Source organism: Sebastes umbrosus, chromosome 12 (genome assembly GCF_015220745.1).
Source record: "Sebastes umbrosus isolate fSebUmb1 chromosome 12, fSebUmb1.pri, whole genome shotgun sequence".
Lineage (NCBI taxonomy): Eukaryota > Metazoa > Chordata > Actinopteri > Perciformes > Sebastidae > Sebastes > Sebastes umbrosus.
Window position 1 is genome coordinate 9,455,946 of NC_051280.1, and position 288,358 is coordinate 9,744,303.

The following is a 288,358-nucleotide window of genomic DNA, read 5'->3' on the forward strand; positions in this document are numbered from 1 at the left end:
TGTGGTTGGAAAAAAAAGAAACTGCAGCAGTATTTAGAATCATTCTTCCCTTTTAGAGGTTTCTGAGAATATCAGCATTTCAGTTTATAGGAGAACAATTTAGATAGCCTGATGTACAAGCAGCAGTGTATGAAATGGTTGAGATAATAACATCCCTTTATTGATTTCTTTTTGACAACATAATTTTTTTTCTTTCTAAATCAAAAGGACATTATATGTCCTTAAAGGCTTGTTTTCATCTACACTTTTATTACTATCTTATAAACCTAAAAGAAAATACAACATCACATCAGTATGTATGTTAAAGCCAGATAAAGAGTCTACAGCCATTCCAACACATTCTCACCCCCAACTCGTCAAGTACCGCCGCTTGATCAGAGTCCCCATCGGAGACCGACGCACGGGATACCCCTCTTATGTTACTTTTGGACGTGTCAGAGATGGCATGTCAATATATGGTTGTTACATGCATACTGTCCTTTCAAAATAAACTTCCATTTTCACAGGAAGTTAGGTTTGGGCAACATAACCACTTAGTTAGGGTTAGGAAACGGTCGTGGTTGACGTTAAATTCACTGACAATCGGGACTGACGATACTAAAGAGCCACGTGACTGACGACTGACGTGACAAAATAAGTCCACGTTACTTTAAGTTTCATACGGGCCACGAACAGCGGTCTCCTGGTTCAAAGTCTTGTGTTTGTTTGACCCATCCACCACCCCTCCCACACGCCCTTAGCGGACTCTCACGCTATTAATACGTCACTTGCTCCGACCATTGAATAACGCCGGTGGGTTTACATTGGAGTAAGTGGAAGCCCGGTGCATCGCATACAGTCGCTAAAGGGTGCCTCCGTGCGCCAATGCTGAGGGGCGCCTACCAAGCGGCGGTGCATGACACTGATATCAAGCAGGTATATGTTTACCATCTTAGTTTAGCGTGTCAGCATGATAAAATTTGCTAAATTTGCTGATATTAGCTTATTGCAGGTATATTGTATCGGTGTATACGGCAGCTGAAAGGATCAAGAAATGCCAAACTAGATTTGAGGTAAACGGCGTCACCTTTGCATAGTTCTTGGTCACAGTTATATCAGGATCAGGTATCGGTATCAGGATTGTTAGTATGTTATGTGTTTACGTAATAAAAATTAAACGGCTGAGATATCATTATCGGAACTTCCAAATATCGATACCAGTATTGGCCTCAAAAATATTGATGCATTAAAGCCCAGCTAATACTACGTATATGTTTTCTATGTTTAGTTAGATAATAATCAAAAAAAGAAGAAAAAAATGCGGGACACATAATAGTATAAACTTAACTAAAAGGAAGCTCAGTGCCTGAATGGTCGTAGCAAAATAGCAAACTGGAACCGGCGCAACAGAGTTTTTGGCAGGAAACAAAAGTTCCTTCACAATAGCACATTTGTGGGTGACTTCAAAGAGAGAGCCCAGTCTGAGGCTAACCCCGACTCTCCACTATAAATACCCTGTGACTGTCGAGGTGCCATCCCAGGAGCTGTAGCTTTATAAGGCAAAGACAGCCCCACGCTGTTCTCAAGTGATCAGGCAATGCCGGCAGATAACGAAACTCACAACAAGCTTATCTCTCCACTCAACTAGATTGAGTCATACGCGTTATCTCTGCCAGCACCCGAAGGCTTTGGTGATCGTAAGCAGCGCTGCGCTCACGTGTCGGGTTCAACTCACTTCAACTCACTGAATGACTGACTGCACACCTGAGGGCAACAAATCTGTGCTGATGGTTTCATTTGCATTTTATACTACATGTTGAAGATGCTCTTGATGTTGAAGTGAAAATAACAAGTGAGCAGGTAAGAAGTTCAGGGTCTTGCTCGGGGACATTTGTTGATGGACACTTGCTGCTGATGTGATCCAAACTGTGATGACCTTTCACCATGAAAGTCACAATAAAACATTTGTTTTGTATCATAATTCAGTCTAATTAGATTTTTAATTACGTGTGACTATTCACATGCATTCAAGTTCATAAAGTCTCTCTAGGGCAGCAACTATTGATTTTCTTAATAATATACTTTTTTCAAAATATTTGTTTAGTTCAATCAACAGTCCAAAACCCAAAGATATTCAATCTACAATCAATCCTTTGTTGGAAAAGTGGCTGCAACAATTAATCAATTATCAAAATAGATTATTTTTCTGTCAAGCTCTGTTTCTCTCTGTGCAATTCATCTGAATAATTTAGTTCCAGCCATTCAGATGCAAACATGCTGCCTTGGGGAAAGAAATCAGGATTTTAGGATGTCATTTTTGGGCTAGTGTCACTTTAAAGTGTAATAGGTGGTTTTACATGAGTGGAATGATGGAGTATTAGTTTTAGAGTTGAAACAATCAATTCTTTGATGGAGATAAAATTAATTTAAATTCATTTTTAATTTTGATAATTGATTCATAGTTTCAGTCATCTTTCAAGCACAAATGTGAAAGTTTCTCTGGTTCCAGCTTCTTAAATGTGACCATTTGATGCTTTTCTTTATCATATATGAAAATAAACTGAATACTTTAGGATTTTGGACTGTGGGTCGTATAAAAGAACACATTTGAAGAATAGATGCTAACTTGGGCTTGGGTTTTGGGAAGTTGTGATAACTTTTACTGGCATTTTATAAACAAAACGATTAATCTATAAATTGAAGAAGTGAAAATATGATTCAGATTGAAATGAAAATAGGTTTAAGTTGTGAGAAAAGTGAATATTTTTACATTTATTGTTAAAAAAAGAGATGTTCCGATACCATTTTTCCTGAACTGATACCTGAACTTGCAGTATCGGCCGATACCGAGTACCACTCCGATACCAGCGTGATTAAAAAACGATATAGTTATTATTATTATTTAACAGATGTTTACTACTGACCATGTATACATGTGATATGATAACTGTCTTTGTTGTATGGCCTGGCTCAGGGTAAACCCTTTGTAAAATATGAACAAATACACACAGAGAATGAAAGTTTTACTTGTTGGACTTTCCACTGGGATATATTGCCAAATGGCTGTCATTTTCCTCACTCTGACTACCGTGACTGTTTCACTCTCCACTGTTGTTGTTTGCTGTCTTCATGTGACAAACTACCTGCAATCAGTTCTTCTTCGCTACTCTAAAACAGTAGTTGCCAGTGGCAGCCATGATACATCCAGGGCGACGGCACAGTGAACGCTACTGTTTTAGAGCGGCGAAGAAGAAGAATTGATTTCCAGTTAAACAAGTTGATTTTTTTCCTGGGTTAATAAATTATGGTATCAGATCGGTGCATAGGCTGGCGTACTCGCCGGTACCGATACTGAATTTTGGGCAGTATCGGACGCGTTTCCAATACTGTGATTGGTATCTGAACAACTCTAGTTTAAAAAGGCAGTTCATATCATATGAACAAATAGCTACAGAGATCAAAACAGTATTTATTTATTTCCACTGCGACCCACCGTCCTGATCAGACAGTGTGTGCAGTGTGGGAAGATTGTGGGTGTAATGTAATAACTCAATATTTGGCTCAGACCTTTTTATTCCAAAGAAATGCCTTTACTCCAACCTTTGCATGTCTTATCACTAAATCGTGATAATGCCAGAGATTTGCAGACTATTTCTGTTAACCTTTAACCCTATTTCTGACTCACCGACACGGGCCCTTCCATTAGTCAAACACAGCATAATGAGTCATCGCAGTAAAGAGCGTCAGGTTAAATAATGTCTTCTCCTCCAGCGCTATTGATCATGAACTGATCTGACAGTAGTATTGATTTAAAATCCTAAGATGAATAGGCAGAGGTAGGCTTTATCACAGGCAACACTACATCAAAACAAGAGTAGGAAATCTCCCCTGTAGAGAGATATCTGCTGCAGAATGAGCTACAAATGTGAACATAAATGAATGAATGAATGACCTAGAGGCCTATTTAATCTTGTTATGTCATCCTGACAATAGACAGTAGGGTATTAAATAGCAATAAAAAAGGGAACTACTAAGGATAATACGTTCCCTGGGTCATTGGGGTCACAAGATGTTCTCTACAGTAGGTCACCAGAACTAATCATAAACTCCTAAACATCGTCTTCAGACGTTATACCTGATGAAAGAGACAGTTTTTGTACATTACGCTGCATTCCAGCCGGAGTCAGAGTTTGGAAATTCCCCGCTGCTTGCCCATAATTACAACCTTCCTGTATTCAAGTGGCCCGGCTTGGAAAAACCAAGCAAGAATCATGGTCACCCACAAAATTGAAATACACTTTCCCCATATTACAGCTGGTATCACGTAATTTACAGTATATATTGTATGACAGTGTTTGCTCGCTGTAATCTGTGAGCCCAACTTTCCATTTTGAATTTACAGCCGTTTCTTTTTCTCTCCGTGCTCGTCTCACTGGCTCGGTTGGAAAACGTGATGACGACACATACTTCCATGCACCAATCAGGATTCAGCTACATTTAAATCAGAATCTGACGACAGTTGATGGGTTGTTTTGTTACTGTTAATCAAATTTGATCAAACTTCAAAATCCTGAAGATTAACTGAGATTTCAGGGTTAAACTTTTAAGAAATAATACCGTGAGATGTTTATTTTTTTTTCACTTTGGTGTTGCTTTTTTAGTCAGGAATATCTAAAGCAACTATCAATCGATATTGTTATTACAATGATGTATCAAACGACAATGACTAATGTGTAAGGGTTCACTTGTAGTGATGAATCTACAGACAATTCACCCAAATTCAAGCTTCTTAAATGTGAATATTGTTGTTATTCGTTGTTGTGGACAAAACTAGACATTTGAGGACATCATCTTGGGCTTTGGGAAACACTGATCGACATTTTTCACCATTTTCTGACATTTCCTAAACAGCAAACAGACACAGTTAGCGACTAGCTGGTGAACATAGTGGAGCATTTAGCAGCTAAAGAGCCAGATAATTCCCTCAGGAGCTGGCAGAAACCAAAAGCAAAGCACTAAGACAGCTAATATAGGACTTCAATTTGCCAGGTGAACACAAACAGACTCTAAATTAAACGATGCTGTAACTGCTGGATGAGTAAATATTACTGTAAAAGCAACTGTTTGCTAACAAGTTTAAAAAGGTCATCACATGTCAATGTTCACAACTTCCCAAGAGGCCAAACAAATCTGTTATTTATTGCGGGTTTAAGATTTGTTTTCAGAAGCTTTTAGGAGTTGTCCACTTGTCAAGTTGCATTATTGGACAAATCATACATTTCTGACATCGTTATATCTCTAGAACGCAGCATATGAGTTTCGGTTTCTGGCAGTTTTTACTATATCGAAGTACAATTTCAAGGAGCAACCAAACACTCTTCTTTATAATTAGTCTTTAATCCTTAGCTTCCACATCTAAATACAGACAATTTCAAATGATATAAGCTCCGTATAAATAACACTACTTCCCCTGCTTATATGCGTGACATACATACAGCTAGCACATTTTGCAAACTAAGGTCTCTAAAGTCAGTCACGGTGACAGCAAAAGTATCAGCTCAGCAAATGCTTCCACTCATGAACTTTTCACAGAGAAACGTGTGGCACTGTACACGCTACCAGCAGCCAATGAACATGACAAGTCCCACGGACTTTACCCGGCCTTATCTCCCTGCTCCCGTACATTCACCTTCATCATTCAACCTTATAAACCTGTTACAACTACTGAACTGTAAGAGCCGCCATGTGGTCTTATAAAAAGAAATAGTCCATCTTAAAAATATATAATAAGACTTTAGTAGAGCCATATGGACCTTGGGACTTCACAGAATTATAAAACAAATAACCACGCAGTAAAGTTTAAGCACCTCTTTTAGTCCGTATGAAAGAGAGTATTAAAACAAAGAGCTCTTCCTTCATTCATTCATGCTCATTTCTATTTCGGGGGGAATTTAAGCGGAAACACATGCTGTGATGACTTCCCATTTCCGAACTGTCTGCCTGTGCCCAGCAAACTTTTGATCAAGTGTGTGTATGAGTGTGTGTGAGTGATTGTTCAGCAAAAAAATAAGGAAATTAGTTATGAAACCACTTAAGAAAAATGCTGATTATAGACCTAACACACACGTCACCCAGACAGAAACACAATCAGCATGTTGGGAAAGTCCGCAGAGCAAATGTCACAGAGAAATTTGAATAGTTGAGGGTTTTTTTTAGAGTCATTTTAACACCAAAAAAGACAAGGAAGTAGTGTTTTGGTGAAGTATTTTCACTTTCAAACAGCTGCTACACCAACCCTTTAGTAGTTTAAAACAGTGATTCTCAAAGTGGGCACTCTGTCAGGGGGTTCATGAAATAATTAGCTATAAATTAATATAAAAAATTGAGCTGTATCATTAAAAAGTGCATATCTACAGATGGGGACCATTTGCACCAATAAAACAAGAATATTGTGCCCATTACTCCCACCCACGTTAGCTTTGGGCCAATAGAAACTGATAAGATTATGACATACAGCAATAAGTTAATTACATATAACTTACTGAAAGTCAGCTTTAGACTGGTGAGTTTAAAGATCTGGATTTATTAGTACTATGCCAGTCTTGCTACTGTTCATTTTATGAAGCTCTTAAGATCAATTACATGAAATGCCGGCTATACATGCTGTCAAATTGAGTCCAAATGCAATTAGAACAGTTACCCTCTGTTTAAAGGCATACAAGTTGTATTAACGTGATTCAAATTGAAGTGTGTTTCAGTTTTAGAATAAAATGAGTTTCAATGGCATCTCAGAGCATAATGGTAGTAATGCATTACAATCAGTGGTACGACTAAGAGGGGGTCCTTGGAAAAATGTTCCCCCCTGTAAGGGGATCCCTGACCCCAAAAAGTTTGAGAACCCCTGATTTAAAAAAATTAAGTAATGCAACATATGTGTTCCCTCTAGTGACCCTTAACCCTTAAAATGACACTTTGACCTTCTGTTTGACCCTGTAGCCCTAATTAGAGCAGCCAAACACTCAAGTCTCTTTTAATATACCCAGTCAGACATGTGTGTTTATCTATTATATGTGTGTTTATCTATTATATGTGTGTCATACTGAATAAACTTACTCACCATTTCACATTCCAGCAGGAGAGCAGCAGCAGCAGCAGGTCACAGTGTGTTTGTTGGTGTTTGAAACAGAAAGACAAATGGAAAATGAAACAAAAACTTTCCTGACTGGATATAAACGTGGAAATGTAACTTGAAACAATGTTAATAACCTGCTAATTGTCTGCTAATGCTGCCCAAATCATGCAAAACTCAGTTAACTCAGTGAACACTGTTGATACTTGTGAAGTTGAGAAGTAAAGCAGCTCAAACAAGTGAAATAAACACTTTACCTGAGTCTTATGACAGGAAACAAACTCCCCAAACTCCAGCTGACAGCAGTGTGTGTTACTGGAGAGCAGGAATCCCGACGTAGGGCTCGTCCGGGTGGAAAGGACTAGACACCTGTAAGAGCCTGCTCTGGTAAAACCTTCCCAGAGACGGGACCGAGCTAACCCCGCCCCTCCCGCCTCCAAAAACCGGCCCCCGTAGTACTGCTAACCAGGCACGCCCACGGTGAGAGACGTCAGCAGCCTGGTTCTAGCAGGTCCCCGCAGGTCCTAGCGCCGCCTGCTGGAGGCTGCAGGAACAGGTGTGTTTGATAATCATCTCTGGGTCACATGACCACTAGATGGCCTCGTTAGGCTGAGCTGCTGTTTTGATGCTTCATATACACTCAGTTGCCATTTTATCAGGTACACCTAGCTCAAAATAAAGTTTCTTACTACCATTATGCTCTTAGATGCCATTGGAACTAATTTTATTCTAAAACTTTTCAACCTAAATACTTCAGACCAGTTTCAAAGTGATAAACAGAAACACATTTCAATTTGAATCGTGTTAATACCACTTATATGGCTTTAAACAGAGGGTAACTGTTCTAATTGCATTTGGACTCAACTTGACAGCACGTATAGCCGGCATTTCATGTAATTGATCTTAAAGGCTTCATAAAATGAAAAGTAGCAAGACTGGCATAGTACTAATAAATCCAGATCTTTAAACTCACCGGTCTAAAGCTGACTTTCAGTAAGTTCTTCAACTTCAGCTGCGTTCAGATGCTTAATGATAAAGTCTGGAAACCAAAAACACCTGAAAGATGACTGAACTTGTAGGTAATGTTGATTAAATATACTGTGTTTATTTTTGTATTTAATACTAAGTAGTGAAATAAATGTGAAATTCAGTGATAGAAGAAGTATTTAGATACTTTAATTAAGTAAGAGTAGCAATATAAATGTACGCCATTACCAGTTAAAGCCCTTATCATGCTACTTAAAGTAAAAGTATTATAAGCAAAATAAACTTAAAGGGATAGTTTGGGTGTTTTGAAGTGGGGTTGTTCAATTCAATTTATCTTTATATAGCGTCAAATCATAACAGAAGTTATGTCGAGACGCTTTATGTATGAGGTACTTATACAAAGTAGGTGTATTATTTACAATAGATGACTGTCGGTGTGTCCCCAGTTTGGAGAAACAGACAGGAGTACCGACGTCGGAGCAAAGCAATACAGCGCTGTGAACGGGGACGGCAGTAAAACGTATTTCAGACACCTAAAAGAAAGGCTAGCCTAAAAAAACATCAATATCCGTTTAAGTGTACGCTATATTTAGAATATTTTCCGACAGCGAACTGAATTCAAAGTGAAACGTATCTAAACTGTTTTTTGTCATCTGAGCCTGCTGGTTTTGGAGAGAGCACAGATAGGTTTCACTTTCAGTTCAGTTCCCTGTCTGACGGCAAGATAAAGCGGTGAAAATATTTTAAATATAGCGTACACTTAAACAGATATTGATTTTTTTAGGTGAGCCTTTTTTTTAGGTGTCTAAAATACGTTTTCTGCCATCCTCGTCCACAGCAGTACATTGCTTTACTCTGGTGTCGGTACTCCTGTCTGTTTCTCCAAACTGGGGGCATGCCGACCATCATCTACTGTAAATAATACACCTACAATGGATAAGTACCTCATAAAACCCCAGTTCAAAACACCCGAACTATCCCTTTAAAGTAGCAAAAGTAAAAGTACTCCTTATGCAGCAGAATGCTCCTGTCAGTGTTATATGTTTACAGTAGCCTATATTATTGGATTATGTTTACTGATGTATTAAGCAACATTTTAATTGCATAGCTGTTGAAGGTGGAGCTAATTTGAATTAGTATATACTTGATTTTTATACTATTGGGTAGTTTACATCTGTAACAAAGATGATCATATACACTCAGTTGCCATTTTATCAGGTACACCTAGCTCAAAATAAGGCAGTGTAATACAACACCCCTGTGATGAATCCTACCTTCATGAAGGTTATAGTGTTCAGTTTTTGTTGAAACTGTTTTAGTGAGGTGTTGTTTCAACTTTATGGTCATTTTGGAGGCGGCTTCAAGGGATTTATTGATCTAATACAACATTGGACTGTTGTTGTTGTTGTTGTGAGAAAAAAATGGAAAAAGGGACAAGAGCTTAAAATGAAGGATAAAGAATAAAAAAGGAGGAAAAATATAAGTAAATATGCCACCCAAGAGCATTGTAGCTATGGGTATTTTCTTCTTTCTTCCTCTGGTTAATATTGTCTCCCCCTTTCGCTCTCTCCCCTCTATGTCTTTTACACATCCACCCACACAAATACACACCAACCTATCGTACATTTACACATACTGTATGCTATGTGTATATGTATCATGTATCTTCATGTTGGTCACTGTATTGCACTACTGTATAAACACGTCAATAAATAAATAAATAATACAAATACATTTAAAGCCCCTACTAAGTGTATTTTGTATGTACCTTACAGTAACCTGCAAATTAACTAGTGACTATACCTGTCAAATAAATGTAGTGGAGTAAAAAGTACAATATCTCCTCTGAAATGTATTAGGTAGAAGTATAAATTAAAATAGTATAACATTTAAGTAATCCAGAAAAGTAGCTACACTACTTGAATACATGTACTCAGTTAATTTCCATCACTGAAAGCTATGAGCAACATATTTGCATAACAATGAGCACAAATGCAGGAGAAGCACATACAAACAGGTGACAAATTAAAGGTTCTCTATAAGGAATTCAGAGCATTTCTATTGTCTCCACATGGTGACGGCTAAGCCAGCAGCTAACGGTGCTAACAGCGCTAACAGTGAAAACAATGGCAACAGTGCTGACAGAGCTAACAGTGTTTACCTGAGGGGAACCGGAGGGTGGGTGCTATGTTTCCACAACAACACCGGGGGTCGGGACGGCGTTATCAGCGGTGTTAGCTAGCCAGTGGGGCACAACAGAGAGACTCACATGCACCAAAGTGTGCGTCATCAGTGGTTATAAGCCTCATAGACGTGGGTCAGTAGGGGCTTGCTACACCCACTAGTAGGTTTTATCATCAATTCACATGGGCAATCAGCGAAAGAAGGAATAAAAGAAGAAAACAGCAATCTGTAGCGAATGTAGTAAACATGATAAGACATAAAGCGGAAGTAAGGCGCTGTAGTATAGACAGCGTGAAAATCCATATGGGGTAGAGGTCGAGGGCAATGGATGGGACACAAAACATTTTGAAACATAGTTATTTTAAGCCAAAACACTGTTTTTCGCTAAACATAACGAAGTGGTTTTGTTGCCTTAACCTAAACAAGCTGTTTTGTTTCTGTTCAAAACGTAAAGTTTCATGCAGTTTTACAACACATTAGAACATGTTGCTTTTAAGTTTCGCTTTCACTTTTACAACATAGTAGGTGTAGTAGGCCCTTACTGACCCACAGATATGATGTTTATAGCGACCAATAACGCACATTTAATGGCCTGACAATGTAGTAGGTGTAGTAGGCCCCTAATGACCCACATCTACGATGCTTATAGCAACCAATAACGCACATTTAATAGCCTGATAACAGTCTAATTGGGTGACAAAGCACAGAGAAGCTCGGATTACAACACACACAGAGGGAAAGCGACTTCATTCTCTGCTCAGGTAGACATTACTCCTCTATATTTTTGCATAGCAAGTAGTTGTTTGCTGCTATATTAACACTCTTAATCCTGTATATAGAACCTTAAGGGGACCGCTGAACAAAAAGTGCAGAAACATAATGCATGCAGATGTTTCCATACAAAGGGTATAACAATTATGTGAACATATGCTATTGCCTTTGCAGCCGCCAGATCTCCACCCAACTGAACAAGTATGGGAGATTTTTGGAGTTGTTCTAGTGGCTCATATGGTCCAAACACCTTATTAAGACACTCACAATATAGTAGATTTCCTTTAATTTATCACCCATCTGAATCAGCAGATAAGTCTGCTAATGACCCCTTTTCAACAGTGAAGCCAAGGCTGTTGTAAATGTCACTTATAGGTTACTGGTCTCAGTTCAGTTAGCACAGACAATGTAACATCAATACCACTGCAGTCTTTCCCAGTAATGAGAAGAAGTGCTGCTGAAGTGCAAGAAAACAAAATCTATACCATCTGCAGGATAACCACACACTTAAGCACTCATAGTCCCACAGCTTTATCTCTAAAAGCTATTTGGAGCAAACAAACTATTTTGCTGCATTTAATCTCATATCACACAAGGACACCTGTGAGAGCCGACAGGAGGAGGTGTTACAGTCAAGTTTATTCAACCATGAATGTTTCATATAAACAAGTGTGCACAGGGAAGACCTCGTCCTCAAGGTCCCGATCCTAAACCAAACGTCTACCTGAGATTTCAGTTCACCTATTTCACGTGGGATTCACATAACGACGCAGAGAAACAATTCTAGACTATTCAGTTTTCTGTGGCATATTTTAATGCTACAGTACAACATGTCAGACGGTAGTTCTCAGTGACGGTTTTGGCAATTCTACAAGCTACAATGTTTGCCCTACTCTTATACAAAAGAAAAGTTAAAACTCATCAGATCTGATTTTCTCTTTTTTTTTTGTTACAAATCCTTACTAAATCTTCTTACAAGTCTTTAGTATTGCTCTTGCTACATTGAAAAAATAGAAAAATTACATCTGAATGTTGAGCTGTGGATGTGGTATTTATAAAGAGCCTTGCCCTTCAGTGTTCATGGCTATGTTTCAATAGTCCTTAGCTGCTTACTCTCCACGTTTCCTCTCCTCTGTAATGGCGTCTGCAATCAGAGAAGAAGGTACGAAGCAAAGAACAAGACATCGAAGAGTTTCTCGTCAACAAAAAGTCTAGGATTCTGCAGAGGTGCTGGGTGTCACCAGATCGTCCTCTCCCTGAGCTTCTTCCTCCGCTGCTGCGTCTGCGTCTGTTGCTACTTCCTGCTCGGTGGCCATATCTAAAGAAGTGTCCGTGTCGGGGGCTTCGAAGGACTCGCCTCCCAAGTCAGCCAGTTTGATGTAGCCCTTACTGTTGGAGCGCTCCAGACGAGGGCAGCTGAAGCGTCTGGCTCTGTCGCCTTGACGACCCACAGACACAGACAAGCTGCAGCGGCGTGCAGACCTGGGCTGATCCGTGAGGGAGTTGAGCGAAAGCCGTGACCCCATCGCCCTGGCAACAGGTGATGGAGGAAACAGCTGGGTCCACTCTGGTTGAGCCTGCGGCGCCCCCTGTTGGTCAGCTATGGTTAAGTCCTCGTGGCTCTGATTGGGCGGCGGGGAATCTGTCGTCGAGGCGTCCATCCCGTTGGCGTCCGTCTCGTCAGTCTGGCCGCTGCTGGCTTGCCCTTCCTCGCTGATTGCTTCGGCGGCAGCCTCAATAACCACCCCTTCCTCCGAGCGCCCCTCTGCCTCCGCCCTCTCAGACTCCTCCACCTCACAGTTGTTCAGTTTGATCACAGGGAGCGTGAAAGCGTTCACGGAGGAGGTTACGATGGAGGTGGTCTCCCACTGGCGGGGCTGAGGCGCCTGCTCGCCGCTATTGCTGTAGTCTTTGTAGATGCTGTAAACGGTATCCGTGAAGGTCTGGACATCTCTGGACCAGCTCCGAGGCCTGCTGGCCAACGACGGGCGTCTGAACACATCATCGCCGCCCAACTCGCCCTGGAGTCCAGTGGAGGGCCAGGAGTCGCGAGTAAGCATCCCACTTGCAGGGAATGCGCCCGACGGGCCCTCGGCGCTCCTCGCCTGAGTGTAGTTCACCATACCGTTCAGAGGCGAGTACTCCTTTGACCTTATGCTGTGTAGATCTATAACAGTGGAGTAGATGTCCCTCAGGTTGATGATTTTGGTTTTCTTGTCTCGGTTTTCGTGGAGGACTGCGTTGGCGCAGATGAAGAGGAAAATGCCGATCCCCATCACCAGCGGTCCGAAGACTTTCAGATTGTCTGAGTACAGGTAATTGTTCAGGAAGTCACACAGGAAGCCACATTGAGGGGCGCTGCTGTTAGAATGGCTCTGGTTGAGTAAACGTGTCTGTCCGGAGGGCAGCTTATTACGGGTGAAGTTAGAGGAAACAGGCAGACTTTTGGAGTAGCTCATCCTGTTGTTGTGGTATCCTCCAGTCCTGCGGCGCTCCTGGTACTGCTGCTGGTTCTGGCTGGGCCAGTAGCCCAGCACCGCCATGGAAATCCCCACCATGAGAACTATAACTCCCACTCCAGCCACAAAACCGGCCGGGGAGCACAAGTTGAGCTTCCCCTTCACCACCACCACGTCGTTCTTCTTCTTTTTCTTGGATTTCCGCTTCCGTTTGTTTTCTGCCCGGTTCTTAGAGCGCAAGGAATCATTGCGCCTGTTCATGCGCAGCAGGCCACCCGTGGCTATCATGGCGGCGATTGGACAGCAGGCTTGTCACTCAACCTGGCAGGACACAACATAGAAAAAGAGAGAGAGCATTAGGTTAATGATTTACATGATAAGAAGAAGGTTTAAACATGTAGAGCCACAGAGTGAATATGTTCGTTTCACTGAGAGATTACACATGTAATCCAGATTTATTATACATACAACGCTGGATTAACGACCAGGCAAAGCTGGCAACTAACCCTCAGGGACCATGAAGGCCTCAGGTTCACTCTGTGACAATTAATTATACATTTGTTTGGTGATGTGCACCACTAAAACATAATATAAACTGAAATATTTAAAGAGGACTTATCATGCTAATTTTCAGGTTCATACTTGTGTTTTGGGTTTCTACTAGAACATGTTTACAAGCTTTAATGTTCAAAAAACGCTTTATTTTTCTCATACCGGCTGGGCTGCAGCACCTCTTTTCACCATCTGTCTGAAACACTCTGTTTGAGCTCCGCAGAACAGTTGGTCAGTTGGCACACTCTGTTGTGATTGGTCAACCAAACCAAACACTTCAGACTCCGCTCCAGCTCCACTCTAATTAGCTTTGTTTGAGGGCGTGCCAAACTAGACACTAGACAGGTATTATGCAACTGTGTTACTTGGTGACATCACCACGATACGGAAGAAAAGACGTGACTTCAAGCGAGGCGTTTCAGGCAGTTCAGGAGCCGTGTTTCTGTGGGGGAGAGTAACTCCCTTTGGAGCGGACTTTGAGCTTTGTAACTTTGCAGACCTTTTACATGCACAAAAAACCATATAACACGCTAAGGAAAGGGGAAAAGCATAAAAGCATAATAGGTCCTCTTTAAGGGCTTTAAGGTGTAAAGACCTAGTTCTGATACCTTTACAGACCCTGAAAATGTATTTTCTCAGTCACTTTCTTACACTGGGGTCCAACATGAATGCACATTATTCCCATTAACATTTTATGTATTTCTTAAGTCCATGTGCTCTTCTTACTGGTTTGAAAGGGGCGGGAACAGTGTCACAAACACCAATCAGGATTTAGCAATGTTTGAATCAAAATCTGCTGACAGTTAGTGGGTTGTTTGTCCGTCAAATCTGATGAGACAACACCCACACAGTCCTGATGAAGCAGCACTAAACTCTTAAAACCTAAAATGTTTTTGAAGTTGTTTTCGTCATGAATATTTAATGTTATAGAGAAATACTTAAGATTTGAGGCCAAGTTTTTCAGGGGCTTTAATATTCCAGCGTGGGAATACTGGTTGGTTTCTGGGGCAAAATGGGTTGGAAGAAAAGGAGAGGAGGGGGTTCAGGATCCATAAACGGGTTATGTATCTGAGATTCTATCCTACAGGTATACACTGCTTCTTTGCACCAAAGGCGGATGCAATATTAGTCATCAGATGGTCAGCAAACCGACTGATAACATCCATCTGCTGCTGTGGATCTATAAATACAATGATGTAAGCGAAACAGAGACGAATACCCAAGTTGACAGCGGAGAACAAGGAGTGCTATTTATCTATATTCAGCTGTGCCGGTGCGATATCAGCCCATGAAAACGTAATGTGTCCAGACAGGAGGCCAGCAGGCATGTTCTCTCCACCTCACTCTCTTTTCTCTCACACCACCAACCCTCTCTCACCAACCTCCTGCACCCGAATCCACTTCACCAACCGAGCAGCTGTGCTTCAACATGACACATACACAGCACATCACAAAAGGCTAATATATGAGACATTTGTTTACACACCACCGGACGCTGCCTGGGAGATGTTTGCGTTTGTTTTCTGGTTATGCGGCAACAATAGTATAGAAGGGTCCAAAGGGCAATGAAGGCACGAGCACTTATCATGATTATCTGCTGATGAGCTCCAACCACATGTGGCGGATGATAATGGGAGGATGGGGCTGATTAATTAGAACCAGCATTCCCTTCTTGATTGTGTGCTGCTAGGTATTTAATTTGACCAATCACGCTTAATTGTGTTTGACTTATAGGGCTCAGGTTCATGAATAACTTATTCCATAAATAATTCCCTTCAGAGCAGCGATTAAAAAAAGGCGTTTGCTCTCTCAACCTCAACAGTCCTCCACTTCTTCCCCTTTATGATCCAAGTTATTATACAGGCACTGAAAGTAGAACATGGAGCTCTGCACCTGAGCTTCTTCAGCAAAGCAGCACACCGGTGCTCAGCTGCCGTTCACAACGACTTTGTCAGTATATCGCATCCAATAAGCACTCAAATGCCTTCCGGGCCAGAGAGAGCAAGTCAACCTGCACTAACGGTGGTAAAGCGGAGACGGACCTCTCTCTATGTTTGGAGGGAGAAGGGGGCAGTAGCGGTATAACGTGGACCAGAAGTGCGTGTGGACATGTCGGACTGTATCTATAATGGCATCTGCAAGATTTCACACACCGGAGGAAAACAACCAATCAGAGCCGAGCTGGAGCCTGCTGTCTCTGAGCAGCTGTCAATCACTCACAAACTCTGATCAAACGGTCAACGCTGATCAAATATGAATCCATATTCTGTTACTGTAATGCCTATTTCTTGCATAAAATGTTCTCAGAATCATCTTGTAGTGTACTGTTTAGCTGTAAAATGAGTAAGTTTGCAGCCATGTTGAGATCAGTTGAGGAAATACCAAGCACCTCCCACCAGACAGAGCAAACTTTCTCATTTTACAGCTAAACAGGACACTATAAGATGTTTCTGAAATCATTTTATCTGAGAAATAGGTATTACAGTGACAAAATATTGATCCATATTTGATCAGCGCTGCCTAGTTTAATCAGCTGCTGTCCACAACGACTTTCTCAGTATATACCGCATCCAATAAGCACTCATATGCCTTCCAGGCCCGAGAGCAAGTCAACCTGCACTAACGGTGGTAAAGCGGAGGCGGACCTCTCTCTATGTTTGGAGGGAGAAAGGGGCAGTAGAGGTATAACGTGGACCAGAAGTGGGTGTGGACATGTAGGACTGTGTCTCTGTCTGTGGTGCTGAACAGGAAGCTGCTGAACTACTCGGTTATGTCTCCCTTTAAATAATAAAAAAAGAAGACTCCCTTTAAATAATAATAAAAAAAGAAGCAGAAGCAGCAGCTCGTCTGGCAGGATGGATGGATGGATGGATGGATGGAGGCCGGTGCGTCCATGCTGCGGGGGCGCAATATTTTCGCGCAAATCTGCATGAGTAATCGACTGTTGACATTACTGGCGCATCTGTTTCCCTTCTGTTGGGAAAAAAAAGGTGTCTGTGGAAGGTTGGAGTTGGAGGTGAAAATGTCCAGAGCCACAGCGACGCGTCTGGCTCCAGAAACACACAAAGACAAACACTGTCTTTTTTGGTGCTCGGAAGGTGCAGACTAGATGACAAACACGAACACCTCAACCACGGCCTGACGAAGCCCATGCTTTCATAACTAGAACCAAGAGCTGTGTGTGCTAATGATCATACCTTTATTTAAACGCATGAGGCCAGACATTTGTCTTTTTAAATGCAAACATCAGAGGCGTAAAAAAAAAAGTTGAACTGGATAACTAAATAGATCCACCTTTATATCCTATCATTTTGTCACTCCAACACCTTTTTTACTTTATGTCTCGCGCATATTGGGACAGATGGTTTATCAAATATGTGAGACAGACCGAAATATCAACATAAAACTGCAACAAAATCATTAAACATCACGGATTAAAGTAAAGGGACTGGAGTGCGCATTGCTCCAATAAGTCCATCGCCTCCCTGACATCTTCAACTCTTAGTCCGTCGATTTATTCGAGATAAAAATAAATAAACACTCCCCAACTAAACCTCTCTGTTACACATTTAAAAGACTTCATAAACCCCTGCTGCTCTACCTCGATACAGACATATTAATGTCAGATCAAACCCAAACAGAAGCCCGGATATATTCAGCTGGAGGTATAAAAAGACGCAGGAGGTGGTGATAAATAAATTAAAAATAAAATCATAAAAACATGGATCCCTCTTACCAGATATCGTGGCTCGACAGTCGAGCATGTTCGAAGGCGCACTCCTCGTTCAGCTGTGCATCATGTCGATGGTGCGCCACTTTTGGTGCCGAGTGAGTCTGGAAGAGTGGTTTCCAGTTGAACGCGGACTCACAATGGACCGACCGGGCAGCAGGGGCGGGCACACTGCGTTTCTATTGGTGCCCATTATTAGGCAGCGTGAAGAAGAAGGAGGGCTGCTGAGGACATTTAGCATACTGGGTGTTGTATCTCCTAACGCTTCCACATCTTTTTTTCCCCCTAGATGTTCTTACATGTTTGGGCACAAGAACATGCTGAATTAAAGCAGTAGTAGGTAGAATTGGAGCAAATATGATTTTCTTATAAAACGGTCACTATATCCTGACAGTAGTGCATGAGACAGGTAATCTGAAAAAAAAAAATCATGTGCTTCTGTTGTCCTCAGGTGCTTCTATAATGGCATCTGCAAGATTTCACAGACCGGAAGAAAAACAACCAATCAGAGCTGAGCTGGAGCCTTGCCGTCTCTGAGCAGCTGTCAATCACTCGCAAACTCCGATCAAACGGTCAGCGCTGATCAAATATGAATCAATATTCTGTTACTGTAATGCCTATTTCTCGCATAAAATGTTTTCAGAAACATCTTGTAGTGTACTGTTTAGCTGTAAAATGAGAAAGTTTGCGACCCAACAGCCATGTTGAGATCAGTTCAAGGCCTATGGAAAGGAGGCTGGGTCATGCGTCATCAACGCGTCATATCTTTGGGGGTAGAACACATGCGCAATAAAATCTGGCCTGCACTCGCCAAAATTGAGCCAATTGCAACGCACGACCGCAACTTGTTGTGACTGTGTTATACCCCATTCCTAGAGACCCATGTCCGCCCGTGACCCAGCCTTCTTTCCATAAACCTTGGATCAGTTGAGGAAATACCAAGCACCGCCCACCAGCCGGAGCAAACTTTCTCAGCTAAACAGTACACTAAACAGTACACTACTAGATGTTTCTGAAAACATTTGAGGAGAGAAATAGGCATTACAGTAACAGATTATTGATTCATATTTGATCATCGCTGCCTAGTTTGACCGTTTGATCGGAGTTTGCGAGTGATTGACAGCTGCCTCCGTGTTGAATGAACAGCCAATAGGAACGCTCTCTCTCTGAAATGACCTGTGATTGGTCAAAGTCTCCCGCCACAAGCTAAATATTTGAACGCCTGAAAACAGAGCCATGAGGCGGTGCAGAAGTCATCTATCAGAACACTTGAATTACAATATGCTGTAAGGTTATTATGCAATTTTTTTTACCAATTATGCCAAAATCATTCTGCCTACTGCAGGTTTAAGCTCGATTGAGAGATGCCAGTTGCATTTTTGCCACAGTCTATAATTGCTGCACAATGATCTGGGAATTTGTATGACAAAGTGCGTGCACAGAGTACTTATTTGCATATCTCTGTAAAATCGGTGGAAATACAATGCATGAATAAATCACTGTGTTATGGGTTTAAACTGCACAGACAGTGTAGAGGAAGTCAGAGAAAGGCAAACTTAAACACACCAAATTCATCATCATGTGCCTGCCTCTCCCTATCTTTCTCCCTTGGGTTACATTGCTATAATTGCTTGTATGCTGCATGCCCCATGTTTAACAAAACGAAATATGACAGAGTCCAGATGTGTTCCAGTGATGTGAGACTGGGAGACAGATGCAGCAGCTATACACTGGGCAGGAGGTGGGGGAGAGCATGAATTACAAAGCTAATGCTCCAGAGAGCTGACTGCGAATTTATGACCCAGAAATGTGTTTTGTGTTTTGTTTGTGGCATAAATTAGAGGAAAGGAACAGAGGAAACTCAAGTGTGCATTGACACAGTTGGAGTCAAAGTATGCACGGACATGGGGAATAATCCGCGGGTTTTAAAGAGCTGTCTTTAATCCGTGGTGTTAACCGGTGCTGCTGCGTAGGTCTGGAGGCCTGGAGCAGCTTTCAGTATAGCTCTAAGCTTGTGCAATATAGGAAAGATACTGACACACAACAGATGTTTCTGAGCTTCTGACAGGGGCTTAAAACGTCTTTAAACTCTGTTACTGCGAACAAATATTCCAAAATATGTTGTTCTAAGATATCCAAGAGAGAAAGGCTGAGTGAGATTGGTAATTTTAACAGTCTGTAGAAATAAATCCATGATATACTTGACTGAATACAGGCCGAGTGGTTGCGCAGGTGGAAGCCTCACCAGCCTGTCCAAGTGTCCTTATACTCTTATCTAACTCATTTTAAGTAGCTGTGGATAAGCAGCTCGGTGCCAAAAATGCAACATTTACTGAGTATTTTTATATACTTTCTAAATATAAATTTGGAAATAAACTCTCTCAATTTCAGCTGCAGAATCCAACCACAACAGTCACCACACTCACTCACATCATCTGCACACCAATCCCCCATCTCATATCCAAGAGATTTTCTTTCCCTCAACAACTCTTGATTCCAATCAGCACGCTCCCACATTTACAACCAGTTTAGCCTGACATGTTTTCCACTTCCTCTGTATTTCAAACAAAGATTGATTTCACTTTGCTACCCTCAAAACCAGGTCTTTGATTCACTGTGAACTCACTTAAATTGATCTTTGTTGACTAATGTACTCCATGTCAAAGACTCGCTGGTGTTACACCAAAATCTGTGACCGCAGAGAGACAGCAAAACATGAGGTCACTATTTCTGACGGCTGCTGTCAGAAAATGTGACCCCACTGAACCTGTGTAAGAAATGAGGCAAATACGTGACAGAAAACACACAAAACTACATTGTTGAAAAACACAAATGTATTTTACTATTTCTAATTTAAAGACATATTCACAGAACTCTAAAAGAAAAGCAAAAGATAAGTACAGTTTAGGGTCACATTTTCTGACGACAGCCGTCAGAAATGGTGACCTTGTGTGTTGCTGACTATCTGCGGTCACAGATTTCAGTGTAACACCTGTTTTGCTTAATTAATAGAATATATTAAAGAGGAGGAAAATAAATTAAATTAATTAGTCTTTACACAATGTAGAGCAATAGAGCAATAAGCAGGTTGTTGGTGAAGATGCTGCTATTGTTCAAATATAATGTTATTGCCATCTCATTGTTATGAGAAGTAGTTCCCGTGACCTATACAGGTGAAAGAGCATCCGATTGCAGACTCCTGCAGAAGCTGCAAAGGATTAACATTAATTTCTGCAGCGTTTCCAACTTCCTCTAATGACTTTACCCTCACATACTTAATCATTTTCTTATCAAGACTTCCCCCCAGGTAATTAAGCTCACCTAGAGCATAGTGATGAAGTGGATATTCTCAGTCATAGAAAGAGAAAGAATATGAAAAAGAGAAACGCCAGAGAAGGAGAGGAGACAGGAGAGATTCTGAGCTTTTCCTTATGTCACACTCTCCCTCATCTTTGGGCGGGGCATTCCTTTCCACACGGCAGCAGTAATTCAATAATTCAATTTAATCCTCAGTGATCATCTGTCATGGTTATTTAAGACACCGCTGTCCCGTCCTGAATGAAATATGTCTCCTATATATACAGATCGGCTCCTATACCATTTTCTGATGCGTATCAAAAAAAAAGATCATCCCTCAAACATCCAGGCTCCCAGGTGACGGTGCACTACAGTAGGGCTCACATATACTGTAGTGTCAAAAATAGCTCCAGTGGATCTCCTCCTGAAATCTAACCGGCTTTGTTACAGTTCTGTATCTGCACAGAAGAAGGCATTCACTTTGCCCTCTAGCTCCCTTTACTAGTCAGACCCTCTTTCTGTGTGCAATATGATGGTTAACAGCTCAAATATATATATCTGAAGCAGCATCAGGACCTACAGGGGGTTCAGTTCATTTCATTTCTTAAGCTTGGGCTGTACTGGCTAATTGGGGATGTAGAAACTTGGGATATGGGCTCAGTGAGAGATCAACTCCCTCCGGGAAACGTTGTCATCATTACTGTCTTATTTGCTGCAAGAGTCAGAAGGCTTCACAGTTGGGGAGATAAAAGCGTTCCTCCCTTCTGAGGCCTTAGACATAAAGAAACAGTAGCTGAAAGCTTTTACGGATTTGAGGGAGATGATGGGCCATCAATTAAACTGGAAACAACTACTCTGGTATGAGTTATTGAGGAGTGAAACATCTGCCTCCTGTTTAATTAGATGCACAATCAGAATGAGGCTGGCATTATTCTATATTTTCCTTACTGCCAACAAATCCTATGAAAAGATTAAAACCCAACAATGCATTGGTTTGTCTACGACTTCTGTAACACGTAAGGGACCAATGGGCTTAGGGCCAAGAAATCCATAAATCTTTAACAATATGTCACTAATAAATAGTTTCATTTTTAAAGTAGGCTGAGTAATTTCTTTAAACAGCTGGGCATTGTAAGTTTCAAGAAAATGATACTCAAACAGGAATAAATTGTAAATTTGTAAGGGATTATTTTCAGCTGTGGATTAATACACATTTGGTGCTCCAGTGATGATTTACAGCTGCAGAATGGTGTGTGGGAATGACTAAAAAAAACTGCAGTGCCCATGTTCATTGTAAAGAGGCAATGTGTCACTCAGTGCAACATTGTGACTCATTGGTGTGTTTTTAATAGTTTTTGAGAAGGATCGGCATGCAGTCTCGGAGAAAAAACACTCAGCGTATCCTCATACGAACCGTTTGATATCCTCAAACGGTTCGTATGATATCGTACAAAAAGTTATTCCTCATTTTTCGGGCGTTTTCCTACAATGTCCAGCAACATTTGATGAATGTCCAGTAATGTGTCAATTTCCGCTTGTTACATGCATACAGTCTTTAAAAAAAATAAACTTACATCTTCGCAGACAATAACTTAGTTAGGTTTAGGAAAAGATTGTGGTTTGGGTTAAAATAACTACAGAAGTGGCGTTACTGAAGTACAGAAGTTACATTACATGACAAATAAATCAATGTTGACTTCTGGTTTCACACGGGGTACAAACATCAGTCGAAATTCTGGTGTTTTTTGACCCACTCATCCACCCCGACTTCCTCCCCACGCGGCGTTTGTCGCTCTTTATCCTTCCTTCACGATTCACGTGGATTACATACAAGTTAATTTTGTGGGAAATACTGTATACGAATTACAGTGCATTACTTTTCGTAAGTATAGCTAAGTATATGTATTGTATGAGAACAAGCTGACCCACTTCGCTACATGACATGTGTAGGATCTGGTGGTATCTAGCGGTGAGGTGAGGAGATTGCAGCCAACTGAAGCCTCTCCCATGTGCCAAACGTTGTGGAGAGCTACGGTGGCTGACGCGAAAACGTGAATGGCCCTCTCTAGAGCCAGATGGAGCAGAGCCAGTGCGTAGAGTGTGTGTACGTGGCAAGTGAGTGGTGACGCAAGAGAGAGAGAGAGTGGCGGCAATGGGAGCGAGTAACGAGTCTGGCCCAAGCAGGAAAAGTTAACAGAGTTTGGTTTGTTTGTTCTGGTCTACTGTAGAAACATGGCGGTGCAACATGGCGGACTCTGTGGAATGGACCCGCTCCATATGTAGATATACATATAACGGCTCATTCTAAGGTAACAAAAACACAATGATTCTTATTATCAGGTGATTATACACTAAAGAAGACATTAATATTATATTCCATTTTTGCCAATAGATCCCCCTAATTGTTACACACTGTTGCTTTAAATATACAACCCATTTGCTATACCTGATATAGTTTATAACCTGAATTATCCGCCATGAATTCCCCAAAGGATCACACTATCCAACTCCGACATCCTCATGTATAAATCACAACAGCCGCTATCAGTGCACAAAATAGGGGCAAAAAGAAATAACAATAAAGAAAGTATTCTTCTTCCCCAAACCAAACTGCAATTAATAATAATTAAACACACACACATCAAACTGTTGACCTTCAGTTTTGACTGAAGCTACCCCATGTTCATTATCTTGCACAATGGCAACTCAAACATTGGAAGGGAGGAGCTCCTCATAAATCACACCAGAGTTTCCCAACGTAACCATCAGCTGCACCATTGTCTACTCAGGTGCTGTAGGGAGAAGACCTTCTTTTGATGAATTACCATTAGGATCCATCTGCAGCTTGTGGTTGTGGCTAATGAGATGCGTGACAGCGTACCGACTGATACAGGTCATGGAGACATATGGGCATTTCAGGTACATCCGTTTCTATGTTCGGCAGCCATGCATCTCTGACTGGAAATGGAACGAGATCCAGTTGTAGCAGGCGCGGGGACCAGTAGCTGGGTTTCCAAGGAGAAAAGATCATGCGAGCCTGTACGAGTGGGAGGGTGGGAGTGGAGAGCAGCAGGTGAACACTTGCTCCCAGCAGGTAGCCGGTTCCCACCGGTGACCTTGTTTCATTTCCATGGTATAAATGTCTGATGAATAGGCAACCAAGGACCTGAACAGGAATAGATGCCAGCGTTAGCTCACATATCATCAGCTGGCAACACTAGTGGGAATTCATGGGTAAAATATGGAGAACGTAATGGAAACTTGCCCTACATAGAGAGAACTCGGACACCTCCTTTAAGGCTGAACTGAGTTGTGCCAAAGTTTGCCAAAAGAAAATGTAAAAACTTTCCTTTTTCCACCACTTTCTCTGCTTATGAAGAGGATAATAAACAGCAATGAGCAGAGTGGGCATTATCTCAAGAAAAGACAGTAATTACAATCCTCAACATCAAAAGCTCTGTTCCTCCTAAACTGCAGGATCATGAATCCTTTAGGCTGAGCAGCTACAACAAAGAAGCTGTTTTTTCCACTGTTTGGCTTCACGGCCACATTTTGCAGTGCAGCGAGGCAGTTGCGCAATCAGAGCTAATTCTCTCTGGTTTGTAAGATGCAAGCTTCATGGGCTCTCCGTAAGAAAAGCTTCTTTGATCTCCCATCCTAGATAATATAGGTCATCTCTTCAGGGAGAAACAACAAAAAGACCAAATGAGGCGGAAAATACCATTCAACCCACCTCGGTGGAGCAAGAAGCAAATAGTCCCTCCAATGCAGCGTTACGGACCACAACAAATAGCCTAACAGACCTCTTTTCAGGGTCTTGATCTTTGGCATTTGCAACACAACGGTCCATCAGCTTGTGTACTGACGAGAGAAAAAGCTATTTTTTTTAAACGTGAAATATTGCATCTGTCATTTCCTATTCTGCTGCCTGTATGTGGAGCCTGTTCAGACTGGGTATCCATGGCAACCGTTTTATAATGCCTCGCGAAACACCTTAGAAGAGGTTCCTTTTTATCCGGGCTGGAGGGCTGGGACAGAGGCGGCGGAGAATCAAATGAGAGGGCAGAAGTGACAGCTGAAGGGTCTGTACATAGAATTTTTTTTTTGCCAGCTGACGTCTTTGTGAGTCGCCCCCTCAAAACACATGACTTGCAAAATGGATATGGGAAATAAAGAAATGGAGCTCACCCTGAGAGACCAGAGGAAATATGATGACATAAGATATTGTCTGTTTTTATAGCAGGGCCAAAATGTCCAAGAAAAACCTCTTTTGCAGATTTAGAGATTCAACTTAGAAAGATACCATCGTTGCATGTGATTCAGTGAGACATTGCTGGCACTGACATTCACCGTACAGGGGCATGGTCTCCGGGTCCTGTAGGACGAGTCCAGTCATGTGGAATTCAGCAGGCGTGAGCATGACTGGGAGGGGGGCACACAGCCAGCTGGGTCTTCTGCAGGGGTGAGCCGGAGCCCATGCCAGGAGCTGACAGGACCAATCAGGGAAGAGCTCAGACCTCATCCATGCATGCTAATCAGCCCGTCAGAGGAGCCCGGGTCGAGGGCGTCTGCAGGGGTTCATCGCCATGGATACAGCAGCAGTCACACGATATTACCTGAGCAGGTAAACCAAGCGGAAGAAATGTGGCGTCCTGGCATTGGCTGCATGACCTTCAGTTACGTCACCGCTTCTCAGAACAGTCACAGACTGCAGGGTGAGAAAGCAGAAATATTGACATTTTTGGGTATTTTCATGGACTTAGTAGCTTAGTAGCTAAAGCATCCCTTGATTAATGAAGGAATACAAAACTGAATATTTTTCCATTGTTCTCTGCAAAATAATAACATTGGGTCAGGAAAAAGGAGAAAACAAGAACACAGAGTTTTTAAAAATATGTAGGCTATGGCAAAAAGAAGTCGTTCATCATTTCAGCACAATCCTATAAGTAGATTTTTTGGCTAATGTGGCTAGTTTGTCTTTTTCACAGCTCCACTCTTTTTTTCTATTTTCAGTTGTGTGACACACATGGTGTTACCTCAACTTTGTTTTGGAGACTATAGGTGGTTTAATGGGAGACCAACAAGAAAACTCTCCAGAGTGTGTTTTATCTCTTTTGGATAAGCTCTTTAATCATATTAAAAGGCTCCTCTGAGTCACCAGAGTGAGTGACACAAACCCATCAGTAAATGATAGATAGATGGGAATGCTGGGACTTTATTGTATTATTTTGACTTTGCAGAGTCAAATATGCTGTAAATTTGATGCGATTCTCTCCAAAACTGATTATTCATCCAACAATGCAGTTCTTTTTTAATGCATATATTTAGCACATTAATCACTTATCTCCGTCACAACATTTCCCAGTTGTGTAGTCTGAAAAACTGCATTACCAATCGAAAGGGTTTCATCTCGGTGGGCGACCTAACACAACCACTTTTGACTGCTTTTATCCGGAGTATCTTTGAGGTCATTCATCTTTTTATATGCTAATATTTTAATCAGCATTTCCCAGTGAATTAAAGCTTGGCAGGGCTCAGACTCATTTGTGTTATCGGGCAAATTAACCTTTACTGCTGGAAGGACAGTTGAAAATCCTAACGGCCCGATTGTATTCAGAAGATAGTCATTTCTCCTCAGTAAACTGAATAATATGAATTGAGTAACGACGTGTCAGTGGTGTATTCTGATGAGAAAATTCAGTTTCTTTCCACATATTGGATTATTGACCTACATTCACACCTTTCTGAACCACAAATGTGGAATATAATGAAACAAATTAACCATAAACGTATGATTGTGACCTCACAGCATACTGGCAGCATTATGGAGCTCAAATAAATATTGATTGCAAGTTATTCTCATATCTCTTCAAGTTCAGGGAGAGGTCAGAGATCATATTGATACACAATCTGTTATGTGATTGATCTTTTGCATTAAAAGGTGTCATCAAAAAATAAAATAATGGTTAGGAAGAGACACAAAGCAGAGTAAAGTTTGATCAAAGAGAAAAACTTAAATAGGGCATTGTGCTTCGCAAGGGGGGCGAAGAACATCAAAGGGAAGGAATAAATTCAGTCTGCTTTTACACAATGTTAAACCCACATTAATTGATTTTTAGGCAAAGTGGGGCGGCACAACAAGCTGTAAACACAACTTTGACATATTACCACCTTATAAAGTTGATATGGCAAACGTTGTAGCAAACAGTTTCCTATTTTAACATCCGGCAGATACAGAGTATTAGTATTAGCATCTATTTGGTGTTGCGTTTCTGGCCAACTGATGAACCTAAGTCCGATAGTCACTCTCCGTATAGCTCTGTTATTGGTCTGCAGGGAAATAACTGGCTCTTTAGCTGCTAAATCCTCCACCATGTGCACCAGCTGGTCGCTCACTGTGTCTATCTGCTGTTTGGTGCTCGGCCGGTAGCGTGCAGTGGGTTTTTATCAAGCGGCAACCTCCGGGTCTGAGAAGTGAAGCCAATGTGGAAGTGCCTTAAACTTGCATTCTTTCTAATAAACAGCAGGGGGCGACTCCTCTGGTTGCAAAAAGAAGTCTGAATGTATAGAAGTCTATGAGAAAATGATCCTACTTCTCACTTGATTTATCACCTCAGTAAACATTGTAAACATGAGTTTATGGTCTCAATGGCTAGTTTCAAGTCTTCTTCAATACAGCATGATGTTCATTTAGAAAATTTTGGTCCCATTTAGAATCAAATAGACCATAAAGCAGGGGATGCTTTAGGGCGTGGCTACCTTGGGATTGACAGGTCGCTACCACGGCGTTGTCCGGTCTGGGAGTTGTCTGCGTTTTCGTCTTAGAACTTTAACCCTTTAAAAGTGTGTTTTCACTTCATAAAAGTTAATTCTAACAGTTTGGTCGCCTAAAAATGTCTTATTCAGCATTTGGTTGTACTTAGCTCCACCCTTTCGGGTCACTTCTGGTTGCATAAAATCAAGATGGCGACGGCCAAAATGCCAAACTCATGGCTTCAAAACAGCAGTCCACAAACCAATGGGTGATGACACAGTGACTACGTCCACTTCTTATATACAGTCTATGGTTTTTATCAGAGCTCTTGCTGATAACAGCTGCCAGCTCTGGAAATCATGCTGATGAGAGCGGTGAGAGTGAACCAAAACAGTTTTGGGCCGTAAAATCAAAACCATGAGCTGAAATATGCTTAAACTGAGGTGAACTGCAGCGTCGGGGGAAAAGTTCTCTGTGGGTTTATCACTACGAGCTACCCCTTTCACATACACTTTGTTATTTGATACATCTTAGATATGAAATATTGATGCAGCTTTAATATAGTACCACATCGAATGCAATGTGGTAAAATGTTCCAGCAGCTACAGTAGGATGAAAACCAATAGCATCCTCTGAGGAGGGCATTGCAGTACTCCAACCGACAAGTGGTAAATTCAGATTTCTCTGCAGTTACCTGTGACGAGAAGCCTTTTACTTTAGATTTTTAGCCATGCTTGCAGCGTGGCTCTAGGGATGGCAATGTCAGTCTGTCGGTCAGTCCACCACTTTGGTTAGGACTGTAATATAACTATACGGATGGACTGTTTTTGTTAATTTGATGACGTGGCTGTGATATATAAGGCCCAAGTAAACAATACAAACAAGACCTTTGTGGTAAACCTTGTTATCTCCTGGAAACCAAGCCAAAAAACACATTTTGTCACAGTAGGCTACGGGTTATTATAGTAAACATTCCCGACTGCCAAAAAGCCTCGTAACATTATGAGTGCGGGCAGCAGAACATGTTGTGTAAAACCACTCAGACACGCTGTACACTCTACCGTTATCACCTTCTGGAGAGAGCGAGTGGGAGACAGAATAAAAGGAGAGAGTTGGTGGAAGTGAGGGAAATACAACAACAAAGCAGGTTGTACACTGGCCTAAGACCAAACGGTCCAGTGAGAGTGCCTACTCATCACTTTCCTGTGAAACACACTTAGAGCAGTGGAGTGTGGCAGGACAATGACTGATGGGCTCTTTTGTTTTAACTACATTATCGACACAGACAGTTGCTTATGTGCTCTGACTTTGCTGTATGTTAATAAGGCCCTTGATGTGCATCATCAACTCATAACCATATAAATGGATTTTTTGTATATAAAAATCAATAAAAAGGAAGATCGTAGCTGTCCGACCAGCAACTTTGCTGTTTTGGTTCACTCTCATAGCGATGCTTTTGGCTGCAGCAGGCAACTGTTTTCAGAGAAAGATGGTTTGTTACACAGAACTATCTGAGAAGCCGTCATTGGAAACTGTTTGTAAAAGGGCAGGCACTTTCAAAAATACTTGGCAGTTGATTGGATAAACAATCCGTCAATCAAACTCTTACCGAAGCCAGTCGAGAGAAGAATGAAAACATGTTTTCCATCGAAAAAAGCCGCCAGTGCCGTTCTTTGCTGTTCTTTATACTCCCCAGCTCTGATATAACTGAGGCTATTGCAGCATCTACGCTAACCTCTGTAGGAGCCGCCACTGTTGTTTTGACCAAACAGTCGCCTCTCTGTGTCGTCACATCACACACACCTGAAACACGCCCGTAGCTGCCAGTAGCTGACGCTGATTGGTCCGGTCACTGGCTTGCCAGACTCTCTTTATACATCCATGGGACACAACGCATCACTTGAAGCCTGACAACAAAGAGTATAGAAACAAAGACACAAAACGTTGGTATTCTTTTGACAGCGGCCGCTGTCGCCATTTTGGACTGATAACGCTTATTATGTTTATAATATCTTATTGTTCAACACAGGCCATTTTGGTAGAATATGTCAATAGAATAAAAATAATTTTGTTTCACTTTTGTGCGGCACTTTTTAGGTGGACGTTTTACTGGCGTCCAGTAGTCTCTTTCAGTCCAAAATGGCGGAAGCGTCACTTTGCTGCTGGGCGGTGATGTCGCAATGGAATGAACAATTGACTTTCATTTCTTGGCAATATACGTTCTTTTCTGACAAGATGGATTTACATGTGATATGTGATCCAGCGATTCTCGCTTGATTTCTCGCGATATCCCGAGAATTCAGCAGCCATGCACGGTAACTAATTACCTACCTGCTCAGCACCAAGAACAGAAAGAAAGACACAGTTAGTGACTAGCTAATGAACATAGTGGAGCATTTAGTGGCTAAAGAGCCCGATATGTCCCTCAGAAATTGAAAACAGAGTTAATTTAGCACTTACACATCCCAGGTAGACATGAACACAACTATTAGCCTAATGCTGATGTTGCTCTGTATCTGCTGGATGTGTAATTACGCAACTTTTTGTTCACCATATCAATGTAGAAGGTGGTGATGAATCAATGTTCAGTTATTGCAGATTTAAGGAGGAGTATACTGTACTCTGGTTAGCGTTTACAGAAAAAAACATCAATTAGTCTTTGCTGAGGTTTGTGCTGGTTATTAGTTGTGTACTATTTAATGCTGTTTTATATTAGTTTGTAATGTTTTTGTTGTGTATCTCATCCTAACTTTCTTAACTAACTTCTTAATCTTTTAGTTTGTGCAGATTCTTACACATTCGCACATTAATTAACATGTAAAATGTACCAGATTTTGCTATACAGGCTAATTTTCAGAGCACGTAAGCACAATTAAAAGCACATAAGCACGGACACATAAGCAGACAGTTAGTAAAACAATGATATAACCACTACTCCAGATGACTGACATGTTTGATTGTCCAGTAACCACTGTTTTATAGATTTGGAGAAAGAGATGAGAGATATCATTGTTCCTGCAGCATTGTCACTATAGCATCTGACTATCTTCTAATCCAACACAGCTTGAATTGTTCAAGGCATGGTAACTGACTACAGTGTTTCACAGGGATCTTTGTTCAGGCCAACTCGATAGCATCACTCACATCCTGCGCTGAGTTTTCAGCAGCAAATTTATGCAGCGATTTCATCCCTTTTTACAACTAATCTCAGCGATGCTCTATTGAAATGAGCTGTGACTGAAAATTAAGTCGTCGTCATGTTCGCGGGTCCATTAATGAAGGAGCTCACTCAGTCAGCAACCAAGTGTTTAAAAGCTCGTTCAAATAATGCCCAGTTGTTACAGAGGGAGCTTCCGTGTGCCAAGAAAAGCCTCTAAGCATCATTATATTACAGCCAGCAGCCTGCACCTTTGACACATACTGTTAACAGCTATATGACCCTGACTTCAGCATCTTGATTTGCAATACATCAAACGAGCAAACATTTTGCACTCATTTGTCATTGTTGCAAGTGTAGCTTCATCTACTTGTTCTTAGCTGGAGGAGATCAGTTCTGCTGCTGCAGTTTATCCACTACTGATAGATTTATCTAAAGGGCTTAAACAGCTCCTTTCAGAAGGAGGAGTTCCCAAGGGCTATTCGAATGTAATACCAGATGTTGCCTCCTTACATCTGGAAAGAAATGTTTCAAGACAGAGTGGCCAAGGACCTCCCTGCACAGCCTGACATAATGAGAATAGATTGCTGACACATACGTTTGATGGTACAATGTGCAGGATTTAGCCCTGCAGGTCCTAATGATGGACGGATGTGCATGAGAACTGAGATCAGATGGAAGGCAGAGCAGCCTTCTCCACCATGGAAAGAATCACTCCCGGGTCTAAAGACACGCATGGGCTGAAACAAGGATCTCGGGCCAATTTCTTCTCTCGAGGGCCTGGAAGATGCTGAGGTTTTGCTTTCTATCTCAGATCTTGACTGTGGGTAAACACACTGCAACACTGGCAGTGAATTTGTCCATCTAAGCTGGAAACTGTTTGAAATTTGAAAAGAAAACGTTTTGGCTTATTTGTCATCAAAGCCTCTGCTCCACTGAAGAGAGAAAAAATAGTGGGCGATGAAAACATCAGATCTGTGTGGAGCGATGAGGACCGACTGTAACAAACCTCAAACTAATTCCATATACAATAACAAACATTCTTCTGCAGTGGTTTAATGGCGCTTGCAGCTGTTTGTCTCAATGCGGTCAACTCGTAATGTAGGCATAACTGTAGCAGATAGAAACGCGCATTCATTTGCATTTTCTTTAGCTGATTTTCTGGAAATATGGGTAAAATTTGCACCACATTTGCATATCGGAATCTAACAAGACAGGTCCTACTATAAAAAGAGACGGACGCTCGTCAAGTCGTTGGCTGGCACGTAAGGAATCATTTTTTAAAGGACCAGTGAGTAATATTTAGGGGGATCTATTGGTAGAAATGGAATATAAAATAATAAGTATGTTTTCTTTAGTGTATAATCACCTGAAAATAAGAGTCGTGTTTTCGTTACCTTAGAATGAGACGTTTATATCTACATATGGAGCTGGTCCTTTTCACGGAGCCGGCCGCCATGTTTCTACAGTAGCCCAGAGTGAACTTTTCTTGCTTGGCCCGGAGTCGATAATGTTATTGACTCTGGAGTTAAACCCAGTCACTCCACTCAGCCGCCGGGAAACAAGACAAAGGAAACCTCTGTTGGTCTTATTTCTGCACAAACTGCAACTTCCACTGCACATTCACTTGACATTCGCAAAGCTAAACTAAGGGACCCGTTCATATGCCACGTTTTTGCGCGTTCAAATCCATTGTTGTCAATGTAGACGCGCAGCAAGGGGCGCTCAAACGTGGGAGTGACGGCGTCGCGATGCACAACCGTTCACAAGTGCTTATTTTTGGCTGCGCTTCGAGATAAAATTAGTTCAACTTTTGGAACGCTGCAGCCAGTAATGTGACGAAGAACAACTCATCACAGCCGGCAGATATATTTTCTTTCTTCAATAAATATCTGTCTACTGTAAATATATGGAGGAGAAGTTAATCATTTCAGTGCAGGACTACCCAGAGCTTCATGATCTGTCACACAGATTATTTACTGGCTTCACCCTTTCTGTCCGAGGACGTCACAACATCCGGTTGAAAGGTCCGCCAAACTAAAAGCTACTGTGAGGGATTTACAGTGCTGGAAATCCATTTGTCTTTGTTTAGTTTAGTCAGTGAAGCTTTTACTGCTAAATTACCGCAAACTTCATCATCACAGCACGCAGGTTTTGGTTGCTTAGTAACGGCAGGCGCGACAGGAGCGCAACCTCAGAAGCACCTTGGGAAATAGGATGAAAGCAGCACAGCTGGCGTTTTCCATGCATTTTTAAACGCGGTATGTGTACGGCCCTAACGGTCTTCTGCTCATACAGTCTATGCACTGGCTCTGCTATTCTCCAAATGACCTACGCTACTCTTACAACAACTGGCTCTAGATAGGGCCATTCGCGTTTATGAGTTGCCACCGTTGTTCTCCTACACGCTTGGCACACGGGAGAGGTTGCAATCTGAAACCTCACTACTAGAGGCCGCCAAATGTTACACACTGTTGCTTTAAAGAATCGCCCATCTTCTTAACATGCAGAGGAACAAATCTCAAACGGAGGAATGCCTTGATACTGAGCATTGGTCTTCCCCTCTATGTTAAGTCTGCAGAACCAGATAGAAGCCTGACTTTTGCCATGAGACCTCAACACACTCCAGAGTGTGTTGAATCTTAGGATGATAAACATTGGCTCTTTTACCAGACCTCTAACAAGTGGCTACCATTGGAAGACAGAGGAAGAATCTCACCAACAAAGGGAGGGAGATGTCCTGTAAAAATACAAAGATGACACTCCTGTGGTCCTGAGACAACTCCACGCTGCCCAGTTCTAGTGAGCTCTATGTGGTTTTCTTCCTCCTCTGAGAGGCAAGCAGCAACAGCAGTAATGTCGGCCTGGGAAAGGATCAGAGGAGCCAAACATGAGTCACCATGCTCAACCTCTCTGTCCTCGCAGCGAGGTTACCAAATGGTGGGAGCGATGGATGTGGTCCATCATCTCACTGCAGGCAAAGCCAGGCACATGATGCATAGGCAGTGAGGATCCACAGCAGAGAACAGTCTCTGTAAAGTAAACTTTCAGAGCAATGAGATAAGGACTTGCAAAAAAAAGAGTTATGTAATGAACCTTGAACGTTTTGTCCGTCACTAATTAAAACACAAAGCCTTGAAGTGTTTTCTCTTCTACCATGAGAGAAGCTGTGGGGAAAATAGACTACTTTCATTTCGTGACTCGTCTTTCATTATATTTTCACCTTTAAATTTGCTACAAAAAAAAAATGCCAAAAAAAACAACATATTTTTCAAACTTACTTTTAGATTTGGTTTTATTTCTCAAGGTTTTTGAGATTTGTGCTGAAAGCAGTGAAACATTACATATAAAAAATTAAACAGCTACACTTCTTTCCAAAACAGTGCCCCAGTTGCTCTGGATAATCCACAGAACACACTGTCAGCATGTCGAAAGGGAGATTTCTTTCTCCGGTGGACAGTAATTCCAATGTAAACTGCTCACAGTTGTCTTTTTTTGGGCTGAACTGACCCTTTAAACACCATTTATTTTCTATTTATTGTCCACTCTAAAGTGGAACTGGCCTGGCTCTCACATTTCCGTGTTGCTTTTACACATCATCACTGCAAATGCACTACGACCGCTCACAACCACTCATTCTAACACAAAGTGAGTCAGCTGGAGAGTCCACTCCAGGTTACCTTGTCAGGCATGTCTCTCCAACACGCACCATCTCTATGTATCACCTAATTAGCACCCGATGAGCACGCCGCACATCTAAGCCCATCGCCGCTCTAGATCTCAATATAGATACACTATCTTGACATCTACCTTCTCCCCCTTCGGCTCCCTTTGTCTGCTCGCCATGTTGCGAGTGCCGAACGCAGGCGGGCTCGGCTCAATATAACGCGTTGGAAGATAAAGGGACTGACTCCCTGCCATGCCAAATCTATCCAGAACGCTATTACGGTGCCATGGCAACAGATGAAGACATGCGGGCCTCTCTGGATGGGGGGCACCGCTGGTTCACTCGTCTTCTCTGCTAGACTGACTGGCAGGAAAGCTCCACGGGGCTGCTATGGCAACAGACTGATCGTATGCAGAGAGGGGCTGTTGGCTGCCACGGCAACGTGGGGGCCAAGTCGTCAGTTTCCCCCTGAGTTGCAGGAAATTAAATTGACTTTGATGAGGACTTGACCTCGGGCACATTGACAGTATTGTTTTGCATCTCGAGGTTTTTTGACATGATGGGGATTGATATACCGGCGTATACGTGTGTGTGTGCATACAGGTTTTGCTGGTTGGACCTACAGTACATAAAAAAACAGGGTGAAAGTGATGCAATATACCAGCCACACGCCAAACTAGGCTATCCACTTGTGGGTTGACACTAAGCTTGCGACTTCTAAAATATGTAGTCTCAAACTACTGAAATATGTATGCCACATCTGTGCCCAGGAACACTGTTTCTCCAGCCTTTCCACATGCAGCCTCTAACCACGAGGACTACTAGAGCACCAGCAAACTCAGGGGGCTGACAATGCAATCACATCAAACTGTCAGGGGGGATAGAAACACTGTCAGGAGAGCAGAGACATCTTACTCACCCCTCACCCCTCCATCTGCATGAAAATGGAGGAAATATGAGATATGGATTTGCCTCAGATGTGAGAGCTCGACAGGGCCGCTTTTTGTATGTTGAGCTGGTCCATTGATTGATCGCCCGCTCCCCCTTGACAAAACGCTCGATGGCAGGGTTGGAACTGAGAGCAAAATACACTGAAATGTTGGAAGTCAGCCCAAAACAGCTGCCGCATCATTCTCCAAAAAGAATAACGAGGATGTAGGAATGATTAGAAGCTTTTTAAACGTGTCAAAACTTTAGATTTTTTTGAGATTTGGCCAAAAGTCAGATTGTGTGAGTGGTGATTTAAAGGTGATAAATCTGATCATGAATCCTCAAGTCAATTAAAACATGCAGAATGGAAAGGCAAATGTGGGCCAAGTGAAGATGATGTCCACTTCAACTGTCACAGACAGATTTGCAGTCCAGTCTGTGCAATTGTTTGTGTTATAAAATCAAGAGGAGGGGTGGTGGTGGTGGTGATGGTGATGGTGGTAAAGAGATGAAGGCAGGCGGAGAGAAAGAGAGAGAAAAAACGAGAATAATCCAGTCCCTGGAGATGGAAACAGGCTGTTGTGCTCCAGTTGCTTCAGCTACCCTTTGACCTGTGTGTGGATCTGCAGTTGTCTTGCGCTGCATGTGTGCATGTGTGTGTGCGCACACACACACACGTGTGATAATCTGCTGGGATGAACATGTATGTGAGAGTGCTGGAAGGTTGTTTTGAGGAGGCTGGAGGCTGCAATTCAGCGAGCATCTTGATTACAAGAAAATACGCCACTTAATCTTGCAGCAGCAATTGTGGAGTCATTAATTATTCATTGGTTTATTCATTACATTGTTACATCAGCGCAGAGGAGACCGAGTGTGAGAAAATATTATGTTCACGAATTCAATATGCATATTTAAGATGGAAGAAAGGGAAAAATATAATCCTATATCTGTCTATGATACACATTTAGAAGTGCTGAACGATGGGCATTACAAGAATGAATACAACGCAGATATATCTGCTCTTATCGTCATCAGGCCATTTTATACAGTATCTCTTTTCTGAACTCTAATTTTATTTCCAGGATTCCTGAAATATTGATTTTAGGGAATAACATGTTAACTACTTGAGCTGAATATGAGCTTACAAGTGGGGATTTAAGGCAAACTGAGTGTATAACAGAGTGCTAAAGAGTGCTCTCCACTGGCTGCTGTCGCCTTTAGCTGTTATTGTGTGGCTGAGAGCTTTGCCTGCTCTACACTGCCATCTCCTGGACATGCGATGCTAAAAAGCCTTGCCATCTGCAGCAACAGCGACCTTGCTCTTCTCAATTGCACCTCATAAAAAATTCATCCCCAAATGTAATGCCTACCATTTTGGAAAATGTGAAACTTGATTCTTTCAATATGATGTCTGGGATTAAAGTTAAGCGGGTGTCGGTTAGTGTTTTCTTCATATTTCTATACTTTATGGTTGTTTTGGGTCTCTGGGGTTGACCTGAGTCTCTTTGTGGTCATTTTGCATTCCTTTGAGATCATTAAGAGTCTCTATGAGGTTCCTCGGTATCTCACTGTGGTCACTTGAGCCTATTTGTGGTCTCCTTGCATTGCTTTGTGGTTGTTTTCATTTCATTGTGGTTGTATTGCCTTGCTTTGTACTCATTTTGAGTCTCTTTGTGGTTGTTGGCATCTATCTGTAGTCATTTTAGTCTCTTTGTGGTTGTTTTGAGTCTCTGTAGTTATTTTGCATCTCATTGTAGTTGCTCTGAGTCTCTTTGTGGTTGTTTTGCATCTCTTTGTAGGTGTTTTGAGTCTCTTTGTGATCTTCTTGTGTTACTTTGTAGTTGTTTGCCTGTCTTTGAAGTCGTTTTGAGGTTGTTTTGCATCTCTTTGTAGTTGTTTTGAGTCTTTGCGGTTGTTTTACATCTCTTTGTAGTGGTTTTGAGTCTGTTTGTGGTTGTTTTACATCTCTTTGTAGTTGTTTTGAATCTCTCTGTGGTTGTTTGCCTGTCTTTGTAATCGTTTTGAGTCTCTTTGTGGTTGTTTTGCCTTTCTTTGTAGTCGTTTTGAGTCTCTTTGTGGTTGTTTTGCATCTCACTGTAGGTGTTTTGAGTCTCTTCGTGGTCTTCTTGTGTTACTTTGTAGTTCTTTGCCTGTCTTTGTAGTTGTTTTGAGCCTCTTTGTGGTTGTTTTGCATCACATTATAGTTTTGAGTCTCTTTGTAATTGTTTTGCATCTCTTTGTACTTGTTTTGTGTCCTTTTGTAGTCATATTTGCGTCTCTTTCAGGTGGTTTAGCCGACTCTCCTCTGCACAGATATTATACTAAATACTAGAGCACACTAATATGCCAGAGCCCCCTGACCCCGCTGGCCCGCCCTGTAATCCCTCTATGCATCCAGCAAATAATTTATACAGTTATTGAAATATGTCATTAGGAAAATAAATTAGATTTACATTATCTGTGTTTATACCTTAAGCCCAGATGAATAACAGAAGGATACTGAGACAAATCTAATGAATGAACTTTGTCATTTTCTTGACTTTAAGTGGTACAAATCTCTGTTGCAGATTGCATCAGAAATCATTTGCTGTGCAGCTCGATGAGCGTGTGTTTTTGTGTCCAGATGTTGTCTCTGAGCTTCTGGACTTTAGCTCAGGGAACATCTGGTGTGGACCAGCAGCTCAACTCACATCAAGCCTCAGCAGCAGCAGCAGCTCCCAGTCTCCTCCATCTCCCTCCCTTCCTCACTCCGACTCAGCGGCTCCCTGGGTCTCCTCGTGTGAACAGAGAAATAATTCACCAGCAGTCCTGCAATGAAATATGAAGCCATCCCTGGTGCCACAGCGCCTGCAGCTCTGACCAACTGGAACACTCTGTAAAAGGAAAAGATGAGACCTTCAGCTTCCATGAAGATGTGCCAAAGATTTCTTCTTTCTATCCAACAGAGATTCTTCAAGGCGCTGCTGCAGCCTGTAGAGACAAACCAGTGCATTAAGAGCCAAAACATCACATTATTTAAGAATTGGGATGTTGTTAGCTGAGTCTCTCTTTGAACCTACAGTGTGTATTGCAGGGAGTTATTAACATAGTGAATTGCTAATCAGTCGTCCAAGTCCAAGGCTTTATTTCTGGGACTAATAACAGTGGAATTGCAAAGAGATGCATGATGTTTGCATAATATATGCTCAATTAAAACACTTTATTTCATTATTTCTCAACAGTGGCATAACACCAAACTGAAAAGCATCTTTTTGCTGACCTCTTGTGGTTGAACGCTTCAAGTCTGTTGCAGCATGTGGTCAGAAGTGTGCTCTGGTGCATGTGTAGCTGCCACACTTTTCTCTTTCTCTACGGAGTGTCAAGTTAGCTCCCACTGCTGTATTCACTTAACAATCAATGCAAATTACTTCTGATTTAAAAAGCCCCAAAGTAAATGTACTGATTAATAACAGCTAGAAACAAACTATTTTATGTAAGCTATGTAACTGCTTGGTGGCTGACATAATATGGAGAAGGACATGCAGCCAAACCTACCAGTTGTCTGCCAAGACACTTCAATGCTGAGCATTTTTTTTTTTTTTTTACATAAGCATTGTAAAAACCTGTGTTGATTGGTTAGTGTATAAATAAAAACAGTGGGAGCTAATGTACTCACTCTTTGCAAAGAGGGAGATATAAATGAGAGAGATATTTGAGCTGTCAAAGTTAGCGCAATTATAACGCGTTAACGTAAATTCATTTTAACGCCACTAATTTCTTTAACGCATTATAGCAACTTGTGATTTTTAGGTTGTAGCGGGCTTAGTTTTAAAGCTAGAGTGAATACTTGCATCATATGAAACTAGAAAACCTGAGGAATCTAATGGTAGCAATTGTCGAGAATGAGGCTAAATAACGCTCCAAATGTGCTAAATTTTGGCGAGGAAAAACTGCCATGGCCATTTTCAAAGGGGTCCCTTGACCTCTGACCTCAAGATATGTGAAGGAAAATGGTTTCTCTGGGTACCCACGAGTCTCCCCTTTACAGACATGCCCACTTTATGCTGCAGTTCTGGGCAAGTCATAGTCAAGTCAGCACACTGACACACTGACAACTATTGTTGCCTGTTGGGCTGCAGTTTGCCATGTTATGATTTGAGTATAATATTTATGCTAAAAGCAGTAGCTTCGAGGGTTTCAGTACAATATTTTTCATTGTTTTGTGTTGTTAATTAATTTCCAATAATAAATATATATATATACACATTTGCATAAAGCAAGCATATTTGCCCACTCCCATGTCAATAAGTAATTTGAACAAATATAAAATGTGCGATTAATTTGTGATTAATTAAATATCTTAATCGTTAGATAGCCCGAAAAGATATTATTAAAGATTTACTTTTATATTTTGATGTCAGAAAATACTGGAACTTTTAATGCTGATAAATCATATCTGCTGGCCAGAAGTCAATACTTATATCTTTGTCCCTATAGATGCATTCACATATAATTAAGACTTCCCAACCTCTCCTACTGTGCAGGGAAAGACTATTAAAATATATGTACTTAATATTACAAGCAACTCACTTATTCAGTTGTGAAACCTTTTGCTATTTCTGGACACAGAACCACTACAAAAATGGTTTGGACACGGCCACGTGTATCAGTGCAACTGAATGAATAATGTCAAATATTGCAGTACATGAGTTATTCTAGGAGAAGGTTCAGGAAAGGTACTCAGGAACACCACCAGGAGGAGACAAACCCAAATGAATCAGAAAGCACAGATCTGTATAGGGACTCTAGAGACGCAAGATTTAACTGATATTAGCTTTGTCACAAATAAATTTAATTCTAATAAAAAAAGTATTTATACGGTATATATGTTTTCTGTAATACTGTTTTTACAGTTGGTATATAAAAGTTGGATGTACCTGACCATTTTCTTTTACCGGAAATGATCAAAGACTTGCATCAATCGATGTTCATGAACAGACCAAAGTGTTTCCAAAGATGTAATACTATTTTTCTTTTGTTTCCTTACATGTTCCTTACGCTGTCTAACCATTAATCAACAATTGATTTATTCCTCAATAGCATTTATGCAATATAATGTAGGAGAATAGTGTTTATCCACTTAAAAATCAAGTTGATTTAGTACGCAAACATATATTTGAGGACTTAATTTTGTCAGTTTTCCAGTATGAACTTACACTACGAGGTGTTACTGACATACTGACAAATTCTCCTGAAACCACACAAAACATTGTCCATCATGTATTTACTTCAAACCAAACAGTCGGCCTCCGTCTACATTTAACAGTAAACTTGAGAAGTGAATATTGCTACTCCACCTACTGTGTATGATTCAACTTTTTATTACCATGCTGCGAGTCCTTGACAAGCTCTTTAGAGTCAAGTCTTTGTTTAAACTCTGAAAACAAGCTCAGGTCTATTCTGGCAGGTCAGTCAGTATAAAGACTAAAAGCTTAGTGTCACCTTGGTTTATCCGGCACATTTTGAAAATAAGTCATTTGTAAGAATCGCTGGTGTTGGTTTTGATTCCAACTTCTCAAAGTCACTGCACAGATATGTAAAATCTGTTTTTGTAAAGAACTTTTTGAAAAGAATAGTGTAGATGGACCAAATGAAAAGAACTAAATGTTTCTTCAAGGTTATAAAATAATGCTTGTCGCTCTTATGAAAAAAAAAAAAAAAAATCAGGGAACAACTGTACAATATAATGCATTTCAATACACAACCACTTACTACAGCCTCAACACATTACCACAGAGTTAAAACGACACCTCGCTAACATATTAATAATGTTATATAATAACCCTCATAGAGGTAGTACTCATTGCAGGGCTGCTGTATTATATATATATATATATATATATATATATATATATATATATATATATATATATATTATTATTATGTGTTCATCATAAGTAATCTAATCTAAAGTCATTTGGCAAAAACAATCCCAAAAAAACCCCAACTCAATGAATTAACATCAGTTTGATAAAACTTTTTTAAAAGAACACTACAGTACTTTTGTCACAATAATTTATGTATGGAATAAAAATGAAGGTTAACTGAGTTAAAGTAGGATTCTTCAATTACACCCATGTATTTATAGTGTAGCTTTAAAGGACCAGTGTGTAGGATTTAAGCTGAAGTTATACTTACTGCTTCTGCGAGTACGCAAGGGTCCGCGTGATGTAAATTTCGTCATCAGAGGGTTTACGTGTAGGGTCTGTGCAAGCGTCCACGTACCGCCAATTTCTTGTGGCCAAGCATAGTGTAGTGATCTACTGCACAAGTGTGGAGTCGAGCATGTCCTCCAAGCAGACAGTATAAACAGAACTACTACGCATCTGTGGTGTCCACAGCAGTGAGCAACCTCCGGGCCTGAGAAGTGAAGCCAAAGTTGAAGTGCCTTAAACTAGTGGTCGCCTACAAATGTCTTATTCAGCGTTTGGTTGTACTTAGCTCCACCCTCTTGTGTCACTTCTGGTTGCAAACAAAACAAAATGGCGAAGGCCAAAATGCCGAACTCGAGACTTCAAAACGTCAGTCGACAAACCAATGGGTGACATCACGGCGACTACGTCCACTTCTTATATACAGTCTGGTTTTCATCCAGGAGGCCAGGGTTTGCATCCTGTGTGAAACCAACCACATGTGTGTGTGGTTGTCTTTGTGTTCACAAACGTTAAGTTTCACTTTTGAAACAGTTATTTTAAGCCATAACATGATGTTTTTCCCTAAAACAAAGTGTCCGGTTTTAGCTCCACCCTCTTGTGTCACTTCTGGTTGTATAACTGAGGCTTTAGTGGCGTCTCGCATTGCAACCAACTGATTATCTCTTCGCTCACCCATCCCTTTCCAAGCGTGTCAGAGGACTACGGTGGCCTTCAGGTAACGTGAAAAGCTCGTTTGGTTTGTCCGATCTGGGCTAATGTAGAAACACGGCGGAGTCTGTGAAGAGGACCCGCTCTCTATGTAGATATGATAGGCTCATTCTAAGCTAACAAAAGCATGACTTGGTTACAGGTGATTATACACTAATGAAAACATAGTTATGAATATTATATTCCATTTCTGCTAATAGGTCCCCCGAAATCCTACACACTGGCCCTTTAAAGGATCCCAAATATTCTTCATGTTAGATTCATACAGTTCATGATCTCAGATGTTGACAAAGCTATAAACTAGCTATAAATATAAATACATTTTGGCCTCATAATTTGTTACTCTCACTAAAGGACGGGTTACCTGTTTGAAGTGTTGTTGTTGTCCAATCAGGGTCCCGTGTTGTTGCCATTGTTCAGCCTGAAAGAACTTAGATTTCAAAATCATTCAACAAACATGCTTCCAATCAAACTATATCCATTTGCGGAATTGCAGGAGTATGATAGGACAGTATGACTGAAGACAAAATCATGAATACTGTGGCACCTTTAAAAGCTGTAAACATGGAGGTGATCGTGTTATTCCTCATCTCTCCAGCAGGTGTCGCCCTAATGTCATCTCTTCCAGCTCCACTCAGAAAAGAGGCAGAAATACATAATCCAATGTTTATATTGTAGATACATTTATATAATATCTTTTTTCTTTACAATGGAACTGATCCGTCACGCAAGATGACCAAAAAAAAAAAAAAAAAAGAGCACACAATACAGTCAATAAAACCAAACCTATAGAACATATGATTGTCACTTACTGCGAGTCACAAAAAAAGTACATACCGTGAATAAATAATCTACAGAACTATGTACAATATGCACAACAAGAATTCAAATGGAAGTGCAAATAAAGCTTTGGATCCCTGTACAGGAAATAAGGTAAGCAGATGTAGACTGAGCCAGCTGTCCCCAACACACAGTATGAAGCAATAATCATCTAGAAGTCATAAATTTACAGGACATTTAGTAACATTTAGGCTTTGAGCTCCTGCATTTAATGACTTTTAATAAGCAAAAAACTGAAATCAGAGAGAATAAAATGAACACATTAACATTATGTACAGTGTATCGCATTCCACAGAAAACTGGAGAGTATTTTAATGCTCATCGTCCAAATGAGGATCAAGGCAACGACCACGGGACTACAGGCGGCTGATAGATAGAGGCAGAGAGAAAGAGGGATCCAGAGAGGAGGCGACTCACTGCAGAGGAGAAGAAAAATAAACCCTCATTGTGCTCCTGCTGGCTTCCTTAGCCGGTACTGACAGAAACAGGCTGCGATATTTAACACTGTACAACTCTGGTACCTTTCCCCATCTAGAAGAAGAAGAGAGCTGGTCAAAGGAGCTGCATGTATGTTTTATGTTGTGTGCGTACCTCGCTCCTGTGGGGCCGGTAACACACACACACACACACACACACACACACTTAGCACAATGCACACATGTGAGCTGCAGTCTTCTGTAATGTCCCAAACTTTAAGTCTCTGGTGGGTTTGGTAGCTCCGAGTTACCCAGAGTTCAAGTACTCCAGTGCCACTTCATAGCAAAACTTGTACTGGTCCTAGGAGACAAGAGGAAACAAACAAAAACATTAGAGAGAAGCACATAACTGGATCAACCTGCTAGGGGGCCCCGGGGACAAAAAATGCGAGGCTGGGCCCCTATTAGGGTCTGAGGTTATTTGATCGTTCAACAAGCAGTGCTGACGGAGTACACCAACAGCTTTAACCTCCCCTTCCTCTTCCATCCACCCCCTCTCTATGCTACATTTCTACAGTATGCTGGAATACCTTAGGGCTGCAACTAATGATTATTTTCATTGTTGATTAATCTGTAGTTTATTTTCTCGCTCAGTTGTTTGGTCTATAAAACGTCAGAAAATGGTGAAAAATGTCAATCAGTGTTTCCCAAAGCCCAAGATGACATCCTCAAATGTCTTGTTTTATCCACAACTCAAAGATATTCAGTTTACTGTCATAGAGGAGTAAAGAAACCAGAAAATATTCACATTTAAGAAGCTGGAATCAGAGAATTATGACTTTCTTTTCTTAAAAAATTACTCGGACCGATTAATCGATTATCAAAATAGTTGCCGATTAATGTAACAGTTGACAACTAATCAATTAATCAATTAATCGTTGCAGCAGTGGAATACTTATTAAACACTTATTCATTTAAGAATATGCACAAATATTCAAAACAATGACCCCTCTTCAGGTCAGAGCCCTTATCAGGTAGGAAGCCCTTTTCATCTCAGTTGTTATTGTCCTTAATAAAACTGTGCAAAAATATTCACATATTATCAAAGCTACCACAGATCAAATTGTATATTTTATATGTGTAAAGCTGATAATATGAGTAAAGCGGTGGTTTCTGAGGCCCCTTGGGATCTGGGGCCCCAAAAAGGGTCAGTTGATAATTTAGATTAGTATAATTGGATTTTTTTCAAAATGTGCAGATAACTTTTTAATGATGTTTTCACTGTAAGGGCAACGACATTTCTTTCTCTATCAATAAATTAAAACAATCTGAAGGGAATCAAAGCCACACAAGTATAAAATATAACATATAATTTTAATAAGACCTGTCAAATAGTATTTGTAAATATTTCTATGAATTGATCAGAATCAGAAATCACCTTTATTGGCCAAGTATGTGTGGACATAAAAGGAATTTTGGGACAGCTTGGGACAAGGATAACAAAGCTGGACAAATAGAGGTAAAGGAAATATTATACAAATATATGTAAAAAGCACCAAATATATAATTACAATTATAACTGACAAAAGATTGATATGCTGTGATCAACAAATGGTTTACATGTACAGTAGCTCGATGCAGGTAAATGTTAGTCGGGTAACTTACTGACCACAAGAAAGTAGAATTTATTGACTTTTAAAGGAGAAATCCACCAATTTTACTCCTGAAGGTTAATTTAATCACCACAGGGAGTACTACTCAACCTGCAAACAGTTGGCACTTGGTCTTGGAAATTATACATTTATGACAGAAAGCGTTAGAAACTGAGGGCACGGAGTTTGAAAGAGGTGAGCATTTATTTTTTAATATGTCTCTTGTGAGTCCCTCAACTTTATGGAAGTAAAATAAATTGCTAGAGGACCCCCTTTGAATACCATCTGGCACTTTGTGAGGTCATAATAAAATCTAACAAGTCTGACAAAAGTGCTCCTCACCAGTAGGTCCACCATGTTGGGTTTATTGTTCCTTAGTGTTTTGACTGCGTGGAAAACGTCCACAGAGCGCTGGTGTTGAAGCATCTCACACACAATGCTGATGGCACAGAATGTCCCACTTCGGCCGCCTCCGTTCCTAAAGTCGTCAAAAAGGAAATATAAATATCATTTAACACACGTTTAAGTTTAATATAGAAAGGTTAAGGTTGACAATAAAGCTGCTCTAGGGGTGAGGAGTTTCATGGTGCAGTAAAGCTCTCCAGTCAGTAGGTGGAGATGTTTCATTTTTAATGGCAGCGCCGACTGAGCTTCCCTCTGCACTGAGTGTAGTGATAACTCACAGACAGTGGACCACAGTGCGTCCCTCGCCTCCGTCGTACTCCTCCTGCCACTTGTCCACCTGTCGGATTAGCTTGAGGAAGGAGCGTTTGGACATGGGCGTGTCTCTGTACATGGGCCAGCCCAGGAACTGGAACTGCTGCACCATCCGGTAGCCGTCCTGAGGCTGGAAGGGGAAGGACACACCGGTTATCCCAGGTTAACCCACACACACAGTAGGGAGGAAGGGGGTTAATCGCTGCTGTGCAAAGATGCAATCAGACTGTAAAGATGCAGCTAAGCCGAGCCTCGATGGCGACAAGTAGGACAAGAGGATGGATAAGGGGGCGAGGAGTCAGTGGAGAGATGAATGCGCAGATAGACGGGCTGATAGATGAGCACAGTCACAGCTGGAGACGGACAGTTAACACTCTGGATCACACTCAGACATATCAATCAATAACACTTGTCAGTGATCATGTGTGATTCGATTGCGTTCCACTTAGCACGGCGGTGGTGCCTCTGCCGGCCAGACGCCATTATAACACATTCATATGAGAGGTGGCTGTTGACTGTAGGGGTAAGGAGCTTACGCAGATGACTGCAGGTGACGCTGGCGCGGGTCAGACCTCGCTCTGTGCACTGATGTCTGGTAGCTCAAAATTAAAAGGTCAGTTCACCCAAACAACAACACAAAACATAATCAGACTTACCGGTAGTGGTATCTAGCTATGCAGATTATTTTAGGTTTTAGGTTTAAGTTGTGAGATATGTGTCTCTGAGAGTTTTTCCTCCACGTCAATAAAGAGTGAATTTGGTTTGTGGGGGTTCACATAATTGAAATATGAAATTTAAAAGCTTGTTTAACAACTTGTCTCTCCATAATCAGTGTGATTGTTGCTCTGGATGGTCGACACGCTGTCAGTAGCTTTTATAGGTACAATTTCTTCATTTGAAATGACTTCCAATAAAAACTGGTCTGTGAATTATCTAGTTCCCAATCTGGGGGCCATCTGTGCCCCCCCCCCCCCCACCACCACCACCAAGGGAAACAAGATAAATCTGAACGGTCACAGGATGATTAAAGGATAAGAAAGAATTTATTTCTTTCACACAAATTTAGGTTGTTTTTTTCAGACTTTTCTTTTGTGGTTTTCTTGTAAAATACTGGAGACAAATCATTCAAATATAACTATCTGAGAAGGATAAACATACCCTTTGATTGAGCTGCTCACCAATCATGTTCACACTGAGGTCTTAACCTGTAATTAAGGGTCACCATTGCTTTATTTTAAGAGGGCACAAGATGAAGAAAGATAATGGACCATTAGAGCAGGGATTCTCAAAGTTGAGTCCAAATGCAATTTGCATAAAATGACCCTTTGTTTAAAAGTATATAAGTGGTATTAACGTGATTAAAACTGAAATGTGTTTCTGTTTATCACTATGAAACAGGTCTGAAGTATTTAGGCTGAAAATGGTAAGCATACAGTATGCCTGATCGGTGTCACGATTCTGAGGGGGTCCTGGTAGAAAATGTTCTCTCCTATAATGCCTAGTTTACACTACACAACTTTAGCCCAGATTTTCTGTTCCTCGACAGTTTTTGGAGCTCCCCGATGAAAGCCCCACATCAGACCCAAATCTGCGTTGGCTCGTCGCTCGCACATCAGCGCTCAAGCGTCTTGTGTCAACTGCTCAAAGACTCAAGCCGAGAGGCTCGCTGACGCCTCGCAGATATATCCCAGATATCTAGCATGCTAAATATCTATACCTGTCGGGGAGTCGTTGTTGCACCTAGAGGAATAAATATTAAAAAAGACGTGTGGAAACCAGTGGAAACAGCCTATTTTATAAACACACGTTCCAACAACAACATCAGCAATGTGGTATCACGTCATTTACCGTGTATTTCTCGCGTGTGTTTTCGTGACAAAATATAGTTTGGAGACCTCATCGGGGATTCCTCCCGGTGAAAGATCTTGTAGTGTGTGACCTCCTGTCGCCGGTCAGTCATGTACTGTGAAAACCACAACGACTTCAAGACTCCCGATTACAAGACAGTGAGTTGTGTAGTGTGAACAGAACTGCGATCTGACGACTTTTAAAGTTGTGAAGTGTGAACTTGGCTTAAGGAGTCCCTGGCCCCCAAAAGTTTGAGAACCCCTGCACTAGAGCACTGGTTCCTGACCTCTTTGATTTATGTCCCTTTAAAACAAAGCAATTCTGACCCCTTGTCACAGGTTCAATATGTCTATGAGTTGTGAGCCGTATAAAAAAAGCAATTTTTCTACTTTAATTGTTTCCTTTCAATACTTTTTGGGGCCTGGAAACTACCAACAGAACAAGAAACGGACAATTATTCGAGAAAAGTCAGGAAAATAGAGTAATGAGGAGGTTGTTTTCTGAAATGACAGGTTGCGTAGTGTGCGTTGTATTGTGGTGGAAAAGGAAATCTCAGACTATATCTTAAAAAACCTGGACTGATGAAATCAAAACTATTCACATGGCTAGATGTCACTGAGTGTAAGTGAATGTGTTTTTTGGGTGGACTGACCCTTTAAGGTAGATCCATGTTCTACCCAAAAGGTGTTGATTGAAGGAACAGTCAGAGAGTTCAACTTCCACCTTTTTAACTACGTGTGACAATTTCTCCAGCTGTCTAAAAGACACTGTGACTCAAGGCGATCACACCTCGGTCCAATCACTGGTGGTGCAGCGGCATAGTTAAAGAACAGAATGACTCTGCCTTGACACAGCTTGAATGGACAGGCCGGCATATGAGTGGGACGTGTGAGGCGTGCAGTCACAGAATAAATTGGCTGTTGTGAAGATCACCACAGAGAAGACAAACAAGTTGTAAAAGTTACAGAAGAAATGGGCAAAAGAGCAGAAAAACTGTTGCTTTCCCCTAAACAAATCATTTTTTCAGTGTTTACCCGTGCTGCATTGTAGATCCGAAATATCCTGCTGATGATGTCCTCCTCCAGGTCGGCAGAGACGAACTCCACCTGGATGGGTCCATGGCGGTGGACTCCGTTTTCTGGCCAGTACTGTGGGCACAACTAAACAAAATAGGCACGTACACACACAGACATTCAAATGCAGGTACACCAGCACACACAAACACAGACACACAGACAAAACAAAGAGAAACAAAGAAAACGGAAGATGATTCATTAGTTTCAGAATCCAAACTAAACTAACCGAAGCCAGTGACATTGATGTCAAAGATGTTTATGTGGGATCACAATGTTTGAGGACAGGAATGAATAAGAAAGGAAGAGAGGAGGAAGGTGAGTTCATTCAATGTGAAGTGTTTTCTTTTGGCAATATGATGAATTGCTTCTTCACAGGAGAACATTCAGACAAAAGCTGGAATATATTTTTGATAGAGCAAACACTAAACACAGATGTGCTCCAAGTATGAGAGCTTTCTCCTAATCAACTGACCCTTTGTTCAAAAAATCAAACACAGATTCCTGAAAAACCTTGACTAATTGTTCTCATTTTAAGAAAAAAACAACACTCTCTTTCTTAAAAGCTGATTTTTGTTTAAAATTTATTTTTCAGGCGGAGAGAAAAGCCACGAATCTGCTCTATGAAGAATAAATGTAATCAAAAGATACGTTTATTAAAAGATGGTTGATAGAAAATTAATTGACTCTTTAGATAATAGATTAACTAACCTGTTACTGTAACATAACTATTTCAACTGCTCATCCATCTATTTTAATCACTGATTCATTGCTTTTAGCTAAAGCCCCATTTATCCAACAGCTATCTATTTGAACTATTATAGGGATAGTTTTTATAGAAGTATTGTTCGTTTTGAAGTGGGGTTGTATGAGGCACTTATCCATATTAGGTGTATTACCTAGATGATGGTTGGCGTACCGACGCCGGAGCAAAGCAATACAGTGCTATGGACGGGGACGGCAGAAAAGCATATTTTAGCCACCTAAAAGAAAGGCTCACCTAAAAAAAATCGATATCCGTTTAAGTGTACACTATATTTAGAATATTTTCACTGCTTTAGCTTGCTGTCAGACAGCCCTTTCCTTCTCCTTTGCAACAGGGAACTGAACTGAAAGTGAAACGTATCTATGCTCTCTCCAAAGCCAAAAACAGTATAGATACGTTTCACTTTCAGTTCCGATCGCCATCAGAAAATATTCTAAATGTAGCGTACACGTAAACTGATATTGATTTTTTTAGGTGGGCCTTTCTTTTAGGCGGCTGAAGCAGTACGTTGCTTTGCTCCCGTGCTTGTACTCCCGTCTGTTTCTCCAAACTGGGGACACACCGACCGTTATCTACCGTATGTAATACACCTACTATGGATAAAACTCATACAACCCCACTTCAAAACACCCGAATTATCCCTTTAATACATTATGGTTATCTGTTTAGACTTCTTTGTTTGCAAACTATTTTTCACACTCAGTCGTTAACCCATGGTATTACAGCTGACACAATATGTGGATAAGCATTTTTTTTAATTAAGTCATAATTTCTGTTTTTCTTCGCCATAATTTGTAGAGGCAATCTTTCCATGTAGCCCCTGGAAATTGCAGAAGTATTCTCTGGGCTACATATACCACTGGTTGAAAATTATAAGTAATTTATCAAATCAAAATGCCAGCCAGTGGATCTGGTTTCAGCTTTTGAAGTTTGAGGATTAAAGAAGAGCTTTTATGCTCATTTTAAGATTCATACTTGTATTTCGGGTTTCTACTAGAACATGTTTACATGCTTTAATGTTAAAAAAAAGCTTTATTTTTCTCATACTGGCTGTGCTGCAGCACCTCTTTTCACCCTCTGTCTGAAATGCTCTGTTTGAGCTCCTGAGCCCTCCACTCCCTGAAAAAAAAGTCCAGTCTGCTCTTACTGGTCAAGTGGCCCACTGTTGATTGGTCAACCGAACCAAACTCTTTAGATTCTGCTCCAGCTCCACTCTAACTAGCTTTGTTTGAGGGCGTGCCAAACTAGCCGCCAGGCAGGTTTTATGCAAATGTGTTACTCGGTGACATCACCACATTACAGAAGAAAAGGCGGGACTTCAAGCAAGGCGTTTCAGGCAGTTAAGGAGCAGTGTTTCTGTGGGGGAGAGTAACAACCTTTGGCGTGGACTTTGGGCTTTGTAACTTTGCAGACAAAAAATTATATAACATACAAGTAAAGTCGAAAAGCACAAAAGCATAAACGTCCCCTTTAAGATGTCACCGTGGGCTTTGAGAGACTGTTGTGATGTGTATTTTTTGTATTTATCTTTTAACAGTTTAAAGAACACAATTGGTAAATCAGTTGAAAAAGCAACCAATAGATTTATGTAGAATAAAAACGATTGCATAGTCGTCTCCCTAACTGAAAGTATTAAGAGACAGTGTTGAAAAGTGCAGCGGAAGAAATCAACCCTTGGGACGGCGTCATAAGAGCTGAAAAATCTCCCCCATTTCCGCTCCTCAGGAGAGAAATCCCAGTTAAGAACATGCACCTGCAGAGCACACCGCCGGCCTCACGGCACTAAATCAGACTAGTGGAAGCGTACAGATGGACAGACATGCCTACATGCAGAGTCATGAACAAACAAGGGAAAAAGAGACTACCTGAGAAGAATGCAAATAACGGGCCTGAGCATATAAATGGACACACATACTGTATATGCTCACTTTTCTTTCTCTAACACAAACACATTTACAGTCTGTGTGGCAGCGAGAGCACCACTTCCTAGCTTCCTTTGAGAGCCTGTCAAAATTTGACAAATTCAACAGATGCAAAAACAAAGATGCTGATGGAGAAGATAGTAAACCTCCACATCCCTCGTCTCCATCTACGCCTACCCCCCCCCCCCCCCCCCCCCCCCCCACCAACACCCCCTTTCCTCCCTTCCCACCTGTGCTGTTTCCTTGGCTGGCTGGCTACAGTGAGAATATTGAATGAAAGGCCTTTTCTATCCAGCCAGTCAGTCAGTCACCTAGGGGAAGGGGATTTGGATGGGGAGAGCAAGCCTGGCTTCAGGCTTTGATCCGCGGGTGTTATGACAGAGCCTCGGGCTGAGAAATCTGGATAGTCTCTTCCACAGGCCTGTCTCTCCATCTACCCGCGCTTTCATGGCAAGTCCTCTTCCACTCCACCTCATTTCAAACATATATTGTATATATGTGTGTTTGCCAGCACAGATACAGTTTTTTTCCCCCCTAGGTTCATACTGAAAGAAAACAAACAAAAAAAGCAATCTCTCTGAATCCAGTTCCCACGCTGTCCTTTTGTGTGACTTTATTAGATACAGAAAGGAACTGCTTCATCTGTTTGTCAGTGTGCTTCTTCCAATATCCCTCGAGGATTATTTTGTATATTGTATGTGGGTGTTTATGCTCGCGTATCAGGTCGGGTTTACCTGGGCTGGGTCGACGTCGTTGAGCATCACTATGGATGTGCAGTGGTAATCCAGCACCAATCTCCAGAAGTCCTTCACCGTGTTTGGCAGCGGGTGCTGGGTCACTATGAATGCAGACGGCTGCTTGTAACTCTGGAGGAGACGGAGGAAAAAGAAGCAAAAGATTTGAAACACTGTCGCTAAATACACTTCATGCATATTATATAGCACGTAAACTGACAATTTCCCCAAGAATAAACCATTTTAAAATGACCTCCATCCTTTGGCCTGCTTCACACTGAGTGCTGTTTTCTAATGGAGATTCCATGTCTGGGGAGATTATATTAGGACGCTGCACTTTTAATGTGGTTTCTGGCTCGCCCAGTGGTGACGGAGGGGATCCTGTACCTGAAAAGGTCGCCTGCTCAATCCAGGCAAGAGCCAAAAAGTCCATCACTGGACATGAGCCTTGTCAAGGTGTTCTCTGTTAGGTCCACCCTGAATACATTTAACACTTTGGAATTGCTACACATTGCATTTAGGGTTTATTTTGTGTGGTCCTGTGGTGCATTTAGTTATTGCGACAGATAGCACAGCTGTTAAGGTAAGTCAAAGTCTATTCTCAAGTATATTCTTGAGGGCTAGTTCAAATTAAAGCTAGGGTTGGTAATCTTCTTCAAAAACCTTTTTTGATATATACTGTATGTTGAAATTCTCATTATGTCCAAAAAGCAATCAGTAAATCAAATGCTCTGACAATTTTTTTTTTTAAAAATCAGTGGCTGTCACAGGACTGTAATAAGTCCTTCGGCGTTTGGGAATGACGCTGTAGCCGAGATTATTCGCTCCAAACCAGTTGATGGAAACACGCCTAATGGGCATTTCTTTTTCTGCAACATTTCAAAATTTTGTTGACATTTGAATGGAAACACGGCTAGTGTTGCCGACTTGTAACAACAGTCAACCGTCTGACTTTCTCTCTAGATTTAGGGACTTTCAGAGCTAGTACTGCTGGCTGCTTTCATTGGAGACGAGTTGGCAACACTGGGCTGTGTTTTTTGGTTGGATCATTTTTTAAATCTAGAGTACTCTTGCTAGTTTCTCAAGATTACCAACCTTTCAAAAAATTCTTTCAATGCCGTGTTAATAGCTGACAAAACAATCCCGCCTCAAGGTTTTTTCCTTAGCCGTTTGATCACATCACATGTTCTTTGTCTGCAGATGGAGTTTGCTGTTTGTCGTGACATTGACATTGTTTGAGTCGAGATTGTTTCTCAATTCCGCCGTTTCCAAAGTCAAAAATGAATGTTGATCTTTAAAAGCCAACCGAGACAAGAAGTCCTTCAAATTCTATTGTCATTCTATGACAACTCCATCTGCTGATGAAGATCTCGTGATGTGACTACAACCTCCAGAACAGCTACTGCATGAACCGGGCGTTAAGTGGGTCTATTTCTGTTGGGTTGCCGAGGTCAAGATTTGAAACTTTAAACCTTAATTATTTATTTTTTTACATTTTACCAGGTAGAAACCTGAGACTTGAATATTTTTGCTTTCAAGCTTCAAGTCCTTGGTTTTGTGACATGAGTCTGACTCCACTTATACTCTCCATCTCTCCATATATATTTGTTTTTTAACTTATTCTCTTACTTTCAGCACATTAAATTCCAGTGAATATAGTCCTTTTGTCTGTTAATGTCTTCTCTTTGTGGGTGGGTGGGAAGGAAGCGCTATGCCTATTTCATATAAATTTGTTGTTTTTTGCCTTGTGATGCGTGTCCCTTTCACTCGTCATCCTGTGGTATGGCGGTGTGCACGTGAAAACTAAAAGTCCTTGAATCCTTGAAGTAAAGATCAATTCACAAGATAATAGTTCTGTCTCAAGATATTTCAGGCATGATGGATTTCCAAAACAGGAATTTATTTTCTATTTATTTGTTAAGAGAAGCCCATTGTATAAGAGGCTGAAACACCAATGTCAGCTATCAAAGTACCCTTAATATACCATGATGTTTTCCATTAACTGTCAAAGGCAAAATACCTCCTTTGACATCACTGATTAGACTAGAAAAGCAACATGTGGGGAAGTATCAGCTCACACAGAGAGAGGCATCTGCAATTACCTGCCTTGTGACTCAAGTGTCAATTTATCACATTAAAATCACAGGAATTCAATTAGCAAGAACTTCAATAACGCTGGAATGTTCCTTTAAAGGGATAGTTCGGGTGTTTTGAGGTACTTATCCATAGTAGGTGTATTATTCACAGTAGAAGATACAGATGTTTTACGCACGGAAGCAAAGAAATGTACTGCTGTGGACAGGGACGGCAGGAAAACATATTTTAGACACCTAAAAGAAAGGCTCACCTAAAAAGATCAATGTAACCGGAGAGAATTCAGAGACCAGGTCCAAAGCACACTGGAGCACACGGATTTAAGGCAATCAACTTTATTAGAAGACTAATGTTTCGACACCAACTGTGACTTTTGATTCTTATACTATACTTAAATCCATGTGCTCCAGTGTGCTTTGGACCTAATCTCTGAAGTCTCTCCTATTACAAGATTGCCCTATTCTGTGAGCACCGGACGGGCCTACTATTCCATGTGAAACGGTTTAAGTGCGTCTAACCTCCTTTCTTCACTAAAAAAAAATCTATATTAGTTTAAGTGTATGCTATACTTAGAATATTTTCACTGCTTTACCTTGTCGTCCAACAGACCTTTCTGGGAACTGAAGACGTTATCTATGCTCTCCCCAAAGCAACCAGACTCCATTGAAAAAAACTGTAATTTTACCTTGCAAGAACACGGGGTTTGCTGCTCTACTGCTGCTTCGATCGGTTAGTTTGTTTCTGCTACTGTGTGACTTTGGTGAATCTGAACTAACCAAAGTCATACAATAACACAAACCAACTAACGGATTGAGGCAGTGATAGACCAACAACTCCCGTGTTCTGCGAAGTAAAATTACTGTTTATTTCAATAGAATCTGGTAGCTTTGGCGAGAGCATAGATAACGATAAACTGATATTTAATTTTTAGGTGGGCCTTTCTTTTAGGTGACTAAATATGTTTTGCTGCTGCCCTTGTTCATAGCAGTCCATTACTTTGCTCCCGTGTTGGTACTCCTGTCTGTTTCTCCAAACTGGGGGCATGCCAACTGTCATCTACTGTAGGTAATACACTGACAATGGATAAGTACCTCATACAACCTCACTTCAAAACACCCAAACTATCCCTTTAAGTGACTCTGTAAAGTCAATATCCCTAAAATAGGAAATGTTCTCGTGAAATGATCTTGTCTGCATTTGACTCTTACATCCATGAGCGCAGCGTTGATGTAATTGGAGCTCTCCCCGTCGATGGTGATCAGGAAGGGGAGGCAGCGGTCCGGAGGGAGGACGTCCATGCAGCGGTTCTTCTCGTGGTTCCTGGGCAGCAGGGCGATGCTGCAGTCCTCCACCCGCAACGTGGGAGTCACCATATTCAGAGTCTGTCAGGGTGGAAGCAGAATTACGCGCTGTCATACCGACGCTCGAAGGTAGGCACTTGGCTCCTGAGTGTGCTAATTATCTCCCAATATGGTAATTAACAATGCAATTCTTTAATCAGGTACATTAGCGATAGCTCTTACTCCCCTGATGCGACCGTGATGAAACTTAGGGGGGCGATGCATCTCATATAACACTGATTGGTCCAAGGAGGGGTGCTGCTATTACAGATTAACGCAAGGTGATATATTTGCCACTGATTGGCCCAGAGGGGGACTGCGCCATTCATCAAGAGACAACATGTTTACTGTTGTTTTGAACTTATCCTGCACTTGAGGTAATGCTTTATTAGGGATTTGCAAACAGAGCCTTATTGTGTTTAAATCTCACCCTGAACTCCTCTTTGATGGGGCTGGAGTTGGTCTGCGGGTCCAGGCGGTTCATGTCGTAGTACACGGAGCGGAGCTGACTGGCGGGAATGGTGGTGTCGCCACAGAGACATGCCTCCAAGATGGCATCATGGATGAAGACATACTGCTCCTGCAAAAAACAGCATCCTCATTGCGGATCTATCAGACTCGTAAGACTCACGATGACGAACAAAATGTGATTTTATTTTCACCAGCAGCAGAAATTCATGAGCCAGTGTTCCTCTGCGTTTTTGCTAGAAGAATTCATCGACCTTTCCACGACCTTCCCATGATTATTCTTTACCCCTAAGGCGGTTTCTGTGACTAATATTTGTCATTGTCTGTGTTCAAAGGTTACATTACATATTTTTGCATATTTTAGGTGCGCAGCTGATTTAACTCTGTTATAAAACTCATGACATTTTAAAAACCTTAAAATATTTAGAGGCTTGGAAGAGAGTATTTTCTTAAATTCAATGACTTTTCAGGTTTTTCCATGACCCCTGTCAAACCCAGGTGACGTTAGCCAGGTTGTAACATCATCGACATTATTGTCAAATCAAGGCTGACGTCTTAACAACAAAAACAACCCCTGCTGTCCTCAACTTCATGCAGAGCAAAACTGGAAATCGCGACACATTTCCTCCTCCTCACATCAGTCAGTCAAGCAGTCGACATGGTGACACAGCTTGAGGCTTGATGCAAATCTATTCTGAAGTGACATTTTCAGCTGACACTCCCTTGTCACTTCGGACCAAAATCCGCGCACATGCACAGGGGTCACTGATTTACAGATTTACAGGGAAACGTGTGTTGCCATTTGTTAAGTCTAGCGCAGAAGGTGAACTGCTGACCTGAGAGTTTGACTAGCTCGGGCTGGGTCGGCGGGTCGGCGGCTACGTGGCGCTCAAACCAGCATCCACAGATAGATAGATCTTATCCGAGCTCATAAACTATAAACAACAACAAGGCTTTTCATTTCCGCCGACAGATTAAACCACGTTGGAGAGTTAGTGTCTGGCCGCGGGCTGAGGAGCCGTGCCAACGAGCCTGAACACCTGCGAGGGAAAACACACACATACACACACTTTGAAGGTCACTGAATTTGAGGCGAGTGACTCAGGGTGAACAACATTGGGTCTCCAGTTACTCAAATCCCAATTCGGACGTCAACGATGAAACATTTGCCCATTAAGTCCAATGACGCCTGTGATTTAAAGGGAATTACGGGGAAATGATGCATCCAACGAGACTATGGACACCTCCAGATGGCCGGTGTTCAGGAAAGCGCAAAGTCCTTCGGTAGCCCATACTGGCATAGAGACGGAGGATGAGCCAGGGATGTTTTCAGCCATCAATATGAGCTAAATGCTCTCAGTTACAAGCCTCTAAACCCTTTTATTATAGCATGTATTGCCAGGCACTTGTGCTCAGCATCCTGGGAAATAGTCATGGTGTGCACTTCAATAAATGTCTTTTGTGAGAAATGATCATAAAAATGTAAAAGTTGTAGCCATAAGTACATCTGCTGTAAATATAAACACTTTGATATTTCAAGCAGGTCAAAACAAGCACTGAAGAGCACTACAGTCGTCACATAGAGGTCAATTATAATTTGGATAGCTTAGTTACAGAATGAAATATATGCCTACTGTTTGAAAAATGTGACACTTGAATTGGCACTTGAAAAATTAAAACTAATTATGCTGCATTTTAAAAGATAATGGGCATCATTAGTCACTGGCAAAATGCCTCAAAATCTTTACAGCCTGGATCACTTATCCTGCAGAAATATTGACTAATAAATGTCAGGTAATGATTAATTTTTCCTGAAAATAATAGATGTTTTTTCATAGAAGAGCTCCTTTCTTTGCCATTAATTCTGAGCATTTGTTCTGGAGCACCAGAGAAGTGGGGCTTATGCTAAGAATTACACGCAGATACTAGTTAATCCACATTAGATGGCAACAGCCTGTCGATCTGCATCCTCACTCTTCCTTTTTATTCATGAGTCTCTGTGGGCAGGCCCGGTTCTGCTGAGGCCACTGTGGGACCAGATTTACCGTACCTCAGTCTGGACCATGTTGACCCGCCGCGAGCGCAGCTCCCTCACGCAGTTGTAAATGTCCACCACACCCTCTCTCTCCGCCATGTCCAGCATGATGTCGATGACGATGAAGCAGCCTGTCCGTCCCGCCCCGGCACTGATGGGAAACACACAGATTGGAAACCTCAGGGATGCAATAGAAACACTGATTTTATCCAGAGGAGTAGGACACCTAGAGTTTGACATTGGAAGTACCTATACCATAATTAAAATATATGATATATGAGTTGTTTTTTTTTGCTTTTAATTGCCATATATTAAAGGGTTGGTTCACAAAAATCTATTTATAACTTATCTCTAGTGGTATCTGACTGCGAAGATAGTTAAAGTGAAAGTTTGTAACATTTTGAAGAGGAAATCTATTCGATTTTTTCTCTAACAAATGAAAAGTTGAACTCATGAGCAATTCAATACACTCAGGGTTTTATAGCTACAGCCTGGCTTGGTCTGGCATGACCACTGGCGTATAGTGGCTAATGTTAGCTTATGTGAAAAATTTTAGCTCAAAATTGCGATATAACGAACATCACTAAGTCAGTTCACAATTCTTGTGCTACTCTTACATTATGTTTTTATCATGTTTTAGCATCTATCATTACCCTTTAATTTTCACTTGTGGATGCTATTCAGCAAATGTCACATAGTCTCGCTTTAAAGGTGCAGTCAGTGTGTAGGATTTGGCGGCATCTAGCGGTGAGGTTGCGGATTGCAACCAACTGAAATTTCTCCCGTGTGCCAAGCGTGTAGGTAAACTACGGTAGCCGACGCAAAAATGTGAAAACGCTAATGGCCCTATGTAGAGCCAGTGTTTTGTTTGTCCATTCTGGGCTTCTGTAAAAACATGGTGGTCGACTCTGTGAAGAGGACCCGCTCTGTATGTAGATATAAATGGCTCATTCTAAGTTAACGAAAACACAACAATTCTTATATTGCTTGATTATACACTAAAGAAAATATAAGTATTAATTTCTATATTCCATTTCTGGAAATAGATCCCCCTAAATGTTACACTCCGTTCCTTTAACATATTTGTCTATTGAATTTCTGCCTCTGCTTAAATTCAATGAAGGTGAATGTGTAAACAGCATTGACAAATTATATTAAAAAAATTAAAGAATCATGTCTTTCCAAAAACATTGTCCCTGTAGTTAGGATAAACCACAGATTTTGAACTATTTATTTCGATACCACTAGCAGTAATTGAGTAAATATGTTTGTTTTGTAATTTTGTTTGTAATTTAGGTGAACTGACCCTTTAAGAGCAAAGGGACTTTGGAAGACAAAGTTATTTTACTTACTAACAATAAGACTGACAAAAATGTCCCTCATGTCAGAGGAAATAGTGTTGTTCTTTATATTCTTTAGGTTGATCTTTTTACAGTCTGGTTTGTGTCCACAATATTGGCTATGATCTACAGTTGTGCACAGGTCTACTCTGCACAACTCTACAATCTACAGACCGAATAAAACCAGGGAGAATACTATCAACTACCTGGTAGGACAGATAAGAGGTCTAGTGTACAATGACTGGTTAGGCAGAGTAGGAACAAAAGTATGAAAAACAGAGTAGTCAGTTCCAGTGCACACCAACCTGCAGTGAATCACCATGGGCCCAGCATTGGTCAGAGTCTTGGACTTGACTCTCCTAATAAAGCCCAGCAAGCCTGTTGCGTGATAGGGCACCCCGTGGTCCGGCCACCCCGTGAAGTGAAACTGTCGGATCTCCCGGATCTCATGGGCCCCTCTCTGAGGAACAGAGTCATCATGTTAAACACACAGCAGAAGACGTCGGGGATGTGGTGAGAAGACAGTGAGGACACAGTGTGCAGACGATGTGAGAGGTCTTCTAAAGCAAACAACGAGTTGGATTGAATACAAACACACACTTCATGGGCAGAGTCAAGGAGGGGGTTGAGCAAAGTTTCCATTATCTCCCAGCAAACAGGATGTTCAAGGCTGCTGTAGCCTTATTTCTTTATCTACTTTAGTACTTCTCAGGCATGCCTTCCCTCCAGGGACACAGTATTATATGTCACATCTACAGTGTAGACCACTTCACAGTTCTACTGTAAAGGGAAACATTCCACGTGTTCCAGTTTATTTACTGTCAGTGCAAAGAACCTATAAAAAAAGGAAGGGTAATTACGTGACTGAACTCACAGAGCAGTTTTGTTTTCAATGACTAATAACTGTTAATGATACTATAATATTCAAGAGAACTAACGCTCTCTCGATAATGTTTCCTATTATTGTCAGGAGGTTTGAAATGCCTAATAAATCTGGATGTTTATATTGGTACTTGCGAAATTAGAATGGCGTCACGATGACTTAATGAATCATCCTCCTTTTATAAATTCCTTGGTTGCAGCGGTTGCATCAGAAATTCCATACTAACATGCTATTTAGTACACTTAAACAGTATGTGAGATTTTTTAGTATGTTTGAAACCTTAGTATGAAAAAAATAGTAAGCAAATTGCATACTATTTCTGATGAAATATTACAGTATCCAAACGCTGGACACTACGGTAGCATAAATATCCAACAATGCGGTAGTGACGACAACGTTCATAACAGGCGTTGACGGACAGCTCTGTAACGTTAGTAACGCTTCAATTTAAGTGTAAGTCTAAGATTCCACTTTGTTAGGCGTAATATATTCTCTAAATTTGTTTAGATTTTATGATTCTCACACATCATTTGGTCACATGAGGTTGTCACGGGTTACCATGACGACACGTCTCCAACCGGCAAGGAGGCTCTAAGGAAGTGACAATGTAAATTACCGCTCAGTGCGTCCGAAAAGATACATACTGCTGTTTATTTACATAAATGAATGTTGAACAATAGTACACTTAGGCTTCGTCTGAAATCGCATACTTTATCTACATACTCAATAGTTGTATAATTTGTTATCGTTCAACATGCTTTTGTGTGAATAAACAGTATTATGTGTCTTTTCGGACGAACTGAGCAGTAATTTATGTTGTCACCTCCTGAGAGCCTCCTTGACGATTTGGAGACGTGTAACCATGGTAACTCGTGCCAACCTCATGTGACCAAAACAACGATTTGTAAGAATCAAAGTCTGAATTAATTCAAAATATATGTTACACCTAGAAAAGTGAAATCTTATACTTAAAGTAAAATTAAAGCGTTATTGATGTTACAGAGCGGTCCGTCAACGTCTGCTATGAACGTTGTCATCACTACCACATTGCATTGTGGGATATTTATGCTGCCGCAGTGTCCAGCGTTGCATACTGTAATATTTCACCAGAAATAGTATGCAATTCGCGTACTATTGGTTTCATACCGATGTTTCAGACATACTAAAATACCTCACATACTGTTTTAGCGTACTAAATAGCATGTTAGTATCGAATTTCGGACGCAATCTTATTGTAGTGCATTGTATGTGATTTCGGATCACATCAGCTGACAGGAAGTAAACATGGATCCAAGCTGTTGCCTAACCATGCAATAATCTGGACACTGCGAGTGTAACATTTTTAATAAGTTTTAGTAAGTTGTGATTGTAACTTAAATTACTAACTGTTTGTTCTTCAACATGAATTAATCAACATTTAAAGTTAAACAGCGGGAACCTAATGGTTAGAGAGTGTCTCAATGGGTCCCACTGGGGAAAACTGATTTAAATAAAGTGAACAGAACATGCTGTCCTTCCTTAGCAACAGTGTTGAGGGTAATGTGCTACTGTGAACTGCATTAGATTACTGTGTTTATGTGGTCTGTTTCTTTACTTTTTTAAAGTTACTATGTGTGGAATTGTAATTGATTATATCATCTTTCATATTATTCTGGGGGCATGCATCTTTGTTTGAATAATCCTTGTGAAAATTGGTACGATCCATGTGTTGCTTTCAGCCCATTCACCTCGGTGTGATCTGTGGCATGGAGGTTGGGAGCTGCATGCAATACTGCCTACCAAACAATCCAAATACCAATACTATTAAAAAAACTAAAAAAATTGTTAAAAAAAAGCAAAAATTCTGCAGGTTATTGTGCAGGATCATGTTGGCTGTTGCTAGTTGATAATAATTGGAATGAGAGGAATTTGAGTAATTTTAAAACAACATTTGACAACACGTTTAGCAGCACAAGTCATATTAAGTTGTTTTATAAAGGATGCATTTGAAACAGGACATCACGTTGCAGTTGTAAAGAAACTTTTAAAAGTTGATTGTGAATTAAGCACATAACCCTCAAGTCAGACTGCAATAGTCAAAGGTTGAGGTCTAGTACCGAGAACAAGTATGCATGTGTTTCAGACCTCTTAGTGCACAATGGAGGGTAAAAAGTGTACCTTCTCTACAGCAAAGGTCCTGATGACGTACTCTGACAGCAGCTCAGTCTCTATCAGCGTCACCTTGATGTCTCTGTAGATCTCAGTGTCGTCGGGCCAGTACTTACAGCACTTCACCTTAAGAGTGACAAAAGCAAGTGATTTATAACCACATGCACATAAAACTGCAATGCATTTCCATTTCCATTCACACAATGCTTAATTTCACCCACACACCGTCACAGCTTATTTGAATGTCTGCAAGTTTGCACGGCATCCCTTTTTTTCCCCCAGTAAAGATAATTGTCCCCTGGCATATGCCACCTGATATTTCAGTGAGGCATTTCTTTAAAGTCAAAATGAGATTTTCTTCACATTAGTTTCAAATGCTGGTCAAGGATCTGCTGCAAATGGGAATCTTATGTATCGATGGAGAGCTCATTCTCACATTATTGCTTTTTCATTCTCACATCGATAATGTGAAAATGAGTCTAAAGGTAGACCGTGCAGCATCTGGAACAGAGCAGAATGAGACACTGAGGGGTGTGTAAGATTTGTCCACCTTAAGTTTTTGACTACCGGTGCGGAGAAATAGCACAAAACATTAAGAAAATAGTGTACGACAATTGGATGAGGGAGATATAATGACAATCCAATAATGATATGAAATAATAAACCCTCAGCTGTTTAAAACAGATTTCCCAACAGAAACCTAAAACACCCCACTGGAAATATTACTTGTATTAGGTATCATAAGATACCCTCCTTCTCCCCCCGTTCAATTAAACTGAAGATACTGGGGGAGTGAGGCTGGTGATAGAGATTGAGATCATGGAGGTATATCAGAGAATGATAATTTTTGATGAGGGATAAATGCGACATCAGCCACAACCAGATTCAATTTTCATTTCTGGAGTCTACGCGCTGATTAGGAATGAAATGAGATTTTGGTTTGTGGAGTGACACAGACAGAGGGGGACTTTCAGGTCCCTCTCTCTGACACCCCTGATGACTAATCCCCGATGACAATCACAAATCCACCGTCCGCTTCCAGCCAGATTGAATTAGGCAAAAGCCATTACCTTATTAGATCACTCTGAATCAGGCGCCTGGTTTGGGGGGGGAATTAGCCTTTGGGCTAAATTATGCCAGCGTACACACAGATGTTCTTTTTTCGTGGGCACACTTATGAGCATGACTGTGTGTGTGTGTGTGTGCATGCCACTTGAACTCACTCGCTCTATATGGATAATGCGTATGGAAAAGAAGCACACGTAGCATCCCCTCATCACACACATCAGCACACCACCTTCCAAACCAAATCTCTCATACATCAAAGTACGCTGAGCGCCGCCCCTGTGTGCGAAACCAGCGGGACACAGAGGCTGTGTGTGTGCCAGGATTTCCCAGAGTTCATCAGCAACTGTGCCGAGCAGATGGCCCACTGTGATATGGCGGAGTGATTTTTATGGGGCCCTCTGAGGAGCCACCGTCACTGTGACCAACTGTGCCTGCCGCCCGCCATTGGACAAGGATCATATAACAGACGGTTTGGGGGCCGGGGCCCGCCGAGGACGGCACCGCAGCTAAGCAGGTGTGGAGAAGGTGTGGGGCGGGGCGGGCTGGGCTCAGCTACTGTAGAGGAACGGCCTAATGAGGTACCTAGAGATGGGCCCATGAATCATTATCAGCTCTGCTACATTTAAGCCCCACCAAAAATGCACATCAGCGAAATCAAGGTGTGCCTGTGTTTAAGGGGCTTTCGGTGTGAATGTGTTTAAAATTCTGGGAGAAAATCCCCTGGCAGTCAAAGAATTACACTGTACGTTAAGACCTTCATTTTCTCTTGATTATAACCTAACCGGGAGGAACTACAGTGCAAGTTAAGTGGAACAAATTAGGACTGAAGTAGAGTTTTTTTTTTTTTCGAGATAGACCACATGCTATAGTGAAAAAAAAAGAAAAGTCAAGGCTCTAGCATTAGTTTGAACATTATGAACCGTCCTCACCACTCAATAACAATCGCCTTTTGTCCAATGAGGACAACATTAAGAGATGTTTCTGGTAGGAGCTGGCGGCAACAGCGGAGTATAATCTCCTGTTATAGAGCCACTCAGATGAAACAGTACTCAGTTGCCTGGATGCCTCTGTGGTAATGAAGGCCATCAATCAGTTTCTTCTCACTTCTCACTGATCAGATAGATGGAAAAAGAGCTGGCGGCACGCGAGACCCATGCCTCACTAAGCCAGCATGTGCGCGCACACACACAGACACACACAGACACACACAGACACACACAGACACACACATAGAAACATCTGGGCACTGATGTCCGAACACACAAAGGCACTAAAAAAAGATAGCTCAGTTTGCCTTGAGATACAATCAGGCTGTCAGTCGACTGGGGGCAAGGTAATCTTATTTGAGATCTGCGGTTAGAGCGAACATCTAATTAATACCCACCCTGCCCACTTCCACCAGGTTTGTCACCATGACGATAGCTGCTGTATTCTCCTGCCAGACCATCCTCCAGAAGTCGAAGACCGTCTCCTGCATGGGGCCTTAGAGAGAGGGAGAGAGAGGGAATGAGTATTTTTTGAAGTCAGTAAATGACATGTACAGTCACTTTATTACATTCTCTATTGATCTCATTTTATAGTGTTTATTACAACAGAAGCTATTTCCCTTATTACAGACAAAATCCAGCTATTCTGTCCTCTTGACCTTCAAAGAATCTGTGTTTTTAGTTGTATACTCTGTCATGCATTGTACCTGGATTCTTTTTAACTGCAGGCTGTTTTTCTGATCTATCAATACATACAGACGTAGGCAAAGTTGTTGGTAACGTTCCGTTAAAGAGAGAAAAACCCACAATGGTCACTGAAATAACTTGAAACTGACAAAAGTAATAATAAATAAAAATTTACTGAAAATTAACTAATGAAAATCAGCTGTTGCTTTTGAATTGTGGTTCAACAGAATCATTTTAAAAAACAAACTGATGAAACTGGCCTAGACAAAAATGATGGTAGCCCTAGAAAAGATTGAAAATAATTTGACCATAGGGACATATTAAACTAAGGTGTGTCCTGTAATTAGCATCACAGGTGTCTTCAAACTTGTAATCAGTCAGTCTGCCTATTTAAAGGGTGAAAAGTAGTCACTGTGCTGTTTGGTGTCATGGTGTGTACCACACTGAACATGGACCACAGAAAGCTAAGGAGAGAGTTGTCTCAGGAGATCAGAAAGAACATTATAGACCTTCATGTTAAAGGTAAAGGCTATAAGACCATCTCCAAGCAGCTTGACGTTCCTGTGACTACAGCTGCACATATTATTCAGAAGTTTAAGGTCCATGGGACTGTAGCCAACCTCCCTGGACGTGGCCGCAAGAGGAAAATTGATGACATATTGAAGAGACGGATAATACGAATGGTAACCAAAGAGCCCAGAACAACTTCCAAAGAGATTAGAGGTGAACTCCAAGGTCAAGGTACATCAGTGTCAGATCGCACCATCCGTCACTGTTTGAGCCAAAGTGGACTTAATGGAAGACGACCGAGGAGGACACCAAATCATAAAAAAGTGAGACTGGAATTTTCCAAAATGCATATTGACAAGCCACAAAGCTTCTGGGAGAATGTCCTTTGGACAGATGAGACAAAACTGGAGCTTTTTGGCAAGTCACATCAGCTCTATGTTCACAGACGAAGAGATGAAGCATCCAAAGAAAAGAACACTGTACCTAATGTGAAACATGGAGGAGGCTCGGTTATGTTATGGGGCTGCTTTGTTGCATCTGGCACAGGGTGTCTTGAATCTGTGCAGGGTGCAATGAAATCTCAAGACTATCAAGGCATTCTGGAGCGAAATGTGCTGCCCAGTGTCAGAAAGCTTGGTCTCAGTTGCAGGTCATGGGTCCTCAAACAGGATAATGACCCAAAACACAGCTAAAAACACCCAAGAATGGCTAAGAACAAAACATTGGACTATTCTGAAGTGGCCTTCTATGAGCCCGGATCTAAATCCTATTGAACATCTGTGGAAGGAGCTGAAACATGCTGTCTGGAGAAGGCACCCTTCAAACCTGAGACAGCTGGAGCAGTTTGCTCACGAGGAGTGGGCCAACATACCTGTCGACAGGTGCAGAAGTCTCATTGAGAGTTACAGAAATCACTTGATTGCAGTGATTGCCTCAAAAGGTTGTGCAACAAAATATTAAGTTAATGTTACCATCATTTTTGTATAGGCCAGTTTCATTAGTTTGTTTTTTTAAATGATTCTGCTGAACCATAATTCAAAAACAATATCTGATTTTCATTAGTTAATTTTCAGTGAATTTTTATTTATTATTACTTTTGTCAGTTTCAAGTTATTTCAGTGACCATTGTGGGTTTTTCTCTCTTTAACAGAACATTACCAACAACTTTGCCTACGTCTGTACATTATATGGCCAAAAGTAACCCCAAGCTGTGTCTCAATCAGTGTACTTCTGTACTTACACTGCACTATGAGAACCCAGATGGTGTACACATAACGGTCAAAAAGTTGAGTGTGGAACGCTGGACACTTGTCACTCTTAACGGCCGTGTCTAGAAGGTAACACGCAAATTGCAAAATTCTCACGAGATTGTTAAGGTGAGGCATTGACCTCGAATAGTTAAGGTTAGGCATTGGCCACGAATGGTTAAGGTCAGGCATTGACATCAAATGGTTAAGGTTAGGCATTGGCCTTAAATAGTAGGATAAGGTTAGGGCAATAGTAATAAGTTTAGGATAGGGCGTCGGGCAGCGGTCACCATCTTGGCTTCTTAGCGGAAGGGGATGTTCCAGCAGCAGTTGCTTTGGTGAACAAACACCGCACCATACAAATGTAAGTTAAGTATAACTTAGGTATAATTTAACTAACTATAATGTTGTCAGATAGAAGCCATCAGTATTGTTTATCGGATCAATTTAGCAGTCTGTAATGATTTGGTACAGCAAACAATATCGTTTGCATAGATAGCTGGCTAACAATGGCGATCGTCATTTCTGGTGAGTGTACAATAGCCGTGTTTGATTTGAGACAACACTACCCTTTCAAAATTTGTGCACTACGCAAGTAAGTACATAGTGTACAAAACGTACTACATGGAAGTGTACTAACGGAAGTATCTGAATTGAGACACTGCAAAAGTATGCTGTCACCCGAACATTACAACCATATGTGATTGATGAACATCAAATTCCACTGAGAAGACTTTCTACAAGACTTCGAAACCTGGCTGCAGGGATTTGCTCCCATTCAGCCACAGAAGCATTAATGAGGTCGGCCACTGATGTTGGGTGATTAGGCCTTGCTCACAGTTGGTGTTCCAGTTCATCCCTACAGTGCTGTATGGCGTTGAGGGTAAGGGCTCTGTGCAGACCAGTCAGGTTTCTCCACACATATCTGATACCCATTTCCACCAAAATTAACATGTATATGCAAGTTTTGTAAACATGGGCAAACCTGCTAAAAATAGGCGATAGAGTCCTTTCCAATGGCCAATAGACAAGTGTGCCTTTCTGGGGTTTTTTTTCCTGGTGTGTCATGTTCGACGTCAAGAATGTGCCAGAAAACAGGGTTAGTAAACAGTGAAACTGTTGCGGTAGTTGCTTCTTTTTTTTTGTTACTTATTCAGTCTCTCTTTCAAACTCTCAAACCAGAGTTGGTGATTGTTGAAACAGTGGAATAAACGAACAAAGAAGGTTTTGATGAGTTTTATTTTGTTTCTGGCGAGTTTGAATGAAGTGTGTTTCACAATGACCAACAAGGTAAAATTATAGTTTCTGTCAATAGAGTCTGGTAGCTTTGAGGAACGCATTTAACTGCTGTTTCTTTTCAACATCTAACTCAGTGAATTAAATGATTATTTCAACCAAATCAGAGTTGGTGGTTGTTGAAACGGTGGAAAGCCTAACAAAGACGTTTTTGATGAGTTTTATTTTGTTTGTGTTGAGCCTGAATGAAGTGTGTTCCGATGATCAACGAGATAAAACGACTGTTGTCTGACTGGGGTCTGGTGGTTTTGAGGAGAACATACATGTGACTACTGCAGAGTCATCTGGTCCCTGGAATGAATGCAGATTGTAACCTTTCCCACTAAAGATAAAAGCCAGGTGTTAGTATGTGTTAGTGGGTTTTTTGTCCAATGGGAAAGGGGCTTAAGAAAACCATTTCTTTATGGACCCAGTTTTGTGTATGGGCCTTCCATAAAGTGTTGTCACATAGTTGGAAGCAAACTATTGTTTAAAATATCACTGTATGCTGGAGTATTAAGATCTTAATAAATTGGAACTAAAGGTTGTTGCCCAAATCATGAAAAACAGCCCCAGACCAGATCTTCTTCATAGTACTAGCAGTCTGTGAAAGTTCTACAGAGTGCCAGACAGAACAGTGAGTGGTAAAATGTAAACTTTATAAACAGAATTTTCCATCATTATTCTTCTTAATCTACATTCATCACTACTTTTTAAACATATTAAGTGTATGCATTATTTACTTCACTCTGTTTATGTATACGCTGCGGCGCCATGTTTTTTGATCATACCCTGCCAAGAACGCTTCCGTCTCTGTCTTCAGAGGCAGACAGAGAAGCAGATCAACTTCCACACAATATACACACAGGGGATTTGGAGGTATTACAGTGCTACAACAACAATGCAGTTTATAGAGCATTTTCCCTCCATTTTCACTCCTCGGATAGAGCATTGAAAAACATGTCAAACCAGATTTATTTATAGTGCTTCCAACAACAGATTCATAGCAAAGTGCTTACTCTACAGCAGATGGCTTAAATACAGATGAAAACAAGAGTGTACAAATACATCACACATTTAAAGATGAGGCTAAAGTGTGTGTGTGTGCATGTGTGTGTGTGTGTGGCAAAGCTCAAAGTAATTACCACTACACCTCATCTGTTCAACACCAACCTTTCCACTGAACCAGACCCTAACGTGTCTGGTGAACATCAAAATAAATGAGCAGCGAACCATTGAATGCTTCCAATATTTAAAACTTCACTGAGCAATAATTGTGGATTGATAGGATTTTAATTATTATTCTGGTTAATTAAAATTATTAATATTAGTTTTAATCAAGCACCAAGTGGAAAAAAAATTACTTCTGACAAATTAATTAGTGAATGCAAATCTCTGCAGTTGTGCATTCTCCTGCGTTGGCCCAAATTACCTGGAGACATGGCAAATTATGCAGACACACACAGAGACACGGGCTAAGACATGGCACAGACACAAACTAGTACAGATTTTCTTCCTTGTCATTTATGTGGTAGGTAAATTAAATTATCTTTAGGCCCTTGAAAACCTGTTAAAAAACAGGTCACGTAAAACAATTGGGTTACTTTTATTGGTTTTTGGCTGACAACATTTGGCCAGTCTCCAAGTTTTAATGTGAAATTCAACACTGACATTATAATTTAAAAGATTTTGTCAGTGACATTCACAAAAGATTTATATTACGGTACATTTGTAGTACATTTTCTTCAAGTATTTCTTGGGGCATTTCAGCTACGATAGTGGACAAAATCGTGCCTGGATTGTCGCAATTACAGCATTCGGTACGCATCTTAAGTAAGTAAGCCACAAGGACGCCCTCATGGTAAATAAAACTTAAAGAAATACTTCATCCACAAAATGATCATTTGTATATCAATTACTCACCACGTGTTACCTTGAATTCTTGAAGAAAACTTTTGTTTTTCTAAAACCTGACTTTTTAAAACACTTCCGCAAACAGTCTCACGCTTGTGCAGGCGCGCTACTCGTCTATAGTAAAGGTTTAGCAAAGATGCATGTGTTTGGGAAGTAGTGAGCATACGACTGGATAAATGAGACTTGGATTATACTGCACGAGTTGGGTGACAGTTTGCAAACAGATGTTTTGATATAGTTTTGCTGTTGTTAAATGTGTTTACTTCAATTCATCAAGACTTTTCTCCGTTTTTTACTTTCCGTTCACCGTGGAGGCATGCGGAAAAAAACAATGTTTTCTTCAAGAATTCAAGGTAATACATGGTGAGTAATTGATATACAAATGGTAATTCTGTGAGTGAAGTATTCCTTAATGTAGAATTTTACTGAATTGTAAATGGGCCGCTTTACTACTTGAGCAGGACAAAGCCCGTCACAATGTAATATAACTGCAACATCCCCAGCTGGAGACCTATGTTGCTTGTCATCCCCACCCCCCCCCTCTCTCTCTCTCCTTTTATTTCCTGTCTGCATCTCTATCAAATCAAACTATCAAATAAAAAAATTAAAAAATGACCCTATAAATAAATAAATAAATTAAATGAAGTATTGTATTGCATATAAACTGCATGTAATTGTTTGATAACTTATAGGAGAAGATATTAGATACCAGTTGCAGCAGCTCGAGCATCCTTTTCTATTATTGTAGTGTTTGTGTTCCTTATTGGCTCACGTCTTCTGCAACAGCCTAATTTCCCTCAGGGCATCAACAAAGAGCCATCACCATTTTAATGACTTGATTGATCAAGCCATGTTTGATTTGCTTTCTGTGGCGCCTAAACGGTTCTTGACTGTCTATCAACCAACTGTAGTCAAGCACAGCCTTCAGTGACATATAGTTTAAATCACTTTGATTTTTCACAAACGGTGCAATGAAATTCAGGAGACTTTTTGCTGGAAAAAAGATAAATTATTCAAAATTAAACAGCATTGTCACAATCATGTCTCTGCTGCCAGGCTGTTCGCGTGTCTCTCTTTGGAAAACAAGAACATTTTGCAGAGTATTATAGTTGTATTTCTTTTGGAAAATTGAGAATTGATCTTCTGCTGACTTATTTCCATCCCAATTGGATATCTAGAAATTTGGAACAAAGCTCCTCGATATCTTCCATTTGTATTCCCACATTTCCTCTGTTACGCAGGAGGTGGTTCGTCTCGATTGTAACTGTAGGACCTCAATCTCCAATTCCAGTCACTTCCAGTCTCTCCAATAACTACCCAACCTGATTGAACCACCCACTCTGCTGCCTCCTACACTCATCCTCGAGGGAGGATACACACTGCTGAGAAGTTTGGGAGAGGGAGACTGAGAAGCAGGACAGCTGGTGTGTAGGATTTCAGTAACACAATAACACTTGGCATTATATGGTAAATCATCCAATGGGAAGCTCCTGCCAAGCTTCAGCCTGCCAATTTATGTTTCCACATACATGAGGAGATGGAGAATAGGTGAGGAGGAGACACTGGGCAGTGCTGAACTTGATGACAGTCTTAAGGAAGTGAGTATGGCTCTTGAGGAATGGGTGTATGAGAACAAACAGATCTCAAACACAAACAATTTGAGAGCTTTCACTTGGAAGTGGTGGAGAGATTCAAGAGTTTTGGTGACAGTCAGAGGGAAGTTGGATGCTTAAAAGGCTAATTTTTTTGTGTTTCTACCAATTTTCCCTGAGAAACTGCTTGATTTTAATTCAGTTTGGAAGCTAAAATGTGTCGTGTCTCGTGCTGCGAGTGATCAGTTACTGCAGTTAACAAGTTGTAAATGAGGTTATTTTGGGAGATTTCTATCTCACAAATTGCCACAGGTAATAGAAAGTGAAGATAACCATGGCGATAAAGCATGCTGGAAAACAACATTGGTCTTTGGTTCAAACCACAAAAAATAGAATAGGAGTTAAATTAACTAACTAGCTAACTTACTAACCAACCACCACCCCAAGATGGTGCCTATTTATTCCAATGAGAACGCCTGGTATGCGGGCCACTGATTATGCACAATATTGTTTTTCTCCCGCTGGCCCCGCCCGCGATTTCCTGCTTGGCCCATAGACTTTACATTGTGACGATGTAACAGATCTTAAAATTGTGTTTCCCTTCTCGGCTCGAGGAAAGTTTTACATATATAAAACCTCAGTAGATCAAAATTCATAATAGAAAGAGTCATAATCTACCTTGTTTACAGTTTGAGTTGCCCCGTGAACAGTTTTACAGACGTCTCTTTTACAGTGGTGGTCTATGGGGAAAATGTTTTTTTTTGTGTTGCAGGGGGATTTTTTGTTGCAATACTGCAACATAGTGCCACTGGAAAAAAATTGGAAGCAAAGCTGAGCGGCGGCGCCGTATCCAGTTCTTATTATACATCAAGTCAAGTCAATTTTATTTGTATAGCCCAATATTACAAATCATAAATAGGCCTCAGGGGGCTTTCCAATCTGAAACAACACCCTCTGTAGTTTACGGTACGACCCTCTCATCGATGATGAGTAGAACGGACATTGAACTGTTTGCCGTGGTCATTTGACTAACAAACGTTAGGGGCTGTAAAGTGTGTCACACATTGTTGCTCCGCTGCTAAGCTGGCAGCCGACGTAGTCACAGAGCCGAATCGAGGTCTGTTAAGGCCAATTCATACTTTCTTTCTTACTTACTTATAAAAGGGACAGCCGGTGTGGTGGGAATACACACACACGCTAGGCGCTGTTGTGTTAAACATCACGTCGGCAGAGTGAGTCCTCAATTTGGTCGGTTTATACGGAAGTTAGCCAGCTACAACGATTTCAATGATAACGGTACACATAAAAATGGCGGCCGCTATGACCATCCTGCTATGTTGATTTGAATACGAATGTCCATTATACTTCTATTCAATTTCTATAGTTCAAACACTTGAAGCGACCTATGTTTTCCTGACGAGCACCCTCTTGTGGTCATGCTGTGAATAAAGTCTGTCAGGAGCATAGCCTGTATATAAGAAGTGGACGTAGTCACCCTGATGTCTTCTATTGGTACGTGGACTGCCGTTTTGAAGCCTTCAGTTCGGCATTTTGGCCGTCACCATCCTGGTTCTTTGCAACCAAAAGTGACTCAAGAGGGTCGAGCTAAGCAAAACCGAATGCTGAATAAGACATTTTTAGTCAACCAAAATAGTTAAAATTAACTTTCATAAATAAATCAAGTGAGAAGTAGGGTAATTTTCTCATAGACTTCTATACAATCAGACTTTATTTTTGCAACCAGAGGAGTCGCCTCCTGCTGGCCATTAGAAAGAATGCAGGTTTCAGGCACTGCTGTATTGGCTTCACTTTTCATAACCGGACGTTGCCCACAGTAAGGGCGGTATGGCTGGGTGAACAAAGGGTGTGACTTTGACATGGGAGAGCCTCACTCAAAGAGTCTCACTGAGGGAATGTTTACAGTCTTAAAGGTTTTATCCACAGGTTAGGACAGGAATTAGTTTGAGAGCTCTGAGTTCTTGAGAGCCTACTTGGAGAAGTTTGGAGGAGGCACTTCACAGAGGAAGAACACCAGTAGAAGCCTCACTTCCAGCTGTCAGAGAGCTAATGCTGCTGCAGCCGTCGCCGTGTTCGGGGACTAGGCCTGTTCCTCCTCAGAAGCGAGGAGTGTGACAGCTGTAGAAATCCCCCAGCCAGGTACGCCGCAAAACTCCCGATCAACGTGCGCGCATACACACTCGCAGACAAACACCCGGGTGCTGCTTTCCCCTCTTGCCCATTAATATTACATGCAGCAGACTTTGGCATAATGTACACTCACTTATCATTGATTTGCTCTCTCTCTCTTTCTATCTCCCACCCCTGCACCCTCCCGTTGGGCTTTGAGATGTTAACCTGTAAATAATAAAACTTTAGCGCTCCTGGTGACATTTGGTGCTTGTGAAGGAGGGGAGGGAAGAGCAGAGAAGGCCAGAGGGGGAAAGCTTGATGAAATTGAACCCTTTTCCCACGTCATGAATATTTTCCACATCACCAGGAGGATGCGGGGACTTATCAGAGCTGTTTGCACCCCGGCTTCAGCATAATTCACGGTTTCCACCGGGAGGAAGCTCGTGTCTGATCGGTATTTAAACGATCCGCGGGACATGAAAATGGACAGAGGCAAGGCGGCGAACTGGGAGGGCTGAGCCACGTGCGCAAGCTCAATCTGCTAAGTAGGAGAGCTGCAGTCGGTGTTGGTGAATTACTGAGTGTCAGTTGTTGTACTGCTGTAGCAAAAAAAAAAAAGCCCTGGATGAGAGAATGACCTACATAATGAGGCTTTTATGGAGTGACAGCTGTTCTACCTGCCGTTGTCACCTTGACAGAGCAAAGGGACTCATCAATAAACCCCAAACTAATGAGTGTCATTGTAGTTTATAGCATAAGAGAGCAGGGACAACGTTATCCCACTCGTCTGCCATATTAAGCACATCCTCGACCGCCCCCACAACCAATTTATGCCAACGATTTTTTTAGCTTATCCGGCACTATTGCCGGTATCATCATTTTCTGAGCTACCGCTGGTCCCAGTGGACTAGAGTGGAAGTGTCACTCACTAAAAAACTTTACTGGGGGGGAGAGAAGAGACTACTTCCTCATTTTCAGCAACTGTGCCAATGCCCAGGTGCTCTTTTCAGGTGCTACAGTATGCAGTTTGTCTGACTGAGAGAGACACGTCTGTGTCTGGCTTCCCTATCATCTCAGGCTGCTCTTTGCCTCAGTGTCAGCAGACTGAGCCTTCCTTCCTGTCAGTCTGCCGGAGCTGATGATGAATTATAAAAGGGCCTGCTCTCCCAGAGAATACAGATGTTTCCACGCGCGCGCGCACACACACACACACACACACACACACACACACACACACACACACACACACACACACACACACACACACACACACACTCACTCACACACCTCCCCTCTTTCGTACTGTATGGCTCTACAGAGGGCTTGCGATACTGTTGTTAGAAAATGAGGACGTATTATGCAAGCTCAATGAGAAAACAGGGGCTAATTAATTTGAATGGAAACACGTTTGGAGCTTTTCATCTTAGAGAGGGCTTCTTTGACTGCTGATCTCCATATGCATATTTTTAAAATGAAATACGGACTGCTCTTAATGCCTGTAGGACAATTATAGAAGTCATAATAACCCAGTTGAAATCCTTTCAGAGGTGAATGCGCCCGTCAAAGTGGCTTGTTTTTGTGAGCCGAAGCCCCGCAGGAGAGAGTCGGCACTTGACAGACGGCTTAGTTCTGAGCGTTTGACTCGGTGGTCAGTATATAGCAGGTGCTGTGCATACAGGCAGACAGGCAAACCGAGCGGCCGCCGCCTGATTGGTATGCCATCTCTTTTCTGAAGTAAGAGCAAACAGAGGGTTGTTTTAATTGAGACACTGAGGAAGAGAGGCAATGCACTAATAAACAGGTAATTATGCAACTCCCAGCTCCGCCAAAGCAGATTGTGAATCCATTAAGGCCTCTTCGCAAAAACGCCTCTTCCTTTTTTTTCTCCCTCCACTGGATTTTTTTTTTCTCTCTAAAGTGGTGCGCAAAATCCCCACGCACGGAGCATCGTCGTGTGGGAGTGAGGCTCTTGACGCAAAATTCATAACAATTAACCATCAATCAGACTTAACCTCTGGGGTCACGGTAAGTGCTCCTCGCCCTGCGAATCTGCCGGCCAGATTAACACAGTGACAAAATGTGCCTGTACATGTCAGCTAATCCATTTATTTATTCAGCTTTCTCCCAGACTGCCTGATTAATCGCTCCCACACCACCGATGGAGGGAAAGAGGGAAGAGACGGAGAGAGAAAAGCACGGGCTGTTCTGTTTGCTCAGAGGTCCGTAAGTGTGTGTCGGGGTGTGTTTGCGTGTGTGTGTGTGCACTGAGCAGTACCAGATTCCCCGAACACACACTTGACTGAGCATCAAAGAGGAGTTTGCAAGAGCGTATGTAAACAACGATGGGGATGTTCGGAGAGATATTCGCGAACACCTGCACACATCCACCTCCGCCTCCCTCCCAAACAAACAAGACAGACTTAAATTCTCACCGCCCACTCATTCCAACCCAGAGTGCTTCACAATCTTTTAAAAAAGGTTTATTCTTACCTTGAGTGGCGATGTAGTGATTTGGCCTGTGATAGCCCTGAAAACAGAACAAAGTGGGAAAAAGAGTTACTTCACTTTCTTCCTACTTCGTGAAAGACCAGCTTTCATGCTACTTTCAGAAAACACACACTGTCTTTGATATTTAGTCTGTTTTTCTGTCAATGCAGGTTGATCTTTGCATGCAAACTCATCCCACATCACAAACAGTACACTTTACATACACCACTGACCAGAACTGATTTAAACTGTATGGAATCCAAATGAACAGTTTTTGTTGTTTCAGATGTCTCATTTCTGCAGCAAAAATTAACTTCACTGATGCACCACCTTAAGAGCAATCTGACCTTTTATCAGGCCATTAAATGGCCGTTATCGGACGCTATAAGCACCATAGATGTGGGTCATTAGGGGCCTATTATGCCTACTATATTGTAAATGTGAAAGCGAAACTTAGCAACGTGTTCTGACACGTCGTAAAACTGCATGAAACATTACATTTTGAACACAGACAAAAAGGCTTCTTTAGGTTTAGGTTTAGGGAAAAACATCATGTTTTGGCTTAAAATAACTGTTTCAAAAGAGAAACTTAACACTTGTGAACACAAAGACAACCACACACACATGTGGTTGGTTACACACGGGATGCGAACCCTGGCCTCCTGGATGAAAACCAGACTGTATATAAGAAGTGGACGTAGTCACCGTGATGTAACCCATTGGTTTGTGGACTGACGTTTTGAAGTCTCGAGTTCGGCCTTTTGGCCGTCATCATCTTGTTTTTTTGCAACCAGAAGTGACACAAGAGGGTGGAGCTAAGTACAACCGAAAGCTGAATAAGAGATTTTTAGGGGACCAAAAATGTTATAATTAACTTTCATGAACTGAAAACACACTGTCAAAGGGTTACGTACAACTCCCAGACCGGATGACAACGTGGTAGCGGCCTGTCAATCACAAGGTAGCCACGCCCTAAAGCATCCCCTGCTTTATGGTCTATTTGACTCTAAATGGGACCATAACTTACTAAATGAACATCATGCTGTATTGAAGAAGACTTGAAACTAGCGATTGAGACCATAAACTCATGTTTACAATGTATACTGAGGTAATAAATCAAGTGAGAAGTAGGCTCATTTTCTCATAGACTTCTATACAATCAGACTTCTTTTGCAACCAGAGGAGTCGCCCCCTGCTGGCTATTAGAAAGAATGCAAGTTTAAGGCACTTTCACATTGGCTTCACTTCTCAGACCCGGACGTAGCCCACTGGTGAAAACCCTGTGTTTTGTTCCCATCACCCCCAACCTCCACCCCATATGGAGTTTCACGCCTTTTATACTACGCAACCCCATCTTCTATTAAACCATCTTTCGGGGATCTCCCATGTGAATAGATGATAAAACCTAATATTGGATGTAGCAGGTTCCTACTGACCCGCATCTATGGTGCTTATAGCGACCGTTAACACCTATTTAATGGCCTGACAGTCTAATCGGCTGTTAAGGGGAACTGTTCGAGAAATTTGTGTGCTGCTCTCATAAAAATACTCTGCGCAGTGAGGTAGAAAGCTGTTTGCTACTGTACTGTACACCCATTCACTTCTTTGTTTCAACATCTGACTGAATGAGAAAAATGCACGACTAAAAGCCAGCACTGGATGCTGCTAGATACAAGATGCATAAACACTCTCCATCATCTCACACTCTATATGCAGCACACCTCTGGAGTAAGCAGCCAAAGTGTTGATAATCCCCAAGATACAACTAACAGCACTGATCTTCACAATAGGGCCCTAGTCTCACGGATTACTCTAATCCCTTCAAGTTTTATTTGTCCAATTCCTTGTCTCCTCTCCGGAGATATGAGGCAGGAAACAAAACATTAGGACTTAAAGGCTCTTCCCCGGCCCTGCCTCCTCTTGATTGTCTTCTCCCCCCTCCACCCACCCCTGCTGCTCTGCTTATCTCACTCATATTCAATTTAACTTGGACTGTGATTAACGCTCCTCCAATGAAGGGAGAAAGACACAAAGGATATTTTCCTCACTCTCTCTCTCATCCACAGGGCTCTTTCAGCTCATTCAACTGTCCTCCATTTTTAATGACTTCTTTATCTCTGGACTGAGGAGGAGATTTGTTTGTGCTTTCATGTAAGTTCTGTCAAGTAAAGTGGAGGCCCAGTACGCCGTCGGATTAGAGGGGGAGCGGCATGAAGAAAGCAGGGCCCTGACAGTGACTGTCAGGTGAGTAGAGCTTACTATAATTGGACGCGCGGCGTTTTAGACGCATGTTACATTAGGTACATAAGAATGTTTCTTCATGATCAACACAAAGAGATACATGCAGAAATGTCCATGTTGAAATTATTAATTGAACAGGCTTTGTTTCCAGGGATGTGTAAATTACTAAAAGAGAATTAAATATGTGTTATGCTCATTGTGTTTTGCTGCATTTCTTATTACAATGATCATTTACATTAATTCTTTTCAGTAACAGCGGGATGTAGTATGTCTAAAATATGCAGCATGAGATGTTTTTGCCTGTGGGCATGAAATTGTATTTTCAGTCTGAATATCATTAGATAGCCCACTTTTGCAAATCTGGGGTACCGACCCTATCACCTACAAAACAAAATACATCTATATACTACTTGTTTGCTTTGTCAAATACAATTTGGTGTAAACAGAGTAAATGCTGCCGCTATTACAGTACAGTATGTTCACTGGCAGAGCGTAACATCCTTAAGCTACACAGAAGTCACAGGGAAGAGCAAGGCTGCATAACTAAAAGGGCAAAGTGAGAAACTGCCCTGAGGCCCCCAGACCCTGAGGGGCCCCGGAAGCTGAAATTTATTGTGTGTCAGTGTTTTTGTGCTAATTTATTGCAATTTGTGTGATTATGCACAACTAATGCACCATATAAACTAAAACTATAAGGGCCTTAAGGTGAGTTCAGCATTATTAGCTCTCTTGCAGAGCAGTGGCTCCCAACCTGCCAGGCAGGAACCCCCCCGAAGGGCTCACAAGATGATTGAAGGTAGAAGAACTAAAACAAAATCATATTTTTTTCTACTTTTGTCTCACTTTACTTTAGTTCTTTCTTGTCTACTTCTGGATATATTTATCTCTTCAGGCCTCAAATTAAACAATCTGAGTAGCAAAAATAACCTCCTCTCAACTCATGTCAACACTTAACTACAATCTATGCAACGTGTCCTCATACAACAGTTCGCATGATGTCATACCAAAAGTTATTTTCTTAGTTTTCGTGTGTTTTCCTACAAATGTCCAGGAACACAACGGTCAGAGTGTTTAGACAACAAAACTACTTGGTTAGGTTTAGGAAAAAAATCGTGGTTTGGGTTAAAATCACTACAGAGGTGGCGTTACTTAAGTACAGAAGTTAAGTAACAAATAATTCAAATCGACTTCTGGTTTCACACGAGTCAGGAACAGTGGTCTAGTGGGTGTCCGGTGTTTTTGGACCCACCCGTCCACCCCAACCTCCTCCCTATGCAGACTTTATCGCTCTTTATACTACGTCACCTGTCCTGGCTAACGATTATGTGGATTACATACTGATTGATTAAGAATAGTTAAACTATCAGCAACATTTTCTCTCCATCTCCGAAACGCTTCACCGATATTGTCACGGTGTAGGCAGTTGTTGCCAATGATGGAATAGCAACGTTTCCAACAGAATTTTGAATCAGGATTTCACAGAAAGGGACGTTCATGTGCATCTGCATTTATAGAACAGCCAATAGGAACTCTCTCTCTTTTAAATAACCTGTCATTGGCCAAAGTCTCCTGTGATGGGCTAGATTCTCTAAAGCATGAAAACAGAGCCAAGAGGAGGTGCAGAGGTCTAGTTTTCTCTCAGAACATTTTAATTACAATATGCTGAAAGGTTATTATGGACTTTGTGCCCAATGATGCCAAAAATGTGTTGTTGTAGAAGGCTCTGTGTCAAAATTTACACCGTATATATTTCTCAATAAAAACAGCGGTTCAAATCAGTCAGGTTGCCTAAACATTATAATTTAATACCTACATTAATCATGCTCAGGAGCTCTAGTGGTCAGGAGCAGCTATTGCAGTGAAAAACTAATCAAATGTGTTGACAGTGAACATTTTACGGATACATTCAGAATGAACAATTTGCTGTTATGTTCAATGTTAATGAAACTGTAAACACGTTTCCCTCCTACAGCATGATGATAAAAATGGGATCTTGCTAAAACAAATGAGTTGTATATGAATGTAATCGTGAGGAGACAGGGCTAAGGGCAACCTGAGTGGCTTCATTTCTGTGCACTTGGTCAACTCCATAGCAAATCACTGCATTATTTTAGTACACAGTGCACAACCCCAGCAAACCTGTGTTTGCCCCACGTGCACACAAACGCAACTCCGCAGACGACACATTACGTTTCCTTGCCTCCTAAATGTTTATGAAAATACTCAATCAGCTGCGGAGAGAAGAAACATACCCCACTGGCTCTGCTTACTCGTACATGGCTCGAAATAATCGTCAGTATAATAGAGTACAATAACAAACACTGTGGGAAATGTTCTACACATCAGAGTTTATTGGGCAGGACAAGCTTCTATATGGGTTAAAAAGCTTTCTGAAGAGCAAAAACATCATTACCCATCTGCCTGCATTTCTACTAAGTACTTTTTCAATGAAGCTGGCAGAGCAGTGGAAATCCTTTTCAATCAGAGCCCTCTTTAATATGCGTGTATTCTTATCTTATAATGGGGCCCTCTCTATTGTGAGAGTCTTCTTTTCGCAGCATAATAGGCCATAAACTGAATAGTGGGAAAGGTAAATAATTTAAGCCCCCTGCATTTGCCGTGGCACACCTTGCATTATGAATTTATGTTTGAAGGCGTAACAAGAGATTACAAATTACCACATTAGAGGGGCGGGGGAAGAGAAGATGGGAGACGGAGTGAGAGTTCTCTCCTGAGCAGAAAACCACTTAGAGAGTCAGGTACATCACCAGCCCATTACACATGGAGCGGAAGCATCTGCTCAAAGAGGCCGACGAGCTGCTGTGATTGGTCACATCCTGCTATTAACACTGCTATCAGCAGCAAATCAGGTCAGATCGGGAGGTTCTATATTGTGTGATCTAAGTGGGTTAGATCTGTTTTCAACGGTAGGCATGTCTCACGCTACTTTTTAATGACTTTTACTTACTGTAAAAGGTGTGCTAAGTCACTCGAGTGCATGTAAGTGCTGTGCTGCAAGTACTCTCCTGTGGTAAGACGTATAACAAAACCTCTGTAGATAACTGCCGCGTCTACTTTGATTCACTAGTCTGTATGCGAGGGATTTTTCAGTGTCTTACAAAAGAGGAGAATGTGGATGTGAAGCAGAGTGAGGCTGAGAAAAAGCTCTGCAATTTCTCATGACAGTCCTCACCAGAAAATGACAACATTGGTTGCTTGTTCATGACAATGACAAGATTGCTCAAATAATGACTTTCCCCTTGCGGAAGCAAAGGCAGCGGCTCTGTGACTTTGTTGTTATGCTACAAAAGATCTTCGGAAGGAGATCGATGTGGATAGTTAGTGTACAAACTATCAATGTTGGTTTCTGTTAAAGGTCGAAAAGTGAGATCCGTGTCTTTTTTTATTTATTATGAAGCAGATCTAGGCGCTATATTAATACGTTGAAAGTATCAAAACGCTCAATCCACCGAGAAATGCACACTGCCCGTATTCAGAATCTGTGTCTTCAAACGAGCCGTCGTGACTTCTGTGAGGTTTTGATGTCACAGCTATACAGTCACCGGTAGAAGTGACGCTAAGGTCTGTGTAGTTGACACACCCAGTGAATCCCTGGCTGATACGGAAGACCGGAAATACTGAACAATCAGAGCAGACTGGGCTTTTTCGGGAGGGGGTCTTAAAGAGACAGGTGCTAAAACGTTGCGTTTCAGACAAACCTAATACCCTGAAAATGAGCACGATATGTCTCCTTTAACCATGAAGGCTGTTCTCATACACTGTTCGTAGCTATACCTACGAAAAGTAATGCACTGAAATTGGTATATACTATATCCAACAAAATCAATGCATTTTTAACCACGTAATCGGGAACCAGGAAGTACAAAGAGTAACAAACGCAGCATCGGGGTGGATAGGTGGGTAAAAAAAACACTGTACTTTCACCCAGGAGACCACTGTTTGTGTCCCGTGTAAAACCAGAAGTCAACGTGGATTTATTTGTGACGTAATATCCGTACTTAAGTAACGCCACTTGCGTAGTTATTTTTTACCCAATCTACGATCTTTTCCTAAACCTAACTTCTTCACGTTTCCTGTGAAGATGGAAGTTTATTTTGAAAAGACTATGCATATAACGAGCGGAAATTGACACGTGTGGCTGGACATTTCGTAGGAGAAGGCACGAAAAAATTAGGAATAACGTTTCGGAAAATATCATATGAAACGTTGTATGAGGATACTTTGACATAACCACGATCCACTAAACTTAACCAAATAGTTGCCTCAACGTAACCAAACCTTGACTAAGGTCAGAAAATGTTCAAATTAATAATTTTTTGTGACAGCAATATTGTCTATTATGGAAAGCAAAAGACAAATGACCTCATTTAGGTAGTGAGGAATTGTTGAATCTTTCACTTGATGAATATAAGTTGATTGATTTCTGTATATCTGCTTCTATTTGTGATGTTAAAGCTGTCATACTGTGCTCTCTTTCTGTATCTTGTATTCTTTTTTTCCAGTTTTATCCATCGTTATAACTTTGCTAATTAATCATCCACAGAATTTCTCCTTTTTCTTCTCAGTTTTGGTTTTCACAACGTGTTCATGCTGTTGTTCAAAGCAAAGTCCAAAACTATAACCTCAGTATCCCCTGTGTGCTGGTTTGCCTTTTTTCTCTCCCAGCGCTGTCAGCCTCTGATCTTCATTCCTCTTAATATATCCAGTGAATAGAGTGATACAACAGCCCTCTAAAGTTGAATATAAAGGCACTGTGTGTGTGTGACTGTTTCTGTCTGTCTGAATGTATGTGTGTGCGCCTATGATGGGCAGGCAGCAGGGGCTGCTTTGTCCCTGAGGCCCCCCGCAACGGCGGCACCAGCGCCCTCTCTCTCCCCGAGAGGAAGCGCAGTGACCTTTGCGTTGGTGGCACTGGGCTGGTGTGTGTACTTACATCAACGTAATTTGCATTAATGTAATCGGAGCTCTGTTCCCCCTCCAGGGCCTGCAGCCTGACACGGGAGTGATCATCTGGAAGAGAGGCAGAGAGGAAGAAACCGGCGTTGAATTAATCATATTAACGAGGAGGGCATCAGGAGAAGAAAAGCGGGAGAGGGACAGACAGTCAAAACAGAGGAACAGAAAGACTGGCATCATGCTGTGGCACACACAAACATAGAGTTGCGGAAATGCAACATGGCTGATGAATGGCCGCTGTCATGTGACTGAGCCTGTATGACAAACACAATGATGCTGCTGTCAGTTTCAAACCTTGATGATATAAAATTGGGAGAAAAAAGTTATAATCAAAATCATTTGACCTTAGGTTGGATGAAACGTGCTCGATGGGAAACGTTCAATTAACGGTTAATAAGGTCAGCAGTGAGAATGGGGTGAGAGCAGAATGTGGACACTGTATAATTGGCTGAACTACAATACAATTATTTTGAATAAAGACATACATTATGGTCATTTATGGTCATATGCATTTGTGAAATGTCAACCATGCAGCCTTGACTCTGGAATTTGTTGTAATTGTATTTTACGTACATTGTTTGCATTCTTAAGTTAAGTAATGTAAATTAAAAGGAACAGTTTGTAACATTTCGGGGGATCTCTTAAGGAGAAATGGAATATAATAATCATAACTATGTTTTCATTAGTGTATAATCACCTGAAACTAAGAATTGTGGTATTTTTGTTAGCTTAGAATGATCCCTTCATATCTACATAGGGAGCGGGTCCTCTTCAACCCGTGGTACCGCCAACCGCTGTCTGACTCCCGTTGCTCCTAAAGTAGTGTTATTATGGTAAGGATGGCATCTGAGCGAGGCGAACGGTGTTACCACGGTTAGCACTCAGCGGCTCACGTTACAGCAGTCTTGGAAAGGGAGAAGTGAGTGGAGGGGTACTCAGTTGGTTGCAATCTGCAACCACAACACTAGATCCCACCAAATCCTACACACTGTACCTTTAAAGTAATTTTCTTCAAGGCTTTTCCGTGACAGCAGCAGCATTAATCCACTCAAGTTTAGATAGGCAATATGAATTAATTGTGAACTCAAATTCAACATTTTTTTTTTTTTTTTATTTAACATGGCAGAGGCTACATGTTATATGCCATTATGCTGCACGGCTTATTTCTCATAACTGCAAAGACACCGCCGGAAGATGAATATAAAAGTAGATTGGAAAGGTCAAAGCTGCTCTCGTTGGCTGATAATAAAACTCTGTTTGAGCAGCTTATAGTTATCCAGAGTCACAAGCCTGGCCAATAAATCAGCCAGAAGAATGGGAACGGCACACAAAAATTCATGAGCGCTCAGGAGGTGCTTTGTACACACATGCAATAATATTCCCATATCGGTTCTTCATGCGGTTCTCATCCTTCTTGGCAGAGTCCCATGGCGCAGACTGTCCTTCAAAAAAGCTCTGAAAAGACAGAAAACAGAGAACAGAGAGGGGGGAGATGAAATATGGTGTCATGTGTGAGCACTCTAAATGATAACCAGGCTAAAGAATACAGTCTTCCTCTTTCAGCTCTACAAAAAAAAAGGAAGGGAACATTGGCGATAGAAAAGGAAGACACGGGGAGAGATATATTCACATCATTATTAGACATGAAACACAGAGAGGGTGGTGGATCCTGGGGAGCTGTGTCAAACAGCGAGTGCCATTAGGGCAGAAGCGGCGGGTGTCACGCTCAAACCTCTCCCCCTGCGCCGCTCTGCCGGGCGGAGCCACCGCAGCGGCTGTCTGTCTGCCTCGTCTGAAGGACTCAATCAACTCGTCGCGGGGAAAAATAAAGCCAGCTCATCGTCTGCAGATCAAAACTGCTCCGCTCAGATTACCCTCATGAAATATTTATCATCCCTCGCTGGGGAGATTTCCATTCTGATGGCACACCAGGCACAATTAAGCCAAATTATGAAAATACATCTCCACTGCCAGTCCACCGCTGTTCAGCAGGGGCGGGCGGGGTTGGCTCCGAGCAGACTAGCCCGGACAAAAACATGTTATTGTTCTGGCTTTTTGACAGTCAGCTAATGCACATTTAAAAAGTCGGCTAATACATTACAATGCAGACCATCTGCAAGTAAAGATTCGGGAGCATTTATCGGAGGTTAAACAGATTGTTTTGGAGAGCTCCGTTTTAGTGCGGTTAGCCAGGCTGAGAGAGCAGGAGGCATTGTCTTCAATCATCTGTGTTCTAGGACTTGATAGTTTCATTCATCTCAGTGCTGTACGGCAGGCAGCAGGCCGTTTGTCTAGCAAATAAAGGCCCACGCAAGGACACATCCCTGTACTAAGTCCTGAGGATTAGTGATTCCACTGAGAAACAGCTTTAATATGCTAAAAATATGTCCCATCCTTCCAGTGAAGATGGAGGCATGTCTCAGAGATGGATTATATAAGCCGCTGCTCCTGTGGCAGTATGTCTTGGGTAAGTGCACGGGCCAATGTCGTTCTCTCTGAAGGATACGAGTCTAATATCAAGCATCTGAAGACAAATCATCTTCACGCCGAGAGGCGTTACCTGGCAACTTTATAATAGTTCTCTCTTAAACTGAGTGACCCTGCCTGTCTCAGACGCTTTGCTCTCATTCCTCAGGCTGTTTAGAGCCGGAATTCAGAAAAATAAATTATGGTGATAAAGTAGTTAGTGTCCCATGAGGTAAAGATTAAATGAAGGCTTTCAATTTAAAGGCTAAATGCCCACACTGGGAATAATTGGCTGCCTAAAATTCATCAGACAGTGATTGAAAAACAACGGCTGGCTCCACCTGTAAAAACTATTTTGTAGTAAAGGTCGGTGTTGTACTTTATTTTAGTGCATCTGCAGGTAGTTTTTCACCATCCTCAAATTATTCCCACTGGCCCAGATCCAACTTGGTATGTTTTTAATTACAGGCTGCCTGCTGTACTCCAGTCCCAGCACTGCTATGATGTTTTCTTTTTTTGTCCGTAACCACTTAAAGTGAAAAGCACAATACTTTCTCTGCATACAATCACTATGGAAAAACCTGCATACAATAAAGCGACAACAGAGCACTTGACATACAATACACAACATGGCAAAGTATAAAAATAAAATAAATAAAAAGGATGGCAACACAAAGAAGCAGAGTTGTTCAGTGAGTTCTGAATTAATCATTTACTGTGTGAGAAAAGGAGACTCATTCAGACCGACTATAGTGTTCATTTGTGGTTGGAGCCTATAACATTTCTCACAGTAGGCTAGATGCAACACATTCTCCTTCACATAGAACAAGCTGGAAACAGGTGGAATACAATGACAACATAACATTCATAAAGCGGATGAAACTTGCTTTCTGCTTAAGGTTCGCTAACTCAAACATGTGCGTCGACGTGCAGAAGAATTTGGACATGCAATTACTTTGTTATAGTTTCTATCCAACATGGCTTTATAAAGCTTTTGCAAAGAATACAACATGAAGTGTCCCTTTTTTATGGTGTTTTCCAATTATCATCTGTTTGGTCCAAATTGAAAATTTACTTTGGGATTTGGTGGGTTTGGATATGTGATAATGAAACATACCAATGAATTTGTAGACCCACACATAAATTTGTAATTAGAAATCAGAAAATTGCTGGTGTGGTCCATTGTTATCTTCCAAAATATTCACATTTTATATTTTATTATTTTTCCTGGCATTATTCTAGCTCTTTCTTTTCATTGTACTGGTCTGGTATGCTTTTGAAAAGCTTTATAAAGAAACATCAGTCAAGTTGTGGAGCATTTATGGATCTCACAGTCTCTGATTATGAAAAAAAAAAAACATTTCACAGTGACAGTGTAAAAACTTGACATGACAAAAGTAAAAAAAGAAAAATGTCACTATTTCACACATTTCATCATTTGTGGACTGTCAAATGCTTTGGTAACTTTTGCATAGCTTCTGTTGGTAAATGCCCTTTTCAGACTAGATCATACTGTATATGTGAGATGATGTAATCCCACAGGGCCTTAACAAGCACCATCGATCTGTCAGGTTTGTGATATCATCTACACGATTAAAAAGAAACTCACAAATAACCAAAAGTATTGGCTTACCTCGTTTATCTGATCCAAAGTTAAGGTACAGAAAAACAAGAAGCATGGGTCAGAGAGAGATATAGTACAGTGTAAGTCAACAGGTTTAGAGGTGCACTTGGCTCCAATCTCATCATCAATAATAAGAAATGGTTAAAAAGGGCATTAACCTTAAGACAGATTGATATAGAGAAGACAGCAGCGGAACACAACATACAAATGAATCGCTCTAGCCGAGTGAGAATGAGCTCCGTTACACTCTATGCATCCCTCAGGCCTTTTTTTTGCAACAGGCGGTGGAGAGCTAAGTGACAACAGGGCAAGGGGACGGGGTCCAATTGTTCGTTGTGGCGTTGCTTCCTTTTGATTGACTGTTATGCATCCGCGCAACGCTGGACGCGTGAACCCAAAACACCTTCATCCATAATGGATGAGGCCCGGAGGGCAGCCCAAAGCGCTCCAGCCCCTCAATGATCTGATTCTGCAGGTAGCAATGGGAGGCTGCATTATTTAATTCCGCAGTCATGAGGGGAAAGTGGGGAGTTAATTACTGATAAATCTGGCCCACACATACTGTAGTTAGAACTTAGCAGGGAGGGAGATGAAGAGAGGGAGAGGAAAGCAAGGAAAGAAGAAGGTGTAGATAAGTAAAATTACAGAAAAAGAGATGAAGCAAGAGAGAGGACATAAGAGGTAAAGGGAATATGTGAAGAAAAAGATGTGATGCACGTTACAAAAGAGAAGGTGAGGATGGGGGAAGGTGATAAAGAAAATGTGAGAATAAAAAAAGTGGAAATACTATCATAGAAAAGGGGCCAGTGTGATGTCAGATAGAAAGACTGAAGTGATATAGATGAGATATTTCAAAAGAAGGATTTAAAAAGTATAGCTTGAAGCCAGTCTGTTACAACATGGCATCAGGGTGAGATGAGGCTGTGCTGGTGTGCTGGTGTGCTGCTGAGGGACGGCGAGGAGGCTGGAGTGCCGCCAAGTCCTGCCAGCCTCCCGCTCTAATGAGAGGAAATGAGAGTGATGCTCTTCTGGGGCAAAATCTTTTGTTTTGGTGTCAGCGAGAGGCATGGTGTCAGATTACCGATGCTGTTGTGTGACAACAGTCTCAAGAGAGCAGCAGGCGGACCGGATTCAGATAAAGGAGGGGACATGGCTAACACACTGCTAGCTGCTCCTTACACTTTTTTTGTGTGTGTTTTTTGGTGGATTTTGCATTTCACGTTGGTCTACAGCTGAGTCTCTGAGGGGAACTGGGACAGCAGCATTTGACACACACACACGCACGTACGCAGTGCACAAGCGCTGCAAACAACAAGGAACAGATGAACAACAAAACGAATCACACCGTAAACACACTGAGACGGGCTGCATTAACAATTTATCATAAAAGTGCATCTGGGGAGAAACAAAACAGTTCTGCTGTGCTGTGCAAAATAGTGAGAGAGACAGACAGAAAGAAAGAGAGAGACAGACACAGAGACACGGGACTGTACGCCACGACGCAGATGAAGCCTCGTATTAGACTGATAAACATTTCCGCTCAAGAATCTCTGTGCAGATGTTACAAGTCTATCACCAAGCTTTATTTGCAACCTTTAAAGCGGGGGGTGGGGGACAGCTTAGGGGTTGCGTCCTACCTCGTACTCCTCCTTGAAGCCGTAGCCCTCGGCGCACTTCATCTGGGTGATGTGCTGGAGGAGGTCTGCCACGCGGATCGCCGGGTGCAGCTGACCCGTCTGGTACGGCACATCGACCGGCTCCCGCTTCCTCAGCGAGTGAGTGTGCGACTGCACCAGGCTGCTGGTGTCACTGCCCATGTTCTGGCTCTCATCTGTGGGACACAAACACAGGGACAGGCCAGAGCAGGTCAGAACTGATAGTAAGGAGCTAGTGATTTATCAGTATATTGTTATTAGATATATGCGGGTGACATAATGCCTGAAGCAGTAAATTGCAGCAGTATTTTATGAGTTAATTCACATATTAAAGTTTGGTTGCCTAGGTGTTGTCCCTCTTCTACCCGTTCATATCTCAGTTACAACTGTTCCCCATTAACAGATGGCACATTATCTCATTTACTGTTAAGCATTATGTCACCACCCTCCAGATTGACAAACAACTCTCAACTAGTAATCTGTTTGTTATGGATGGTCACAACAACACAACATCATTGAGTAATAGGATGAGTCATGTGGTGGGAAGGTTCAGGTCCATCTGTCTCAGTGTGTGGCTGGAAAAATGTGTAACGTTACAGGCCTACTGTACTGTACGACAGCCTATAGCCATTAAAATACGAGGCCCTTTAAGTATAGCACTTTAATATGGCTACTGTCAGAGTAAAAGGAGTCAGCGGACCTCAACTGCAAGAATCAGTATAGAGCGGTCGTTAAAAATCCACATGAAGATGCTGTAAAACAACAAGTTTACTTTTTTTTTTTCATTCTACTGGCGGTACAGTATGCTGGTTTGGGCTGCAGCTCATATTGAGAGTCAGAGTCCATTCCAGCTCTTTCATACTGTAATCCAGTCAGTGGCAGACATGAGGCACAGATGCTGTGGGGAGCCAGCGGACGATGGAGGGTGTCCAGAAACATGGAGGAGGAGGAGGAGAGGAGGAGGAGGAGGATGTGAGGGGGTGCGGTGGGCCACAGTGAGCATGTTGCAGCAGGCACCGTCAGAAGCATCACACAGACACAGCAGCGTGGATTCAACCCCTGCCACCCGTTCGTCGCCCGAAAAATGAAAAAAAAAGAAATAAAAAAAACTCAAACCTAAAAAAAAATAAAGAAATCAAATAAACAGGAGGGAAGCGGAGATGGGAGGAGAATGCATGGGGTGATGCTGCCATGGGGCACCGCACGTACTTTGACCATGCTAGGCTAATGGTGGCTTGGTGGGCACGGTACGGAGGGTGGTGAGATGCTAACATGTCCACTGATCATGCAATAAATGTCGTAATGTCCATGTCAGAAGCGGCCTCTCACTTTAGGCTTGCTTTCTGAGTAAACACCACCTCCTTCCCCCAAACCCAGGGCCCACTTGGGACAACTTACCATTAATGGGCACTTTTTAGATAGCAGATACATAAGAGGTTACGTATGTAAAGAGAAAGAGAAGGAGAAGAGAGAGGAGAGAGGGGATAAGCAACAATACAGCATGAGAACCTGTCACAGTAGAGTGTTTTAGAGCTACGCTATAGGGCAAGATCACATGCCTTCTCAGTCCAAACTGCCTAGGTAGAAAGCCTAGTCAAGGGGGGATGTTGAGTGGATGGATGGGGCAATTTCAACAGTGCAAGACAAAAGTAAAAAGAACAAAACAAGGAAGTCATGGATTTCAAGGGAGAAAATAATGGTGAAATACTGGTCCATCTTTGGAACAAGCTGTAATTGCTTCAAATCTGTGACTTACAATACTTTTTTGAGTATTCTGACATTTTGGATTTCTGTCTCTAATTGCTATGATTATATTTGCATGCGCTAGTGGTGACACCTGTATTTATACCAATTTTAGTTTATTTTTAGTATGCGAGTGTGAGATGAAATCAAAAACATTACCAATCCGCTATGATCTAATCAGTTTTGATCATTAACCTCGACTGATGAGACAATGCTGTGACTGAATGTGTCACAACTGAAAGCATGTAACCTTCTCTGGCTGCGGTAATTTCATGTTAATTGTTTCATGCTTCATTAAACGTGGAACTAACATAAGCAGCTGTCACACCAGCGATGATGAAAGACGCCGCTTTAAGTTGCACTTATGTGGAGGAGAAAAAAAACGGGAAAAAAAACGCCCTTACTGTAAAGTTTTGTACTTGCAGTAAATGCAGTTACGGTGCTTGTGGTGAAGCGGGAGTAGAGTTGCTTATTGCGTCGTTCTGCTTGGCCTTGAGTATTAAATTATTACAGTTCTAGTGCCCCACTTAGTAGCTACATTATGTGCTCGGCTGGTATAAAATGCTCGTTTTAAGATGCTGCACTTTGGGCTGCTGTGCATGTTCAACAAAAGCCTGTAATAATTAACAGAAGAACAAAATGCTTTTTTTATAATTCTATTTTATCGTTGAACAGGATGAATAAACACTGGCAAAAAACAAAAACAAAAACAAGTAGGTCACTAGCAGTTAGCCAAAGGCAGGGGGAGCGACATTAAAAAGAATAATAGAAAAGGTTGTTGTTTTGGAGGGAGGGAGGGGAGTTAAATGCGTAGTGAGGAGAGAGGGGAGGGAGGGGAGGGCAGCACAGCTAAAGCAAGACTTTACATGTTCAGACCCAACGCATCCCGAAATTTTTGGTCAGGAGAGAGCGTTTTTCTGTCTCCCTCTCACACGGTTTAATTTCTGTTTGTGTCTCAGTGCAGCTGCTATGGCTTCAGCACACTGTGGCCTTGGCACCGGGGCCAACTTCCCCCCCCTCCCTGTTGCCCCCCCTTAGACACTCCCCCACATCCAGTCCACATGTCTGTCCATGCATATGAGAGGTCAAACACGTATGTGACATCACACGCACGACACGCAATGCGGATGGGATGGAGTGAAGCCAGCCTCAGCCCAGGAGAGACCCCTCGTTTGACGGGGAGGGAGAGGGAGAGGGAGAGGGGGAGGGAAGGAGGAGGAAGTGGAGAAGGAGGGGAGGAGAAGCAGCAGGCAGGTATGAAGGTGAGGAAGCCATCTTTAGTAAAAGAGCCAACCAAACCAAAAATGGGAAAACAAAACAAAATCTGTGCTTTTTTTTTGTCCTCACAGTTAAGTCTTCAAACAGCCATCTTATGAATGTAATGCACTGTAAATTGTCTTCAACGTAGAGGTAAGAATAAATAATCAACAGCAATGGGAAAAGAAAATGTGTCTCACCTAAGATAGCAGTTGGCACAAAGGGATCTGCTCATACACCCCATAACAAGTGCAGAAGTTGGAGGAGGAAAGAGAGTTGCAGTAAATAAAAGAAGATAAATCCACAGAAAACAACAATAACAAAAATATTAATGGACAGTTTGTTGGTTTCTTGCCAAGCAGCATAACAAGAAACTTATCTTTATTACTTATATTTCCCAGAAAAGCTAATTATACACCAAGTTTAGTTGATTATAAATCTAGCTGCCCTCTACTCCATCTAATCAATGAGCTGTGATCTGATTACATAAGACATACAATTATGCATATTACTTGGAGAAATTGAAGTCATGATTGAAAAGCTAAATTCCATCTTGGCAAACACTTTGTGTTATTATAACCCGAGATGTAGCTGGGTGTAAAGCCATCGAAAGTCAATTTATCTACCTTCTCATTTGTGAAATCGTTTTCTAATTCTTAAAGCACTTAAATTCATTCATACCACCCATTACTTTATTAGTATGTCATTTACATAAAAAGATGTCTTACCAAGAACATAAAACTAATTAATACTTGCTTGGAAATGTCTTATTAATTTATCCTGACACTTCTGCAGGTTTCATGATGACTGGATTTCACACCTTCTGGTTTCACTCGACATCACTGCTTCTATAGTAAACACTGCTCTGTTGACATACAGGATGAGCGTGAGGAAAATACAGTGTGTGTTTACCTGGGTAGTAGGCGTTGGTGGGGATGGAAGTACTGAGAGTGTTGGCTTTAGGCAGTGTGAAGGAAGCAGGTGATGATCCAGCTAGAGATGGAGAAAAGAGCATAACACAAGGCAATCAATAGTCTAGCATTGCTTTATTATCAAATGCCTTTTTAACCCTTTTAGATCATATCCCCGGTCATAGTGTACACCTATACAACTATATTTGCAAAAACATTATTACTTGATATATTTATACCAAAATCCAATCATCATTTGTGTGATTACATAAACTAATACCAGCCAATAATATCACGACATCCATCCATCATCAATCAATCTGCAACTGTTAGCGACAAGGGAGTTATGTGTGGAGCATAGAAATAGAATAGGAGTAGAACGGACATTCCCATTCAAATCAATATAGCAGGATGGTCAGAGTGGTCACCATTTTTATGTGCACCGTTGCCATCACAACTTTGTAGCGGGCTGATTTTCGTATGAACCAACAAGACTTGTGGCAAGTCGCGGACCCACTGATGGGAGGTTTTGCAGTAACAACTAAAACGAGCAGTGGAGTAGTAACGTTGAAGCATACGTACATACGAGAGTAGTAGAGAGTAGTGCTGTCAAACGATTAAAATATTTAATTGGGATTAATCGCATGATTGTCTATAGTTAATCGTGATTAATCTCAATTAATCGCACATTTCTTATCTGTTCAAAATCTACCTTAAAGAAAGATTTGTCAAGTATTTAATACTATTATCAACATGGGAGTGGGCAAATATGCTTGTTTTATGCAAAATGTATGTAGATATTTATTATTGGGAATCAACTAACAACCCAAAACAATGATAAATATTGTCCAGAAACCCTCACAGGTACTGCATTAATCATACAAAAATATACTCAAATCATAACATGGCAAACTGCAGCCCAACAGGCAACAACAGCTGTCAGTGTGTCAGTGTGCTGACTTGACTATGACTTGCCCCAAACTGCATGTGATTATCATAAAGTGGGCATGTCTGTAAAGGGGAGACTCGTGGGTACCCATAGAACCCATTAGCCCGCTACAACCTAAAAATCGCATGTTGTGTTAATGCCTTAAAGAAATTAGTGACGTTAAAACTAATTTGCGTTAACGTGTTATTATCGCCTTAAATTTGGCAGCCCTTGTTTAAAGATTTGTGGCAGACAGTGGTTCAGATTGCACAAAAAGTAGTGTTATGATGTTGGATGTTACAGTGAATGTGATAAATACAGATCCCACTGTTCAGATTGCATAAAAAAGTAACCCCTTTTTTTCTCAGATTGTATGCAAACGGCGGTGTGTTCTCTATGCTGTGACAGTTTTCCTAAAACTAGAAATGCTCAATTACAGTTGAAGTATATCAAAACGTAATACTTGAGCAAATGTTACTTTCCATTACTACTATTGATGTACCAGAGTAGAGCAATACTCATATGGGCAACAGAGTAAATGTGTGTCATCTCCTCTCTTAACAGAATAAGGACTCCTCATGCAACATCAACAGAGCCAACTGCCATGCTAATGGGGTTTGGGTTATGAGTGCAGTATGTTCAGGACTATAATCTGGCAGCCAAATGACACGACTGACAGCCATGTAAGGTCATGGAGAGCGTGAGAGGGCTTAGGTACAGTATTGAAGGCATTACACTGACGGGCAGAGTCAAAAGTAATGCATTTAAATCATTTGCGCTGGCAGACAGAGGGCCAGATTTGAACCTCCACACTAACAGACAGTTAATCAAGGTCAGAGCATCTTTGGGGCTCATCCCCTGCAGGGGTGCAGAGACAGAAGCTGCTGTGGAGTTTTAATCTGATGGTTTTGACTGGGATTATACCAGGTCAAGCCCTGGGTGCAGACTTAGCCGAGCTGTCCATCAACAAAGTATTAAGTCTAACCTGGGACGGAGAAAATGAATAGGTTATCGCACCAGAGAGGATCTAGTGTGTGTGTGTGTTGTGTGTTTCCTCCATGAAATGGAAACAGAAGGGCGATGAGTTCAAGACATCGCAACAGATTTCTCAGAGGGTTCATGTGTACTGGTAAGCTTTGAGGTCAAGTTTTGAAGTGATTTCAAGCAGCCTTGATTATTGATCACAATACAAGACTCCCTACAGGCTATTAACAAGTCTTACTGTTAACACAGCTATACAACTATAGCATAGTGCTGGTATCAGCAACATCCTAACAGTAAATTATTAATATTGTTGACTTTAGTTTACTTTTAGTTAATTTAACAAAAATTAATTAGAGAAAAAGACATTTAAAAAGGGAATATGTAAAAAGGGTACAACAAACCCTTCAGGGCATGTGAAGAAAAAAGCGAAACAAGATCAAAATCTTTCTCAAAATCAGTCTTTTTCCCGTCAAATGAAAGTTAATTCTGTTAAACTGTTATGAAGAAGCCGGTTCCCCATTGGCTACCACTCGCACATTGTAACAACGGGTAGTTTTTCAAAAGCTACAAAATCACTGTCAAATCATTTGCACTGGCTGAATAAAGTCTCGGTTAGAACTAGGCAAAAACAGAAAAACAAAGAGACATTGTTCATTAAAAATCCATTTTCAACACTAATTTGTGAAACGGGATGTGGTATATGACAAAAAAAAGGGAAAAAAACACCTTTATCATGGTAATAAGAAAACGTCATATAGCCTCACACTGAGATTTGACACTCATTGTTCTGCAAATGTAGAGATTTTTTTGTAGCAGGAGTCAAAACAAATATGATTGCAGTACTAACTTAAAAGCAATGACTGATATTTCACACCGCAATGGGGATTTAATACCAGTTGTTCCTGAATATGTTCCTAAATCCACTTGGAAGAGGACCAAGCCTCCCATTTTAGGTTGTCCCAGTGTGATTATTTCCTGTGCAGCCAAGTCTGATTTCTTTCTCACCTGACCAAACCAAATAAATTGCTTCCACCGTGCTCGGCGTGTGTGACAGTAAAAGGCAGGTAGTCTGATGCACGGCCGTCTTACCTCGCCCGTTGAGAGTGAGGGCACACTCGCTGCGGCCGTTGAGTGTGAGGGCACACTCGCTGCGGCCGTTGAGCGTGAGCGCGCACTCGCTGCGGCCGTTGAGTGTGAGCGCGCACTCGCTGCGGGTGTTCAGCGTGTGGTTGTGTGTGTCCATGAAGGACAGCGCCTCGTCACAGTTGGTGCCCTGCTCCGTGTAGCTCTTGTCCATGGAGTTGACCATCACTGTCATTTCCTGGCGGGTGCTGTTCAGTGTCTCCTTGCGCTTCTTGGCCAATTTCCTTTTTACACAAGGAAGAAATAAAACTAATCAGACAAAAGCAACAATGACTGCGCTTCCATTGATCTGACATGATGCTGGTAGCGATGACTCATTGATGTAATGACATGGTTGAGCTAATGTGCCCCGGGTTGTGGTCACATTAGGCTTTATTAGGCTCCAGATGCTTTTTTCAAGCACTGCAATATAAATCCTTGAGAATGTGGAAAGGTGTGACACCCTAACCCAAATACATCAGGGGCTGTGATGATTTAAAATTAGCTTTAGTATTTGGGGGCGAAAGAATTAGAGTTGTGAATGGTGAACTGAAACAGTCAACCTGCTTTTATTGACCTACTTTGAGTTGATGTGCTGGTGCCTACAAGCGATCTGTTCCATATCAAACACCATTGTGTACGGAGTTGAACGCACAGAGAAACACACACACACACGCACAAATCCACATGTACTGTATGCTCACACATATTCTGGTTCTCCTTACGTAAGAGCAGCTGCCGAGCTCACATCGCACCTATCCTGGTTTCACTTTACTGACACATTCCAGATTTTACATATCACCTAAAGCTGTCCTCAACTATTAAAGGGTAACTTCGGTATTTTTCAACCTGGGCCCTATGTTCCCATGTTTTTGTGTCTAACTGACTAACAGAGAAAACAATTTCTGAAACTGGTCCAGTATTGAGGGAGAGCGCTGTAGACGGCAGCTACTCACAGGCTGCAATATGGTGCTATTGGGGCAAGCTGGCATCGTCTTTTACGTCCACTAAAAGTGCTTGTTTTTGTCATGACAGGCTCTGATTGTTATTTTAAGTGTCTGACATAATGGAAAGAGTCTCGCTCAAGGAGAAGTCAAGGCGAGGTGACGTGTTGCCGGAAGACGACAGTGGAATAGTGGACAAATACTGAATGAATAGAGAAATGCAGAAAGCGTAGCTTAGTGTTATCTAAAAGATTTTCAATGTCATGGCTGAATATTTAGATGAATTCCACAATATGGATGAGGTCTTTGAATTTGATGGTCGCCTGTATTTGATTTAGCCAGAGTATACGGATATTAAAATTTCACAACTAGACTTCTCCTTGAGCGGCACTTGGAGACAATAACAAACAGACCGGATCAAGGGAAAGGTAAGAAAAACATTTTATTTCTCTGTAGGGTCCTTTCCATAATGTTGTCAGTAGGGCTGACGCGAATGCTTCAACCGTTGCCATGGTAATCAACCTCCAAATCAGTATTCAAATGCTTTGTTTATATATTTTTATATATATGTATGTTATAATAATGTATAAATCCTAAAATAGCCCATGAAATAAGGAATAATCCCACAATTCCTTTTCAGATGAATACTGCTGTTTGTTATGTGTAGAGGTGCGTGTGTGTACAGTATTGCGCTGTTTTAGTCAGTGTACGGAATCATTCATTCATGTTTCATGTTTTCTAGTATCTAATATTCAGTCTAATCTCATTGGTATAAATAAGGTGGACTAAATGTATAATGCAATACAATTTAACAGCACCGCAAACTGCAGCCTGAATACCAAATCCAAAATGACCATTAAGTTGAATCAACATCTTTCAACAAAATCTGAACATTATCAGCTGAAGATTTATTGCAGGAAGTATCAGACTGCATTAGTTGTAGGCAGGTGAAATAAACTGGCAACTGAGTGTCAATACTAATAAATAACTTTACTAACATTCAGTGGAGGGAAATCTCAAATTACCTCCACTGAAGTTAAAAATAAATAACAGAGTAAAAGAGAATGGAGCTGCTGCAGTGTTTATTGATGTACAGTATCTGTGCATGCTGCAAATATGGGTACTGATTTTAATATTATTTTCATTATTCAGTGGGCTTTATTTTCCATCTTCTGTTATGAATTCTATTAAATATATTTTTATCTTATTTTATCAAGTGTGTGTTTATTTTCCATCTTATTTTACAGTAACTATGGCATTCTATCCCTGTTATGTTATTTTCCTTTACTGTAAAGCACTTTGTGCTGCATTTCTTGTATGAAAGGTGCTATTCAAAGAAGTGTATTATTATTTAATTAGTGGTATTAACTTAGTAGATTGTCTCTCAAACAGCAGAACCAAACATTATATATTTTATTTTTAATTGTATTATTGTTTTTATTAATGTTATGCTGTCCTTTTCCTTTGAAATCTACAGTAAGTGTGACATTTCAATGACGATGATGATTATATCACCTCAAAAGAAGTTGGACTGTGAAAATCGTTGAGGAAAACATGAGCTGCAAAACTTAGTTTGTCCAACTTCTGTATTCTCACTGAATAAATATGCAACGAATGAGAAACCTCAAAGACCTCAAAAGTTTGAGTTTTCCTCTATTATACCAACCTCTGACCCTGCTGCACTGTCCTATAGTAAGACTCTGAATCCCTGAAGGGAAAGCTGACCCTGACCTCTGACCTCCCAGAGATAGGAGCCACTTGCATTAGAAAATGTCCCCATGGTGATAAATAAAACATGACATTATCACTCTGAGGAGTTAACCATACTATGTTTCCACGGAAGTTTCACAACAGACAAATGGCAAACAGCTTGAGCGGGAACATACTGTAAGCTATATCCATATCTGATGTCTGCCGCTGCTCCATAGCTGGAGGGGAGCGAGCGGTGTAAGAATTAACTATGGCAGCCCTCACACTGATCCGCGCACTTTGTTACTCTCTGTGTGACCCCTCTGCCTATTTGAATTGCAGTCTCTCTCACGGACAACTGCGGTCTAATGATGCACTCCTGCTGCTTTGTTTTCGCAAATCTCCTCTGTTTATTCAATTTTGACGCTGTCTGGTGCCATATGGCAACAGGCCCCCGCTGCCTTCAAACAGTCATTTGCTCTGAAGGCCGCGACGTGAGGCTAATAGTGGATCCGTTCTTCAGAAAGCAAAGTGACAAAGTAGTGACATTTTCATCTGCCGGACTCACTTTTTGTGTTTAATCTGCAATTAGAGTCGGGAACAAAATGGCAAGCTTGTCTCTTTTTTTTTTTTTTTTTTTTAACGTTATAGCTTCATATTGCAATAGGGAGGAGTGGAGAAGGGAGGGGGAGCCGTATGCACCCCAGGCAATATTAAGACTGATTCGGCACTGTGTGCACTCATGGAGAAGACTATTAAGAACCACTATAATCCCGGTTTTCATACTGTATCACTGTTCTTATTTCTGCGTCTGTTAAGACTTGAATTTCCGTTTTCCTGGCCTGCGTAACAGCTGAAGAACGGGCGTTGGAGATAAACGAGGCTGCACAGACACCAGTGCCAAAATGAGGAAAGCACCAGCAATACTGGGATGTTTGCAAGGCACCGTGGGTGTTAGATGAAGATTAATTGGCATGCTATTCTCTCCTCATTTGTAAGAGGGGGAAATTTAATGATAGATGACTATATTACAGGGTCTGATGTGCTGACAGAGATAGTACGAGGAAGTGTACAGTGGAGTGTTTGTGCATCTTGATGAATGTGACCATTTATCATATCCCCTGATAGTTAGCGTAAAGCTGCGCGCGGAGAAGATCCCAACAAAAAATTTATAGGACTGATTGCTTGCAGGCACGCCCGACAATAAAAATCGCAAATTTCTTTGAACAGCAGTGAATGTGCATATGAAGGAGGAGAGACAGACAGATGGCAGAGGTGTTTGTAGAAGTAAAGACTGAGCAAACACTCCAGGTAACTATATTAGGCAACTCTCATTAGAGGGATTGTCTGCAGTTCTGTACATGACAGGCGTGGTATATCTAGGATCTAAGTGAGCAGAGCTCCTAACTCCATGAGTTCAGCTACAACAAAAAGGAAGCTGCGTGAATTGTATGTCTGTGCGTGTTTGCCAGATTCTCTGTTCTGTGGGAGGTGATGCTGCTGCAACTTCTAAAACAAGAGCTTCAAAACCTCAAGCTCAGCATGGTGGGCCTCATTTCGGCGCTGGAGCAGCCTAAACCTTGTGACATTGGGACAAAGAAGGCTTCATTAGACGATCCGCACACATCCGCAGTGCATGGGTGTGTATGTGTGTGCGTGTTAGATGACTGACACGCAGCTGGGAGGGGCAACAGAAGCGTCTTTGATTCACCCAGTGGGGGCATTTCAGTAGTTGTTTGCACTGTGTCTCATTTCAAACTTCTCTCCATCTTTAACTCATTCTTCCATGAGGTCATCCATCATACTGTACATCCATTCCTGCATCTACTCATTTACTTTAGTGCAAGTTTACAAAAACTATTTCTGAATGCAGACTCTATTCAGTGATGCACAATACTGTTTATCTGCTAACTTGATTGCATCATTGATTCTGTAAAACTGTTTTTTTTAAACAAACATAGAAAATATATAAATAACAAAAATACAATGAGGATTGGCCTTCATAATTCTTCATTTTAAAATTATTTTTTTTGGCTCCTCATCAATCCAAAGAAAGGAATGAATTAGACAAAAAAAAAAACAGCACTGAAGGAGTGCAACCAAAAAAATTAAACATTAAATTTACTGCATTTCATACATGTAGACGTTTCAAATAGCTAGTTTGAAACATATTATTTGGGATTTTAAAGGTTCTCTATTTGATATTCATAGCATTAATATAGCATCAAACAACAATTTGCTTTGTAAAAATATATGCCTAGTGGAGTAATGTCTACCTGAGCAGAGAATGAAGTCCCTCTCCCTCTGTGTAATCCAAGCTTCTCCGTGCTTTGTTTATGTAGCCGGTGCATGTGCATGTTAGCCCATGTGAGCGTGCCCCACTGACTAGCTCATGGCCGCCGCTCTGCACTGCTGTCATACGGCGGTTACAGCTGATAATGCTGTCCTGACCGTAGACTGTATATAAGAAGTGGACATGGTCTCTGTGACATCACCCATTGGTCGCCATCTTATTTTTTGGCCGTCGCCATCTTGGTATTTTGCAACCATTAACTGAAAACACACTGTGAAAGGGTTAAAGTTCTAAGATGAAAACACTAACAACACCCAGACTGGACAACACTGTGGTAGCGACCTGTCAATCACAAGGTAGCCACGCCCTAAAGCATACCCTGCTTTATGGCCTTTTTGACTCTAAATGGGACCATAATTTAGAGTCACCTATTACTAAATGAACATCATGCTGTATTGAAGAAGACTTGAAACTAGCGATTGAGACCATAAACTCATATTTACAATGTTTACTGAGGTAATAAATCAGGGTGAGAAGTAGGCTCATTTTCTCATAGACTTCTATACAATCAGACTTCTTTTTGCAACCAGAGGAGTCGCCCCCTGCTGGCTATTAGAAAGAATGCAGGTTTAATGCACTTCAGCCTTGGCTTCACTTTTCAAATCCCGGAGTTGCCTACTAGTCCCGATCGACGGCGTCATCGCGGAAGCACCCACCCTCCGGTTCTGTTAAGACTGTTAGCTCCGTCAGCAGTGTTGCCGTTATTTTCACTGTTACTATTCACTGTTACTATTCACTGTTTCACTGCACTGTTAGCACCGTTAGCTGCGAGCACTGTTCGCTGTTAGTCGTCGCCATGTTGAGAACCGAGTGGAGGCAATTCCTCAATCATAGATATGCTCTGAATTTCGAATTTGGCACCTTTAAAGTGATTACATTCTCAAAAATGTTATTTTGTTAAAGACAAAGCCTTGACTTGTAATGTTGTAAATAACATTTAGTGTTACCTTTATGATAGCCAACATTTTGCTACAATTTGTTTGTTAAATCTAGTGTCTGTTAAAGTACTACATTTTGGGTGTTTTGCCTCTAAAATTCTTATTTTGACAAGGACTCAGATGAATCTGTTTTGGTCCCTGGTCACCTTGTTCCTACATTATGGCTAGCTTAATAAAAGTATACTCATTTTATTTACCGATCAGTGAATATACTTAATTATAGTTTGAATCAAGTAATAAAATGCACTGTATTTTAAAATTAAAAGTATGAACTATTATGATTAAACCATATACTTGTACAATATACATAATTTTCTCATCATTTCTCTGCTTGTTTTTTCTAAAGCTTTTTAACTGCATCTCATTGTCACAAGAATAAACCATTATGCTCTATACCAAAAGTTGCAGTTATGATTTTTCCACTATTGCAATGGCACTGCCTGTATTATTCCGATACGTGTTATATGTAGTTAAGTAAGTAGCTGATGAGAGCAACTGTGTACAGTACAGAGTGCCAAGCTGTGACAGACAGATGCTTTGTAAATGACACATCATGTTAAAATTTATGCACTGAAACTTCATCATTCCGTGCATGACATCCCTTCGCCCTGCTCGAGCTGCTCTTCCTCTTTCCCCTTCCTCATCAACATTCAAAGCTCGTAGGTGCAAAAATCTGCAAGGCTTGTACCAATTAATGTGATTCTTGCTGCATGTTCGGCTTGTAAGGTTTAATGAAGGTGTTTGCCCTGAGCACATTGTGTTATACATGGTGCGTTTAGTAGGCCTCCCATGAATGATGATTTATATGTCTGTGTGTGTTTTTCAGTAAAAAGGAAGCAATTTAAGCCTTTTTTTCTCTTCTTGATATATCACAGCAAGAGTTTTGTAAATTACAGCACTGAAAGTAGCATGCAGGTTTGTTTACCATCAGGGCCACTCAATAAAACTTATGCACTCATCATACCATCAGGGATTTATGATATAAGTGACCACCTGCCAGATGGAAATGGAACCGGTCTCTCCTGAATGAAATTGTTTTTTATGAGCTGATATAATAAAACAGCAGGCAGAAACATCAAGCATAACACCAATATTTATAGACTGCATTCATGAGTAGATATTTTGTGCAAACATGTCTTCAAATTTTTATAATTCTATTTCAATGTAATCAAACTCCCTCTGCTGTGTTATCCATATCAGGGTAGAAAAAACAGTCAAACAGTATTTAGGCCATAACGGGACATTAAAATCAGGACTTACAATATATGGGTAACTTTTAGATACATTAGGGCCTTTCACTTAAAAGGTGTTAATTTGAAAATCAGAGCATTAATATAGCAGCAAACAATTATTTGCTATTTAAAGATATAGAGGAGTAATGTCTACCTGAGCAGAGAATGAAGTCGCTTTCCCTCTGTGTGTGTGTTGTAATCTGAGCTCATCTGTGCTTTGTTTACGTAGCCAGTCCGGCCACTCGTTCATTAGAGTCCTCCACAGGCCTCATTTTCAAGACCCGCACCTGCACTGGCACCGCAACATGCAATACCGTAACCGCCCGCCACCCGCACAAACGACACATTAGTTCCGCAACCAGACCTGACCCGACCCGTCAACACGATATCTACAGCCTGACTTGAAACCAAAAATCCTCTCACCGCTCTCATAGCGTCGTTTTCATCCACAGCAGGCAGCTGCTTTCAACAGCAGACAGACACATTTCTCTCAAGAGTTGGTTGAGACCAAAAACAGAGCTAAAAGAGAGTGAATATTGGACTTACATTCGCCAGGTGTCCAGAAATATGATTACTGGATGTTTGCTAACAAGTTTGCCATATCAACTTAAAAGGTGACGATATGCCAATGATATATTCACAGCTTGTTTGTACTGCCCCCAAGTGGCCAAAAAGTCAGTTATTGAAGGTTTAAGGCTTTTTTGCTGAAAACAGTTGCCTGCTGTGACTGGAAATTATGCTAGAAGAGCGGTGAGAGTGAACTAAAACAGTGAAGTTGTAGATGGAAAACCACAGGGTAACATTTGCTTGATATTACAGGAAACAGATAAGTGTCTACACCACAATATATGTTCATACAGTGCCTACTGTAAAATAAAACTACTATTTTCTAAGTCTTGCAGTGTAATCCAAATATTCAGTTTTTTTGTCCCTTTCCAGTTAAATCTGAAACTTTTATAGGTTTTACACTGAGGGATTAGTTTAATATTATCCTACATGATGAGGATAATATATTGGTTAATTATATAGAGGACGTCTTTACAGTCAGATCACATACCTGAGGTTTGAGAAGCACTACACAAGCCTGACTAATCAGTCACAAGTGATACAGTAAGTGTGCTTGTATTTAACATTCCTGCTACTTGATGGATGAATCTAACTCTCACAGGAATAAAGACCCAATCGCAACCCTTGCCCTGTGCCATTGATCTCTCTCCTGTCCCCAGAAGCAGCAGCAGCAGCAGCAGCAGGCACAGCGGCCGGTACGGCCACCTGATTAAAGGATAGTCATATATTTGATCACACATGTAACTGCATCCCTAATGAGCGCTCTTGACTGATGTTGTGTTGCGCGCTAACCCCCGCAGCCACCTCTGGCAATGTACCCAAAGTGCATATTTTGGCAACTGCAGGATGTTCTCATGCCTTTAAAAGACTTTGATGAATGCATGAGAGCATTAATGGGGTTCATCAATCATAGAGGTGTTGTAATCTCATGGCTGGCAACAAGGCGGTAATCAAAACTGCAGACGAACACTTCAGAGAGCGCTCTTCAGAAAGCAGTCTATAATTGATTTGTTAATATAAACTTTGGGTTTATGCAACGTATTAGTTATATTTGTTTAAAGGCTGAACTTAGACACCCTCAGAGTACAAAACATTAGGGGTAAAATAACTAAACACCTGCCATACCGAGTGACTCTTTGGTGAGATGTCACCTTTGCAGCTCCTGTCTTAACACCTTAAGGCACAAAATCATCTTTCCAATTAGCTAACATGCTTCTGCATTCCTCTCACTTGCTTTGCTTCCTTGTGTCTACCAATGAATGACACAAGAGGCAGATATAAAGACAAGATGGGAGGATGGGGGGTTGTATTACTGAATGATACATCCTTGCTCACTGCAGCATAATTTTAAATGTCAATTGCTCATGATGCACAACTGTATCACCTGTTAATGGCGATGCATGACCAGTGTTGAACACCTTCATTCAGCTGAAAAGTTATTACTACAAACTAAACGTTAATTTACTGCGACAAAATGTGACAGAGGTGAAAATAATGGGTGAAATATCATTCACCTTACTCCTGAAACAATTTGCTTGCAGTGTGCCGTATAATCTATGGTTCTCAAAATGTTTTCAATAATTTCCCCCCTGTGATATAATTATTTTAGGAATTCTATTTTTTAAATTAACATTATTAAAAACGCTCACGTACCCCCTGCAGTACTCCAAAGTACCCTCATTTGAGAAACACTGCCATAGATCCATACAACTACAATAAACATCAACATTAGAGGACGAGGTGAATTCAAATCAATCAATATAATGTATTACACCTTCTAGACATTCATAAATAAATTGTCTGAATAGGCATCTTGAATGTAAAAATGTTGCCGTTTAGATTTTCCATCATAGAAGTTGTGCAGAGGACAATATCACTTGTTACAGAGATCCAGAAATGTGAGGTGCTCTGGTTATTTATTTATTTATTTATTCCCACATTCTCTAAGTGTGTTTTATTATCTATTAGTATTTGCTGCTGTCATGGCACATTTCCCAGTGGGGATCATTACTCCTTATCTAACTGTATATTATGTTGTTATCTTGTCAGCTTTAGAGAGGAGTCACAACATTCACAGCCTACTCTTTCCTTTCTTTTTAAATCTTAACAATAAACCCTCCAATTCATATTGACACACAAGATTGTAGAAAGATGTAGACGTGGTGCTGTTGACGTCACGCATACATTCAATTTTAAAGGGACGCGATTCGGCTTAACTCTTCAAATACATCCTGTTACGCGTTTGGTGCCAGAATATCCAATTTGGCTAACTAACCTATGCCTAAAACCTGTCAATCAAAACAAACATGCCTCTAAATAAATATTATTTAAGGCGTTATATTTCCTTCAAATGGAAGAATAATTTTGAAAATCATCATCAAAACACACGTCTGAAAATTTGCTATTAAATACCTAACTTCTTGTGAAAAATAATGTATTAACTTGTAATTTTAGACATCATCTCATCTATATGCAAATGGACAATAATCCAAGAAAACACTATTTGCATCCAACAATAGACCCTGATACGGGAGCTTGATATTTTTACATAATTTGGAGCCAGAGTCTGCACAGTAGTGATCAGGGGGCTGGAGCCGCGGTATCTAAGTCCTGCCTACACACCAGCCCGAGCCAATCACGAGCCGAGCACGGTCGCTTTGACCTATACTGCAGCCAGCCACCAGGGGGCGATCATGATGTTTTGGCTTCACTTTTGGGGAGCTGCCATGCCGTCCATCTTTATATGCTAAATAATGCTTTATGCTTTGTTTGTTGTTATGCTATAGTTTATATGCAATTTTATATTATATTTATATGTTTATGAATCTAACACTTAAAAATACGAGGGCTGTCAAAGTTAACGCGATAATAAATACATTTCTTTTAACACCATTAATTTCTTTAACGCAACTTGTGATTTTTAGGTTGTAGCGGGCTCAGTTTTAAAGCTAGAGTGAAGATACTGGCATCATATGAAACTAGAAAACCTAAAGAATCCATTGGTACCAACCATGTCATAGCTTGTCAAGAAGGAGGCTAAATAACGTTCCAGATTTACGCAAAATTTTGGCCAGGGAAAACTGTTGTGGCCATTTTCAAAGGGGTCCCTTGACCTCTGACCTAGAGATATGTGAATGAAAATGGATTCCATGGGTACCCACGAGTCTCCCCTTTACAGACATGCCCGCTTTATGATAATCACATGCAGACACACTGACAGCTGTTGTTGCCTATTGGGCTTAAGTTTGCCATGTTATGATTTGAGCATATTTTTTTTGCTAAATGCAGTACCTGTGAGGGTTTCTGGACAATATTTGTCATTGTTTTGTGTTTTTTGTGTTTTTTTTTATTTCCAATAATAAATATATTCATTAATTTGCATAAAGCGAATACATTTGCCCACTCCCATGTTCATAAGAGTATTACATACTTGACAAATTCCCTTTAAGGTACATTTTGAACAGATACATTTTTTTTAGAATAATTTGCAATTAACCGCGATTAACTATGGACAATCATGTGATTAATCACAATTAAATATTTTAATCAATTGACAGCCCTAAAAAGTACAAAACTGATATTTTGATTGTTTCACTGACAACCTGCTTAGCTTGGTCAATGTGTGTGCTCAGCTTTGATGACACCACTCCTCCAAGTCATTGGGGTTTTCCATCCAAGACAGCTGTGATCTAACATGAGTGACACGCAGAGTATTCAGAGTAGTATTATCTCCAGGTGCATTCTGAGATGTTCTTTGATGTGAGGCAGCCTCCATTCTCTCCTCTGATCACAGCCATCTCAAGACAGATTAGTCGGCATCCATCACAAAGAGCGTACAGAGGGAGCCTATATGAGCTACAGCAGTGAAGGCAGAGCGGCAGAATAAGCTTCTTTACCATTCAGAGGTGTGATTTGGAATCATGTCTTCTATTAAGAGCGAATACGGCGGCTCTACGGCTCTTGTTTTATGATGTTGGAGACATCTAAATAGAAAGGAGGTTATTCTGTGATCACATCAGCTCATTCAGTAGTGATGCATACGCCTTGTCAGCTAAAGACACAACTCCACCATCACCATAGAATCAATGGGATGGATGTGCAATAACCCAGAAAACATGCTCGGAACAAAAGGGAGGAAAGAAGCGTGAGATGGTTTGATGACAGAATGAGCGGATGGAGTAGGGGTAGAGAAAGACTAGAAATTATCACATGCATATGGAGCCAAATTGGTAAGATGTTAGATGTTAGCTCATGCTTAAATTTTCAGAGTAAAACCTATTAATATGGTCAATCCAGCATAGGAGTTATTGGGTGCATTTTGGCATTTGCAGTGTGTATACACAAGTGTACAACATGTGAAATATTTGGACTAGCTCATTGAGGTTCTGGGCACAGCTAAAGCATAGATTCACTGTGATAGGCACTTCAAAAAAACTAACTTTGACAAGTCAACAGAGATGAAATCACTGGAGTCGAATGAAAAATTCACACTCACTAAAAATGCAGGAGCTCCTGCATTGATTTCTTTTTCTTTCACATGATGAGTTTGGCAGCCGTACAATCATTAAGGCAGTTTAGTTCATCATTTGATAAACAAACTCCTTAAAAGTCTAGCAGAAATTATTTTGTGCAATAACATTTCAGAGGCAGGTTTATGTCGTGGGGGTTGTAGATGCGTCTGCGTGCTTTCATCAGAAGTCGTGCCAATGTGACATACAGTATGATGTGCTCGTCATGTGGAGATGCATCGGAGTGGCGTCCTCCGTTTTCCTCCAGCAGAGATTACAGTTGGGCCTCTGTAATAGCTCTGAGCGGGAGGAGGATGACATGGCTCTTTGCATGCATGGGAAACAGCGTGTGGGTGAGAAGCATGGCACTAACATTACACAAAGTGGTTACTTACAGGTAGTAAGTGTAGGAGTGATAGGTTCTTCTGCCGAGTGGGGTGGTGGTAGGAAATAAGCAGTGGAGGAGGGGAGGGGATGGAATGAAAAGGAAAGAAAAAGTAAAAATATATTAATGTTTGAAAAAAGAGTAGAAATGAACAAAATCAGATATGGTGGCATACGTGGAGGTAAACTAGTGATCATGAGGGCAAAGGTGATCGCTTGGAGTCATGTCATGCTTTGCAAGGGGAGGGGGGGGCAGTACAGTACAACTGAAACTCTCTAATTATATTGATATTGAGCTGGTCTACAGCATATGATGTAAATCAGAGGCAACCATGCTGTCACTAAAACCCCCCTTTTAAGAACACATCATTTTATACACCTATAAAAATTACCATATCTGACCTTCGAGGTTGAAACTTAATGAGCGCGTTGAGTGTCTAAACACAACTCAGATTCCCCGTTGGTAACAGTAAATTACACAAAATTCAACCAATGAAGTCATCTCCATCTCTGGTTTGATTAAGGCTAATTGAAAACAATTCCATTACTGAGTGCTGATTTTCACACCCACCCACTGATCACTGTGCTACGCAGACAGACAGGGCCTGCTGTAATAAATGAGGAATCTTATATTACTGTCAAAAATAAACATAGACCATATTGATTATATTAGAACACAACTATGCCTCCTCACTCAGCTTCGTCTACTCCATTTACTGTATTGACCTTTAATTCAACACAAACTATCTAACATTAAATGGATAGTTCAGGTGTTTTGAAGTTGGCTTGTATGAGGTACTTATACATAGTCGGTGTATTACCTATAGTAGATGACGGTCGGCACGCTCCCAGTTTGGAGAAACAGACAAGAGTTACTGCACGGAAGCAAAGCAATGTACTGCGGTTGATGGGGGAATCAGCAAAACGTATTTTAGCCGCCCTAAAAAAAATCAATATCAGTTTAAGTGTACGCTATATTTACAATATTTTTGCCAGTTTACCTTGCCATGACACAGCTATACAGTCTACGTTTCTGACAGAGAACTGAAGTTGTTATCTATGCTCTCGCCAAAGCAACCAGACTCCATTGAAAAACACAGTAATTTTACCTCACAGAACACAGGATATCCTGGTCTACCGCCGCCTTGATCACTTTGCTTGTTTTATTGTGTGACTCTGGTTAGTTTGGATTCACCAAAGTCACACAATAGCACAAACAAACTAACTGAACGTGGCAGCAGTAGACCAGTAACCTCCGTATTGTGAGTGGTAAAATTACACTTTTTTTTCAATGGAGTTTGGTGGCTTTGGCAAGAGCACAGATGGATACAATGGCTTCAGTTTTCCGTCAGGCAGGGCTGTCTGATGGCAAGGTAAACCGGCGAAAATATAAAAAATATAGCGTACGCTTAAACTGATATTGATTTTTTTTTAGGTGGATAAAATACGTATTGCTGCTGTCCCTGTCCACAGCTGTACACTGCTTTACTCCTGTGGTACTCCTTTCTGTTTCTCCAAACTGGGGGCGTGCCGACTATCATCTACTGTAGGTAATACACTGACTTTGGATAAGTACCTCATACAACGCCACTTCAAAACACCCGAACTACCCCTTTAAAGGAGCACGTACAGTAAAGTACAGCGACTACATAATAAGTGTTACTGGGAAATGTCGTTTTTTTTCCACAATCGACATATTAAAGGAAACCAACTTGTGTCCACCAAATAAATCTCTGCAGAAACGGACATTGTGTTATTTCAAGGTTTGCTGTGGACAAAAGGGGGTAGATATTTGCTGAGCTTTAGCTCCCCTGATAGCTGGGATATGTACAGAGGACCTCTCTCCAGTATGGGGTCCAGGGCTAATGTAAACTTAGCCTTCAGCTATGTGGCCATCCTCTTTCCTTTAGAGCCTTTCATCATATTTTCTTTCTTATCTCCTCCCCGCCTCTCTCCGTACCACGGGCCTCGGAAAACATTTTTTCCTATTCCCATTCCAATGTCATTGAAGCGCTGCGCATTTGTTTGAGGGTGCCGTGGAAACGGATTAATTTTTCATGGCACACTGTATCTCATGGCTGTAAACAGCCTTAATGGGGCGTATCAACATAATCAAATTAATTATTTACTGCGACGCTGACAATACCACCGTTTGAGGGAGAAATATACAAAATGATGAAACAGAAACTACTTATTTGTGAGCACTCGGCAAGTAAGTTCAACCTCATCCACAAATGTGAAGTAGTATTTCAACGAGTAAGAAAAAAGAAGCTTACCTTTTCTTCATGAGGAGTACCACTCCTAAGAAGATGATGACGAACAGGAGGATGCCAGCGATGACCCCGGCGATCTTCACCGTGTGGTCCGTTTGTTTCTCTGGCTCCACCGCGTCGGGTTTGTGAGTGGCTGCTCCTGAAAAAATATCACAATAAATACAACAAGATCAAACAAAGAAAGTGCAATTAATCTGGCAGACTGTGAAACAAATCTAATGGCCATTTTGCTATTGTTCTACACGAACCAAACAACAGAGTGCACATCCATACTTTCAGTATTGCCTCTCATTGATTTGACTGTGTGGAGGACTGAGGTTGATTAATCAATACACTGATATTCTGTGGCATTCTGTGGCCCATAAATATCAATACACATTTATTGGCCTCAGAGTAATGTTTATTCTGAAAGTAAGTGACTCCCTAAAAACTCCACCTTTAGCTCCGTCCTTAGTGGACATCAGCGCTCTGTGGATCAAGCTGCACTGGGAGAGATAAAGCGTGCATCATCTTTACCCTTGGTTAATCATGTTTGGGGCAAATGGTTGCTGGGCTGTAAAAAATGTAGGATGCAGGGCGGAAGAGATAATACCCAAGAAGATAAAAAAGCCTGAAATAACCAAAACATTAAATATCAGCTCGGGGAGGAGATAGCCAACGACGAGAGACACAAAGAGAGAGGGAGGGGGGAGGAAAAAGCGTCTTGTTTTAACAGCATATGCTCTCTGGGAAGTGATAAGAAGCACTCGGAGGAAAGCAACGCTCCTGGAATGACAACTGTCCACCTGAACAACACCATTATTCCTTGTCACCAGGGGTAAATTTAGAATGATAAATTGTTATGTCAGACCAATCTGCTAGAGCGGGCTTCCTACTCTCCTCTGCGTTGCCATTTTCTCTCGCTATCAAAAAGGTAAATATCTATCCCGGGCTGGTTGTGACATATTGTTCTAGCTCTGCTATGTTGTTATCGACAGCCAGGCCTTTATTTAGATATACGTTTTTAAGGCGAAGCTGTGGAGGATTTCAAGACTGGTGACATATTAACAATTATGTCTGGACGGATGGAGCAGACTTTGTCCCACTATACTGTTACAGGCTAATCTTACAGAAAGGCTGTCAGTGACAAATCCCCATTTGAGTCGTGAGTGCTGTACGTTTGCTGCTACAAGTCAATATTCGTCCATCCTAGTCTGAGAGAATTTGAGATCCACACACAAAAAGCAGAAACTGAGCTGAATTTTAATAGACGCTACACTCTTGAAAACTCTCCAGATCTTTACGGTGAGCACTTCAGCATCCTTTTGTGTGTTTACAGTTGTCGCAACTGCAGCAAACCAACACCTACAAACACTTAATCTCCCAAAAAATAATGAGAAATATTCATGAAAGGGGATTAACTCCTGTCAAAAATCTCCAACACTGACACATCAAATGACAACCGCACCTCAAACAGGGCTTTCATGTCCAGTAATGCTGAGAAGATGAAGGTAAAAGACAATTTTCTTTGATTTAATCACACTGATTCTATGCAAATAGCAGGACAATAAACAAAACCACACACATGCAATATGCAACTTGTTTGTTTTTCCTGTTGGGGGAAACAATTGTCAGTATGGCCGCCACATTAAACTTGTTGTGGACAGAATAACTGAGATGGTCGGAGAATGTGCAGGAAGCTACGGGTCTGACCTGTTAGTTGGTTGTCACCGGCCGCTGGGGCGATGCGGATGTAGGGGGTTGTGAGCTGAGTCACGAGTATGGCGGCTGAGTTGAGTCAGTTGATCCAGGATTGCATGCAATATAGAGAGAGACAGAGAGAGAGACAGAGAGAGAGACAGAGAGAGAGAAAGAGAGAGAGAAAGAGAGAGACAGGCCACACTGAAGCTGAAAACAGCCACACCAACAGTTCCCCAACATCATGCAACATTGAGGCAGAGAAAGACACCCATTACAGTATTAGAAACACAATTTCTTTTGCCAAGTTAGCAACAGCAATCATTTCACACAAGTTCATATCTTTGTGGGCCATTAAAATGTGTCCCTTCAGGTGAGAAATTGCTTATATGATCCTTCTACTTCTAGTACGTGCTACTTTACGTCAGCCTATTGAGCCATCTAGATGGAGATATCAGGAACTCCATATGAAATCCATAGTGGGGCTGCAAAATATACAAGATTGTCGGGGCATGTGACAGGACCACCCGTGGCCCAGAACGGAGTGTGACTAGAGCTCCCTCCGGCCTTATCAATTCTGCTCCCGGATCAATGGTGCTTAGACTTCATCACCTTTAATGTGTGGAGCAGGACGTACAGGCAGCATAGCTAAGTACCTACAGGCCTCAGTGGGCATACAGGCTGCCTCCCAGCCATGGAAAAACACATGTTCTTGGTCAATGTGTTGATGTGAGGACCATATCACATTTTTTGGCTTTTTAAGACATTGGCTTTTTTTGTACTACTACAGTATATTAGAAAGACTGTAGGTAAAAAATAAATTACTGATGCTAAGGGAGGAGGGTGATAGTGTGAGAAAAACTCAGAATTTCCGAGATTATAGTTGTAAATTGATTTTTTTCTCGTAAATTTGCCACTTCAATCTCAAAGAATATCCACGTTTTTTCTCATAAATTCACAACTTTAATCAGAGAATTTGAGTTTATTTCTCGTAAATTTCTGAGTTTATAATATTGAATTACATTTTTTCTTAGATATGTGGATTTATAATATTCAACTTTTCTTTCTTTTTTTAATCATAAATTTACCACTTTAATCTCAGACAATATCCAAGTTTTTTACTCATAAATTACGACTTTAATCTTAGAAAGTTTTTTCTTGGAATATTACCCACCTCCCCAGGCTCCGTAATTCTTCTTTTTTTATTACCTACAACGGCCCTAATACGCCGCCATAGGTAACACATTAAAGCTAACAAACTAAAGAGAGCGAGACATTTCATGTTAACTTTGTTAGTCCTCAGAAATCATATGCAAGTAGGAGCTGCATATATTACATATATACATTCACACAATCTGATCTCTTCCTACCTTTGGTGGCTACTCGAACACAGTCGATTTTGGTCTCCTGTACAAACAGATAAATTAAAGGGGAAGAGGAAGAAAAAGAAGAGAATCAGAGTTTAATATGACACACATGCACGGATATGAGACAGCGGCAACAACACCTATCTAAGAACCCATGGTTACAACAAAACAGCTCGGCCAGTTCCACGCTGTCCCCTATCATCTGTTGAGCTCAATGACTGTGACACAAAACGCAGTAAGGCGAGAGGGCCTACAGCACAGATTAGTGGTGCTGAGCTGCTGATTTGTCAGCCAACAGCGATCTGTCGGCAGCCCGCGGCTCAAGGTGGTCAGCCACTGTGGAGAAACCAGAGCCCTGTGACAAGCGACACCAACCCAGCATGCAGCGCTCCAAAATGACACGTCAGGGAGCCCTTTCTGAATATGTAATGGAGTTTGAGCTCTGACAACAGCCTTCAACTACATAAAAAAAACACACTGCTCTCGCTGCTGGCAGAGAAGTTTGTTGTCAACAATGGTCTGGTGAACAGGAAAAAGGACACAGACAGGAACGGGGAGGCAATGAGTAATACAACACAAAAGACATGAGAGCTGTGTCCCTGTGTTTGACCCAGCCAAGCTGTCCAATGAGCAATGAGCACACATGGGAGAGACAGCATTTAGAGGCCGCGAGAGGCATAATGAAGAGAAAAAAAGCATCAGTGTTCATGTGATCCTGGGTGCATGTGTATTCACATTACTGCTGCTTTTAAGCTGTCAGATGGTCCCTTTGTTTAAGGCAACATAACAAGAAGTTATATTAGATTTTGTATTTGAATAGAGGGCTAAAAAAGATTCTATGTATGGATGGCACTCACCTTCTCTAAGTGCTAATTTAGTTTCAGAGGCCCAAACAAATCACTCCAACATCATTAGACATTAATTAAAGCTTGCAGTACTATCCGTTGACAGTGACGGCTTAATGAAAGAGAGCGTATTTGCAAATCAAAACACTGAATATAAAAATAATGTCAGAAATGTCCATCACGGAGACAGAGCGTCATGCTGTGTCAACAAGGGACTCTTTCATTTTGTTTGTACGAGGAAGTGCACTATCAGCCAATTCATGCCACTCGCCGATTCGACCTGGAAAGTTTCAGAACGCCAATGCTTTACTCTCAAGAGCAAGCTCGCTAATTGGATTCAGCCCTGCCGCACATGTTATTTCTATTGCCTCCTTAAAGACGTGCTGGTGTTTCTCAAGGAGGCTGCTTATGGTGATTCTAATTCAGGACCACAATCGGTGGGGCTCTTGAAGTCGCCATTGAGCTGTCTGCCGCGGCTCCTGTGGAGGGAGGGAGGGCCCCAGCCAAGTGCCACTTGATGACAGAGGCTGCGACCTGTACGATCGGTAACCCCGTTGTTGTTTCCTGCCTCCCACGCTTAACCGCCGCTGGGACGGCTGCCTCTCTTAAATGCCGTTGATCAAAGGCTTGTCTGGCATTTGGCATAAAGCTCTATAGGAAGAGGCAGCAGAACAGGGCCACGGTAATGGAGGGAGAGCGCATGTCACCGCATAGAGGCTCTGCATTCCACGCCTGACCCTGCTGTAGCCTATTAAGAGTGTAGACAGTGCTGTTTGGTACACCCCACCAGAGTACTGACACATCTATCAGAGGCCAAATGCAATTGTGCTGCTGCGTGCATGTGTCCGCCTGTGTGAGCAGTTACTGTGTAGTCAGGGACTTCAGTACTCAGCCACTTCAGTCCCTTTCAGTCAGCCAGTCAATCAATCTGTCAGTCAGCCTTTCTGCCTCGTTAAACCAACCATAATATTTAGTATTGTTTCATGTACACTTTAAAGTAGATATGCATATGATTTAAAAAGGCAGAAAGTCCTCTATTATAAAAAAAACTAGAAACATCAAAAACGTTTCCTCTTACAACTGACATTCAGTTTGAAGTTGCATGTATATTTTCTGATATCAGTGCTTGAGGTTCATTAAATTAAGCACATCAATGAGAAGCTCCCTCGACCCTGCTAATCTATTTGTCTCGTTGCTGAGGTACTGTATATACTTATTAGCACAGCACTGTAAGACGTGCTGTCAAACAATAAACTGTCAACCTGGCACGCAACACACAACATGTAATCTGGAGGGAAGTGTTATTTCTTGCCTCTCTTTGCCATCTTTGTTATTATTCTTTGGTTATTATAACCAGTGGTGGAAGGAGGTTTACACCCACAAACATCCCAAACACAGAAAAATAAGAAAATCCAGGCAGAGGACAGAGTCTTTGCAGATAAATGATGATTAAGAGGGATTATTTTTGTATGAGTCTATTAATTGTTTTTTAGGAAAATCCTACTCATTCTGCCTTTAAGTACAGTATTTGAGTAAAGGTATTTGGTTGCTTTCCACCACTGGTTGTACATTTTTTTCAAAAAAGTCTAATTTGGAAACACCACGTAGCTTTAGTGTAACTAACTGAATGAAATACAAACTTGAGAAACACCCACCCCGTTGGCTGTGCTGACAGCCTGGTAATAGATGCTGTAGCTTTTCTGAGGCAGCAGAGGGGCGTTCCAGTAGCCATTGTAGGTCTTGTTGTCCCCCACGGTGAAGGGCTGTGGCGAGTGGATGCCGCCGGCTGGGAACTGAGCCGTGAAGTAGTACTGGGAGTTTAGGAGCGTGGCGTTCTGGAAGTGAATGGGAACTGGGTAGCAGCGCAGGATTTCTGCTGTGCCTCGTGCTCTGCGTGGACGTTCCTCCTCCACCACCACCTGGTACGCACTGCAAACACAGGACACAAACAGAATTAACAGACGGGCCAAACAGGCGCTTGAACAACACTGTTGGCTTTGCAGGCATTTTTTTTTTATTTTGCCTGTTAGCATTACGAAGTGTAAAAACGGCCTCTTTATGAATGGCACAGAAATGCATGTAGCAAAGCTCCAAATCTCAGAGTACACCGAGTCTCTAGAAATTAATCTTTATTTAGACGTGAGATAAAAGAGATTTTTGGGCAGATAATGTATTTCTCATCCAGCCATTTCAGATTGGCTTATTAAAGTTTTAAATCTAAGCACTACATTATAGTACATGCTCATCTCTGGACACACACGAGTTTCTTTTTCAACACAAAATCTTTTGTGCATAAAGTCAATATGGAGGCTGAGATGTGCTTTTTCAGATCTCTTATAGACTGTAAAAGTTCAACATATTGAGACCTTTCTGTGATTTCTTTTAATGTCTACAAGTTAGAAAACAAGCTGCAAGCTTAAAGCCAGAATTGATTAGCTTAAGCAGTGCTATGCATGGGGTCAAGCAGTTATAGGAAGAGTAAGTGCATGAAAGTTTTACCAATAATATCACAAGACTTTGTTGACAAAAATAGTAAATGAAGTGTACTTACATTAATTTACATTACATTAACAACTTATTTTTCTTAAATGATCAAATAAGAACTCCATAACAGATTCACTTTGTGTATCTAAGTGAACGGGATAGACTCAAAATACAGTGCAAGATAAATGAGCAGTGACACAGGACAGGGCCTGACTTTATTTGCATTTTCATTATTCAACAACTGAAAAGGTTAACGGCTCTTTCCATTTCCTCTCCACCCGAGCCTTGTGTTTAGCTAGATCAAAACTGCAGCCCTCTGTGCCTCTGACAGAGATGACATTGTCTCTGCGCCGGCCACTTAGCTTGAGGGGGAGACTGACTGTCTTATAGACTTTCATGTTAGTATGCATCTCGCATCCACCTGTTAAATCTATTGAGTCACTGAGTGACAAAGAGTCTGTTTACAGCCGCCACGGAGAATAACCAGCCATGATTGGGGACTAGTGTTCCATTTCCAAAAGAGTCATGCAAACAACAAGTTATTATGACAGAAGACGGAGCAAAGTTACACTGCTCACTGAATGAATGCATGAAAAAATGAATGAATGAATACTATGACATGCTCTGGCTCTCACATTTCTTTTTCACAATTGGATGATACGTTTACAAATGAAAAATTAATGAATAAATCATTTACACTCCTTTGAACTGAATTTTTTTGACCATTAGTAGCAAGTGGGTAGAGTGGGTCTCCGATTTTGTTTGTATCATGCATGAACGAGGACATACATGCACGTGATCACGCGAGCGACGCAATATTATCCCACTGATTGACAGCTGGTGGCAGAAAGGCAGCAAGGCTTTGCAAATGTCTGCAAATGAGGAAGGAAATGCATTGAACGTGTTTGTTCTGTATCATGTGATCTGTATCTAGGAAACATTATCTGGATGATGACATCTGATCCGTGCATTTACACCTGGTATCAATTAGAGATATGCGCGATGAGTTGATTAGTCGATTAAACTTTGCCACCCTCGCTAGGGGGCACCAGAAATACTAGTCGGTTAAACTTATTATTATTTTATTAATGTACACGTTTAAATTACAAATTAACATATGCTGTCTCAGCTGTTGCTGTGGAGAGATGCCGCTCCTCCTGCAGCAGCGGCGGCTCTCCGCTCTGGTCTGAACTCATTAGCCGCTCCTGACTCACTTCCACCCAGTCACATTCCCCCGGCCCCGCCTGCCACCACCTTATCTTTGAGAAATAATGGTTTGGTTCAGCAGTCAGTCTGGTTCTCTCCTGATGAACTGGATTGGCCAGCAGCACACTGAAACTAGCTTAGTAGCTAGTTAACCGGCTTGCAAGTTAGCCCCAGACTAAAGCTAGCGACCTGTGTTTTTCTTATTTTTAGACAAGTCGACTAGTCTAATTTTAAACTTCCTTAAACGTTCAGGGAAATTAGTCATTAGGAACATCCTCCATCAGATCTCATCATGCAAATTAGTTGCATTAGATGGGGCTGACCAACTTGTCAAAGGTCAAGGGAAAAAAATGCCATACATTTTGAAATCACTTTATATGGAGCATCTGCTGGTTAAGCCGGCACGAAGAGGCGGAGTTAAGTGACCTTTCAACGTGCTAGGCGTCTCTAATCTTAAGAATGCTTCTGTCACGCTATACGGATTGCATTTACACCTGTTGAGATCTGATCACAATGCAAGCCAGACTTCCTCCAGATGTGGTCCGGCCGATCCAATCGCATTCAATGCATTCTGCACGCAGTTACACCTGGCATTAGCACACATATGTGTTTTTTCCTTGTCCAGATACAGATTGCGTGTCAAGGCCAGGTGTAAATGTGGTACAAATGTGAACAGAAATTTTGTTTGCTTGCAGGAAAATTGCACAGGGTACCTTTAAGTGTCATCTTGTGGCCCGTCCCTCACCTTTACAAGATATCAATAATGTTTACAGTATACCAATTTCCCTTGTACAAAGAAACAGCTACCAGCTGTGCTGATCACAGTTTAGATCAATTAGAATTAAATAAGATTACATAAAATATAATAAATTAATTAGTAAATTGCTCTCTTCATGAGTTTGCCAATTTATAAATCTATTTAGCAAACAACCATTTCAATCGATCATTTCATTCATACCACGTAAAAAAAATGACAATGGGTAAGGCCTGGCAGGATGTAGAGCTTCGATGACCCTGAACATTTTCCCTTAGCACGAATTATTAGAACTACAAGTAGAAAAAACTCTGCACTGTAGTGGCTGTACTCTTAAGCTGTATAGTCGCAGTACAAACAGCCCTGGAGATGATCAATTGTTCCCCGCGGTTGGTACCGGATGATTAAGTGTCCCCTTGTGTGTACAGCATGTGCTCTTTAACCCTATAGTTTATCATAAGGTGCTTGCAGTGTCATTAGAAAATCCCCCTTTGCTCTTGGTGGGTGTGTCCCAATTCCTCAGAGCTCTCCTATTTAGTGCTGGGTTGGGAGGTGATGAAATATTTAATCCTGCTGAGAGTCTGCAGGAGAAATCAGCCTTTAATTACTGTCTCCTATTGAGAGCGGAGGTCAAAGGGCATGTGCAGACGCTTACATGGGAGCCCCTTAAGTAGCTGGAGAGCGGCAGAGAAATGAGTGATGAGGCTGCGTGGAGGCCTCAGCCAAAACACTGTAGATCTGATGAGCTATGATGGGACTATTTAGGATGATATCTGCTGTCAATCACAGTGTAGTACATCAGGTTTAACAGATAAACAATCCTAAGATATATCCTAAGAAAGACTTCCTATGTCTATATATGTATTTTATTCAGTGATGCCTTGTACAAATGATGGCCACAATAACTGTTTTTGTTTTTGCTTTGCTGTAACAATGCACACTTACTCACAGCTTGCCCATATTGGTATTTTATATTCCAAATCAATCTGCAGATAGTGAAATAAAAACAAAAGCTGGCTCCCCCAGGGTGGCTCCTTATGATATGATGATCATGTGGCTGTGCCATGACTTAATGATAGACACAGTGTGAATGGTACTGCCTTTCCTCAGGCAAAATACCAAGTGCCATAGGCTATAAAGGCTCCAAGGGTAAGAACTCTTGTAATGTCGAAAATGCAAACCGCTGCTTCTCCTCCACAGAATATTCACTGCAGCAGGAAACTAAAAACTAGTTCACAATGAATTTGCAATTTAATAAAAAATGTTTTGTTCATCTTTGTAAGAGAGAGCGACAATAATTCCCATTTTACTGGTTTCATCTTTCAGCGGTAACTTGCTGTATGCAAGCACACTTCACCCGTGATTGAAAAATACACTATTTTCACCTCAACTGCTTAAAAAACGTGAAAGTGGAACATGAGTTTAACGTTGGCGATTTGAAAATGCAATTATTCCTTTTATTCTGTAATTACTGCTGTCATGTTAATGTGCCTTTGAGCAGCTGACACCTTGTCACCTCATGCTGAGTTCACAATTTACATCATGAGTCATTTTGACAGACCAGAGTCATTTAGTCATTTTCTTGATTTAGTATGACACCAATGAGCAACGAAAAAACAACAAACAACAGATGAACAACAATGGCTTGATAGCAAGAACAAAACATCCTTTATAGCCGAAGTTTCAATTGATCTGATGCCAAACAGAGAATCCCAAATTGCTTACAATCATATTGATGATGATTATCCAGAGATGGAAGAAGTGGTTAGATCATTTACTGAAGTAAAAGTAGCAATATCACATTGTAAAAATACTCCATTACAAGTAAAAGTCTTGCTTTCAATATGTTAATTAAGCAAAAGTACAAAAGCACCAGCGACAAAATGTCCCCTGCCAGTGTTACAGAATTATATTATTGTTATTGTTTCATAATTGTGTAAACAGTACTTTAATGTTATAGCTGAGGTGGAATAAAGTTGAAATACTATTTAATACTGTATAGTTTTATCTATAACAATTAATAATGTTCTATAAACTGATCATATTGTTTGCATATAAAAACTGGATTTGTACTTAAAGGCCCAGTGTGCATTTTAGCATTTTAGGGGATTATTAGCAGAAATGAAATATAATATTCATAACTATGTTTTCATGAGTGTATAATCACCTGAAACTAAGAATTGTGTTTACGTTAGCTTAATATGAGCCGTTTATATCTACATAGGGAGCAGGTCCTCTTCACGTAGTCCGCTATGTTGCTCCGCCATGTTTCTACAATAACCCAGAACGGACAAACCAAACACTGGCTCTAGAGAAAGCCTTTCAGGTTTTATGTTACCTGAAGGCCACCGTAGTTCTTCAACACGCTTGTGAAACTGTGGTAACGTGAGCCGCGGAGTGTGAAACTGCAGTAAGAGTGCTAAACCGGGGCTCCGCCAACCGTTGTCTGACTTCCGTTGCTCCTAAAGTAGTGTTATTATGGTAAGGATGGCCTCTGAGCGAGGCGAACCGCATTATCACGGTTTTGCACTCGGCGGCTCACGTTACCTCAGTCTTGGAAAGGGAGGAGTGAGCGGAGGGGTGCTCAGTTGGTTGTAATCTGCAACCACACCACTAGATGCCACCAAATCCTACACACTGTACCTTTAAATACAGTATTTGATTTGACTATAAATGTACTTAGTTTCTTTCTACCACTGTGATTTTCTGTGTTTCCATAAATGTGCCCAATAAAACTTGTTCTATTAGCACTGCTCTTAAGCCAATCCACAGTGTTGCCAAGCAAGTGATGAACAGCTTCAGCTAAATGTCTGGTACTAGTCCGGGTAACAGAAACAACCTTCATAAACATACAGATCGCAGATTAAAAGCAAAACCTCAGGAGAGGAAACCCACCGCTCACATCACATGCCCCTTATGAAAGGTGCGTAATTGTACTTAATTCCAAAACTGCTGAAATCCTCAACTTCTCTCCCTGAGTAGAAGATGGAAAGACAACGAGGGGAAAGAGAAATGAAGGCAGGCAAGGCTATACGAGCAGAATGGTATAAGCTGTTAAAAGTGGTCTGCCAGAGGGGCCGGCGGGGCAGACCTGTATTCCTGCAGTAGCGCTGCAACCTGAGCTGACACCAATTAGGCCTCCTCCAGCCTCGCTGCCCGATAGATTTCAGCTCTGCCGCCATGTGACGCCAACCAATTATGGCGGATTGACTCGGAATCGACTGGATTGTGACCTGAAACTCAGATTTATTTTTCATGTGGGCCGATAGGGGAGAACTCCGGGCTGTTTGAGCAGATGAGGGAAGGGGTATGGGGAGCATTTCAATCACTGTCTCTCTCTCTCTAATACTAATCAGTTGGCTCTATATGCCTACATGTCTGATTTAAGAGCGGTTGTAAGTAACACACTTCTCCTGACCCAGCATCCTTCCTCCATGCCTTCTTACTCTTTATATTTCCCTGGTGTCCATAAAGCTATAAAGCAAACAAATTAGAAGGTGCCATAGATTACGTTTGCCATTAAATCGTAAAAAGCATCGAGTTGTGTCACGTTTAGGCACAGCTATTAGCGTTTGCTATGCCGTGATCAAAGAAACTTAGTGCTTATTTTAGGACTGTAGAAAATCACTTAACTGATTTCAGGCCATGGTTGAGCACAGATAATCTGATGCTACAGGGTAGAAACTACACTGGAACTCCTCAATATGCTACTTACAACGCCAGAAACTGCTGTATTTTATAGCTTTTTCTGTTTATGTACTATATGTGTGTGTGTGTGAGCTTGCTCAAGGCAAAGGTTATGTCAGGAAAATAGAGAAGGGCTGATTTAGTGGTGTGAATGATAAGGAAAGCATCTCAAATCATTTATTCCTGCAGAAGCATGTAAACATTTATTTTGATGCTACGGAGTGAGGAGGCGTATTCTAGCCCTGACGAGGGGCCATTGCAAACATTAGTTTAACACGACATGACTGATAGACAGTTCACTAATCCTCTTAAAGGAACAGTGTCCCCTCTGGTAAAAATTGTTCCCGGCTATGCGACGTCCCCAGAGATTAGAAGCCAAATCCAAGTTGGAAATGTTATACCGATTAGCAATTACACAAATATGAAAAAAATTGACTGCCTCCCTCAGCAGTGACAACGTCTGCCCGAATCCATCTAAAATATGATTTGACTTCACCATGACTGCCGGATGCTGAAGTGAAGCGGACGTTTGTCGTCTGTTGCGTCTTGATTTTTTCATGAACTGGCGCTATCGTGTGATCTTCCAGTATGTTCCCCCTTCCTGTATTACAGCAAAACATCTGCTATTTGAAACTCAAATGTCTGGAGCCTCTATTGCCTCCCAAACCCAATCAGCGCGCAAGATTGCGTTATCAAATCATGCTGCTCGGCTCTGTGGTGCCGCAGATCAGTGTTCTCCCTTGTCAAATCCCTATTTCATATGGGCTTTAAAACTGATTTCATAAAGTGTTCAATTTCAAAATGAGCTACCCACCACTCTAGAAAAGTGATGGCTACTCTTGCAACATGAGCGGCAGCACAAAATTAAATCTAACTATGGTGTGAAATTTAAGTCCTTGGTTGACAAAATGCTAACTCTTCAATAGACTGACTGGAACAGCAATGTTTTCAAGGTTTGGACTTCAGGGACTCTTTCCTGTACCCCAGGCCATGGAAAACATCTCTTTATACAGTATGTATCTCAACTGAGAATGTCACTTAGCCGTGCTTTTCAACCCGCTAACCCAAAAGAGATTCAAGATGTTGTTATTTCTTGAGCTTGGGAAATTCAGACGACTAAATTTATCATTATTGGCCAGACAGCAGATCCCAACAGACCGCCTAACTCAACTCCTGTGAATGGAACCTACTTTATAGTCACTTTACATTTTCAAAGTGTGTCACTTGAGGTGGAGGTGGAAAACTCCTTCAAAAGCCTGCAAGCATCACGTCTTAGGCCTGCATCTTAATCTCTCCTGTTTGCTGCCCTCCGCCACCTCCTTTCTTTTGCAATTCATATATTTTTTTTTTCAGACATGGGGCGCACACATGAAGGCAGCATGCTAGCCTTCATGTCCTGTGAGATTTAAGAGACGGGAGGACGTGGGGAAAGAAACGTGCACCTGAAAACCCCTAAAGTTTAGACGCGGAGAGGCTCCGCTGTGATCAAAGGATGCCTCAATTAGTTCTGAGTTGTAGTGTTGCCATGTACTGAACTCCGCTGATGAATGGTGGTACATTTTTTTAATGGATTATCTTGAGAGACTCATTAAACATATATGATCCTTTAAAACTAAATGTCTGTATCAAAACACATTATTTTCTCTTTATCTAATAATAAACAAGCACCGTCACTGAGTTTATCCCCATCTAAAAGGGATTAGATGACAATCCTCACATTTGAGCATTAGTGCACTGTTATGTCTCAGCTCAGTCAAACAGAGAGAAGTGGGTCTCAAACTTATATCTCCAAAGACAAATCTCTTTCATCTGGTCGCGAGGTGAGCAGCATGCCTTCCAACGGTAAACAAAAGAGGAGCCCAGCATGCTAATTAATGGAAGCTCCGATTCCCGACACTCTGTTAATTATAATTAGGGGTTTGTAATTAGCCCACTGAAAGAATGGCAGCCTGAGTAAGGCCTTCTGAATTGTACCTGCGAGGAGATTAAAAAGCGATCGCTCTGTCTTTCTTGCTCAGGCCTCTCCATTTGGCGCTGGGGCATTAATCTGGGCAGCTGCACATATACGGTAAACATGAGCTGACAAGCCTGACTAAAGATCTCCAGGCTGTAATCTTTAAAGGACTCAGATGAGTTGATAGTGTAAAATTGGGTTTTACAGTGAGCACAAGTGTTTAACCCACTCTTTCAGGGTCCTGGTGACTGAAAGCACCAGTGCTGTGCAGTTCTTTTGGGGGCCTTTTCTTTAATATTGGCATAGACAAATCACTACACGCTGCCAACTCCCACTTTTGGCCAAGGAAGGATGCAGAAAGGCTTATCATCTTTTGATATACATTAAGTTGACAGGTTTTATTTACCTTCAACTAAGAAGCTACTCTATAAGGGTGTAACACAGACAAAATAAATCACACTTTTGCCTCCCCAGATTCCATCGGACGCTGCTCTTATGGACATGATCCTTCACTGGCATCCCACTGTTGATGGTGTTTGATGAGGCACTCCGGCCAAGCCAGAAGCACTTAGCGATCGCTTGTTAAATCTTGTTGTTTTGCAGCAATTTAAAGGAATAGTTGGCCATTTTGGGAAATGTGTTTATTTGCTTTTTTACAGCAACAACACACTTTTATCTGTCAAAAGAAGCTACACCTCTCTACCAGCACGACTAAAGCTCACTATTTAACATGTCTTGTTTGTGCTGGTAGGCCAGCTGATTCCCCCCGCCGCCCAGTGTCTCCTAGCCTTAGCTTCTGATTTAAAAGGACTGAGAGTGAGTGTTATCAATCTTCTCATCTGACTCTCTTCAAGAAAGCGAATTAGCATTTCCCAAAAATGTTCTTATATTACAAAATATTCCTTTAATGTGTAGAGAGTTAATGTGTACTCCAACAAATCGCAATGTATACCAAGTTTGGAATATATAATTTGGCAAAAACAGATGAGCTTAATATATAGAATAGTTTAAAATGTCAAGCAAATAATTATCCTTTACCTTATTTCCAATATTACAGCTGCTTTAAGCCCCTGAGACCCACTATAGATCCGTTTTTGTCTTTTTAGGGGAGTATATGGGGTATTTAGGGGGAGATAGCAGGTCAGCAGTAGATGTCACATAGAAGTGGTGTACATCATCTGAAAGCTGGGAACCTGAAGATTAATTGCAGTTCAGCACTGAGTGTCAAAAAATGGCTTAGAACATTATGATAGAAGTATATGATGGCCATTCCCATGCTTTATTATGTCTCATAAGTTGTTGCAGCAATTTTGGTGTTGATACCATTTGTTACACAGATTTGGTGCTAAATTTAACGATTTTTTTTCGCTCAAGAACTGATAGAAAATGGTCAATAATCTCTCCGAAATACCACATTAAGACACCAAGGCCTTGAGGAACACCATATAAGAAGCCATGCTGGGATAAGGTATCAAAAACTTTTTGTATTTTAAGATTTCTGCAAGAATTGCATTTTTCGGCGATTAGATGGCGAGCGCTTCCTTTCTGGAAACTGCTCAGAAACCCCCTTGTTGTTAATCTACTTAGGAAAGCCATCTATCCTCTGAATGCCCTAGGCCTCTTGTTTGTGGCTGTAAAGTTTCACGAGGCTGTGATTATCCTAGAGGTAACATTTTATATTGTGAGGTGGCCATGCCAGTTTTTCCTCACCAAAATGTAGCCTACTTTGGAGCGTTATTTAGCCTCCTGCCCGACAAGTTAGCATGGCATGGTTGGTACCAATTAACCCTTATGTTTTCTAGTTTCATATGATATCTGTACCTTCACTACTACCTCTAAAACTGAACTTGTTACAGTGGGTCTCAGGGGGTTAATGCTAATGTGACACTTATGTTGGTATCACATATTACAAAATATTATCATGCTGAAAATAAAATCTTACACATGACACACGCCATACAAACACTTGAGGTGCAATAAAACTAGATGGAAGGAGGGAAGGAAAAGACTTTGGTACTCAAGGAAGAGACCCGAAGAAAAGAATTGTTTCAGTAAAAGGCTGCTCACTTAAAAACTGTTAATGAATGGTGGTACAGCTAAACAACTGTATTCCTGCCAGACGCCCGCATTGGCCTTGGGTAAACCAATATGATGACTTTTGCCCAACAGTTTGGCATTTAGCCTATTGTACACAGTGCAGATGTACTGCTTCTCTAATAATGACTAACAGATGCAGCATCAAGCAGGCAGAATTCCTTCGCTCGGCAGAAGCCCGTGGTGGCTCGGGGTGGGCAGCCCGGTACATAAAAGACATGTAGAGGAAAGAGATCCTGAAGCTAACCTTGGCTGCACCGGGTTTTGTTCTCATCTTCAAAGGCTGTGCTTTCTTTTTCACAGGATCAAAATCCACAAACAAATAAAGCTCGGAAAATGAGATGCGTACAGTAAGGTGCTGAATTCCCTGGCAACTTTCTTTCACGGTGGGGTATTGATAAACACAAGCTCTTTGATAATTTTCTGTTGCTGATGGTGGTTCCTGGTGTTTTAATATGCTGTTTTGTTGTTTTTACTCTGCATGCTTTGTGTGTGTGTGTGTGTGTGTGTGTGTGTGTGTGCGTGTGTGAGAGAGTCCTTATTGTGAAAGCCTACCTCACAGGTGCACCTCTGCTTTGGGCAGGTTTAAGCAGTACAGTGACTGTGCTGTCTGTTTGGTTCAGAGAGGTCTCCTGGTCGTACGCCGGCATGGAAGGAGCTGAGGAGAAAACCAAACAGAAGGGGGTTTCATTACACTGCAAAGCAAAGTTCAAAACAGATCAGTTTTGGTCAGCATCATCTCATATAATGAGTCATTCAGCTGGGCAGTAAAAAGAAGAAAAAAAAAGCAAAGCCAATTTTCTCACTTTTACACTGAGCACTTACTGCCTTTTGCCTTTATAGTGCCATCATTTAATCATTAAGTATAGCAATAACAGAGGAGTGAAACATTTGCTGCTGTCACAAAAGTATTCACGGCATCTTGCTGAAAGAAAGACAAAGTAGTTCACGTGGATTACAATATAAAAAAAAAAAACACTGTACAAAGTAAGAAAAATTGCCAACTAGCTTCATGGTCATTCTCTAAATCCACCCTCGGCATGGTTTATTGAAACAAAAGCACAATTTGTCTTTGACCCATCAGGCAATTCTGCTAAGTCTAATGTAATTGCCGGACCAAATAGCAGTGAAATTAATTTAACAAAATACCTAGCTGGTTCAGTGATAAAGGGATATAATGTATTTGAGCTCATATATATGTGGATGATATTAGTGAAATTGTGAAGGTTGGAAAAGCAGAGGGATATTATTTACCCTTTGAGGCAAAAGAATGATATCAGTAAAGTAAAAACCAGTGCTATCTAACATTGTTTAAGTTATAATCAAGTTCCGTTTTCCATTCACACATTTGGACATGAAGAACTCCAGCGGCGGTAAGTGGTACACTACTTATTCGGCATCATCCACACACGCTGACCGGCCATGCTTTTGACCCTGCTGACCTGAAATCTTGGTGGTGAACTGGGTGATGATAGGGGGGCCGTAGCCCTTGGCTGTACTGGCGCGCAGGGTGAAGGAGTACGTCGAGCCCGGGTAGAGGCCTGTGAACATGTGGGTGGTCTCGTTGCCCAACTTCACTACCTTCCCACTCTGGTTGGAGAGGTCCAGCTCAGGGTCAAAGGAGCTCACCGCCTTGTAGGAGATCTAGGAAGGAAGGAAATGAATATTCTGATAGTGGCCTCTGGTACTCCGCGCTCGGCTGAGGAGGATTTGCATGAATACAATGAAAACGTTTTATACTAAAGCATTTAGTGTACTCAACGTGTTGAGGTTTTCTATCCCACTCTGGTGATAGTTATCCTATTTTCTAATATCTCTTTCCCCTCTGCACTACTCAGTATTAATACCGAAAGCCACAAAGCCATTTTAAAAAAAGTCTTATGTTGTACAGTACTTCTTTGTGTGTATGCTTATAAATAACCAGCTGAATTAAGTAAACTTGTACAGCTAAATGCAATACTTTGGTCCATGAACAAATACCTGTAAAACTAATGACATTACCATCATCCTCAGCTGTTCTTCGTGTTTAAAACAAATTAGCAAATTAAACTAATATGGTAAACACTATACCTGCTTAAAGAGTGGGTCCATCTGCGTAAAAAGGAAATGCCTACAGTGACGTAGAATACCAAAGTAAGCTAAAACATCAATATCAGTTTAATAATTTTTATATTATTCGCCATCAGACATCTCTTTCTGATGGGGAACTGAAGCCGTTATGACGCTGTTTTACCAGTCCAGACTCCATTAACAAAAACAGTCATTTTACCTCGCAGAACACAGGAGTTGCTGGTCTACCGATCTGCATCGATTGGTTAGTTTGTTTGTGTTATTGTGTGACTTCTGGATCAAAACTAACATGGCATCCATCCACACGGCAGTACATTGCTTAACTTCCGTGCCAAACAAGGAGCATGCTGACCGCCATCTAAGTTAGTGTATGTAACGTTAATACACTGACCATAAGGATGTATATATAGGCTACTGTATATGTAGCAGCGTCATCATGCAGAAACCTACGTCAGGTCATGCGGGAAAAACTTTTAGAAGGGCTTGGCAAAATATAACTTTGATGCTAAAACATACGTACTTTGAACAAAATTTTATTTTTTGGGATTTGAATACATAAGAAACACCACTGTGAAGCTACAGAATGATATAAAAAAAAAAAAAAAAAAATGGACCCGCCCTTTAACATCAGCATGTTAGCATTGTGATTATGAGCATGTTAGCATGCTGACATTAGCATTTAACTCAAAGCACTACCATGCCCCAAGTACATCCTCACTACCATGGCTGCTTAGTGTTGTTGATGGACAACATGACTTTGTACAACAATAACATGATATATATATATATATAACATTGAATTATTTAAAAGAAAACTGTTGGAAACTCTTTGTAAAATGTAGTCCAAAACAACAACTCAAAAGTTTTAATTGGTTTCCTCTATCTCCTCTGTACTTCTCAGTAAAGCCAAATGCCACACAGCAATCTTTAAAAAGTCTACAGTCGAGAAAGGAAGCTTTCACTTCGCATGTGAGCTTCTGACTTTATGTCAACAAGGCTTTACGCTGGCATTTTCAAAATTAGTGTGGTACAAAAGGTCTATGGAGAGGAGCTGTTTCATAACAACCATTTTACAGTAAAAGCAGAGCTACATATTTTCCAACCGAAGCTGATGCGAGCTTGTGGTTTCAAGGAGAGAGGAAATATACTTAATGTATTCCGTCTCCATTAATAAACACAGGGAGCTCTGGAGGGAAGCATTAAGGTGAGTGTTTTTGCTAATATCCATTTTGAATAACTGTAAAGTCCCACTTTAAGAAAATGCCTCTGCTCGTAAAGGAAAAAACCTCCATTATAATTCCAATTAAGAAACACAAAGGGAGTTAGGAGTGCTGCATAATTTGTGTCCATCAAGTTCTGAAATGCTTCGAGGCCTTCTCATTTAGTCTTTGTCTGTGAAATGAGTCCGTGATGCCAAATCCTATATCATAACATTTCAGGGAGAGGAATTTGAAATGACTTGTCAACACTGGGCACATGGACAGGTTTTTACAATTATAATGGAACTGACGGGAAGAATAATGGAAAATATTTGAGCAAATTTATTTGGGCTTGCTTGTAACTATTACTCGATCTGATATATTAAGCTTTTTAAATTGCGTTGGTTTACATTTTTTTTTTATCTGAGGGTGGAAAATGTTGAATTTATGAAGCATTCATAAAATATAAATGCCTGCATAATCTCATAGCACCTGCATAATCTCCAGCACCTTCACTCGTACAATAATGAAGAAAAACTGAATAACTGTTGATGAAAAATGCAGTGTACTCTTTCCTGCTACCTGAACTCTATTTAACATTTATATATTTGCAGATTTTTAACCTTCTTAGAAGGACCTACGGTAAATATTAATAATGTAAATTGAAGTGATTTGAAATGGCTGCAGATTTTAGGAGAATAGTAGCTTGTAAGGGAAATAGCATTACTTAATAGCACTTTTCTGAAAATACAATTTATATATTTTCATAATAGCTGCTATTTCCATAAAAAGGTAATGCGATGCGCAGCTTTTACTCACTATGATAAAGAAAATGCTCCTTCATATTGAATTTGTGTTACTAAATATGGCAAAAGAACAAGGAATAATTGGACATCTGCTGTATACCTTTAAAGAGAAGCTGGTTGATGTCGGTCTGAAAGGCTGCCAATAAAATGGCATCAGCAGAGCTTGGTCAGAAAGGAATGGAGCTGAAATCTCTTTGATATCGGGCCTTGTCAGACGTATTTCACTTTGAGTCCTTTGATAATGTCAAATCAAAGCAAGGTCCTGACTTATAAGAAGCAACTTCTGGGGAATACCGGCAGAATACATTGTGGTTTATTTTCTTAAACTAGAGAGGTGTGAGGGGGACACGCCTGGAGCGAGCTGGTTTGCTAGATTTTCCTCATCTGTCACCGTGTTTAAGATAGGTTGATATGAATATTAATACTCTTTCTAACTCTAAAATAAAACCTGGGATTCTGCGTGATGTTGGGAAATCTATAATGATGCTTTACTGTATATTAATACCAGGATTGTCAGTGATTTATTGTTTACTTTAACTAGACACATTACTATACACTGTTAAGGCTGTCTAGACACAGACGGAGAGAAGTAATTTCTGCAGCATATGAATATAATAGCCTGGAGTGGGTATTTTATAAAGTGAAACACATTTGCCTCAACGTAAATATGAGTGAAAATGACAAAGCGGCAATGCAAACCTCGCCATTTGCTCTGAATGCTTTTTCTTGTCCCATGAAATTTTAAAAAGATAAACAACTGAAACATGTTGCCCTAAAAGTGATTAAGTGTGCAGTAAACCTCCCGTTTTTATGGACATTGTTTTCCCGCACCTCTAAGTGCCGTACGGCTGTGCACAGGACACAAAACTGCATTACACACACTTGAATAAACAGGGCCTTGTTATGATTCGGAGGACTCTCCTGCTCGAATTGAAATGTCTCTGTTGTCGCTACGAGAGTATCTATGTCATATCTCATTTCATTCATGGCATGGCAGTGGATAGAAGAACCTATACGACGACCCAGATTGCATCGCTTTTACAGTTCAATCTGCTCTCCTCGTATGAGAAACAGCCATGTCAATGATTGCTAACCTAGTCAAAACATCAAGCGAGAGCAAACGGCGACAAGAGGGAGAATCAACAGAGGAGAATCAATCTGTGGGAAAGGCTGGAGGATTACCTCCACCTTAAGCTGGTTAAGATCAATGTGTACATATATCGTGTGTGTGTGTGTGTGTGTGTGTGTGTGTGTGTGTGTGTGTGTGTGTGTGGAGACTGTTTCTATTATTCAAGACTCAATGCAGCTCCTGGACAAGGCTGGCAGGGGCTGTGTGGAGCCTTATGTCAACATTTACTTGGTGCTGAATCGTGATATGTGTTCGAGGCGTGTTTCAGGGATTGTGTTTTATTCAGAGGTCGCCCGTGTGTAAAAGGACAGAAGATAACCCGCAGATTGCAGTAGATTCTCTCCTAGTACAAAGATTTTAAAAAAGTGAACCTAACAAACTGAAACTGTTTTAAACTGTTCAACAAATAGAGTTAATGTGATCAGCATAATTAAAGCCTGGTTTAAACAGTCAAGATGACTACACTCTAATGAATTTAAAACGCAGGCCGGTGACATCAAGTACAAATAACAGAGACATTAATTCACATTGAGAAGGTACTGAAAGAGCCAACTGTCATGATTACAACCGCCGATATTCAGCATTCATTCATATGCAGTAAAGCTAACATGATGATGTTCAGCAGGTATATTGTTTATCATGTCCACCATGTTTGCAGTTGTACAGCTGAATCTGATGAGAATGTCATTAGTATTGGACCATATTTGACCTGATGATGGTGATGGAGGAAAAGCAAGAGGGATCACCAAAGTTATTACATTTCATCCTGAGGGGAACATGAATGTTTGTACCAAATTGCATTGCAATGCATTCAACACATTACTTTTAGCTAACTGTTCAACACATTACTTTTAGCTAACTATTTCAACTCTTTACTCATTACATTTATGCTTGACCTTTTCTGTTATTTTCTCCCATACTTGGTGAGGTGTTACTGATGCATCCGCCATTTTTTCTCTTCTGTGAAGTGTCTTATTTCAACCATAATGCATCGTGCAACAGGCTTTCTAAGCCACTCTTACATTAGTCACTCATAGGGTAGCTTTAGGCAATAGGTACATTTAAGTGTCTTTAACAATATAACAAAGTTATATTTAAGACAAAGACTAGGGCTATTTTTATGCAACTGGCCCCCTGAAACACATTTTCCTAAAAATAGCCTGATTTACTTGGATGTGCCTGGTTTAACTGGTAATCTCACTTTATGAAATATTGTGTTCCTTTGTTGTGTGGACCGTCAACAAACTAGCAGATGCACCCAGATTCCAAGCCCCAGTTCAAGAGATCAAAGTGATTCACATGATAAAAAAATCAGTTTGAACATTTCTCTTGCATCTCGGCACATCACTGATAAGGAAAAAACGGACTAGAATAAACTCAAAGATATGCATATAATCCACAGAGAGGTGGTGGAGAAAAAACAGCTTAATGTTAGAAGTGGGATTACTCCTCCAAAGGGTGTTTAATATCGAACATTTTCTAAATACCCTGGTGCAATTGTACCTCGAACTGAGTGATGATCCCGTAGGTCTGCGCTGGTTCTCTCCACTTCAGGATGATCTTCTCCTCATAGGCACTGCCCTGAATGGACTCCAGAGGAACAGCACTTGGCACTGTGGGAAATTATCACAGACACAATTCTCAAAACTGGTGGCAGGGTGGTATTATTTTTCAAGGTAGAAATAAGTGTATAAAAAACAAAAGCAGTAAGATTTCCGTGGATACGTATTTTCTTTCCATCCTCTGTGTTTGTCAAGTTAAAATGCTGTCAATAAAAGTTGGATGAAAGCAGCTCCTACTTTGCTGCAGCTTTAGTTTTTGCTATTATAATTTACCGAGCCCAGCAGCACCTCGTGCTGATGTGCATAAAACAATCAATAAAAGAGCTCTTCAAGGACCTGCAGTACACAAATGGCCATGAGCCAAAGTCAAACACCGTAATAGGAATTTGTGAGATTATCTGAAGTCATTGTCACTCAAAACACACTCCCTGACACGTTTTACAGCAAAACTGAACACTTTTCGCACAGATAAAAATGTGTTGCAAACAAAGATGAACTAGTCACCCCATGGGAATAGTTGAATCTTAATCTTTCCACAATGTTTACTTGTACTGAAATGCTGCCAAAGAGATCTGGTCCTTTAACCCCTCATGTGAATTGCTTTCATTCTGTAAGCGAAAGAGAATGATGTGGAGATGCCTTTTTTGTTTTTTCTTCAAGATTTATCTTCAAGAATGCAACTAGCTACACCCTTGTCTGTACACTTGTTCCCATGGGACTCTAAACACACAGATCCACAGACACACAGAAGTCAGATAGTGAGAAACAGTTGCCACTTTCAAGTTTCCAACCACAGATATCTGAGCAAGACATGACAAGACTCTCTTTTCGTCAGCCGAGCCTGTTTGTTATCTGGCGGCCGGGGTTCCTTGAGACTTCTATGGAGTTCATTTCCTGTGTCTGCTGAGGCAACACAGAAGAAGATCTCTCATCTTTGAAGGAGGTGAAACAACCTTACGACACTGAATCTGCTCTCCTGAAAAAAACATTTGGAGAATCCCAAACTTGTCCTTAGTGCAAGTTGTTTATGACCAGGTGAGAATTAACAATTATCCAGTGAGTTTTTTTGCTGGTTGAGAGCACACATGCTTATATATCCTCTCAACTACCTGGCAAAATAAGGTAAAAATAAATAAATTATTACATTTAAAAAAATGTAATAATTAAAATATAGTAGTTTAAATTACAGTTGTTTGAATTTTGGGTAGTCCATTTTTTTTTCATTTATTTGCTCTCCATACTTTAAAGCTACTACGAGGGACTTTCATTTTGTGTTGATTTTGGCGGTCCCTGTGGACAAAAGCGGTGGTGTTTCTGAGCACCAGAGTCCCTTTAGAAAACCTCTCATTTTATTGCAGCAAGGTCTGACAGTCTGCCACGCTTAGCTCTGGTTCTGATTCTCCAGTGCCTCCCATCCCTCCAGCGGGCCCAGCAATACGGACCGGCGGAGCAGCTCTGCTCCTGGCCGAAGGAGGAGCTGCTACTGCCGGGCATTGAGCTCTACACCTCAGCAAAACTGGATATGGGTCTGCTGCTGGAGGCCCCGCTGGAGTCTAAGCTGAAGGAGTTTCTGGTGAACCTGCATGATTTGGTTTGATTTCGTCGGAACCGGTGGCACCAATGAAAAGTATTAAGAATAACGATATAGAAATAGACTATCTTCTCGCTGATGGTCTCGTTTACTTATGTAGGTCATATAGAGGCATCAGTATTAAATTGAGACTGTTTCATAACCAGTTAAAAGTTCCTCACAACAACTTAAAAAGAAATCTAATCAAAGATCATTTCAGCAAAATCTTGTGTCATTCTTCCCAGACCTGTACAGCAAGTAGCCTTGCATCACACTTACCATCCTCATCAGTCTGAACCTCCAGCTCTGTGCTCTCCTTGACCCCCTCTGGATTGCGTAGCACCAGCTTGACACTGAGGTTGGTGAAGGGCGTCAAGTTGTGGATGGTGTGCTGAGGATCGCGGCTCTGAGTGTCGTAACACACCTCCTCGCGGGTCTCCTCCTTGCCGGCCACTCTGGACCGGTACTGGACGGTCAGGTTGTAGCTGTAGCAGCGGGTCACATTGTAGCCCAGAGGCTCCCAGCGCACCGTCACTTGCTTGGATTGGATGTCCACCACTTCCAGCCTTTGTGGGCCGTGCATGGGCTCTGGCAGGGTGGACAGAGAGAGAGAGGAGTGTGAGCATACATCAAGATAATCAATTAGGCCACATGAAATGGCAGGTAGTGCAAGATAGTTTCAATAAAATCAAGGGAATTACTGAGGTCTGTGCCAGGGCACAGAGAAGGTGGTGTTCCTTTGACTAAAAGAAAATCTGCTACCAGATTTTCATAACACTAGAGACCCGGTCAATACTTTTTTTCATATTGAAATACCATTTCCTCTTTTTGGAATTCATATTCCCAGAAAATATTTTAAAATTTCAAAGCCGCAGCCTGATACTGAGCATTGCCCATCACCGTTGCTAACTCGCTCTCACAGCAGCTGCACACACCAAGACACCACAGGTCTGTTGGTGGAAACCCTCAGCAGGAGGTGTATCATCCCTTCAGAGCGTGCCGTTCCTCTGCTTCTTCTGCCTTGTCCTCTGCCTTTTTCTCTCTCTTTTCCATCTCGCCCAGTGGCCGTCAGCTATTAGCACCATACTGATACAGAGTCAGCCAGCCTGCCAATCCAGGCAGGACACAACCCCCACTGCCATCCTATCACCTCTAATCACATGTGTTTCCTTGCCTTTTCTCTTCTACTTTCTCCATTTTCTCCTCTCTCTTTCAGTCCTTCCCTCCACCTCTTTTTCTCTCCATTCCCCTTCTCTATTTCCTCTCTTTTTCTGTGGCTCCCCCATTTCTATTTCCCGCTCTCTTTTTTCCTCCTCATCTCCTCTCTCTGCTTTCCCCGTCTATTTTCCCCTCTTGCTCTCTCTCTTTCTCAATCTCCTACCTATGGGAGGAAAGCAGCCCAAGCACAAGGTAATGGGATCAATTTCCATTCCAGGTTAAATTCGCAGTCCATTTCTCTGGAACTTAACACTTTACCACCTATTAGGAAGAGCCAGGGCTCAATTTCCCCGTTCCCCAGGAGACACAGTCCAGCAATTCAGAGGCAGCCACGGCAGCCATGTTTAACATTCTGGAGGTGCAAGGGGGGGGGACTGGACTGGAGCGCCAGCATGCTGTTCATTTCTACAGGCGGTACAAAGGACATGACAAACAAGCATGAATCCATACGAACAACACAGTTTGCATCCTTTGAATGTGATGCCCACTAGGCTGCTTGATTATGTCAAAAACACAATTATTTTGGTCAAAATTGAGATCAAGAATATTCAACATGATTACTCATTGACTTTTAGAAACGTGCATTTACAAAGAAAATGTTGTAGCCTACATTTAAATTTTATTGTTAAATGCATCAATCTGGTGCACTTTGACAGCAAAATTAAGAGGCTAGATCCTTGAAGAACTTTGTGCTCTTGTAAACAAGTTTGTGCTTTAGTAAACAATTCAATTCTAATCACAATGGTTGTATGGATAAGGCCCCGGTTGACAGTCACGCCGGGAGCAGGAAGGTACGGGCGAGGGGTGCTGTAAAGCGCCACCCAGGACCTTTCCAAGGTGACTCAAAGCCGGTCGCAGAGCACCACCATGGAGGAAATACGAGGGCCTGCGCCGGGGAGAGTTCCCACGAGGGGTTCCTCCCAAACCGAGCGGCCATCCTTGACCCGCTGAGCGGGGTGAAAGCACACCACGGTAAAGGAAAGGGGTGAGCTGGATTGATAAAAAAAAGACAAAACAAGAGCGCCATTGCAAAATGGAATGCAGCTCAATAATTTTTTTGTGTCGATTATCTTATTTTCATAATCTTTGGAAGCCAAAATCGTAATTGAAATTTGATTAATTGCACAGCCCTAATGCCCACATGCATTTGTGAAACAGCCTATAGAAAGATAATGTCCGACTGATCAAGTTTTATTGAAACTCCTTTAAAAATATACAGGAATGATCAACAACGAGGTTAAGTTTCATGTAGCACTGCAGAAAAGCTACAAGACAGAAAGGAATGTTTTGTCAGGAAGTTAGGTCACGACATGTGACATGACAGGAGCTTGTACGAGTGAGAGAGGATAATGCAAGAGGAAAAACACTGAGAGAAGATAAAGGCGCCTGCTTGTTGAATGAAAGATGGAACACTTTTGAGATTTCACAAGGACAAACAAACGGATGTGATCTCTCCTGCGCTTTCATAGAGCAGATGAAATAGTGGCCAGGAAGTGGCAGAGGGAGAGCTGTTGAAGACGGATGGAGAGAAGGATATCAACGCAGCATCCACTACATGAAGCATACACAAAGGGCTACAAACGATAAAAGTGTGTCAGGAGAATGGAAAAAATCTTTTTGTCCAAAAGGAAAAGAATGGCAATTAGCATCTCTTTAAAGGAACAGTGTATAGCATTTAGGGGGCTTTGTGTGTTCCGTCATCTAGTGCTGCCACCATTACTGCGGTGGCAAGTCATAGTGACTCTACTGTCTGCCAACAGTATTAACCGGTGACTTTGTGCTCATAGTAACATACGCAAATGTTTGGCGTAGATAATAAACACAGATGAGTATGTATTTGAAATTGATTAAAGTAAAATTGAAGGCTTTTACAAGGACACAGCTGCCGTCACTACGAGCAACCACGACACATTCGGCTGAGAGTCACCAGTTAACATGATTAACAGACACTCAGTGTTCTGTTTGTGATGGCGACCAAATGATGTTTACTTTGTGGTCATTAGGTTGCCCTGGTTAGTGCAACTAACGTTATATTTTACAATAACACCACAGTTAGTTGATTGACTTAACTTATTCTGGTGGACCACCGCACCCCTAGACAATGTGTTAGCCCATTAATTTGTTAGCTTATGATAGCTACGCAGTGTTAACTTAGCTGACCTTACTTGTTTCACCATGTTAGGCTAACGTTGGGCAGCTAAGAACTGCTCAGGTTCTTCCCGAACGCCTAGACATCGTTGTCAAAAGTAACGTTAAAAGTAAAAGTTGAAAATTGCACACTTCTTAGGACATCTTGCATTCAAACACGCACATATTGAAGGGAGATGCCACTGCAATAATGGCGTCTTATTTACTTCCAGTACCTCCCCGGATTTGTGTATAGGCAGAAATGGAATATAATATTAATAAGCATGTTTTCTTTAGTGTATAATCACCTGAAAATAAGCATCAATGTGTTTTCGTTACCTTAGAATGAACCGTTTATATCTACATACGGAGCAGGGCCTCTTCACAGAGCCGGCCGCCATGTTTCTATAGTAACCCAGAACGTACAAACCAAACACTCGCGCTAGATAGTTTTCACGTTTTTACGTCGGCCACCGTACTTCTCCTACACGCTTGGCACACGGGAGAAGTTTCAGTTGGTTACAATATGCAACCTCACCGCTAAATTCCGCCAAATCCTATACAGTGCACCTTTAAAAAGGATTTGTCACTACTGGTCTACACAGAGTGCAACAAACCACTAAAATCTTTGACAGAGCATGTAAGTCTATTAGCTTTTATAACAATAGCCGAAGAAAATATATACATATTTTACTGGCTGAGAGAGCATTATAGCTTCTATAAAAGTGCTTAATGTCCTTTGAGAAACCTTTCTGCAATGCTGTGTAGGAGTACTCTTGGAATGTGTGTCATCTTTCAGAGTGGGTCTTCTAGCAGGGCTGACCTCTAATGATTGTTCAAATGTGAAAGAGACTGGTATGTCAGACATCCACCTTCAAAGAGATCAGCAAAAATTCACCGAAAGTGCAAACAGACAATAAGTAAGCCAACTCCACTCTAGTAGCAAACTGATAGTAGAATTACAGAAAGGGGATAAATGCAATGATTTACAAAGTCATCAGCCATTTTAAACAAATGTAATCACAGTAAAAAAAAAAAAAAGAAAAGAGAGATTCTGACAGAGAACTGGGAAGAATTGGCGAAGGAAAACAGGCCTCTTCAAATAGGTTGCAATGTCGGGAAAGCCATCCCGAAAATAGAAGTTTAAACCCCTTTATTTGCGGAACTATCTGTTGGCCGCACTCTGTAGGCAACGGTTACACTAAAAGCACAGAGAATTGCAGGGTGGCCAGGCACAGAAATCAAATTAAACCAGATGCTCTCAAAGTGACAAATGCACCAAAGTGTGAATCTCAAACGGACGTGCACGAGCGGCTGGGAGGAAGTCTCATTTCTGAGCCGTTCAAGGAGAATGTCACACTTCCATCTTTGTGGAACATCATAGATAATGTCCACTACGCCCTAATTCTGGCCAATGGAGAGATGCCAACGAGAATGGGAATCACTTGTGTGAGAAATAGCTCATATTTATTAATATATACATTAAAATGTGTCTTTTTGGCACATGGTGGTGGACAGATATTTTTGCTAGTGCACACACAGCAATAGAGAAGGTAGATAAAAGAATATTGGCCATTTAGTAAACAGCCCTTATGACTATTCTATAGCCTCTCCCTGGAGTTTTGTTGAGAAAAGGCTAATTGTTTGTTACCCCATTGGCTCCCTGTAGTGCAAATGCCAGCTGTCTGAGGGAGGCAGTAAAATGTGAGTATCTGTGGCGGACGCCCAATCACAACTTGTGCCCCGTGACTCAGAATGACATCATCTGTTTTCATGAACAACAAGGTGCCTCATCCATTTCAGAGCCGACTTTGAAGAAAGAGGAAAGAGAAGAAGAAAAACACCCTGTACCCTCCTCCTCCGCTTAATCTCAAATGAACGGGTCGCGCCGAACGGCTGATATCCTTTATAAATCCTTTCGTGCATGGATGGGAGGCTATGCAGCCATTTTCAAATAGGCCCATAGGCCCATGAATGACAGCTGATGAGATGAGCCTATTACCCCAGCCTACTGTGACTGCTAGTTTAGTTTTATTGACCGAGCAGTAAGAGGCTCAGTATCAAAAGCACAAGCACAAATCACAACAAGGAATAACAGGGCGGTCTCTTGAAATCCATAGCCTTTTTTTTTCTCAACAATTCTCACAAGCTATCACCCACTGAGGGCAACATTGGGGTGAAAGTACTAAAAAATATGACTCTAATATCTCTCCAGTATGGCAGATATTTCTAGTGGAATAGAGTTATAATAATGGCTATGAAAGCATCCCTTGGAGCAGGAAATTACTGAGGTCTATCTTATGAGAGGGCACACACAATGAGTTCCAGTGAGAGCCAGATTGGTATTCCAAGCGGTGGACAAATTATCACCTGCCCCACACTCGCGGATGTAATTGAATAATTTGAATTTGACATTTACATAGAACTATTAGTGATTTTTTTGTCATTACAGCGTGACATTTAAATAATGTTTTTAGAAATTATCAGCACATTATTGCCTCTTGTTAATGTGAATGGGCCCTGCGTACACGCCACTGCAGCCCAAGTGATAACTCGATTTCCCAAAAAACATGAAACAAAAACAACAAATAACCGCATGTTGCAGCCGTCTGTCCTAGAGGGGGCTTCAAATGGTGCACTTAGCCCCTGGGTAGAGCGAGACATTAGTCCTGGATGAAAGGAAACAAATTGGGCATGTCCAGAGCACAGCCACTTTACTGCGAGACAAGTGTGCAGTGTGTGTATGAGGGGGGACAATGTGTGTTTTCTAGCGTGTTTACGGCCTTATGTGAGTAATGTGAGGATTCATACGCGTGCACACGGCGGCGCAGATCTGGTTCCTCAGCATCTTGCTGGCTATATGTACAGAAGAATGATTTACTTATCAGATCTTCCTCGGGCTTCGCGGCGTGCGAGTCATTCAGAAAGCCAGGATCTTTATCAGATCCACATCGATTAAGAGCAGAAAAGCCTGGTGCTGGCATACACTTCCATCTCCCTGCTCAGCAAACAGAACCGGGAGTGAAGGGGAAGAAAGGACTAGTTCTCCAATGATTAGAAACCACCGTCAAGTCAATGCGGCTCCTGAGCCTGGGTGCTATCTCATCAGGATGAAACGGCGCTCAGGTTGTGGAGGAGGAGGAGGAGGAGGAGGAGGAGGAGGGAGCTTTCCTTTTTTTGAGATGGAAAAAGAGAAATGCCTCGATTTTCGCAGGATGGCATGTAGACTGTCGGATTCCTCGCTGGCTGCTGGGGCTCGTCACACGCAGGTGCCTTCGTTGTAGACAGTACCAAAACAACATGACAACGGCGAAGATTAAATTCTGTTTTCATGTAAAGTGTTCCATTCTAGGCAGCGAGGCCTGGTATTGCCGTCACTTATCTCTCCATTGCGGTGTGTTATTCACTCTGTTCTGTTTGAGCTGGGCGGGCTGGGAGGCGAGCACATTTGTTTGCCTCTTTCTATTACATCTCAGTGATAGCACTGAGGCCATTGAGGTAATGACATGGGTTTTACACTTAGGAAATCATTTTCATATCCCGCAGAAGCGAGCCGTAATGATAGCTTTTGATAACCGACAATCAAAGCTCCATCACCCTCCTAGAGTGCTCCTCTATGCAATCCTCTGGAGGAAAAGAAAGAGGGGGGAGGGAGGGGGTTAAGAGGGAGAAATGGAGGGAGTCAATGTGTGGGTGGGGGGATTGGAGAAAGAAAGCTAGGGACAGATGAGGGTGGAAGTGCCAAGGTTTTTGTTCATCAAATGCAACAAGTCAAACCAGGCCTTGGGGTTGACGCGTGTACACATGTTATAATTGATAGCACTTTAAAAGGCACTGTACATGGACATCTAGTGTTCTAACATCACCCTCTACAGCCATTACAAAGTCAGAGACAAATGCCCACATGCTCAGGACACACACACACACACACACACACAAGACACTTTGCCTGTACACCTTGGAGGCGTGGATAATCACAAGGATTTATTGAATGGTGGTGGTCGCTCCTCACTCTATCAAGTCCTTCTTTATAGGCCTCATGATAAATGAGACTGCCATGATGGGTGAGGATGAGGGGCGGAGGGGTCTACAACGTGCTGGATCGAATTGAAACCACAGAATGAGCTCCGGCGCTGGGCCGGGCTGGGCTGCCACCTTGTCTGATGAACCCCCTGAAGCTGTAGGGGTGGAGATGAATGGGTGAACGCCTTCCTTCTCACAGCAATGAGTAGGAAGGGAGAGCAAAAAAACACGAGAGGGAAAGTAAGATAGACCTCCTCCAGCACAGGAGGATGATGCATGACGAGACTCAAGACTGTCAAGTCATACCAAGTCTTGTTTTGTCTTTGTTCATGATCGACCAACCTGCTGTATGCTGCCCTAAAAAAAGGCAACAAGCTCCACTGCGTAAATACAGTGAATACGCTTCGAACCAATAGCTCCTTTTTGATTCACTCCCTTCTAATAGCCCAATTTATTATTGCTTAAAATTTACTTTTTGACAAATCTGCGCTAAGGAATGTCACGTTACATTAGCAACGACCAGTTCCTTTTAGCACATTAGCCCTTGATGTGCAGACAACAATCAACTAGATTACGTTTGATACTGGAGAAAATGTTTGAATTCGATGATATGGAAACAAGATCTAAAGATAGAAGGAGTGCCTCTAATGCTTCATCTCTAAACCGGTTCATGTATGTTTATTCTCAACGGACATCGGAGAAACGTTTGTTACTGGAGAGAGTAGGTTCCGCAGATTCCAGTAGTATATGTACAATGCATGTGTAGCTCTGTTAGACTGGTTTATGACACTGTGAAGAAGGGTGCAATTTCTTCTGGTGCTAGGGGTCTGAAATAGGGATGCAGCGATACCGATATTGGATATCGGGCCGATACTGACTCAAATAGCTGGATCGGATATCTATGACAATGGGGCCGATCTGTTCAATTCAGTTCTATGTTTATATACTATGTAATTTATATGCTGGAATTTTAATTCCTGTTTAAGTTTTGACCACTTTGTTGCTAAATTAAAATGGTTTACACTTGAATTGTAATTCCTGTACATTTTGAAGATTTTTTTACCAGTTGCTGGTGTATGATTTATTATTTTAATAATAAATAACAATTCAGTAAATTTATATCTATATATTTTATTTGTTATATTTTGTTTTACAAAGTTAGGAAAGCAGTGTTTAAAGGACTAGCATGTAGGATTTGGCGGCATCTAGCTGTGAGGTTGCATATTGCAACCATCTGAAACTTCTCCCGTGTGCCAACCAATGTGAATGACCCTCTCTAGAGCCAGTGTTTGGTTTGTCCGTTCTGGGCTACTGTAGAAACATGGCGGCCGGCTCCGTGAAGAGGACCTGCTCCCTATGTAGATATAAACGGCTCGTTCTAAGGTAAAGTAAAAACAACAATTCTTATTTTCAGGTGACTATACACTAAATAAAACATACTTATTAATATCATATTCCATTTAGTTCCGCCTAAATGTTACACACTGTTCCTTTAAGTCAAGCCTGTCTCACACATAAAAGAATGATCCCAGTCATTTCCACACATTTAGGCATAGAGCTTATTAATTACTCAGTATCGGCTGATACCCAAAACCCAGGTATCGGTATTGGGACTGAAAAAGTTGGATTGTGCATCCCTAGTTTAAACCCACAAAAACTATTACATAGTAGTAGCCACTCAAACAATGAATGCATCTGCTAGCATGCCTGATAATCCATATATACTGTATATTTGCACGGAATCAGTAATTTCATGAATTAATAATGGTTACTTACTCCCATCATGTTTTGCATCATACTGGGAAAGTGCAGTAGTTTAGAGCCCACTAAACCTAAAAGGGGCTCTACAGTTTATTCATCATGACGGCAGCATTTAGTGGGGTGGAGATGAAGTAAGTACTGTGCTGCAAAGTACAACAGTGAAGCACTAACCGTTGCTAAAGACTTTTCCACAAGAAGCAAATAACTTCTTTTCGCTTTGCTTCAAATACCAAGTCATAAAAAAGTTGCACTTGTCGATTGTGGTATCGAAAAATTTGATTTAAAGAAAAGCGGAAATGGAATAAATAACAGGGTATAAGATGTCAGTGGGAAGTCTTTTCTATCACTGACCATTTAGAGGGATTAAAAGAACAAACCTAGCAAGTTTGCCTCGGGGGCAAAAGGTGAGTCCACCGACCGGATGAAAACTAATGGACAGCCAGTTGATGGGAAGAGCAGAGGCAGCGGAGGTGGAACTGGTTAAATCAATCTTTCATTTCGTTTCCACCAATATGCTGTGCGGTGATTGGGGTCAGAGTGACAGGCAGGAATGACCCCCTCCTCCCCCATCTGTCTTAACACACATGCCCGCACACACCCATCTCTACTGTCAGACCAGGCTTTGTCTTTAGTGTTCGGGTTCCCGGGGAAAACGCCTGTGGTTAGGGCTTACACACAGGAAGAACACAAGCCCTCATTTACCGACGGGCACGCAATCTCTACAGGAGCAGTGGGAGGTTACCAAGGTGATTCTTCAACTTCAACACTCCCCAGATGGCCCGTGTGGCATTGTCATTTGTCGCCAAAAACCTGCATGTGTCGCACTCAACTCAGGGTGTTACCCAGAGTGTAAATCAAAGTGAAGCGCTTGACTTTGTGAAATGGTTGCTGCGTTTTCTGAGCCACCTACTTAGGAGATATATGGGGACCCAAGATCTAGCTATCTAGGTGGGGGAATACAGGATATAAATCGCAGCCTCCCTGACATTCCTGTCCTTTAGTTGAGGAGGAGACGCACAAATGTTCTTGAGTTAGAGTTATACAACCAGACTGAATGAGTGCTTCCTGGACGCCTAGCAAGGGGAATGGGACATCTATAATTCAGCAAAAGGATGGAGAAAATCTGTGACAAAAATTACAGCAGATAGGCCATGAATAATTAAACACGAGGAATAGAAACATTTAAAGACCTTGAGAAGCATTTCAGTTCAAATTTAAAAACAGCAGAAAAAAAGGATCTCGCCGAGCCCGACTAAACTACAGCTATTTATCACTCTCTTGAGGCTTAAGAGTTGAGGTTACAAACAACCTCGATGATAATTGTTTGTGAGGAGCTGAAGAGGCGGCTCCCAAGTAAGAAGAGAATAAGTTTGCGTGGATGTCACCAGAGTATCGTTTGTGCACATCTGTTCTCAGAGTCTTCAATTCCTCCGTGTTTGGGGGGTAGATAGATGGAGATGAGGGAAATAATAATAATGAAACGGCTATAAATGCAGAGTCTCACTCGCTCTCTGTCGCTCTCCTTTCCAACAGCAGTTGTTTGAAGACGTGTCCTTGAGAAGAAAACAATTTGCCTTTTGCAGAGCCAATATCATAGGACACAATTCGCCATTCTGTTTCCAACTGCCTGTGATAAAAATACTTTTATTGTGGTCCTCCTATAACCTTCCTGCACACCACAAACTCAATCTACCCTGTTTTCTCTGACTGACAAAAGAACACAAATTCAATGGGACTCAAACCAAGGCTTTTCATTCGCCTTGCCACAGACAATATATAAACCCTATAGGTCACATGACTGCCAGCTATTGTGGGTGCCGAACCAGACCAATGTTATCTGAGATGGTGAGGTGAAGTGGATTTCTATTCATGCCTTAAAGCAACAATAGCATTAATTAGAAACATCAAATCTAGCAAACAATTTCCTTTTAGACCCACAAAGACCGATCTGCTCAATCTCAGCCGTAGAAAAAAAAAGGAACAATCATAAAGGGTTAGACCTCGCTGAGGCAATTTGCCATGAAGCTATATAGAGGAAAAAGTAGCAGTTATAGCTGACAGATCGTCAGTCTACCTTTGTTAATAAAATGTTAAGGCTTGGTTAGAGAAAACTGGCAAGGCAAAATATACTGACTCGGTTAAGTGCAACTGGAAACAATGTAAACTGATGGAGCTAATCTGGTTAGCACACACCTTTTTAGCCAACAGTATATACTGTATTGTCAACCTGTATCTCCGTCCTTGGGCTCGCCGTGACAGCTATGCAGGATCCTTCAAACTCTGCTTCTTTTATTCTTCAACTATGGAGTTTCCGTATATACTGTATATACACAATCCATTCTTCCTGAAGGAAAGGTCTATCACAACCTTGCTTTCACAATGTCTGGGCAAGTTCAACACAGGTGAAACTTGACTTCTGAATTTACCAGAGCTTGCGCCAAAACTGGACACAAATTCCTGAAAGTGAATAAGAATATGCACAGAGATTTTATGCAAGTGGTACCGAGCACTAACTGTCCTTAGAGTTAGTCAGGTCATTCAATCTACTTGTCAAAGTGAATAGTTTAATGACAAATTAAGAATATGTTGGAAAAAGGGCCTTTCATAATGTAGATTGCATTTTTAAAAGCCCTTTTTTGACAGATGAACAATGGCAGAAAAAAAGAAATGACATGAACTAACCATTACTTTGTAAGGTTTTTTAAAAGAGAAGATGGGGAAAGTAAAGGTTGATTTTTCAGTTAATGGCATCAACAGACCGTTAACTGTACAGCTTATATGATTCTCATCGTGCTTATATAACAGGGTGTGTGATTAACAAACGTCTCAAGTGATGTATTCTTCAGACAGGATTTCTATGGATAATACAGATCGGCACAGGACTGCTTTCATAATTTAGTTTTAGTGTATTTCGTTCTATGCAGAATAACGTCCTCTCGGTTCACTGCACAAAGACTGCATTACTCACACCGTATGCAGTTGAACCCATACAGGTATGCATTATATACTAAATGACACAATGTACAGAAGAATGGTTTAAAGGATCATGGCTAGCCATGGTGAACATTACACATTTTTCCAAAGCTACCCTCTCTAACCTTTGAGTACATAATAAAACTGCCGACAGTTGCTCCATCTGATTTGTTTATGTCTACATGAAAAACAGAATTTCCTTATTAAGTACCTTATTTTAATCAATGATTTCTCAGCCAGAGGCCTTGATACAGGACAGGATATAACCAAGTAGGATGTTAGCGATGATGATATGTGGTGTGTAAGCAAAGAATGGGTAGAGTTTTTGGAGAGCTAGTCATGTCAACATTTGTAGAGAAATATTTGACTTCAACTGGCAGCTCTCTGCTTGAACATTTTTTATTAAAGCTTCTGATGCACATTCAAACAGAGCAACAAATGAGTTTTGTTGCAGCCACTCTGGTGTCCTTGTGCATCAGAAACATTAAATAAATATTTGGAATTTATTTAATTTTTTTGCAGGAAAGGAGCACACAATTGTTTTTTTTACACGTAAGATGTTTGGAGCAGCGGGCAACCTCTGGGTCTGAAAAGTGAAGCCAATGCAGAAGTGCCTTAAACTTGCATTTTTTCTAGTATCCAGCAGGGGGCGACTCCTCTGGTTGCAAAAAGAAGTCTGATTGTATAGAAGTCTATGAGAAAATGAGCCAACTTCTCACTTGATTTCAGTAAACATTGTAAACATGAGATTATTCAATTCAATCCAATTTATTTTTATATAGCGTCAAATCATAACAGAAGTTATCTCAAGACGTTTTTTATATAGAGTAGGTCTAGACCGTACTCTTTAGTTTAGAGACCCAACAAGAGATCCCCCATGAGCATTGCATTGTTATGGTAATGCACTGTGGCCAGGAAAAACTCCCCTTTAGCGGGTAGAAACCTTGAGCCGAACCGGGCTCTGGGTGGGCGGCCATCTGCCTCGACTGGTTGGGTTTTGAGGGAGAGAGAGAGAGAGAGAGAGAGAGAGAGAGAGAGAGAGAGAAGGAGGGAGAGAGGGAAAGAGGGAGAGAGAGGGGGGAGATGCACAGCAACCACAATAATAGCACAGCAGCTGTAAGAACTAATACGCTTTATGGTCTCAATCGCTAGTTTCAAGTCTTCTTCAATACAGCATGACGTTCATTTAGTAAATTATGGTCCCATTTAGAGTCAAATAGACCATAAAGCAGGGTATGCTTTAGGGCGTGGCTACCTTGTGATTGACGGGTCGCTACCACGGCGTTATCCGGTCTCGGAGTTGTCCGTGTTTCATCTTAGAACTTTACCCCTTTCACAGTGTGTTTTCAGTTCGTGGCAGTTAATTGTAACATTTTGGTCGACTAAAAATGACTTATTCAGCGTTTGGTTGTACTTAGCTCCACCTTAACGTGTCACTTCTGGTTGCAAAAAACCAAGATGGCGACGGCCCAAAACCAAGATGCTGACAGACAAAAACCAAGATGGCGACCGACAAAATGCCGAACTCGAAGCTTCATAACGGCAGTCAATGGGTGACGTCACAGTGACTACGTCCACTTCTTATAGACAGTCTATAGCGTGGCTGCTATAATGTGTATAGGTTCCACAGATACACCAACTCTTGTATTGCACATGCAATGAGAGCTTTCTAAATGCACAGATTTATTAAAAAAAAACATACTTGACTAAAACTGACCTTTCGTGAAGTTTAATAAATGCGTTGCTTGGTAAAGCCAAGCATAAGTTTGTTAAAACACAAGTCCTCACGGATGACCTCAATACACTTAGTGTGCAGTCTAAAATGTGATATTAATAGGGGAAAATTAACATGATTTTCTGAATACATGTAAAAGTTTGCAGGATTTTTTTTTAGAATAGGAAGGGCCATGCTGGGAAAATCGGCTTAATATTCACCACGGCAACATTCACACTTGTCCTTCAAGTTGTTATGTCCCAGCACCAATGTCACGCTGAGACAAATTATTGTACTTGGCAAATAAAGTGATTTTACCACTACTACCATTTTCATGTTACTAGACACTGGCGCCATTCTAATTTGCATCAATAAAAGATCTGGTCTTTCGCAAATTAACCAGGAGGCTAAATGCAAATAACCAACCTTGGTGTGGGTGAACATAATTGGGCAGCTCCTCCCTACTCTCCACTGTTCTAAACGAATGTTTAAGCGAGAGCTGATCCCTGATTAACGCTCATTCCCCTGTGTTTAATAGCACTCGGTGCAACAGAATGGCAAAGTGAAAACAAACAGATGAGACTACTCCCACGTGGTACCGGAGCGCAGATGGAGAGAACTTATAGACGGAGATGTGGACTTGGCAGAGGCTGGAGTCTGAGCAGGTGTTTGGACCCAGCATGGACATCATGTACTGCCATTTTTAAAGCGCCCGAGAGCCAGCGGGACAGCAAAGGCCACAGGGTGGAGATGAGGCACATAGGACAGACTGTTCTACCATGTCTACCATGGAAACTAGTATGAAATAATATCTGCTGCATTAGAAAGATGCATGTGACTCAACTTTAAATAGTTTCAAAATAATTGAGAGTTGATTGATTTAGAGATTGTTAAAAGTGGCAAAAGTAACTGTCTTCAGCAGATGTGGGTTGAATACACAAAAGTGTCTGTGACCGCCTTAACCCAAGGCAGATTACGATGTGAAGATCCTTTCCCACACAGATCTAAAGTACAACTCAGACTGCAGAGGAGTAGTTGTTTAAGGCTCGCTTATCTGCCTTCCTAGTGTGGGCTGGAAATGGTTTCTCAGTGTGAGATGGTTTCTCAATAGCGTTGCTGAAATGCAGGGCACCCCGCTGTGATCCTAGGGCACCACCTGATAAAACAGTGTCTTCCTTCAAGTAACACTTACCAAGCGTGGAGAACTCTGAAGTGGTAAACAACTTCACACAGGCGCACATTTCGCATGGAAGAGGAGTGCAGTTACCAAATGCTTTTCCTCCTTTAGCTCAAAAATGTTTGTGGAGTCATTTTGGCCAGTAGGAAAACGGGGAAAATAACGAATGTTAACAAGCTGTGAAATTCAACATCGACAGACGAAAAAAAGACAAGGATATGTGAAAGCAAAATGTTGTTTGAATCATTCTGCGTATCCACAAATAACCCCCTTGAGCAATCACAGAGCCTTGGATAGGACACGCTTTTGATGTTCACTAGGAAAGTAATGGAAGTGCTTCATTGGAAAGAAAAACCTTTCAAAGCTGCCCTCTTTCTTCCTTCTGCTTCTGAATTGAAATGGTGGCGTCATGCATTATACATTCCCTATTTTACAGAAGATTGAATTAAAACATCCTTTGTCATCAGAAACATTGCTCAGTTTGCGAAGTGACCAAGGCATGGCTATGAATAATTATGCGAGAGGCCGTGCTCTAAAGTGGCCACAGATTTTCATTAGCGCCTCCAGACAGCAGTGCAGGGAGAGGGGAGCAAGTCTCTGGGCCTGCCTGTATCAACAGTGATGTATCACACAGCCCTGTGAGTCTTAACCGTTCAATTAGGAGCTCTGCTGAGGCCCGGCCTGTCAGTGGGAAAGACCAGCGGAGTGCCGGACAAGATCAAGAGCTGCTTCCTCAAACACACTTCGGGAGCCGGTGCCATCAATCTCCCCGACTGTGACCGGCAGGGTGGCCAAGGGGCAGGACCCCCGCTGAAGCTGGGCCTGGGCTCGGAAGGCTGCGCAGGTAGGGTCATTCATCCCTATCAGCCAGACTAAAAATGAATAAGCTCATGACCTTCACAGTGGGGAGAAGGGGTTCCACCCAGGGCAGGGAGGGGAGAAAAATCTCATTTTCATCAGCATTTCTCTGGACACCAAACAGCATTAGCCCGGGGAAAATGCTGAGGCGAGGTTTGTTTTGTTCCCCGAGTTGGCATCCTAGTGCAGCATGGGAATTTAGCTGGTTAATGTTGTGAGAAGGGCAATTTGTACAATATCATGAGGCGTTCTCAAAATGTTTATATACATGTTGGAGTTTGAATGCCCACAGTATAGCAGCAATATAATGATCCAAATTTAAGGTGCCACTCTGCCTCACACATGATATCAATCTGTGTCGCTGATGAATTAAAAAGCGTGGAGGGACTTTGGAATGAGAATTACGCTGAATTAACAAGTAGTTATAAAGTTAACCATGTGGCGGGGGCAGTTTTCAGCTCTTTGTCCGGAGCCAGCCATAAATCATATCCGTTATTGTGACACACAGCTGTTCCCAATAGCAAGGGAAGTTAAAAGAGTTTACTCAAACTTGTTATTATTCCGCTGCTTCGCAGGCATTATCAGTTTTTTTTTCTGTTATATGTAACGCTTAAAAAGTATGGCTCTAATTGTTCCAGGTGCTCAGGTAGAATACATTACTTAGAAAAGAGACAATTTATGTCCATATGCCAAAAACCTTAATGAAGATCTATAGGTGGAAACAATGAAAACACAGAGGGCTTTGTCTACCATGGAAAAATAATTACCAAACTAAAATGGCAATGATATATGTTGGGCAATTGTGAGCTGCAGTTATTTGCTTAAAACGCAATGAGGAAACACAATGGAGCTTTACCAACAATGGAGCCCTGATGGCTATTTATTGTATGCAGCGGTGATTTGTAAAAATAGGAACCTTTCTGAAATGTTTTGTTTGTAAAAGTAAATTAGGATGGTGCGACCTAAAATACAACAAGCCTAAGGCAATAATACAAAAAAATAATGATAATAAAATACTGCTGAATGAATGAACTGCTTTGACCACTCTTTTTCCAATATCTCTCTCTTTTCTGTTCACTTTTGTTTTCTGTTGTATCAGAGAGTCATTGTGTTAGGGAAGAGCTCACAGTGAAAGTGAACCTTGTTTTTTTTTTTCAGTTTCGCAATTGCAACTCATTTTGTAACATATATCAAAAGCTCCAAATACTGCTCTTCCCCAGGCGTCATGTTTGATGCGAAATTGACAGCTCATTAATTATCAAGCTAGAGTTGAGAGAGGGCTACTTCTTGCCAACCTCCGTGTTGTGTTGCAAGGTCTGTTACAAGGTTGGGGATGAGGTTGGTTGGTTGGTTGGATGGGGTCGTGAGGTTTATACACGCACATGGTTAACTCTATCGGCTTGTTTATCAGCGGCCTCACAGTTTCTACTGTAGATATTGTAATGGAAAATTACATTGTATGTAATGATGTCTCTTTATGCAACAGTGGAAAGTTACTGTCCGTGTGCTCTTCGTCTCATGTAGTGGGAAAGTACTGAGTGTTGACTTTTACTGGGACACTGTCTGAGTAAAACAACTCCTTACCTGTGCAAAACAATTCCTTTTCTCACAGTCCCTGTTGTAGATTTCTATATAGTCACATTGTAATAATCTCCTGGGGTGCACTCTTCTGCAGACTTTGTGTGACTCTGTATAACCAGTGCCTCTTCTTGCAAGAATAAAATACAACAAAGACATTTAATCTGTTTGGGATCTTGATTTCAACATTCATTAGGACTCATCTTGGAATACTGAAAGAATTTCCATTACAATATGAACATTTCCACTACAAATCTGACTGGATTGTCTAGAATAAAACTTCAGAGAAACTTATTCCAAATGAGAAAGAAAAAAAATAGATTCATAAAGACCTGCCCATTTCATCCAAGAATACAAAACCAGCTGCTATTTTGGTTATCAGAGACAGATTCTCCAAATCAATAGTGAACTGGCAGTGATTAGGCTTGCTGCGGTAGTCAGCGTTACCGGTGTTACACGGTGTTCGGGCATACACCGATTACATTACTTGACCACCGCCCCCACCATCCTTTTGCTTTTTTTTTATAGAAATAAAAACAATTTAATTCATTTTTGTGAATTAGCGCCGTGTTATCAATACATTAAGCCTTATTCTGAATGGAGCATTTTCCGATTAAGACATGTGGGATATGCCGATATTGTTCAGGTTTTAGGAGCATTCTTTGAACATGTATACAGCGCCTTCGGAATATGCGTCTCAACTGGGCTTTTAACTGTAGTTTGTGACACACTGCCTCTTGCCCGTTTACGGCCAGCTCTGTGCGTTGCACACAAACCAACTAGCCAGCAGTTTGCAAGCCTTGGGTAGTGGTAGCCCACATTCTGGTCGGAAGGAGAAACACACCTACTTTTAAACATCATGAAAGACTTGGATATCAACAGGTTTTTGCTCATGGGGGTATTTTTATGTTAATCGGAGTATGTACGGCTGCATGTAAATGGGAATATTAGTGGAATATTAATTTCCATTACCTCATTCCAACAGCTTAGTAGGAATACTGTCTTTTTCAAAATAAGGACAAAAGGCAGAATATTCTGTGCATGTAAACGTAGTCATTGTTACCTTGGATATGGTATGCCTTGAAATCGTTTGAATTGTGTAGGTGTCCTTGATTTAATTTGTATCTAATAAAAACTTCCTCTACAATCCTGACATGTACCTCTGTTAAAAAGAGCCAGAATGAACCTTGGAACTGATAACTTAGCTTTCAATATTTCAAGAAGTGTGCGTTCAACTTAAAAAGACACAATTAGCCCTGCAGCACGTTTCTCATTTGAAAATAAATGGATGAAAGACATGAAGGTTTCTATCCAGTTCACTTTCAAAGCTTGAGGAAAATCTGTATGTGTAATACTTTAGATGGTTTGGATACTGTGTTATATTTATGTTACGCATCTACAACATGATGTATGAATTGTTTTTAAGCCTGTTCATGTGACACTGTGAAACAACATAATGTATCATTTCCCTAAAATCCCAGCAGTGCTCTTTAAGTAATGGAATGTTTGGCCTCACCAGCACATCTGGTCCTGGCCCTCAGAGGGGGTCCGGGGGCTCCGGTGCCTCCCTCCAGGGGTCTGGTCAGCAGAACACTGATCTCGTACTCTGTATCGGGATCCAGGTGGCCGATCTTGTGTGTGGTCTTGTCTACGGGCTGCAGGTCGTACATGGTGCCAGACACAGTGCGGTATTCCACCTCCCTGTCAATGATCGGGCCGTCCCCATTGATGGAGTTGGCGTTCAGCTGGATCCACAGGTAAGTGGCACCAACAGCCGTCAGCTGGGGCGGTGCAATTGGCACTGGGGGCTCTATGGAAACAAAAAGTTTTTGATTGATGTTAGAAAAACATAACAGTGAAATGATGGAAAGTCTTGACAATACAGAAAACAATTATGTGTTTTTAATTTGTGTAAAAAAGCACTGACATTCACACAAAAAAACTGTGGAGAAATGCTTTTACCTAGCAAACAAGATACTCAAAATCAATTTCTTCTTTCAAACAATCAACCACATCAAAATCCTTGTGAAGCACATGAAGAACTTCTTCAAGTTTCCCAATAATCAAGGTATTCAAGAGGAGCCACGTAACAATCAATAGTTCCAGCTTGGTGGGGAATCTCATAATCAGTATTACACTGACTAAAGTCACCAAAACCTTCGCAAATGCTGCTTCCATTTAACAACGTATTGATTTCAATCAGAGGAGTTCTATGGAAAAGCCTCTGTTAATTGACAACTACTGAAGTTGTCATCTCTCTTGTCTGATTCAGAAGACGTTTGATCCCTCAACTCAACTAATTCTATAAAAGGCTAAAAATAATTGATGGGAAAGCCTATAACACAACTCTACAGCGCGTTAACTATGTTGACTTACGTTACACAAATCAGTCTACAAATGACTTTAGTTGTCATGCACTAAAAGGCATGTGCAGCCGGCCCGGCCATGTAAAGAAAGCACAGAGAAGCTCTGATTACAACACACACAGAGGGAGAGTGACTTCATTCTCTACTCAGGTAGACATTACTCCTCTATATCTTTACCTTGCAATTTGCAAATAGTTGTTTGCTGCTATATTAATCATCTGAATTTCAAATTTAGCACCTTTAAACACTGTGTCCCAGACAGACAAATAATTGCAATTTATTTTTAACAGTGTCAGAGTGTTTTGTCATCCGTGTTGCAGCTTTTGTGTCAACCAGACTCACTGTACAAATGTCCAGGTCTTTCAAACTAAGAGATATTCACAAAATGATTAAAAGTACACAATTACAACAAATCATGTTATTTTTAAATAATAGCAAACTGCAGTCTTTGGTCAATATATAAGAGAAACATCTCCACAGACTCTATTAGGGTTGTCATGATAGCCGAAACTTAGTAGTTGAGATCAATACCAGTGAAATTCCACGATCCTCAATACCCAATTCGATACCATGGTAAAAAACAATAAGCACTTTGAGCTAGTGTTAGAAAGTTAAAGAGGTCATAAATCCCTTGCTAATATCTATTTTATATTGCTGTGAAAACATCTCCTTTAAACAACTGGATTTATTCAAGTTTCTCTGCAAAAACAGTTCACAAGTGCTGTGCTGCCCACCAGCTGCTAACAGCTAACATTAACTAGCTGTTGTCCTACCGATTTCCAAATGGATTTGTTGTTCATAATGTAGCGTTATCAGGGAAAAAATAGGGTGCGTCGATAGTGAGTTTACTGCATCCTTTCGGATTTTAGACTCTCAAGTTCCCTCCCCGGTACCAACGATACCTGTGGTACCGTAGAAAAAACAGTACCGTCACATTTTCAGAATATGGCATCGACTTGGTAACGAAGTATCGGTTCCCGTGACTGCAAATTTCCCCGCTGCGGCACTAATCAAGGAATATCTTACATCCCTTTAATCTATTGTACAAATAAATATTTCATTAAGGTAAGGACGTTTCTCACCAAAATAAAATTGGACACATTTCTGGGCCCTTTGAACTCAGTGTGTAAGAAATGTAATTTAAAGTTCTTTTTTTTTTTTTTTTTTTTTAAAGTTATTTTTTGGGGTGATTTTTAAGCATTTTATTGATAGGACAGTGGATAGAGTGTTGGAAAGGGGGAGAGAGAGAAATGACATGCGGAAAGGACCACAGGCTGGATTCGAACCCGGGTCCACCGCTGCTAGGACTGAGCCTTGGCATTTACATGGGCGCTCGCTCTACCGACTGAGCTAACCAGCCGCCCTAATTTAAAGTTCTTGAACACAAGTTTATTCCATTCAGACAAATGTGCTCAATGGGAACCTTGAAGATGACCTTTTCTCTTTTATGTCACCAATATTTGTCTAATCTTGCTTAAACCTTGTGCCATTTCTGGTTTAATGAGGTTTCTGGAAATGTCAGACAAGTTATTTCAACTGGGATATTTGCAGGATTGCATTATTATATAACCAGGTGAGGGGACAATGCAGTAACATTTGAGGGGAGGTGTTATTAGAAATGTCTAACATCTAGAAGTTATACACTTTTGTCTTCACTTTTTAAAGTCACATTTGATAAAAATGCTTGTTCCAGTTATTATCTAAAAATAGGCACACCTACATAACACCATCTCTTTCATGTCTCCTAGTGCAACCAAAAGCCAGCCATTGTCAACAAAGAGCTATGACCCACAGCCAAGGCATTGCTTAGGAATCTACCCTTGTCACGTACTACAATAGTTAGAGGCCACGGTGAGTTGCTCTAATGAGCACACACATGTAACAGAATAATGCCATTAGTTTTCTGGCTGCTTCTCATGGGGTTGTCATGGAGAGGGAGAAGTCTCCAGGCACATTAGGGCTGAGGTGTCCTACAGAGAATTGGTGGCTCTCCCTCAGCAGATGGTTACCCTACGGTGACCTCAGTCGCAGGTCCCTAAACTCCCACTAATCCAAGCTCCGAGCAGTGTTGCTGTCAAACATCACCTAAAGCGAACCAGCTAATCCAGAAGGTCTTCTCCTGGACTTGCACGCAGTGCACCGGTCTGGGTGTTGGGAGCCAGACAAAAACAATGAGGTGATCCAAAATCTGGACTTGTTTTGATGGTCTTTTATGGCCTGTTGTGTCTTAAAAGGGGTTTAACTGAGTTAAGAGCCAATATGTTCGGATTAATTTAAACAACAAAAAGCAGCACAGGCTCACTGTGTAATGCCATCCCTCAAAGTACAATGGTTATTGTACAATACTGGTGTTGTAATGATGTTTGGCATATTTCAAACATCAAATGAGACTAAAATGTTTACAATTGTTTTTCCAATGTTGGTTTCAGAGAACAGAGATCTCTTTATTGTAGCTGTTTAGCTTTTATTTTTTCTAGAGAAAAGCAGATGGCATATACGATTAAAAGTCCGGATGTAATTTGTTTTATTGCATAATAAGTATCTTTTTTCATTACAGAACCAAATTAAAAGTAAGGACTTTGTAAAACAACTTACAAATAAAAAACAGAGTCCTCCTCAAAGGAGGCGAGTGTCACGTTGCCAGATTTTATTGACACATTTGCCAACACACTCATTCTATGCGAACACCTTATGATACAACATGACAAAGTAGCTAGCTGCTGACTCAGACATGACTGATTCACTGGGTGAGAAACTCAGCAACTTATCACGAAATACAACCAACTGATATCCACTGAAGTTATGATACTGCATCTTATGATTATCTGATTTTATCTGGTATTATCTTATAGGATTAACTGTGTCTGTGGGATACAAATGTCCGAGGTATCGAGCACGAGTCCTTCAATCATCTTATCAATCTTCCTTTTCTACAGAGAAAAGGCTTTTTAAACACTGTGATGCAGAGATGCCACTGCTGCCATTATTTTTGCTTCACTTGAGACCATTTACGTAACAATACGCCTAAGCAGCATGATGTATTATAGCAATAAGCATTTCATTTAACTTTGGAAAGTTGCTGCCTCACAAAAGCAACAGCAGCTTACGGTGATGAAATAATTCCTGTAGGTGCAGTAATCCTCTGTTCAACAGCCATTGCAGACGCACTGAAAATAACGGATTACTGGTGTGAAATACACTCAAGTGTTGGAACACTTTAGGATATTAACAACTCAATTCCCACTATTTAAGCCTCACGAGGCAGCTTCGCAGCAGTGGGGCCCTGGAAAGGGCTTCGAACTGAGCCCCCGTGCTGGCTGGAGATGGGTGACAGCGCGCAGATGACAGTGGCAGCCATACGCGAGGGTCAGCGAGCAGCTGTTGTCATGATGTTGACCAGACAGGCAAACGGCCTGGCGACAGCTGCGTCCTCCTCTACCGCAGCACCTGCCTGCCAGAACGCAGTCACATAAATGCACACTCATGCGCATGCAACGAAGAACTGCCGCACTGGCAATGAACGTGGACCCAATGCTGAATGCCAAAGACATACTGAGAGCCATCATACTAGGGCTACAACTGTCTATTTCTTCAAATTAATTCATTCATTTTTTAGTCTTTAAAATGTGAGAAAATTGTGGAAAATGCTCATCGAAATTTCCCAGAAGCAAAGGTGGTGACTTGACTTTGCTTGTTTTGCTAAACCAGGGGTCTCCAACAAGTAGCTCGCAAGCCACCAGCAGCTCACCACCTGTTTCTGAGTGGCTCGCTAAAGGTTCAAATAATATGTACATAAATTTGATAACACAAATTTACTTTGTAAACCTGTTTCTAATCTTTCCGGCTGGTAGCGGTCTACAAGCAGAGAAGGTAAAAGAGCTGAAAACAAAGCTTAAAAGACAACAGTCTCTGTTTACCAAACTGACAAAGAAGGCCAATGCAGCAACAGAGGCTTAATTTAGTGGCGTCCATCCTAACGAAACACAAAAAGCCCTTCACCTATGGCGGGATTATAATAGAAGGGATGACTGCGGTGGATTAAACGTTATTAAAGGACCGTAAAAGTTACACAGATCTTATGTCTGCTATTGGTGATGTACACCTTGGTGCTATGAGAAGCTCTCGGCCACTTTCATTTTGTCAAATTAGCTCTCAGAGGAAAAAAGGTTGGAGACCCCTGTGTTAAACCAACCAAATCAGTCTAAAACCCAAATATATTCAATTTACAATAATATGACAAACAGCTAATCATCACATCTGACATTTTGAGAACCAGTGAATCATTGTCCTTTTTGCTTAAAGGGGAACACCACCTAAATTAAATTCCAATATGTTATTTCTTTCTGGGAACGTTCAAGCAATATTTGTGACAATGAGCTGCTCTCTCCCAGAAACCAGAGCAGTAAGTCTCAAACTTGTGTTCTCAGTTGTGAAACAGAAAATGTTCCCATATATCACATTCCTCTGGGTGCTCTCAGTGTCATCTACAACATCTTTCCCGAATCATTGTCTATGGAGCAGCTCTAGACTTTAGACTTGATGACAAATATGAGTTTTAGCACTCTAGTTTTTGGATCTAGTTTATGGTCTCGGGCTCTGACGTTGAGAACTGGTCAAGTTGTTCCTGGCTGCTGATTCGGGATCAGTTGTACAGAACGTTGCCTGTCTACCAATATGATGAGTGAAAAACACTCTGTAATAGTCCTCAAACCTAAATTCTACGCATAGATTAGTTTGATGGTAGAAGATGGATCAATATTGTTTATAGATTATTTCTGTCCATCCTAACTTCCTAATCACTATATTAGCAATTTGAAAGACACAGACCGTTGCTGTGGGCGTAGTTCTGATCTCGGATTTTCACGGACCATTTATGTGTCAAATTATTGATTTCTTAAGTAAGTAGCCGTGTAATAAGCGGGATAATGTACAGCTAGCGGGTCATTGTTGTGAAATAAACTCCTTCCGGGCAATGCAAGACCCCTCCGCTTCGCCCTGTCGGGGTTTATTTCACAACAATGACCCACTAGCTGTACATTATCCCTTATTTATGGTCCTGAACAGGACTGGATTTGCTATGGACTCGGTCTTGACTTGGTCTTTACTGCCTTTGGACATGGGCTTGACTCGGACTTGACTGGACCTGGTCGTGGAATTGACTTGGACTTCATTAAGCTGGACTAAAGCCCTGTACCTATGTTTACTAAAATTTTTGGACTGTCTTAGGACATAGAAATATGGTGTAATGTATGAATTTTGAAAAATATGGCGTAGTTCCCCTTTAATAAATGACTTAAATGATTAATTGGTTCTCAAAATTGTCATTTCATTTTCTTTCCATTGACTAATTAATCAGCTAATCGTTTCAGCATTACAAGATATTCATAAATGGCACATACAGTACTTATACAATTGCAGACACACACACACACACACACACACACTCGCACACGTCTTGCCACCCATTTGCCATTCACCACACAGAGAGCAATAATAAGAGCTGCCACTCTGCTCTGTTGCTAGATTAGTTAGACCTGACTCTTTAAAAATCCTTCTTTCATTTGCCCGTTGCATCCACTGAGCCCCTCTTGCTAAGATGCAAGAGGTCCTCATTATGTTGTGCGCTCTCCTAATTGCGCTGCTGCGAGTCAAGAATTGATCTGCTCCTGATAAGAGAAGAGGTGGCCATGAGAAAATGACGAGCTTGACTGGTCGGCCTTCGATTTTTGGTGGCTATTCTCATTAGTGCTGACACGGCCGCGCCTCGGCAGCCTTGAGTTGGTAGCGTGGCCCAGAATACTGTGTTGGAGCTCAGCGAGTGCTTTGTGGGCTCCAGGTGATTCTAACCAGGCCAAGAAAGGAGCCAGCACTTGGACAGGGAGTAATTATCCCCCTTTCAGAACCACTGGCTGCACTACAGGAGAGCCCATCACGAGGGGGGCACGGGGAATGGGCCGCGCTGGCCCAATCCGTATGGCGCTCTGGAAATACATGCAGTGCGCTTCCACATAGGCGCATAAATCTGACTGAATACTGGCATGCAAGGCAGAAGTGATTATCTGGGATAATCAAGCATTCACTCTCCTCATGTTGAAGAAAAAGGCAGTGTATGGTAATGAGGGGGGCGGGGGGTTGGGGGGGCCGCACTGTGTGACTGTAGCAGGCTCATAATCCACAGAATCGCTCCGTGGTCACTCCTCCAAAAACGAGTCACGGAAGCGGTGAATACACATTTAAGGAGGATTTACGACTCAGACACATTGCTAGGAGGGTTAAGCACTTGTTTTATGACTGGTACGATAAGAGGAGATATCAGCCTTTTTTTATGTGTGACACTTATAACCGTGAAAACGCCTCTTTTCTCCCCGCGACGAGTTGGCTTATGTCAAAGTCATCGAGGTGTGAACTCTCTGCAGAATTTAAAGCGGGAAGACATTAAAAGATTCGATAAATGCTTAAATCTAGAAAATTATTTTAAATATTTATGAGAAAAGCACTTTACACTTTAAGACAGTTTGTCTTGTGTAAAATCTAGTAACACATTGAAAGCAGTGATCAGCAGAAATATTGCCATCTAGCGAGTACGTGTAAGTGCGAGGATGTGCGAGTGATTGTGTCGTTGAATTTATGCACGAGTGTGGTTTTGAGTGCCTTCAGTGTGTCAGTAAATTTTCTCTGAGTACACCACTGAAACCCACTGATACACTCGGGCAGAGAGACTTTATCTCCCTCTTCACTCTGCTGTGTCTGGGCCCGGCCATTCTCGCATGATTGACAGACCTCGATCTGGACAGCCAGGATTAAACCTATCAATCACATAAAGCTTGGAGACAAAAAAAAAAAAAAAAGAAAGAAAAAAAAAATCGGGGCAGTAAATTCAATTGAGAGCACAGGGAGAAAATTGAGGTGAAGAAATATAGGAGGCCATTACCGGGCTATAGGGCTGTAGGAAAGTGAGGCCTTGCAGGATTTAGTTTCAGACGACTCCATAAATTCATATCAAATGACTGCAGGAGTGAAATATCAGTGAGGTTACTGTAAACCCTTTGTGATCTTTTAGGTGGAATTGTGCTCAGTCAAGGACAGCCTATACAGGGGGAAGTATTAAAGTCCTCTGAATAACAAATCAACATAAAAAGCTGGTATTTTTAGTATCGCCTTAGAGGACATTTTCATCTACGAACATGCGGCATTTCCTGTTTATCTCCTGTTGACTTTGCTGTATGCATAGAGGTCATGTGTGTGTTAGTTCAGATTGGCGGCGTTTTGTGTTGCTCTGGGACCAATACTCACGTTTTATGGTTAGTTCCCCATAATTGGACACTCCAACCCCTTTGTCTGAGTGGACGATGCAGCGGTAGCGGCCCGAGTCGCCCTTGGTCGTGTTCTCCACATCGAAAGTGCCTATGAAGCGCCGGTTGTTCCAAGGTTTAGTGGCTTTCATCGGGGCCTCCCGTCCACCGATGCCCTGTTTGGAACCGAGACAAACACACAAGTGAGCCTACAAAATGGAAAGGTTTAATAAGCAAAGTGGCCTGACCTTGTGTGTTTCACAAACTCTGGTTGAGTGTACTTGTTGTCTGTTCTCGTGCGCGTTTGTTTTGTGTCCTATCACTCCCATCGGTGGCTCATGGTAGGAATACATTTATCACACGGGAATGCACGCACACACACACTCACGCACACGTACATACACGCAGTGGGCTCTCCCCAGCTGTCACCCCTCACAGCAGGCAGATGGGGGACATTTGTTCATTAGAAATATTTCTTCATTACTGTCATCGGGGGACTTCGCTTAATGTTTGTTTTCCAGCTCCTGTGCTAATGAGGACGTGTTTGTTAAAATGATGGAGTACCTGGCAGAGGACCTTTACCCAGCGTCATGCTCCCACTGATCACATGTGTGACAGTGTGCTTAGCAGCAGAGCCGGCGGGGTTATGTCTGCCAGATGCACTACCTTCGCTGCTCAGAACAAGGTCAATTCAAGACTGCTGTGCAGCTCAGTTGTGCCGGATATAGTACACGGTATCCACAGAGCCAACATCTATATAGGTTAAGACCATACTGCGGTGATCTGAAACAACTGTAATCCCCTGCCTCCCTGACACACAGAGGCCTCTGGTGAGCAGGTGAAATCTCAAACACAAGGGCACAATAAAGCAATGTGTGAATGTCTTAGCTGGAATTTGTCAAATGATTTTCCAGAAAACAACTTTTAAAAGTGAATACAAGCTGTTCCGAATTTAAAAAAGTTTCCATACTGTGTGTAAGCATGGTAAATGACAAGGTGCCATGATATATATTAACATGATTTAACCCCCCCATGGTCTCTCTTCTTCACTTCCATCTTCTTCCAAGTTGTTTCCTCATATCAATTTCTAATTCAGAGCTGTGTTTAAACTGCTAACCAGAACTGTTTTTGAGGTTAACTGCCAATTTCAATGGACATCTGCTAGCCAATCAGGAAAATGGCTGTGGTGGAACCGTTTACATTTGGCCCTATGTAATTAGGGTTGAACATGTTTAAAATAACCAAGTGCCTCATCTTCTCTTTTGCTACCCTCTCCTTATACCGTGCAATTTTTGGATCCATTTTTGGAGTTATTGAACATGCACAATTGTCTCAGTGTCTGTAGTATTATGGGTTGTTCAGTGATGTTGATTGATTATCAATTTATATTTTGTTTACCGTGTAATTTACTTTTTTTTTGTTGCAAAAAATGGTTGACAGCTGTTACCATCTGGCCTGATTTCACTTGGATAAAATGTTGATTTTGTAACCAATCCAGTTATGACAAACACCTTAAAAGGTACAGTGTGTAGGATTTGGCGATTGCAACCAACTTCTCCCGTGTGCCAAGCGTGTAGGAGAACTACGGTGGCCAACAAGAAAAGGCGAATGCCCCTGTCTAGAGCCAGTGTTTTGGTTTGTCCATTCTGGGCTACCGTAGCAACAATGTGCTTGTAGATACAAACGGCTCATTTTAAAAGGCTCAGACACACTAAAACGACATCAAAGAAATAGCGGTGATGAATACCGACTGTTGCGTTGCCTCGCGTTGCCTGTGTCTCGTCCAAAAAGTTGCACTCGAACACACCGCAAAGACTACAGCCAACAGCCAACTACCATGTACATTCTGCGCCTACGTGAGAGGAAATAAATCTCTACACCAGCAGGCGGTGGTAGTCTGTATTTTTCATTCAAAAAGGGAAAACTGAAACACCAAGGACTGCAGATATACAAGCCGTTGTTATGATACGTACATGAAACAAAGCGGCGCTTGCCGACCATTTTCACACCACTCTCACTCACCACTTAGATTTATTTCAGATGCCCATGTCGTTTTGAAAACATCCGTTTTTTTGGAATTATCAGATGAGATGAAGATGAAAATGAAAATGAGTAAGAGCCTTCTGTATGTGCCCTCTTGACTTGCTTCTTCACGTCTGCTTCTCTTCTCGTGCACTGATTAATTTAAGCTGAACAGCCAATCAGAGTGATTTCTCTCACTGACGGGCTTCGCCGCCGATTCAACATGCTGAATCGGACAAAAAGCCTCAGACAAGGGCAGACTAGAGCCGACAGGGCGGGACACACCTAAAAAAACTAGGGTAACAGACGCTAACTGACGGCCCCAAACTGTCTGACGGCCGGTCGTCGGCTTGGTGTGTCAGGGCCTTAAGGTAACGAAAACACAACGATTCATATTTTCAGGTGATTATAAACTATTATTATATTCCATTTCTGCCAATAGATCCCCCTAAATGCTACACACTGTTCCTTTAAACCAGACGCTGATCTTATCTATCATCATGACTTACTGAAGAACCTAATGCTACATCTCTAATTTCCACATTTAAAGAAGACATAAGCCCGCGGCCTTCTTAGACAACAGTAGCACTGCTGATTAGAAGATTACATATTCAGACAGTAGGGTCTGTTCAGTAAGACACATTCATTTCCAGAGGGCCCACTTCTAATACTGATTCCACCCTCTGATCTAGTCTTTGATCTGGAGTGTAAGTTAAAGGATAAAAATGGATCTCACCTGAAGCCAGAGGCGGAAATTGTCCCTTTTGCGTCCATTGACGGTGCAGTGAAACGATGCGGTCTGTCCAGCGTTGACCTCCACTCCCTTTATAGTGAGGAAGTGAGGTGTGTTCACTATGGGAAAAAAAATGCAAATATCTATCAGACAGCTGCAGAAAAGTTATATAAGAGCACATGCTGAGATGCAGCGTTCGCTAAAATGGGTTTGTACTTGAGAGTTAATGAGACTTAATCACTAGAGCTGGGTGCTAGAGTAGCGGCTCAACGGGTGCATCAAGATCTATGCTCCTATGTCCACAGATTTGCCCACTTCGTAACTCTTTTGCAAAGATTTGTATGCAGAACTGAAAGAAGTAGGCATGCATGGATAGTGCTCTTTCTGATACCCGTCAGTGCCGGAGGCCAGCATCGCTTTGTGAGGAGCATTACACCTAAATCCTTGAGATGAGACACCAGAGGCCGATCTTGCACCTCTACCAAAAGCCCAGTTTCTGCTTTCTCTTAATGCCATACTTTCATTGATCGAGGGGATTTTTCCAAAAGCATTATTCTCTTCTCCATGTGCTCATTATCAGTGTGCACACTGACTGGGATAGTCCACAGAAAGTAACTTATATAGAACATTTTTGATTAGTACCGCTATTCTGCATAGAAAAATAGGGCAATTCAGTGGAGCGACCTTGATTCGAAACATAACCAAATCTCTAAAGACTTGGCAAAAAGCTAATTCTATCACTTTCATCATCAAGACTTTCACTTCTACTTAATATTTTACAACCTCGACGTCTTTGAACTACACCTCCTTTATAACTTTGTCAATCCGTCCAGCGCCAAAAAAGACAAATCTATTTTTCTCATTGCTAATGTCTTCTTTAATGATGCAAGGAGAGGCAGACCACCCAGTGGCATAATCACACCTTTGTGCTAGATATTCCACATGGTCTTATAAATAGAAAATGAATTGGCTGCGCTCCACTGAGGAGTCGCTCTGATCACTTTGCTTATCACTCAAAAGAAACCCAATTGCCACTGAGCGGGTTATTGATCCGCTCACGCTTTTGCGCATTTGAACATTGATCACGTCGCAAGGCCTCATTGATTTGCTCCAATACATTTACATGCAACACGTATCGCGATATAAATCCATCCTATTGACATAACATTTGTAGGAATTCAGCTGCTTTCAAATGGTTACCAGGTCATTAGCGCCTAACAATCAGAGCTTGATACTTCAGCTATGAGGGGTAAAGTATAAATCAATTGATGAAAACCCGCGCTGTATCGATTTAGACTTAGACCGTAGAGTGTGAAAACCTCTTTGTATAAACTTAAGGAGTGCCGTATAGACTAACATAACTCTCAATACTCAAAAGCATAGACATGACGAATCCTGAAGAGCCCTCATCCTTGTTCTCCCACGGCAGCAGCAGCCGATCCCAAAAGCTGAAGCAGAATAAATCTAAATATGCCAGTGATTACATGTTCATTAGCTCCGCAGCGCACTCTGAAGTGTTCTTATTCCGAAGGGTAGCAGTACTCTGAACATCTGAGAGATGAGATGCTTTACTGAATATCCTTGAGGGAGGAGAAAAATAGTGGAATCCAAACACAAGCAGCAGCAAACTGTATGGTGGTATTTGTTTTTTTCGGGGTTTTTGCGCTCTTTCTCCCATCTCTCAAAGGATAGATTTAACACAGCCACTCCAACATTATATCCTGAGCACACTTCAGCATGTCAACTGTATGCTCATAAATCTTCAGGGAGCTAGGAGGAGGGAGGTTTACACTTTGGATTGACTGTAGCATCCTCTTTGAAGGCCTTTTGTTTGACTGGGAGGCCTTGAACAGAACAACGATACAGGTATTTGGGAGGGTGTCATGGAAAGGACAATGAATGTTTGATGATATTCTTTTATGGCGAAGGGGAAAAAGGACTTACTGCACTGGTGGCCCTGGACCACGACGTCTTTGATGGCCAGCAAGCCACGCTGCCCTGAGGTTACGGCTTCAAACACAATCTGAGGAGGAGAGAGGAGACTCATAACACCAATGATAAATGGCCACATGTCTTCAAATGGCACTTGAGTGAGGCTGCCCGTGTGCACAGAGAAAGTCCAGCTCCTGCTAATGCGATCTGCTCGTAGCTAGGATGCAGCTGGTCACACAGCTGCAGGCCACTGACATTATTTCCACAATATGTCACAGTTGATAGGTGTTATGACATGCAAGTGTTAAATTAAGTTTGAGCCTTGAGACGATTAGCACTCAGTCTGTGACAAACACATACTGTAGTGTACGGGAGGTGAGACACCTCTGACATACTGCTGTCTAATCATTCCATTGTCCTCACTGCACAACAATGTAGATGAATTGGATTTTGTTTGTGCATTGAATAATGACATTCGTATACCCATCTCTAAGTTGGCATTGCGTTACATTGCACTATTAAAACTTAGGAAATGTCTTAGCTGGTACAGAATCTGTTGCTAGGAAACATTTGCAGTGCCAAAGCAATCAAAAAAAGACCTATGAACACCAAGTCCGTATTTTTCGTCCGAAATTGTCGCACGTTTAAAAAATAAATACAACCTCAACTTTTGTCCGTCATTAAAGTTTTTGGAACAGGTTTGATTTTCTGCGTTTTTTTGCATCTGTCAGAGTTGTTTGACTACTCAGAGCCACCTTAATGCAAACATCATCATCCAAAATGGCATCTGACAAGCTGATTCACTTCATTCATTTGTCTCCCAGCACAAAGCGCTTTACGACAAACACAGAATACAGAGATGAGGAACTTAAAGATAGATTGTGGCAGGTGATTGCAGAACAGCTTGGAATCAGGGATGGTCTCCATACAAAGGATGTACGAAAGATTAGACTAGCTAAACGAATTAAAAAAAACGCTTACTAAACTACAGACTTGGTGTGCAAAGACCTTAACTTCCAAATGTAACAGTTTTAGGAGGCCAAATGCTAAATTTAACCAACAAATTTTTTATAAATTTAAGTGTGACTTTGTTATATTTACACATGCAAACATTGGAGCGTTACAGAGTTAGCAATATTTATGTAGAATGAGGGTGAAATAAAACCTATACAGAATTATTTGGCCATTTAATCTACAGTTTTTGACATAACATTTTGTAATTTGAGGTATATGGTATATTTGTTGTGAAATGTAATTTAAATCTTTCACATTTATATCATTATTAAACAGCATTTTGATCAAGTGTCGGGTCAGTTATATGTTAGCAAGCTAACGTTAGCTTGGTCAGTTGGTTCACTTAGCAATGAAACTGTTTTACCTGGCAGTAACTGGGTGTAAATATCTATTAACAACTACTGTAATCTTTAAGTAAGAATGAGTTTGTGTGGTGCAACCTGTTTTATTTTGCAATACATGAATCATGACTTATCAAAGACTTACATTATAGCCAGGCAAAGTTTAAATTTATGAACAGCTGGTGCAAATGTCTCCTGGTTACTTTGGATAATCCACAGACCTTACTATTTTCATTGTTGCTAGTATTGTTGGCACTACTGTCTACTAAAGAAAAAAGCTCTATAAAAACGGTTGACTGGGGTGGAAATCTCAGAGGTGAATACCTCAAAACCTGAAAAATGAAACCAAAACTATCTACAAGGATAGACGCCACTAGAGGCAAGTGTGAACATATGTGATATATAGGCTATGTTGCCTTTAACAGTTGCTGTATGTCTAGTGTTACTTGTCTGACATGTTTGTTGCCAACTCTGACAACAAAAATAACTGAAATCATGTACAACTGTGCTGTGTAACACTAACATGACCCTATTTTAAGAGCCGAGTTCTCCTGCAAAACAAATGGTCCTAAGCCCTGACAGAGGGCGTGTCCCAGCAGAATGTCAGAGTTATGTACTCGCTGGTCTGCACTGTGATAAAAAGGGAAACAGAATGCCAGTCCCTTCCCAAACCCAGGGTGTGGTACAGAGACCCATTACACCACACACACACTCAGACTACTCATGTTTAGCATTCCATCATTCCCTAAATATAAGCCTATATCTTCCAGCAAATGCTATATATTAATGGATATGTTCCGTATAAGGTCTCACACAGAAACTTATGTTCTGCTAGCCGTAGCCAGGCTGCACACACATACATCTCTGAGATTCCTTTTGTAGCCTGGGAATGTGGAGGCGGAGATAGTTACCATTGTCATCTGGGAGGCAGGATGCCTTCAGATAAGGCTGTCTAATTATAAATTTCTTTTTTTGTCTCATGAAATATGAAAGTGAACGTCCTGGGTGCCAATTATGGCCTCATTACAGGCTAATTTAAAGGAAATTAAAAGGCCAACCACTCCATATATTGCCACCAGACAAATGAACTAGCCCCCACTCTCTAATTGAAATCCTTTGTTTGTGCAACAGACATCAGTCAGCCTGCCTAATAGCTGTGATATAATTGATTCCAACATCAATGATAGTGCAGTGCATAATTGGGCCTGACCCACAGACTGAAAATATTCACATGGGACGAAAGCTGTTGATGTCACGGGAAAGTTCACCATTCTCATTTGTCGGAGACACGCGCACAGTGAACCCAACATTCAATGTCTACATCACCGCACTGGCTATCCCTGAGGGACTTGGCTAAGTAGTACATTACAGCAGGATTGATTAGCTCTGTCATAGGCTCTACTGTATTGAAATCAAGATAGATGAGGACATTTGGGTTTTTCTCTCTCATTGCTGCACATCAGGATAAATAATGGGTGTTCATCTTTTGCACAAAGTACATATTTTGATGTGCAGAACACATTACGTTTATTGAAAATTATAGCTCTTGCGCAGTGTTCTGCAGTTTTGGAAATGCATGACAATCTCTATTAAAACTTTTAGGGATGACCTGACAGAAGAGTAATTATCAAAGGCTGAAAGGCTCATGATGACTAAAAGCCTTACTGGTAATTAAAAAATAATTTCCAAGTATCAGGTGGCTTCCCTTTGACGATTGCGTAGGTTACTATGCAATTAAAGATACCTATAATTAGTGCCGTGTTGTTAATTAGTGACAATTTCAAGCATTTGGTCTCTCTTTTCTTGACTGAGAGCAGCGCTAAGATTATTAGCATCCTCGCATTTGCCCGTGTTGTCAGTTTGGGTCTGGAACAATTACAAACAGAGACCTTCCGCTGGGGTTTGAAAGGCAACAGATGCTGGCAGTTTCCCCGAACACACTGGAAAGCACAACACGTCATTTTGGGGATAAATGTGCAGAGATCTGCTTAAACGCACCACGAACAGTATGTCAAAATGTCACTGAACTTCACTTCCAAAAGCAACACACAGGTTTATGTTTAAAGGTGGAGATTGGTTTTGTTGAAGTCTAAACGTGTCTAAAAGTAAAGTGTCTACACTTCACAAATAAAAGGTGAGCAAAACATTTTATTTCTTAATTTCAAAATTCGATCAATAATGGTTAGGGCTTTGACTCGTGGTCTGCATTTTCTTTCAGCCAGTAATGTCTGAACGAGGGATGAATCCGAACACAACAAGCTGCGCCTTTACTAAAGAATAGACTCCTTCAATCTTTAAAAACATTAGACCAGACTGGCTTTGCTTCATTATGTCACACAAGGGTCACCATCCTGTTTCCTTCCCCCTCTTCTCTCTTTCTTTTGTCCATGTGCCTCTCATTAAGGCTCCTATCTTGCATTCAGCAGTGAGGAGCTCAGCCGGTGTCCCTTGTTAACTAAGTTATCAGGGTGGCTATGATGAGCAAGCAGGAGGACTCCCCTCAGCCCCGCTGCGTGGACCGGCTCTGCCAGACCATAATGAAATAATTCACCAAGGGGCTGTCTCCCATTGGGAGGTTAAGGGGTCTCTCTGCATCAATTAACATTTGGTGGACTCGTGGAACAAGCCCGGCGAAGACTAATAGCCAGGCAAGTGTGAAATCACCTTGCCCTAGCCAGCAGTCATGTGCATTGGTAAGTGAAAATGAGTTTTCAGAATTGGAAAAAGAGAACTGGCTCAGATGGAAGGGAGGGAGAACAGATTACCATGGATACCGAGGTAGCCCCAGAAATCAATAATCTTAGGTGTTTTGAATGGGCTATTGTGCGATTGTTTGGACCTTCTCAAATTATAAATTTGTCTTGCTCCACCCAGCGAGCCAGCTTTTAATGGCTTTGGCTGGACCACAAAGGCTGCTTTCAATGAGCAGCCTAGTTTTGTGATGAGACATTATGCAAAAGAGAGATGGATTCACACTGCACATCCTCACCTGGTAGAAGTTGGGCCAGTAGGTGCTGATGGCCAGTTCTACCTGTCCCCAAGAGCGAGTGGCTGGACCGGATACGTTCCAAACAGGCATTCCCATGGGACTGTTGTTCTCTTTGATATAGACGTTCAGGTGACCTGGGTGGCTGTTGTCTCTGCCTCCTATGTAGTAGTGGAAAGTAACGCAGTGGGTGTCATTCTCCCTCAGCTGCGGCGTCAGCAGTAAGGCCTTCTGCCCTGCAAAGCGTCCTGACGTGTTCATCATCATGAAGGCTGAACCTGCAACATTGACAAGAGGATTCACGAGTTGAGCAGGTTTTATTCAATCAGCAGTTCAGACAGTGTCAGCTAAACTAATATTCGTAGTAAAAAGTCCTGTAATAGCCATAATCATACATTATCATATATACAACTGCAAACCCATCCACCTGGCATGAATAAACTACAAAAAAATATTTTGAAATATCATAAAAGAAGGTGTTTTTTAGCCACACTTGCTCTATGAAAGACTTAATATTTTCCAGTCCACCACTTTACTACTGGATGGATTGCCATGAAGTTTTGTACTGACATTCATGGTTCCCAGGTGTTCTCATGATGTATCATAATTAGGGCTGTCAATGGATTAAAATATTTAATCACGATTAATCGCATGATTGTCCATAGTTAATCGTGATTAATCGCAAATTAATCACACATTTTTTGTCTGTTCAAAATGTATCTTAAAGGGAGATTTGTCAAGTATTTAATACTCTCATTAACATGGGAGTGGGCAAATATGCTTGCTTCATGCAAAATGTATGAATATATTTATTACTGGAAATCAATTAACAACACAAAACAATGACAATTATTGTCCAGAAACCCTCACAGGTACTGCATTTAGCGTAAAAAAATATGCTCAAATCATAACAAGGCAACCTCAAGCCTAATAGGCAACAACAGATGTCAGTGTGACAGTCTGCTGACTTGACTATAACTTGCCCAAACCTACATTATCATAAAGTGGGCATGTCTGTCAAGGGGAGACTCGTGGGTACCCATAGAACCCATTTTCATTCACATATCTAAAGGTCAGAGGTTAAGGGACCCCTTTGAAAACGGCCATGCCATGTTTTTCTTCTGCAAAATTTAGCGTAAATTTGGAGTGTTATTTAACCTCCTTCATGACAAGCTAGTATGACATGGTTGGTACCAATGGATCTCTTAAGTTTTTCTAGTTTCATATGATACCAGTATCTTCACTTTAACTTTAAAATTGAGCCCGCTACAACCTCTAAAAGATCGATTGCATTAAGGTGTTAAGCGTTAAGGTGAAATTAGTGGCGTCAAAAGGACTTTGCGTTAACGCGTTATTAACTTTTCAACTAGGCCCATCACCAGGTCAAGTTCTTATTTGTCCAATACTTTGGTTAATGACCAAATACCTGAATAACTAATGGCATTCCCACCAAGCTCAGCCGCACTTTGTGTTTAGTGTTAATTAGCAAATGTTAGCATGCTAACACACCAAACTAAAATGGTGAACAATATAAATATTTACCTGCAGAAATCAGCATGTTAGTATGCAGATGTTAGTATTTAACTAAAAGTTCCGCTGTGCCGCAAAGAGGCATTATTGACTCTTAACCGGCCACACATTTTCAGCAGTAAAATCGCTCTGCGCTGGCTGTGCCATTGTTTTCCTATAGAAAGAGCGGTGCCGCACAATTAGACGGAAGCGTTACTCTTGGCGTGGTGCACTGCTCAAAGTTGCCACTGAGCATTGTGCTCAAAGTTCAAATTATTTCAACTTTGACCTTGGTTGCTGCTGACCTTTCAAAGCGCAACCAATGAAATACCAGCTACAACTGTTGTTGTTGCCTAGAAACAGTGAATGGAGTTCCTTGCGCTCTTTCTGGTGACTTATTATACCTGCTGCCTCTGCAAGGCTCTGTGCCCTACCTCGCGGTGAGCGAAGAGCAAATTTCTTATCATGTGAAGGCAGCTTTAGTCTGTCATTTCTCGGTGTATGCTTTGGGTGTCAAATGCTACATCGCTATGTGTTTGACACTCTCATTTGACATCCGCATTGCATTTCACAACCACTGACTTTCCAAAAGAGCCCAAAATAACATCACATATATTAAAAATCTAAACTCTGATTATGTTTTGAAACTTGAACCATGAACTGTGTTGAGTTTCAAATCATCAACTAATTTATGTAATGTGTCTTTAAAGAAAGATGCCAAAGACTAATGTTGTACTCTCCTGTTTTGTCCCTGGCAACATCACTTGGATCTTTTGGTGGTTAGAGGCAGGTGGTTGTTAACATAACAGAAAGATCTCCAAGACAAAAAACAGATTATTACAAGCAACCAGGTCCTGAGGTTTAACACTAACTAAATAAACGGCCTAATCTCTTAAGAGTGTGCAGAAAGCAGGTAAATGACTATGCTCAGACCTTTTCTATTAGCGCTGCATTTGACCCTTAATGAGACAATGCTCTTATCTCTGGATTGATAGAAACTCTCTTATCATTACCATTCATCAAAATACAAAGGCAAAAAATACGACTAATCGTAAAAATGCCTGGTGTTTGAGAGGAGTGTTTTTCCCTCTCAATGACAGAGAGAAGGGAAATGATGAGAAATCAATAAGTCAGAATCTATTTGCCAACCAGGCCCCATTTAGATTTTATCGCTTTGGTTCAATATTAAAGGTTAATCTAATTCTCTCCCCTCTTGCCAATAAAACACAAGTGAGAATTATTAGATTGGCAAACTTTCAAGGATATGCAGAACACATTCTATTTGTCATCATCCTATTTAGCTTGGCTCGGTAATGAGATGGCACAAATCGTAACAGCTTTTGAGACACAGCCAAAAAGACTCAGTTTATGTTGAAATACATTTTCTTTTGGGGGGTGTGGTAATGATCGCAAGGCACATTTTGCTTAGAGGTGAAACAAACAACCTGTTAGCATAAGGCTCTGCTCCCCTGCATGTGAGGCAGAGCTGAACCGCAGTGGATGTGAATCTTTGTCATTAAATTTAACATCTGGTGATTCACTCAGATATGGTGTTAAAAAGGGTGAATAACGTTGACTAAATCAGCAGGCTTGGTCCCTGAGTGTGTCAGCCAAACAGCCTCTCACAAAACCCTATTTGTTCCATCAATGACTCGAGCTTGCCCACTTGTCTTGTTGTGCTGCACTTGTAACGCTCACCAATTCCATCTGTCTCCAGCTTCAGATAACGAGTGGGGGTTCTGTCATGTTTACACAATGAAACAGGAGGAGAGGGAGCAGAGGAGGAGGAGGAGCAGTGAGCTGTGATGACACCGAGTCAGCCTCCTCGGCTTTGTTTGTCAGGTGGTAGCAAGTTGTTGTTTAAAAGGATCTTAACATGTTTTTGGATCACATGCACATCAGGGGGCTGCTGCATTTTAATATGAACTAATAATAACTCTCCAGACATAAGTGAAACCATGAACACAAAGCAGAGAAACACTGGTGCTATACTGCTGGTGAAACTATGCATGTTAAGTGTATATTGTCCACATTTGGTTGTAGATCACGCGGACCACATGGGCCACAGACGGAATACAGATTACTGTGTGTCGGCCATATAGTGCGCTGTAAATCAATAAAAAACTCAGGCTTACATTTGGCTCTGATGAATTCTCATTGATCACAAAAAAATAGCTTGACGGATATTTTTGGGAATTTGGGGGACAATAATTCAATAATATATTATAGCTAGAAAACAGCATCCAGCAGGGTGCAGATCTCTGCCAGGTGTGTCTCCCTCTCCCTTCCCAAAGAAAGAAAGGTTGAATCTAACTCGTGTCCCTCCTGGCTCCCTTAGTCAAGATGGCAGCGAAGATAACAAAAACAGGGATTTATTCATCTCCTATTGTGCCTAACGTTAGTGGATCATAACATATCGGTTACGGAAGCTTTTCTATGGATGTCAGTTTTTGAGGCAAAAATGTGGCCTGCAACAGACTAAGTGAGGTTTGTTTTTAGCCTAGCCGATTAGTGGAAATGCTTTTTGCTACTGAAGCAGTTGTTAATCACTTGCAGCCCCTACCGTCTGGCTAAGAGGAGTGAGGAGTCAGCGGTCAATGATGGTAGAAAACAGTCAATAAAATATTTTTTTCAAAAAATGGGGATCACCGCAACCTCGAGAGGTTCTTGAGTTTACAGTCATAAATGAGCACCAAAAATATTAGGCTGATGGGTCCAACAGTAAGCGAGATTAGCCGTGGACAGATAGACAGATTACGCCTGGCGGAGATAACTTCATGAAATGCAAATCATTAAATATATAGTTGAGCGTGAAAGTGTATTGTTTACCTTAAAAAACAGAAAAAAAAATAGTAACTCAAGGTCCACTTACAAGCTTTTCCCAGAGCTTTCAACTTCATCCCATGGTCTTTTGGTGCCTTCAAATGAAACTCCTGAGCTTGTGTTTACAACATGGGAAGTAGTGTACACAATATGCTTGGCGTTCAAGTGGTTAAGTCGTGAAAACACCGCTGCTAAGCAACGGCAATATTACCATTACTGTCGGCGTCACAGAGGCTAACAATTTAGCAATCCAGCAAGTGGGTAACATAATGCAGTAAATTCAAAGGCATAATCACAGAGGAAAAAGATGAGGTCTTTGGGAATATCAACATTTTCCTCAGACCTATTATGAAATTACGAAGAAAACAATATTCAACTAAAATTACGATATATTAAAAAAAAATTAACTTCCATGGCCTCTGCCATTTCTGACAATGTCAACAAACACATCACAACTCGTGAACTCAGAGCTTTCAGAAACTTTCCACTTACAAGGTTGTGAATACCACAATATGGGGCGTTCATATGGACTCTTCTCTTGAACACGGTAAACACAACCCCATTTGAAGCCACCATTTGTCTGTGGATGGAGCTTGCTTAGTTGTCGTGGAGATATCTCAGGTGTCATCACATGACCTAAGCGTGGGACTTCGAAAGTATGGAACTGCTTCCATGACAACTGAGCAGTTCCAATGTTCGATAGTAAGATCACATGATCAACAACTGAGATATCGCTATGACAACTCGTTTCTCTTTTTTTTGGCCAAATTAATATATAATTCAAATAGATAAATAAAAAAGTGTAAAGAAGTGTTTGTGTGAGAATATCTTTTCAATCATGTCTGGCTGCCTCTGGCCCTTTTGTGTGGTTTCACTGTATATTGTGATTAGCTATTTTACAGTATGATTGTGGCTTCCCTGTGTTGTACCGTAGATTGCCCTGCACAGCATGATCGCTCTGTTATGACTCACTATTGTGAACAGCACACTGTTGTTTTCCCAGAGCTTTTTAATCTATTATTCACTTTCTGTTTGTCTCTGATTCAAGTGTTGAGGCTAATTATTTCTGAGGCTGTGCAGGAAGTTGTCTACGGTACATGTAGAAGGGCAGGAGATGAGTCGACTTTCAGACACTTGTTTGTCCAACCTCAACCAGGTGCCTCTATATGAGGGCTGTGAGGTCTCTTTAATAACATTCAGCCATCTGCTCAGGTGCCCAGAACATTTTTGTTTTTTCCCTTTGAGGCATCAGCAACCCTTGGTGTGATGCGAACCAGCACTAATAATCAGTTGATGAATTGTTCAGTTCATGTTACAGAGACAAAGATGATGGCACCACTGCTTTCCTCTATGATTAAAACCGACTGTTTACTTTTCATTTCAAAACAGCCATGTTGTGACAGTGTTGCACCGGAGAGTAATGCACAGCACTGCTCTTTGTTGGTAATTAGAGATGAAAATATCAGATCCCTCAAGCGGTATATGTACATTTTTTTACTACTATGTTAATGAAATATTAATAAAACAATAGGTACCCTTTGTAAGTAATCACGTCTAATGTAATGAAAGCTTAATGCAGTGGCTGTTAGAATTAAAGTGCATTTACTTGATAGAAATACATGTAAATATTAAAAATGTCTTCCTCACTACCAGGCAGGTTGCAAAACTGTAGCAGTGACTCTGTGACCAAACTTGAGGCCTACAAATCGCCTTGATTTGGGTCAGTGAACCTGAACGCAACAAGGGGGAAAAGTCTTTCCTTTCCTCATTATTGACCACCATAAAACACAAGAATACAGTATTTTTAAGTGACAGCGTGCCGCCTCATCGCGCTGCCATTGTCACTGTCTAACAGAAGTGAAGAAGATGACAGTAGAACACTGATTGTCATTCAGTTGCTATACTCTTAGATCCTAATGACCACATACTCTGCAGGACCTGCTGCACCATGACAAGCTAATTAGCCAGTGAGACTAAGAGCAAATTATAATGACACTGTGTTAGTACTGTGCTAATGTGCTAGTGATGCACACGGGTGTTTTCTCCCCCTCTCCTCTTCTTTCTCTATCTCTTGTGCCTTAACAATGGCGTGTTCAAGACCAATTAAAAAATAGAGAGCTCTCGGCACACTCAAGGCCTGTCTCTGCAACTCTGTAAAGGCCAGGGCTCAGTTATTGTCTGAGGTATTCAGAAGAACAGATTTATTATTATTCCAATGTAGGCCAAATTCACCTTCTCTTACAATGATGGCTGAACATGGAGAACATGGGGACTGGTATGAAAAATGAATTAGTGAAAGATGAAATGTTCCTGCTGCAGATGCTACATGCATTCATGTTGCTGTTCTTCAGAAATGAAGGGCGCACCGCTGAAATAGAAATGTATGACTTTCATTATTAGTCAGTATTAACAAGGACACTGTGTCTGAATGAGGGCTGTTACACAGAAAACATTAACCACACATTGATATTAAACAATTCGTTGTCAGAGGCCATACGTAAATGAGAAGGTGTCACAAAAATGGATTACATTTGTTTGTGACCCCAACAATCTCTTTAGACATGTTCCGATACCATTTTTTCCTTTGCGATACCAATTCCGATACCTGAACATGCGATTTATTCGTTTTTCAACAGCTGTATACTACTAACCCTGTCTGGATGTGATATAACTGCTGTCATTGTTGTATGGCCTAGCTCAGGTTAAACCCTTTGTAAAACATGAACAAATGCATACAGAGAATGAATATCATGGAACTTTCTTTTATTATCTAGTCTGACAGATTTTTCCAGTATAAAATACTGCCAAATTGCTGACATTTTGCTTGCTATGACTAACGTTACACTCTCCGCTAGCACATGCCCGATCTGTACTGCGCCTGTAGAGCTCTCAACAGAGATGAGAAAGAAGTGATATGGTTCACTCGTTAGCTACTTTCATCATCGATTTCGGACAAAGCAGAGCTGATGATGGAAGTAGCTAACGAGTGAACCATCTTGCTTCTTTCTCATCTCTTTTGAGGGTTGCACATACGCAGTACCGATCAGGCAGGATGGATAGATTGGGTGGCGAGTGTGACATGTGTCTGTGTAGCGTAAATGAGCTGATAAATGATATGTATTTCTGATATTGGTATCGGTACAACTCTACATAGAGAGAGAACCATAGAGAACAACTACCGGACATATGTTTTAAATAGCCAGACATTTAAACTTTTGTATAATATTAAGTATATATTTAAGTTGTCTTGGTAATATATCTTAAAATATTAGGTTATTTAATATGCTAATAAATTATTTCATTTATTTATTGGGCATATTTCCCAACAGACATTTTGGCCATTGACAACGTAATCCCAGCTGTCTGTTTACAGGTCTTGGGGAGTACTACTGCAAATACTGTATGTAGGACATGTGGTATGAGGCCTACAGAGAGCTGCATGAAATCTGATAAATTGCTTCAAATGATGCCATACGAGTCAGCGTTGGTTGGGGCAGAAAACAAGTTTGAAAATGAAACAAATCTGGGTTTGTGGAGTTAGAGGGAAGTCAGCTTACCAGACCTCTGTATCCCGCTCCTCACCTCGGCCATGTTAGCAGCTACTGGCATAACACACCAAATCTCTGACCGAACTGGCGTATAAACTGTTGAATAAAAAAAGACTATATCTCTGGTTTTGCTGCAATTTCCATTGTGCATCCGACAATGTTCCATATCCAAAACTTTACTAGAAGGCTGCTTAAAAAAAACTAAATTAATGTGTTTTTTTGTCTGAAAGTCAAACTAAGCACAAACACAATAAAAAAAAAAAAGAGTTTTCTCTTGGATAAATACTTTTCCAGCAAGTGTAAACACACAAATGTTCAGGTTCAGCTGGACATTGAGCAATCCAAAATAACAGCCTTAGCAGTTTAATGGTATAATGAATCCAAAATAACAGCCTTAGTGGTTTAATGGTATAATGAGCCATACAGATATACTCCAGGGGAAGGTTTCCATCAGGTTAATCCTTTCACCTGTCAGCTCACTCGCACTGGCAGGCCAGTTGGGAGCAGGTCACAGCTTGTGTCTGTCCTCATGACAAACTGGTAATCGCTAAATAACTAAATACTTTAATTTGATGGTTTTCTAGCAACTAATCATTCAATGGCTGCTTTTTCTATTGAAGCAATGGGTCTTGTGCATTAAAGCCAATTTTTCTGAGCATAACTACTCTGACATTATCCTGAGGAAACGGGCAAAAAATAATGACCATAATCCATTCGCAGACTAACAAAAGTGATATACCGTATGAATTCCCGCTTTTGTGAAACAACCAAACTCAATTTAGAAATGACAGCTTTTCATGATTACAACAATGTGACAAAACCACATCCTGATTTCCTCATTTCCTGCATAAAGTCTTGTGTCTTTAGAGTCTTTCTTGTAATCACTGTAGAAAGCAGGAGGAGGTTCAGGGTTAGAAGAGAAGTAGAAAGAGAAGAGTGACCTGAGACAAATGTCACATGAATCCTATTAACCATTTTCTGTTGCATTCATGCTTTGACTGTAGGAATGAAATACTTTGAAGACCCTCCTCCAAAAAGACTAACCAGTAATATGATTGTCCTTAAAGACACATGATTGCACAAATAACACCAAAGCAACCAAATAAATGCACATAGTAGGTATATACAGAGAAGACTGGTTACACAAGCAGAATAGGGCAAGATATAGCAAATTAGCCCGAGCAGGTTAAGTGGCTGCATTTGTAAATTTTCTTTATTCCCTAGGTTCCTTTACTTAAAAAAGTAGGAAAATCTTCTTAATGGGAATAGAGTCTGATATAATTTAGTTCACGCAAATAGGGAACTGTCTAATCTTAATCATCAAAGTCTATAGGCTGAAGGTATTTAGATTAATTATCAGTTGAGTGATGGTCTGAGCAGAGGATATAATTTGCAATAATGACTAGCGCTCATTATTTCTCCTCCACTCAGGTCCTGAACTCTGTGAAAATCATTATGTGGGGGAAATCAGAATGAAGGGGCGCTCTTTAAACCCAAACCCTCCAGGTCTCATTTGCTAATAAAATTCACAGAGGTCACCACCGCAGAAAAGCACAGCAGCCGCTTCGGAAATGTCAATGAAGACAGGGCTATTCTCACTGTCTGCCACCAATCAAAAACGCTCTCGCTGTGAGGGTTAGGCTGTTAATGTGAACGGCCGTGGCCTCCACTCAATTTCCCAGAACTTTCCCCGTGTCCTTTGAAACATGAAAGGGGCCTGATAAAGTAACACTGAATAAGTTTGGGCTCTCCATATGAAGGACCTGCCAGGTTTCTTTGACGGTGTCAAACAGATTCACCCAAAACCATCCATCATGCGGAACACGTTTCAGCCCCGTCATTTTAGTCAGGTGGAACAACTGACCCTTATTATGTTCCCTGACAGCATCCTTTGTTGCTGCGTGTCAATCAACAGCAATTCTTAATGGCTTAATATGTCATCTTAATATGCAGTACGCACTATTGGCGCTCCACTGCAATAAATGGGTCATATGATGGCCCATTTGCCTGATACAAACCCATTACACAACAGAGAGTGTTCATGCGAGTCACCTAGCTGCATCATTAGCCTTAATTGTACATACCATGCACACTAATGGGAAAAAAAGATACAGTATGCAAATATGTCCTCCATCATGGCAGTACTGTGTGCTGTCATAATCCTGTTTATAGTAATGCGTTGCTCAGACCAGGCAACCCTTCTTAACCCCCCAAACATGCTAAATTGAAAACCGCAGTCTGACGTCCCCAGGAATTAATTCAGGAATTGATCAGATGTCGTAATTTGCTGTTCCGTTTCGTCCCCTAATCGTATAATGGGGTTTCTCCTTAACCTCACAACCTTGCCAACGCCGTGCAAGGTGTGATTTTCACACAAAGTTGCGAATGGCTCAAAAGCAATTAGCTTATTTTCAGAAGACGGGGCCCCTCCCTCCCTCCTCAACAGCAAATCCCATCTTTTGCTGATGTGATTTTAAATTCTGATTAAATTTCTGACGTCCTTCAGTCAGTGGGTGTTCTCTCCTCTCATATTTTAAGTGGCCATCCTTCTGCTCTTTCATTTCCACAGCACATACAGCGCCGTAAACATCACTCCAGGTAAGGCGGAGGGGCTTTGTCAATTCATTACCTCCTGATTGAAATGGTCAAAAAGGTGAACGGTTTGACTTTTAAAATGATCCGTCTTATCCATATGCAGCAGCCGTACTATAAGAAAGGCACCCTTCTGGGTTCACGTGTGAGCTGCATTTGCATGAACGCATTATAAACCTGACAAGAAAGAAGCAGAAAGAGAGAAGATCTCCGTCACCCTATGAAGAACCTCATTCTGCCAATCCTTCACTATTGTCTAGGTGTCATTATCGACCAAGGGCGTGCTATCAAAACAAAGGCCCTGTGCAACAGTGGAACAAAAACATTCAATTTCTCTCGCGCAACATATTTAGAGCAGACATTAAGAATACAACAATGAGTCATTTAGCTGGAGCTGCTTTTGCTATTGTGCCGAGCATAATACAAAAACCCTAATTAATCTCAGTTAGAGGAACCTTCTTTCTCCTCCTCCTATTGCCATTATTCCCTAGAACGAGTCCCAGGGGAGAGTCAGGGAGTAGCAGCCTACTGCTGGCAACATCCATGACACCATCAGAGAAGAGGCAGCCTCTGCACCAGCTGGGGCTCACTAAAAACAGATTCCTTCTTAATGGCATCTGGACAGCCTGCAAAACACCACATCGCAAACTTCCTCACCAATCCAGCTTCATCCATTCTTCTCTGAGACCCCTGCAACATGTCGGGGAACTTACAACAACCGAGAGTACTCAGAAATCAGTATTTTTTTATGCATATGTCTTGGATTCAAGCGTGGTAATTTTCTCTTCAAATAATATGCAATCCAAGCCAACATCTGACTCTGACAGAAGTGCATCCAGCTCCATTCTCCAAGGCTGAATGAGTGTTGTCTTGGCTCAAATGGTTTTATTATCATTGTCCAGGACAGATGAGGCTTGTTGGTAGCAACAGGACTGACAGTGACAGTTCTGCCGGGGGTTTCTCCAGTTGGCTCGGGAGAGGGAACACACTGGGGAGTGCCCAAGCAGACATGCAGAGCCTCAGAACTGCATGGGCTGAGCCACCCTTAAGGAGCCAAAGCATGCAATCAGGGCTGTGCGGAGGGATAAACAAGACTACTCTCCGTCCAGACGTAGCAATTAGGTAGGGAGCGGATTGTCGTAAACAACCAAGAGTTTCAGGCACTCTCTTCTCCGTGCGACCAGAGGGCTTGTTTTCCTCGTTGCGTTTCATTCCAGCTTTTCTGTTTTTGCTACTCTTTTATTTACATGTTGGGATGGAATCGGGCCAGTTGGGTCTTTGGTTGTTGTATTAGCTTTGCAGGATGAAGGAGAGTACTGATATCAAATTCTGCACAAGGCCTCTCATGAGTGTTTTCTTTACATGTACCACAATGACACAGCACCTTAATTCAGGATGTTTCCTATTGATTTCACAAGCCTTTGATGCGTGTTTTTGTAAGCAGATAATAGATAGTGTGCAGCTTTCAAGTCTGAATGTCTTTAACCTTTAATAAAATCAGGAAATCATATTGTTGCATAATGAACTTTCTTTTTAAAGAACTTGGGTCTAGTCCAATTTTACATATTGACAACTTCTTCTTTGCACTTGGGTGACAGTTAAAGTATCTAATTACAAATACAGGAGTTTAAACCCGACAAACGTCAATGCTGGATGATTCTGCAAAACCCCAGATTACTAGGGCTGTCCCGATTTTTTGGGGTTCAAAGCTTCAGTGAGAAATATTCTACGGTATTCTAACCCTTGCGGCGCGGGGCGGTGCAGCAGGCTGACATGTTCTTCTGTGCCCAGTGCCACAGCCTTACTACTGTACACACAAGCACCTCTAGACACAACAACTAATAATAATTAATGTTGAATATGAATAATGAATACTGATGTGGGATTTTTCCTTATTTCATGGGCTATTTTGGGATTACCATGGCAATGGTCGAAGCTTCTAAGCATTTAGGTCAACCCTACAGATTACATTTGGATATATTATTTTACATCCAGTACCAACATTTTCAAATTCTCCCTTTCTACAATATCGGTGTAGCTATGATATGGTTATGGTTGGGAAAGATAGTACTCTTAGCAATAATCTATAATTACGGTATGGTTAGGGTTAGACAACTAGATTACTTGGTTAAAGGGATAGTTTGGGTATTTTGTAGTGGGGTTGTATGAGGTACTTATCTATAGTGAGTGTATTACCTACAGCAGATGACGGCTGTCTGACGGCAAGATAATGCGGTTAAAATATTCTAAATATAGTGTACACTTAAACTGATATAAAAAAAATTTAAGTGGCTAAAATATGTTTTGCTGCTGGCCCCGTCCACAGCACTGTATTGCTTTGCTCAGGTGTCGGTACTCCTGTCTGCTTCGGCAAGTTGGTTGATACTTTCTGCATTGCCACTGAACATCGGCATTGAATGTAAATCATAAGGTGCAGAATCGTTCAAAATGCCAAGGGATACTGGTATTGGAGTTTACATGAGAGCTAGATGTTTATACCTCTGGAAGGATTTGATTTGCTCTGAAGACTCAGCCAGGTTTTAATCATCATTTAACTCACACATTCACATTGACATTAACAACGCCCCTATTTGGACAGATACTGTCTACAGCCAATTTCCAAAGTGTTTGAGGTAGCAATGCCTTCTGTTCGGAACAATCTGTTCTGTGAGTATGATAAGGTCGTTTTGTCAAGATTCATAAGTACAGGTTGAGAGTGAGACAGCAATCAGAGGTGAGATAGCTTTTCCACCAGTGTGGCTTTCACCTAAATGCATTTCCACCCATCAACCCCCTCTCCGGTAGCCCTAAAACAATTTCAGCCGTCAAGTACACTACATTTCACATCCCTTTCAATGCGGTCAAAGAGGAGAGATTACAATTTCGCACGGCAGGTTGAGTGCTCACACTGAGAAATGGAGAAAGAGCTGCAACCTGTTAATTACGCACAATTCAAGACGCTCAGGTAGAAAACAAGCCTGTGTGAAGAGTGCTCAGACTAGGAAGCACAATCAGTGACACCTCTTAACCAGACATGGGATTTTAATCAGATATGTTAAATTTAGGCCGTGCACAAAGTGTTAATTTGTAGGTCAAGGCTTTTCCAGATTTCGCTGTAACCTTTGCCCAGCCTCCATGTGTCCCAACATTAATCAATTGCGATAGAAAAAGCAGACACTTCCCCCTCCATGGAAAGTAATTTCTCCGGGGCGGTTCAACACACATCATTCTGATGTACACACAAACAGGTCTGGGCACTGGCTGCTTAAAATTAGTGAGGGTCCACTAATTAATTCCCCCTATGTCACTGGGGGGGCCCAGTGCAATCTATCTGTGATGCAGCCTTTGTGAGATTAGGCGTCAGATACGGGAGGAAAACAATATCCATTAGTTTGCAACGCTACCTTTGTTATAACACAAAAAGAACGTCATTCCATTAGTCTAATTCCTTAGGTGCCTTCTGCTCGGTGGCGGTGATATCTCTGCATTTCAAATCAAATGAAAAGCGATCAATGGAACATTAAAGAGACAAATTGTGTGCAACAGACACAAAATGCAGGGAAAGCACTTTAATGAATTTTCAATATGTGGCTGACGAAGACTTCTTTAATTAAAATGGATCTGGGTATTTTGATATCAGACGTCGCTTTTGCCTCGGTTCACGTGACCGTCCCAAAGACCCTGTGTAGTATATACTCAGGTTGCAAGAACATCTCATATTGATAATAAAAAAGGAAAAACTAGTGTTGGAACCATAGATTAGAATTAGGAGTAGAACGGACATTCCCATTCAAATCAACATCGCAGGATGGTAAGAGCGGCCACCATTTTTATGTGTTCCGCTTGCAGTAACGACTAAAACGAGTAGTGGAGTATTAACGTTACAAAGCATAGAAAGCCAGAGTAAATGAGTCAAATTTAACAACTTAATGCTTTATCCACACAGCAGAGGAAAGCACATTGCTATCACCAGATGAGTGACAACTTTGTTCGCCTCGTTTTCTGTAGCGAGTGAGGCAGTGAAGCATGGTGGAATTAGCAAGTTAGCTAGCAACAAAGACCGCTGTTTGTGCCTCGTGTGAAACGTAGTAATTTCACCGGACTTTCCCCCGGGAGACTGCTGTTTGCGTCCTGTGTGAAACGTAGTAATTTTAAGCCAAACCATGATGTTTTTGTATACTAAACCTAACCCAGTAGTTTTGTCGCCTAACTAAGTAGTTTTGTCGTGTTTTTGTTTTGTTTTGTTTCAATTTACAACATTAATCATGTGTTTAAAATGGCAACCATAATCCGGGCAAAAATATGCTGAAAAAGTGCATGAGACAGGTAATCTGAAAGAATTCACGTGCCTCTGTGTCTGCAGTGCTTCTAATGGCATCTGCAAGATTTCACAGACAACGGAGGAAAACAACCAATAAATCAAATAAGAATCAATATTCTGTTACTGTAATGTTTATTTCTCACCTCAAATGTTTTCAGAATCATCTTGTAGTGTACTGTTTAGCTGTAAAATTAGAAAGTTTGTGACCCAGCAGCCATGTTGAGATCAGTTGAGGAAATACCAAGCACCGCCTACACAGCTAATAGGAACGCTCTCTATGAAATGACCTGTGATTGGCCAAAGTCTCCCATCATTGGCTTAAAACAGAGCCATGACGAGGTGCAGAAGTTTAGTTTTCTCTCAGAACACTTGAATTACAATATGCTGAAATGTTATTATGGAACTTTTGCCAAATGATGCCAAAAACATTCTGCCTACTGAAGCTTTAAGTCTTATGGGAACGTAATTTTGTGGTAGACGGCCTCCGGGAGCTGCGACCACACACTTTACGGCCGCACTGATGTGTGTTCTGTTGTCACCATAACAACTAACAACAATTGCCATTTTCTTTTGTACTAGTCAAATTACCACAGCAAACACTTTAATGACCCTATTACTCCTATTTTATATCTATAGTTGGAACTCTAGAGAAGACTGTAGAACTGTCTTCTCTTTAAAGTTTACAAGATCAAATAGTAGTCCATATAAGCCGTAATCAATATTTATTACTCTCTAACACTAAGTTGTTTGCATGCAGCTGTATAGTATATTCAAATTATAGTCAGATGTATAGCCTAATCAGAAAAATGTCTCATGTGAACACCTAAATCATCAGACTAAACCGGCCAGTCGGAGATGAATTTCATTTGGTGCAAAAACCCTAACAGATAAAAATTTGTCATGTACATGCATGTACAAATTAGTTGTATTTTTGGAATATTTATAATAGTTGTGCGCACATCTTGCCTACTTGAGCCAAGTAATAATTTACTAAGTTCAAGGATACTCTTGGATGTCATGTAAGAGGAGCATATTCTGATCGTGTGTTGTATTTTGGGGTCAAAATTTTTAGGTCTGATAAGTTTTTCTTCACTGGCGTGAATACCCTATTTAACAAGTGAGTTCTTCCTATTCAGAAAATAATATTCTTTTATGGAAAAAATTATCTTTGTTCTGTGCAGAATACTGCTGCTTGTACAAAACAGCCAGTGTCAAATGTGAAGACTATTGCAGTGATATATTCTCTGCATGGGGATAGAATCATCATTTCTCCTCTTCACGAGCTGGTGTCACCGTCCTTACCTGAGGGCAGCCACGGATCGGATGAAGGCTTCTCTCTGGTATTGGTCTGCTCCCAGTCAAGGTCATCGTCTCTGCCTTGGCTGTACCCACACGCTGCCAGCGGCTTCTCAAAGTTACAATCGCCTGTGACAAAAGGAAGAAATTTATATGGTTATACAGTTTTTTCCATTAACTTGCTGTTCAAATGAATGAATACATAAATTAAATTCTCCTCTTTTTTTTTATCACCCAGCGGTATTCATAATGCAATATGCCAGACAATGAGATGCATTTAAGTGAGACAGAGTGAAGGATTACTGTAGTAGGCGAGGCACAACATACATTACCATCATTAGCAACACGGCAGTCCAATTTCACAATGACAAGTATGAAGTGTCCAAACTCCATCATCGTTAGGCATTATGTTCCAAAACTGCACCACCATCAGGGATAAATTGATTTATTTTCCTTGCCGGCCACAGAACTTTGCTGTTCATGCGCCCTTACTCCACAGAGCCACTCTAATCCTTTTTACAAGCTGCTTGCAAAATGACAGCAAGCAACCATTAGGGCCAGACTTCAACCAGGCTTGGCGTGTGATCGATTAATACAAATACTCCTTTATTCCTAGCACCTTAAAGGCCACACAGAGAATGTGAGAGTTGAGCTTTTTTCCCCTCCAAAGTGCTTTTCAATCCACTCATAAATCTACAAAAAAAGGCATGTCAGAACAATATGTGGCTGGAAAGGAGTTCATACTGAGTGAAAAAATGGGAAACATAAAGGTGGTTTTTACACAGTGGGAGGTTGTTTTCAGAGCAGGCGGGTAACTTCGAGAAGAATCGGACAAAATGATATTAAGCTGCGTCAGATACATGATTACATCGGTTCTCTGTTGATAACAGATGCACTGTATATTATCCTGCTTCCTGCCAAAAATCCAAATCTGAAAAGGTTTGCTTGCACATTGCTAATAAGTTTCTAAACACAGATGACATACAAATTGCATTGCCTCTGGGAATGTCCTTTGAGCCAGAATCCATGCCAGGCCAAAACCAATATCTCATCTCTTACAAGCTCCCTCTGACATTCTGCTGCATAAAGGCTACGAGCTGGGGTTTTTGTTTTCCCATTTATCTCTCTGCTGACATTTACAGTACACGTGCAAATGAGTGGCCAAACGAGGAGAACACAGGATAATTAATATCCAGCTCCATAGGGCAGCTGCTAATGATATATTTGCTGCTTTGTCTGTTTTTTGAGGGGGTGGGAAAAGGAAGGGATTGCAAAAGTACTACAGGTAAAAGGTTGAAGGATTGTTGAGAGCTTTTCCAGAAATAGACTACCTCCTACAGCTAACACATCACCAAAGCAACTTGTTAGGGCGAGCAGCTAGTTAACTGTACCTGTGTGTTAACTAGGCTTCCTGCTGTGTGGAAACACCACAGAGAAGAAGATAACAAGTGACAGTGAACAAAGCAAGGACAGTTAGCTAGCACATCAAACCACAATGAAAGACTTACCTGTAGGGAGTTTTGATTTGGAGTGTGTCTACTCTGTCTAGTGGTCAAAAGCTAGCTTTAACTGAACCTTTATACCTCAACAATGAATTTTCTATTTAGCTAACTTTCTTAACTTTTGTTTGTTGAAGTTGCTCACAGCCAGATATACTTTGAAAAACGTTTGAAAGCTAGCACACAAAACGAGTGTGTTCCAATCCACGCACTTCCAGAAGTACACTTCAATGTGGCGCACTGTGTGCACTCTGTGCTCACTTGAGTAGTGGGTCGTCTCAAATCGAATACTCTGCGGCGCACTGGCCGGAAATGACGCAACATTTCACCGGCCATTTTGCCGTACTTCCCAGTGTGAACGCACTTATGCACTCAAAGTAGTAAGTGTAAGTACAGAAGTACGCGGATTTGAACACACTCCAGGTGTTTGTCGCAGTAGAAAAAGCACAGGTGTAGATGATTAAATTAACGGCGGCAACAAACGTTGTGGGTCGCGATGGCGTGACGGTGTTATGTTGAAGTATGTTCCCCCCGTCGAATAGTGTTTCCCTACTGTTAAAATGCTACCGCCCGCCTCCATAGTTGGGTTATGGATAAAGGTTGGTTCATGTCAGGTAGGGGAACACATATCGACGGGGAACAGTACTTGATAGCTAGCCAGTGGGGCAAAACCGGGCACAACAGAGAGACTGGCATGCATTAAAATGCAGCACGGCTGGTGTTACACCAAAATCTGTGACCACAGAAATCTGTGACCACAGAGAGTCAACAACTCATGAGGTCACCATTTCTGAGGGCTGCCCTCAGAAAATATGACCCCACTGTATCTATCTTTTTTTCTTTTCTTTTAGAGTTTTGTGAATATATCTTTACAGTAAAAATATTAAAATGTGTTTTTATATATTTTATATTTAGTTTTGTGTGTTTTCTTGTTATGTATTGACATATATTGTTTGGTGTTTGCCTCATTTATTACACAGGTACAGTGGGGTCACATTTTCTGACAACTCGTGTTGCTGGCTCTCTGCTCAGGTAGACATTACTCCTCTATGTCTTTACATAGCAAATCGTTTTTTTTTGCTGCTAGGCTATATTAATCCTCTGAATAACGTATTTCGAGGGGCGTCAGTAGCTCAGTCAATTGGGACTTGGCTTGGGAACCGGAGGGTTGCTGGTCCCCGCTTGGACCAAGTACTGAGTGTCCTAGTTTGCCTCTTGAGCAAGGCACCAAACCCCCAACTGCTCGGGGCGCCTGTCAGGGGCAGACCCCTCGCTCTGACATCTCATCATTAATGCATGTAGGTCCTGTTTGAGCATGTGTGTGTATTCCGGGCCTGTGTGTAATATGTAAAATATAACAGAGTGAAAAAATTGAATTTCCCCTCGGGGATTAATAAAGTGCCTTTCTTCTTCTTCTTTTCTAGAACTATGTTTTTAAAGGTCCTTTAGGGGCGTTCCAGGGGGTCCCTAGTAAAAGGGAGAATCATTTATTTTCACTATAATTCCATCCATAAGTAACACAATGTCAGAATGTATGACTATTTTGGTAATGGGTTTCATATACTTTCTGTAATAAAACATCTAAAAGCAAAAGTCCTACCAAATGGGGGTCCGTGGTCTAATTTGAGTCAGTTTAGGGGTCCTCCAAGTGAAAAAGTTTAGGAACCACCAGTAGGCTATAGAGAACCATTAAGTGACATTTTGAATGCATGACTTTTATTTGTATCAGAGTATTTCTACACTGTGGTATTGCTACTTTTACTTTTTCACAAAATATTCATCTCCTCAGGCTAGATGTTTCGCTCCTAGTTTTTCCCTCCGAGCTATTATGCTAAGCTCATTAGCATTCATTAACAGCTGTTAACTGCAATTGTATAATTGGCTGCGAATTAGTTCATCATTCTGTGGAGGCAGTTAAGTAAAAGATCCACCTAGCAGCGTACATAGCCTGTATCCTGTAATGTTAATTGTTGATTAAATGTGAAGCAACAGTAACAGGTGGCCGAAAACTTGTCCCCAAGACTACCTGAGAATCTTGGGGAGGAAATCTGAATAAGAAACCTCATGAATCTCCATGAGCATGCCCTCATAAGCAAGGCTTTTAACCCCCAACGGTTCAGTTGGAGCTGTTCTGTGGCCAACAACACAAGGAAACTTGTGGTTGTCCTCCACCTCCCTCGAGTGATTGTGTGGAACTTTAGTATGAGTATGAAGGCGGTGCTGAAAAAGAGCATGTACTTCATGCTTTCTCTCTAAATAAATACAAATCTTTGTGTTGCCAAGTTGTAACTTGGAGAACATTAAAATTTGTATTTGGCTGCAGCGTCACAGCGACTGGCTATGTTCCATCAATATTTTGACTCAATAGTTCTAAGATCCTTTGCCCCGTGCCGCCCACCTTCCTTCTCACAGCATGGCGGAGCTCAAACAAACCCAAAGAGGTGGCTTTTATTGGTGTTTGATATTCAAATCGATGGCATTGGCGAGGAGCGAAATGTATTCAGAGTCAGTGGGTGATGGCGGTGGAGGGAGAATTCTGAACACTGAGGGCGAAAAAAAGCCTTCAAAAAGAATATGCACCAAGCAGAGCCCAGTCAGTGTTTAATCATTTTTTTTTATGTCAACTCAGTGTTTAATAATAAATCAGGAAAATGAGAGGGCTGAGGTTTCAGTTTGAAACTTCATCCCCTTCAAAGAAACCATCCACATATCTGTTATATTAATGATTCTCTTGTTGCTCACTTAATTTGAATTCAGAAGACATTAAAAGTTTTGATTGCATACATTTTTATATATTTCAACAAAATGTACTGCTTATATCACCAATGTGTTATTCCGCTACTCACTTGCGTTCAATCCTAAATGGGAATGTAGTGATTATAAACCATATTACACTGTATAGTCTCTTGGTAACTATGTTTTCTTATTGATTCTCTATGGATCTGGTGTTAGAAAACAGTGGGTAGAACAACCCATACTGCTTTTTCATTGACAACACCGAAGTACCATCCACATTCATTGACTATTAAGACAGGCTAACAGGGTGTGAACAAGCAATAAATCAATCTGTATTGCTTTGATTGTTACACATGGCTCTTGGTATCAGACTTTAGTATTGGGAAGTTCTCCAATAACGCCTGCAACTTGTTATTGATCCGTTGGGTCCTGAGGTAAACATTAAAGCATCTTGTTCAACAGAAATTACATGGCACCATAAGCTTTTATTAAATGTGTGAATTCGCCATTGTGTAAATCAAAGTGTATCAGCGATCACATGTTGCATGCTATCAACACAACTGCTGCTTCAAGAGATTGTACACATGCATGCAGATGAACGCATCAATCAATAGCATCATAATAGTACTTCTCTCAGTAGGAGGTTTATATCGCTGCCAGTGTGTGGCACAACCCCCATATAATCAGCCTCGACAGCTGCTGAAATAGATATCCCAACGAGAGGCTGCCAACTCTCTGAAGGAGATTTAACTTTCAATAAAAGCTTCTATGAGGTGTGGGTAGTCTGGGACTAGATGAATGTGCTCCACCCTGTCAACATTCCCCTTTCAAGAGAAGCAGGCAGCTTGAAGCTAAAAAGGTGGCCCCAGATATGTCATGAAACAATTTATTCCTGAGCGAGAACACACAATAGTCTTTATATTCTCACGCAGAGTGCATTTCAAAGAAATCTATCCATCTTTTCCTGGACTGAGCCAGAGGCCAGAATCAATACCTCAACCCCTCAATGCTGGAGCCAATTTCTCCTAAAGATTTTCAAGTCAGACTTAAAAGGCCTTTTGTTATTGTACCTGTAACAAAAGTAAACTTTAAGCATTAAAAGCTGTGTGTGTCAAAGTCTGGTACTGTAGCTGTTGTGGAGTGCTATTCACGTCGTCCCCTCTGTGAATGCCAGTGAATGAGTGTAGCAAGGATAGTGAGGGTGGTAATGGAATATTGGAAAAGCAGATCTGTGGTATTAAATGGAAAATGAGGTGTTTTTGAACATGTTCAGAGTAGAGCTCCTTGGTGAGGTTGTTACTGGCCTTGCTCTGTTCTGTTTGGCAGCATTTCTGTTTGCAAGATTACATTTGTGAAGTTCTTTTACTTTTGTAGATTCGTGCTTTCCTAATTTTGATGTTTTTACTACCTGCAAATTCAGTGATGCTGTTCAGATGCCAACTGTTGTTTCTGTTCTTTGACTTTGTGAGTTATTTTGTTGAACTATTTTAAAAAGTAATAGTTTGACATATTGGGAAATGTAATTTCCTGCTTAAATGAGATGATCGATACCACTCTCATATCAAGCTAGTGAGCTTAGCTTAGCCTAAAAACTGAAAAATATTGTGATATTTGATTTTATCCATATTGCCCAGCCACAAGGAACCTATAAAAGAAGGAAGGGTCATTACGTCATCGTGACACTATTCTAATTTTGCAAGTATATAAAAGGTCCGGATTTATCGAAGCATATCAAATTTAGCGATTAACGCCACCTCCTGAAAATAATAAGAAACATTATCAATAGAGCTGGCTAACGTTAGCCATCCTGAATATTATTAAATATCATTAGCAGTTTGATGGTTGGTTGTTTATTGATGACAAAGATGATCTATTACAATCAAATACATATAGAATACTATAATGGCTTGGCACCAATGTGTTCAAGTTCAGTGACATAATGACACTTCCTTCTTTTATAGTTTCTTTGTTGCAGTGTATGTGAATGACGTCAGCTGATAGGAAGTAAACATGCACCCAAGCTGTCACCTAGCAACGCAATTCCAGTGAAACGGTTTTGTCTCAGTAAGACAAGTGAATATTAATAATATAAAAAAAATGTGGATTTATCCTTTTGTTTGACAGGACATAATGCAGAGGAAGAAGACTGGAAAATTCCCATGAACTCAGGACTTTGCGGGTACAGAACACGGTTGGCACCTGAGGCCACGAGGGCACCTGTGCGATAATTACTAGCTACATAATTATTGGTCATTTTCTACCCAGTAATTCTGAGTTACATATGCCGTGTTGCAAAGCAAGCAAATGAACAACAGTGGCATTAGTGTGCTGTGTGTTGTAGCTTATATGGCATCAGATAGCATATCCTCCCGGTGAGGAAACTGAGCCCTGTTCCAGCATCGCCACTGCTTCAGTCCCAGTGGCAGATATCATTGCTGCAAGACCTCCTTAGCCCCTCTGCCAATTCTGCAATTACCAGCTTTCCAACCTGCTCTGTCTGGCTAGGAAATCGCAGGTCTGCTCTTTGCCCCAATCTGCCTCAATGTCTGCACTTGTTTTAACAAACATCTTGTCTGCTGGCGTCCCTGCAGACTGAAACCACAAGGCAATCTTGGGTAATTTAAAACCAATGTCGACTATCTCCCTCCACCACCGCCAGTTTAGAGCTTCAGAATCCTGCAGCTAAGCCCCTTAGGGACTGATAGGTCTTTTCACTCTGGCCCTATTTCACTTATCTATTGGCAGCTCCTGCCAACTCCTATCTCTGCACTGAATTGCATGTATATATACTATCTGTTTCGGGGACTTTGAACTGAGGGAAGGGATTTAGACAATCAATCTCAATATCATTATCAATCACGTCTTGCTGTTCGCCACATTGATTCGGGGGGAAATAAAGAAGTTGGAGTGGAGATTTCCACTGATAATCGGCCCAGCTGAGCCATGCACTTGTCAGCAATGTTTTGCAAAACAAAACCGACAAATCACATCTAGTGTGACGGAACAAAATCAGGGCAAAAAGAGAACATCGCATTTGTAAGTGAAAACGGTCTGATAATGGTCTATGAAGATTTTGATTTGAACAATATTGTGCACAAATTCATTATTTAAAGGAAAGAAGCCCTTTGGCACTACGTGTAGCTCAAAACCATCTCGTTATAAAAACCTCTTTGCCTTTCTAGGGCATGTTTTTTTGTCTTGTCAACCAAATATCAACTTGATGAATGTGCTTTACACCAGGAGTACAACATAGTTCCTGATCAAATCCACCCTTGTGCATGGTTAGATGTACATTGAAGATGACAGGCAGCCTTCTCCTTGGATATGCTAAATTTTGACAGATGATTTCCAAGCTATGTGTGCCAGCGCGGTGCTTGACGTTCTCTTCCACTGCGCCTGTCAAGAACTTCCAGTAAATGACTTCAAATCCATCTCCATTCTGTGTAACCTGCCAGGCACCAATTAAGATAAATATGGAATCTAACCCAGGGACGTGGAACATCCTTATTGTCATTTTTCTCTAAGCAATAAAAATGAGGACTTCAGGTCTGTCTGCGTAGAAGTATCCTGTGGTGATAACACCAAACATTATGCTAATTTTTCTCTTAGCATTGGTCCATTTTGAATCACAGCTTGCCAGAACGTTGCAGGGATGTTAAGGTCAAATAATATAGTTCAAAGGCTCATTTACACTAAAAAGCAGGAGAGCTCCAAATGCTGAAGATCAGATTTAATCAATTTCTGAAGACTGTGGGAAAACCACCTGCTGGGCTCGGTGTTTAGTTTGAAGAGAGGTGGCTTAGGCGCATTCAGACTCTGCCTTGACAGCAACAAGGCTGGTTAACAATGGCTTCTCCTCCTATTGTTCCCAGCATCCTCATTCTTGTCTCTATCCACACAGAGAGAGCTACAGTCTGTCTGTCTCAGTGCCTCTGCTCTCCACACACACACAGAGAGAGAAAATAGGGCTGTTTCCTATTCAGCTTAATGCCTGTTGATACACTGAATGTCAGAGCGAAACAGGCTTGTTTGGCTTCCCATTTAACATGCCCCCAGAAATGATATGGTGACTGAGCATAAAAGGCGCTCCATTAAAATCACTGTTTATTTGTTGCAAGTTAAAACCTGCACCGGGGAGAAAATACATTTTGACCAGCGAGGTGAGAAATAGCTGAGAAAAATGCTCGTGAAATATCCTAAATAAAAAAATTCAAAAGAAGCATCCCTGTGTCTGAAGCAGCTGCACCCGAGTCGACTGTTATCAGCTCATTTAAATAGCTGTTATGAGTCGTTATAAGCCTCATAGATGTGGGTCAGTAGGGGCCTGCACCTACTACGTTGTAAATAAGCTACTTAAAAGCAACACGTACTAACACGTAAAACTGAATGAAACGTTACATTTTGAACACAAACAAAACAACTTATTTAGGTTTAGGCAACAAAAAACAGATTGTGTTTTGGCTTAAATTAACAACGCTTCAAAAGTGAAAGAGAAAATTAAATGCAGGGTGGTCGATCTTGAGAAAAGAGCAAGAATACACTGGATTTTTTTTTAAATGTTCTAGCCGAACAAACAAGCCCAGTATTGCCAACTCTCCAATAAAAGCAGCTAGCAGCATTAGAGGCTATCTAGCTCCAAAAGTCCCTAAATCTAGAGAAAAAGTTGCCAAGTCGAAAACACCGACAATCCGTCGCTTCAGGCCTCCTTGCAAAGCCACTCACCCACTATTATGATTACAAACATAAACTTATCAAGTCAAGTCAATTTTATTTGTATAGCCCAATAACACAAATCACAAATTGTATTACATATCATAATGAAAGTGAATGCTAATCACATATCACCAAGTGAATATGGCTATTGTTAGTACTCAAAACTGTCAAGCTAGCAGCTTGTGGAAGACTCCAGTGATAGGCAATGATTGCACGGGCAGAGTGCACGCAGGCAGGTAGGTAGACAGGCAGACAGGTAGCCCGTCCAATCATTACACTTGGGCTGAATGAAATGATTGGACGGGTTTATTACAGACCGCGACAACCACAGATACCGGATTTTATTATTTTTTTTGTCAGAGTGTTTGATTTATTGAAGGCTTTCGGGATGTAATGAGAACGTTTTTGGTTTCACATGGGATGCAAACCCCGGCTTCCTGGGTGAATGTCCAGTGTTTTGTGTCATCGCCCCCGACCTCCACCCCATATGTTTTCACGCGGTCTGTACTACAGCGCCTGACTTTTACTCTCGCTCCTGTCATAATTGCTACGGTTGCTAAAGGTCGCTGTTGTGTTCCGTCTTTTGCTGATTGCCCATGTGAATCGATGATGAAACCTACTAGTGGGTGTATCAGGCCCCTATTGACCCACATCTATGACACTTATAACCACTGATAAGGCCCATTGAATGAGCTGCTAACAGTCTAACCCGCTGGAATGCCCTGCTATTGTTGATGCGTATCCTGTGCTGCAGAACCAACTCGTGAAAGATGGCTTAAAGTGGAATTAACCCTCTGCATTGATTCACAACACAGTAGTAGCTCAATACTATCAGACTGGAAATTAAAACTTCCTCCAGCGTGGTTTTGCATTTGATCCAGGTGTGATGGGCCACTGGCCTGAGCTTCAATCGATGAAAGACAGTATAAGAGAGGAGAAAACTCCCTGGTTTCCGGTGGAAAATAGATCCACACCTGGACAGGGAGCCCCCAGGAGGAGAAAAAGGAATAAGAGCCCAGCCTTTGCTCAATGCTAAACCCCCCTGGCTCACTCCAATAGAAAACAACATCCCCATCCCACAGTGGATGACCCTTCAGACTGAACCCCTTCAATCCTCCCAAAACCTGCTAAGTCAGCAAACCTTTGAATTCTGCCCGAGTGGAACAAAGAGGGGATGAAATGCTAATGTCAGTATCAGTAGCTTTCCCCCCTGTTCTCCCAGAGTTTCCCAGCATCTAATTTGTCAAACATGCAAGTAACAATGCCAGAAATTAGCCCAAAGGGAGGTTTCCTCCAGAGGAGAGAATGATTATGTTTGATCATGGAATAAACAAGAACATTAACATGCTTTGTTGGTTTTCCACAACTGGAACAAATGCTTGTTTTTATGTGTGGAGGAGGGAATAATTCAAGGTTGAATGTCAAAGAATTAGGAAATCACTAAAGCTAATTAGAAAATGTAGAAGAATAGAAGAAAGGTTGAATCAATCCCTCTTGAGGAGGAGAGGAAATCTAGGCCACAAGGCAGAGCTTGAGCGTTCAGGCAGAGTTATCAGCTTGATGAAATATCATTACTTTGCTTTTGTGTCGTGGCATATCGTCAATCACACATGCAGTGTGTTTAATCCCCCGCCACACACGGTAAAGTCTGACCAACACGTGGGCAGACGGTGCACAGGTGGACGGTGGATCCCGGCCCAGGTGAAAGGTTACCGTGTGCATTTGAACGTCGCATTGCCAGGTGTGGCTGAGGAGATTTCAATCCTAGTAGGAGCTTTTTTCAAAGTGCGTCTTAGGGTCTTCACCCACATACTTCAAACACATCCAGACCCTTTGTTTCTCTGCTGAAACCCAATAAATCAGCTACCTGAAAGAAAAACCCCGTGGCCAGGCTTAATCCTCTCGGGTCAGGGGGAGCCAACATGGAAGGCATGAGGCGTACAAGCCCCCCTTTTTCAAATTTACTGCGTGTGCCGAGCTCTTGTTGTGCTTGGCAACAGGAGAGTCTGCAGACTGGTCAGTGTCAATCTCAAAACAAGTGGGAGGATTCGGGTCTTGCTGCGTTTAACTGCAGCCCCAGTCCTTACAGCCATGACATTATGGAGATAATTACACCACCAATATAGATCACCAACAGCATTTACCATGACATTCCCCTCCTTTAAAAAGCATCACCCACATGATTTTGTCTCTGTAGCCTAAAGCCATTGATGCAACTGGCATTATTCCACTGTGTCAAAATGCTGCCCAGAATCACAGTTGATTGGCCATCACTGTGTTTCTAATTAGGGATGCAGCGATTCGATTGTTATTACAGTCGGATAAGCCAAAAGTAAGTAAATTAAGTGGCTTATTGAAGAATATTTTACCATGTTTCAAGTAAACTTTGTTGCACTTTATTCCTGCCAGGTGCTATTGTTTTGTCACCATTGTATTGTATATTTTGTTTGTCCATATAAGGGAATAATTTCCACTGCAGACTTTTTAAATCTTGTTTTTGTTCCCCTCATCTTTATTGTTTCAGGTTGGATTTCTTATACTACTCAAGTCTCTGAACATTGTTTTTTTACTGTCCATATGAGAGAAGATCTGAGTTGCCAAAAATGTTGAGAATACCACCCTTATATCTGTCCATTTAATACGAAGCTGAAGCGTAGACTGTATATAAGAAGTGGACGTAGTCACCGTGACGTCATCCATTGGTTTGTGGACTATGGTTTTGAAGCCTCGAGTTTGGCATTTTAGCCGTTGCAATCTTGTTTTTTGGCAGTCGTGGTACAACTGAACGCTAAATAAGACATTTTTAGGCGACCAAAATGTTAAAATTAACATTCATGAACTGAAAACACACTGTGAAAGGGGAAAGTTCTAATACGAAAACACGGACAACTCCCAGACTGGATAACGCCGTGGTAGCGACCTGTCAATCACAAGATAGCCACGCCCATAAAGCATACCCTGCTTTATGGTCTATTTGATTCTAAATGGGAAAATAATTTACTAAATGAACATCATGCTGTATTGAATAAGACTTGAAACTAGCGATTGAGACCATAAACTCATGTTTACAATGTTTACTGAGGTAATAAATCAAGTGAGAAGTTGGGTCATTTTCTCATAGACTTCTATACAATCAGACTTCTTTTTGCAACCAGAGGAGTCGCCCCCTGCTGGCTATTAGAAAGAATGCAAGTTTAAGACACTTCAGCATTGGCTTCACTTTTCAGACCCGGAGGTAGCTGCCTGTGAAGCTAGCAGCTGCTTAGCTTGACATGTTCAGCAGTGAGCTTTAGGAGGTACTGACAGATTTTGTTACCATCAGACAGAACCAAGCTGGCTGTTCACCATGTATCCAGTCTTTATGCTAAGCTAAGCTAACTGGCTACTGGCTCCAATTTCATATTTACTATACAGACTTGAGAGTGGTATCAATCTTCTCAATAAACTTTCAGCAAGAATATTTCCCAAAATGTCAAACTATTGTTTTAATGAGGTCAAAATCTGAGCCAAAACAGATCTGGCATTTTGGATCAGTGTAGCCCCATTTGTCTAATCTATGGCTGAGATGCAGAAATAAATCGGTGGTTAACAATACTGACCAAGATGGACACCTCATCCCAATTTTTTAAGTAAACAGGGTCTGGAGATGAAGTAACAGTTGTATTTTACTGCTAGTTTTCTTAAAGTCTATTTTGAAAATAAATATTGAGAATAAAAAATTATTCATAATATAATTTCAGTTTCATGGAATACAGCTTTCAAATAGCTCTGATCAGATTTTAAAGAAAATTAAAACATTCGTTTTTTACGACTTGGTGCAGCTAACCCACTTTTAATATGATAATGCACTTATGGGTCACCTCTATGCCATGAGTGACAGAATAACGTGACACAAATTAGGCTTTTCAGCTGCTTGGTTATCAATTCAGACAGTGAAGTGGTATGAATAAGTCAAGGAAACAAAGGAATTCCCTGAGTCTCATTAATATTATTAATTTTTAAATCCAATTATTGTATGACTGCTCGTGACCTATTTTCAGATTTAAGTGTCCTATCAAAAGCTAACGCATCACAGAGAGAAGAGAAAGCTTTAAGGTTTTAGATGGTTCTCCAGCTCCTGCAGGGTGCTCCTTTGGGAGACGTTGGTCGTGTCCCCTGCAGGAGCATATTACGATCTAGCTACTGTACCATCCAGGTGAATGATCACACGTATTAGTCCGGAGCACACAAACTTCTGAGGCACAGCACCTCTCGGATTCCTCGTTACACTGCAGGTTTTTTCATTAACAGTGTGACAAACGTCCGTACAAAGTCGTAGTGCAAGCACATTCTAGCTGGACAGAAGAAGGGATTTACAATAAAGGAGGAACAATGTGAGCAGAAGTCGGATCCAGTGATTTGAGCAAATGTGCAGATTGAAGCAAAATAATCGGATTGGTTCAGAGTAATAATAAAGAACCTGAAAAACGGCAGCAATAAAATTAAGTAAAATAATCTTCAATATGGATATTTCTTTCATCCTCTCCACTATTTCGAGTCTTAGATTAATCGATTAATCGACTAAACTTCAGCTCTATCAACAGAGAAGTATTACTATTTCTGAATTAAATCCCGCACACTGCACCTTTAAGTTATTTAAGTTCATTTTCAAGAAAAAATGTCAAACATTATCTGGTTCCAGCCTCTCAAATGTGAAGATTTCCTGATTTCTCTAATTTATATCATGTCTTTGGTTCGTGGGCTGTTGGTCTGACAAAACAAGACATTTGTCACCATGGGCTCAGGAAAATAGTGATGGACATATTTTTTTCAGTCTTTTCTGATGTTTAATAGAACAAAAAACAAATTACTTGATGATAACATAATGATTAATTGAGAAAACATTTGGCAGATTATTTGATAATAAAAATAATATCAACTCATCTGTTCCACTATAGCCTTCCACTAGGGATTTTATAATTAATATCATTTTATAGTAGTTTTATTTACTTTTTAACTTGGGTCTTCAAATATTTTGTCTATAATTTAACTCATCCTATTGACCGATCACGTTTTTTTGTGTAAATTGTTTTTAACGCTGTATTAAGGCCTTGCACCCTTTATGTGAAGCACCTTGACATTTCACTGTATTTTTAAGTGTTCTAAATACATTTTATTTATTTTTATTATTATTATTATTATTATTATTATTATTATTATTATTATTATTATTATTATTTTTATTAATAATTAGTATAGCACAAAACATTTTTATCTAAAAAACCTTCCACTCAAAGAATGAATTGAGTGGAATTAGATAATGAAGGTATGTTAAAAAAATAAAATAAAAGGTCAGATTAGTATACTGGACTAAAAAGGGATGTATGTTAAGATTTTGTTTTGAAGTGTCAAGTGTGATGCCTTTCAGTATTATAATCATTAAACCTGCATCCCTGCTGCTGGCCCATAGAAACACTAAACAGACCATCATCAAAGAATTGAAAAGTCTAAAAAGGAACATACGGTACATACCCTATAATAGTCTAATAACATGCATTTAAGTGCTAATTCACTAAGCAATTTGAAAACCAATAACAGAAGCTCTTAAGCTCTTTTCTAAAAGTAACAGTCGAGCAACAAAGAGACTTAAAAATAGACATAATGTGTGCTTTCTTCTTCTGGGCTTGGTCAGCGCTCATGCTTCTGCATTTTGAATCATCTGCCGTTTATCTAAAGCTTTCTGCACTAGATCACAACAGAAGAACTTTAGCAAGTGATAAAAGCAGTACCTGCCTTGTAAGCGTAACTCAATATTTCTGTGACATTTACATTGTCTCACTGTAATGTTACGAGGTGAACAGAGCTCCTGGTCAACACTGGCTCTGTGAATAAATACACTGCAGTACTCAGTATCCATAATTACATGCTGCCGTATGTATATGCTGCATATAGTTGAGCTTTAATACGTTGCTGCAGTCAAAGCTACTGCAGCCCTGAATTAAAGTAGCTGAATAAGACGCATTAGTCATCAGTCACTTTATATCGTCTCAGCTTGAAATGTCACTTGTGTAATTTAGTGAATGCACTGTTATTTTCCCAAACAGGAAGTGGATCTCTCTTGAAATGTAAAATAGTTTGACTAAAAAGTTGTTGTGATCAACTTTTATTTGCAACATCTGGAGGCAAAACAGTGACATCTGTCAATCTGTCTATCTGAGCCCCCAGGTCTTTCTAAAAAAGTGTTATCATGTGACCACAAAAGGTCATGATACTCGCAATACTCATACGTTACATCCAGTCAAACGTCACTTTGAGCCGTCTGGTCTGCCTGACCACCCCACAGGCCTTTCAGCCTATATTGGTTTGGCCAGAAGAGATAAATCAATCATAAAACAAGGAGGGCTGCCAAAGCCTTCTTTCACACCCCGACTCTACGGCTACTTTGACATGGTCTCAGAAATGTCACCGACATCAACGGGGACAGCATGCAAATGCTGCAGGGCCTGCGGCTGTCATGAATGTGACCACGAGATGATCGAATAAGAGATAATAAAATATTTAACGACACTTGGACCAAAGAAACGATTAAAAATGCTTTAATGACTAATTTATGGGAAAAGCTATAACAACCAGAGAAGTTTCATTTTATGTGAAATTAGCTTCTTGATCTGAAGGGGTTCCAGGTTCAGTGAAGTATACATCACATGCTGCTAATCCAGACTAGCGAAAGAAATAATGATCCCTTTTGATGGAATTTCACTGCGGCACAGATCAACAAATTGAACTAAACCACAAAACACACAAAAGTACCTCCAGGCAATGTGAGATTAGCGAGAGAGAGAGAGCGAGAGCGGGAGAAAGAGAGAGAGAGAGAGACGGAGGGAGAAAGACGGGGAGCGGGGGGGTTGCTCGATCTCACCAAAAGCTGCCAGCTTCAGGGCTGCTGAAGAATCGACCACAACCACAGGGCATCGTCCTCAATACCAAGAGGCACAAAACAGGCCTCAACTGAAGCATATAATTTTTCTCGCTTATTGATGAACGTGAATATATTAGATAGATAGTAGACAGATAGATAGAAATATAAGTAGATTGACAGATAGTGACAGCTGGCAATTAAAGGGAAAAACCTTAATAAATGAGTGGAAAAACAACATGAATACAAATACTTCCAACTGATGTGAATCATACGGCTTTCACAGTCACCAGATCTCCACTAACTAACACCTATGGAACATTTTAGACCAACATGTTAGACGGTGCTCTCCACCAACATCATTGGAACACCAAATATATAAAGCTACAAATCCAATTTTCCAAAAATAATGACTACCTGGTAATCTTTGAAAAAAGAAGGCAACGTTTCGATCTGAGGAAGATCTTACAGATTGAAACATTACCTTAAAAAGAGAAATAAAGTATTTATTTGGAGCCTAACAGTCAGTGTGCAGACATCCTCCGTGCCCTGCAGTTTACTCTTTTTTGTCTCTGTCTGGATGTGAGCACCCTTTGTCCCTCCATTATACAATACTTACTATTGTTCTTAAGATATTTCCCCCGTTAACCTGTTTTCCAAGTTGCGCCTCTTTTTCTTGTTGCAAATAAATATGGTAGCAGTAAATGACAGAATTAAAACAGATCATCTTTTTTCAACTTTGCTAGAAATGTCTTTGATCCAGCACCCATCCTATCAGACACTGAATGTGCATGTCTTTATCTTTTCTTGTCAAATAATGACATATTGTCTCAATGTAAACCAAAATGAAATTAATGATCAGTTATATATACTGACGTATACTTTACAATATTCTTTATTTTCATGTGAAATTATGCATTCATATTTTGATTGTGTTTCAAAAACAGATGTCATCTCCAGCTACCTGGATGTCTTTTCTTTTTGTGCCACATGCAGGATTTTCATTTATATTGACAGAATATGGAAAACTGATTCTGGAAATACCTTCAGAGCAGCTGTAAGTGTTGTTAAGCAGCCTTCTGTGTATATACAATATATATATATATATATGTATTTTTTATTTATTTCTCAAATATCACTGGGTGTTGCCTGATATCAGACAGAACTGTCAACTCAGTTTCCATCTTCAGTCTGACATTGACTCCACTCTAACCGATTTCCGTGGGGGGGGATTCGATGTTCTTAACCGATCAGAGACCAAGGTATGAGCCTGAATCAACAGCATTTCAAGTCAACACAGAGGCATTGCCTTGTTTTTTCCGGGGTTTGAAGAGTGAAGCGGAGCGAAGTAAAAACAAACTATGATGTTGGGCGATATTGAGAAGACATGCAGTCTACGGCACGCAGCTTGGCAACGGCGTTTGTCCCTTCCCTGGTGCTAATTGGCTAATTACTAATCCCCCACGCTGCGCTCATTGGTCGATTACCTTTTAACCGAGAACCCGCTGTTTCGTGTCACGATGCCAGACGAATCAGTCAACTCTAACTCAGTGGAGTGGGCAGATTCAAAGGTCTGGACCCATGCAACACTGGGTAATCATTTTTCAGGACATCAGAATCTTATTGTGACTGGAATGTAATGAACTGAGCTAGGCCCAACACCTTACTATGACACTTCATGTTGGTTTGTCCTTTAATTTATCACCCGTCCTTTGCTTTTATTCGATTTGATGCAATCTGGAAGTCGTCCACCTCAGTTTGCCTTTCTCACAGGTGCACACAGAAAGCAGCAGAAAGGAACACAAAGTGCAGATGGAGCTGCTGTGTACCTCTCTATAACAGTAGTGGTAATCATCAGATGGTCTGAGTAAAGACAGATTCACATTCATATATTTCTGTATACATAGCTGTGAGGGAATTTTAACTGTTATTTTGTCTCTTCAGATGGAGACTGGAAGAAAACCAGGAAGTTATTCCCACTCGTGACAACAGAAACACAGCTCGTTTAGTTAACCTCGTGTAGCCCTCATCCACATGGCGAGATGAATCTGAGAGAGCACACGGTGTGATAACACAAAATATGGTCAGCTAGAGTCACAGTGGATATAACTCCAACATCCAGATGTTGGAGTGAAAAACTGAGCGAGGAATTTTACACTAGGACCATCTGTAATGCTGACCTGACACTACAGGGAGAAAAAACACGCTGCTGGCTTTGAAAGCTTCTGAATCTGCATCTCCAGCAATTAAAACTGCACTTATTCCAAATACAAACAGGGATTCTGTGAAGCACAAACACTGGAAACTTTTAACTAACACTCTGCGGGATAAACCATATGCACACACAAACAAACAATGCACGAAACACAAACTTATCCAACAGATTGAGAGCTGGCAAACTTCCCACAGCTTCCACATGACAAATCTGAATATGATGATAACTGGCGCCTGGGAAGCGTTCGCTCTTTAGAAAGGAAAATGTGAACATTCAGCTGTATTTCAAAACAGATACACGCATAAAAAGGTATTATCCATCTTGTGCATAAAATTAACAAGCTGTGCCTCATTTCTGACATTCACAAGCTTTCATTTTCTAATGATTAAGGTGAGAAGTTGCACGGTAAGCGTTAAATTTAGTACTGGATCATTTTTGTGGCTTGTGCCTCCGGCTGCGGCTCTTAATGAATTAGATGTGTGAAACTTTTCAAGACGCATCTTCCATTTCTCACACACATTTCATTAACCTGTAGTTCATTCATTATTTCTGTGGGTGTGGAGGGAAAGGAGCAGCCCCAGATATAATTGTGTTATTGGGGTTGTAGGGCTGTGCCTAATTACTGGCTGAGAACACAACACAGGCACTTAGACATCAGTCTGATGGAACAGACCACAATGGCTTGTGACAAGAGCTGTCCTCCCTGGAGTTTCAGGAGAAGACATGATAGCACAGTAATGCATGACTCATAACACAATCACATCATCTCCATAGCATGGATGATGACACGGGACGTTGAAATAAGTCGACAAGTTTACTACAGCTCAACTGAAAGACCGGATCTGACAGCAAGCAGCTAAAACGGGAGGAATGTTTTTTACGAGAAGTCATAATTTAGGATTATTTAGATCACCACGTTCAAGAAATCCGCAGCAATTTGTCGTGGCGACGCGGCTGCTGCAGCATAGTGGTTATGCTAACATGCATGGAGTAACCTGGCTGTGGGCCATAAGGTCTTATTGGAGTTAAGCTGTTTGCACAAGCCTTTGATAAGTGGGTCTCCTCATTGCCGGAATATTCACGTAAAACTGCAGCGTCCTGTTCACTAATAGAGCAGTTTACCAGCAACAAATGTAGAGTCAAGTCAGTTTTATTCATGTAAACTATAGGGCTGTCAATCGCTTAAAATAGTTAATCACGATTAAGCGCAAATTAATCGCACAGGATTTCCAGGAAGGGAGATTTGTCCAGTATTTAATACTCTTATCAACATGGGAGTGGGCAAATATGCTTGCTTTATGCAAATATATGTATATATTTCTAATTGGAAATCAATTAACAACACAAAACAATGACAGATATTGTCCAGAAACCCTCACAGGTACTGCATTTAGCATAAAAAATATGCTCAAATTATAACATGGCAAAGTCAAGCCCAACAGGCAACAACAGCTGTCTGTGTGTCAGTGTGTTGACAAGACTAGGACTTAACCCAAACTGCATGTGATTATCATAAAGTGGGCATGTATGTAAAGGGGAGACTCGTCGGTACCCATAGAACATATTTACATACACATATCTTGAGGTCAGAGGTCAAGGGACCCCTTTGAAAATGGCCATGCCAGTTTTTCCTCGCCAAAACTTAGCATAAGTTTGGAGCGTTATTTACCCTCTTTATCAACAAGCTAGTATGTACCAATGGATTCCTCAGGTTTTCTAGTTTCATATGATGCCTTCACTCTAGCTTTAAAACTGAGCCCGCTACAACCTTAAAATTGCAATTTGCGTTAATGCATTAAAGAAATTAGTGGAGTTAAAACAAATTTGCGTTAATCGGGTTAACTTTGACAGTCCTAGTAAACTAAAATCACGCGTTGGTCTCAAACGATTTACAATTTGTGCAGCATACGACACCCTCTATCCTTACACCTTTGATTCAAATAAAGGAAAAACGTCACAAAATAACCTTAAACCGGGAAATAAATGGGAAAAGTTTAAAGTATTCTTCATTAATATTGAGTGCTGTAGAGTGTTCACACTGGAAAAGTGACAAAAACCAGACAGCATGCAGACTGAATACAGTCCATATTTGAGTGAGTGGTTGATGGACACTATTCTCCCACAGTGCAATGCACAAAGGAAATGCAGGAGCAGCTCCCAGCTGAAGAAACTAAAATAAATTGTGGGTGATGGTGAAACCGCTCCAAAAAATCTTGAAAAACAAAAAAATAAGTATTAAATATTACAGGAAAAACATGTTGATGTCTCTGAAGTTTATTTGGCGGTATAGCTTTCCAAAGTTGCAGTTTCATTCACATCCGACATCACACGTACTATATAATTTCCTGTCAGTGTAAAATGGTAAAGTAACTTAGTGATTAGTGATTAGTATATAGTAGAATTAGTATGGATTTGGGGCACACCTAACATATTGATGTTTAGCAGGTATAATGTTTACCACGGTCACCATCTTAGCGTTGCATGTAAACATTTGTTATTAATCACTAAACACAAAGTGCAGTTGAGGCTGAAAGGAATATTATTACATTTGTCGATATTACGTCATAAACCAAAGTATTGGACAAACTGAAATTTTTATCTGATGATCGCCCTGGATAAAAGGTTCTTCCTGAGGGCAACATGAATGCCTGTACCAAATTTCATGGCAGTTCATCCAATAGTTATTTGGATATTTCACTCTAAACTACAAATATTGACCTCAAGACACTAGCTGAACACCACAGTCAGTAGGAGTCATCCTCTGGGGACCATGAATGCCTACACACAATTTTATTTAATTAATTTTTATCTGTTGGCAATCCACCTAACAGTTGTTGTGATATTTCTGTCCGGACCAAAGTGGTGGAACAACCAACCAACAGCCACTGGCTTGGATAATAATAATAAAAATATAAAAACTATAAAAACATCTGGTTGCCAACTACCTTGTCCACTAAACTGCCTCTAAATATAGAGGGAAAAAAGACCATAATGTCATCTGCAACCACTTTTCTCTTAGTTCTTAGAACTGGAGCTTAACCAGATTATTCTAATACAGTTAACAACGTTAAATTCTGTTGAGCCAAAACCGATTACTCAAGTAACTGGGTTCTCTGCATGTAAATGTCTCTGACAGCTTACACAGTATTGTGGAGTAGGGATGTTACGAGAACCGATACTTTGGTACCAAGTTGATGCCAAAATTCTGAAAATGTGATGGTACTCCTTTTTCTACAGCACCACAGGATCAGGACTTGAGACTAACGGCGTCCCATCGGCAGGAGAGCTAGTTAACGTTAGCTGCTGGTAGCCGGTGGGCAACACAGTCCTGCTTGGCTAAATAATGGGAAAACCAAAGTATTGTAAGTAGTTGAACCCCAAAAGCCCTTGACTCTTTGACTTTTTACAGAAAGAACGAGGAAGAAAGCGAGGAGTATCCTGGCAGATAGCTCCCATCCTCTCTTCAGCCAGTTTGAGCTCTTGAGCCCCAGGAGGCGCTGAGTTCCTCTGGCAAATAAATATGTGTTTAAAAAGTCCTTCATCCCAAATGCCATTAATATTCTTAACCCAACAAAGTGAGTGAGCAGATATAAGCCACGGATACTAACATGTACTGTTTAACATAACCTGTCTATGTATTTGTTTTTACTAACTGCTTGTCTGTTTTTTATGTTGTTGTTTTATGTGTAATTTCCACCCTGGTGGACAATAAAGATGTGTTCTATTCTTTTGTATTAACAGCTAAAGTACAGAGGTTGCATTGAGTTACATTATGATGCATTCAAGCTCTATTCAGTACAAATGAGTATTGGGGGAAGGTACATTTGAATGTTATCATAATATGTTCAAATGTAATCTTGTAAAATGTAGTTTTTGGTGAAAAAATTTGCAAAAAAAAACAAAATGCAAACGGTAATAAAGGAGTGTATGTTGAAGAACATGGAATTTATTGTTTTGTTTTTGAATTGGGTATCGAGAATCGTGGAATTTCACTGGTATTGGTATTGATTTCTACTGTATATTTCTAATATTGTGATATCCCTATTGTGGAGCATACTGACACACCTGTTATATAGTCAACACAAGCCCAAATACAGCGCAATGCAAAGCATTCAAAGAGCAGCAGCCTCAACATTTCCAGCTACATTTATAATCCATGTTCAACAACTTCAAGTTCAGTTGAGGTTTCTGAGTAATTTGGTAGGTCATGCTATATATGTGGAAAAAAATCCCATTTCTTCCAACTGCATTTTGTCTAAACTGTGCTTAGGAGTCTTTAAATTAGTCTCAGTTCTTTTCAGTCTGTTCGCGTGAAAACCAAAGTAAATGGCCTGACATGAGCGGCGCTTATCCCACAAGTCAGAGGCAGCTGAGACATTGTCTGTCACCTGGCCTCCCTTATCTTCTGGCCAACACAATGTCTGACTCATTGCAGCTCTGAAAACTCCACATTTGGAGCTCATGAAAAGCGCTTTGGACGAGACATCCACAGCAGCATATTTCCTCACAATCAAAGCTTTACAAAGGAAGAAAAGGAGAGCGCAGACGCTTGAGAGTTATCCTCATGAATATCTGGCAAGGTTTTTTTTTTTTTATCCTCCTGCCGACAGCTTGTCTGATTCTTATAAACCCCATCCTTCACTCATGTGTTTGTCTTTCATTGAATTGGCTGGAGATATCTTCTCCGCTCATTGACCTTGAGAAATAAACTAAGAGTTTTTTAAATAAATTTAAAGAGTGAAGCGCTCGACTTCAGGCAAATCTTTATTGTTTTAAACATGAAGGATAAATAAATGGAAAAATCGCTAATAAAAATTGTACAATCTTTCTCTGAAAATGCCTCTGCAAAGCTCACCAGTCCCAAATAATTCTGGTGTTGAGAAGCTAGACTAGTTTATTTTCTCCCTGCCATTTTTATCTCTCTGTTCACATGCTGTTCAGTGTCCATTTATCCGTGGTGAGGGCTTCTCCTTGGCAGGAACGATCACTTTCAACAACAGGCCCTGCGAATCAGAGCGACGTGTCACATCGTTCCAGTGACAACTAACGACTACCAATGTATCTGGGCAGGCTGCCAGTGCGCTGGGCGAGGAACAGCCAGGGGGGGGGGTTGGGGGAGGAGATGGCGGAGGTGGAGGTGGGGGCTGCACGCTCCAAGGAGACGGAGGTTTAGCTCACATGTGACAGCATTAAAACCTCACATCACATCCCCTCAGTCAACAAAGTTCCTTACACATCATGCGCCGAGAGATTAAATCAATCTGCTTTGAGAGGGCTGACTCTGATACTGTATGTCTGGAGGCCGGCTGAGACGGGAGTCCAACAACCCGGCCGAGAGAGGGCCGGGGGGGGGGCAGCAGAGACATGGGGGTTATCTGATTCATCCAACAGTCAAGCCCTCTTTCCATTCTGCTCATTTGTATTCCCAAGGTCAGAGGGGTCGCCAAAACTTTATTTTGCATATATATTTTTTGGCAGTAAGATTGAGAGAAAAACACACTATCCCCCATAAATAAACACTAATTGGTGGCTAATTTTCTTAGTTCTTGCCTGGTTGATTCATTGCCTCTGGGCCCGTATGAATTATTCATCCAAGTGGCAAAACAGCTTTATGTAGAAACCTACAAGGCACCGCATTCATTATGCTATCATGCCGAGTAATTCAAGGCACTGACGGCTGGTATTAGAATAATATGCATATTGGGTATTCTTTTTTTTCCCGGGGCATTGGCAAGCAGTAATAGCGCTTCCGTTGGCAGGGACTGAGAGGGATGCAACACCCCTCATGGCTGACAAAACCCCCTTGTTTTGACAGAGGATTGAGCGAGGAGGGGAACGAGTGTTTCAGCTCTGCCCTCGTGGAGAGAGGATTAAGCTGTGTGGTCGTGCTGCCGGGTGGCGCTGGGAGTCGCTAGGCTATGTTATCATGTCAATCCTCCCTCCCGTGGTAGCGCAGATCTGCGCTGCCCCCGTGACTCCAAAAGAAGCACCTGGCCAGGCCACGGGGAGCTCATCAGGCTCACTGTTCTCCCTTAGGAGCAAGGCTGCATCGCATTTTCCTGCAGTATCCAAAGTCTGGCTGACTGCGGAAGAAGGACAACTCAAAGGCATATATATACTGTGAGGCTACAGGTTCTGTTTGTGCTCGGGAATAAGCTTTCCTTTCCATGTTTTTTCTGTACACAAGTTCACGGCGACAGCAGCAGAGCGGGGGCGATGAGTCGGACGGGAGATGGTATAACAGAAATGTCAGTTCAGAGCAGGGTGAGACTGTTAAATGGCAGCAGGCGCCTGGCTGAGGTATCCGTCTTCCCAAGTGTTCCCTGTCTCCGCAGATCTGTCTCGGCGCCGGAGATACGTTGCCTCCGGAGGCCCACGCCATGGCCTCAGGCTATGGCAACATTAGCGTGAGGAGAACACGCAGGGAACACGGGTGGGCCACAGCTGGTTTTCTCTGCTATGCTGATATCACAGACAGGACCAGAAGCTTCACAGTAAGAATTTACTTGGTGATTTGCAGGTTAAACAAATACATACAGAAGTAGTAGCTTAAAACTGGGCTAATATGGGTTGGAATGTTAAACGTGCCCCATTTCTCTCAGAAGACCAGAGTAATGAACTATTAATCTAATCTTTATAGTGCCTCATTATATATTGACAGTCTTCTCAAGGTCAACTCACTTACTAGCTTAAGCTTTCAACTGTCTTCATCAGCGTATGTGTAAAGGTCTTTAGTGTGTCACATTTTATTTGGATTAAACTTTCCGTCCAATGGTTGAAGTGACAGATTCTTAAAATCACAAACCAGTTCCACTATCTTATTAACCAAAGTTGTTTTTAGAAGTTAAAAGAATAAAGACGTTATATCACAGTATCGTTCTCTCCCTCAGTGAAAGCAGTATGCAGTGAGTTAAAAAATATAGGATTATTACAGCCTGTTTGCCACGCCTGGTATCATTGAAGAGATCTCTGGTCAATTTGTCATTGTTTTGCTGGCACCAAAATTCACTCGTTCGTTCCAGACCTCACAACAACAAAATGTGATCTGTCTAATAGAGCATGCATGTTTGGAGGAATTATCTGTATTTCAAGTGTTTTCCTCATTATAGCGAGTATCAGAGTGTGTCCTGCCAGTTATTAGGGGGCATTAACATCATGTATGCCCACCGAGGTGGAATTCAGCCCGTCTAGTCTGGACCCAGAGTGGGAGCCGTTTTACAGTACATGACGTTCATTTCAAGAAATTAGACAACCCAGTGCTTGGTCAGGTGATTGGCTCTGTCTTGCAACAAATGTGCTGTCAGACTCAATCTGTATAAGAAAGTTGTAACTGTATCCTGTGATTCAGAGATCCAAGGAGTATTCAAGAGATTCAAGAACACAAATGAGGAAGGACAAGATTTCACAGCTAAGAACTTTTTCCTGGAAAATCATGCTTGCAAGACAGCTGCTGTTGACTTTCTCCTGTGAGAGCAATAGTGTAGATATATGAAATATGTTAAGCAAATCTCTGCATATTCCCAAGTAAATTGAAAAGATGTTTAAAAACTTATTAACGGGCAAAGGATAATATCCCTCCTGGAATTAGGGATTGACAGAATTGGAGCAAGTCGGGCGAAACATTAATTAAGCGCAGGGTTTGAATGTTCCACCGCTGCAGCCAGCGGATTGTCTGGCATCCAGTCCGACTTCATCGCAAGAGGCCTAATGCACACATCGGAAATGTCAATGCATATCTTTTCCGACGCTGCGCACATTTTAAAGAAACATCAGTAGTGCAAGACTAAACTATTCATACAACTCAATCTTTACACTCGGAGGGCAAATCTTACAAGCCATGACAGAGAGTCACACGCCAGTAAGGTACAACAGTAATGAAAAATTGTGATGGAATCTAGATAAGAGTGATATCATAAATCCAGAGGCAGAAACCAAAGGTGAATTTTCAGAGTAAATGTCAGCTCCTCCCACAGGAGGATAAGCCTCCATGCCTCGCCACTGTCACCGCTCCACAGTGTGTGTGCTAGTGTATTAGTAGGAGATAAGGTGCGCACATCCGAGGGCGTCCTATTTAATTTCCGAAAATAGTACCCTTTTACAAGTGTGCAAGATGAACTTCCACCTCACCAAGCTACTTATAACGATTAGAATGAAATTTCAAAAATTGTCTTCTTCCACAATTCGAGATAATAGTCCAATGAGCACACAAAACAATGTGACCCCCTACGCTGACCCTCTTTGTGGCAGGGAAATTGCCTCTAATGACATGCTGCAGCACAGACACATTAAAGAGATTTCTCTTACAGCTTTGCCAATTGACACATCTTCAGAAAAATCCTCCACATGCAATAAATATGGCACCCACTGTACCAGAGTGAAGCAAAAAAAAATCTGTTTTTGCCCACAGCAATAATCTTGCATCACTCACTATAAATCATAGTGTAGTACCTTGATGTAATATGACAACTACACATGATTTTCAATGGAATTTGGAGGATGAAATAACCTAATTTTTATAGGTTGGAGTTGTGGGGAGTGTGTTCATGCACTGCTGGGGTTGCAGCAGTACACTTGGGCATATGAAATTGGAAGTAAAACACGTAATTATCTTGGAGAAAATGAATGTGCATGAATGCATTAACAAAAATTAATAACACTAATCCTAATCTATCTTTTTTTAGGTGCTCCTGGAAAAGCTGGACAATCTCTGGGGGATTTCTTCAATTAAAAATGTGACACTAAAGCTCAGACCTGGTTATTATAAATCTCACCCCACCTTCGTTTCATCTTCCAGCCAAAAAATCACAGATTTTTTTTCCTGTTGTCACTGCCGAGGAAGGCACTAATTACAACTCATACATAATCTTTTATGTAAATGTTTTTCGCCTTCTTTGATCTCCCCGTGTAGTCGAGGACAGCCAGATCACACACTTGGGCTAGATCTGTCACAGAAAGGAGAGAAGTGAAGTAGAAGGAAATCTGATTTGTTTTGGTGTTTGTCAGCCCATGAGCACAGAAGATGTTTGATCAGGTCATTACATGTACGGGTCTAAAACAACACGGTCAAAGCGCCCGGGCTCTTTCATCGCGATCTTGTGGGACAAGCGAGCTTAGCCTCACATGTGAACCAGTGAAGATAGAGGATAGACAGGGATCTGAACACCTTTTAGTCTCTGGATTAATCTTTCTTAAGCTGCGGAGCAATCGCTTCTTTACACAGTTCTTTAACTTAATGAAATGCTGGCTATATGTTAGAGTGAGTCATTATTCATAATGAACTTTTAAATGGCTTGTATAATTCTAAATTTCAATGACAGATAATGATTGGTGCTAGAAATAAATGGAGCGAGTAGGGGGCCATCAGTACCAGTAGGAGACACAACTCATACTGCACCTCATTTGCGAGTACTCAAACATAACATTGCAGTAGCCCCCTGTGAGGTATAATAAACACAGCTGGTGGCATGACAGATAGAGGCCGGCTGTACATTACCCCTCCTACCAACAGGGAAAGGTCAGCTCTGACACCCCGGAAGGAGCCCTCAAGCTCTGGTGGACATAAGGAAGCCAAACTGTCTTTCTGTGAGGCGGGAGGGTCAGACAGCCAGCCCAGAGCAAGGCGGGAAGAACTACCGACAACCTCAGGCACTGCCATCCAATCCAAGCACAAAGTGTTGGTTAACCCAAATATACAAAAGATATTAACTCACTCACCCCTAGTGGTGTCTAAGTGTCCAGATAATTGCCCGGGTTTTTTCGACATCTGTGATATGTGTTATGTTAATCTTGATAATCGACAGAACGCCATTTCAACAGATGCGAACAGCCCGGTTGCGCTCGCCCGTAAGGCAAAAACGTGTAATAAAAACGCCTTTCTTGCTTTTGATGCGTCATTTGTATACCATTTAGTCTTTACTGACTGCAATGTAAATGTATCCACGTAAATATGCTATGCTCAGAGCTAGTGATGTTGAATAAAAAGTGAAAAAGACTGCTTATGGCGGGCGGGAGGGTAGGTGGATGGATCCAACAAACACAGAGCTTTCAACCAAGCCCCCAAGAAGAGCACTGGGCTTTTAAGCAAATTTTCGTGGTGGCCAAATGGGGGTAATACAGCTTCCGAGTCCGTCACGTGATGCCATTTGGTCCAAAAATACTTTTTCCCATAGACTTACATTGGGAAAGAGACGTCTGTAACTCAGAGGATCATTTTTTTGAGGTAAATCAACTTCTCAGTACGAACACTTGAATAGCCCTTATTTAAATAATTTAGTCCTAAAAGTTGTGAAATGCACTAATAGCCGAATCCAGAGTTATTTCATTTCCTCCGTTCATGTGAATGATTGGAGGTGGAATTAAAGGAAACGCTGCTGCGCCTGCTCTAAGGGCCCAATGGATGCAGAAGATTGCCGAAAGATCCGGGTACTTTATCACTTGGCAGTCGAGCCATTTTGGCTTCATGCACCACTGAGCAACTCTCATAGGAATGAACGGGAGCCCGCCTACAATGCTGTATCCAGTTCTCTTTATACATCCATGCTTTCAACCAGTAGACCGGTGTTTGAGACCGGTGTTTTGTTTTGTTAGTGACGCGTTTTTTGGTGACGTTTGTGACGTGTTTTGCGTACTCATGTTACATTGTTTCTGTACATATTTTACCCTAACCCTAAACCTCATGGTTTTGTTGCCTAAACCTAACTACTAACATTACCGTAGTTTTGTTGTATGGTGTAAAAATGACAAGCGAAAAGGCTTAAATGCGTCCTCATGACACGTTGAATGTCCTTGTAATGACGTGCTACCATCATACTCTGTTGGCCATAAAAGACTAAATAAGGCTGTAGCGGTAAAAACCCTGAGTGTTGTAAATTGAGTGATGGTGCATATAGCCTATGACATTTTTATTCATAAGAGGGAGAACACATGTTTTTTTTCTTCAAAAAGTAGTCACACTTTAAGACCTTTTGGATTTTGTTAAAAGCACAACTCACTCGGTTCTGTTACTTAAACACATGTTGATCTATGATAAAAACCAAGCACCAAGAATAGAAGAGGCCAAGGTTCATCCCCGCCTAACCTCGCTCTTTGAAAGTGAGAGCAAAAGAGAAAGTCTTGCCAAGGTATAATGAAAAGGAGAAGATTGAAAAGGAAAACTCTGCTGAGTAGAAAATGCGTTAACGGGGACTATCTCTGGTCGACCAGCGGGGAGTTTTGCATTTGCAGGATTTTGATAAGAAGAGTGTAGGTGTCCCCTCCTTCTGTGTGTTCTACAAATGAACATGACGGGCCTAATTTAATGGTGCGAGGGCCGGACCCGCTGTCCTCGCCTCTCGTCCTGCCAGTCTGGTTACTGCCTCTTTCATTCCCTCACGCTACGGTGTCACCAATTAGCCAGGGCCCAGATTTCATTAAGGCGTCGCCGCTGCTGCCTGCCGCCTTCTGTCACATCCCTGATAATAAGCCTGAGATGGGTCCGCTACCTGACACACGGGGACCAGGAGGAAACCACAGCGCACACACGGCACACAGACAAAACATGCCAACATGTGCAGCAACACACATCCATGTGTACACTCGTGGACCATCAGACACATACACACACACACTATAAACACAGTCTATGTGTTTGGTGCACAAACGCCTACACGCATGCTTGGACGCAGCTGATCTGTCAACGCTTGAGAGTCTTTTGTTCAGATAATTATAGAAATGAAGGCTGAATGATGAAATGTAGAATGATAGGAAAAGAGGGAAAAAACTGGAATAAAATTCAGCGTGTTGATCTCATACCAAAGTCATGGCAGCTCTGCCATTGTTATGCATAAAACAATGACATAAAAATATGTTTACAAAACCAAACAAAAAAAGATATTAGCAAAAGTTGTGGATAGTATCCGGTTCTTTTTTTGCTACCACCTCTGTCTAGGTTCTAAGCGGTCTGAGGCATTCGTAGTTCTAATGATGTATAGAGTATAAGTAGGGCTGTCAATCGATTAAAACATTTATTCGCAAATTAATCGCAATTTTTTCTATCTGTTCAAAATGTACCTTAATGGGAGATTTGTCAAGTATTTAATACTCTTATCAACATAGAAGTGGGCAAATATGCTTACTTTATGCAAATGTATGTATATATTTATTATTAGAAATCAATTAACAACACAAAAGAATGACAAATGTCCAGAAACCATCACAGGTACTGCTTTTAGCATAAATTCGTCCTAAATTCCTTAGGTTTTCTAGTTTCGTATGATACCGGTATCTTCACTCTAGCTTTAAAACTGAGCCAGCTACATGGATTGCGTTAATATGTTAAAGAAATTAGTGGCGTTAAAACGATTTTGCGTTAACACATTATTATCGTATTAACATTGACAGCCCTAATTATAAGTTAAGAAAGTAAGTAGGGAATTTAAACACATCATGATGACGTTAGAATTTACCTTCACCCAATCATGGATCAAATACGGTCCGTTACACCACTACCACGCCATGCAGTTGATGAAGTGCAGACGCCCCTCTGTTTGGTTGCAGATGAAGTGTCGCATTGATGATGTCACAGCAGTTTCAGCCGGCTTCGCTACAGCGATCAGCTGAGAATCACAACTACACTGACGGGGTACTATCCGCAGTTGAAAACGAAAAAGAGAAAAGGACCTGGTAGCAAAAATAGTCGAGTCAAGTTAAGTCGAGTCAAGACGAACCCTACAGTGGAAATGAGGCACATGTTTTGGTCTGGGAATCATTCGAAGATTTTCTTCGCTAGTGCCAAATGAATCAAGAGTTTTGGTACAAAAAACAAAATGACATACACAAATAGTTGTACTAGAACTTTGTCAAAATGTTATAATTGGCAACATGTTCGTAGATCACTCTTGACCTTAGAAACAGCAGTTCAATCTCACAATCTCAATACAATTTCCCCACAGGGACAAATAAAGTATCTACAAGGTGCATTTAGTAGCTGTTCTCAGCCATAACACCTGAACCTCAGCTTTTAACTTAACACGGACGAGAAGTCCTTAAAGTGCTAATGAAAAAAATGGAAATTTGAACATCTACAATCCACTGACAACTGGGCAAACTCTGCTGACAAAGACCATATGATATGATCAAACACTCCCCAACCGCTACTAAATGGACATTGTGTGTGTGAGATTGTTTTCTCATCTGGCAAAATGTTGATTTAAATCAGGGAAGATATGATCAAAGAATAATAACAAGATACTCGTTGCCAACTTGGTACCTGATTGTTTACGAAGTTCGGTGCCATAAACAAATCTCTGTTGGTACCAACAAAGTATTGAGGTTTGATGCCCAGCACTAATTATGGTCCCACTTTTCTCAGTATTTCAGTCACACGGCAGCCTATACTGTACACTGATCGGTTTCCTCTGTACATTTCTGTCATCCCAGCGCAGCATTCCAGCCACGGCGCTGCTATTCTGACAGTTTGGAGAAGGCACAGCTGGGGTGATGCCGGGGTGAGGTTTCCCCCAGGGAAAGTAACCTGGTGGGTTGAAGGGGAGAGATTTTCAGACACACAGGTGCTGTTGAATATTAGTCTCACAGCCAGAAGAAGTCTGGACTCATGTGAGTGAATTATTCATCCTCTGAACCCAGCCTGTGTGCTGCTACCTCACCAGGCCACTGCAATCCTGATCAGCACTGTTTGATGCTGCTGCAACTTCCCAGCAACTAAATAAGACTGTGGAGCAACACAGAGGCATGGGCGTATCAAAAATACACCGATATTACCACTTAATTCTGCTCACGTTCACATGTTCGATAAAGTTTTCCCTTTGGTTTGCTCGAAAGGAACTAATATGCAGCGACACTAACGTCAGTCTCAAGTTGGGCTTATTTAAAAGAAAAATACCATTAGTATTGTGTCATTCTCGGCGAAATTATTTAATTAATAAATGATTGCATTGAAGTCATGAGGCTGACATGGACATGAGTAGGATGGACATAAGATCTGGCACTGAAATGATTAATTCTGGCTTCAACAAATGGGATGCAGAGTGTAATACTAAGAAAACAGTGCCTGCTGTCAAAGGGAACACAAGCAATTTGTTAAATGACTTGTAATATCCACCTAAGTGACAAAATAAATGAGAAATGTGGGACATATTGATTATGTAATTGCTGTTAAAAGGCCAACTAGTTTTAATGTGCCTAGAATGAAAATCTGACATGAAACTTCAAGAACCTCACACTCGTCGGTTCTAGAGAAACCTAGCCAGCATAAACCGTATCATTAATATGCTGAAATACAGGTAACGTTACAACTCAGGACAAAACAAGCCGGCCTCTAAATGGCTTTATGTCTACTGTTGAAATCAGATATTCAAAGCTACTTGACAACCACATAACGGCTATTTCTTGTGCGGTTGGAAAGTGACCATCGAAACTCAAAAGAAACTGTTTGCTGCGACATTCAGTCCACTAATGTCACTCTCAAGTTGAGTGACGTACTATATGGCTTATTTAAAAGAATATCCTTCAGTATTGTGCCATTCTTGACTGTAGACATTATTTAGTAGAATTATTTAAATTAATAAATAATTGCATTTAAGTCAAGAGGCTGACATGGACATGAGTAGGATGACTATAAGATCTGGCACTGAAATTATTCATTTTGGCTTCAACAAATGTGATGCAGAATACAGTGTAATACTCAGAAAACAGTGCCTGCTGTCAAAGGGAACACAAGCAATTTGTTAAATGATATTACTTGTAATATACACCTAATAAATGAGAAATGTGGGACGTATTGATTTTTTTAATTGCTGTTAAAAGGTCAACTAGTTTTAATGTGCAGAGAATGAGAAAATCTGACATGAAACTCCAAGAATCTCACACACGTCGGCTCTAGAAATACCTAGCTAGTTAGCAAAATGTGTTATCTGATGGTGATCATATGCTGAAATACTGGTAACTATACACAACTCACGACAAAACAAGCCTGCCTCAAAATGGCTTCATGTCTACTGCTGAAATCAGATATTTAAAGCTACTTGACAACCACATAAAGGCTATTTTTGTTCGGTTGGAAAGTGACCATCGAAACAATGACAGCAAATTACCTGTGGAAGGTAAAGGAGCAAAAGGTATCATATCAGTGCGGTGTTGTATTTTTTGCCCCCTTTCTTTAAGCTTTATGTATCTATAGAAAAATATAGCAAAGATACCGAGATACATGCGACTATCGTTTGCTATTGTTTCAGAACCATGGACAGCACTGTTTGTTGTGTGGGGGCCCGGGGTTTGTGAGTAGGTGGGGCGCTGTCCGTAGTACTGAAATGTCCTAATTCCATTTTTCCCCCATTGTAGAAATCCACTGACAGAAAGGAAACGACAAGAGAGAGAGCTGCAAGCCGCAAACAGCTGTCTCTACACGCCTCTCCATGCTGATTTTGACAGAGAATCGCTCATATATTGATGTATGTTAACATGCTGGCAATTAGCAGGTTTCCTGAATGCATAACAATAACAACAACAAGGAAGAAAGCGGTAAATTAAAGATACGAGTAGGCCGACAGACACTAATGCAATGACAAGCAATAGAAAATGAAGCAATGTTACTAGGGCTGTCAAAGTTAACACAATAAACGCGTTTACGCAAAATCGCTTTAACGCCACTAATTACTTTAACGCATTAATGCAACTTGCGATGTTTAGTTTGTAGCGGGCTCAGTTTTAAAGCTAGAGAGAAGATGCTGGCATCATATGAAACTATAAAACCTAAGAGATCCATCGGTACCAACCATGTCCTACTAGCTTGTCACGAAGGAGGCTAAATAACTCTCCAAACTTATACTAAATTTTTGCAGAAGGCAAACATGGCATGGCCGTTTTCAAATTGGTCCCTTGACCTCTGACCTTAAGATATGTGAATGTAAATGGGTTTTATGGGTATCCACAAGTCTCCACTTTACAGACATGCCCACTTTATAATAATCTCATGCAGTTTGGGGCAAGTCATAGTCAAGCATATTCTTTATGCTAAATGCAGTACCTGTGAGGGTTTCTGGACAATATTTGTCATTGTTTTGTGTTGTTAGTTGATTTCCAATAATAAATACAATATATACATACATTTGCATAAAGCAAGCATGTTTGCCCATGTTGATAAGATTATTAAATACTTGACAAATCTCCCTTTAAGGTACATTTTGAACAGATAAAAAATCTGCAACTAATCATGCATAATCATACAATTAATATCGATTAAATATTTTAATGTGTTGACAGCCCTGAACGTTACACAAAATATATATCTAGGTTTAATAGTTAAAGGCCCCCCTGTTTTTCTTACATTCTTTCTTTTTCTTTTGTTTTACATTAGCTAGCATCATGCTAACCGACAGCTAGTAAAACCTACTAATTTTAACCATTTACACAATTTTTAGGAAGAAAATGGCAAATTAGAAGTACAGCAGTGAACAACACAACAAACAAAATAAAATAAAATAAAATAGGGAGAGACATAGGATATTTAGATTTGGTTAAACAACCCTGGTGACAAAAGAGGAAAACTGGAAAAGAAATTCATGCTTCTGTGTTAATCCAATAACTTAGAATTTGTTCTTGTTCCTGACTCGTTTTATAAATGTCTGTACTGCCTACCTTCAGCTGGGAGCCTATTATGAGTAATGCCCCATTTAGAGATCTGGGAACGACAATAGGGAAATTCTCAGTTAGCCTTGGGACTTGCTCAAAGACTTAGTAGGACAGGGAAAAGATATGTTTGCATTTTAGTCAAACCGTCGCTTCAGCAGTGGGTAATAATATTCACACTACAGAAAAATATTCACATTGTGTTCAGAGCATTTTAGTTGTAATTCTTGCGGCTATAGAGTGCAAAAAGACAACTGGACAAACTGCTTTACATGTCAAAATCAAACAAAGTAAGCTTTCACTTTAATAGTTAACATAAAAAACAAGTTAATTCTGTTCTAACTGGTTTAAGTAGAGTGCTATTTGTCATGATACAGGAGAGGCAGTTGGACTGATGATAACGTTGCTGAAAAACCAACTGATGCTAGAGGCTTTCCACATTAATTACTCCTTTGCTCTGATACCAATAAGTCTCTGAGACATCGCATCACACTGGATTTATCCTCCCGGCCGCCAGCGAACTATCATTACAATCAACTTGTCAGACTTTCACCGGTTTGTTTATTCGGATGTGCATTATTCCAAAAACATGTGTTTTCAACTTTGTTTCCGTTTGCAGTGCGGGGATGCACCCACACTTCTAATGACTCCTGTGCCCTGTAATTTCTTTAGCGTGGCAAACTGTGATTACAGGGTGGGAGTCAAGCTTCAAGCCAAGCATCATCTTTTCCAGTTATTGTTTTGTGTTTGCTGTGTCTTTAATACGGCCCTGCAGCTGTGTATCTCAATAGTCGTTTCGGTGAAGCCGTGTTTAACACCAAAGTGATTTAGTACAACAGATCACTGCTCCGCAGCCCATGGCTACTGATTTTCAATGCATTGTTTGCTCAGGCACGCTGGCAAATTAAACAACGGACGTGTTAAAAACCGAGCTGACATCGGTGGAGCTGACTGATCGTCTTTGATGGTGGACGGTCCAGCGGTTGGCCAAGTTGTCCCCGGAAGAGCTGTTAATGCACTTGTCTCATGTCAGATTTCAGTGAACAGACAGTCACAGGGACAAGTGAGGATATGTTATGATAAGAGGTTTGCCACATGGTTAAAAACTAAAATGGTGATTGATATTTAAGAAAAGCACCACTGTATCATCAGATAATTCCATTCCCACAAGATACTTCCAGTTTAGGGGTCATTCACATTATTACTAGGACTGTCAATCCATTAAAATATTTAAATGCGATTGGACGCAAATTAATCGCACATTTTTTTATCTGTTCAAAATGTACCTTAAAGGGAGATTTGGCAAGTATTTATCAACAAGGGAGTGGGTAAATATGCTTGCTTTATGCAAATATATGTATATATTTATTATTAGAAATTAATTAACAACACAAAACAATATCAAATATTGTCCAGAAACCCTCACAGGTACTACATTTAGCATAATAAATATGCTCAAATCATAACATGGCAAACTCAAGCAACAAACAGACTCAAGCAACAAACAGCTGTCAGTGTGTCAGTGTGCTGACTTGACTATTACTTGCCCAAAACTGCATGTGATTATCATAAAGTCGGCATGTCTACAAAGGGGAGACTCGTGGGTACCCATAGAACCCATTTCCATTCACATATCTTGAGGTCAGAGGTCAAGGGACCCCTTTAAAAATGGCCATGCCAGTTTTCCCTCGCAAAAATTCAGTGTAAATTTGGAGTGTCATTTATCCTCCTTCGCAACAAGCTAGTATGACATGGTTGGTACCAATGGATTCTTTAGGTTTTTTAGTTTCAAATGATACCAGTATCTTCACTCTAGCTTTAAAACTGAGCCCACTACAACCTAAACATCGCAAGTTGCGTTAATGCGTTAAAGAAATTAATGGCGTTAAAACAAATTTGCGTTAACGCGTTATTATTGCGTTAACTTTGACAGCCCTAATTATCACTCATATTCTGTTCAGTAAAAGACAACAGTACATCTTTTCTGCCACATCGTTCCCACCGTCTTATTCTCCCCCCTTCCCTCTGCTTCTGAAGGTATGGACACCCCCCTCTGGCCCCGGTGGAGTGACCACCCTGCGCGGTGCGGAGCGTACAGTAATGCCATTAAAACTCCCCCCCGGGGAATCAGTCACGCGGCGGTTTGAGCTTAGGGCCAATACAAAAGAGACCCATTTGAAAAGGAGCCAAGCCCAGCCTGAGGAGGTCAGAGGGCTGTTTACAGAACAACAGTCTCTTATCGGCTGTACGCTTCCCCAGAGGAGTCTCCACCGCAAACAGATAACAGCCTCCAAATAGGCGCCAGAGTGTGACCGATAGGAGCATAATCAGGTACATTCTGCTTTGGGAGGAAGAAGTGGAGGACAAGGGTGGATAATAGTGCGCTTGACTGTTAGCGGTGAGATGATACATTAAAAACATACAGTGGATAGATAAAATGTCGCTACATGTCCCTCTCAAAAGGCCATGAAAAATGTTTTTTTTCACGTCCTAATAACCATTATTCAACAGGACCGCTGAGGCCTAATTCATCCTCAGGGATCGCTTCATTATTGAACAGTTAAATGGTCAATAGGTTCAGCCAAGGCAGCTTTTAGCACAAGGGCGAATAGACAGTGTAAAAGCCAATGCAAATAACTGGCACTCAAACAAGGCCTAATGCATTAATGACTGCATGACGTGCGCTAATGTGACGGCAACAGATTCAGACTGACAGTAATGGAGAATTTTGCCCCTGGTTATACTCATAAGGCCCGGATGGGGAGAGGAGGAGGAGGGATGTACACCTGCCTGCTGCCTGAGCCTTGACAGAAGCCTAATAAATAACAGGAGACAAGGTGAAACAGCAGAAGCAGCCCCCACCTCCTCTTCCTCCTCCTCACTGCTACCACCTACACTACACCACCCAGTTTGCGTGAGGAGCAGCAGCCTAATGCGGACAGCTTTTTGGCATGAAACAGAGTCTCCTCCAAGTTAGCAAAGTGCACTTGTCCCGTGAAGGAGGCAACTTGAGTTATTCATGAAATTACACGAGAAACTTTGCACCTTTTCAACGTCAAAGCGGCGGCGGGAGTTTTTATTTGACAGACTTGAAATTAAAGCTTCACAGCTTCAGGTCAAGGCTATACGCTCACCTGAACCAAATATCAAAGTGTGCTCTATCAGAATCAATTTGCAGTGCACATAATAACCCCTTAGGTTATAGGCGACAATGCTGAATAGAAACCAGCTGATTGAACAGCAGGTTTTGAAGATAAGTGAGAAAATGTGTCAGGGTCGGGGTCAATTCAATCGGAGTGTAAAACCATCGGTGCAACCACCACTCATTTGTTCACTGATCTAGATTAGATTCTAAAGTGAACATTTTCCAAATAAAAAATACAGTTTTTAAAAAAAGTTTGAATGAAAGAGAGCCGACATCCACAGCGAGATAGAGGCCTAACAATCAACTGTAATATCCTGATTTAAACTGCTTCTCTTTCTCCTCCCTCGTTCCCCTCCTCCTTCTCGTCACCATTAATAACAATTGAGACCCTTGGAGCATTAATTAGTGAAATTTCCCTGCGTGCCTGGACTCTCTGAGCCACCTACAACGAATGCCGACTTCGGTAAACATGATCCGCTGCATAGTAAGTTGTTGTTTTTCTTCCAAGTTCTTTTTTTTTTTTTTTTTTTTAGACATGGTGATGAGATCACAGAATTGTTGGAGCATGCCTTACACACACAAACACTTCCTCTCTCTCTTACAAACACTCCCCTCTCTGTCTCTCACTCTCTCTTCATTAGGCAGCCCCGGCGCTGGCCCGTGTGCGATTCATTAGCTTTTATCCTCTTCATTTGAAGAAGGAGCTGTGTATAATTAGAGCATCTCTGTTTGTCCAGCATCCTTCACACAGTCACATCTCAAGGCCAATTATCATTCTGCCGCAGAGCTCCCGGATAACATAGCCACATCAGCCGCCTCGAGAACCAACTTCAAAACTATTACTGCCTCTCAAGAATGTAAATAAAATCACTTGCAAATCAACAGCTAATGATTGAATGTGGAGTGGCACTCCAGGGATATGAAGATGATATTGGTGCAGATTTGAGTCACTTTCTTTAGCGTGAAAGTGTCTGCGATAGGCCGGCACTTAACCAGTTTCCATGCAGTCTGTGAGTATCTGGACAGTCGCACGTTTGTTGTTGTGTTGGCTCTGTGCTCCAGCACTTTAACCTCAGAGTCATTGTTTCATTTCAGAGTGCTTTCAACTTTAATTTAAGCTTTAAGTCCTAAATTGAGCTTTAATTTCACATTCATTTTTAGTGAACATTGTGGAAATTATAGGCATTTTATACAATGCCCCCCCAATCTTAGACAATGATCTTAAACATAAAGTGAAAGCTGCAAAGCTGCCAAAGAGCTTTTTATGGTCAACAGCGGCTTGACCGGCCAAGTCAGTCATCTGACTTAACTCTGTCCAAATTATCACGAGTTTCTGTCCAAATTATCATGTGTTTCACTCGCTGGAGAGCATAAGTGTCAGCTTATGCCTGCTGGGGGTCATTGCTCAGAAAGGATTTGACACCAAAATATTAAATTAGACCAGCAACTCCTGTGTTCTGCGAGGTAAAATTACTGTTTTTGTGAATGGAGTCTGGTCTGGTGGCTTTGAAGACCACAATATAACGGCTTCAGTTCCACGTCAGAAAAGGGGTGTCTGATGGCGAGGTAAAGCGGTGAAAATAATCAAATATAGAGTACACTTAAACTGATATTGATTTTTTTCGGAGGATAAAATACATTCTGCTGCTGAAGCCGTTATATCGCTCTCTTCAAAGCTACTAGACTACATTCACAAAAGCAGTGATTTTACCTTGCAGAACGCGGGAGTAAACATACAACCCAACCCCACTTCAAAAAAATCCGAACTAACCCTTTCAGTTATTACTTAGCACAGATCATTTTGACCCAGCTAGTGCCAACGTTCAACACGTGAGTGGGCGTATCCATTTGAAAAAAAAATAGAACAGAACGCAGATGGACCCGCCCTTTAAGTCACTATCTATCAGGCCTATGGCCCACTGATAAACGCCCTTGCATTTGCAGTATGACAAACTGGGTGTCTGTAGCGACATTCTCCGGGAAAAAAATAGAAGCGAAAAAAACAAAAAAACACCTGTAACTGCCGCTTATCGCCATAGGCGCCAAAGAGAACGAAACCGAGATTCTCGAGATTGTCCAACTGAAATCACATTTGGCCATCCCTTTTTGCAGTCTAAAATAATGTCAATGTGTTTTTTAAATATATTGTTAATAGTTTTGTATCATTAAAACGAGGACTTTTTTTGTGGAAATATCAGAAATGCTCCTTTTCAGCCGGCTGGGGGTGTGTGTCGCTGTCTGTGTTTGATTGACAGCAAAGTAAAAAAAAAACTTCCGCTGTCGCCTTCATCTCATGGACAGACAGCGTGTTGTTAGTGGTCTTTAAGAGTAAGGACCACGCCAGCATCTAACCAGAACAAAGTTGTATTTGCAGGTACGTTTACATGCTGTTTAATGTGCTGCAGCCGAGCAGCTAATTAACTATCTAGCCAAATGCTTTCTGTGCCCTAAAATGGGTGTCTACGTATTGAAAGGGCTACACTTTGTGCAGTGTTCATCTGATCAAGATTTAAAAATGGGTGTCTACGTATTGAAAGGGCTACACTTTATGCAGTGTTCATCTGATCAAGATTTAAAAATGGGTGTCTACGTATTGAAAGGGCTACACTTTATGCAGTGTTCATCTGAGGAAGATTTAAACACCTCCACATTAAAGCTGAGAGTCGGGACAACCTCAAAGTCATCTTAAATCCCATGTGCTTGAGTACAGAGACAACAAAAAAAAAGGTGTCACTGTGCAAATAGACCTTCTTAAGCCAACCTATAATACCACTTTTATTAGATAGATAGATGGAGACTTTATTGTCATTGTCATGGAAAAACAACGAAAAACAGTTTAACAGTTTCTTTATTAATTTTTAGTTTGTTTTTACGGAAGTTAAGTTAAGTATAATTGAAAACAGTCACAATGTGAAGAAAATGAGGACAAGACTTTACCTGAACTGATCCTTGAAGAAAAGACAAACTATGAATTATCGTGTGAATAATGCGTAACCAGGAAGCCTAACAAACCGGCTAATGTCCCATTTAAAGTCTCACAAACTTTGTCTATAATACAAGTTTGAAGAGGACACATTCTCCGCACGAGTCATGTTACCTGCTGCCTAAATTAATGGAAAAGTCCACCCTTGGTTGCTCTTGCACTGCTATGCCTCATCAATCTGTGATGTGTCTCGGTGGTAGTTGTTTTGTTATGAAATGCTGTTTACTTTTTTTGGTGTGTCGACTTTTTCCTCAACCTCCCTTATCTGCTACTCCAGTTATTGATGATTTCCTACATTTCCAAGAATGCCTCGTGGCAACTTCCAGAGAACAGATGCTGACATTTCCCATTGAAACAAAGCTGAATAATGCGTCAAGCTGTGTGCCCTTCGCTCAGAATGCAACATGTTTTGTTATGCTGGTATAATAAGTCTAATGAGGATAGAAAAAACATCAGATATCCTCCTCTTATATGATGGATTTCTCTCTAAAAAAAATGTTCTTCATCTTTGGACACCAGGTTCTGACATGTATATTAGTGGCGATTTTAAACTCTTTTTAGGAAAGGCTGTCGCTTAAATCTAGTGAGCATGCTTGCATCATATGAAACTAGAAAGCCTAAGGAATCTATTGGTACCAATTATGTCATGTCCGGAAGGAGGCTAAATAACGCTCCAAAGTTGGGCTAATTTTGACGAGGAAAAACTGGCATGGCCATTATCAAAGGGGTCCCTTGACCTCTAACCTCAAGATATGTGAATGAAAATGGGTTCTATGGGTACCCACGAGTCTCCCCTTTACAGAAATGCCCATTTATGATAATCACGTGCAATGTTGGGCAAATTTTTTTCTGCAAACTGGGGTCCCTACACAGTCTTGGAATTGCATAAATTGGGTATTACTGGAAAGCTGAGACTCTTGTGGATCCAATCAATTGAATTGTCACCTGGCGTCTGATTTTTGTGTTTTCCTTTACATAAATAAAGATATTTCCACCATAACTTGATGCAGAAAAGGCAGAAATTGGTGCATAAAAAATGTGTCTCCGCCTCAAATGTTGAAATGAAACCTACGCCCTTGACTGTACACAGCACATTGTCATTAGGGGCTGATACTGCTGATGCTTCAGATAGCAGATATTTTTAGATATTTTATTTTGCGATGTGGATGGTCTGGAAATATGTTGATATGATATCATATTGCATTAAAGAAATGTTTAAAGCTGCAGCGGGTAGAAATGGAGCAAATATGATTTAAAAAAGTTGTTTTTATAAAACGGTCACTATATCCTGACAGTAGTGCATGAGACAGGTAATCTGAAAAAAACATGTGCCTCCAGTGTCCTCCGGTGCTCCTAATGGCATCTGCAAGATTTCACAGACCGGAGGAAAACAACCAATCAGTGCCGAGCTGAACTCGCAAACTCTGATCAAACGGTCAAACTAGGCAGCGCTGATCAAATATGAATCAATATTCTGTTACTGTAAAACCTATTTCTCGCCTCAAATGTTTTCCAAAACATAATGTTTAGCTGTAAAATGAGAAAGTTTGTGACCGGGCTGCCATGTTGAGATCAGTTGAGGAAATACCAAGCACCACCCACCAGCCGGTGCACAGCCAATAAGAACGCTCAATAGGAACACTCTCTCTTTTTTTAAAACCCTGAAAACAGAGCCATGAGGAGGTGCAGAAGTCTAGTTATCTCTCAGAACACTTGAATTACAATTTGCTGAAAGGTTATTATGGAATCTTTGCCCAGAGATGCCAAAAATATTCTGCCTGCTGAAGCTTTAACACAAAAAAAGGGCCGATGCAACATACATCGCTGGCAGCTGTTTTGCTTTAGTGTTTCAGGTGTAATTTTCCTTTAGGCGTTGCAGTGTCTTTATTGGGTGTAAAACTATAAGATGCACAGATACTGACAGGCCACATAATATGTAAAATACTGAGGTTCTGTAGCAAGACATGTTAAAAAATCAGTTGGCAGGGATTTTATTTTTCACCAGTAGAAGTGTTGGACCTCTCTAGTCGTGAAATACGGATAATGCTGCTGTCAGTCTAGTCACTTCAAATCAATGGTCTAGTCTATACAGCAGCACTTAATATTTGCAAGTTCTTAAAGTTGAGTTTTTAAAGTGACACACCTCCCCGTGTCTACCAGCTGTGATCAGTCTTAAGACAGCCCTGCTGACAAACTCAGCAGACCCTTTTCTAGGAACTCACACATGTACCCGCAGTGTTTGAACAGCTTCAGTAAATCCATGTGTTTCCGCTGCCTTCATTATCATCATAATAAAAGTGTCTGAAAAGCAAAGTTACAGAAGAACGTAGACACCTCACTTTCTGCTTTGTACTATCATCAATCACCATGGAGCTTTTTTTTTTCTCTCTCTCTCCTCCAACATTGGTTGAAGCCAACGAGAGAAAAAAAATAAATAAAAAAATCACATGCATATTTAATTTCATTCTCCACTGGCTCACACAAAGGAAACTGCCACCCTTCAGGACACCTTTCGGAAAAGTCTCTATTAAATCTGAGTCAGCTGGGAGAAAAAAAAGAAACATTTCATGAGTGAAAAACTATCTAAATTATTGCCAGACTTCAAATGAAGTGCTGTTTATCTTCCCAAGCAGCCCATGTGTTGTTTTACTCCTTAGTCACAGCTTTGGATGGCAATCAGGATCGGTCAACCAGGACGCCATCAGCAGCAGTCACTCTGCAATGACAAACTACGGCTCTACACTCACAAGCACGGGGCATTATTCTCTACACACGGCTCGGCCCTATCAGAAAACAAGGCAGGTTTTATGGCTGCTGGAAAAGGTGGTAAACATAACAAAGCGCACAGCTCCCTGGAATTTAATGTGCTCGGGCAAAAGACAGAGTATAGATATCAAAGGCCAGACCTTCTAGAAAGAAAAAAACCTGTCCTCATAATGTAGAAAACAGAAGCACTGGCCATACACAACAAGTGATTTATAGTGTTGTTCTTTTTTTGCTTTCTCTCTGAACATCCAGTGGGCATTGTGGATGCAACAGGGAGGTGGAGAAGAAAGAAGAGAGCAGTTCATCTCTACCATGCCACTGAGAGCGGACATGCAGGTGCATAAACAAGTTCACAAAGGAAGGAAACTGATACAGCCTGATTATGGAAGGTCTTTTTATGCGTAAATTAAAAGACCTCCAAAGGACTGTTTCTCTGTGATCGAATTGAGGCTGCACAGTCACAAGGCGCTGCTGATACTGTGCACTGAAGTAGACCGGTGCTCTGGTTACCTCAGCGATCTAATTATCACACGAGCTGTTATCACATACTCTCCATAACAAATGTCTCGAGCCGCGTGCGCAGGCTCACATTTTAGCCTCTCCATCCCTGTGTGGCTAATCCGTCACCTAACCAGAAAGAGAGAGAGAGAGAGACCAACACACATTCGATTGATTTCCTCCTGGTTTACATATTTACACACACACTCATGCAATTAGGAGCACATTTATCGATGGTTTGGGCACCACTGGGAGCCCTACAGTGCAGCCCACTCCAATAAATCTCCCGCTTCTGAGGCTGCCGGCGGGAAAGACTGATGAACCTCACACAAAAATGGACTGGGAATACTTTGAGCTGCAGGATAAGGGAGTTCTCAGTCGCTAAAATTGACCCCTGGCGATCAAAATGCTTGATAAAAAACTGTTTATTTATCACAAAACCTTTCAATGCATCTCTGAATATGCCCTCTTTAAAAAGAGATCCGAGTAGGAAGCAGTTCGAAGAAAGTGGGGACACATAAATAAACACACAAATTAGCAGCTATATGTTGTTTTGTTAAACCAAGAGTTGTGATCAAGCTGACATTTTTAACACAAATAAGTTTCCCAAAGTGCATCTGAATTCTGATCCATGTGTCTGACTCTCCACTCGGAGCAGCTTGACTTCATCATCATGGCTATCATATTATATGTGTAGCATGCTGCCCCCAACAGGCTCTCCGAAAAATGCATCAGCTGTCTGTTGAATCCCTCGGCATCCAGCTACAACTGCTGAAGCCACACATCATCACACAACTTCACACACACACACCGCCTTCCTCTGCAGGATATAAAAATCAAACACATTCAGATATGGGGACATATTTTTTAAGTTTTTAAATACAACTCTAATTGTATTGGCAGTATGGATCTCCCTCAGACTGGACTTTGGTTGTCTCTATATTGATTGGCATGAATATAGGCTAATGCACCTTTTTTTTCCCCCACCACATAGATAATGCCATTGTGGAGACAACAGAAATGAGCCCTTTAGGGGCTAAATTAGACTCTGAATGTTGAGTCCCCTCGGGGCAATCTACAGCATTAGACTGATGGGGGAAAGTCTGTAATTCTAAAATAAGTCAAATAATCACTATCTGCTACCAATGAACTTTTTTTCTTTCTGCACAAAGCTTTACTGCAAATGAAGTTGACCTTGTATAAATGTCATTAATTTGTGTGTAGAAGTGCTGTGTTTGTGTATAATGGAGGAAGTCTGCATCAACAATCAAACAGTGAAACAATAAATCAAATCTGAAGTGAAACTCCAAGAGAAATGTGACAAAGCAATCACTTTTCAGAGATATTCAAAAGCATGTATCCTCAGAGTACATACAAGAGAAACATCTATTAAAAAATATATACTTTTACCAGTTAATTTAATTAAAATAGCTACAATAAAATACTATTATATGAACTATCCATTATTTTAGGGCACTAGTGAAAAAGAAAGAAATATTTTTAAAAAATGCATGTCATATATAAACTACAGTAGAGGTGTATGACATATGGAATTTGATATTATGTATAGAAGTTTAACTGTTTTTGCACTTAAGATGAAAAACACTAGGATGAAAAGAACCAAATATAATCCACATTGGGCATTTTAGATGGGGAACTTCACGTCAAGGTGACTGTAACTGTCTGTGTGTACATGGTGGTCCCTGGACTATTATAGATTAAGTTCAGTGGGAGTTCACGGTGAAACAGTGACAGTAGGTCTCGTTTGGCTTATCGCCTCCTCGCCTCCTATATACAACCAACAAACAGCGCGCACGCAGCGCAGGGACACCTCGGCGCGTGAATCCCTTGAGGTTAATCACATTAGACAGCAACTTATCAAGATAAAGTTAGACACAAAACATTAAACTCCTTTAACTCATGTGAATCGTGGCATTGAAAGTACAGCGGAGGTTTATGCTCCGGTGCCCGTAGCGCCGAGCACCTGCTCGTTACGCACAGCGGCACCAAAAAGGTGACAACAAATATATACACATAAATGTGAGCAAAAATGTAACATTTAAGCTAATAGAATACCACCCTCGTATAACTTAGGTTACTTTCACGCAGCCACATATGCTCCAATTAACACCACAAGCGCATTTACAACACAAACAATACTTAAAAGCCTTACAAATTGCGCGTGAACTGTGAGAGAAAATAGTGCCAAACTGAGTTTAAGTGCCCTTTCCTCTCCACTTCGTCTCATTGAATAAAACAGGACATATATTCATATGTAAAACATTTCCAGGTATTCCTCCTTACCTTTAAAAACTTCCCCTCTTGCAGACAACAGCAAGGTTATCGCAGCAAACAAGCAATAGATAACTTTATCCATGTCGACAGCAGCCGTCGTATAGCGTTAACCCCGAGCTAACCGCGGGGTTAACTGGCAACTCTTCTGTCTTTCACCGCAACTTGAACGCTATACCTATTACTTTTTTAGGAGTGTCCAACCTCTTCTTCTCCCCTTGTCCTCCGTCCCTTGGCGTGCTGTGTGTGTGAGAGGACACTGTCGCCGACACACGGCTGCTCCTTGCCGGCTCCTTGCTCCACAACACTTGGAGGAGGAATGTGTGAGTGAGTCCTGATTCCGGAATTACGCGTGGATTGAGTGGTCCGGCAGCTCCATGGAGAGCAGCGGGGTGTGCGCGCGCGCTCTGTGGCCGGTAGAGGGCGCCTGTGAGCAGGGAGGACAGACTGGAGGTGTCCCCCCCCTCCTTCCTCCTGCCTTCATCTGACTTGGTGACTCTATTGGAGTTTATTTGGACCAGCTGTGGAGACTGAAGTTGGTTGAGGTGAAGAAGTAGTGCATTAATGTGAGAGCCCTGTGGGCTGTTTACCAAGTCAGTCAGACATCATTAATTTAAGGTAGTATTCAAAATTCATAGTCACTGATATATCTTATGACAGCTTTAGATTATCATAAAGTGCCAATCTAACATTAACAAAAAAATGTGTTGTATGTGTAATAATAATAATTGCAAAATCAACAAATTAATTCCTTAAGATATATATATATTCTTTTCTTATGAAGCACAATGTGAAAAGAATTGACAAGACAAGGCAGCTTTATTTGTAGAGCACATTTCAGCAACAGGGCAATTCAAAGTGCTTTACATAAACATTCAAAAACATTGCGACAAAATGCAAAAGAACATTAAGACATAATTAAAACAGTTATAAAAACATTAAAGATTAGAAAATAAAAACAAGCTAAAAATAAAAGCTAGGATAGAAGCTAAAATAGAATATAACACACAAGAGTAAAAGCTCTAGTGTAGTATAAGATCATTATCTGGTTTAATAAAAGGCAGGAGAGGTTTAAGCTTTGATTTAAAAGAACTCAGAGTTGGAGTTGGTCCTGCAGGTTTCTGGGAGCTTGTTCCAAATATTTGGTGCATAAAAACTGAACGCTGCTTCTGCATGTTTAGTTCTGACTCTGGGGACACTAAGCAGACCTGATCCAGATGACCTGAGAGGTCTGGATGCTTCACAACATAGCAGAAGATCAGAAATGTATTTTGGCCCTAAAGCATTTAGTGCTTTGTAAACCAGCAGGAGTATTTTGAAATATATTCTCTGAGAGACAGGGAGCCAGTGTAGAGACCTGAGAACTGGACTGATATGATCCACTTTCTTGGTCTTAGTGAGGACTCTTTCCCTTTTGCCACAAACTGAACTGGAACATTTGCTGAAGGTGACAAAATAGTTAAATCACCATTAATATTAAGGAATATATTATGTTTTATGGGATATATACAGTATATGAGCAAATATATATTTCTTTTGTTTGCCAAACAGTTATTCAAAGCAAAGAAATATAGATACAGTATGTGATCCTACAAAGTGATGTCATCTATTGTTTGAGGTCACTTACACCCAAGTGGTCTAAATCCCTGTTAGATGTGTTATGTCTTATGTCATAAGACATCTAACAGAGATAAGACTTATGAGAACTGTTATAAAACTCAAACAGAACAGAAAATCCAATCGACTTATTTTGGATTTGGGAGTAGTAGTGTATAAAAAGTATTGTCAACAACAATCCCAGATAGATCATATGAATGTCCTTTGGATTTCACCATGTTTTACAGCTGACCCCAAACAGAAGTTACTGTAGCCGACTCTTCAGTTCAGAATCACATTTATATGCAATTATCAGTGTTATGGTGATAAAACAGTGTTAAGTATGTTTTCTTGAGCTGTTAGAGGACCCGGGGTCTCCAGGAACCTAAACAGAACTGTAGGAGGATTAAGACTCAGCTGCTGTCATATTTATGATACCGGACTGTACAGGAATCTGTGGGCTGCCTCATTTAACTATCAAGTAGTTCAATGACAGATTGATTTAAAAAAGAAAAAACACTACTTCTAATGTAATCATTCAAGTACCAATATAAATGGATTATTTTCAGAAAGTCAAACATTTTAAAGGGATAGTTTGGGTGTTTTGAAGAGAGGTTATATGAGGTACTTATCCATATTAATCCATATTTATATTTTCCTCATCTCTACTGTTTTTGTCATCTGAGTCTGCTGGCTTTGAAGAGAACATAGATAAGTTTCACTTTCAGTTCAGTTCCCTGTCGGAAAGAAGAAGGAAAGGGCTGTCTGACAAGATAAAGCGCTGAAAATATAACAAATATAGCGTACACTTAAAGGGATATCGATTTTTTTTGGTGAGCATTTCTCTTAGGGTGTTAAAATATGTTTTGCTGCCGTCCCCTGTCTACAGCACTGTATTGCTTTGCTCTGGTGTCGGTGCTCCTGTTTGTTTCTCCAAACTGAGGGCACACTGACCGTCATCTACTGTAAGTAATACACCTACTATGGATAAATACCTCATACAATCCCACTTTAAAACACCCGAACTATGCATGTAATGTCAATGAATGAATGAACGAATCTTAATCTGAGGATCATGTGATATGAAAGCTCCACAATAGCTACTAAATGGACCTTGTGGCAGTTTCCAAGATGAAAACATTAACTTGAAACTTCAGCTTTTAAGCCCACCTGGACAAAAACTTAGTAAAGTGCTCAGAAAAAGAAAAAAAAATTAACATCTACAATTCCATAGTATTTGAGCACACTGTATCTGCTGATGAAGATCATGTATGATGAAAAGAACAGCCACTTAATGGACCTTGCACAATTTACAATAAGAGTAAACTCAGCTTGGTGCACCTGCACCACACTGTATGGAAACAATGTCACGTTTCGTTGACCACCACTCGTAGTTTTTCTTCTGTGGAAGGTGATTTTATTAATTACATCACTGAAAAAGCTATATAAGCCTTTTTCATGCTCAACTTGACACCTTAATTTTTAATATTTCCTTAAAATCTTCGTCAGCTGGATTCTTAATCACAGTTCACCTTGTGTGTCCTTTCTGATCAAATTCATTGATCGTACATAGGGGAAACCCAGGCTGACCTTCAAGAGGACCTCACTGGTTGACCTGGCAAAACAGGGCCGCATCAGCACACACATACACACACGCACACACGCACACACGCACACACGCACACACACACACACACATTTTTTTCAGCTTTGATGAATCAATAATGATGCCTTATTTTAATATATGCAAATATTTGTACAAAATTAGTCTTATCTGAGACGACAAGTGCAAACAACCCCAGGATATTCTCACAGCAACATCAAACAAAGGGATGGCGAAGCAACTAATGACAAAGTCAACCAATGTCATTCCCTTATTGTTTTTGCATGCATAAACACACATGACGATTTCACTTGTACCAGCACTTTTCACAGCTAATTAAAATGCAGCCAGATTGACATGGCTCTACATTTAGTCTGAAAATGACCTCGTGTTGTCAAGGATATATGGCTCCAGTTGTTGTTTTTCTTCACAAGTTCACTAAACAATGGCTGAAGCATTTCACAGAAGCGCCACATGCCTGTTTGTGGTCTTTAGGTATTGTCTCGGCTGCAGCAGTTATGTTGCCAGGAATGCATGAATACCAGTCTGAGCAGAGTCGTCATGGGAATAGATGAGAATGTAAACTCCTCCGATTGGATGGAGGAATGAATGGATAGCATCATTGTTTGCCCTCACGAAGGCAGAGAGAAAGAGGGAGTGAGTGTGTTTGTGAGTGTGTGTGATTGAGGGCTGTGTTTCAGTGGTTCTTCATAAACACAGTCCTAAATCATGTTCAACAAATAGCCAGGCCTAGCTATATCTAATAATATCCTACTCCAGTGTTTTCAAACCTACTACCACAACCCTATCAGATGAACTAAAGTAGGCTTACTCCTTCATCAACACCACCTGTCGTGTTCCATATGTGTTCCTTTGTATTGATTTTAAACTGGATTTTTCATAGAAGTATAGCCTAGTGTTTGCATTTTTTCATATAATTTAACTGTAAGTTTGGTCAAGTTTGCATTCGTTCTACTGCCACTTGGAAAAACTGAAGCTCGTCATTTGCTATTGATCCACTACTTCGATCTAGTTCAAACATTTATCCACTAGACTTTTTTCACGTGTCCCAATATGTTTAGCTAACTATTGCAACTGGTAATCCATTACTTTTAGCTAACAATATTGACCATTTTTTCTTTACTTTTAGCTAACTTTTTCAACATTATGTTAAGCTATGTCAACCATTTATCCGTTAGGCCTACTTTTAGCTAACAAATTCAACCATTTATCCATTAGTTTTAGCCACCTAGTTCAACCATCTATCCATTAATTTAGCTAACTATTTCCACCATTTATCCATTACTTTTAGCTAACTATTTCAACTGTTTATCCATTACTTAGCCAACTATTTAGACTTTTCTACTGCTTGCTATCTACTTTTCACGTACTCTAAATCACATAGACTGTATAAGAAATGGACCTAGTCACCGTGACATCACCCATAGGTTTGTGAAATGCCATTTTGAAACCTCAAGTTTGGCATTTTGGCCAACGCCATCTTGGTTTTTGGCCGTCGCCATCTTGTTTTTTTGCAACCCGAAGTGACATGAGAGGGTGGAGCTAAGTACAACTGAATGCTGATTGAGACATTTTTAGGTGACCAAAATGTTACAGTTAACTTTCATGAACTGAAAACACTTAAAGTTCTAAGACGAAAAACGTGAACAACTCCCAGACAGGAAAACGCCGTGGTAGCGACCTGTCAAACACAAGGTAGTTACGCCCTAAAGCATACCCTGCTTTATGGTGTAATGGACTCTAAATGGGACCATAATTTACTAAATGAACATCATGCTGTATTGAAGAAGACTTAAAACTAGTGATTGAGACCATAAATTCATGTTACAATGTTTACTGAGGTAATAAATCAAGTGAGAAGTAGGCTCATTTTCTCATAGACTTCTATACAATCAGACTTCTTTTTGCAACCAGAGGAGTCGCCCCCTGCTGGCTACTAGAAATAATGCAGGTTTAAGCTTCACTTTTCAGAACCGGAGGTTGCCAACTGATCACAAAATGAAGGTCAGTAGTAGATTTTTCAAAAAAGTCATAATTTTGTAAAAATTGTGCTTTAGAAGTAGCCCTGTTTGGGAATCAATAGGTTACGACTCCATCTGTCCATCCATTCATTGTGATAGCAAAAACAAGCCCACGTACCATGTACCTGACACTTTTTTTCACCCAGTAACCTTTCACAAGCTTACTTCCATCCCTTTCATCGCGCTCTCAAAGCAAGACACAGGAACGCCATGACATTACACTGATTGGACGGGAGAAAGTGGCTCCAAAATTGTTGCCAGGACCAGGATCAAAAGATTCCATATTTAGGCCTCAAAAGGTTATAACAGTGGCCTACCGTTTCAATGACTCACTGCTGTTGAATTCTGAACAACATCCTGAGCTACTGAATAGGTGATATTGACATTTCATCCCGGAGAGCTGCAGCCAGCAAAGGAAGAACCTGTTTGCCTTCAGCAAATTTATCCTCCCTCATATTTCTCCCTGCAGGAACAGTTTGAATCAGTTAAACGTAAGAACGATGAGCTAAATAACACGTTGTAATTGACATAAGTGGTGGTATAATGCTGTTTGTCAATAAATGCCAATCACCTCACCCTATGTGAGGAGTCTCAGTGTGAGTGAATAACTTAAACTGCACTCCAAAGAAAGTCTTATTAAGCCTCTCCTCATGTGGCTGCCAAACAACAGTGATTTTAACATTTAATTCCATTGTGATTATCCCGTGCCGTGATTGTCAAAAGCTCAATACGAGATTGATTAGCTGTCCTTCATTATGGGAAGTCACTGGCTGCTGGCGATGCTAAACTGTTTTCTAAGCTTTTGGCTTATGAATGCAAATTACCTTTGAATGAAGAACACGGGTGCCAGTCTGTGCTTACCCAGTTGTTATATCTTGCACAGAGTCTCATTATAAAGCAAAGTTATCGGAGCACGCAACAATTAAATAGGATCAGCAAATCCTACAAAAGCTTGCTAACTGCAGTCATGGGTGATCCCCGGTGTACATCTGACCACTAGTGAGTGAGTTCCGTTCAGTGGAATGAGGTGGATCGCCAGACTGCAAAGATTAATTTTAATTAATTGTCATAGTGGTTAAAGTGTGTTTTACTTGACAGGTCACTGTTTGCATTTCAAAAGTGGATGCCTGGCATGACTTTGGTTATTAAATTACAACAAGAGTTTTAATCTGTTAGTTACTGATGGAAAATGTCTCTATATAATGTTCACTTGATGTTAAACACAAGCTGATAAAGTCATCATATTACCACTAAAATAGTAACATCACCACAGAACACTGATACCTGAATCCAGGGCATCTGACTCACATCGATGCAATATCTTTATAAGAGCATTTATTTGATAACATGTCCCATGATCACTATCTAGGACAAAGACTTATTCACGAGGGGTTCATCTATCATGAATGTGTGTGTGTGTGTGTGTGTGTAGAGGGTGAGTGGATAGCCCAGCATTCTCTTTGACTAAAGTAGTAACATGTACATACCAACAGAGGTCACTTTTCTGTCTTTTCCATAGCACCGTCAATCTCCACTGTTTATATGTTAACTGTTAAAAATGTTTATGACCTTCTTTAATGTGGTGACATTGAAACCTAATTAATGTTTGAGCAGCCAAAGTTGACACAAACTCTGTTTAATTTACAGGAGCAACCTGGTGGTATACTAACAGAATTTAGGTGCACTGTAAAAAAAAAAAGAAGTGTAAAACAACGGAAACTCTCCGGCAGCAGGGGCGCCAGAAAATGTCTGTTATAAAAAATGGAAAAATACTGTCCATTAATTAACATAATAAACTGTAAAAAAAAAAAAAAAACTGTAATTATCTTTATATAATTAGCCTTTATTACTGTAATTTTACAAGAAATATTTTACTTGTAACATATATTTATCGTTAGAATAGTCATACACTGTAAATCTAAGACCATTTACATATAAATCACAAATGAAACATGTCATTTTACATTGAAAAAGCCCAAATTTACATTAACTCAGGAGTTTTGCGAAGACAATCTGTATTTTTACAAGAAATATTTTTAGAATTCCATGAAATCCTTTTCTTCTAACATAAATTAATAGTAGTTAATAGAGTCACAAACCTCTAAAAAACAGAATAATTATCTTTAAAAATGATCAAGAAAAGCTTAAATACAGATGATTACGATTGTGAATACAAAAAATACTGTAAATCTAAAATCATTTACATATAAATCACAAATGAAACATGTAATTCTTACATTTTTTTCTGTCATTTTTAAATACAGACAAAAAATGTAAAATTTCTTGAAAAAAACTTTAAAAGAAATGTTGTTTTTACAGTGTGTATACATTTACTCAATCTGACTACAAGCACCGTAATGTTAGTTCAAAGAATAGCTGGAGAAGTCATGTGTAGTTTATTTACCAATATCAGAGCAATAAGAAACATTTGCGCAATCAAATGAACCATTGTTGTGCCTCACCCTTGTAGCGCAAAACTTAAAGGGGACATATCATGAAAATCTCACTTTCTCAGTGCTTGTGTTCATACATCTGGAGCGCCTACCAACCCACAAACTGCGAAATAAGACAACCCAGTCAGTTTTTTGTGGGCTGCCTAGATCAGAAAACAGATCAGATTTGGCTCCCCTTCCAGATTCTAGATTCCTTTATTTGTCATTTTTATGATCCACATAAAAACAAAATTGTGTTTCTTACATCCACCACTCAGTGGAAAACAATTGGTGAAAACTATAAAGTAATTAGCTAATAATTAAGAGCACTAATAATGAGCTAAAAGTTTGCTAAAAATAGAATAGAATAAATAGTTATAATTTCAAAATTAAAAATATTATTAAAGGAACAGTCTCTTTAGTGCTGTTCACATTCTCTTCCTATGTCACTTGCAGGCTCATTAGAATATACCGCCCACGGCTTGAGAACTGCCTTTGCAAAGGTGCATCATATTTTGGTCGTGTCTAGAAGGGAACCAGCAAATTGGGGAATTTTTTGAGATGGTTATGGTTAGGATAGGTCATTGGGCAGCGAGTCTCGGGAAAGTTTTTTCAGATCTCAGATCAGATTCCGCAATCTGCAGGTTACTTTCTAGACATGACCCTATATTTTTCTCGCAAGCCAATCAGAGCAGACTTTGCTTTTTCAGGAGGGGGTCTTAAAGAGACAGGCGCTAAAAAGGAGCGTTTCAGAGAGTGAATACAGATATATTTAGACACACAGTTTGAGAAAAATATTGTGTTTTTTGAACATCAAAGCATGTCAACATGTTCTAGTAGAAACCCAAAATACAAGTATGAACCTAGAAATGAACATGATATTTCCCCTTTAAAACATTTTTGTTTTGAAATACAATTTGGATAGCATAGTCTTGTAAAATTAAACAATACGATTGTATTATTTCAATACAATTCCACTAAAGGTCACCATCACATAAATTTAATATTGAGTTACCATGTTGTATTTCTTGGACTGGTTGAATGTGCAGAAGAGGATATAAGTGCATGATCTGCCACTGTGTAAACACGTATGCTCCAGTATGTGATACTTGATACTACATAACATTTTTTAGCCATTTTTACTTTTGCTTCTATAACTCATGTCAGACAGGATTTACACTTATATAACACTGTTATTTATACATTTTGTATAAAGGGTGAGGACTATATTATTGTGCTTATTTATGCTTTGATATTTGGCATGCTACAGTAAGTGCAGATCCAATGATTTGGACATCGCAGAAGCATTAGAATTGTAACATACGTGTATGCACAAGGACCAGATGCACTGTGTTTAGTGTTTGTAGCAAAACACTGATTTACAACACCTGTCCACTGGAGGCCTCTGTACACCCACACAGGTGTTTTCAGTTAATCTGGCTGATTCAACCTCTGCTCAGGACTGTGTGGGTGTGTATCTTCCTGAGGCTTCTGTTTTGTTGAACCTGTTAGGACGGGACAAATTACACCTTTATCATTCTCACGTAGATGAAGATTTGTGACCTAATAAATTCCCGTCAAAGCTCCGGCCCACCTTCAACCTGAGCAGAGGTCTTATCAGCCACAGTGGTGGAAGAAGCATTAAGACCTTTTACTTAAGTAAAAGTAGCAATATACAGTGTAAAAAATACTTTGTTACAAGTAAAAGTCCTGCGTTCAAAGTTGGTAGCACTTCATTTTACAGGTCCGCAAATTTTATGGTAATTAGGTGATAATTAGCAAGTAATTTATTTGAAATGTCTGTGGAATTACTGCCAAATTACCCCAATATTTACCTCAAAATATATTGAAAATTACTTAAATAGGGCCCTTAGGCTTGAGAAGCGGCTGTGCGCTGCTCTTCATCGGAGGTGGAAAACCTAAACTAATTGAAGACACTTCTGATCAGTCACAAATCTCACTATTGTGTAACTTATTGTCACAAATGTAACCTGGTAGCTAATGTCATGATTCAGGGAGTTTTTAAAGAAATTTAAAATAATTTATTTACTAATTATTTATTATTTATTTACTATCTATTTATCAGCAGACATGGAAATGAAACATATCAATTAACTTTCTATCCTTTTCTTGGAAATGTATTAAATAAATTACCAGCTATTGGGAAATAGCTAAATATAATTATTAAATAATGTTTAGAATAAAGTAATTTTCGATAAATTCTGAGGTAATTATTGGGGTAATTTGGCAGTAATTCCAAAGAGATTTCAAATAGGTTACTTGCTAATTATCACCTAATAACCATGAAATTTGTGGACCTGTAAAATTAAGTGTTACCTCAAAGTCTTACTTAACTAAAAGTACAAAAGTATTAGCATCAAAATATACTTAAAGTATCAAAATTAAAAATACTCATTGTGCAGAATGGCCCATTTCAGCCTAACAAATAGTATATTATTTAATTATAATTATTGATGCATGTGTTCATCACTTTAATGTTGCAGCTGGTAAAGGTGGAGCTAAGTTTATGTACTTTACATACTGCTGGGTAACTTAACCTGTGATAATACATCATAATGTATTAGTTGATTTATTTATTTATTTTATTTTTTATTAAAAATCTGAATATGCAAAGTAGTTACTTTGCTTAGCTGTCAAATAAATGTAGTGTAAAAAGTACAATATTTGCTTTCAAAGTAGATTGGAGTAAAAGTATAAAGTAACATAAAATGTAAATACTCAAGTAAAGTACAAGTACCTCATAATTATACCTAAGTACAGTATAGGACAGCTGAAAACACCTGTGTGGGTGTGCAGAGGTTTTAAAATATAACTGCATACATGTAACAAAATAATACAAACTCAAATGTCTACTAACAAGTTTTCTGAGCTCTAATAACGTATAAGTTTGCTTTAAATTATTTGAATTAATTGAATAATTTGTTCCACAGTAGTCACACATTTTAAGAAGTGATTTTCAATCATATCATGCATTGTACGTTTTTTTTCCCCATCGCTTCAAATCGTTTGTGTGACAGAGGAGCTGCCACCCAGCAGCCCCGCTCTGATCTGATGGAGTGGAACAACATTTAATCAGACTTTAAGTCCCTGTTGTGTTTTGTTTTATTATTTTTGCAGATCTTAAGCCCCCCCCCCTCCACCCACCACCGTTCTTTCCACTGACTTTACCCACCTGATCCCCGTGACCTGATTCCAACAATGAGGGGGGTGATATGTAGCTGAAGTTCCCCCCCCTCACCGCCAAACAAGATCAACTGACCAGTAATCAGCCCCCAAATGTAGACCTGTGAATTTTTGCGTGAGCTGAGCGACTCGTCCTGACCCCTTTGCTGTGGCTTAACAAATGTTTAGACGTGACACAGCAGTTACTTGTTTATTTTTAACATCACATAAAAAAAAACAGGAAACATTAATACTGAGTAATGCTCATTTGTCTGTTTGTGGAAACAGCTAGGGCTCACGGCATGACTACCACGTGCCGATTTGTGCCAACATCCCATTTTACACACACACCCACACACACACTCACACACACGCACACACACACACACACACACACACAGTGGTAGTCCCTCACGTGGGCTTGAGGTAGTTATAGAGGGCACTGAGTCCTCCTTGCAGCACCTCCTGGATAGGCTTGAGGAGGGGGTTGTGGATAATATGAAGTCCTTTATCCATCGGGTGGCAGGCCAACCTCCCAAGCCGGCTCAGTAGGTACAGTTCCATCGGCACATTCTGCAGGTCATTGAAGTCAACATTGAGTAGCTCTAAAGACTCCAGGAAGCACAGCGTCTTAGGCAGTGTGTGGATGCTGTTTCCCTCCACGATGAGGATCTTCAGGTTAACCAAGTCCTGGATCTGGTCCGCGATGGTCTCCAGACGGTTGCATGCCAGGTGGAGAAAGACCAGGCCCTTCATGCTGTAGACGCAGGTGGGGATGTGTACGATGCGGTTGTGGCTGAGGTTGAGTTTGGTCAGATTGTGCATGGCCGCCAGGCTGCCGGGGAGGCCTGTGATCTGGTTGTTGGCCAGGCTGAGCACCTCCAGGCAGCTGCAGGAGCCCAGCTCCTCGGGGACCTCGCTCAGGCGGTTGCGGCAGGCGAAGAGCACACGCAGCTTCTTCAGGAGGCTGATCTCAGGCGGGAGGCTGGACAGGTTGTTACCCCACAGGTTGAGGATCTCCAGATTGTTCATGGCGCCCAGGGCAGAGGGCAGAGAGCACAGGCAGTTCATGGACAAGTTTAGCTTTTGCAGTTCTCGGAGCTCCCACAGCTCAGACGGGGTCTCATCGAGCGATCGCATGGCCAGGCTGAGGGTGCTGTAGCCAAAGTGCACCGTGGCGTGTCTGCGGATCCTCTCGGCGGCCGAGGACACGCTGGGCTGGTCGTCTCTCCCGGAACTCTTTCTGCGTTGACTCACCTCATTCAGCTCCTTGTTGGAGAATCCGCGAGATTGCTTCCCACCCATCGTCCTCGCAGCGCTGTCGATTCTATCGCCTATAACAGGATGTCAGCATGCGATTAGCTGAATCACCAACAATGCTGAGGATAATGGCTGCCGATTGATCTCCAGGGTTCTTGAATGAGCAGAACATGATCAGATCTACAAGTTGTTGTAGAACTCCTGATGTTTGGCAGCAGTCACACTGAACCCTGGCTGAGTTTTTTCCTCACGAGTTGAGTCGCAGGGTGCTGTAACTGAGCACTATGGGGGCTCGTGGTCTGCGTCTCCCAGACCAACTGCCTGTCTTACTGGATTTCATAGCCCAGCTGGTCCTGTCACTTCACATGTCCACAGATAGCACCCATGCTCTCCACCCACTACCGCAGGGCAGAGCTCGGGATAGGATGCCGTGTGAGCTCAATCAGATGAGGTCACTGCCATGATCTCATAGCGTAGCGCACAGAAATACACGCTGTGCACCACGTGGTGCACATTATTCTGTTAGCTACACCTGCTATCTTCCGCTGCGTATTACATTTTGCACTTAAAATAATTCGGATATTTAACATACCAGCTCTGGCTGACCATAATCTCTTCTCACTTTGTGCCTTTGTGCGTGAACTTAATATGGCACCGAGCCGGCAGCCGTGAGAAACACTGAATCATCTCTCAAAAAAGGAACAGTTCTTAAAGGTATTAGTGGGACCGTATGCACAGACATGCGCTGGTTTAATCTCAAGAGCAAAAAGGACATGGAACATTCCAGCGTGTTCCTAGAAAACTCCACTGCTGTTCAAAATCTCACTCATGTGGCCCCGAGGGGAGGATCTCTCTTCGTGTAAAAGCATACACTGTGGTGCATTTACATTTTTGAATTTGTCTTTCCCCCCAGCAAGTTATACACACTGAGGGAAAAAAAGTTCCTCGTGCTTTTCCCTCTAAAGAGTTCTGCAAGTATCTCCGTAGCGTTCACTCAAAGCTATTTGTTCCACTTCCTTTTAAAGTTGTAAAATTAAGAGGAAAAAAAAGATTCAAATATTATAACTTTCCAGTATTTACCTGGAGTCGTTTGAATACTTTCTACCGTCTGTCTGCCTAATCAGCTCGCAGCCGTAGGGCGGTGGAGATATCCTATCATGCATCTGGTAATAGAGACGCAGGGTACTCAATGTGTCACAGAGCTATTAGCACATTGACACCTACAGTACAGGCAATTTAGAGATTCCATTTGAAGTACTTGTACTTTACATGAGTATTTCTATTTCATCCCATTTCATCCCCCTACTCTGAGCAAGATAATATGCATTTTACTTCACTACTTACTGTCATTTATTTGACAGCTTTAGTTACTTAACAAGATAAAGATTTTACAGACAAAACACATGATGAGTTTATAAAATATAATGCACTGGTATGGATTAAATTACCCAACAGTGTATAAAATAGTTAAAATTAGCTCCACCTCGACCGGCGGTGGAGTAAGAGAGACTCACAGCTGTCCGTCATGACTTCTCTCCTTCTTTTTATAGCATCAAATAACTAAAACCAAACTTATCAGAAAAGTGAACACTTGAAAATACATCAGCGTGATAAGAACTAGCTAAAATGACAGAAACTATCTTTGGGAAAAATGTATTGGACGTGTACTTTGACTTTTTATTTTGGCCCATGTCCCATCCGCTAACATGGAGGGGGCGGGATTTCTGACCTATACTGCAGCCAGCCACCAGGGGGCGATCCAGATGTTTTGGCTTCACTTTTGGGGAGCTGTCATGTCGTCCATCTTTATATACAGTCTATGATCAGTAATAATAATACAATATGTTGTGTTGATATTAAACTTTTCTGCATTGTGAATACTTTCTTTTTATTTTAAGTACATTTTGCAAATAATATTTTGTGATATTTTCAATGCAGGGCTTTTACTAACAATGAAGTATTTTCATATTGCAATGTTGTTTTTTTTGTTTAAAATTAAAAGTTACATTTCATGAAAAACTCACTTTCTCATTGCTTGTGCACATACATTTGGGTATCTGGAGTGCCTACCAACCCACAAACTGGAAAATAAGACAACCCAGTCAGTTTTTTTTTTGTGGGCTGCCTAGATCAGAAAACATGATTTAACAAGCCATTCAGATTTGGCTCCCCTTCCTATGTCACATGCAGGCTCATTAGAATATACCGCCCACAGCTTAAGAACAACGTTTGCAAAATTACACCATATTTTTCTCGCAAGCCAATCAGAGCAGACTGGGCTTTTTGAGGAAGGGGCTTTAAAGAGACAGGCGCTAAAACGGAGTGTTTCAGACAGAGAGTGTGAGAAAAATAATGTTTTTTGTTTTTTTTACATTAAAGCATGTAAACATGTTCTAGTAGAAACCCAAAATACAAGTATGAACCTGGAAATGAGGTTGATATGTCCCCTTTAAGTAAAAGCTGTCATGACTTCCTCCACCACTGTCCATTTCATTGATATAACCTGCTTGTCTTTGGACTGTGGGAAACCAAAGTATCTGGAGGAAACCCATGCAGACAGAGGAAAACAAACTCCACATTATAAGGCCTTACAGCAGCTAGCCCGGTTTGAACTCAGGTCCTTCCTGCTGTGAGGCAACAGTGCTTAACACATAGTGAAGTCAAGTCTGTTTAAGTCCAAATCAAAAGTTTGTTCCATGTTTTACAATCTATACAGCATGTACTGTATATACACCCTCTACCATTACAGCATCAATTCAGTTAAAACAAAAAATCCTTTAACAGGGAAGAAAACTATGATGAAATTCAGAAAGAGCAACAGAGGAGATATCACTCTTACAGGACAGACAGACATTCAATAGATGTGTACAGAGTGTACAGTACAGCATGTGCACTGAGCTGATGTAACAACCATACTACCATTTTGTATCTTTCTATGTACCTCCCCATTTAACATTTATGAGCAGTATATCATAAATTGTTTATAACATATTTTAATGTAGTTATGAGCAAATATAAGGATATTTAAGTGTTTATGTACAGTAAGTTTTCAGTGTTGGGAAGGTCATTCTAGAAATGTAATATGTTATAGATTACTAGTTAGCCTGTTAAAATGTATGAATAAGTAATTTAACTATTTTAATTACTCCATGAAAGTAATGTCATTTATTGTATTTGATTAGTTTTCTAACAAACGTTTTAAATGAAAAACATTTATAAAAACATTAAATTAAACAAGGCAGTGTAAACCTGTCAAACCTTTATTAAAAGTTCTTCTATATAACTTGAATTAAAATTGGAACAAAGCTACAGAATGACTGTTATACTCTAAATAAAATCTACATTAAAAAAAATAATATAACCGGATTATGTCTTTCAATTGATTAAAATATTTAATCGCAATTAATTGCATGATTGTCCATAGTTAATTGCGTATAATTGCAAATTAATCACATTTTTTTATCTGTTCAAAATGTACCTTAAAGGTAGATTATTCAATCAAGTATTTAATACTCTTATCAACATGGGAGTGGACAAATAGTTGCTTAATGCAAATGTATGTATATTTTTATTATTGGAAATCAATTAACAACACAAAACAATGACAACTATTGCCTAGAAATCCTCACAGGTACTGCATTTAGCACAAAAAAGATGCTCAAATCTTAACGTGGAAAACTCAAGCCCGACTGGCAACAACAGCTGTCAGTGTGTCAGTGTGCTGACTTGACTATGACTTGCCCCAAACTGCATGTGATTATCATAAAGTGGGCATGGGTGTAAAGGGGAGACTCGTGGGTACCCATAGAACCCATTTTCATTAACATATGTTGAGGTCAGAGGTCAAGGTCATTTGAATTTGGCCTTTGGCCTTTGGATTTTTTAGAAATGAATTAAAAATCACAAGTTGAGTTAATGCGTTAAAGAAATTAGTGGCATTAAAACTGATTTGCATTAACGCGTTATTATCGCGTTAGCTTTGACAGCCGTCATTTGGATGTAACCCCTTTGCAATCACTAACATTGTTGTTGCTATATAATAATAATATAACTTATATGAAGACATATTTAATATAGTCTTTATATTGGCATTCATTATCTGTTTATATATCAATATACAATTATGGATGCTGAAGTTGTTGAGAACTACATCAATAAACAATTAAAAATACCTTTTATCTGGTTACAACTTCATTACAGTGTGTTATTTATAAGATATTTATATACTGCTTATAAATGCTGAATAGGCGAAGATAAATTAAATGTTTTCTAATCATTGTAAAACATCATATAAGAAAAATGTTGTCAAATAAGGACAGAAATTTACTTCTGTCTCTGAAATTAAACACTATTTTCATTCCTATTAGCTTCATGGCACCAATCATTTTCTAAGGAGGTGTCAACCAAATGATTAACAGGATTTCTGCAACAGGAGAGGTCTACATTCATGAGCCGTGAACACTTTATATAAACGTTAGGGGTGTAAATGGGACCTTGGACTTGATCCACTTTCCTCGACAGCCTCACAGACTCTGACCGGGACTTAGAGTGGCCTTAGTCATCATTCTTCTCCCAGTCCAGTAATCAAAGTACTTGGATGACAGTTAGCAGTGATATCCAGCTCTGGGGACTCGGTAGCTCTGCTCTGAGCACGGCTACATCAGCACTTATGAATGACAGCTTGAATCATGTGTTTGCTGAATTGGACACTGGAGATAGGGCTGTTGGGGTGCATTGCCCATTCAGGCAGCTGCTTGTGCAGCAGCATGTGTCATCTGGACAGTTTTTGGTAAATGGCAACACCTTCGTATCGCAGTAACATTGTGCAGAAACTGGTTTCTGGCTGACACTTTATCACAAAGTCTTTAGTTTTTAGGAGCAGATATATCTGTGCTGCTGTTCTTGTGTATATGTGCGTCGCGGCTAATTTCACAAACAGCAGGATTGCTATATCCTGCCATCCTCTATTTACATGAAAAATTGACACCTCAGCTGAAACCGTCAGAGCATCCCCCTCCCCCCCCCCTCACCCTCATGTGCAAACACATCCCCGGAGTGGCTCAGAACACATGCTGTCAAATAAGCAGGAAACCCATGGCTTCATATGCATATCCCTCATTATGGGTTAACTGTAGCATTGCAATACCTGAAAAAAGGCTGAGAGGGATGGACAGATGGAGGGAGGGGGTAGGATGGAAACTGGATAGGTAGGTGGATGAATGGACAGAGCGAATAATGCTCATTTCTGTGACAGAGAGATGTCATCATGACATACTTCCCCATAACACGCCGTCGCCTGGCACTCCATCATAATCCTGCGAGGCATGAATCTTCATTAAACGCTGCTTTTTTATCCCGTGCGTGCGTTTTCTTTCCAAATGAATCTTCCTTTCTACCAGAGGAACAGATGTGTGGAAACAGCTTGAGATTTGAATTACAAGAAAATGGGATTTACCATTCCTCCCGCATTCACACAACACCTTAATACAGAGTCCCATTAGTGCCAAAATGAGGATGAGTTATTCACTCTGAGAACAGTTACACCCTCCAGTCCTCAGGGTGACAAAAATGATCTCATTTGAGAAAGCTCATCTGGTTATGTGGCACAATAATGACTCCGGATGAGCTACCTTTAGAGACTCAAGTTCAAGATATATACCATTATTACTTGTTCATTACTGTGGAGGCTTCCGGCGATGACAGATGATGTATGGCCTCGCTGCCACGGAATCCGCCGTAGGTGTCTCTCTCCTGTTGAAATGTAAGGAGTACCTGCCAAGACCTGAGGCTCTTTAGAGTCTATATTGCAGACACATTACTCCCCGAAGCCAGCACTCTTATTGAAGAATATGCTCCCTCTTTAGACAGAATATGAGACAAGATCAGGTCTAAGAGACAAGAAATGTGCATTTTGCAAGCCTATTGAGTATTCCAAACCAAATTAGCACCATGAAATGGGAGAGAGCATGTGAATGGTTTGGATGACGAGCCACCTGAGAAGATAATCGTCTATTATTCAGCAGGTGCAGATGTGAATATTCACACCACTGGACACTTTCCACTTTCCATTTGTGCGCGCGTCGCGTACGCATCCCCCCAGCTAATGGAGTCTGTGGACGCGGCCCTGCATTTTAGTCAAAAAATTGAGGATGTGTCACACATTCGAATTGCCATCTGGAAATTGGCTGCAACAGTGCTCTGCCCAAATCTCCAGGTGACACAAAGGGTCTACTCAGCAATGCAAATCAGTGGGGAGGAAATGTGAGGGAGTGTCCACCAAGTCAGCTAGGAAGACGAGGCCAAGAACATTTCATTTCAGTGTTTCAAATGTTCATTTATTAACCACATTAGACACACCGAGGTCGCCCCTGGCTGCTTGTGCAAATTGTTACCATGGAAATGACTATATATCAAGGGCGGGTTTAATATATTCAAGCCCACTTTGAAGACAAATTGGCGCTAAAAGAGCACAAACACAAATTCAGAACCATTCTGCATCTTCTTGGAATATTTTTCACCTCCTTATCAACTCCAACTGAAGCACCTCCGCTGAGTATCGTGTAATCTCCTAATCCCTCTCCCCCAGGCCACACGCCAGGTATCTGTAGTTAGATCTGTAGCGAAGCAGCCAGATTCATCTCCAGATAAACTGGGACAACATGATGAATAGATAATAAAGGCACCCAGGGGAGAGCACTATCCGGGTTAACTCCGCCGCATAAAGATACCATTTGTAATGATGGCTGGAATCAACGGGGAAGTGCAGCGAGCAAAGCTAACTGGGCTCCAAAGTGACCAAATCAGTCCCGACTTTGCTGATGCAGCAGATGGGGAGTACAAACCAATTGTGGCTGTGACAACAACAAGCAGGGTGATGAAGTACCAGCGAGCAGCCTATCTGGGTCTCACCTGCTCACTGACACTCCTACAGGCCGAACAAGGACGTGTCGTACAGTGGAGCAATCGTGATGAGATGAACTGTCAATGCTTTGCGATGGCAATGAGATCGATTGATTTATTCGGTCAGGCTCTGACCTCGTCACTCTCTGAGAGCTCAGCAGAGACCCAAGAGTGACATTAATGAACTCCTCCTCCATAGCTGCATCAGATACAGAGCCTGATGCCAGCTAATTATGTGAGGCATCTACTGCGTGTGGGCCGGGCACAGATAGATTACTGAATGGGCCTACTGGGCACGGGCCCAGGCCAGCGGCCCAAAAATGTCAGGGCCCCCCCCTGGCCTTCACCTACAAAATGTACCTCAATGAGACCAACCAAAAAGAGACTCTCAAAATGACCACGAATAAACATGAAACGACTACAAAGAGACACAACAACAGAGAGAGATACATAGCAAGTACAAAGAAATACAAAATGACCACAAAGAGACACAAAACAACTGCAAAAAGACACAAAATGACTACCAAAAGACACACAATGACTACAAAGAGACACAAAAAGAACACACAGAGACACAAAAGACTACAAATTACTACAAAGAGACACAAAAAGACCATAGAGAGACGCAAAAGACAACAAAGAAACACAAAATTACTACACAAAAAGATGACAGAGACACAAAATAACTACAATGAGAAAAAATCAGCACTTATGATTGTTCTTGACCTTTGAAATAGTAGTTTGACAATAAAATAAGATTAACAAAAAATCTTAACTCAAGGTCCACTTACTAGGTTTTTTGGGAGCTTTCAATCAGAATCAGAATGACCATAAGCTTAGTTTAGTTTAGTTTATTTCGGTTGTTTTCAACTTATACAACTCAAATACACTTAAACAATAACAAATCATTACTTTTGAAATAGTGACCAAGCAAAACAAGAATATGCTGACTGACAAGGTGTAGACTGAAGTCTTAGCTTATTACCTACCCTTTTTACAGTAAGTATTTTGTGCACTTCTTATAATATTTGTACTCTGAAAAAGATTAAAATAATATTACAAATAATATATTTGTATATCACATATACCCAAAAAGTCCCAAAAATGCATATAGACACTAGTGTTCATACCTCAGTTTTGTATTTGTTTATTTAACAACACAGTGACATTTTTAAACAGTAAGAGAACAGTGCAACAGTGCAGAGTGTTTAGAGTGCTGGAATAAATATGGAATGATTAATATCACAGGTTGCTTTATATACATGAGGTAGGTGGATATGACAGTATATACAGTGGGCTTAGATTTATATTGACAATGATGATATTTACCTGTAAAAAAACTGTGTATTTAAACTATAAAATATATAATTTACAGGTAAAGTTGACGCTATATTTTTACAGGGTGATTGCACAGGGATTTTTCCTGTGGAAAAAAACTGGTTGTTTTGGCGTACAGTGCTCTGTAGCGCCTACCAGAGGGGAGAAGCTGAAATGGGTTATGTCAAATATCTTGGACTCAATTTTCAGACTAACTATTAATTTCAATTTCTGGTTGTGTTTCAATTTGCTCATTTAACATGGAGATGGCCGAGCTGTAATCATGCGACCTAAGGTTTGAAGAATAAAAGTAAAAAAAAATGTTTTTACTTTTAAACAATGTTCATTTTTTTTGGGGGGGGGGGGGGGGAATTGATGCAATCAATCCCAGTACATAACTAATTTCAGACGTAGCCTTGGATTTAAACCCCTACTAGACCTACATACTTTTTTTTACTTTTAGTACGGACTGCAGCTGCCCTTTTAAAATATGTACTGTTGCATGCAGTATTCATACAATTGGGACATGCTACTTCTTCATGACATTGCACCTTGAACTTTGACCCTCTTATATTATATATCACCCTCTCATATATCTGCTGCCTCAGAGGATTGTGGGTCAGAATAGCCAGAAAAGCATGTTGCTTGCATACTGCAAAATGTGACCGGATGTAGTAGGACATCCTGGTATTTTTGGCATACTGCATTTGACATACTATGTGTTGGGACATCTTTTTCTGGCGTACTAAAGAGTATGGTAGGATGGGTATTGGAACGCACAGCACGTTTGGAAAGAGTGGCAACATGTCATCCTCAACAGCACGTCGGGCATTTTTGGAGGATATATCAGGTTAAACTGGCAACCAGCAGGAAATGGACGCAAATGCACCATTCACGGACAAAAGTAAAAGTAGGAGTCTTTTCTTGGCACAATGTAGTTTACAGGTGACTGTCCAAAGAAGACAGACAACGGTACTAAAAACACTAGGCAGAGACTAAGTTGAAAATCCAGAAGCAAAGTCAATAACACTAAATTAGAGAACAATTGCTGGAACGCTCACTGAAACAGTAAAGACAAACTGGCACAGACAAAGGGGAGCACACAGACTAAATACACAAGGGAGGAAGGGTAATAAGGGACAGGTGAACCTGATCAGGGCGGGGAAGGTAATCTCACTGGCGTGAAACACACGAGGGCAGGAAGTGAAGTATCTGAACCAAAGGTGAGTATACCAAAATAAAACAGGAAATAATAGCTGAAAACATAACCTTAGACACAGAACTGGGATGTAACAGGATGAGGTTAAGAGCAAATAGCCTACTACACATATGGCAGCAACTAAAAGAGCAGATGTTAGCAGCCTGAAGGGGCCAGGACATCGAAACCTACAAGCTCCGGCTGGTGGGCGATGCTTGGTATTTCCTCAAGTGATCTCAACATGGCTGCCGAGTCACAAACGTTCTCATTTTACAGCTAAACAGTACACTACAAGATGATTCCGAAAACATTTGAGGTGAGAAATAGGCATTACAGTAACAGAATATTGATTCATATTTGATCAGCGCTGCCTAGTTTGACCGTTTGATTGGAGTTTGCGAGTGATTGATAGCTGCTCAGAGACGACAGACTCCAGCTTAGCTCTGATTGGTTGTTTTCCTCCGGTCTGTGAAATCTTGCAGATGCCATTAAGAGCACCGGAGGAAACAGAGGCACATGAATTTTTTTAGATTAACTGTCTCATGTACTACTGTCAGGATATTGTGTCTTATAAAACTTACTTTTTTTAATCATATTTGCTCCAATTCTACCCACTGCTGCTTTAACTATTAAAGGTCAATGCCTAACCTTAACCATTCGAGGTCAATATCTAACCTTAACTATTCGAGATCAATGCCTAACCTTAACCATTCGAGATCAATGCCTAACCTTAACCATCTCACAAGAGTTTCCCAACTCGTGGGTTATCATCTATACACAACCTTCCAAAAGCCATCCTAAAGTAGCCTGGTTCCTATCCAAAACCACTGAATTGCTCCATACATCTCAGATATTTTCAGCAATTCAAAAAGTAAACGAAATAGCAATTTAGTCTCATTATCATCATAATGGTGAAGCCCCATGATCAGACTGTTCACAGCCGAGCTTGGTAATGGTAGCAGCAAGAGTTTGCATGACACGGCTAGCAAATTAGCAAGTGAGCAGTGCAGCATTAGGACAGCAGAGCAAAAGAGTGGAGGGAGCAGTCTCAACAGACCTCCTTATTGCAAAGTCCGTGTTGTATATAAGTTGAAGTGGAGGATGTCATGTGTGTTGTCTACTTGAACAAGGCTTTAAGCGTTGTGTCAGGTGTGGCGGAGACACTCAAGTGACACCACAGTTTCATCACTGATGATTTTTCTGCTCGTGTCACCAGAACTTGAAACAATAGGATCTGACAAGCTCTGTTCTAGAAATTAGGATGCTTGCCAGACCATCACTGCCAGCAAGCCATAAATGTTTCATGTGGTGCTGATATGGTAATCATTGGATCCCTACAATGACACCTTGTGAGAGTTGGATAACGATGGCTGTCTTTCAGGCCTGTGTGACTCTGGACTCAGTCCAACAGCTGAGGCACAGCCTGAAGTGTGAATCTACCGCTTAAAAAAGGCTGCGTTGCACCCAATAGGTGGGTAAAAGTCTCAAAGATGAGCGAAATAAAGGCGTCCTCCAGGCATCATGCAGACATACACAGCCTCTCTGGTATAAGATGCATTCCTCCGAGTTAAATATGCATTGCGTTTCATGAGGTTTGTGGGTCCAGGTGCCCGTCGGTGGCACAGACCCAGCTGGAGGATGTGGCTGACTCGCTCCGCTGGCGCTCAGGCTGGCATACTAACAGAGCCAGGGGTGCTTTCACAGTGAGTTGAAAGAGGCTGGCGCCGGTGCCACACACCCAGGGTTCAGAAACACGAGCTCCAGCTGCATGTCCACTAGCTCGCACATTTATAGCTAAAAGAAATGAAGAGACTGGAAATCTAAAGTTTTTAACCTGTAACAGGGTTCGTGACAGGAATATCGATCTCATGACTCATCTCCCTCTCGGTGCGTGCGAGTTTAATTGCTGAGGTGAAAAAAAAAGAAGAAATTTTCCAATCACAAGGGATAAAGCAATAAAAGGCCAACATGTCTAAAAGAGCTTAATGTATTATTTCTCTGAGGCTTGTGTAAGCCTTTTATTAAAGTGAAACAATCTTGTCAGACACCTGTTGTTCTTGTGGGGGGTATTTATTGTTGGCCTATGTCAGCACACTGTAATCCCTGGCTAGAACATGGCTGTATTACCAGTGTGACCTATTCTTGGTCATCATAATTTCCTGAGTGTGTGTGTGTGTGTGTCTGTGTGTGTGCGTGAGAAAGATTGGAAGAGGGAGAGGCGGTGAAATTGACGTGTGTGTGTGCGTGTGTGTGTGTGTGTGTCCAGTGATTGCAGGCACCCTTCAGCCATTTCAGTTGAGCTTTTTTTTTTTTTTTTTTTTTTTTGACACCCAATGTCATGCAGAACAAATCGCCTATTGCTGACACCAGTGATTTCTTGTCTCCAGTGCTGAGAAGTGTGTGTGGAGGCAAAACAGTTGGGTCTTACTGACGGGGAGTTGGACATTTCTGTGATTAAGTGGTAATAGCCCAGGACGTGACAGGGAAACAGGGGACTTCATTGGTCACAGGGCGAGAAAAAACTGCACACCCTTGGGTCTATGGGCTATTTTTTGAGAGAGTATAATCACTTCAAGAGTTTTGCTCCAAAAAACTCCCTACACTGGCATTTAAGCTCAAATTTCAGCAAGAAAATTCAGTTTTACAGACTGCATCATTGGTGTTTGTGGAGTACTAAAAAGTGATTGACACACATAAAAAAAATTAGAGTTTAAAAGCAAAGAGGACTCTCATCATCTCACCACCTTCGCCACGCCTGCCTTGAATTCCAGTGTCTGCCTATGGGCTTAACCCACTAATTGTGGCCTGAGTTCCTATGGTATTGTTGCATGCCTGTGGTTTGGTTTAAGGCCACAGTTATATTAAGACCTGGGTATTTTAACATGTATAATGGAATACACTATCAGCTCAGATAATCCTGGATGTGTGTGCTGTAGTCTGATTTATTGTATGTGTGAGGTTGTTGAGGCACAGCGTTTCACTCTTTGGAAAATATGCAGCTTGAGAAACGGTGCTCAGTGAGTTTGAATCAAAAACAAGAGATGGATGGAAACAAACAATAATTAAAAGATGATGTTTCTGTTGGAGTATACTGTATATAATAGTTATTTGAGCACTTGCAGACAGGTCTCTGGTGCTGTAGGTGGCTCCTGTGTGAGGTATAAATGGTGTTGTGGGGACATCTACTGGCTGATGTGAGAGTAGGCGAGGAAGAGTTTTTCTACTGCAAACCAGGCTATTTATTCCAATAATACTGGTTCTGTGCAACGAGATCACGGTGCCCTTATTATACCTTTAGTTCTCTTATTATAACATTATTCTGTTAATACTCATACTCAATAAAAATGTTTTTTGTGATTTTACTGTTCAGGGTGATAAAAAGGGTTTTAGAAATATTAAGTCATACATCTAAATTACCCCATTACAACCCTCTTCCCTAATAAATAAAATAAATAAAATAAATAAAATAAATAAAATAAAATAAATAAAAATAAGAATACCAAATAAAGGGAAAACCTGCAGAAATAAATAAATACATAAATATAATTTAATAATGAATTAATAAATTTAAAATAAATACAAAATAAATGCCAAATAATAATAATAAATGAAATAATAAAATATAATAATAATAATACATTTAAAAGTTGAACAAAATAAATAAAAGCTGAAATTAAATAGAAGAGTAGATAGATAGGGGAATTAATACAAAAGTAAATGAATGAAGAAGCAAATTAAAACAGAAATATCAATTTATTTCACATTTGATCAATTAATTAATGCCGACATTTATTTTTTACTATTATTTTGATACATTTAGTGGCATATTTATTCATTTATCGAGTCATTTATTTTCTTTTATTTATTCTTTTTTTCATTTTGGCGGGTACCGCCCTCCACTCTTATTAGGGTAACAACAGTGCATAATAATATAATAATGCCTCCTCTGTAAACACCATGAGGCAGTCCGGCCATGAACTGAGAACTCTGTAATAATCCTGCTGACAGACAGATACACGCAATATACATGATCACACTGTATAAAGTTGGTGTTTGTGTGAAACAGTTCCTACAGAAGCACAGACAATCAATTAACCATTAATTAGATCAGAAAGAGACTGTAGGCTACTGTACGTGCAGCAAAGGCTCCTGCTGCAGCTGATGGCTATAGGTATTTACTAAAAAATAACTTTACACATGCTGTTAACAGTTGTTAGTAACTAGTAATTAGCATGAATCAAGAATGAATAAACCAGTCGCAGAGTGTGTTTCTCATTAGTCTAGAGACGCATTCAGGTGCTGCAGGAGTTTCTGAAAATTTATAGAGTGAAATGAAATATACAAATTACTAATCACACAGAAGTCCAATAATTACCCTGCACTATACTCATTTTAACAGTATCTTCTGCTTTATATTCACCTTTTTAATAGTCGTGTATCACAGCTGTTACCCTGCACTATATTCACTTTTAACAGTTTTCTTCATCTCCTTGTATTTTTATATCTGGTATATATTTTTTTGTACTTTGTACTACTAACTTTTTTACTGCCTTTTTACTAACATGTTTTGCACTATGGAACTGTGATGCTGGAAACTTGAATTTCCCTCTGGATCAATAAAGTTACTATCTATCTATCTATCTATCTATCTATCTATCTAATTAATATCATCCTTTACTGTCAATCATCTCTCTCACTCACTCACGCAGCCGCGTGCGCGTACGTGCGTGAAAGTCATGGTAACAGAGCGGTGACGTGACGTCAGAGCTGCAGGCCTTAATAACTTCTCATTCTCACTTGGACTTCACATGAGTTGATGCAAAACTTTGTCTGCTGACAGCTGAACTCACTGATAACTGATCGACTGGACAACTTCTGTTGGAAAACAATTTGTTGGATAGCTGAACCCGAGGAAAACGGAGAGGAATCATAATCATAATATAATAATATATATATAATAATAATAATAATAATATATAATATAATCATAATCGTAATTTAAAGTGACCTGCTGCTGCCATTAAAATGTTGTTTTATGGCCCCCCCATGATGATGAAGGAGCACCTGAACATCTACTGGTCTGACTCCTGGAACTACAAAGCAGGTAAGACATCTGCTAATATCACACCTAACTTATCAATTCATCTTCTTCAGATACTTAAAACAAGTTTTTGTATCAAAAAAATAATTTAAATTGCTGAAATTTAATATGGACATTTAGTGGAACAGTCAGTCCACCTTCTCACACAAAGTGCAATAAACAAGTGCAATACCACAATCATATATCTTATACTGTATATACTGTATATGTTCTTAATATGCCTTGTACAAAGTATTTCCTTTAATAATTGTAATATAACTTATTATCTTTAATGGAGCTTCCCAGCAAAAAGCATTTCACACATCTTGAAACTTGAATCTTGAACATTGTGAAAAACACTTTTCGATGGCAACAGACACATACATGATGTTTTTTTTAGTGTTGAATGAACATTAGATGGTAGAAATGTGCAGATTTTCCCGGGTCCTGCAGAATGTGTTGACTGTGGTGTAGTGATATGAAAACACTGTTTTGGTTTGAGGGAATTCATTTTTAATAATTTGTAGTCGATGATTTGGGGGAAAAGATGGTGACTGGGCCATTTTTTAAATGATGCCAAAAAGTCAGTTTATCTTGTGCATCATCATCACCATGGAGATGATGAGGAGCGTTGAGGTGAGCTCATGACGTCAGCACGTCAGAGCGTGCAGGTGTAAACAAACCAGAGTCTGTTTTTCTAGATAGATAGATAGATAGATAGATAGATAGATAGTAACTTTATTGATCCCGAGGGAAATTCAAGTTTCCAGCATCACAGTTCCATAGTGCAAAACATGTTAGTAAAAAGTTAGTATTGCAAAGTACAAAGTACAAAAAAATATACCAGATATAGAAATACAAGGAGATGAAGAAAACTGTTAAAAGTGAATATAGTGCAGGGTAACAGCTGTGATACACGACTATTAAAAAAGTGAATATAGTGCAGAAGAGACTGTTAAAAATGAATATAGTGCAGGGTAACTCCAGTAGCTTAGTCTATGAAAGTGCTTAGTCTATCACATCTTCTATGTGGAGAGTTGAGTTGGTTTGTTGTGATTGTTGAAGCTTTACTCCAAATGGATCCGGAGCTGTTACCGGATCAGTTCAAGTTCAAAGTTTAGAAGTGTTTTATTCTGCTTTTATTTTCCATCTTAATATTTTTAATATGTTTTTTATCTTCATTTTCATGTGAAGCACTCAGTGCATGTAATGTCTTTATTGGTAAGCACTTTGAGCTGCATTTCTTGTATGATAGGCGCTATACAAATACAGTTTATTATTATTCTTTAGTAATAATAGTAGTAGTTGTAGTATTAAACGTTGGTTGAATGTCAATAAGTACTTATTGCTCCACTACATTTATCTGACAGCTGTAGTCACCAGTTACTTTGCACATTAAGATTTTGTATACTAGACATGTGATCAGATTACTAAATATGATGCCTTGCTACAGATTAAACTCCCCAAATGCATGTAAATGTAGCCATTTACCAAAAGCTGCTTACCTGTTAATGCATCAGTATTAATAATCCAATAATATAATATGTGATAATATATCACTTACAGGGGCCATCCTGCTGCATAATAAATACTTTGACTTTGAGATACATTTTGCTGAGAATACTTCTGTACTAAGTTTTTGAATGCAGACCTCGTAATGGAGTATTTTTAAACTGTGGTATTGCTATATTTGTTTAAATATGTTACTTATGAGACGATAACGTTGCTTTAATAGAAACGTGGTGTGAATAGTAATTCTGTGAACACTTTCTAATAACCATCATTTATAAATGGTAAAGTTAAGAGTTCATTTAGTTCATAGTTATTTTACTGTTAAAAACAATGAAATTATAATTAATAATGTTTACTAATTATTAGTAATTCTATAGTTTATGTTATTTTGTCATTAGTTTGTATAATATGAAAACAATTGTTTATAAATCATATATTGTATCATAGCTGATAAGAGACGATAACAATTACATTCTTATTACATTATTAAACTATTTATTATCAGTTTATTGTTGCACACATTATAACATTTTATATACTATTTTAAGTATTTGTTAGTTATGACCAAATGATTTGTAAACCTTTAAGAAATTGTTTGTGAAACATTTATAAACATTACGTAGATAGATGGACCAGAAACCAATTATTAACCATTGATAAAGTATTAACAATCTATCTAAATAACGCTTTACAAAGTATTTATTAATAATTTAACAAGGTAATATAATCATCAGTTGCAACTTTAAAATAGCCATCCAAATAATGTGTATAGATGGTTTACAAACCAATTATTAACCATTTACAAAGTGCCACAAATATCTGCCTATGTAATATTTATACATGTTTTACAAACAATTTCTTTAAGGTTTATCTTAATCATTAACAAATACTATCAAAATAGCAGCAACAGAACTGCACCGTATTTGGTATTACTTTTAAATGTGGTAGTAGCAGCTTGTGTGTTGCCGGCTTTTCTACAAGGTATACTTGTGATGCAGCTGCAGTACAGTATTCACAGTTAGTGTAGCTATATGGGCATAATTCAGCCTTTAAGCCTGATCTTTGCTTAAAAAGGACAGAATGTGACAAGTTTTTTTACCCCCCCCCCCCTCAGGTTTGCCTTTGACCATCGACATTAAGCCTCGCCATGTCCAGGAGGAGGAAGAAGAGATCGCTGGTCTGGATGATGAAGACGTCCTTGGCCTTCTTGGTCTGAATGATGAGGACGTTCTTTGTCTCCTTGACATGGACAATGAAGCCCTTCTTGATCGGCTTGTGCTCGTTCTGGACGGTGAGGTGCACTTTCCTGGTCTGGATGACGAGGCGGAGGTAGACGTCGCTGGTCCTGATGAAGAGGTGGCCGAGCCTCGTAGAGGTGACGGAGAAGGTGAGAGGGATGGTTTGTCTACACAGGTTTGACCGGCCCAACTGTGGCTTGTGGTGCTGTACAGTATTCATAGAGTGAGTGTAGGTACATGGGAATATTCATGTAATTCACATGGTCAAAAACTATTCATTGGGTAAGCTGTAAGCCTCCTATTGAAGCCTGTTTTATGGAAGTGTAATGTGAACTTTTTATATGTTTTTCCTCCTCAGGTGTGGAAGATAAAAGAGATTCCAGACCTCCCTCTCCTCCACACAAGCAGTTCCCACCACCGAACTTTGGGATGAACTGGACACGACAGGATCCTGCTGCACACATTCCTGCTTTTTATCCTGCTCTCCATGCTGACCCTTATTCTCTTCCCTTCGCTTTTCCCCCTGCTGCTCCTTATGCTGCCCCTCCTCCTCTTGCTTGTCCCTTTGCTCCTCCTTTTGTTTGTCCCTATGCTCATCCTTTTTCTGATCCTTTTGCTTGTCCTTTTGCTGCTCCTCCTTCTGTTGATCCTCCTATTTTTTTCATGCTGATCCCCCATCCTGATGTTCCTGTGCAGGTTTCAGGTGCTGGAGTAGTAGCTGAGACCTTTGGGCCATCCTCACTTCCCAGCCTCGGCTCCTCCAAACGGAGAAGAAGGGAAGAGAGCGAGGAGGAGGAGGAGGAGGAGGAGGAGCAGGATGCTAAAAGGCGGAGGTGATCTGAGGAGCTATACTAACTCCACGGTGAGTTACACATCTAACAATCCTCCTGGAATCATCAGAACACATCAATATAGTATGTTCACATTCACCCTTCCTCACTATGACACAGGTATCCCACCAAAGCATCTGGCAGGACAGCTGCAGTGACCCTCTCCACCAGTGACGACTGGCCTCTGCGTCTGGCAGGACTAGTTCTTTTAGGGTTAGCCCTTACATCTGTTAGGGCTCGTGATTTAAGGGACAGCCTTTGCGTCTGGCAGGGCTGTAAAATCCTCTTGGTCCTGTGTTCAAATGGACACAGTCTCTCTCTCTCTCACACACACAGCAGTAGTGACTCCCACTGAGTGGTCTGGGCTCTGCACAGTCTACTGTGGATCTGGTTGGCTTAAACCTCCCAGTGAAGCTATCATGTGGCTGTCTCCCCATGTCAACACTGACTAGACGACATCTGACTCCATCTTACTCCATCTGAGGCAAAGACAAAGAAGGTAAGTATGAGCTTCTGAATTGTAAAGAAGGTGACTTAGAGTAGGCTGCGATCTAAAGAAGCTACATACTATTTCTGCATCTAACATCACTTATTTTGTCATTCAAACATTATTTATCTGTTTCATCAACCATTATCTTTTGTTCTCTCCTATTAACCCACAAAAACCACCTGAGCTGCTGCTGTTCAATGGATGAAAAAGGTATGAGCTTTTGAATATTCATTAGAGACAGCCATATATGTTATCATCTAAACTTGTTTTATGTATTGAGTAAAATTGAATGAACAAAGAATACTTGTCTAACTAACCTTTTTTTAATCTTACTTTAACTTACTCAACCGCCTGAGTTACTGTTGTTCACTATAGTCAAAAAAAGGTGAGTGTGAGCGTCTGATGTGTGAAGAAAGAGACTTAAAATAGGCTGTAACATAAAGACAGATTGTGTAAACTAGCTACATAGTGTATGGATTCTTATTTAGAAGTTCAGAGGTGATTTGTCTGTCTTACTCACCATTATCTATTGTTCTCTACTCTTATCTTACTCCACCACCGCTGAGTGTTCCTGTAGTTCAGCGGCTCCTTCCCGACAGAGAAGAAATGTTTATTTCCGACCAGGTCAGATGGATGACGGACCACAAGACAGATTGAACAGAAGTGAACGCCTGTGTTTTCGTGCACTAAGTAAGCTGCACATTAAAGGAATAGTTGGGAATTTTGGGAAATATGCATATTCGCTTTCTAGCCAACAGCTCATCTAACTGTCTGCAAGAAAGTGAATTAGCGTGTTTCGAAAATGTTGAACTGCTCTTTTAAGATTACAAAAGTAGCAGCAGTGACATAAAGTGGTGACTCACTAAAGCTAGCATAATGATTCTTACACCTTCTTTAATAATGTCCCATTGCTTCAATAGCGTCAAAGATGAAGCCTACACTTGTTTTCTAGACTCGGATAAGCTGTTACACTACTGATTAATGCAGATTTATTTAGACATGAATTAGTCTGCAGGCCAACACTTCATAGTTCATTATTAAAGCTGAAGTTTGGGAGACACTGAGAGCAGATTGAGAGAAAGATCCATATTCCTGACTTTTTTTTCATCTCACAGGGCAGGACTCTTCCTGGAGCCCCGAGAGTGGACGTCAACCGAAATACACAAAGCCAGCAGCATCACACAGCCAATGTGATGTGAGGACGCTCCAGCAGCACAGCAGTCCACTCAGCACACTGAACCCGCCTTCAGCACCACACTTTCTACACTCCACTGCTTTCATGTTGAATTCAGTTAAATAAAAAAAAATACTCAACATGTAAAATGATCCTGTGTTATGTCACCTACTGATGTTGGGTTAACAGGAATCTTCTTAACCTTTTGCACTCCATCCCTCTTTTTCATAGACCCATTTTTGTCTTTTTTACGGGGGTACAGGGAGTGTTTAGAGGGAGATAGCAGGTCAACAGTAAATGTCACATAGAAGTGGTGTACATCATCTCACATTACCACATTAAGAAACCAAGACCTTGAGGAACACCATAGAAAAAGCCATGCTGTGTTTTGGTATCAAAAACATTTTGACATTTGGAGATTTCTGCAAGAATTGCATTTTTCAGCGATTGGATGAAAATTGCATAAATAAATGCATAAATAAATACAAGAATAAATGAATAAATAAACACAAGAATAAATTAATAAAATAATAAATATAAATAAATAAATACAAGAATAAATTAATAAATACAGAAATAAATACATGGAAAAATAAATAAATAAAAATAAGTAAATGCTGAAATATATGAATAAATGTTGGAATAAATAAATAAAGTTGATAATTAAACAGGAAATATAAAATTAAATGTTATTTTATTTTTACATTTTTGTTCATCTATGTTTTCTTTACCTTTTGGCTGTTTTTGCCTTGATTTGACAGAGGCAGTGACAGTTGTGGGAGAGAGAGGATGACATGGAGTAAAGGTCAGAGGGTCGGATTCGAACCAAAATAAATAAAGAAAAAAAGAAAAGAAAATTGCATAAATACAAGTATAAATAAATACAAGAATAAATGAATAAATGCAGAAATAAATACATGGAAAAATAAATAAATAGCAGCACACAAGGCAAAATCAGAGTAAATGTACTACTAGTGATCTTATTTGAGGCTCTTCATGGTAGGACTACTATATAACAATTATGGGAAGTGAATGATGAATTCTAGTTGTTGTAGTGTCTCCATTGGAGCAGTAATGTCAGTGTCTCTCTGCTCCCTGACCCTACAGATATGAACGACATTGCACCCGACCACCCAGCATGTCACCAACGCGCGTAGCAGCCAATCATAATCCAGGAACACTTCCACTGCTACTTGACGAGCAGCTGTCTCATCCAATCAGAGCTTTACAACAGGCACCGACGCCCTCCTCCGCTCCGCGAGCAGCCAATTAGGACGCAGCAGTAATTACTAATTCATTACATTGCAAAGGGGAGTGACGCAGTTATTGTAGATCTATAGATACTCCATGCTTTTTTAATATCCACCTGAAATAACGCTCATTTTCCAAGCCAGGGACGTCAAAAAAAAATCCTCATAGAAAAAAAAAGCAAAAAGAAAAGAAGAAGGATTCCTGCTGTCATCTGGGTGGGAGGCTGTATGTGGAATCTCTGCGCTCCTTGAATTTGGATGCCATTCCGGTTGGAGGTTGCGGTACACCCCGAGGACTAGATGCGATAACCAGGACGAGTTATGCCGCAGCCCAAATCACGAAAAATCGCCATCCTCGGGTACAGATCCGTAGGTGAGTTCCAAGAGGACGCAGAGAAATAAATTACACCTTAAGGGCCTCGGATGCGACGCTTAAAGGCTCAATTTCAGCGGCCTTTTTCTTGTAAATTTCAGTCCATTATGCGCGCCTCCTATAATAAACTTAAATTCTAGGGAGTAGCTGTCATGCAACATCTCACAGAGGGCGAATGAGCGCCACCAGGTGATGCGTGGCCTTGCGGGGTTTTATCACATGAGGCCTTCAACATATATGTATTTTTACATTCTTAGTGATTTTCATCAGTAACCCTGCTTTAGTCAGTCAGTGCCATGTTTTGTGAAGGCCTGGAGGAGCACCAGGATTTGACGCATTAAACTGTGCGGTTTTATTTCCTCGCAAAGGAGCGCATTTTTGTACACGCTGAAACTAGGATGTGCAGGATGGATGGCAAGATGGCACACGCAGATAGAAAGAAAGGCCCAGCCAGCATATATCAGCACCAACGCCTGTAAAACCACTGTAATATCCCCTTAGAGACGTGTATTGTGTTGATGGTTTGCCTACACTATGATGAGCTGATGTAGTAAAACATCTCCCATGCTATTAATAATAAAGGGTTTTGTATTGTGTATTTTGTGAAGTTTAGTAGTTCATTTTACTGATATTGTAATGATATTATTTTTTTCATATTGTGATATATGAGCCACAGTCTTTGCTTTTAGCTATATCTCTGTATCAGAAGTATTGAAGTTTATGTTTTATTATCCTTGTCAAATACACTTGTAAATTCAGGGCTGTCAATCGATTTAATTGTTTGATCACGATTAATGGCATGATTGTTCCATAGTTAATCGTGATTATATGTATTATCATATTTTGTATCTGTTCAAAATGTACCTTAAAGAAAGATTTGTCAAGTATTTAGTACTCTTGTCAACATGGGAGTATAGGCAAATATGGTTGCTTTATGCAAATGTATGTATATATTTAGTATTGGAAATCAATTAACAACACAAAACAATTACAAATATTGTCCAGAAACCCTCACAGGTACTACATTTAGCATAAAATAATATGCTCAAATCATAACATGGCCAACTCAAGCCCAACAGACAACAACAGCTGTCAGTGTGTCAGTGTGCTGACTTGACTATGACTTGCCCCCAAACTGCAAAAAAAAAAAAAAAATTAGTTAAAAAAACGTTAATGCGTTAAAGAAATTGATGGCGTTAAAACAAATTTGCGTTAACGCATCATTCAAATTTGGTATGATGGTTGACCGTGTGGTTTAGTTGTGCCTTTTGGGGTTTAAAAGTCCAGGGTGACCAAAACTTTCTAAATTTTTCCAAAAGGGCAAAACCTTTGGCCCTATTTTAGCTGGGGTCAAGCAGAGAGCGGGGGTATGTGAGCCATGCTCATGTTTGCCTTGTTTCCACATTTCCAGTGATATTCCAGCATATAAAGACTCCCTGTTAACAATACCCCTTTGTGTGTTTTGCAGGAAAGTCCTCCTTGACAATTCAGTTTGTGGAAGGCCAGTTTGTGGACTCCTATGACCCAACAATAGAAAACAGTAAGTGGGGATTTTCTGGACTGTTGCAGCTCCATACACACACAAGCAGGAAACAGTTTAGTTGAAGTGGTAAGCCACTCAGATACTGATACATCTCCTCTTAGTTAGTAGATGACAGCCTAGACAATAGCCACCCTTGAATATACCGGTAATAGCTTTTGCAGTATGTAAAGGGACAGTGCGTAGGATTTGGTGGCATCTAGTGGTGTGGTAGCAGATTGCAACCAACTGAGTACCCCTTTGCTCACTCCTCCCTTTCCAAGACTGCGGTAACATGAGCCACCGAGTGCAAAACCGTGGTAACGCCGTTCGCCTCTCTCAGAGGTCATCCTTACCATCATAACACTTCTTTATTCTTAGTTTCAGGTGATTAAACACTAATGAAAACATAGTTATGAATATTATATTCTATTTCTGCTAATAGATCCCCGAAATGTTACACACTGTTCCCTTGAAAGTCCCTTTCCCCTTTTTCGTAAAAGTGTATATTTTTTATGAAGTTTTTATGGAGGTGGTCTTCAGGCAAGGTGGTGAAACACTGCGGGAAACCCTGACAGATATCTTGACACTTGTGTGTCATTGCATCTCTTTTTTATGCCAATATGTGAGGTAAAGGGCCAGCTGTATTACCCTTTGACGCTTTAGCTGATTTGATTCATCAGTTATTCATGCGTAAAGTCATGTTTGGCTATCAGAGAGCTGATTTTGTTTAATTTTATTTATAAACCCCGAAGTCACAAATTTGTCTCCAAAGGATTTACAATCTGAACATGTGACAATCCTCTATCCTCAGACTAGTAATTGTTTCTGTTAAGGAAAAACTCAACACAAGATGACTGCTCACATATGGTTGAAATCAATATTATAATTGTTGTTTGACAAAAAGAAATCTCATCCCAGGGTCCACTTCCTGTGTTTCCAAAGCTTTCAGCTACAGTACATCTTGTTCCCTTTCTCAGTGGATGGAGTTGCTCAGCTGCCACAGAGATGGTTTAGTTGTTATCACGTGACCTATGTATGGAGTTGCGGTCACATGATAACAGATGGTTGTATATCACGATATTCACTAGGAGTTTTTCATGTAATACATGCTATCAGGCTGCAACTAACGATTATTTTCATTATTGAATAATTGTTTGGTTTATAAAATGTCAGAAAATAGTCCTTGGTGGCGTCCTCATATTTTTGCTTTGTCTGACCAAAACTCAAGAATATTTAATTTACAATTATATAAAACAAAGAAAAGCCACAGATCCTCATATTTGAGAAGCTGGACCCAGAGAAGTTTTGGCAATTCAGCTTAATATCAGCGTAATATCAGTATTATTAGGGCTGCCCCCCTCTTAGTCTGTTAGTCGACTGATCAGTCGTTTTGGTCTTAGGTCTAAAAAGCATAAAAAACGACAAATCGGCTTAAGAAATCTTAGTCGATTAGTCATTTTTATGCTTTTGTCATGCTGAATGACTTATTTACAAGAAATGTATGAGCACATCTCTGATAAACACAAGATTTAAAGTGGTGCTTTTGTGTGATTCTTTGTGGAGAAAGTCAGTTTTACAGATCTGTCGTTTAAATCAACTAATCGATTGGTCGGTTAACATTTTCTTTGGTTGAGTACAGCGGTAATTATTATGTCATTATATAGCTTACGTTTCACATTCAACTCATTCAAACCTACATTCATCATCAGTGTAGACATCTCAACTGTGCATCCTGATAACTCTATAACATGATTTCACTGAAAGAAAGAATTGTTATCCAGCAGGGCGGTCATGATGTTCCCTCTAAACCAATGTGTCCAAACACTACACCAGCTCAGTTTCCACACTTTCAACCACAAAGAGAAAACTTTCTTTTGAGGAACTTTGGAGAAATCAGCTGGTGTCTGGTCAGACTTTAGTGGAATAAGCTTGGAAAAGGCTCAGAGAGGGAACTGTGCTTGAAGCTACTGTAACGGTACATTGTGCCGAATGAGATAAAATACAGTAATTCATCAACGTCCTAAACGCACATATTCCCAGACACTCCAGAGATTTGAGTCTAAACTTTACCTGTAGGCTGTTTTTCTTTTTCCCGACATGTACGCTCACATATCGCCCCGCGTTTCTCGAGTGTGTGGTCTGTATCTATAAATAATCTCTGGATGGTTAACATAAAGTGGAGTGTCAGCGAGATGCTGCAGGCAGCGCTGTAGATAATGTGACCCATCTCCAGGCAGATATTGACATTCCTGTGCTGGATGAACTCAGTGCTACCAAAATGGATCCATAAGGAGATGTGCACACTGAAAACGTAGAGTAATGAAGATACAGTATAGTGCTGTATATAGTAGAGATGGTGTAGTATTTCTGACTTATTTTAAAAGGACATTTCTTTCTCTTCATCCATAAATATGTTTAATTTGTCTTTTCTTTTAACTGCAGCATTTACTAAAATGATCACAATAAATGGACAAGAGTACCATCTTCAGCTGGTAGACACAGCAGGACAGGTATGATTAAATATGGGTTGTTATTATTGTGTTATTTCGCAATTTGGTGTTAATTCTGCTTCATTAATTAGTCAGAATTACTTTTAATTCTCTCTATTCCAAACCTGTAACTTTGCACACTAATGTCTTCACAATCTCTGTCTCTATAGGATGAGTACTCCATCTTCCCACAGACCTACTCCATAGATATCAACGGTTACATTCTGGTCTATTCAGTTACATCCAATAAAAGGTATACTTCTACTCCCCCCTTTTTAAAAGCCTCTGTGAAGTTCCATTTAATGAGCTGAGGCTGCGCTGAAATACTGATGAACTCTCCCCTTGTTTGTTCCAGCTTTGAAGTTGTACAAGTTATCCATGAAAAACTATTGGACATGGTGGGGAAAGTTCAGTAAGTACTGCTTTTGCTTCTTCTTCTTCTTCTTGTTTTGCTGCCCAGTGCATTCCAAGAAGTCAGTAATATATCATGCATAAATGACCGTTCTTTTTCTCAAATGCAGAGTTCCAATTATGCTCGTCGGGAACAAGAACGACCTACATATGGAGCGGTATGTCCCGACACACACCTGAATTGTACATTAGGTCCACCATAGACAGGAGGTATACACATGGGGTATAGCACTTGCCAGTTTTAGTCATCATTTCTGCATCATGTCTTTACATTCCTGACATATGACACACAAACAGAAATACAGAGCAGAGATTAATATTTGGTTCACAGATGACACAGCATAGTTGTACTTGCCTGTGTGCGTTTTTGTAGCCCTTCAAATATAGCTTACTCAGTGGAAAGCAGAATTGAACTCTGCGGGTTGAACTCTGCAGCTTTACTCTGAAATATTGATGTGTTTTTTTACTGTGTGTGTTTTTTTCTGTAGAGTAATCAGTTGTGAAGAAGGAAAAGCATTAGCCGAATCCTGGAACGCTGCCTTCATGGAGTCCTCAGCTAAAGAGAACCAGGTAAGAGCTGAAGCTGCAGAGATCATATTCAACTTTTATACATTTATTTCGCACTATAATATAAATAGTAGTTGGGATGAATTTGATGATTAAATAGTCATGAAGGTTTGTTGTGATTGTATAATGTCTTCTTCGGCTTGGAGAACAAATTTGTAACAGAAAACATTTGGAGTTTGAAAGACGTGGGTGTTGAGCAGGCCGGGAGGGTCTAAAAAAGAGATGCTATCAAGTTGCATTATGGGAAGTGTAGGAGCCAGCAGTTTTGGAGCTTGACCTATATAGTGAAAAAAGGTCAGGATATTTCAGCATCTGCTGCATACATTTTTACTATTTTTGTTTAAACCTGACTTTTTCAAGTCCACCAAGTTTATGGAAGAGTTGTAATAAATCACTAGAGCGCCTCTTTTTGCTACATCAGGCCCCATTGATGCTATTTGTTTTATTGTTTGTATTGTTTGTTTTATTAGCATTACCAATTTAATCATTTGCAATCTGTAACTGCCTCTTTATAAAGTAGTTTTCATTGTTACTGGTGGAGTACGCCTTTCCCACACTAGATTCTTATTGTGTACCCACCATGGACTGTATATATAGATGGACGACGAACCCACAGATAACTATTACCCAAATAGTTCCCCTCAGCTCTGCGGAGTGATTTAGTGTCTTTCAGCTCATTGTTTTGGTTTAACGGCTCATCAGCATTATTTCCAGCAGCGGCAGACAGTTTTGGGGGGAAAAAAAGCTCTAAATCCCCACTGTTACCACAGCTAAAAGAGTGAATGTTGAACTTACATTCGTCAAGTGGCCAGAAGCATGACTCCAAATTCATGCTAATGTTGATCTGTGTCTTTTGGATGTGTAAATGTTTGCTTTATCAACTCAATGATAATATATAAAGTGCTGTGTTTACAGCCTGTTGCAGTGCCCTCAGGTGGCCAAAAATATCAATTCATGCAGATTTGACAGTGGTTAAAAAGTGTATCCACCACAGCCTCCAGTATACAGCATGTTGTATCCACTCATTTTCATTCAGGGAGAGGCTAAAGTTTGACCAACATGAGCTACAAATAAACAAAAAACTTTCCACAGAAATCAATTCTCGATACCCTCTTCCCTTTTCCCAACAAGTTTCATATTCAGGAAGTCTATTTATCTGCTTCAAATCAAGTTAGCCAACCACAGTGCTTGACTGTCTTTAAATGCACATAAAAACAATGCCATCTTTGTTGGGCTTAATGTCATTGAGGCTCCGCTGGATGTAGCGTCTGCTGCTGGTAAATTCAAAGTGGTGTGACTGAGTCATGTGACAACGTCCTGTGTGTGTGTGTCTATGTCTCTCTCAGACGGCCGTGGAGGTTTTCCGGAGGATGATCCTGGAGGCAGAGAAGATGGATGGCGGCGTGCAGCCAGGAAAAACGTCCTGCTCCATGATGTAGAGCCGCCCAATCAACACACAGGACACTGCACTGGGATATCCCGTTACTTGAAGGCTAGCTGCCAGTTCTTCTCCACCTCAGCTGACTCCACCCCTCCAGGGTCCTAAATATCCAATACTGTCTATTTATGGCTCTGATTCCACTGTTATTTATCAGTATTCCCTTTTGTCATCCTCGTTTTTCTTTGTGTGTTTGATAAAAAAAAAAGAAACGAATGAGTGGCGGTTCCCTTGTCTTATATTTCCCACAATCCACCCCTCCTCCATCTCTGTGCTAGACTCCGATGCAAAACACAGAACTTCATTTGGGTGTATCAGAAAAAATGTTTTGCTGTGCTCGGTAATAACCGATAATAGCTAAGGCCAGAGATAGTAGTGGCTTGATGCATCTTAGCTTCTCATTATGCAGCTCCCATATAGGCAACGAGTCCTCTGTTTAAATAACGAGAGATAAGAGAAATGTCATGTCTGCCACGCATACGTTCTGAAAAACGGATAAAGTAAACACGGACGTTTCTTCTGATACATCGCCGGCTGTTCGCTCCCTCCAATAGATACAGCTCTTTTTCTACTTCCATCTCCATGCACTTCTCTGTCCCTCAGTTTGTTTTCAAAGCGGTTACTGTCAGCCAAAAAAAAATTAAAAATCTGCATCCATTTTCTAATGTTGAAAATGTTGTACAAATGTTTTTGATTGTAATCATTAAAAGCAAAAAGTGGTTATGTAAAGCAGGGTTGAGTGTGGATTATTGCTTTGGCTGATGAGTGAGATTTTTGGCACATGGGAAGCAGGGCAAGTTCATTTATTTACCTCTCAAAGATAATTAAAATTGCTTCACAGAAGGGACAGAAAGACAGTGATAAATACAGTAGACGCGCAGGATGCAAGAGCAGGGTGTTTTTGAGATTTAGTAAGTAATGGAGAACATCAAAATCTTGTGTTTATTGAAACTTTGTTCCACCTCTGTTGCATAATAACCAGGGCTAAATATTAATCACGATTAATCGCATGATTGTCAACAGTTAATCGCAAATCAATCACACATTTTTTATTTGTTCAAAATGTACCTTAAAGGGAGAGTTGTCAAGTATTTAATACTCTTATCAACATGGAGTGGGCAAATATGCTTACTTTATGCAAATGCATGTGTATATTTATTATTGGAAATCAATTAACAACACAAAACAATGATAAATATTATCCAAAAACCCTCACAGGTACTGCATTTAGCATAAAAAATATGCTCAAATCATAACATGGTAAACTCAAGCCCAACAGGCAACAACAGCTGTCAGTGTGTCAGTGTGCTGACTTGACTATGACTTGCCCCAAACTGCATGTGATTATCATAAAGTGGGCATGTCTGTAAAGGGGAGACTCGTGTGTACCCATAGAACCCATTTTCATTCACAAATCTTGAGGTCAGAGGTCAAGGGACCCCTTCGAAAATGTTTTTCCGCGCCAAAGTTTATCATAAGTTTGGAGCGTTATTCGTGACACATAAGTATGACATGGCTGGTACCAATGGATTCCTTAGATTTTTTCTAGTTTCATATGATGCCAGTATCTTCACTCTAGCTTTAAAACTGAGCCCGCTACAGCTTAAAAATCGCAAGTTGCGTTAAAGAAATTAGTGGTGTTAAAACAAATTTGTGTTAACGTGTTATTATCGCACTAACTTTGACAGCCCTAATAAGTAATAATAATAATAATTTTCTTTAGTGTATAATCACCTGAAAATAAGAATTGGGTTTTCGTTAGCTTAGAATGAGCTGTTTATATCTACATATGGAGCGATTTTGCCATGTTTCTACAGTGGAGAATGGACAAATCAAACACTGGCTCTAGATAGGGCCATTTGTGTTTTCGCGTCGGCCACCATAGTTCTTCGACATGCTTGGCATCCGGGGGAAGATTCAGTTGGTTGAAATCTGCAACCTCACCACTAGATGCCGCCAAATCCTACACACTTCACCTTTAAAATATTAATCTGGCGATAGCTGGTGGGTTGTTTGCTCACTGTCAATCAGACCCTCACAGTCCTGGTGAAGCAGATTACCAGAGTTCTTCTCTTACTAAATGATACCTAAGGATGTTATTTTCACTTTTGGTCAAGTATAATAAATGTATAAAAAGGAATGAGGTCAACGGTCAGTTCCAAGCCCTGAGAATTTGTGTGATATGCTTTTCCCTCATCTTTGATCGATGTCTAACAGAAGCAGCAATGTTCTGACAGAGCCTAAGTTGAGAAAAGACCATTACAGTAACCCAACCTGCTGAAAATGAAACTCTTGTCTGAACATGAATCCTCCAACTTCTGGTGTTTTTTCTAGGATGATAGTATGCAGACTTTGTTTTTGACTCGATGTGGCTGTCAAAAAGTAATAAGAAAATTCAAAAGTTTTCCAGACATAAGAATGAGTAGAGGCACTTGCTCTTTGTCAAACTTTTTTTATTTTATTTGCAAATTTTGTTCTTCTTAAAAATAGCCGCTTTGAATTCACACATGTGTCGGCAGGAGTCATTGGGTTTAAGTGCCTTGCTCAAAGATATTCCAATACATTGTCATTTTACAAGGTGTTGCACATGTCTTCGGTACAGCAGTTGATGTCGATGTAGGCGTTCATCTTCAGCATTTCGCAGTCTGACAGTGCCATGCATTTCTGGTATTGGCCATCTAAGAGAGTAAAAGGAAAGGTTTTAACAAGCTCTTTCATTATGGAAGAAGCACCTCACTATGGTAGAGCTAATGCATTTAGACTTTCTACTGTATGTTACGATGCCTGGCGCTGTTTAGGCCTTAAGCGATTTTCTCTCTTTATACATTTTTCAAAACTTAAAACAAAATAATTTACATCATAGAATAGTTTGAGTGTGTTGAGAAACTCACGTGGTTCTCTGAGGAAGCTGGCAGCAGCGCAGGCATCCTTCTCTGGTTTACAGGTCTCTACAGTGAGCTCACAGGTTCCTCCGGCCTTTTTGGAGACACACCGGTGGCAGTTCAGGGCTTCACCTGAAAACAACACAAAGCAATATTTCAGTCATTGTTTTTCTGTCTGTGTTGGATGATTAAATTCTGTTATAATGTGGCTGGTGTGATTTCTGTATAGGAATCTCTGCTGGGCCCCTGGGCACAGACATGCAAAAGGCCCCACCACCTCTCCTACCAAAGACACACAGACTTTATCGTTGTTTAGCCTCTTTTTGTAGTTGTTTTGTGTCTCTTTTTCGTCGTTTTGCCTCTTTCTGTAGTTGTTTTGTGTCTCTTTTGATCATTTTAAGTCTCCCTGTAGTAATTTTGAGTCTCTTTGTAGTCATTTTCAGTCTCTTTGTAGTCATTTTCAGTCTCTTTATAGTGCTTTGTGTCCCTTTGTAGTAATTTTGTGCCTCTCTGTGGTTGTTTTGTCCCTTTTAAAAGCCACTGTGAGTCTCTTTGTGTCTGTGCAGCTGTTTTGCATCTCTTTGTAGTAATTTTGAGTGTCTTTGTAGTTGTTTTGTGTCTCTTTGTAGTCATTTTATGTTTCTTTTTGGTCATTTTGAGTCTCTTCCTGGCAGGTACGTGTCTCTTTGAGTGACATTTTGTGTGCCTGGGACAATGTGTATTAGTAAGGTTAAATCTTCTTAGATGTTAGAGGTGTGTATGGAGCCACATAGAATGATACTATGCTTCCACAGATAAGTCACTTTCACTTTCATCTCTTAGATATGACTCCTACAATCTGTTGCAAAATGAAAAGAAATCATCTGAGTGTCTGACAGGTCTGCTGAGGTTGTGTTCCTATACAGTGAAAACTAAAAGAGACAGCAGACGTCCCCGTTGCACAGCAGCAGAGGTTGTGTTTGTTCAGTGGAGAATCAGTGACAGACTCACCAGCTGTAAACAGCAGGGCGACGGTTAAAGCCAAGGCCAACAGCTTCATTGTTCTGTTCTGTTCTGTTCTGTTCTGTTCAATACTGCAGCCTATGAGAGATAAAACACACGTTTGATTACACATGATGTACAATACTTGCAGTCCTACAAACTTCATGGCTTGTCTCATTTGAACAGTGTTTTACTGTGAGACCCTAAAGTCTTTTTTCGAGGTCATGATTTTTATGTTTTAAATTATCAAAAACATCTGAGCAGAAACAGGTGCATTAGCTTGCATGCCCATTTGATAGCAAATATATGGCAAATAATGATAAAATAGTATTGATTTTACACTGATTGTTATTAAACATATTTTAAAAAAAGAATGGAAGGTTACACAAAATAAGATACCTCAAGTAAGTATTGTTTTATGCGTACATACCTTGCTGATTCGTCTATCTCGGTTTCTGTCGGTGACTGAGACGTATTCATCCACATTCCCTCTTTTTATACCCGTTCATTCTTCACTGTGTCATGGTAACGTCCCATTAAGTTGTGTATCTCTGTTAAGTCTATATACTCAGCACCTCACCCTGGGTACACTGTGTTCAGGGGTTACCATTTCTCAATGCTCAGATTTCCTGCATTATGCAAGAGCTGTCCGCCCTTTGTCCACTAGTGTATATAATTAATGAGGCTTTTGCAAACATTAATGTATGCATTTGTCACCGACCTGAATAAGGATCTATATTAGCTGGATTTAAACCTTTAAGAGGACAAGAGGATATTAGTGAAATGTACAGTATGTTTGCTTCAGGTGGATTATGGCTGACCTATATGAGGTATAATACCTTTGGCTCAGTGCTCTTTAACTAACCTCGGCTCCAAACTGGATGAATGAATTGACTCTATACAAAGACTGAATTCACTTAAACTGGCACAAACTAATGAAAGAGATTGAAACACTTTCTCTCAGCTGTTATACACTTAAAGTAAATTGCCTTTAACTATTACAGAGATGCTGCACAAAAAGAAGTATATTTATTACTTCTTATTATGCATACTACATTCCTGTTTTTATTCAGTTTATCTTTTTGAAATACTGTCTACTACAGATTTACATTTCTTATTTTAAATTATATTTATGTATATATTTTAGCCATAGACCGTATATAAAGATGGACGACTCGTTTCCATTTTGTCCCACTGTACAGAAGTGAAGCAGAAATATCCCGGATACGGGAGCTATACCGTCTTGAGATTTTGACGTTATTTGGAGCCAGAGTCTGCGCAGCAGTGATCGGGGGGCTGGAGACGTGGTATCGAGGTCACCCGCCCGAACCAATCAGGAGTCGAGCACGGCTTGTCAGCAAGAGAGACTCACAGCTGCCAATCATGATGTTTAACCCCCTTTTTATAACATCAAATAACTAATTAAAACCAAACTTATCGGAAAAAGTGAACACTTGAACATATATCAGCCTGATAAGAACTACCTAAAATGACAGAAACCATCTTCAGGAAAAATTTATTTTATGTGTACTTTGACTTTTTAGTTTGGTCGATGTCCCATCCACTAACATGGAAGAGGCAGGATTTATGACCTATACTGCAGCCAGCCACCAGGGGGCGATCCAGATGTTTTAGCTTCACTTTTGGAGAGCTGTCATGTCGTCTATCTTTATATACAGTCTACGATCTTAGCCCTATATTCTAACTTGCACTATTTTGTGTCTTAGATTCTCATTTTGCTTTTACTTGTGTGATTTTCCTTTTTTTTTTACATATTTAATGAGCATGTTGAAAGGAACCTGCGATACATTGCCAACGACTGCTTTGTTGTAATTGTTAAGCATATGATGAAAATAAAGAAACCTGGAACTTGAATATTTTCTTTGGTACAGAAAAAATAAATCACCTCCATTAAATTTGACTTAAGTCCAATTCAATTCCAGTTTATACAGAAATTGCTCCAATACATGAATGGCTGGCTGAAAAGTGCAGTTCATGCTTTACAAAAAAAGATGTTAAGGATCTATTATATCAAATACAGTACATTATCTCTTTTGGAGTAATTAAATAGCCTAAGGCCAACTGATGAACAAAAGAACTGACGTCTATTTACAAAAGTCCATGTGATTTTTGAATCTACTATACTTATGGCTTTGATTGACTGCTTTAGTGTGAATGCCAAACCTTGTTGAACTTTCTAATCTCTTAAAAGCCACTCAAGCGCAATAAATCTTTTCAAATTGTGTGGTTTTATCTCCACTCTCTGCCACTGTAGATAGAGAGAGAGGAGGCTGAAGTCATCGAGTACATTAAAAACAGGTTTTATCTGTTTTGTATCCTGCTCCACCTGCCTTACCTTAAAACTGGTGGTCTTTGATGTTACTGAGGGAAGTTTTCATGGGTCAAGGTCTAAGTAGATCCAGGGATTCTGTCTGGATCAGCATCAGAGAAACTACAACAGAGAGCGATCCGTAAAGAAAAGCTGGAGGGAAATCTGCTTTGGAGCATGACTCTGCTCACCCCACCACCATTAAAAAACTCAGACATGGACTGGGACCACACCTTGTTGTTTCTACATTTTCCCAGTTACTTGTTTGTCCTTTCACCTCTGCTTTAACTTTCTCTGTTTGTTTTCCCTCCTTGTCTGGACACCACCCAAATATTATTCTGCAACCCCCCGACTCAGTGCAACATCACTCCCAAAGCCCAATCATAGCAAAATCTCTCTCTCACTCTATTGTTTCACCCCCCTCAGAGCCAAACTCCAATATCAGCACTGGCACATGTAAGGGAAACTGTCCATGTGGCAAAACGTCTAAACCCCCCATTGTTGTGCTTTTGTTGCCTCTGCCTCGCGAGATCACCGCACTCCCTGTTGGCCATATATATGTAGGCGTCCAAATTTTTCCACGCTTAGACTGTGTTGCTAGTTTGGAACTGATAACAGTGGAAAAATGTCTCAGTACTCAGGAAAGGTGAGTACCACAACAAGGCAGCCTATACCCAAACTTAATCATGTGAATCACAAACAATGTCAAAGGCAAAAATGTAGCTGACTGGTCCAGCTTTTTACAGTGTTGAGTGGCACTTTTCACAAGATATCTTTGCAGCCCTTTCTATACAAGTATCTGTTTAGGAGAAAACAAATATTTGAATCTTCCCAAAACAGATCGTGTTCTATGAGGGAAAATGTTTCACTGGGAGGAAGCTGGAGATCTGCAGTGACTGCGACAACTTCCAGGACCGTGGCTTCATGAACAGGGTCAACTCTGTCCGTGTGGAGAGCGGGGCCTTCATCTGCTTTGACCACCCAGACTTCAAGGGCCAACAGTACATTCTCGAGCACGGAGAGTACCCCGAATTCCAGCGCTGGAATGCCCATAACGATCACATGGGCTCCTGCAGGCCAATCAGGATGGTAAGAGAGACAGTGAGAGTGTGTGTGTGTGTGAGAGAGAGACAGACCCCAGGGACAGACAAATATTTGGTTGTTAAAAAAAGACTGGCATATGTGTGGCCTCATTTGTGCACATCTGTTTTTCCAGATAAATCAGTGTCAGGTTTATAATAATGCAGTATTAGTGTTGCAATACAGATGCATCACAAAAGCTTGTAGCTTTTCACATCCCATACTAACACCATCCGCAGAAAGAAAATCACTAAGTGCACTTGAGATATAGGTTTCTATCTCATTGTCTATAAGCGTTTAACCTTTAGATTTCTATAGGTGCAAGAGTTTGTGCACACAATGCACTCCCCGTAACATAAAGGAGGAGGCCTTGGTCTTTTGCTATGAGTTGAAGGCGAACATGTTTGCTGTCATTATCCTCCCCCAGCACGGAGAGCACTACAGGATGGAGCTGTTCGAGGCAGACAACTTCTCTGGCCAGTGTGTGGAGCTGTGCGACGACTGTCCGTTCCTGCAGGCACGAGGCCTGACCAAGAGCTGTGTCAACTCCGTCAAGGTTTATGGAGATGGAGCGTATGTATCCCTGCAGCAGTTAGTTAGAGCACACAAGCACCAACATATGCTAGAATATTCTAGTTTACTGCACTTCATTGATGGACTTCTGTGAAAACTGATAAATGTGTCTACAATTTAAAGGGGTCAGTTCAACCCAAATGTAATTTTTTTTAAAGATTTAGATATTTTGGAATTCAAGCCTTTATTGTCAGGAAACATGGGGGCCAGAGAGAAGGGGATCGCATGCATCAACTTGTAGTTTTTTTGTTTGTTTGTTTGTTGTTTTTGTCAAGGACTTGACATCGATATCCATTCATAATATCTTGACCACCATCACAATACAATGGAGATGAATAATGTAATGATAATGCTGTTTGTCACAGCATTAGATATTCAACAGCAGCATATCTTTCCAGAAACAGTGTCCTTGTTACTCTGGCAAGGTCTGTGTTATTAGCCAGAGTAACTTTTTATTTTTCATTTAGTCATTTTTCAATGCTTTTAGCAACACAAACAAAATTCCATTCACCTGCATTCCGTTTGGGTGGAGGGTGGAGTTAGAAATCTCAGAGGTGGGTGCCCCTGTGGCCAAGGAGTTTAAGAGGACCTATTATGTTTTTGTGCTTTTTCCCTTTCCTTTAGTGTGTTAGACATTTTTTTGTGCATGTAAAAGGTCTGCAAAGTTACTAAGCCCAAAGTCCAAGCCAAAGGGAGATACTCTCCTCCACAAAAACACTGCTCCTGAACTGCCAAAAACACTGGTTTGAAGTCCCGCCTTTTCTTCCGTAACGTGGTGATGTCACCAAGTAACACATTTGCATAATCCCTGCTGAGCTGCTAGTTTGGCACGCACTCAAACAAAGCTAAGTAGAGCGGAGCTGGAGCTGAGTCCAAACAGTTTGGTTCGGTTGACCGATCACAACCGATCATCTCTCTCTCTCTTTCTCTCTCTCTCTCTCTCTCTCTCTCTCTCATTTTCTGTCATCTCTCCACTCCCAACACTTCATTTAGGACATTAAATGCCCCAAAATATATAAAAGAAAATGTTTCTTAACATTTTTTAGATGTTTCTGATATCTCAGAACATGGCAAAATAAAGCAAAATTATCCGCATAGTTAAATACCACCAGGGCTGCAACTAACGATTATCTTCATCTTCATTGTTGATCAGAGAATTTCGACTTTTTTTTACTTAAAAAATTACATAAACCGATTAATCGATTACAAAAATAGTTGGCAATTAATTTAATAGCAATTAATCGATTAATTGTTGCAGCTCTATGTACCACAAGAGGAAAGTAAGACAATGTTTTTTTAATTTGATACTATAAGCCAAGTCAGATAGAATACTGTCAGACATATATTAAACCTGACCTTCTATCCCCTTACTTACATGCATATTTATCATTTTAAACCTATCATTTTTACATTTATTTTAATGTTATTTATTTATTTTCCCAAACAGCTGGGTGCTGTATGAGGAGCCCAACTACCGCGGCCGCATGTACATTGTGGAGAGAGGAAACTACTGCACCCACACAGAGTGGCAGGCAGAGAACCCCAACATCCAGTCCATTCGCAGGGTGGCAAACTACTTCTGAAGCATCTCATCACCGTCACAGGCAACGTGCCAGCGGGGATGAGATCATCCACTGAGGAGAAACATGCCACACTGTCAAGTAATCTCCCGCTGACTCTGTGGGGCTGTAAAATAATAAAAGATGAAGAAAATGTTTGCCTTGTTGTTTTATTTTTGTACTGAATTATTCAAAGGCTGAAAATAAAGTAGTAATCCTACAATATCTTCAATCTTATTTCCATTTTTTTTCTCCTTTTATGTTCACTCAGTGTGACACTCTTAGCTTAACCACCACGTTGCATTGTAGAAATGGCTGCAGGCTATGATTCAGGTAATTGCTCGCTCTTATACGCCATAACTACAAAACCTTTTCCTCATACTAATGGACCCATTACCAAATTACATGCGATACCCTGGATACCTCTGAACACAGATTAATAGATACTGATATTTTTTACATCCAGGAGGGAAATTAAATGGTTTTAATGGTGAAAAACTGATTTAAAAAATGAATTAAAACTTAGAAACCAGTCCCCCACCCTTATCCAAGTGACTATCTGGCAGTCAGCAGTAAACAATAGAAACTGCATGTCTGCACAGTGTATAAATCAAGAGTGAAAGAGAGATATTGCACAGGTTGAAGCAGTATCTGCACCTGCCCCGGGGAGCTCTGCTACCACCTAGTGTCATTTATCTATTTTACTGTGAAGTTGTGATGCTCACCTCAGGCTTTTCAACAGCGGTGACACAAATACATGAAAAATATCTGGATTTTTGGAGGATTCTTCCTTGAATAAAAAAAGAGCAAAGAACAGAAACACTAATTCTGAATACTAAATAATTAAAGAGGACCTATTACGCTCATTTTCATGTGCATACTTGTTTTTGGGGTTTCTAATTAGAACATGTTTACGTGCTTCAATGTGCTTTATTTTTTTCATGCCGGCTGTGCTGCAGCACCTCTTTTCACCCTCTGTCTGTAACGCCAACGTGTTCTCATCCCAACTTGCTTAATGTTGTGAATTTAACAAAAATAGTTGTTTAGGTTTAGGCAACAAAACCACTTAGTTAGGTTTAGGGAAAAAAACAACATGGTTACACTTAAAATGATCACGTTTGTACATTGAAAATGCTGATTGTAAAGTGAAACATAACGCATTCGACACGAACAGCGGCCTTCTGGATGAAAGCCATGTGTTGTTGGACCCATCCACCTCCCCTCCCACCTGCTGTCTGCGTCTCTTTTGCTCTTTCATCTTCAGGAACGGCTGTAGCTCAGTGGGTAGAGCAGGTTGTTGGATAGAGCAGGTTGTCCTTTAACCACGAGTTTGGCGGTTTGATCCCCAGCTCCTAATGTCTGCATGTCAAAGTGTCCTAGAGCAAGACACTGAACCCCAAGTTGCTCCTAAATGCTTAAGATGGGTTAAATGCAGATGTCAAATTTTATGTATGTATATAATTAAAGTTTAAACTACATCAACACAGCACTTTTCCCAGAGCATTTTTCTGTTGCCGCCAATTGACGCCTGGTGCGTCTCATACCGGCACTAAAGGGAGCCTTGTGCGGTGGTATCGAACGCCGACGGCCTTGACGTCCTGTGAATGAGAACAGGCTGGAAACACTCTGAGCTTCCTCCCGAAAAGCCCAGTGTGCTCCGATTGGTCAGCTGGCCCGCTCTGTTGTGATTGGTCAACCGAACCAAACTCTTCGGACTCCGCTCCAGCTCCGCTTTAACTAGCTTTGTTTGAGGGAGTGCCAAACTAGCCGTTATGCAAATGTATTACTTGGTGAAATCGCCATGTTACGGAAGAAAAGGCGGGACATATATCAAGGCATTTCAGGCAGTTCAGGAGCAGTGTTTCTATGTTTGATGTGGACTTTAGGCTTTGTAACTTTGCAGACCTTTTACTGTATATGCACAAATAATTATATAACACCCTAAAGAAAAGGGGAAAAGCACAACAGCATAATAGATCCTCTTTAATGTCGTCCATTCAGGGTTTATCCAACTGAGTTCAGTTTGTCCAACAAGCTTTTATATAATATTATGCACACAACATGTATTATGATATGTACAATGCAGTATAAGTAGTGACATAGGTTGTATTTAACAGCCTTTTACAACATTATTAGCTCATATAGTTTCATGCTTTTTATGCACCGCAGCATCATTTCCCCCCCATGCTCTCATTCTTTTCGAGATGTCAACACCACGGTTGTGGCCCGGTGGACCTTTAATGAGCACTTGTGTGCTTTCTCTTCTAACTGTCATGACAACAGAACACCTATCTTTACAAGGTTTCGCTCATGGCCTCTATCGAGTTACAGGGTCAATATGGGATGAGCTTAATGAGGAAATGCTTTGTCTTGAGTTACACTCAGTGGCACTAGTTTAAGGGCGATTACCTATGGCTAACCTTATTCCTGGGCCATTTGCTGCATGAATTGTCTGGGTGTCACTAACATGCCATTAGTCTGGATGTCAAAGACGAGAACGAGACAGGGACCATGTGGCTTAATGGCCTTTTAACCATGTCATTCTATGATGATGGGATTTATTGTTTTACACAAAGGATTTTTGTTTTGAAAGAGCGAACTATGTGCTGAGATATGTTATTATTATTATACACATCTATTTTATTTCATTAATAAGCTTTGATTATGTGCTCTAATGGAGGTAAGCATTTATTTTTAAGTGGGGAAACTACAAAAGAGAAGCATATACAGTTATTAGTCAGAGGAAAATTACTTGAAAGGTTAACCTTCATGGGGGAAATACTTCTAATAGTGATTGTCTGTTGGCTGGGAGACTTGGTGTATGGGCAGACTGAGCAATCCTTTGTCCCAAAACACATCTTTTTTTTTTTTTTAAATGTCATGTCACAGCTTATTTAGCAAGCATTAACAGAAGTACTATTAAAAGAATATCATGTTTGGAAATTGGGGAAGATTATTGCCACACACTTCCTTTTTTTGTTATAATAATAATAATAACAAAATGCTTAGTGATTCATTGTGAGCCATGGTTTGGTTTCTATTTTCGTTTTGCTGTGTGAGATATGTATTTTATATTTAACACTGTCTGGCGGTGAAATGAGTAATTAGAAGGAATACATTTTAAAATAGCGTTTATTGTATCCTGTTACTCCAAATTAGGTCAGCTATTTTTAGCACTGCCACTTATGCATAAAAGATCATTCAGATAGAAAGAAATCCTCAGAAATTATTAGACTATTTGTTTGGCTGAAATAGATATGTATCATTGACACAGACAAAAAATATATGATGTAAATAATGTACCAACTAATACATTTATATTTTTTAAGTACAGTCTAATTGTGTTGTTACACTGTAAATAAAAAAAATATACAGTTTTTACAGCCTATACCTTAGTTTATGTTTGAGTTTATAGGCTGCAGTTTGTACATTATTTCAATAACACATTTATTTTAAAGCTTAAACACATTGCGCATATTCAAGATTCAAGATTCAACAGCTTTATTTACCATTTGCACCTAAGATCATTGGAATTCTGAGCAGTTTACACAGAAGTCAGCTTTAAGAAAAGAAAAAAAAGGTAGAATAGGCACAAGGTAATTACAGTACAAAATAAGTAGCACAACTCAACTCAACACAATAAATAAATAAATTAATAAAATATAAAACGCCCTCAGTGTAGTCAATAAATAAACTAAACTACCCCCCAGAATACAAATATACAGCATATATGCTCCATGACCATGTTAAAAGAACTTGTAGCTCTCATAAAAATATAAAAAAAAAGAAATAATGAATATATTTCAGACAATTACAGAGTGGAAGGCAGCATATTGCACAGCATTACAGCATATACTTACTATAACCAGTCAAATTATTAAGCATGACCTGCTCATTTTTATTTAAACCCCAGGCTAAATACCAAAAAAAACTATCAAATACCAACTGTGACCACAGAAAGTGCAAGTGTTACTATCAGCTGGAACCGGGACAAATATCCAACGTGGAAAGAAAGCACACATTCCACTATAACGCCTCTTATTCCTTCTGTTAGGGCTTTCTTTTTAATATTAAGAAATAAACGTGCTAAAACATCGACACGAGGCTCAAATATAAAGTCATTTGAGGCGCATATCTACGGTGTCGTGTTAAGGTCACACAAACTGGCTGCCTGAATTCCCCTCTTTGTGTTTACACATCCGGGTTTTCCCTGTTTGCAGCCCGTTCCCCATTTAGAAGCCATTTTGGACACAGATCAGTAACATGCATGTAAACCCCGACCGACCTCCCCGATGCAGCGGTGCTACTATTCAAGTGAATAACCCTCAAAAAGAAGCGCTGAGCTCTCGTTTCGGATGGTTTTAACGCTTTTTGGGACTCACTTCCGACGAGAAATGCTGCACCTTTCAGCGGAGTAACAGAGAAGCAGCCAGTTAATCGAACCTAGCGTTCTCTGTCTCGCAACATTGTTGCAGCGTCGCGTTCTATTGACACGCGTTGTGGTGGAGGAGGAGGAGGTGGTGGTGGTGGTTGGTGGTGGTGGTGGTTGGTTCAGGCTTGCTGGAGGGACCGACCGGGAGGCCCTGTGGTCGTTTTGATCCTGGACGGAT

At 40.8% G+C, this 288,358-nt stretch overlaps 8 protein-coding genes and 1 long non-coding RNA gene across 20 annotated transcripts in view; 5 read left to right on the forward strand and 4 right to left on the reverse strand.

Annotated features, from left to right (window-relative positions):
- Positions 1–11,669: 11,669 nt before the first annotated feature.
- Positions 11,670–17,976, reverse strand: LOC119498362 (transmembrane protein 200C). The gene is made up of 2 exons (XM_037787192.1): positions 17,798–17,976; positions 11,670–13,830 (listed from the first exon to the last, which is right to left on the reverse strand). The coding sequence occupies exon 2, from the start codon at positions 13,795–13,797 to the stop codon at positions 12,262–12,264; it is 1,536 nt and encodes a 511-aa protein (XP_037643120.1). The 5' UTR covers positions 13,798–13,830; positions 17,798–17,976; the 3' UTR covers positions 11,670–12,261.
- Positions 17,977–43,164: 25,188 nt separating this feature from the next.
- LOC119498360 (receptor-type tyrosine-protein phosphatase mu-like) lies at positions 43,165–234,906 on the reverse strand. 12 transcript variants are annotated; one of them, XM_037787181.1, is made up of 36 exons: positions 234,452–234,906; positions 188,081–188,203; positions 171,989–172,263; positions 167,657–167,735; positions 165,716–165,831; positions 162,959–163,133; positions 154,816–155,109; positions 136,150–136,458; positions 134,242–134,351; positions 128,977–129,178; positions 128,090–128,192; positions 117,011–117,284; positions 114,514–114,550; positions 113,159–113,233; positions 111,470–111,605; positions 109,205–109,234; positions 96,546–96,823; positions 93,546–93,626; positions 92,834–92,860; positions 91,032–91,043; positions 89,616–89,809; positions 87,988–87,996; positions 85,256–85,343; positions 83,866–83,942; positions 76,674–76,710; positions 65,227–65,324; positions 62,784–62,900; positions 60,049–60,203; positions 58,419–58,554; positions 56,331–56,474; positions 55,769–55,942; positions 52,467–52,598; positions 49,006–49,131; positions 46,090–46,253; positions 45,749–45,884; positions 43,165–44,115 (listed from the first exon to the last, which is right to left on the reverse strand). In XM_037787181.1, the coding sequence occupies exons 1-36, from the start codon at positions 234,522–234,524 to the stop codon at positions 44,062–44,064; spliced, it is 4,650 nt and encodes a 1,549-aa protein (XP_037643109.1). In that variant the 5' UTR covers positions 234,525–234,906; the 3' UTR covers positions 43,165–44,061. The 12 variants fall into 12 exon arrangements, with proteins under 12 accessions (XP_037643109.1, XP_037643112.1, XP_037643107.1 ...); XM_037787184.1 differs by having other exon boundaries at positions 49,006–49,119; positions 56,331–56,480; positions 234,452–234,905; XM_037787179.1 differs by having other exon boundaries at positions 56,331–56,480; positions 234,452–234,905.
- Positions 234,907–245,490: 10,584 nt separating this feature from the next.
- Positions 245,491–246,887, reverse strand: LOC119497919 (leucine-rich repeat-containing protein 30-like). Its single transcript, XM_037786355.1, has one exon. It carries the CDS (start codon positions 246,598–246,600, stop codon positions 245,707–245,709), a length of 894 nt encoding a protein of 297 aa, XP_037642283.1. The 5' UTR covers positions 246,601–246,887; the 3' UTR covers positions 245,491–245,706.
- Positions 246,888–260,644: 13,757 nt separating this feature from the next.
- LOC119499060 (wiskott-Aldrich syndrome protein family member 2-like) lies at positions 260,645–265,082 on the forward strand. Its single transcript, XM_037788247.1, has 4 exons — positions 260,645–261,074; positions 263,677–263,949; positions 264,159–264,662; positions 264,751–265,082. The coding sequence occupies exons 1-3, from the start codon at positions 260,996–260,998 to the stop codon at positions 264,635–264,637; spliced, it is 831 nt and encodes a 276-aa protein (XP_037644175.1). The 5' UTR covers positions 260,645–260,995; the 3' UTR covers positions 264,638–264,662; positions 264,751–265,082.
- Positions 265,083–265,092: 10 nt separating this feature from the next.
- Positions 265,093–266,443, forward strand: LOC119499065. Its single transcript, XR_005209241.1, has 2 exons — positions 265,093–265,744; positions 266,236–266,443. It is a non-coding gene; the product is annotated as an uncharacterized LOC119499065 (long non-coding RNA).
- A 1,155-nt stretch (positions 266,444–267,598) lies between these two features.
- rheb (Ras homolog, mTORC1 binding) lies at positions 267,599–275,073 on the forward strand. The gene is made up of 8 exons (XM_037788248.1): positions 267,599–267,917; positions 269,386–269,457; positions 271,882–271,949; positions 272,099–272,181; positions 272,284–272,340; positions 272,450–272,497; positions 272,828–272,909; positions 274,253–275,073. Exons 1-8 carry the CDS (start codon positions 267,866–267,868, stop codon positions 274,343–274,345), a joined length of 555 nt encoding a protein of 184 aa, XP_037644176.1. The 5' UTR covers positions 267,599–267,865; the 3' UTR covers positions 274,346–275,073.
- Positions 275,074–276,776: 1,703 nt separating this feature from the next.
- On the reverse strand, positions 276,777–278,711 carry ly97.3 (lymphocyte antigen 97, tandem duplicate 3). Its single transcript, XM_037788250.1, has 4 exons — positions 278,638–278,711; positions 278,217–278,306; positions 277,236–277,358; positions 276,777–277,022 (listed from the first exon to the last, which is right to left on the reverse strand). Exons 2-4 carry the CDS (start codon positions 278,263–278,265, stop codon positions 276,916–276,918), a joined length of 279 nt encoding a protein of 92 aa, XP_037644178.1. The 5' UTR covers positions 278,266–278,306; positions 278,638–278,711; the 3' UTR covers positions 276,777–276,915.
- A 2,407-nt stretch (positions 278,712–281,118) lies between these two features.
- Positions 281,119–283,906, forward strand: LOC119499063 (gamma-crystallin N-A-like). Its single transcript, XM_037788249.1, has 4 exons — positions 281,119–281,182; positions 281,377–281,625; positions 282,044–282,189; positions 283,637–283,906. Exons 1-4 carry the CDS (start codon positions 281,162–281,164, stop codon positions 283,770–283,772), a joined length of 552 nt encoding a protein of 183 aa, XP_037644177.1. The 5' UTR covers positions 281,119–281,161; the 3' UTR covers positions 283,773–283,906.
- A 3,827-nt stretch (positions 283,907–287,733) lies between these two features.
- The window catches only part of acvr2ba (activin A receptor type 2Ba), a 19,022-nt gene continuing 18,397 nt past the window's right edge, over positions 287,734–288,358 (forward strand). Inside the window, exon 1 of the mRNA XM_037787906.1 lies at positions 287,734–288,358. This exon is cut by the window's right edge and continues 127 nt beyond it. The gene's annotated coding sequence lies outside the window, so the exon portion shown is untranslated.

Coding starts and splice junctions, on each gene's coding strand:
- LOC119498362 (XM_037787192.1), bottom strand. CDS start 13,797: ATGATAGCCACGGGTGGCCTGCTGCGCATGAACAGGCGCAATGATTCC.
- LOC119498360 (XM_037787179.1), bottom strand. CDS start 234,524: ATGGATAAAGTTATCTATTGCTTGTTTGCTGCGATAACCTTGCTGTTG. Junction 128,193..128,976: donor GTTCACCACCAAGATTTCAG/GTCAGCAGGGTC, acceptor TTTTCTCCTCAG/CTCCTTCCATGCCGGCGTAC. Junction 76,711..83,865: donor TTAATGCAAATTACGTTGAT/GTAAGTACACAC, acceptor TTCTGTTTTCAG/GGCTATCACAGGCCAAATCA.
- LOC119497919 (XM_037786355.1), bottom strand. CDS start 246,600: ATGGGTGGGAAGCAATCTCGCGGATTCTCCAACAAGGAGCTGAATGAG.
- LOC119499060 (XM_037788247.1), top strand. CDS start 260,996: ATGTTGTTTTATGGCCCCCCCATGATGATGAAGGAGCACCTGAACATC. Junction 261,075..263,676: donor CTCCTGGAACTACAAAGCAG/GTAAGACATCTG, acceptor CCCCCCCCTCAG/GTTTGCCTTTGACCATCGAC. Junction 263,950..264,158: donor TCGTAGAGGTGACGGAGAAG/GTGAGAGGGATG, acceptor TTTCCTCCTCAG/GTGTGGAAGATAAAAGAGAT.
- rheb (XM_037788248.1), top strand. CDS start 267,866: ATGCCGCAGCCCAAATCACGAAAAATCGCCATCCTCGGGTACAGATCC. Junction 272,182..272,283: donor TCAGTTACATCCAATAAAAG/GTATACTTCTAC, acceptor TGTTTGTTCCAG/CTTTGAAGTTGTACAAGTTA. Junction 272,910..274,252: donor CCTCAGCTAAAGAGAACCAG/GTAAGAGCTGAA, acceptor TGTCTCTCTCAG/ACGGCCGTGGAGGTTTTCCG.
- ly97.3 (XM_037788250.1), bottom strand. CDS start 278,265: ATGAAGCTGTTGGCCTTGGCTTTAACCGTCGCCCTGCTGTTTACAGCT. Junction 277,359..278,216: donor CGCCCTGCTGTTTACAGCTG/GTGAGTCTGTCA, acceptor TGTTGTTTTCAG/GTGAAGCCCTGAACTGCCAC. Junction 277,023..277,235: donor CAGCTTCCTCAGAGAACCAC/GTGAGTTTCTCA, acceptor TTACTCTCTTAG/ATGGCCAATACCAGAAATGC.
- LOC119499063 (XM_037788249.1), top strand. CDS start 281,162: ATGTCTCAGTACTCAGGAAAG. Junction 281,626..282,043: donor CCTGCAGGCCAATCAGGATG/GTAAGAGAGACA, acceptor ATCCTCCCCCAG/CACGGAGAGCACTACAGGAT. Junction 282,190..283,636: donor AAGGTTTATGGAGATGGAGC/GTATGTATCCCT, acceptor TTTCCCAAACAG/CTGGGTGCTGTATGAGGAGC.